Raw genomic sequence first — 207,167 nt, forward strand, 5'->3', positions numbered from 1 at the left:
AATATGACAGGCAATGCTCGAGTTTTCAACGCCGTATCGACAACATGGAGTAACAGGAAGTTAGGTTTACTTTTCCAAACCACATTTGAATAAAAATGTCAATGTCTTATTTCACTTGTGTGGTTAATATATTGACTTGTGTCCCAAATGTGACTGAATCAGGTTTTAAATCATGATGGAATGGATGCCAGCTGTCAAAGATTATTGAAACAAGCCTTCATTCCCTTAACATGTTGTACCGCTTCAAACAATCTAATTCATAGAAAGAACAGAGGTCAGCAAGCTCGTAATACAATTTCAAAGATCAGGTAAAAAAAGAGTCATGACATAGTGATGGAATTGTTTTGATTATTTCTACTTTTCTGTACAACTCAAGCTGAGTTGAGTTCTAATTTTACTCAGTACTACTACATCTCTGTAATTCCTTTTTAAACGTGCATAAAGTGAGCAACCACCACTGTACTGTTGTGAAGGCAGCCCATAGCTCTACCAGACAAAACTGCACCCGCAGCTGCAACATGTTTTGTCACAAGAGGTCAGTAGTTTCCTTCCCTCAGCCCTCCAGCAATAAATCAACCTCTGCTCCCGTCAGTACCCACGGGCCCTGCTGTCTGTTCTTTGACCTCCACAGGGAATTAAATTAATGGGAACTGTCCCACACTGTCTCACAACATTGTCTCTTTTCTTTTTCTTTGTCTCCCTTGTGGAAGCTGGTCTTCTGTTGGTGACCTTGGTGTTTATCACTATCGCGCTCACACCGAAGATCAAGCTGTTTCTTTAACTCTCATAGCTTATATCTGAACCGAGACATTAAGTTTTGCTGAACAGTGGCTACAGGTGACAGTTACCACAAGTACAAAAATATGTCCATAGGTAAGATTTTATTCACATAGAATTATTTCTTCCTGTAACAAAGTATAAAGTGTTAAAAGGGCAAGAAACAATCAGCACAAGATTAAATATTATAAAACAGTTACAAATGTTTTCAGAAACTCAAGCACAAAAAGACACACTCTTCACCTAAAACTTCAAAGGGTAATGCTAAATAAATGCTAAACTACTGCTGCTATTTAGCATTTTGCCAAAATGTGAAAAATATTGTAACAGCGGCACAAGTGAAGTTGAGTCATAAAGTAAGCAAACTGACTTTGTAATGTAAATTATACGGTATGCTCATATTTACCTCAAGTTAGCGAACATTTGCTAACATTAGCCACCACAGGTTAGTGCTCATAACAGAACAGGTAAGACTGTAGAAGCAGAAAAAAATGTATGAGTGTATTCAAGGAGACATATTGTGCTATTTTGTTTATTTTTTTTCTTTTCCTTCAGTATTTTATCTATGTTCTAGTGCATGTAAAAGATCTTGAAAGTTGATAAGGTCAAAGTCCGCACCAACAGAAGCTCCTCTCTCCCACAGAAAGCACTACTCCTTAAATGTCTCATCGGTAGTCAGGCCTTTACTTTGACCACATCACCATGTCACGTGTTTGCCCAATTAATGCAGGGTGGCTACTTTGACGCATGAGAATTCATTTAGCACACCTGCTCTGTTGTTATTGGGGTCAGGCATGTATGAGCTGACCAATCAGAGGCGACTGGGTATTCGGGAGTCTTAAAGAGACAGGAGCTGAAACAGAGCATTAAGATAACAGATGTGTTTTTGAGCATTAGAGCAAACCTCTACTGCTCAAACCCAAAATAAAATTGTGAGACTGAATGAGCATAATATGAGACCTTTAAGTTAAAATACATTGCTCACAAATCTAACTTTTCATTCGTAAGAGGAAGAATGAGTAAATAACACTCAAGAGTTAAAGTTGTGCTTTAGAGTAGACAGTTTCCTAACTGTAAGTGCTTATCTAACTCAGACTGAAGTGTTATATGTGCTGCCTCCCTTTTCCTCTTTTCAGGACGTCAGGTGTTGTGTTTCATGTAAAGTATTGCTCACTTCTACACTATGTGTTATGCTAATGTGCTGCATTGTGTCAGCATTTTCTGCATTCTCACAACAATAACGAGAGTCAGAACTGCCTACTGGACATTTTCCTCCTCTGGACCATTTCCACTTCATCCCTGTGCCTTCCTCTCATTAGTGTGAATTCAGTCCATCCTGGTTGGTGAGTCCTTCTCATCCTCAGTTGGCTCTTTGAGTAGCTCACTGGCTATAATGATCTATATTTAAGTCTTTGAAGGTCTCTCCTTCCTTATCACTGGCCAGCAGCTGCTGGCGGCCACCAGGTCTTCATTAGCCGCTATAAGCGCACTCTCTATCCACATCCCTGTCCTTTGGGGATGGGAGCTGTGATTGGCAGCGTCTTGGCTAGGCTGATCATCCTGCACCGACGGCCTGCTGCGCCTAGTTAACACTGGAGGAGGATTAACTGGAGGATTAATTGGAGAAACCATGGTGAATGGTCTACTCTCTCAAACCTGGCCGGTCCCTGTGTCAAATGGCTGCCAGAATGCTAAAATAATAGCCCGGGAGATGAGGAGATATTTTAAAAATGAATGGTGTTCGGTCCAATTTAAAGCATGTCAGTCACACGGAACTGTGATTAACATTCTTGAGAATTACACAAAGGATTCATACGCGTCCAGGTCTCAGTGGTTTTAGTTTATAGCTGTAATGACGCTGTTACGTCAACAGATGGTGATGTTAATCCTCTGCTGGGATTCACTCGACTGATCACTGCATGCACATTAAGGCAGGACTATGACTGTAGCTCATGGCAACCAAGGCAAAATCATTTAAATCCCCAATGTCGATGTTGACGGTGCCATTATCTCATTTTGATTCTGATTTAAAGGTGGTTAAATATGTAGGGACATACTTCAAGCAAATCATTGTGTTTGTTGTTCATAGGATAACATTTAATTTTAGCATTTGGCATCAAAATTTGTAGCTTAATTTGGTTACAGAATTTACTGTATTTCCATCCAGAGCTGCTGCAGATTCTGTCACTGATATTGACTTTTATTTGCTCTTCTGTGTTATTGTTTTTTTTTAAAGGTGCACTATGTAGATTTGGGGAAGTCATTTCTGTTCAGAAGAGAAAGAGATACCTTTTTCTTATGCTTAAACACACTAAATAAACAAACACGTTGTTTCTATGACTGAATAAACAAACTGACCTTAAAGGACAACACAATGTCATACTGTTTTACTTTTGTTTATATTAGGCGGACCCTACCACTTTTTAGCTTAGAACAGTGTTCTGGGGACCTTATTTTACTCTGTTTACTCCGTAATGGGAAAAAAAAAAAAATCTGAGTCTGGGTTAGGGTTATATTACCTTATTGATATTGTAAATATTAAAATCCTGAGTTTGATTTTCTTCTCCAAAACTACATAGGGCTCATTTAAAGCAATCTCTTTCGATCAGTATACACGTACTGTATATATGTAGGGGAACTGCGCTTTTGCCACATGAGATTTAGTAGAGGGCAAGAGGTAACTTTGATCATGTGTTGAATATAATACTTGGTTGGTTTACCAGTGTTTTTAGAATATACTAGTTCTCTAGACATTTGCAAAAGACACTAAATACTCCCTCTCAACATTCATCCTTATGCTATCAGTCATACCTAAGCCTTTTCCTATCTTCAACTGGGACTCCAGCAGGAAGTAAAACCCACCTCCAGTGGTGAATCCATGCATAGCAAAGAAAAGGTGAAATGGGGGCCATTACTCTTCTGTCTCTCCGCCCGGCAACACTGAGCTCACAGGCAACGCTGCAAATCAGAGGAGAGTGAACACAGTTGGATGCATTACAGACAAAATGAGTCACTGTTTCATAAGTCTCAAGTCGATATATTTGGCCCATTTCCTGTACATGCAATAAGTATTGCTGATTTTCCCCAGTTAACAGGCCTACGCGTGCCTGTTGTGTGCGGGCCATGTGAATATGATTATCGAATGTAATACTGTCAGTCAGAGCGCAGGATGCACAGAAATTCCACTTGATTAGATTGTCCATTGTGTCTGAAAGATTATCCACTTTGTGTAAGTGGGAGAGGATGAGTAGCAGATGCCAGAGGAATTAGCCGGTCACATTGACAGTTAGTCAGCGGACTAAGTGAAAGACGATTTCAAGGTGTTGGAGCAAATGAAACCACACAGAGCTGTCGGTATACTATAGAGCCAAGCTACAGCGGGATCATGGGAAACTTTACTGTGTAGTGATCCTCATTATAAACCAGATTAAGGATGAACAATACCTATAGTTTACACAAAGTATCTTTTATTATTGTTACCAATGTATTTAAACTCCCCCTCCAGTCTAAAATGTGTAGTTCTTCTTGTTCCTACAGTTGAACGTTTGAGATTGCTGGCATTGAATTGAGACTCATTATTAAATATAGCAGGAGGAAGATAAGTAACAATACTCAACATTACACTGTGTCTCCTTGGCGCAGATGGACACAGTGTATCTGTATGATACACAATACAGAAGTCTTTCCAAACATGACATGTGAAATCAACCGCTGAAGGCAGCAGACACTGCAAACCCAACTCTGTCAGAAATGCAGCAGAAACAGAAGAATAGCAACCTGTTTATCTGTCAGCACTGCAGCCAAAGAAACTGTAAACTGAAAGGACTCATTGTGACACACTGTTTTACCGCAGAAGATTAAAGGGGAAAGTCAACAATGATGTCAAACGCTGTAATACTTGTGTGTGTGAGTGCGTGTACCAGCACTCGTCTTTGCTCCCTGTTAAGCTCTAGTGTGTTGGTATGCAAGGTTAATTATGCAGGGGAAAGGCGGACTCTGCCACATCGTCATATATTCCATCCATACTGAGCTTTTCACACACTTGTGATCCATTACAGCTACAACTGAAAATGTTTTAAAGGGCCAATGTGCAGGATTTAGGGGGACTTAATGGTAGAAAGGGAGCGTGATAGTAATAGTTTTCATTTACGTATAATGTAATAAAAATCTAAAATATTTTGTTGCCTCTTCCATGGAGTCCACCATGCAACACTGCCATGTTTCTGCAGTAGGCCAGAAGGGACAAACTAAACTTTGGTTCTAGAAAAAGGCTTTCACTTATTTCAGTTTCTTTTTTACAATTTTTACAAAATGGCCACCATATACGAGGGGACACACAGCTAGATTCTAAGAGGATTGTTTAAAGAGGAAGGCCCATTTGCCCTTTTTTGGCTTAAAGGCAGATGGACCATTATAAAAGGCTCATTTGCCTTTATAAATCACAGTGTGATGATAAATCGGAGGTCTTGGAAATATTGGAAAAATGCGTCGCTGTAAAGTCAACATCACAGCTCATTTACAGCTGGAGGACTAATCGGTCTATCCATCATCTCTGCTAAACAGACAGACAGAGACAGATAGCGAGAGAAAGAGAGGTGGTGGCAGAGAAAGAGAGAGAAGAAAAGGAAACAGACTCAACAGTCACTTAAGTAATGAGGTCCATGAGAACTGCACTGAAACACACGTGGACGGTGTCCTGCATTAAATGCTGCTATCGCTGATGATTTCGTACAGGTGGCACACAGATGGAACCCCTCCTGAGACCTGAGCTTGTTAATGAGTCACGGGCGAGGAGGGGTGGAGTGGGCTGATATCATGAACCAGACGGGGCCCTCTGGCAGCGCAACATCGAGGTGCCCAGCATGCCATTCTCCATAATGGTGAGGTGCCCCTCGGGCCAACGGATTAAGCCAAACCTGGCAGCACTTTGCCGCGCCACGTGTCAGGCCGAGCTAACACTGGAAATGAATTATTATTTTCTCTCACTGTGGCTGAGAGATTACAATCGGGCCTAATGAGGGCCCCCATAGAGACTTATTAGAAGCTCTAATTAATGATGCGGAGCGAGCGAGATGATTATTTACAGTGTTTAATTGTTTTTTTTTTTTTTTTTTTTTAAAAACAACTTTGCAAAAACTTGAAGCTTACCGAAAACAGGGATTGGTTTGAACTGTGAAGCTGAGTTGGATACAAAGTGGAAGGGGGCAGAGGTCAAGCTTGAGTGGGTGAGAATGCATTTTGAGATTAGCGGGTTTAGTCATGGTCTGCCAGTCTGATACTGTGCTGGACGACTAAACTAACATTCTCTATCCTTTTGTTGGAGACAATTGGGAGATTGGCGGTAATTACGTTATGGCTCTGGTATGCAGTTTTGAAGAGAAGAAGAAGAAGAAGAAGAAGAAGAAGAAGAAGAAGAAGAAGAAGAAGAAGAGGAAGAAGAAGAAGAAGAAGAAGAAGAAGAAGAAGAAGAAGAAGAGAACACAAGGAGCAGATGGAGAGCAGGGTTACTGTCACACAGTATTAACACATCCACCTCAGGAGGAGTGAGCCTCTCAGACAGGACAGTGGGACTAAATTACAGCACAGAGGGGATTCTCTAAGTGGGCTATCGGGGAGGGAAATTCCCAGCTGCCTTTTATGTGGATTATGGGCCATATCGAGCGACAATCCCACCCAGACACATCCGGATGTAACGTCGGAATGTAGGGATTTCACACCCTTGGAAAAAAACAAAAAACACTTGCGACATGTTACCTTGAAAATATTTTGGTCAATGTTGAATGGTTAATGTATCTAAATGTCAGGTAGTGTGATAGCTTTATTTGTGCGTCTGTTGCTCTGGTGCAGTCTTGCCATGGTAATTGAACACACATGACAAGGCTGAGGGAGGGCAGACCGCTGCTAAAGCCTCAGTCAGTCCTGTCACGCATCTCTTATTCACCAGCCTGGTGTGTGAGTGTGTGTGTCTGTGTGTACGTGTGTGCCTCTGAAAGAGAGCTGGTTGTGTGTGTGATAACGCACCATTGGCATTCTTCATTTGTAAATAATTGAATCAGGCTATTTTAGTTTGCTCAGAGCGCAGCTGTAATTTGCAGCCGTTCTGCTCTTAAGGACCGGTAATTACAGCTTTTAGAGTCTGTCCCAAAACAACTCAAACGGCCTCAACTCATGACAGCTGTGCATCTGGGGTCTGAACAGACACACATATACGGGCACTAACATATGTGTGGCTGCTAATTAAACTGGTACATTTTCCAACTGAAGTGGATTTCGACACATAATGACGAGGCCAAACGAGGAGAGCGCCTGGTAAATGATGGAATGAATGTGTGTTTTCTAGCTAAAATTAACAACAATGTTTTCAACCTTAGGGTTATGATATAGGCCACACAACGTCACAAATTATGATTATATTTCAAATGTCTTCAGTAAAATGTAACATGTATTTAAGGGGGATAAAAAGTGCAATATGTAAGAATCAGCTGCCTGTCAAACTCATACTCAAAACCAAAACGGGGCAGCATATCACCAGAGTAACCGCAAACTGCTGCCAATTAAAGCCACTGTTAGCTAGTTAGCTGTGCAGCTAGCAAAAAAGAATGGGAGTTGGGAGCACCGGGGGTAGTGTTGGTTTTTACCCTGCTATCAGGTTAGCATGCTAACTTCAGTTGATATGTTGCAACATAATAAATACACATCATTATGTCAAAACTGTTAGTCCTTCACATGCTGCTCCTAATTGTTTCAACTATCTGTTCAATAATTACCTAATTAATCTTTTTTTTTTTTTTTTTACATATTGCAGTTTTAAAGAGGGTGACACACAGGTAGGTCATGGCGTGCTTTTCCCATGTTCACATTCCCCAGTTTTCTGTATGCATGTCCGGCCATTCTAGCAGCAGATAAGAAAGTGTTTGTCTGAACCTTAAAGGACCTCTTGTCTATTTTCACTTTGTCACCTGATTTGCTTGTTGTTTCTCCAGTGCAGACACATGCCTCAGAGTTAATGAATGGCTGTTCGTCCACCAGACCCTGTCTACTGTCAGGCCTTAACAAAGTGTGCACCAGAGTGCAGTAAACGCGATTCAATGGACGATTAAAGAACAGGCAAAAACAAAACTAAGAGTCCTCAGCTGGTTTATACAACATATCAACATGTAGTGCGGTGTGGTCACATGAAATCTTTGTGACTGGATGAGCTGTGGCCATTTAACGCCTACAAAACTCAGCTGCTTCTTCAGCTGAAACTAAAAATTCAGACACTTAACAATGCACTGAACTGTGTTTCCATGCAACAGCTGTTCTATTCTGCACTGAATGCTTTGTTAATTCTCTGATTAGGCAGCGCTTCTGCTTTTTAGCTCCATTAGAAATCTCTGACAGTATTTTAGGCACAATTAACACCTGTGATGAAAATGCAAACGGGTTTAGCTTTTAGACAGCACCCTTATGTTTCATGAAAATGCACTATTTTACAAGTTTTATATCAAACTTTTGACCCATGATTGGCAGCATAAATAATGCACACTGTGATGATACTGTTTGACTGACATTAAATAAAAATGAAGAGTAGAAAAGGCAGAGGCATCTTTTAATGTGCTGAGAGTCCTGGTAATTTATGACTGTGATTATTGTACTTTAAGAATACAAAATATTCCTAGTCTTAAAACAAGATGTGCAGGTAAATATGGATGTTTCACTCCTCATGGCTGCATGCTCAGAAAAATGTTATAGCTAAATTACTCCAAACTGGGAATATGAAGGTAACTCCAACAATCTCAGGGTCAGCGAATACCCAGAGTAACCGACAATTGCTGCTTTTTGTTAGCCATCTTTGGCTGCAGTTAGCCACCATCAGCTAATGAGCCTGGACCAGGACATTTTGAGAGTTTATTTTGTTGATTTATTATGCAAACAGCTGGAGTATACCCACTAGCTGAAATTACAGGGATTATCTTGCCGGTACAAAGGAGTATTACAAGACATGACCGGCTGTGGCTAGCTGGCTTGATGTCTGTCCAACTTCAGAGAACATCAACCCTGTTGTTTCCTCACTCTCTGTTGATAATATTAGGACATTTTTTCAATGTATTAAAGGTGCACAATGTAGTTTTGGGGACGACATTTAAATCAGAGGAGGAAAATCATCATTGACTGACTTTTTCATACTTCATTTCATCAATATCATACTGGTTTACTTTTGTTTATATTTGGCAGATTCTGCAACATTTCTAGCTTCCTTGTGGAAGGACCTTATACTGAGAACAGCCTGTTTATTCAGTTAAGGAAAAGATCAATATTTGTTTTTATATTTATTATTTCACCAATATTGTAAATATTCAAATTAAAAGGTTGAATTTCTTGTCCAACACTACACAGTGCCCCTTTAAACTAAAATCCTGGTCATATCTTACAACTTTCTCCTTTGAAACATGTCAATCATTTCTGAATCTGGGATTGGACAGAAAAGCAGCTTCATCATCTTAGACGGTCATATGATCGGAAAACATTACAACCTCCTCTTCCTGACATTATCTCACTGTAACAAAGCTTTACCTGACCACTCGTGGATCTAATTTACTGGCAGCCACGGCTTGGCTGACAACACGACTGTCACTACTGGAAACATTCACGCAACTCAAGGATTATCTCCCCACTGCTACCTTGAATATGGCACGGCCCGGGAAGCATATGGCTGCAATCTGTGGCACCCCTCACTGTATGGCCTCCATTTGCTTTTAATTAAACACATGGAGACACCCCATGCTTGGGTGAATACCTGGCAAGGGACTAGTAAAGAAACAAACTAATATGAGCTAAGTTAATGATGATGTCAGGGAAGCTCATGTGTCAAGGACAATAATGTGCACATTACTGAGGACAGACGTTTGCGTGCGCTTTATTGCATGTCTCATTACACTTGGAGACAATGATTGCAGTGGTATTCCTCCAAACTTGCAGCTAATGTGAATAACGGTTGGCAGTCGTAGTTTGAAGACTAGCTAAAAGCAGGGGAAGGCCACATTTATGGACCAGCTAGGCCATCAGCAGTCTGACATAATGTATCTCACATGTTTATGCAGCTGGTTTTGTCGTATCATGGCTGACTAAATGACGAGTCATTTCCAGCCTGTCTGGGAGTTACGTCCCAGAGTAAACATGAAAACCGGAGCACACGCCTTGGAAGCTGAGGTTCAGTGAGGTAAACACCCTAATGTGCCAATAATGTAAACAGCATTAGTGCTTCAACGCCTCTAATCAAGAGATTGGCATACACACACCTTGTTCCAAACATATGTGTGTGTGTGTGGATTATGGGGGCTAGTGGCGGTAATCCCCGGACCACATGGACGTCAGAGGCAATCCAATTTACAGTATGACACTGCTGAACACTTACAGATACAACCTGCTGTACTGTCTGGACATGCCAATATTCAAACAGTGGAGGTCGATTTGTTGAATTTGTTTCTGTTGACGAAGAGGTTTAAGCCGTGCTAGCTACTAACTGAGGCTACACTTTATTTGGCAACTGCAGAGCTAAATATTAGCAGCATGGCATGCTAACAATTACAATGCTAACATGTATAGATTATGTTTACCATATTTAACATCTTATTTCAGCTTGCTAGCCTGCTAACATTCGCCAGTTAGCTTTAAAAGAACAGCTGCAGCTGATTAGTTTTGCATATACTGTATTTGGTCTAAATCCAAAAAACTGTAAAAAGTAAATATGTGACTTGATTATAATGCCACATTAAAAAGTTATTAAAATTCACCCACAGTGAAACATGACCATGCCAAATTTCATGGCTAATCCATCAAAGGGTTGTTGAGATTTTTGGGTGTGGATCCGCCAGCTCTATATCCTATAATATATCAGACATTGGAGAGCATTCAAATGGTTTTACGTTCTCATGAACATTTTTTTTCTCTAGCTCAAATATTCAATTTATGTTTCCTCAGGTCAATATGTTGAAATAAAAAAAAAACCCACCTACAGTTTATATCCTGCTGATGTTATTCTCTTTGAAACCTAAGCCCACAGAGACAGTTTTCTTGACTTTAGAGATCTAAAGTGAATAAGCAGATTTTTACCAGCCAAACTGCAGTGAATCCTCCTTCTTCTTTCATTCTGTCACAGTTTTAAACAGTGAATATTGCGCTCATCAATCTCTTACAGTGTGTGTTTATATCGAGACACGCACGCCTTGAAACATGAGCCCACATTTTTCAGTCTGACTAAAGTGGTGCACCCAAAAATGACATTGCCACGCTGTTAGCATGGGTAAAAAAAATACTTACACAAAGCATCACCAGATTTCAATAACTAAATCCCTAGACCTTTGTCAGCAGTTTCCAACTTGGCTGATGCAATAAACCAGAACTTAAGTGGCATCTGTTTCCAGGACAATGGAGCCCTGTGTGTTTGAATGTGACGGCACCCATTATCGTGTATCCAGTGGAGGGTGACTCTCTAATCAACCTCTACACCGCATTGTCATTCATTTATGCATTAAACAGATGGAGAAGGTGACTGGTAGGCAAGAAGTCACGCAACACTAGCGCACACATGTTGCCGCTCTCCGGAGAGAAACACCAGCCGTCAATCAAAATACTCACTGAAATACTCCTTTATTCCAAATGCAGGATCAGGTCAGCCAAATAAAACATGCATATGTTGTTTTTGCCATTTTCTATCTCTACATTATAGATATTTAATACATAAATGATTCTATCCATACAAAATATAAAAATATGTGAGGCCTCATTTACAACCATATTTACACACACTTCCTTAACTTAAGTGAAATTATTAATTCATTTATCTATGTACATACTATTAACTGAATACAATAGTACAGTATATCCTATGTCTAAATCACATTGCATGAAAAAGCTAAACTGTACCAAAGACTACCTTGCACACTTGTTTGCTGCATGGGAATGAAGTCATGAGAAAATTGCACATCAGCTTTTGTTAACGTTGTGACTTGATGTAACTGTTAGCCTTAATACTCAGGAGATATTCCGAAACATTAAAATGAACAAACATGCAAACACTGTTGCTTTTTCACTGTTTACCGACTGTAACTCATCACTGACTTTCAATCACTTGATATTCAACACTCAACAATACTGAATAAATGGACTGTGAGTTTTATTTATTTTTCGTTCCAGATGGTGGGTGTTAGTGTACACAAGCTGGACAAAGAATCGTTTGTTGTTCCAAGACTCAGGACGTTAAGAGATGATGCAATTCTTGCTTTTTCTGCGTTTGCGGGTGTGTAACTGCCCGCTGCGGTTGGGTCCGCCCATCCCTGCATTGTTGTACTTATGGACAAGCTCCTGGTTGCTGAGGTAGCGCAGCTGGATGGGTCTAGGGATTGGCTCGCCCAGAAAGTACCCTTCATCCTCCGATTCGGAGGATGATGAGCAGGTAGAGCACCAGTCGTCGTCGTCATAATCATCCCAGGAGTACTGGTTCAAGCCAGTGCGTCGGCCAGCCCCCGGATTCTGTAGAGTCAGGTCTGAAGTGGTCCTGGGGCACTGCCTGAAGGGTTGGGGTTGGTATCTTCCCCCTCCACCTCCTATTCCAAACTGGTCCCTGGCGCTCCTTGGTGGTGGGAAACGGTCATAATCCTCACGGACAAGCAGCTGTGGTCGTTCTTGTGGTCTCGTTCTGCGCTCTGCCACCAAGTTGAGAGCGTTCTCTGAACGAGACCGACGTGATCTCCGGGAGCGATGGTGGTGGTGCCGGCGCCTCTGGGGAGTGTCCTCTGGGGCATCTATCCGGACACTTGCCCTCCTTCCACCTCCACCACTGACACTTCCCACCCTGCGCTCACTGATGGGTGGCAAGCGGGCAGCGTTGGCGCTGCTCACTAAACTCACCCTATCCTCCTCCTGGAAGGTGAAGCCAGGCGGTAAATGATTCATACTCAAACCCACGCCCATGGCAGAGGGGTCGCAGTACTGCAACTTGTATGGGGCTGACCTGGGAGGCTCCATTTCCATGTAGGGCTGACCGGCAGTGAGGCTGTGAATGGAGTCAGAGCTACGAAACTGCAATGAGGAGTTGAGGGTGTCCATGTTACTTTTCTCAGACACGTTCATTCCAGAGTCTTTGCTCAGGTCCGGCATGGAGAAACGAGAAAGGTGCTCCTGACGCTTTCCTCCTCCATCTGCTGAGTTACCTGCAAGTAAACACAGCTAAATTTAGTCTCAACAAAGCCTTATATTCATATATTTTAAATCACACTGATAAGTAGTACCAACAATACTTGGACAAGGCCAAGCAGAGGTCTACTGATCACTAGCATACCCACCTGTAGCATTGGACAGGGCCAGTGACTCCATGGATCCTCTCGGGGTCTGCTCCAGAGGAGTCAGTTGCTCAGTGAAGTTAAGTGCATTGATGGGGTTTCTGCTTCTTGCCACCTGGGTTGCTGGAGGCCCCACATCTCTGTCCCTCTGAAAGCCGTGCAAACTGATCGATCGCTTGTCAGAGGAGAAGCCGTTGTGGTGCTGAGAACAATGAGACACCTCCGTGAAGCTCTTTTGGGTCCTCAGTTTGGGAGGATAGTACTCCTCAGGAGCTGGCTGCTGGAACCATGTCTCATTGAACGATTTGCCCTTCATGGCTGAGATGGGTGGTCTCTTCAAACCTCCGTTGTCCTTGATCCTATGATCCTGCTGTTGATTGTTCTGTCCAGGGCAGGTGGGATTATAGGCAGTCCTGACATTGCACTGGCTGAGGAGCTGTAGAGGGGTAGGATGGTTGACAGTTGGGTCTGATTGGGGTTCATAATTATAGTCGTCCTTTGCTTGCTCTTGGCTCTGCCAGGCAGGTGGCTCACGAGTCAAACTGGGCGTTTGGCTGGAGAGACTAAGAAGATCCATTTGTAAAGACAGCGGGTCCACTTCCCCTGAAAATCTCTCAGTCTGACCTCCACCCCCACCTCCTCCAATCTTTCCTGTCTTGGAGCTGCGTCTGGACTCTCTGGTGGAGCGAGCGCTTTGGAAGGCAGAATCAGAGGAATCTGAGCCATTGGGCTCCTCCCCCAGACTGCAGGAGCGGGAGCAGAAGATCTGTCCCTGCTTGGGAAGGAAAGGCCGACCCAAGAGAGAGCGTTTGCAGCGGGCGCAACAGAAACAGCCCTCCGTGGCGTGCCAGTGCTGCCCATCGTATGTCATCTGGCCTTGATCAATGCCTGCGAGAAAGATAAACACCACATGAATCCACAGGGTTTATGTAAAATGACAGATCATGGGACAGATTGTGTACAAATGCTCAATTAAACTTCAAAGCAGCATGTCTTCATCAAAGACCTCTAAATTAAAATCTAAATGTCTTTATTTAAAATGCTGTTTTATGTGAAAATAGAGGCACATTACATAGTTACTTGTTGAGTGAGAAAACGGAGCTGGAGGCTGTAACTTAACTGCTCTTGGGGGAAAACTCATTATAGAGCTTGCCCGGCATTGTATAAACAGATTGCATTTTGAGTATGCTTGCAGTTGTAGCGGGGGGAAAGAAAACCAGCTATTTGTTAATGGCTGCCATCTGGTTCCAGTATGTTTTCTGGTGGTTTCAATTTATAATCAGTTGTGTTTTTTTGGGGCCAAATATTTTTCTGTATCCTGTCTGACAAATAATTACAGAGCAAATTTGTTGAGAGGTATGTGCCAAAATCACACCTGGGTGTCCTGTTAGGGGGGGTACACACACATCCATACAAACACAGGCAGAGTTTTAACAGGAGGTGGCATGAGGCCAAGAGGCGCTAATATGAAGGTTTCCCACTGGAAACTACCCCAGTTTTCTCTCAGTGTGAGTGCTACAGGTTGGGAGATGTTTAAATTTGTATTTTACTGACACTTGATGGACGAGTCTGTGATAAAAACAGATCCTGGGGTTGAAAAGACACTTGATACAGTCATCCCCTTGCCCCTGGTTGGTTTCAAGTGCATGATATATACTACACATGTTTATGTGTGCTGTTAACTGAGGCCTCTGTGGCACTCTGCTATGTGCCCTTGCCTTGAATGCATGACCAAGGATGACATCATTCATCCCTCCGTTCCTTGCTTAAAAAGAAATCAGGTCACCTTTTCACCCTCCTTGAAAAAATTAAACTTCCTCCATGTATCCTGCATTATTAATATTTTCTCTAAGGGTTTCTTTACATGACCTGCTGCTGATTAATGCTGTTTGCATTAACATTAATAGATGCAGGGTGGTGGGGAAGCATACCAATATGTTCCCCGCAGGAGTCGCAGTACTCTGCGTAGAGGGACTCGAAGCAGGAGCAGCAGTAGGGACGTCCCTCCTTCATGATGTAGCGCTGGCCCCCCAGCACAGTCTCGCACTCGAAACAGCAGAAGTGCTTCATGTGCCAGTGGCGGCCCTCTGCCTCAGTGCACTCATCCGCAAGGATGATCTAAGAAAGGAGAGATAAGAAAGAGTATCGTTTATCATACGTCCTCGGAGGTACAACCTCAGTTGGGTTATTACTGCGCGCTAAATGACAAGACAAAAGGCCCCCCACTTTCGGCGCACCACTTTCACCTCTTAGATCATCCTCTTTGTCCCCGACTTGTGTAGGAGGCTAATGTGTGTGGGGACTTGGTGAAATCTAGATGGTGCTTTTACTTTTAATTACGCTGCAGTTAAAACACAGGGGTGCTTTTAAAGCACTAACAGTGTCCTTGTACCCATTTGCAGAGAGTGTAAGTCAGTGCTAATGGCAGGGAAATTGAAAGCCGACCCCATTAGACTGGAAAAAAACAAACAAAAAAACGTGTGTTGGGAAGCCAGTGACCGTCATGTGACGGCAGTGTGCGTATGTAGGGATGCATATGTGAAAACTCCGTGTGGGTAATTACTTCATAAATAGCACTACTGTCACTGTCTAACATTACAGGCACAGTATGTTCAAGTTGGTGACATGTGTGTCTGTTAACACATGATCATCCATGTGCAGGCATGTGCTGGGCATTTACCTCATCACAGGCGGTGCAGCGCGGCTTCAGCCTCTCTGCGTGGTGCCGGCCACAGTAGATCTTCCCATCCTGGTAGAAGTAAATGAGGTCCACCAGGAGCTCGTTGCACATGCTGCACACAAAGCAGGCCGGATGCCAGCACACGCCATGGCCTGCCCGTGACGCGAACACAGCAATGTCGCCGCCGTTTATCTGGCCTCCGCACTAAAAAGAAGAGGAGGAAGAAGAAGAATGTATTTGAGAAGAGGTTGAAGCCACCGCGATTCTATCATAACAAGCTACTGATAAGATCCTAACTTCTCTCTAGACTCCTGAACTCAGGGTAGGGGTTATAACCCACAAACATCTCTATGCTACTTTCTATAGTCCAACCTAAAATCTGTACTCCCGGGCACTCAGTAGCCAAGTGGTGGACCTTTCATGCATGGTAAACCCCATCTCTCTAAAACGAACGAAGCCTACACACTTAGTCCATGCCACAGAAGGCTTTCTTTACCTTAAATATAATTTTCAGCACATACATACACACATACACACACACACACACACAGATATATATATACACATATGCTTACAAATCAGAAGCTTGCAGAAACAAATCATAAAAACTTCACCAGACTGAGAGCACAAAGGTGTGTTTTGCATGTCTGTCCAGGGAGGGCAGGGAAAAAGTGGTCGGATGCTGGTGGGGCAAAGGGGAGATATAAAACGTAAGTGATGTATGGGATGATAAAAAGGAGAGAGAGGCCGACGTGGAGGTGTAAAGGTAGAGAAACCGTAAAGATAAATGAGAGGGAGCGCTTAGGAGACGGGGGGAAAGGTCAGGGACGCAAAGTAGATTTAGAGGGGTGAGAAGATGGAGACGATGGAGGGAGAGTTACAATCAGGTTATCTAACTGGCACAAAGCCGACTGCTGCACAAGGGCCAAAAGGGGGGGGGGGGGGGTGGTGGTTGGGAATTCAATCAATACACACTCTCCTAACAATCTGCTCCCTCATGTATGTGTGTGTGCTTGTGTGTGAGTCTGCTGAGCCAATGAGAAACACGAGCTGTAAAGCAGATGTACACCTGGGGCACACACACACCACAGAGAGAAGCTCCATTTTGCTTGTTGTACACACAGTAACAAATGGCTTGCGGATGCTGAAGTATGCTAGTTTGTGGTTTAAAGAACACTTCAGTGCACTCTGTAGTCCCGTAAGGCCACTATAACAACACATGTAGACGATATATTAAATATTGATGGGACACTGCTTTGAAATACTTTCAGGACAGCAGCATTGCATGTTAGTTCTCTGGGGTATTATATAAGGCTATGTTTGAAGACAAACACATACTGTGATTGGTTGAGTTTGACAGCTGCTATGGAAAAGGGAGACACAACATACACACGTCTGCTGGCTCAAGATCTTCTTCGGATCAACGCTTTGGGGTGACAAGTACAAGGTCACAAGGTCGTCATAAAAGCAGACGTGTTTTGTGTCTCTGCCCTTTATATGTCAACACGAAGCTCTGCTCGTACATCATAACAAAGACCTGAAATGCCAGCAGGCTGTTCGGTATGTCCATCACACGACTCGCTGCTTTCATACCACCGGCCACATGATGCACCTTTGATCTCGTCACACTTGATTCCCTCCTGTCACGGGAAGCAATGCCGAAATGGCATTTGGAAGTGAAACGATGGGCCTCTTTCCGATCATCTGTGATCTTGTCATAGCTCAAGGAAAAGAGACAAAAAGCATGTTCTGTTTTTCCTCTGCATTTCCTGTCAGCTACCTGTTCGCAGATCGCCCCAGTCATCGTCACGGGGAACGGCCGGACGTTCCCGCGGCCCAGGTTCTCCCGTTTCCTTTGGTTACTGAAGAGTTTCAGTTCACGCTTCTCCTCATCATCCAGACTGTTGCAGTAGCGTACCTAGACAGACAGACACACACATCAACATACAGTTGTAAAATTTTGATCTGTTACACAGATACAGAGATTTGAAGGTGATTGCCTGCGTTTCTTAAAATCAATATATCATCATCAAACCTTGGAACTGATGCCGCAGCAAAAGGAAATGAAAGTCAGTAAAAATGTCCGACTGTGCTAGCACTTTCTGATCAGGACTTTATGTGCTCGCTGTCACAAATGATAAAGATGTTATTTCTGCCAAGAGCTTTCCCAAATGGCTTAACAGGAGGATGAACATGCTGAAAGTAATTTTTCTATCGACATTTCAATATTTCGTTTTCGTTTTCCGTTCCAAGAAGCTCAGATCAATCTGTGCTACAGGAATCAGGAGTAAAAGAGGAGACAATCAATCAAATCTTCTGCAAAATAAAACCAATGAATTACGGCAACAAAAAAGGAGCCTTGTTACAGACCTCTGATCTTTGTTAACATCTATTCAAATATGTCTGGTATTGTGCTTACTGGCGGCTTTCTCTCCAGCTGGACAAACATTCAACTAATCAAAGCTTAATCTGCAGGATTCTGAAAGTGGCCGTCATCTTGCTACATCGTTAGCTAACTAGCTACATTCACGGAAAAGAGTTGAAGAAAAACTGCTGCAAAATAGTGGCACATAGTTTTCGTGAGTCAACTTACTAAAAAACAACAACTCTACTCTCTTTATTTAATTTTTTTAGTGACAATACCGACTCAGACAAACTAAGCCACCTCTCAGGCAGATATTTACTAAGACTGTCATGATAATGACACTACAAAGCGAACTAAAACTAGACGGCAACCCAGTCTGATTATGAGGCGAGTGAGGGGCTGCCAATTGATGCCAATACTCTTAGTGATGTCAAGCCGTGCTCCTGACAGTCACACTAATATATCCAGAATAATTGTGGTGATGATGTATTTGTGCGAAAAGCTTAAATAGGCAGCTACACACTCGACACCTCACTATCTCATCTCTGCCCATTTAGAAGACCGACCCCCAAAAAAAGAATTCCTGTGTCTGTCTCCTCCCTTATCTCCTTTTATCTCTGTCTTGCCCTGAAGGAGGGGAGTGAGGGAGGGAAAGCTAGATGGATGGATGGATGGATGGATGGATGGAGGGAGGGAGGGAGGGAGGCGGTGGGGGAAGGGGTCATTTTGGACGCTCACCTCATTGTCATGGGGCGGGAGCTGATGGAGCAGCTGTTTGATGCGGTATTTCTCTCCTGGGCTGTTCACATAGGGCACCTTGTCCTCGGGCAGGGAGCTGTAGTACTGATGAACCTGAGCAGGAGACGAACAGGAAGAGGAATAGAGTGATGAGGAACAACCCAAAACAAACAAACAAACACAAAAATACATCTTTACATTGTTTTACTATCAGTTCAGTTGATTAATTGATGGTTATCACTGTGAAATGTTTCAAAATAAAAGTCCAACATGAGCTTCCATATGCCTACAACATTCCAGCTGCTTATTTTGTCAGTACAAATGTGAAAACATTGAAAGGAACACGGTTAACAATGTGAGATAAGACTGCTATATATCCTCAATCCAAAAAAGGTGAAACCTTGATTACCCAAGGCGATGAAATTAGCATTAAAACACTGTAAATTAATCGTCTCAACACTGAAAAAGGACTAAACGAACAGGGTCTACGTCTACACTCACACACACACTTAAAATCACTTTGATTTATGGCCCACCAGCAGAGAGTTAATGGAACCTCGCCTCTCCATCTTTGCTCACTGACACAGGAATGTATTACTGATCTGTCAAATGTCCACACACACACACGCGCACATGCATACATACACACACACGCACACACAAAAAACAAGTGATTAACACTTACACATGCATACAAGTGTGCGCGACACCAGGATCCATGTTAATCTGGCCGTTCCAAATTACATGGACATTCCTTACATTACTTCTGCAGACAATGAGTGTCATCTCTGCCTTATTTATTACACTCTTTTTTTTTATTAGACTGTAACAGGGGGCCGGGGGGATAATAGAGGTTGGGGAATCGCGTATACGTGTGACCGGAGGGAGTGCAAACCATGAAAGCCACAGGGCTTAAAGTGAGATTTGAGGACAAAGGGTGCATAAAGAGAGAAGAAGACGGATGAAAAAAGAGTCTCAGCTGAAAAAAAACAAAACAAAAAAAGACAATACAGGCAAACACGTAGTGAAGACTACTACGAGGTAACATGATCGATACCTGCTGACTAGGTCAGGCCAATCTTAATGACCTATCTGTCTGCTGAATGGATCTACTGACTAGAAGCCATCAGCTTTGTCCTTGGTAATAACACAACTGAGACAGTCGGTCACACAAAAACAGATCGACATGATTAACGCAGATACGCAGCGGCATGTTGCGACCAAAATTAAAACTGTGCTGCTTTAAGAAGTCACATTTTGTATCAGGACTGTTTCCTCAAAGCCTCAAACAAGCATGTTTGTTGTTGGGGGGAATTTATAGCAGGAGCCTCTTGTTGTAAGTGTAACCTAAATCCTTCTGCTTTGCTTTTGTTGGCTTCCACCGGTGTTGGCCAGGGACACCAGATCTGTGTCCAGGAGCGCGGCTCAGGACGCCGGGGGGGGAATCTCAGGATAGTCCATGAAAGACCGACTGTGGTCAAGCACTGATAAATCACACAGCGCCTATGCCCACACTTCCAGATGCAGGCACACGCACACGCGCATGCACACACTGCTAATGATAAATTACGAAACACACTTCCAACAACAACAGGGTTACAATCTGGAGGTGAAAGGCACATTGCCCCCAGGAAAAGATCTAAAGACAGATACACACACGCACACACACACACGCTTACACGCACGTAATGGACGCAGTTGCAGCGAGAGCCAGGAGGAGCAGCTTGTGATAATAACTGTAATCGAAAGCAGATGAAACTAAAGACAGGGCAGACGAATTTCAAACTGTACTGAAAGGAGTGTTTTTAAAAGCTGAAGCAAATGGTAGGACTGTGCAGCTGAGTGACAAGTGTGATCGCTTCACACAGCTGGTTTCTATTGCTGTTAATGGCCAGACAGCCAGAGGAAAAGACACCACCAGGCACCACTCCTGACATTCTCTCAACGAGCCACTTTACAGCGGTTAGTGGACTGAGATATTATATTGTTGAGAAAACACTGGTAGTTACGGCCAAACATGGTGGGAAAGATGGTGTTTTCATAGCGAAGTGGGTGAATTTCATGGCCGTGTTTTCACTTTGTGTCCTGCTATTCTCACGTCTTCGCGGCAACGTCCGAGCACCCACAGCTCGACAACACTGCAGTCAGCACACTTGTGGAAGCAAACTGAATGTGGTTGAATGTTAAAAGACCCGGGACGGGCTAATTAAGCACGAAACATAGGCTATACCAAACAATTACAATGCAGTAGACTCTTTTTTTCACGAGAGTCTGCAGCTATGCTAGCAGTTCTGTGAGGTACTCGACGCTTTGAACTATGTGCTAACATTAGCATGCTAACATGCTCACAGCAATAAGTGCCATGTTTTAACATACCGGTAATGTTCGCCATTTAAAGAAACCTTAGTTTGGTGTGTATGCATTTGCAAATTGTTTACCAGAGGAATTTACCGGACTGTTATACTTGTTCTAATACTTGCCTTGCTAACCTGCTCGCCCCAACATTCCAAGAGCCACTAACTGAGCTAACTAGCAAACAGCGACTGCAGTTAGCAGTCACTCTGGTGACATGCTGCCCAGTGTTTGTTCTGAGTATGATGATAGTATACATACTGTACCTGCACCATGTATTGCGATATACGCCAAGAATGCTGCAATATTATCATAAAGTCATATTTGCCAGCCGTACTTTCACATCCACACAAAAATACTTTACTCTGGTTCCAAATGGCTGACCCACATTTCCGTTGTTCGAGCTGTGCTAGTATGGCTAAAAATGAGTTTGACTGACTTTCAGTTGATCTGAACTAGCATCATTCAGTGGAGTGTAAAGAACTCTGCATTTTCTTTTTATAGCCTTTTCATTTATCTCTCATTCACAGCTGCTGGCTGTAATCGGGTCAGGGGCTGACAGTTCTCTTAGTCCTTGAACTCGGATGGGAACGGTTCTAATTGTCCTCAGGTCCATTTTGGAACAGGTCAAGCTAGCCTCGGGTCCCTTTCAGACCAGCTCTTTGTTGTTTGAAAGTTAATTTATCCACATCAGAGCTGTTGGCCCCTTTCAGAACATGGAAAGCCTTCTAGAGTTTGCATGAATAACATTGAAATGATTTTATAATCCACGTGAGCAATCTGGAAAAAAAAAAAAAACACTTCATGTTCGACTGCAAATTAAAATCAGATCCTGGTAGATGCTGAGCAGAGACTGCAGCTCTTGCTACGTGATAATAATAAAAATAAAAAAAAACACCAGTTACAGGCCACTGCTGAGTAACATACTTGGCCTTGACAAGCTGTAACTTGGCAACGTCCAAGAATTTATTTGAGAAGGATGGAGAGAAGAGAGCAAGAGGAGACAGTGGGAGAGAGAATATTGGCAGGCCCTCCCTCACACTGCAGCTCAATAACATCTCCAACACTCTCAGCAACGGCTGTACTTGGTAACAAAGATCCACATTCTCTTATTGGGTCTGTATTTCAGCGATTGTTGACAGAAACACACACAGGAGAATTGAACAGTCCCAACTAAGAGCTCAGTTATCCCACATAATCCTCAGATATATCTGATTGAATTAGCAGTCCGAGTCTGAAATCTCTCGTTACAGAGCGGTGACTTTACACCGCTGCTGGCTGAACAGCCGACTCATACAGAGCGCTGGCTCCCTACGGGGGAAACCTAAACCCACAGTTCAGATCCTGGAGATTAGCTTTGTGTTTACCATCTTGCTCCATTCTCACTTCTCTGTCTCTACCTCGTGCAGAGGAAGGCTCGGTGCTTCCGCTCTTCTGTGAGAGGTCACACAACATGTTTCCACAGCTTGAATGACTTCGACGTCAGGTGGGAAAAAAAATGGTAATTGCTGTAGCTACTTTTGAATGTGACAATTTTCTATTTTTTTCTTTTAGATCAAGGCTGTTTGGTATTCTGCTTGTGTGATACTGCACACTATGGCCGGACTGTTCCTGAGGTCATACCACCGCCAGACGAGAAACCTAATTGACTTCAGGGTTAGACGAGTGACCCTGGAGGGGAATGAAAAATAGCTCTGCTCAGTCCTCGGAGGTGAGGGGGGGGGAGCAACACTGTATTGAACTGTTCATTGCTCAGTTCATCAACAAAATGAAACCAGCTTCCATAAACGCTTCTATTGTCCTATAAAAATGGAAACCCTCCCTCTGGTGCACACCTACGCTGCAGTCGCGTATAGTAAAAGAGGATTTTCTTCAACATGCATGGAACCATTATAATGCGTTTGTGCATCACGCAGGCTTGGCTTAGCGGTGCTGAGGGCGGTGAAACCTGCTGTTAACATATTTGCAGGCGGAATGAATTGGAGATTAATTTGACTGCTGGAGCCACACAATCCTTGTTATCCATTAGCCTGCAGAGGGAGCAGTCAGCAGAACTGGTGAGCCATCATAAGGTGAGATATAACTGCCCAGTTACACCCTTTGCAACACAATACGAAAGGTTTACAGCATACTGAAAGGTATGTGAATGTATGAAACTGTAACATCTGTTTTTATGTGACAACTTTAAATCCCTGAACTCGCACTGGAGTGAATATGGTGAGCTTATTATTAGCAGTGATATAAACGTGACTCTCACTGTCATTTCATCTATTTTTAAGAGTCCTGACCTGCCAATGCACTCGAGTCTTAAGATCTACTTTAGGACAACAGACAAGACTTAAGATAGACACTTTTCAGAAATAGCACAAAGCTGTGGGCTCAATTGATTAGATTCAGCCATTTCTCCACTCTTGTGGAGTTTCACTGCTTTTGGCGTGGACACAAACAGCAACTTAAGCGGACGAGGCCCAACGGTTACTAGGCGGTGTCTACAGTCAGGCAGGGCTGACAAATTCTAACAAAACCACACAATTATACAGCTTTTTCTCTTAGACCTCGTTGATGTGGTCCAGTGTCGATGTGATGGGGCCCGGATGAGTGCATCATGCCAGTACCTGCTCGGGCTTGAGCCCCGGTGGTACCCAGGCGTATTCCTCCAGGGCGCAGCCGGAGTCGTCGTCTGAGGTCGAGTTCCTCTGGAAGTCATACATCAGCTTGGTGACCGTCTTCTCCATCTCTACAGGCATGGCTGTCACTGCATGCTCCTCACGACGACACTTACAGTGCACACAGATCTTCCTGCCGTGGACAAACACAGGACAAAGAACATCTGTCAAGCCATATGTCATAAGAAGCCTCAGAGTAGAAATGAAAGCAGCAGTTTTGTGAGTTGAAATTATCGTTCGTACATTTTAACTCAGGATACAACTCCATTAAGGTGAAAACAAACACCCGGTTTAATAAATCACTCCGTAAACAGAACTACTTTGGGGGCTATAGGGTTTCAGCAGAAACAAGACGTCATACTGCGCTGCTGTTTGGGCCTCTGAAGCCTGCCATTAATCACAGAAAATAAAAATAACACAAATTACTTCTTTCATAGGTTACCTCAGACAACCTGTAAAAAGAGGTTAAATCCGTCACCCCGCCTAATTACTTGTAGGCACAGCAAGATTCTGTGAAAGTCTTGACTTTTGCTCAAAGCCGCATATGCATGTTTGCGGACCCTCTACCCAAAGGATGTGAACTTCACACAGTTCGAAGGTCAAGGCTTCCCACGGCAGCTCTCACTGTAAAATGTGGGCACAAGCACAATGCTCAACAATCCTCCAGGGTGCAGAGAACAAGGACGTAATAACAAACAGGGTATGGAAATTAGCAGAATACAGCCAGTGACAGTGACAGAAAGCAGTACTGTACAGACTCACAAACACGCACACCAAACACACACTACACTGTGTGCAAGGTTAGCGAGAAACACTAGCAGATGCTAAGCCAGGACAGTGCTCCGCTCTCATTAGTCAAGCAGACCCACCCAGCTGTAAAATGGAAAGTATCCATGTGTGAGTCTTGTCCAGAGAGTAATAAAGTGTTCTTATACCTCATGGACTTTAACGATTATTCTGGAGTGTTGTCTTACAAAATATTGGGACTTACAGTCATAACGGCTGTTTGGAGAATGACACAGAACTATGATGTCTCACCAAAAGCAGAACATATTTAAAAAACAAAAACATAAGCCACTTTCAGCATATATCTCTATATGAATCCAAAGGGAGAGGACACTCTGTACAAACAGAGTCTCGAGTCCTTGTCAGTTCTAAGTCCCTGCATGAAGAGGAAACTCTGGGTGGCCTGAGGGCTGCATCCCACTAACCCTTGCTGCCCCACAGGCGGCCAAACCAAGGAGACAATCCCATTACCTTCCCAGACGGACGCCTGCCTGTCTGACAGACAGCCCTACGGAGGAGCTTAAGGATACTCGGGACCCTGTTTGACAGACTGACAGCTTGGCTGGCCGAGGATCTGTTGGTGTAAAGTGCTTGGAGTGCAGACAGCACCATGTGGAGAGCTGGCCAAGTCTCACCTTGTCCGTGGCTCAAAGAAGCACTTCCTGTCTCAGTCTTGAGTCTTGGTTAACAAAGCACTTCAGTCTAGGTGGCTTACCGCTGATGGGATTTGGTGATAGAAAGGACACTGGAAAAACTGCAGCTCTCAAAGTAAAACACCCCACTGACATACCACAACTGGTCATATGACATGTACTCCCTAAAAAGAAAACATATGAATATAATAGGTCGGACGTTGGACAAATTCTCCGTCACCACTTGAGATTCCTCGCCATCCGCCAGGAGCCTAACAGCCTATTACTGTCAGCTCCTGCTTTCAACACAACGTGGAGTGCAGAGTCAGACCTCAGCAGCTTCTGCTGTCACTGTGGACGGGCGAGCCACAGGCTTTACAAACCGACTCCATAAATATTAACAAAAAACATGCAGTGGCTGGATATGATCGGCATGAATATTGATGGGTATGATAAACAGAGAGCTGCTGCAGCTCAAGGAGACAAAGTCATCAAGTAGCTGTCAGACTGGCAGAAGGGTGTCCCAGTGGCAGGATGCTATAGCCGGGGGCAACACAGCTTTCCTCATTACAGCCCAGCATCGTCACCATCATTACTAATTTAAGACTGCTTTAACTGGTTTTCACACACACACACACACACACACACACACACACACACACACACACACACACACACACACACACACACACATCTACAGAAACACACACTCTGAGTGAGGATGATGACTGAAAGCGAAAGGCAACGGCACCAAGACTGAGGACAAAAAGGATTAAGCATGCTTGGACACCTCTTCCATTCTTGTTGGTAAGCGGTTATTTCTGCCTCGGGGCGGCTTGGAGATAAGAGTATACAAATAGCTGGAGCTGACGGAAAGCATTTCACACCGCATTCCTTCTGAGAGGACGCGTCGCAATGTCCCTGCCCCACCACTACCTATGAGGTCTCTGAGGCGTTCAGTCTGGAGGCAGAGAAGCACATGACCTTTGGAGAAACATGTCTCTAACTCGATCTCCCTGTCCAGATGTGTGATGAAGACCTTCCTCCAGTGATTCACCTGGCAAACATCTGATCGGCGCTGGCAGAGATACTGTAGGCCTACGGGGGGTTTGTTGCTCCTTCCTCCCCTTCCATCCTCATGATTTACGACACGCTTCATGCACATGCCTGGGATTTCCCCTCCGCTGAAACTTAATCCCAGAGCTTCCCCTTGTAATCTACGTGATTTCAATTAGGAGAGATTTGGGGACCTTGGTAAAACAAGCCAAGTGCATCAGTGACGCCTCATAAATGACTCCAAGGTAAAGAAAGGGAAGTAAAAAAAAAACATGTTCCTTGCTCAAGTATGATTGGCCTCTTAATCTCCTGGGAGATGTCAACACTGCTGTACCATTGGTCAGATGGAGTCTGAGGTTTGTTAAAGACCTGGGAGTTGTGTTGTTGGAGAGTAATCCCAGTGACCATGATGTCAGTGGGCAATGATTCACCGCTTCGGGTTAATTATCATCATCCTGCTCCTCTAGATTAGACCAGTAACCTAGGCAACGGGCGGTTTTAATAAGTAACTTGTCTGATAGACCCCCCTGACAGTAACAAAGAGTTGCTCCAGTTGTTTTAGGTCAACACTGCAAGATCTCCAGCAAGTATGGTCACAAGTGTGGCCAAAAGCAAGCGGTCTTAAAAGTCTGTTTGGATTTAACATCTGACTAGAGCAAAGTAAAGGTTGACTCACAGAAATGATCTTTGCAAGGCAATAATTAGGGCTAGGGGTTGTAAACCTTGCACCACAGTTGGGAATAAGGGCAGAGGACTCTATTCAACTCGAGCTTTAGAAAACCATCTGACTCAACTGTATCCAAGAGGAAGTAAAGCCTTCAGTAAAGACTGAAGTCTCATTCCACTCTCATTCTTGAGCTTCACCCAAAAACCGCTGCAACTTTTCCATGGCATCACTCTCTAGATGGCCAGATTAAAATCCCATATTTAAATGGAAGCTCTGCACAAACAGCCGAGGTTGGATGACAAGGGAGGAGAGCACAGAGGAGAGAACAGCTGGGTGCAGACTGCAGCCAAGTCATGTCTTCTTTTTTTCATGCCGCTGCTTTTGTTTTCTCTGGATGAAGCGGGAGAAGACGAGGACAGGCCCCTTCTCTCCTTTTGTTTGGCGATTACAACATTTCCGTTCAGTGTTTTGAAGCTGTTGCAATTTTCAGGGGCTTGGACGAACATCCCTGCTTTCACAAATGATCAAGATATGCGCAAAAGACAGTATTTGTAAGTGCACGGCGCTGCAGCGAACCTCGGAGCCACTAGGAGTTCATCAGAGTTAGACATGACTGGAGGTGTTCCCGACAAGAATCAGGCTCCACAAAAGACGTTTTACATTAGCGGCCAATTAGTAAGAGCCAGATGCATCGTGTTCCTGAGGACAGAGATTAGGCCTGCATCCACCTGTCATAACAAATTACAGTGAGGCAAACTCCCTGCCCTCTTTAACACCAGACTTCGGTCCACTAGCATCCTGGTGACTTTTTTTTCGGCCGTAGTGGACAATAATGTAAACAACCAGTTTTTTTTTAGCATTCAACATTGATAGCTCCCAAGAGTTTAGTTGTAATGATGTCATCATGGTCAACTACCTGAAGATTTCATTTTCAACAGAACTGGGGGTGAAGGGTTTGTATTTAGAGGTCGACGGTTCTAATCTGTAGCCCCCTTCACACAACCTGCTCATGGTGGTAATGTTGCGTCGTTGGTTTGATTCAGTGTAAGAACATAACGTCATGTAATGAGGGAGTCTTCTTTATGGCAGTATTGTGGATTCTTTGTTTTGTTAAAAAAATACTACTCATAGGTTGCATTGTGGGAAATGCAGTGCTTTTGGAGCTTGGTCCATGTTATCCCCAAAATGTGGGATATCTTGGCCTCTATTGCTTCACTTTCAATCATTGTTGTTTTATCCTTTATCTTGTGAGCCCCCTCAACCGTGTGGAAGTATAACACAAAATCACTGGACTGGCCATTTAATAGTGCACTTCACGTGTGACGTGTGTGAGACGCAGTTGTTATAAAATAGACATCAAGTTTGGCTTTTGGGCTTTTCTACTTACTCCTGTTGAGCCTCCTGGAAAAGTTCGACAATTTCCCCTTTGCTCTCTCACACTCGTTTAAGAATTGAGTGGTTCAGGATTTGCGAGGGGAAAGGGGAAGCAAAAGGGAAACAGAGAGAGAGAGAGAGATGTGTACATTACATCACACTGAGACTCTTTTCAGCTGCAGCCAGGCCATACTGTACTTGACACTGGATCACATTACTTATTCATTCAGCTTTGACTTCTCCCATAAAGTGGCACTACTTTGGATGGGAACAGAGGGAGTGTCATGGAAGGGACAGGCTTCCAAGACAACCTCAGAACAGACTTTAGACCACAGCGAGACTGGCAGCACAGCGCCAGATCATTAGTGAATCTGTTAAACAACAACACATTAAAAGGATTCAGGAGAAAATGTCTCAACAAATCCGCCAGTCGTTCTGGGATTTTTTTTCTCGGAATATTATGTTGACTGAGTGTCGGAGGGGAAAAAGAAGCAACTGTTTTTATGATTTTTTTTTCCAGAGTCAGCTGCGGGTGTCAGAAATAATGTTGACCCTGCATTTGGGCTCCTCTCTGCTCAGTTAATGTTTGGACTGCTCTCATCAGACCCGAGGAGCCCAATGACACTGCAGCCAGCTGCTGAAGCAACATTATTCATCACTCCCCCCGTCAGTCCATTCATGTGCTAATCCAGTGACCCTTTACACCGCTCAGAAGTCGCCCTCTAAAATGGGTCAATTAGCCTGTATTGAGTCTTGAAATGTTCTCCTTGAAAACTGCCACAGAGTTGCGATTATGACACTTGTTTCCAACGCAGTTTGGGCCAAACTCCAGGAAATAATTAGAGAATTTTTTTTTCTAACTAGGAAAATCCAAGAAATGACAAGGAAAAAAAAAAACTGGAGAAACATCATGAAACAAGTTGAATTTGAGGGGAAAACGAATACCCTGCCCTGCCAGTTTATTCGTCTGCTTATTTATTAATAAGCAACCTATAATCCATATGGCACAGAGGCTGCACAACAAAGACTCCCAGGCTGGAGAGCCCACAGTAGCCTGACCACTGCGCTGCAGGGGGTGGGGTGGGGGACACAAACTGGTGAGAACACGTCCACAGAGGGAGAGACAGCTACAGCCCAGCCACTCTGCACCGTGGATGTTATTTTTATCCACGTCAAACCACATTTTAAAAGTCCCGATGGAGCTAAATGATGCCGAGAGAGGCCAAAAGTGACTAATTTGCGCGCATAGCCTCTTAATATTTAGTCCAGCGACCACTCAACGCTCACTTTCAGAGAGAGCAAAGAGGTTTAAAGTCAGAAACCAACTCGCTTCCACACAGGAAAAATATCTGAGACTCAAATCTCGTTTCCATTACGCATTTAAAAGCCCCCAAATGGATCGTCGGTCGCGCTGCAAAAACGGCCCCAAACACGCAAACAAACACGATCAATGATCAGCTGCTTACCTTCTTACAAACTGCGGCGGAGGGATGCCATAGCCCTGACCTCCTCGGCGCTGGTTGTGGTGCTGGTGCGGGTGTTAAAAGAAGTCTTCCTCATCGCACAATTTGTCACACGCACACACACACATGCACACAACTCCAACGCCACAGCTTTGCCACGAAAGCACCCGACTCTCACCCGCTGCGTGGTGCCCGCACCCCTCCGCTACATGTACCCCCTCCGTTTAAAAAAAAAAAAAAAAAAAAAAAGCCTTTTGTCAACCCCCTCCGCTCTCCGCAAACACATTCAGGAGTTCAGCAGCGCAGACGAGGAGCCAACTTAAAGTGCGCACAACAACAACAACAACAACAAAAAATCAGATTCCCCTGTTTACAGATCCAAACAGACTCCGGCTGGAGAGAGTGAAATCCAGGTGAATGAAAGAGAAAACGTTCCTGAGGAGCGGGCAGGCTCGCTGCTGTGGACTGAGAGGAGATCCGAGCGGACTCTCGGTGCGTAAAAAGCTCGGAGCGCTGGAGCTGCTGCGCTCGCTGCTGACCGACCCACTGAATAGCAGCGTTTTAATCCTGAACCGGTGTCAAGTGCCTTTAAGTAAAGCCGCCACTTCCGGCGGGCACCTTTAAAATAAAAGCAGCGCTGTCAGAAGCTCTGGGGTTGAAGGGCATATTACTGTGGTTACTCATTTAATCTTAATCCACAGTGATTTTATTTTCTCACCCACATATCTACCCACGGATTTTTGTAATGTAACTTAAATGATCTACATTGATTTTTTTTCTTACCAAATTAAAACACAGACTGCAAAGGAGAGAAATAGCTTAAGGAAGCCAGCTCAGTCAAACCATGAGATGAGACTGAAAAAGCTGATGTGCAGACCTTTCCCTAAAACAAGTTCAAATTAAAGGACTCCTCCGTTGAAATCATACTGAACCACAAAGGAATGGCAACATTCTCGAAGGCGATTAGCTGCTTAAAGATGCAGTTTGATATTTCAGGCATCCATTGGCCTCTTTTATATTCCAACAAAATCTACAGTAAAAGCCTCTTATATTCTAAAGCTTTTGTTTTGAGGCAAATTCACTCACTTCCTGTCTTCTGTGCCCTTTCTGGTTGACTTGACACACTGACACACACACACACACACACACACACACACACACACACACACACACACACACACACACACACACTCACACACACACACACACACACTTTTTTCCTCCCTCTCCCTGCATGCTAATATCTCGGTGTGATGTCAGCAAGTCAGCATCCCAACATTGGTGTAATTAGCAGTGTGAATGACTGTGGTGTTCTGGCAGGATTTGCATGTGAATGAGTCCACTTCCCTGAAATCAACTGGTCTGGAACAAGAAGAGAGGCAGGAGAGAGAGGAGCTGCAGGGGCGCTGACCTGCTTGGGGAAACGGGGAGGTGAGCCCCTGTAAACAAAACAGTGCTGTTTAACATAAGAAGCGGACATTAGCCGGAGAAAGGACAATAGGCTTACAGACCAATGAAAATCCGCTGAATCGAAAACAAATGTAAAGCCACTGTAGTGGAACCATAAAACTCCAGTGCACCTGTAGGATCTGTGAGTATTTCAGACTGACCTCATATGCCAAAGAGTCATCCAAAGTGGACTTTTGTCTGTTTTGAAAAATTGATATGATCGTCAAAATGTAGTCAACCAGGAAGAAATCACAGCAAGGGACTTTCATATATAGGAAGTCGTTTGGATCAGCTTCTGCGACAACATAAACAGCACAATTGTTCCCAAACGGATTTGCCACCATCTCAGCTATTTTGGTTCCTTCTTAATCTCTCAAACACTCACATGGCAACAAACTCTGTAATGCTACCTCTCTCTCTCTCTCTCTCTCTCTCTTTGTTTTTCTGCTCTTGTTCCTACAATGACTGGTAGGAGTGTTAAACAAACGTCCCACTGCGCCTCCTCATTTGCTTATTTGTGTATCGCAAAGTGTCAAGAAAAAAAGAAAAACGCCCAAAAGTTTTTTTCTGGCAATCAAAGCTTAACAGATTTGTGGAAGATTTGTGGAGGATGGATAGCATGAAAAAGTGGGTTAGAGAGTAATTAAATCAAGATTTGTGTATATTTTTTTTTCTCCCAAAGTGCACTGCTGCTGCCTGTTGGCCAAATACAAGTTAAAAAAAAAAAATAGAAGAAGAAGAAGAAGAAGAAGAAGAAGAAGAAGAAGAAAAAGAAATGTGGGAAGGAAGAAAAGAGCCGGCAGCTCTGAATGACCTCCTCGGTTCTTTTTTCTCCTTTCAGGAACTGCTTCTCTGACTTCCCTGGAGTCGGACTAAAGCTCCGCTTTTCTGTTCGGTGAAAGCCGTCTTTCTGCCCTCCTGTCACACGTGGCGGGGCGACTCTGACCACATCTCGGCCTCATACATTAGAACATATAATCGCTGCCCCCTTTACAAACACAAGAATATCAATTACAGCTCAGGCTGTACTTACGGCCTATCCACAAGATTTTACAAGGAGCCCTAAGTGACAGTGTCCTTTGCTCAGAGCAACCGCAGAGTGGGTCATCTGGTTTGGGGCCCAATAAGTCATTCCCTTTTCCCCAATAAACTGTTCCTCGACCTGCAGTGAGCTGTTTAAAATGCCATGAGCGGACTGAATAAAAGCATTGAGGCCAGCTTCGGGGACATACCACAGATAGCATTGCCTTCATGACTCTTGGTATGCACAGTGATGGTAATTTTAGACAGTGAGCCAAACAGGTTTACTCCCTTCCTAAGCATGCATAAGCATATTGAGGCCTTTTGTCTGTATCAAAGCACAGGATGAGCGATATTGTAAATACAAGTTCCCCCGGGGGCGGCAGGAGCCCTATCTGTAAGAAAGTTGCACTGCCTCAAAGGATCTTATCCTGCAAGAACATTATTCACGTCCTACCAGGGAAGGAACTGATTTATATACCGCCTGATATGGTCAGAAAACACTCCAGATAAATCAATGCCTTTATCTCCATTTGGAAATATAGCCAAAATCCTAACATGGCCTCCTCATCTTTATTTCTCATCTGCTTTTTTAGGAACACCAGTCTCCTCTCCTTTCATGTGGCAAATGCTGATGGCTATCACTCTAGAGTCAACACACGAGGCAGCTGGGACTCACCCCAACAGCTGATAGCTCAGACATGTTGGGAGGGAGGGAGGGAGAGCACCAGCTTCCCCTCACATATAGCTTTTTCTTCCCACTGCTGCTGTAGGTTTGTTAAGCAGATTCATTTCTAACGACTCATAAGTATTCGCACTAGCCAGAATCTGATCCCCGACTGGCTACGTCACTGTGTTGCTACCCCGACAGCCAACTGGTCTGGAACTGAGCAGCCATGATTTTGAAGGGAGGGGTAATATTATCACACCATGTCAGTCCTTAGCAACTGGACCTTGCCTTCAAGGGGATTCTGGTTTGACTGGAGATAAAAATCATTAAATTAATAGAAGCACTCTAATTGGATTGCTTGGGAAGTCAAAACTTGGAAACTGCACCAAAGAAGTTTTAAGTGTTCACATGGGTTGAGACTGGGTCTCCAGAACCACAAAATAGATTGTTAACAAGTTGAAAAACAACAGTAACAATGGGAGGAATAAAGGCTCCACCAAGCTTTAAGAAAATGGTTCGTCTGTGAACCCAGACGTGTCAAACAGAATAGTAACCGAGCACCAACCCGAACGCGACAGGCAAACCCGACTCCATGTTCTAGTCTGAATGTCTACAGCTGACTTCGTGCTTAAAGGTCGAGGTTTAATGGAAGTCCTGCTGCAGGTAGGTTGTAGGTTTCGATATATTGTTCAGTGTTGTCTCCAACCCATCGACAGCAACACTGGACAGATCGTATCGTGCATGATCAGACCATATGCTTCAGTTATATTCACAAAAGTAACTATGTTTACATGGAAAACTGGCGATGAATCAGGTAACTTCTATTTTGCCATCAGTCAGTACTGTGTACGAGGCTGCAAGGTGTTAGCGTTTATTCATTGAGTGTGATACAGAGTGGCGGTCATGCTGAGCACAAGACTTGGAGTTTGTGTTACTGAGGGGCCATCCACATGGAAGCTCTCTTGTGTGTAAATGCACAGGTTTTGCATCGTTGTGGCTGATCGTCCACATGGATCCTGTAAACACTTCACTTGCACAGCAAATCTGCATACTTTGCGTATCGATGACGCCATCGCTCCACCCCTCGACCTCTATCCTTCAATCTCTTAACCCTGCAACATCTCATAACAACAACACCAACAATGGCGGAAGATATTGAGCCTATTAGGCTTACTAGGGCAAAATACTGTGGGGGATTGTTGGGAAAAAAAGATTGTTTTGGTACGTGTGGACATGGCCTGAGGCTTTCTCTAACAGTTTTCACAAACACTGGAAACTTGTTGGTAATAACACCGGCTGACCAATCGCAGCTCTAGTGCTTCTCATGAGGTATCTCTGTAGCCCTGATGTGTAGATTGGGGCTGCAAATACTGTATCATTTTAGCATCGCAATGTGCTCCCATGCAGGAGTCACATGGCAGGAAGTGCAATCTCAAGTAAGTCAAATTAACTCACATTTAGATGAGTGTTTTTGTGGTTTTTGCAGTATTTAGGCCGAACGTTAAGACTGCAGAGCTTGATGAATACTAAATACAACCTTGCCGCTCAGTGTTTTTTCTGCCACTCAGTGGTTGTCACCATGGTGACCCCTCCTTATAAAATATCAATTGCACTGCTTCTACTGAGTTATTCAAGTTATCTAGTGAAACTTCCTTTATGCTTTTGTATTGCAATCTATATGGCAGAAAACAAAAGTATCACAATGTTAAATTTATTCCAGTATCGTGCAGCCGTGAGTGTGGATACATTTTGGAGGGGATACACATCAGCTGTGCAGTGTAGCAACTATGCAGGTAAAGTGTAACAGCCCACTCATAACTTTTAAAAGACTTTAACAAAGTCTTAACCCATCCTCCTATACCCGTACACCTTTTCAGCTTTGGAATTGGGGGTGTGACTGTGTCCGCTCCGTTGCTGTCACTTTTTGAAAGCAACAAGCTGAATAGCACGCCCATTTCACGCACGATTGGCAAAGTGTGCAGAGGTGAGAGAAAGGAGGATTTCAACTTTTCCCCCAGGCTCCCTTTTTTTTCTTGCTTCACAAAATGCACGCACACTATGATCCATGTTGAACAGTTAATCAGGTCTCGCCCCTCTGTGTGACAGCAGGATTTTCATCATTGTATGCAGCCACGAGAAGCCATAAAAACTTTTGCCTTGAGATGTTGGTCTGAAGAATCTTAGTTAGAAACCGTTTCAAGCACAACCAGCCTAAAGGAAAACCTGGAGCAGAATGGTGTCAATTTCTATTTGCTGGACCTTTATCTATATCTATGTGAAGACACAGACCAACAAATCAAGCAACTGGGGTGTTGAACTGAGTGAGTGGCACGTTGGCGATCATGTGGAAGCTGTTGTCAACCACTGCAGATAATCCTGGTGAGTTTGTTTGCTTACCTGCTGTTGGATAACTGCCCTTCCGCTACATTTAGGGTGTAATGGTTCATGTGAGTACTCGCATCTAGTTACAAAGAGGAGGAAATGGCTGCCCAGTCTGTATAAAGGTTCAGTGGTTCCCCAAACCCAGCTCTGGTCACTGTGCTGCCGAAGAAGACTGACCTCTCCTCTACCATGAACCAGCAGTACTTTGGCTCAACACAGAGTAGATTTATAGTGTGACACAAGACCGCGGGGCTCCACCCAAGAGCCCCTCTGTACCCATGTTCCCAGCAGATAAGTGGCCATTATTCATCCCGTGTTGAACATTAACTGGATTAATTCTGCACGGTTTGAGGGGTGAAATTGTATTTGTCCAAAGGGAGGGAAATGGCAAGGAAATGAGGAGAGTAGCCAGCTTGGCTGAAATTCTAATTAGCTCCGGGGTTCGTTAGCACACAAACTCCACTCTGACTGCACAGACCTTGCTGATACAGGAGGCCTGGGTAAGCCATTAAGCCACAGAGGGGAAAACAGAGGGAGACAGCGAGGAAAAGGGGGGAAGAAAGAAAGAGTACGGACACTTAGTTTCACGCTTAAAGGCCCAGGGCAAGGAGGTGACCTTGTGGAGTGACTCCTCAAGGGGACCGGAGCTATTTTTTGCCCCCTCCTGGCCCACTTACACAAGGGCTCTTCAGCAACAGAGGAAAAACACACTCCAAGCCCTCCACCTTCATCTGTCCATTAGACCATCCATCTCCACTGCAGACAGCACTCTCCAGGGCGACGCAGCTCGATTTCCAGTGTGCTGTGCCCGACAACGGCGGTTTGTCAATGAGCTTTTCTCAGCCGTGCCGTACATGTGGATTCTGATTCAAAAACATAACTAGGTCATGCTCTGGTTTTGGAAAAAAAAAAAAAAAAAAAAAAAACGATGAGGGAGGAACAGTCGTAGGAAGCAGTGAAATACTGTAGTGGACGCAGTGGGATCAGAGGAATGGCAAACAAGCGAGAGTGAAAAATGAGTTTTGACATTATTATTATTTCTGCGTCCGCGCTTTAGAAAAATAGACAGACATTTGGGAGAGGAGATCTAGCGTTCTGAGAGCTCAACCTTCCCATCTGTGCTGAGAAGCAATCTCCTTTTAAAAAAAAAAGTGTTGCAAAGTGATGCACAAGAATTTCTCATTTCTCTCCCAGCAACACATAAACCTCCAGCTCTGATGCAGGATGATCGTGTGGCTCCATGAATGAACCACCCGCCTCCGAACCTCCCACATTCAGCACCCCGCAGCCATTTCTCTGACTCAACTCTCTCATTCAGCCTCCACTGATGTTCCTCTTCCTCACCTTGTCATCATGACCCAGATGAGTGGTGTGGGTGTCGATACTGATTTGCTGAGTCTCTCCATCTCGCTCTCTCTCAGCGTGGGTTTTTTTCTTTTTTTTTTTTTATTACTTTTTTGGCTTCATTCACTTCATCGCTCCATCAAGAAAAACCTCTTCTGACTTTTATTTCTGGTGTTCTCGCTGAAACAAATCACCTTGCGGCCCCTCGCCCCTCGCCACAATCCCATGCCGACTGACCAGATGTTCCATCATTAATAATGGATATTAGCATACTCATTAGCAGGACCACAATTGTAGGGTGGCAGCCACAGTCTTGATATATGATCTTACCACTTATTTTTCGGCAAGCCAAGCCAACACAAAAGCCTTTATGTGGAGTTTGAGGGTGTGTACGCGTGCACTCTTATTTATAAAGAAGCTAAATCAACATATCCAGCTGGAGTGAGAACGTGAAACAAAAGAAGCACATGTTGAAAGTGTATTTGGCAAGTAAGCCTCTGGAGCAGGCCTGATGCTCAGTGGGGTTTTGGCATTTCCATGAATTTTAAAATCTAGAGATATCATGTGAGAAAAATCAAAGAAAAAGGAGGTTCGGCTCAGAACAAGCAGAGCGAGGAATGAGGAGACCGAAAAAAAAAGTCTTTGCCCTAGCGATCCAAACATAGTCTGTATTTTTAAAAACCATTCCATGCCAAGGAGGCGTTTTGAACTACGCTTTCTCCAGAGCTCCCCCGTGATGGTTCAAGCTCAAACTTTTAGTTAAATAAACCACAATGCTCAGCTATGCCACGTTTAAATATTTAGCTTTCGAGGACTTGTGGCTAGAGCAGCGACAGACGGGATCAGTCCATCAAACGGAGTTTGCCCCGGGGGCCTTCGATCCACTCTGGAACTAGCTGGAAAAATGTAACTACACCATGAGTTTGGTTTGCCATTTGTTATCAACACAATTCAGCAGGATGGAGAGAAGAGAGCTTTTTGATTTGAATACGTAACGTCTGAGTTTTCTAATCATGGGAACAGTCTGTGTTTATGTATGTGGCTTCGGGTGAAATAATGAATGACAACAAACTTGCGTCATGATAGTCAGTCGATTGCTATGTCAGGTTCAATCTGACCTATTTATACTTTACCTACAGACTGACTACAAGTAGCCGCGTGTTTGTGGAAGGAGGAGCAGGACTGGCATTGTGCCATAGTTCAAAGCAATTGAGTCCTTCCGTGAATAACATTTAATTAGTAACTCAAACTTGAAGGACGTTTTTGCTTGACATCAATGTGCATACACACTGATCTATGACCACAGACTGAGACATTCACATACAGGACACTCAGACACACAGAGTCTGTTAAATGAATCAGTACAAGTGGCATGAGGGTGTGGATACAGCCAGAGCCTGTGAAGACAGTGGAAAATATGAAAACATAACATGTGCATTTTGTTTAAAACAATTCCCTAAGTCAGCTACGTCCCTCAGACGCTGGTCTCATATCTTAACACAATCATTAAGTAACAATCAATATTCAATATTTAGCCGATGAGCAACAATTCAAGTTAAAGTTTGAAAAAGTAAGCCTTATTTATTAGAGTTTCAATGAAGACAAACTTACTGTTACAGTGTTGTTTTTTCTTCATATGTATCTTCACCTATAGACACCTATAGCCAGTACTATGAGCCGAAAGCAGCAACAAAAAAAAAGGTTTTGGACTTTTGTAACCTCCTGGAAAATCATATAAAAATGTTGATGACTCATCCTGCACTCAGAGGCGTATATCAATTTAATGTTCCTTGCTGGTTACTGTACAAATGCATTACTTTATAACTTTATTTAGTTATTTGGGTGATATGGAGAAAATACTTGCTTGTTCCCCTCTGCTTCCGCCTCTGGACAGATAGCTTTACTTGTTGCTAAATTAACTGCTAACAAACATACTGACAGTAGCTTTTCAATGAACAGCTCCCGACCGGGGCCGTCTGCAGCCAGTTATGTTGCTGGGGTGGTTTATGGAGTTTCCTGATTGACAGATACCGGTAGCTCTGTTGCTAAAAGCGCTAACTGCCACGAAATGTAACATCAGCTGCTGTAACCTGGTTAGCTCGGTAAGCTGTCTAAACTGAACCGGACCGGCCGTGTTCACTGGAACCTGTCAGTCGGGAGAGGCAGAATTGGCGACTTGGTGGTTGGGGGGTGGGGCGGGGCGTAAACTTCATTCCGCGCTCTTGGCTGCTGCCTGTTCCCACAGGAAACACGTAACTATGCCAGAACAAATAGCGCTCCATAAGCTGCTTCATGGTTAGAGATAAAGAGATAAACACTCTGCTAGTTACAGTCTGACTTCTTCAGACTTTTGATCAGACTGATGTTGCGAGATTGCGATTCATGCAGGAGATTGTGCCCACCTCAAGTCAGTGAGAAGAGCACAGACAAAAACACAGAAATCACTCTTTAGGCCGAATGCACTGTAGAACTGAAAGTTTGGAGGGGATAGCCTCCTTTCCCTCCGGTTCTAATTGTCCCTTCTCACCCCAGTATCCGACTCTAGAGGGTTTCAATAGACATCCATCTGATTGTATTTGTATTAAGCAGCATATTGAAGAAAGGAAGTAAATTAGTTGTACGAGAAAGAAAGAGATGATCCCTGGATGAGGTCATGTGGGAGTCTAAATAATGAAATGATGGATCTGAAATAAGAAATGAAGAGTTTAACATTAAAAAACTGAGTCACTTAAGCTATTAGATTATATTAGTATCATGTTCTGTGAGCCTGCAGAGACTCATCAAAGGTCACTGTTGACCCAATAGCAATAGCACTCTGTCAGGTTTAGGCAATTGCATTCCCCCCCATTTCATCTCGTTACACTGTTTACCCTAACAAAGGGTGATGGATGATGAGCACACACACACACACACACACACACACACACACACACACACACACACACACACACACACACACACACACACACCATGTCCATGTCAATAAGACCGCCGTAGCCCCTCTTCCCCACAGGCTCTCAGAGGCCTGTGGAGGTTATAGATTGGAGGGGAAACCGTTTCCAGGACGTGACAGAATCGCCGTGTGTTTCATCAGGGGCCGACGGACGCTGCAAACCCAGGGCTTTATTGACTGATCGCTAGTGAGACTGTGGGCAGCAAGGACAGAAGAGGCTCTGCAGAAGACACGGGAGGAGGAATGAGTCACGTTGAGCGATCCACTCAGACAAATCCTATTAAACAACTTTTGTCAAACCGAGGTCAATCTCTCAGAGTGAACGTGTCTCGGAGCAAAGATGGACCTTCAACACGTCACTTCTCACGCCTTTTAAAATGTACAGCAGGCTTGTTATCAAAACCGGGTCTGAGTAAACTTCTCTGTCAGTCTGTAGCTTTTTTCTTCGCCTACTTCACTCCCCACTTACTCCTGCTCCCCCATGTTCCCCCATTTAATGCATGGCCCATTAGGAAGCAGTGAGAGGGAGCAGTGCCCTGAGAGAAACTAAATCACCCTGGCCCGCTGCTGTTTACGCCAGGCCCGGCCCGCTGCTTGAGCCGCTGTTTATTTGAACTGTGAACCTCCGTGCGAGGTGTGTGTGTGAAAGGAAAAACTGTAAGTATGTGTGTGTGTGTGTTAAAGAAAGAAAGAGGGAGCATGTGTACTGCAGAGGTGAGGGGGCGGGGGGAACGGTTCCACACAAAACCTAGTGTCTCGCCCTCCGATTCCTTTCACACCTCTCTTAACACGCTTTTCACAGCGTATTTATTCGCCCCGCGGGCTCCTGGCACTCCTCGGGTTCTCCGGGCCACAGACGGGCCTCTGTGCTGCACTGTTCAGACAACAAGGAGGTCGAAAACAGGCCTCTTGCACCGCCTGTGGAGCCCCAGACACAATCATGTCCTTCTGTTGACCCACACATATGACATCACTGGCCGGTTCTCAAACATATGCTCACACAGATGAACACAGAATCATGTCTGCTGCATAGCGTGCACCAGGGCTGCTCCAGTTACTCTCTCTATTAATCCATAAATTGACCACAGTCTACATTTAAGAAGCTGGAGCCAGCAAATGTTGGACATTTTTGGTTAAAAACTGACTGAGACGATTAAGGGATTATCAGAGTCATTTGGACAAGTTGACTGATCGCTGCAGCTCAGCCCAGTCACCAGAATAAAACGTGGGCAGTTCACATTTCTGCAGACCAAAGATGTGCTTACTATGTACGTGTTATAGACACCACGTTTTCACAATGTGTCATAACGTGTTCACATTCCACGCCTTTCGATACTGTTACAGCACGGTGGTGAGGCTGTGAAGCCAGTGACCACTGTTCGAGACTGTGTTTTTATATTTCAGATGCACCTGGATATTTTTAAGAGGAGCTTGAGGCAATTGGTACAAAAAATTTATATATTTGACAAGATAGTTCAAGACATCTACTGTCCTGTTTTGCCAAAAAAAACAGGTATTTAAAGCAAAAACAAGAACTTTCCTAACTGCTTACCAGGTGATTTTTTGTATCATTAGTATTAGTATTAACATTAGCATGAGACTGCATAGTTGATGATTGAGGCTGATATTCAGCATTTTCTGAACTATTGGTGAATAAAGTAGTTTCAAAAAGTGCTACTGTCGCTAAAAAAAAAAGTAGTGGAGAGGAAGTATAAAGTAGCAGAAAAAGGAAATACTCAAGTAAAGTACCAAAATTTTCAAAAGAACCTAAAAAGAACAGTACTTGAATAATTGTACTTATTCCATCTCTGGTCGTTTGAAAATTTGACACCAAGACTTGCATGTTTATTGCAAATTAATTTATAAGTTCTTGGTCTCCCTGACCTCAAATAATCATTATCGCAACTTTGACCCCTGATTAACACAGACCACAAGCACTGTGTTGTCTCAACATGAAATTGTGAAAACAAGAATGCATGCAACTGTATGCTTATTTTGTAAGCATGTTAAAGCTAAGGTGACACACACACACACACACACACACACACAACCTGGGGAACAGTAAGGTTAGTGTGGGACTTGGTTAAAACAGTCCAAAGGATGAGAAGACCTGACCATCAATGAAGCCACTGTTTAAAAGGTGCAGACTGACTGGGAGAGCGACGAGGAATATGAAAGGCTGCCAAGTATTCAGACACGAGAACAAGGACACACACTGAGGAGACGCACATATACACCTGAAACACGAACACATAATGTACACAAACATACCAACACGTGTGCACAGAGAGCCGGGTTATCTAAGTGCAGGTTGAATGTACTGAGTGGTATTTTTTTCTCAAAGAGACAAGCTGCTGCTCTTTCAGCAGCGTTTATGTGTGGGTGGCTCTGAATTAGCAGCACAGGCGTCACTGGCCATAAACACGTCATTCATTCTTATGATCAGACTGACAATAAAGATGATATATCATATCACTTTTTTCCATCAGATTCCAATGCGTGCTTTGCAAGAACATGTATTAGAACAGAGGAGAAGAGGAAAGAAAAGCAGCACCCAAAGCCTGGTTTGATTTAAAAATGATGACAAATCACTGATCATGAGCATCACTTGCTATAAGAATATTCACATGTGTTCCAAAATGACCAATGTTGCACCCTTTAAATCACTCACTTGGAGATATTTCATGGACAAAAACAAAAAAAAAAAACCTTTGTGACTGCTCCCTGAAGCGTGAAACAGCTAATCACTGTGTATCATTCTTCTCGCCTCTGTTGCTGGGCTCCACATGTCTCCACATAAACACTCATTTTTAACCAGACAGAAACATACACCGAGATATCCCAAACACATGATGCTGCATAGTCACACAGCGGGCACGCGTGCGCCATAAAGCACATGTGCGACACATTCCCTCACACACAATGCATGCAAACAATCCTCTCAGTGTCCTTACACGTTACAGTTTTCTCTAAAATTCATGGAAAAAAATCAGCTCTGGGTAGCACAACAGGGACCGACGTACTGATCTGTGGAAAGGCACTGTCCATATCCTCCATGTCTAATCACATCACAGCACTGCATGTTTGGTGCCCGTCCTGGCTCCTCTCTGGTATCTGGGGCAGCGTACTAGCCAGTCGAGTAAACTCTGGACGGGAAAAGGCTGCTCTGTGTGTGTGTGTGTGTCACAACGTGTGCGTATATGCATGCCAAGACTGCGCCAGCCACAAGACTGATGCTGGCGTCAGAATGAATCACAGTCAGTCTGCTATTCCATCCCTGCAGCATACCAAGAGGTTAGCAGAGAGAGAGAAAGACAGAGAGATCATAAAAACAGATCATAAAAGCAACATCAATGGGTGATAGACCGAGAGAGAAAGGGAGACATAAAAGGGAGTGTGAAAAGCAGGAGGGCTTGAGAGACAAAGCTCGAGAGGGAAACACAATGAGGAAGACAAAAAAAAAAAAAAAAGAGCACAAGACAGGGAGGGGAGAGCACATGGCATCACCAAGCTCATCCATCTACAGCCAGGCTACATGCCAATACATTCATACACTCTCTGGATTTGACCTATGGATTTGTTTCATCACTGGTTCAACCCCACCATTGTAAGTAAACCTTCCAGTGACATACGATGATCCCTTTGAGACAGATATTGGTCTGAACCAACGTACACTGTGACACAAGGCTGCTGCGATCGTATCAGCCAATAGTGGGCAGACAATCAAGATAAGGACAATGCTCACATTAGTCGCCTGCGGCCTGGTCACAAAAGCAAACATCCGAAGTTTGTGAAGAAATCTATTTCACTGGGCTCATTGCAAACAGCAGATTCACTCGTGGGTGTGAGGTAAAAATGTACAATTCCTTGACATTGAGTTCAGCTTTGGCGAACTTTGGTGCCGTTGACCAGTGGCAAACCATCTTGACAATGCTTAACTTTGAGATACTGGAGAGCCAGATGCTCCAAAACAGGAAAACACTTCATAGCTCATTAGCGACGCTGCACCATATTTATTCTCCTCTGATGGATTCTAAACTGCGCCACACACCGTGTCTTTTTTGTGGAGCGGTTTCAGTTCTGAGCGACCGTAAATAAAGTGCAAAACATAGTAAAGATGGCTGGTCGGTAGCAGGTAGCGTGCCAGCTACAGTAGGTCACCAACCATTGTTGTTAATAGTCACTGCAGAACTTAAATCTGTAGCTTTCTGGTGTGACCAAGCATTATGCTGCAATCCACTGAAGTTGGTGTTCCTGACCTCCAGATTAAATGCATCCCAATGCATCTGCTCAGGAAAACATGGACATGTTTCCAATTTGGAATTCCTGCTCAGATGACTGTTCCATTGCACTTTTTTTTATAATGGAATGCAATATCAACCACCCAGATTCCTCTGTTTGTCAGTCCTCAGTTAGTCAATATCGTCAATAACAGGCTTAAAGCCTTAAAGCTGACCCCTTAACACAGAGACCTAGAGAAGACCTGGCACGTGATCTCTATTGATCAGGAGGTGTTTTGCATTTGGCTGCTGTGGCCGACCACGCTTGTCCATCTGATCCTCCGAAGGCCAGATCTTACCCAGAGATCAGAGTGCTGCTTCGCCATGCATCGTGAACTCTATTGATTACAAATAAAAGTCAAGACTCAACTGAGAATTTCAACGGATCCTTTTGGGGCAGGCTTTCATTTTCTCAAACAATATCTGATCAATACATTGGATGAGTCAGCAGGTTCAAGCAAGAATAATCCCAAGGTTCCTCGCGTCGTAATTGGAAAATAAGTAGATAGATGTGTAGACATAAACAATAGGTCATAAAAATGTCTCCCATGTTGGGAAGCGGATATGAAAGAGCACCATTTTTGATGACATAGCACAGATCTTGGGGTGCAGACAGCACAGACTGAACAACACATGAACCCCTCGCATCTGGGATGCATTTAGTATCCATGTGCAATGTATTACATATTTCTGGAAACAAAGCCACGCTCGACTCTGTAATCTGTTGATGGGAGTTTATTCCTGTTGTTCATGGTTTGGTCTGTTGTGACTTCAGCATGGTAAGCAAAGTTTTTTTTTCTGAGGGGAGCTGGGGGGGGGGGGGGGTAGAATAGCTGGATGAAAAAAAGAGAGGTTAGAAGAGGAGGGATAGTCAAATGAAGTGATAAGAATCGAAAGACTGCAAAACAGGAAAAAATCAATCGCATAAAGTCAGTGCAGCTCTCCCAGAGCCAGCCTCCCCACACTCCCAGAATTCTCGGCTAGAAAAGACTGTTTTAGAGTAAGGGGGTGAAATTCGTCACCCTCATGGTCGGCAGGCTGGGTAAACTTTTAAGATCCGGTGTCGGCCTGCAAACTGACTGATCATCAACTTGAGGAGGCCTGACTTACTGGCCTACTGACCTTCAACAGGAGGGCAACGGAACTGAGGGTAAATAGCTTGTCCTGGTCTAGTTTGACTAGGAATAGATTGAAGTTAAATGAAATATGGTTATCTGTGTTATGGTAGTAATTAGATGAGAAAGGTTGATACCACTCTCATATTTGCACCTAGAACATGAGGACTGCCAGGAGATGGTTAGCATAGCATCGGGTGAAGACTGGAAGCAGGAGGAAACACTGAGCAAGAACCTGACTTGCCAACTCCTCTGCTTTAAGGCATTATAGGCCGTATTTACATGGCAGCCATTCTCCTCTAACATCAATCAACTCTTACATTCAGCCTTCTTAAAGTTTCCTTTTGTTGTGCTGCCGCATGAGTTATCACCGAGACCATGCAAAATTGATGTTCAATGTTTCCTGGGAAATAAATGCCAAGTAGTGGGGACGCTTCCAATTGCATATTTTCTGCTGTTGTTATTTTTCATGTATGATAGATAAAAAAAAATAATGAGGACCAAACAAAAGTGCAGTGGGGCAGTAAGATGTCAATCTGAGAATTCAGCAGTAAAACTACATCTAAAATTAATTCCTGCACCACTGAACTTTCGCTGTTGGAAAAAGTTGTAATTTCCTCGCAAAACATTGCAGAGTACATTACAGTATAATACTGTTACTAATCAGCAAAAAACAGTATAAAGCCAAAACTGCGAGGTTCCACCACTGACCCAAAGCCACATTAAATCTAATAGGCAGCACACAAACCAACAAAGACACAAGGACATGGCTTTAATAAACCTAGCTGAAGCTTTAAGATGGCCCGCCCAGCCCCCGTCGAAAACCTCAGAGCAAACCTCAGTCAGCCTGTGTTTAAACTCGGCACCCTACTGGTGGCTCGCTACCGTGTCCACTGGCTCTCCAGGCAGAATGCTAAGCAGCAGATCGGTGGTGAGGCCACTGGCCAAGCAGCCGCTCGTTAGGTCTTTGGGGTTAGACAGCCACATCTGCTCTGCCTGCGCCCACTTAGAGCTCCACCATGGTCTACTGTTCAGCCAAACCTCAGAGGCCAGGGACACAACCAAGGGGATGGGTGTGTGTATTCAAGTGTGTGCGTGTACACCCCTAACCCTCCCATTTATCGTACAGAAATAGGAGTTGGATGTAAATTCGAAGCAGTTGTGCTGGACCCTAAACAAGTATAAGCTATTCATTTAAATGTCAGATTAAAGATTGCCCCTCTCCCTTTTATTTGAGACTCTTTCCCCTCAAACCGCTTTGTCACAATGCAAACGCCAGCACGTGATGTCATACTACTGCTGAGTGAAAGACGCCAGCGAGCAACAGCTTCACATGACACGCTCAAATGCGAAAATTATGACAAAGGGCCCGTCATATGAGCTATAAAAACCTGAAGATTAGATCAGAAGTTGGCTCTGGTCACAGCTGATGGTAATCATCGCGTGCGGTAGTGATTCACACATTATCTGTTCCTGTAAGACATAAGCATCTACAGCAAGAGCCTCGAAGAAGACAAAGACGGGATTTGTTACTGTGTTTCTGACTAATCTGACCAATAAGCCTCTTATAACAGCAGAGTCTGACAGAATTTAAAGCATTACATGACAGATTACAATTGTAAGAGACATGTGACTGTAACTGAGGGAAACATAGTGTATGGCAACCTGACAAAATGACGAGGGCTGCCTCCTGAGCATCGATGAGTTAAACATCAGTTGTACTTCACTGTAGACAGAGGGACACCGGAAAACAGCATGTACAGTACAGTACCTATCTGATGGAAAGCCAGAAGGATGGTGGACAAGGAGGAGCACAATGCAGAACAGCAACATTATCAGAGCTGCTTTATCTTTACCCTACCCTACCCCGATGTTGTCAGTGTAGTCGGATATACTACCCGGGAACCAGACGACGGCAATGCTTCGTCTAGTGCTACCCAGCATGAACACCCACCTGAGAGCAGCTAGGCAGAAGTTTATTACTGAGCTATGATCGAAAACTTTTCATGTCTTCCACCGTGTGTAAATCTGATGTTTCCACATCACAGGCGATGCTCAAAAATGCTTGAAGACATGAACCTTGCAGTTATGATGTGAGACTTGGAATGCAGGTCATAAGTTTAGTCTGTGTCTCTGTGCTTTCTAATTGTGCATGGATAATATGGTATGTAACAGTTATGGACTCGAGACTTGTCAAAAAAAAAAATCTTGAAAATGCCCTCTTGGATGCCCCTGTGGTAGATAAAACATGATAAAGTGTGCTGCTGCAGTGGTCAAAACGTAGTGAGGTGCCCTCTGTGGTGCCCTCTCTGTGCGTTGGTGCCCCACCTCATACAGCTGATGCCCTGTTTTTTTCCTCACCCCTGCCCCTTCAACTTCCTGACTCCACTGGTATGTATCATAATGACAGGCAGGCAGAGGTGGTGCACTTATTACGAAGCACTTGCAGAAAGTTGTGTATTCAGAAATGATTAAAAAATGGAAAGAATATCAACAAATTGAAACCACAAACACATAAAGTAAAAAAAGCATGGGACGGCTGCACAAAAAAAGTCTAAACAATTCTGAACCATCTGGTGTGTGTGCGGCAGCTTTCAGTCAACAGTCCAAAAAATGTATGAGAGACCACAAATAAGAATAACGCTGAGGTAAGCATGTGTAGTTTCTTGTTTGTTTAAAGTCGGATCAGGTCCTACACATCAACAGTCCACTCATAAAAGGGGAACTGTGGTGCAGTGTATTTGACTGCCAATCAGCACCTATATACATTTGAAATACACTTTAAAGGAATGGTCACCTTACTTGAAGTGAGCTGAAAAGGAGAACAAGCTGTCCAGAAGAGCGGGCTAAAGACCAGGACTACTGTTGTGAAATGAAGGGATATTTTTAGTGACAGTGACAGAGATGCTGCGACCAGAGTTGGTCATTGCACAGATTGTGAACAATTAAGCTGGGGAGCAGGTGGTCGCTAATGTGTCATGTCCAGGCAGACATCAGAGCTGGCATTGGAAGATACATAAGCAAAGAATGGCATGTGCTGAACTTGAATGCAAAGCGGTGGTGGTAAAGGATGGTGTGAGTGTGTGCGTCGCAGCGGGTATCGGCAGGCGGAAGCATCGGTTCGGCTTCCTGTTTTCTGACTTTGAAGCGTGAGGCTGTGTGATCTCGAAAAGCTCCAGGTGGTTTGCATCCTTGTTTTACCGCGGAATGCGACAGATTTGGGTTAATAAAGATGCTCGGAGGGGAGATGCACGGCAGCGGAGTGCATGTTTCGTGCCTGCAGGTGCACGTGAGAGAAGCGGCCTTCGAGTGATTGTGAGTGGTTTTCTGATGATTGCAAGGGAAGAGAGAGAGAGAGAGGTAGAGAGTGCAGCGGAGATAAATAAAGGACGCGAACGAGAAAAAGCGGAGATTCGCATCCCCCCCGCGGCTCCACCTCAACGTCTTTCATTAGTTGAGAACGACCGCCAGCCACACACGAATACACACAAGTGGAGACATCAAATGAGAGGAGAAAGAACGTAATCGCTGGCAAATGGAGGAAGCTTTTCTGTTATGAAACACTCCAATGAGAGATTCAGCGACAAGTGTTCTTCCAATGTATCGACTCGTAGCCAAAAAATGAAGCTGTGTTCTGTGGGAGTGTTGCTGGGGGTTCATGCCGGCATGTCGTGTTTGTTCTTTACAACATCGATTTTCTCTGCTGGAGCCACTCAGCCCACTGCGATGTTCCTCCAGTGACTTGTTCAATGAGGAACAGGGGCTCTTTGAGCATGTTTCTGTGTGTGTGTGTGTGTGTGTCTCGGGAGGACGGGAAGAACTTGGTGTGCCACATATCCGAGCATCTAACTGTATTATACAGATTAATTAATAGCCCAAGTCTGTTCCCTATTATCTCTGTATGCTTGGAGATGGGGGTCTTCAGCCACATGCGGCGCTGCGTGGGGGGTGCGGTCTGCTCCGATTACATCAGAGCCGGGGCCACGAGGGGATCATTTTAATGACCCAAAAAACTTAATCTCAAACACATATCACCACGATGCCCATATCGCCCGCAGCAACAACAACAGACTTTTCTCATAACCGCGTACACATGTTGATCTTTTTTTCCTCGGCCACTCAAATGCACAGAGCACATCCAGGAAGCGTCTGCTCCTGGGGTGTTTTTTTGCAGAGGAAAGGGGGGGTGGGGGTGTTGGTCAGAGAGCAACAAGTTGGAGGTCATTGTCCAGCTTCAAAGGGGCCAACCCATCCCCCCCCCGAAAACCCCTCCGACTTTATGTGCTGTTTTACGATGCAAAGGCAGACAGACACTGTTGAGTTTCTGGCAGCGAGTATGTTTCATGGCTACAGTCTCCTGTTGGTCGGGATGGAGAGATGCATGGATGGATGGATGGATGCATGGGGGATGGGCAGAGGAGGAGGCGGAGGGGAAAACCAACTTTCTCCACTAACTAACATTGACCTGAGGCAAACAGTGGAGCCCTTTTTGACTTCTGGTTGGGGGCTGGGGGTTAAAGGCAGTGACCGCTTTTACACCTCGATGTCACCAGGACTCCTCTGAGTGTGTGTGTGTGTGTGTGTGTGAGGGCCAGAGGTGCAACCATAAAATAACTTTGCAGCCATGAGAAAATGCAGACAGAGAGAGAAAACAAGCTGAAAGAGAGGCAAAACATTATGAGTTTTATTCAAAAAAAAAAAAAAAAAAAGAAAGAAATTGGACAATTTTTGTCACACAACAGTGGGCGTGCAGAGATACGAGCCTTCCAAAGCAAGGACTGTGGCTATCTTATCTGCCGTGTGGGCTTTGTCAGGGACTGTGGGAACATTCAGGGGTGGTCCGAAAATCAGCGTTGAAGAAAATCTGCAGTCTGAGACGAAATAATGGGGCTCCAAATGCAACGCCGGGGGGTTACAGGTCACTGATAGGCTACGGCCGCGGGGAGGCAATTCACGTGAAGCTGCCTTGCAAACACACACACAGGAGATTTGGTTTATAAAGTCAACCAAATATCACCTCGATATACTGCCAAAGGTTTCAACGTCAGCACATTCACATGTCCACCTTCTGGTTGAGTGTGTGTGCGTGTGTGTGTGTGTGTGTGCCTGGCCCTGCAAGTATCGCAGAGACGTCTGCACTGAGCATTTATGAGCTAATTAAGGTCTGGCCAGGACTGGAAAGCTGGTGATAAGGCCTGTCTCCGGCCCTCTCATTAATGCTACACGCTCCACTGGGGTTACACACACACACACACACACACACACACACACACACACACACACACACACACACACACACACACACAGGAAAAAGTCTGTCCTCCAAAACAACAGTGGCAGCACTATTCACTCATTTATTAAACAGGCTTCCAGACTGATTCCTCAGATTTGGCTGCTTGGGAGCCTGACTGGGAATTCTTAATAAGCGGGAGAAAACGAATAAGGAAATGGAGAGGAAGCCATAGTGGTGCATTCGCGTGTCACAGATAAACTCATAACACTACACTGGTGGCCAAGTTCTGTAACAAGAGAGCAACACGAGGTGTGGGTTTCCCCTCCGCCTGTGCTCCTAAACAGAGGTGTAGAAACGAGTGCTTGTTTGAAATAAATCATTAAGGAACAGTTCACCCAAAAAATGAAAATCAGCCACGCTTCGATGGAGAGTCAGGTGACGTTTTGCAGACCACAACATGTCTCAGGAGATTCAAAGTAAAGCAGTTCGGCAGCGTTCTCCTAAACCTTTTAAAACCCCTGAAAATGTCTCTGTGTGGCTTGTCAAGCATAATCAAGTCTCCAGAATTCACTTGAATAGATGTTATTTACACTTTTTTTAAAGCCAAAATCTTCACTCTAACTGCCAAGCCTGTCTTAAGTGTGTAAATAACATCAGCAGTGTACCTGTGAGGCTCCAAAAGTGGTTTGTTGACAGTGACACTTCACCCAACTGTCCATTTCAATGGGTGTGAGCAGATAATAACTTAACTTTTATGTTTTGGTTGAACTTTTCCCTTATTTTTCAGTGATAGCTCTCTGTAGTCTCATCGTCAGCATCATTCTTCTGCTCCGAATTCCTTTGTATTTGATCACTGCCGATGTTTATTTCTCCCTCCCTCCTTCTGCTTTACAAGTCAGACACAACCCAACATGCAAAAACCCTCCTCGCAAAAGAGACGTGACAAAACCTCAACAATTCGCTGTGAAAACAGCACATGTTTATGTGCGAGCGTGTTTGCTTTGCGGACATTCCTCCCTGTATAGAATTGGCAGAACACAGCGGAGGAGACACGGATCACAGAGTGCCGGGAAGTAATCTCGCAACCATTAGTGGCCAAATTGCAGAGAGACAGAAAGGCATAGATGGCAAGATGGCAAGAAAGAAAGAAGGAAAGAAATATGGAAGATATGTGGCAGGGGAAAGAACAGCTTGGCTGAGTGGAGGAGAGACAAGTTACAGAGAGCAGTATGTAGGCTGGAGTGCTGGAGAGATGACTTGTTTGGAACCGGACCAATCTACAGGCTGTCTGTCTGTATGAAGCTGAGCCAAAGTACACACACACGCACACACACACACACACACACACACACACACACACACACACACACACACACACACACACACGCATACGCACGCACACACGCACGCACGCACACACACACAGGCAGCTCACCTCCACCACCCTGGACATGATCAGTCAGGCGTGTCAAGCAGCAGACAGCAGACAGAGTTAGCTGCTTGCTAACCAACTCAGAGTGAGCTAGAAAGGCTAAAAGCAGATTAATGTTGGACATTCATGGGAAGACTGGAATCATGGCTCAGAGTGAATGCTCTTTGTTTACTCTGTATTGGCTGAATATGTAATAGAACAACAGTTTGCTTGGACGTTGTTGGATGTTGGAGAATGACTGTAGTCTTAATCAAAACAAAACAAAGTTGACTGTTCAGAAGAAACAAGAGGTGGACAGTGATCTCCAGCCCCGACGGACGCCAGTCACGTTTCCTGAGGCCACAGAGTCTTTTTCAGTCCAACGAAGGCATCTGACGATATCGGACCTTCGCTGAAACAACTGGTGGCGTCGTATTGTAACACAATCGAGAGACTCGGTTACACATATACAGAGACAAGAAAACATTTTCCTACATGTGTTCTCCTGATCCTGTACCTACATAATGACAACAGAGTTTGCTATGCTAGATGACGTTCAGGAAACCGTTTTAATGCAAAAATCAAATTTCAATTTCCTAAGCGCACTGAGAGCTTCCCGCTGGTTGATGTGTGGAAATTGTGGCAAAATGTCTGAAAACTTTAGAATTCAGAATGTATCTGAAAAATAAGCGGCCAATTGATTAAATGCAAGGATGCACTGAGTACAATTTTCATTTTCAACAACAATCACATCGGGAGGGATGTCATTCCAACGTTCATCTACCCTGCTGAATTCCAACATATGCTTTGATACAGAATTAGATTTCAGGTTAATGATACACACAGTGCTGTCAATGCCGCAAAAACAAGCACGTTATAGACACGTGCACGTGGATGGGCAAAGAGAAACACAGAGAGAGAAACTGCGGATAGTCGTACAAAGAGAGGAGAGTACGAGAGAGAGTCACCGTCCCTGTCCTACTTTCCACCACAGTTCTCCTTCTCGCTCTCTCAGCTCCAGTCTTTTGGGAGGGATCAGTGAAAAACAGCCTGTCAGCAGAGTTCAGGCTATACTGTACATCCAGTGCTGTTCCCTCCTAATTCAAAGCTTCCCCCCTGTTCCAATGGAGGGGAGCAGAAATTCAGGTTTTACTGCAGATACCAACTCACAGGACTCACACAAAACAGCAACTGAACCCATCAACAACTACATACAAGCGTGAACTGATCATTTTCAGGAAAAAAACACAGATAAGGAATGGTAACAGTTCAGTTCAACAGAAGTTAGTTTTCAGCTGAAAGGTGTGTGTGTCATCGTCCTAACATTTCAGGGTTGAATGCGAGGCTTCAACCCTCCTCATGTAGATGCGGGCGTTGCACAACGAAGGTGGCAGGCAACCACATGCAGAGACACCGGCAGAAAAGGAGTCTTTCAGATTCCTCCGAATCACATCAACACTTTGTTTACATTAACCTCCGTGCAGATATTTGCGGCTTGAAACACGCCGCACACCACGAGTCAGAGAAGGTTCACGGGGAGTGAACACAATGAGCGTGTAGATACAAGTATGTACATATACATGTGGTAGGGGGGCATGTTGCTGTTGTCCATTGTCTTCTCCGCACACTAAAGACGTCCTGTCTGTGTGGCAGTGACAAACTGGCAGCCTGACATCTCGGTGTGCTGGTGACAGCGGCGGAAACCGCAGGACGGCACGACTTGTTTACTGCAGAGGAGGAATTTACCATTTGTCTTGACTTCCATCACTTGCTGTGTGTGTGTGTGTGTGTGTGTGTGTGTGTGTGTGTGTGTGTGTGTATGTGTGTGTGTGTGTGTGTGGAGAACCACAGTGTCTTGTGCATTACCAGCCTGTCACACTGAACAATAGGTTGTTTTACAAAACCCACACTCCACACTCCTGCCATCCCAGGTCTGGGCGGAGAGACAGAAAACAGTATGGAGCTAAAAATGTGTGTGTTATTGTGAATGTGTGTGTGTGTGTGTGTGTGTGTGTGTGTGATGGGGATATAGTGGGTGGTAGGAAGAGACGGATCATCTGTCAGTAGTTCCTGTGTGCAAATATGCGTGTGCTGAAGCTTGTCACAAACTCTTTTGTGTGTGTGGATCATCCAAACTTCCCTGTGTGTGTGTGTGTGTGAACTCCTTGGCATGATTGAGCAGCTCTGGCGGCCATGCCAAGGCTGCGGTTATTCTCCAGCCAGAGGCGGAGGCAGAGGAGCACAGATACTTCATTATGGCCTCATTCATCACCCCTGGGACAGCTTGGCACCGCTCTCAGTCCCCTTCCTCCTCCTCCTCCTCTTCCTCCCCTCCACCTCCCTCTAACCTCATCCCTCGCCCCTCTCTACTTACAGCTGCACTGGTCCCTCGCTCAGCATCTCCTCTACCCCGTTCACCTCTGTGTGTTTGTAACTCTTCTGCTGTAACTCTCTCGCTCTGCTGCCCGCCTGCCTCGCTCCGCTCTTTCCCCCCTCTCTCACTTTACTTACCCTTTTCTGCGCTACACTCTATACCCTCTTTCCCCTTTCTTTTAATTAACTCCTCTGTAATCCTCTGCGTCCCTCTGTCTTGACCCATCCTCCCAGGCTTTCATTAACTCCCTCCACCCTCCTTTCTCCCCATCTTCTCATACACTCTGCTCATTTTTCATCCCTGTGCTCCTCCTCCTCCCCCTCCTCCTCCTATAACCAGTTCAGTCTGTTAAAGTAGTGAAGTTGCTTCTCTCGATGGGCTTCGGAAAACAGCTGATGCATAATAGTGTGTGTGTGTGTGCTTCAGTGAGTAGTTTGATATTTTGGGGTGAACAGAAAGTCCAAACTGCCCCTGACACTTGTCTCTATTTTGCTACTGGTGATGGTTGGGTTTTTTTTTTTTTTTGTTTGTTTGTGCTTGCGGCAGCAGCTTGCAGTGTAACCACGGCAACCATAAAATCCACAAAGTTGGAACTGATTACAACTTGTTTTACTCATATCTGAGCTCCCTGAAGTTCTTCATCAGCTGCGAACAAGCATATCAGCTGGTTAAAATGGTGGGCGCCAGAGTTTGGTATCAAGTATCAAGTATCAAGTGCAACGATAACAAGACCTAGCTAAACTTGCTATGGTTATTGTTTCATATTGCTGACCACTTCCTGCCCTTTTTGGATAAATGGCAACTTTGTAGTCTGCTGTACTGTCGTGCCTCAGAGTCCTCGGTGAGTGAGAGACAGACAGAGAAATATAGATGTGAAAGAATATTTAAACACATTTCAGACGCCCTGGAGAGAAGAAATGAATATCTTATGTGAAGTGTTAAAAGGAAAAAGGCGGTAAAATCTGCCATGTCGATTTTTTTGTCAGTCCCCTTTGAAGGGCTCACAAATGTGCATGGATGCACAATAAGAGCAGGGCCAAAACATGGTTGAATGAAGTGATGATTATTTCTTTATGCCATAGAGTTACGTAAGTTTATGCGAGAGGGCAAATTATTCTGCTGTGTTTTCTGAGAATTTAAATAAAATGTAAAATTATTTCCCATGAAGAAATGCTGTTGCAGTTCACACATTATTTTAATATTTTCAATCTTAAAACATCTTCAAAATGATGCAGGAAGCGCAGTCCGTGACTCTCAAATTGCTCGTGGGTAGGACCCCCAGAGACCCCTGCTTTGGTTTTGAAATCATTGTCAGGTTGCAAAGTATGGTCACACCAACTTCTTCTGAAGCTATGAATCTGTGAATCTGCTTGAGAACAGATTAAGCAAACAAAATGCAAAATGTTAATCAGTGAGCTTCAGATGTGTTTGTCGGCGGATTAGCAAACTTTGGGCACAGCCAGGCGAGATGTTTTCCTCCTGTTTCAATGTTAAGCTAAGCTAAGCTAAGCTAAACTAAGCTAATTGTCCCCTGACTGGTGCTCCATTTAACTCTTGCAACAAAAGCAAATATGCCTTTTCCCTAAAATATGGAACTATTTTGTTTCAGAGGCAGTAGCTTGCTTTTAATAAATCATCAACAACAGAGGAGACTTTAGAACAGAACCTGGTGCTTGGTTACATTACTTTTCCTAACCCTCTGAATCTGTGCATGTGTGTGTTTGGACCACACGTGTAGGGAGCCTACCTGCTGTCCCATATGGTTGGCATTCAGCCTAATTAAAGCTCTTGTTGTGCCACAAACTGGGTGTATTACCATAAGTGCTCCCTGAAGTCCTGTATTTATGGCAACTTGGCATTATAAACAAGGATAAAAGGAGAGCGGAGACGGGTCTGATTTCTCTGCCTGTCGCCATCGAGACGGAGGACAAGTTCCCAAGCAACACAGCAGCTAACCGGCAGTGCCAGCTCGTGTGCCCACGTTGTGACGGTAAATAGTCCCGCTGTCATGTACGCAGCTTGGATTTCACCTTTAATTATCTTTTAGTTGACTCAATCTACATGTCAGAATCAAAAGACGGCAAAGCAAAACGCTCTTCTGGAAGATTTTCTGATGAGCCTCCGCATATCGCACTCTCAACATCTTTGACAGTGATCACGCTGACAGTTATATAGCCTACAAAGCACTCCTCTCAAGCCTTTTCCACTCTCTGTGCTCATCCAACATAGCAGTCATACCTCTGGGACTAGATCAGGGTGACCCGAGCAGAAGACACATGACACTGAAACATTAACACGTGACCCCTGAGCTCACCGGCTGAGGTCAGCGCGGCGACGCTGCCCACACGCAGCCCAGTGCGAACCGCGCACGATTAATGAAGGTCGAAACCTCGCTTAATTAGCAAACACGGAGAAAGTGCTCGGGTGCAGCTGAGAGCTCGAAAAACGACAATCGCTCTCGCTGTAACTCGCTTCATAATTATCCTCCATCAGGACTTTAATGAACTGTGTGAGAGCTGGCACTTCCTCTGCTCGCTGTGAAACCAAAAATAGCTCTGTTTTGTGTGGCGCACGCAGCAGATGGATCAAAAACAAAGACATTTCCACCGCCCAAATCTTTTTCCGCGGGGGGAAACTTTTTTTTTTTTTTTTTTTTCACAGACAGAGGTGGTTGTGTCAGGGCTCTGTGTTCTTGACCAAACACGTACGGAAAAACAAGTTGGGTGTGGAACAAAATCAAATTAGCTCGTTGTCGCTAATGCTGTGCCTCAGCTGTGCTCCTCGCTTCCTCATTAACCCTCTCCTGAGACGCATCCGCGTGAAAGTCCAATCCGTCTCTCCTCGGGTGATGCGAAGGCCCTCGGCTAAGTGAACGCTACTCATGGCCACTTGCACAGCGATGTCAAGAGATGGTGAAAGGAGATAGGTGAGGAACAACATCTGGGGCCTCTTTGATCACTGATGATTCCACGTGGGAGAGAAGAGGAACGAGGGAAGAAAAGGAGAAGAGACGGAGCGAGCCTGGACATATTTCTCTCCTTGTGTTATCGAGGTTACAAATGACTCAAGAGTGACGCGACCATCCGCTGGTGAAAAATACGGCGCCTGGAAAAAACTAATTTCCTCCCTCGTCAGCAGAAAAGTTCAGACAGAAAAGGGTCAACTAGAGGATACCGAGGGATGAGGCTCCTCAACCCTGCCACCTCGCCACGACACACCCGGCCTGCGTTCCTTTAGAAATCTGCTGCCATGAGGCCTTTCTTTACATGTCTGTATCCTGCTTGTGTTTTGTCTTCCATTGTGAATCCCGAACAAGGCGCTATTGTTGCGTCCTGGCCTCGGCACGACAACAACTTGATTTCCATGTGATTTTTATGGGAATCGAGTTAATCTCTGTAACCTAATCGACGTCTTAGGCAGTGAACAGCAAGTAAGTAAGAGCAGCGGGCGACGGTGCGGTCGAAACGGGAGGAGATGGAGAGGGCTGTTCCGGCTAGCTGAGCTGACATCGTGTTAACATGCTGCTGCAGTGAGTAGGGTTGTTTCAGACGGGTGGCTCGGCTGCCGCACGACAAGACGGCCACATTCTTTTCCTCCAACTTCTTCTATTGTTTCGTTTTCACTTCTTTTTACGGCGTCACAGATTCCACCTCGGTCCACTTCCCTCCCGCTCTGACCCTCTTCCATCTCGTCTGCCTCGATCCGCTTATTCCCAGGCCACTCTATATCTGTCTCCCTGCCTTTCCATCTTCCTCTCTCACACTCCTCCCCCCTAATCACTCCCATCACTCTCTTGTGAAGAGGTAGGGGGAAGCAGGCCCTTGTGTTTGACTGACAGGTCCTGAGTGCAGAAATCTCCCTGCGGTCGACCTTATCAGTGGCCAAGCTTGGCACAGTTGAGTGGCAGCCTGCTTTTTCTGGCTGCACTTTTCGCCTCTGGGAGTTCCCTTGGAGTGTGTCTGTGTGTGAGTGTGTGCTTATTCCAACACAGACTAGTCCGACAAAAAATGTCCAAATACACAAAGGGCTATAATTGCAATCTGTTGTTTAATATAAATTAGGTCGGTGCTGATATATTCTTTATAATAAATGACCTTCAGATGTCATTCAGTGAGTTCAGAACGACTGAAAGAGCTTTTGTTTCAGTTTAAGCCCCCCCCATGGAGTCTATCATAACTGTGACACAACCCAATTACCCAGTTTCGTCCTGTCGGATCCCTCAGACGGATGGCTTGAGAGATTACTTCAGCCTAAATGTCTCCAGAATGTATGTTTCCTGGCACTGGAAGGAGATGAAGCAGAGATGTTATGTACTGTCCCAGGAAAAGGAACGGACGCGACTATGCAATAATGATTTTCTTACTCTTCTCTCAAAGTCGTCTTTCAGATTTCTGTGAGACTGTGCGATTAAGACATTCTTTTCTGCTGTCACATAATAACCCGAATGTTTGAGGGGCAAAAGCTTGATGTTGAAATCCAGCTGGCACCATTCTAGCGGAATGGCTCTAGAGCTGGCATTGTCAGCTGGTCAGCTGGTCTGTTGTCCCCAACAGGGACAAATCCTGCAGATTTTGATCAACCCCCGACTTTTTCTTGCTCATCACCATCGGGACAAATTTTACATCTCAACCTCTACTTGCACAGACATTGATGGTTGAGTTTTCAAGTGATGTATCCCACTACAGTACAGACGTTTCCCTTAAAATGTCAATAATTCAGTTGTAACAGGAGAAGTTGATAGATGAAGAGCTGCAGACGACAGGCCACACACCTCCAACTTCTCAGCGAGGCAACCAACTCTTTTTCCCTAAATATCTCTAACAGGATCCCTGTCAGCACTCGGATTGAATCCAAAATATTGGCATATAGGCGCTTTTGTTTTTTCACTTTGACAACAATCCTCTGCCATCCTCGTATTCGTCATCTGTCCTCACTCCCATCAAGTTATTAGTGGATCATGACTGCTTGAATGTGCCGCGACTACGGAGCAGACGAGTAACTGTCGTGTCCGACTGGGGGGCCAGCAAGTAATGGAATCAGGGCCTGGAATACTATGTTATACCAAATGCCATGGTAAGTTTAATTGTTCAATTAGCGTTATCAGTGTTTGAATGTTAGTGTGGGGATGTTAGCATCAAAGCACAGCCTCACAGAGCTGCTAGCATGGCTATTGACCCTCAGCATTAATATTTAAAAATCTCCTCACATCCAGGCTGGAGCTGTGCGACATTGCCAGGAGACGACGTCCCATTCTGAATATGTGAAGAAAACTGTGGGAGGTGAAAATTCACAGCTAAAACATGAAGTGTTAGTAAGTTGAATCTCCAATAATAATAGATCCTGGACTCTGTCAGTCAACACTGATCTAAAGGAGACGAGACACGATTAAAGAAATAATGCTACAACGGTCAGACAAACAGAAAGTATGACACTGACAGCCTCTTTCAGAGATTCAGATGATGAAACATAATTTGGATTAAAATCAGTGGAACTGATCAATGCAGCTTTAAGGCGACACAGCGTTGTGAGCCAGCTCCTTCACATCGATTGGTTCACAGCATGCAGGTGGTAGGTCTGGCTGCAGGAGGGAGGATGCAGGGGGTGTGGGTGGGCGGATGAGGCGACCACTTGCTTTCCAAATCAATTGCCACACTTGCTGCCTGGGGGGGGCAACTAAAGATCCACTTGCAGAGCCTAATTCATTCATTCTCTCGCTTTCCATCCCCCTCCCTCCCCTACTCCAAGCATTCATCTTCCCTCTGCTTCAGCAACCTCAGCAGATTTTCAAGTCTCTCTTTACTCCGGACAAACTTTGAAGTGAAGAATGTTTGTCTTGAGGTCTGGAAGGAAGCGGTGAAAACGATGAGAGAGCAGGTCTTTCCACGACTGTTACTCAAATCCATTATATCTTTTAATTCCACTGATGATGTGATTTCCTACAAACTCACACGCGCGCACACACACAAATACACAATATGTTCCCTAGCAACACGTGTAAATCAGTCAACACAGAGGCAGTTTTTTTTTTGTGGGTGCAGTCGCTGTGGGTGGGTGCTCACAGCCCAGGTGCAGGGACGCCGCGAGCTGCACGGGGCTCAGGAGAAGCAGGAAGCTGCAGGACTCGCTGTGCTCTCACCCTCACCCCCCCCCCCCCCTCCTTTTACTAACCTCTCACACGAGGGTGCCATCAACAGATCTGGCAGCATGTCTGTGTGGAATGCACCCTGGCAATTTACGCAAACACTCACACGGTTAATAAACGCTGTCGGGCCATGGCTGGATCTCACACGTGTAAACTGTTCTTAAACTTGTCACATCTGACATGATTTGAGGCAGAACACGCGCGGAAAGGCTTCGGGGGGGTGGAGGAGCCCTTGAATGGCCTGGCAGCGAAAGCTCGTGGCACTGACATATATAGGCATGCACGCAGACACAGAGGCGAGCAACAACCCTCTCAGAGCAAAACACATGGAAACACACATACAGAGTTCTGGAGACAATAGTCTGCACGCTGCCTGGACCTGGCAGCCTAATATAAGTGTCAGGGTTAAAAATAAAAAAGGGGGGAAGGCATGTCGCACAGCTGTGAGATGCTGGGAGATTTGTGTGCTGTCAGCCCACTTAAATCACAACAGCTGAGATGACAAGGCACTGCCCCTCAACTGCCTTTTCCTCTTCTCCCTCCTGTCGTTCACTGGCTTTTTTATTCCTCTCTCCCTCTAACTCGATCCATCACTGCACCTTTAGCTGTTTCTCTCCCCCCTCTTCCTCCCCTGACGCACATTTTCCCTCTTCTATCTTTTTTTCCCCCCTTGTCGAATGATAATGCCACCCACTCCTGGCAACAAACGTTGGCAGCCCAACAAAGCGGCACCCGGGGGAACGGAAAGACAAGATTCAAGTGACTCTTTTTTTAACTCAATTGTCACCAGTCGGTCGTAATTCACTGGAAACATCACGGAGGCAGATTCGCAGTCGCTTAGAGTTTTATGCTCTCTCGAAGATATGGCCAGACGTGTAAAACAAAGGCACCAGGGGTTGCCCAAGTTGTCATGGTTTGCACGCCCCCTCCCCAAATTAAAACATTCCATCTCTAAATCAGCAAGATAGGTCAACAATGTCTTTAAGAAAACTGAAGGGATTAGCTACCCAGAACAAGGGTGTCAAAATGCCAAATTTACACCACCCAGGGGAGAAGTCTTGACTCCCTGCCAAAGACAACTCTCCTCCACCAATCAGCGCCTCAGAAGTCGGCTTGAACAAATCAGCAGCTGAATGAAAATGATGACAATGTTTAAAAGTTACTCACCGCTTCCCGCGTCTCCCTGGCTGTGCTGGGAATGAGGTGGAAGGGTGGGGGGGGGGGGCTCACTAAACGACAGGAGGATCTCAGAGGGGGCAGAGGGAGCAGCAGCACAGCGGCAGCCTGAAGCAAACACTTTCAACCGCTCCCCCCTCCTAATTGAAAAGGTCTGTTTTCATCTCTCTGAGATGAGCGAGTGCGAGCGAGGAGAGGGAAAAGAAACGACCGCCTTGAGTCGAGGTGACGATGAGGAGGATAGCGGTCCCGCTAGGGAGCTGGTCAGCAGGGTGAATGTGAGGAAAAGACCGAGAGGAAGTGAGAGAACAACAGGGTTCTTCAACAGACAAATGCAATCAGGGGTGACCACCAAACTGGTGCTGAGAGGGCAAACAGTCCACAACATGAATTCTCCCCCCCCACTGCCTGCAAACAGCAGTCAGCGTTTTTTCCCCCCGGCCCTTTCCACCACACGTGCTTAACCTGTAAATGTTCTGGCAGTTTTCTGTGCTGACATCATGTGGGAACACGTAAGGACTTACAGGACTTGCGCTGAAAACAAGTTTATGGCATCTTGCAGAGTCAGGACCAAGCAAGACTTATCATTATATCATTATCATATTCTCAAATATATCAATGCGAACAGAGAAGAAATTCCAACATATCACATTTCTTAGAGCAGGATGCTGTGACAGCAAAGACTTGAAATTTTGCTGAAGGAGTTAATATGAAAGTACTGGTAGAGATTCTGACATACTGTACCCATTTCATTGGACAGAACAATCCCCACTCAAGTCCACTTACTGGGTATTTCCAGAGCTTTAAACATGACCCTCAATATTGGATGGAGTTGGTTTAGTTTTAATTGACAGGCAGGTTCAGAAGCTGCTTTAATTCCATCCATAACACTTTTATTACGTCTGGTCTGCGTTGGCTGAAAAGCGTTCATGTTCATTCTTGATCTTTGAAGCAGCTGCTTGTCAAAATATCGACTCAAGGTCCACTTGCTTGTAGTCTTGTGAGTTTTCAGCTGTATCACATCCAGTATCAATCTTAGATGTTGATCTTCATGTGATTTAGTGAAAGCTAGGATTGTTATAGCAAACTAATTCCTCCAAGGGCAAGAAAGATCTTTATTTCTGTGTATATTCGGCTGTAAAATATCTTTCTGGAATGTTTTTGCGTCAGTTTCATTTGGCATGCGACAACTTATTGATTAATCAATTGACAGAAAAAATAATCACAGACTTTTTTGATAAACAATTTATATTTTCAATCAGTTTTCTCTGGCTCCACCATCTAAAATGTGAGAATTTGCTGCTTTTCTCAGTGTCATATAATGTTACACTGACTGTCTAAAGGATTTGGACTAGTGGACAACACAAGCACATAAAATCAAAGGTGACATAATATGCTCATTTACAAGTTAACCATTTTATGTTGGGTCACTACTACAAGAGGCTTTTTTTTTTGAGCTCCTTTCTCTTTAAAGCCACACCCTCCTGAATACGCAGTCTGCTCTGATTGGTCAACTCACACATGCTTGAGCCAGTACCACTAATAATGGAGCAGCAGTGCTAAGTTAATTATTCTGTGCCAAACTAGCTGCTGGACATAAATTATGCCAATGTGCGAGTCTGTGACGTAGTGTAATGTCATAAAGTGACTAAAATAAAAGCAAGACTATGACGAGGTGTTTCAGGACCAGTGATTTCTGTGGGAGAGAGGAGCGAGAGGGAGGATATATAAATCACTGAAGGAAAAGACAAAAATGAAGAGGCCTACTAGGTCTCCTTTACGGCTTTGGCTTTCAGAGATTGTGATTGTTCTTCTACTTTTTTGCCTCAATAATAAACATAATGATTTTTTTGCAACCCTAATTGTGCTGAAATACGCCGACTTGTCAGGAATAGACTTAAGTCAGGAATCCACATGTGGCTTCTCTAAAATACAGCCTTGCGATTGAATTTCCAGAACTGGATTCTCAAGCTAAATGTGGAAAACAAATTGAGAAGATAAATAATAAGAATTATTGTGAATTTGATAGCTGTTATAGCATTAACAGACAACAAAAAAAAATAGTCTTGCTAACTTCCTCATGTTTCTCGCAGTGGTAGCACATGAATTCATCAAACCAACAGACTTTGAAAGAATTAGTATTGTGTGAAACTGTGATGGATGTTGAGTTCTGTCTTCCAGCCTGAAGGCATGGATATTATACTTTAAGTATGCTGCGTGTGTGAACAAAGCTGCGTTCACTGAATCAAATTTGAATGCAGATTAGGTGTCTTCAGCTGTTCAATGATCGATCTTCATGTTTATAGAGAGCACTCGTGTAGTTTTCCCTCTTCAGCAGTCAATCAGTCTCCTCTCCCTCTGCTAAATCCACAGGGGCAGCAGTCTATGGAAACATCTGCTAGAGCGCTTTCCTAAAGCTCTCCTCTGTAAAAACTTGGACTAATGTACATTCAGTGAGCAGCGGATAACTTAAATCAGCCCAAGTTGACTGTGACCTTGTAATGGGTCTCCGGATGCCAAATCCTAAACTAACCATAGCCCAAAATGGCCGACTCTGAAGGGAGGTTTCCCCCCCCATCACTCCCTGCCAGTCATATGTCAAATAAATACAGGAAGAGAAACGGTGAGACGGAGAGTGAGCGCAGGAAAGAGCCATTCATCTCTGCGCAGCTCGAGGTCGAGGTTTTTGGCACCGTCGGCGTCTGTGATGCAGGCAGAATGTCATCACTTCTTCTGTGGTGCTCACACTGTGCACCTACTGTTCTCAAGGGTGCGGGACATCCAGAGCTACAGCAGTAAATCTTAAAGGGATTGGTGGAAAAAAAACAAGCAGGGTTGTGGCCGAGAGGGGGAGGCTCCTGTCCACACCTGACAACAAAGACCTGTGTTGTTCCTGCTGAGCGTATGCACAGGTATTTCACACAACATTTGCATTTCACAAGTACAGACACAAACAAAGCGAGGCAGAAAGACACGGGGAAAACAATAAGACGCTCAGGATAGAGAAATTATGCTTACACAATGCCAGCCGCCAGCATTCATGTAGATTAAATCAGTTACAGGCAACAAACCACCACATCTCATGTTTCCTCTCCTGCTACTATGGTAACTGAGCTGCTGCAGTCCACATCACTCAAATCTGGTACAAAAGCTTCCCATCATGCCCAAAATATGCTGAGAATCACCCTGCTGTGCCAGGCACAATTGGTCCCATTTGTACAGAAGAAAATAGCAGAAATGATTGGGGAGGGGGAAAAGGCACCACCTGACTAGCATGCAGGAGCTCTCTTGCGGCAAAGAAAAGCCCTCACACCTCGCTTTCCTAATGACCGACCTAATGCTTTTCAAAAAATTAGCTCGTTTGTCACTGTTAGAAACAAGACGTGCGTGAAGAGGGCCTGAGGTGTGTCCAGGAAGGGGGAAGAAAGGAAATTTGAAGAAAACCCACCCCCTCCATCCTCCATCCCACCAGAGAAAGGATAAGTCATGTACTCATCCCCCTCTTCCCTTCAGGAACAAATGAAGTTATCAATCAATCCCACAGTCCCACAGAGAGAGGGAAGAGAGGGCCAGAGGCAAACAGAGAGCGGAGCTGAGGCGTCCAAAAACACTCAGAGAATACAGGCTGATTGTTTTGCGGAGGAGCCCTGCAGCGGAGTAGCAGACAGCTGATTGTGAGTGCATGTAGCCTACACATCAGTTTGTGTCAGCATCTGCAGGTAAAAATCACACAACAACACTTTACTGCTAGAACATTTAGAACCTGTTCTAACACATTCACGTATTTCATACATTTATTACAAATGAGCTATTTAAGATTCATTATTGTCATTAATTAGAAGATCTGTATTGGGGGACTGGGCTATCAATAATAACAAGCTCCTCCTCCACCGTGTTGCTGTCTACAGGTCATGTTGCATTGTTTGCAAAAACTCAATGAAGAACCATGGGAACTTTTTCTAATCAGAATAATCATCTATTTGGCGACATCATTTTATTGGTTTGTTCTTGTGGCGCGTTCAGTGTTCTTAAGCGTCCAAATATTTGCCTCGTGAGTTAGGGTTAGGGTTAGGGGAGGGCTAACCCTGGAGACCAAAACAGAGCTAAAACTAGAATGACTCACAGTGGACTGCAGACCTCCAGCAGGGCAAAACAGTCCCCTTTCATTCATCAAGTCTTATCAAGTATCAAACTCAATCACCCTGTAGCACCTGTAATTTTTAGACCATCCATGACTGTTTAACCAGAATTTAAGCTCACCACACCTCGGAGCCGCATCAAATTGCACTCACTCATAATTACTAGACAACTAAATACGCCTGATATTTTCATCAAGATACAAAAAAAAAAAAAAAAAAAGTAAAAATAGCCAGGATGTGACAAAAGAATCCTGGAACTGTCCCTTTATCTGGATCTGCAAAAGTTTTTTAAAGGGGTCTATTCTGGGCTGACACCCATCCTCCGTCCAAGTTTTGTGGAAATCTGTTCAGTAGGTTTTGTGTAATCCTGCTGACACACCAACGAACACCAACAAAATGAAACTGACCTGGGTGAAAACATAGCTGCCTTGGCTGAGGTAATACCGGTAAATATTGGATTTACACACAGACAAGTGAATGGTTGTGTTGCCCTGTGTTCGCTGGATGTGTAAATAAGTGTTAAAAAAATGCAGGTTTAAAGACGTTACAGTAGTTTCAAGAAACGGTCTGTTTCTCTCATTAATATGCAAATACATGGCGAGTTGTTTAAGAAATCTCAAGGGGTCTAAAATGGCTTCTTATATTGCTGTTACCGCTGTGTACATATCACTGTCAGGATTTGTCTAGAATTAGACACCACCATGACGGTGTAACGTGGATACCCCAAGGACAAATAAAATACAAACACTAATGTCAGGAGCATTAGCAGTAAAAATACATTTATTTTAAACAGTTAAACGCTGTTCAGATCATTAATTTGATAGAATATGTGCAAATGTAGAGAAAATAGTAAAAAAAAAAAGGCACAAAAGTGATCAGTTGCCATGCCTATCTGTGTGATTCTAGTTTCCTCGTCTTACCACTGGCTACAGAAATATGTCTCGGTTGCGTAGAGAGATGCAGCTATGTAAACTGTGAAGTCAGTGTTTCATGCTGAGAAATGGTCTTCAGTTAATTACAGACAGAAAAAAGAATACTCGGCATCAAAGTGATCGTCTACATTGTGAGGCAAACATTCCCTGTACTGTAAAAACCCTCAAACAGAAATCGATTCTCCTGGATGAAAAGAAAAGAAAACCGTGGGATATAGGGAAGACTGAAATGTCAGCCTCATGAAATCAGTGAAGCATGTGAGTGTGTGTGCGTGTCTGTGTGTCATCTACACACTCTCCAAGGCCATACTTATCACATGTAACCACAAAAAGGCCAGGAATTTGTCTTATGACCCGGGATGTCCACACAGCTCACCAGTGAACTCATCATCTCATGGTTGCTGGCTGTCAGTTCCCCGAGCTTATTAGCTTGGCTGCGTTTCTCCCCTCAGACAGTGTGATAGGTGGTGAGAGGAGCGGTGAGGCCGAAGACCACGAGCTGAGCTTCAGCCAAGAGTGGCGGGGGGAAAGGAAAGAAAGATGGAGGAGGATTAAAAAAGGGGAGGAGAAGAGAGAGACGGATTGAAATATTTTGTGCTTTTGTTTGAAAGGGAATAAAAACAAAGAGTGACGAGGATGGAGAGAATAGATGGGGTGAGAGAATTCTAGAGACTGAACTAGAGAGGGATGAGAGGAAGGAGTTTGCACCCGTTCTTCTCCTCTCTCTGGCCTGGCAGTCGGCCTTTTGGCAGGGGTCGAGGTATCCATTGCGTATGGGTAACCCTGCAGACGCAGAAAATGAGCAAAGTTAAAGCAACACTGCAAACTTTGAGGGGATTTTCGAGGCAGGGTGCTTTTTCATGAAAAACAAAGTCTGAGGCATCGCACCGCAGCTGACTGAGAGAGCCAAGATCGGGCCTTATTAGACAGAATAATTTTCACAGCTGTTTCCGATCCGTTAGTGCATCACGTGGACCGAGGGCAGGAGTGGACAAAAGGAAAGGAAGGAAGTAAGGAAGGAAGGAAGGAAGGAGAGGAAGGAGAGGAGAGGAGAGAAGAGAAGAGGAGAGAAGCACAGGCAAAAGACAGGAGATGCTGTCTGCCATCTTGACAATAACTCAGCAGCAAATCACTGTTTAAATGTTACACACACACACACACGCGCACACAAGGACACAGTTGTACAGGAGTTAACAACATGCTCAGTGAACTCTTCAGGGCCAATCCTTCTACTGAGAGGAAGGCTTGGATTTCACAATGCCCAGCTGTTTCTCTTGCACAAGTAAAGCCCATTAAAATTCCTGCTTACAGTGAAAAGGTATCGCTACACACGCAAACACACACACACACACACACACACACACACACACACACACACACACACACACACACTTACAGTTTACAGGGGAATGAGCGCAAGGCAGAAGATCAAGCCATTAAGTTCATAAGGGCTCTTGTTTCCTGTGTATCTTTTAATCCTTTCTTCTCTCTTCCCGTCTCATCTTTCCCCCAGTAGACCTTAATTCTCTGGGGAGGGGTGGACACACACACATATTTATTCATGGCACATTCAAACACACACACGCACACACACACACACACACACACACACACACACACACACACACACACACACACACACACACACACTCCCACATGCGCTTTCATGGACTCCCCAGTTAGTGCTGCTTTAACTGTCCCATCCACCTGCGGCAGAGTACACACCAGCTAATAACTGGTGTGTACTGGCTGACGGAGCAGTCAGTCAAAGCGAACAGGAGGACAGCACATTAAATTAAAGATAAAGACTTGCCGCGATAAGTTTGTTATGATAACTTTATTTTTAATGAGTATGAGGGATGACGGGTGCAAGAGGTGAATGTAAAGAGCTTCTCTGCAGATGTGATAATGAGGATGCATTGAAAATAGATTCAGTTTGTCATGTTATTTCAGGCAGCACTTTCTGAGAGTTGCAGGGCAGGCAAGAAATACATCAAGATACACTATTTAAAAGAAGAAGCAAGGGAAAAAATAACTTTAAGTAAATTAACTGTCACACTTTCATATGAAAAAATGTAATCTGGTGTTGGTTAATTTCCTGAGCACTTCTGTACAAATTACGACACAGACACTGTTTTTCTGATGCAAAATTACTCATTGGACACATGTTTTGCATCTGGCTGATGACAGAACCCGAGCAGAAGCTTCCCTTTCTTTCCTTGTGGCCCCGTAGAAAACACAAATGCTGCATAAAATGGATGCTGGCCTGCTATTCTCTCAAAATGCTATTACAATGTGGTGCACCCCAGGGGTCCATTCTTGAACCACCATTATTCCTTTTCCATCAGTGATTTACCAAATGTGTCCAACAGAGTTTCCTCCCTAATGTTGGCTGATGATACATTATGGGCTCTTTCACACTCAAATTTTAACTCAGTAACTGCGGGCACTAACTTTCGGTTAAGACAATATCTTTATACCCTTTATTAATTCTTCATTCCTTTCTTACTCTGCATACTTGCATGTTCTGTACATATTCCACAAATAATTACCCTTTGGACTTCTTTGGGACTTTAGAGTTGAATATGCAAAACAAAACAAAGAAATGCCTGTGATTAGTTGACATGTACTGTGAATGCAATATGAGCCACAATTCTAATAGAATGGAAATCTCTGAATTTTAAGTTGTCAAATCGTCCCAAACATCTCACAAGGGGAGGTCACTTTTCAGTCAGACACAGCCAACTTTTGTTGTTTTTGTGAGAGCTGAATGTCTAAATAGTCGTTCCCTGGTGAATCAGATTCCAGTCAGGGTCATCGCATCATCAACCACCCCTCAGTGGGAGACCTAAAGGCACACACACAGTCTCCCACATACACACACACACACACACACTCCCACAGACGTGCGCACACACTCAGCTGAGTAATCAACCACTGACTGTGATTGCAGAGAGTCCATCTGCAGTGGATTTTTATGTTGAGAAAGAAACACACATTCTCCTCACAGCCAAAGAAGGTATCCCGAAATCAGACACACACACACACTGACCCAGCCATGTCTGATTAGGCCATGACCTGTGTGATCCCTGACCTGTTTGGATTATCTGTGCATGGGGTCATATTTGTGTGTGTGTCATGGTGATCCGCACATAGTCACTGCTTTCTGAAGAACCCCTGAGTGACGTAGGCACCTCTCACTGAGGCTGTAACTCATGATCCAACCACAGATTTATAAACAGATGCATTTCCAAGTGTCTCTATAAAAGGGTTGTACTTGTGTCATCAGAGTCAGGTTAAGTGTGTGTGGGGGTGTGTGCAGATGCGGGCATGCGTGGGCGAGATGCTGCCTTTGTTAATCACCGCGGCCACGTTGATGAACTGTGGCTGAAAGTCTCATGCCATGCAAATTCTAACAACTCCCACCTCAAAACCCAAGGGAGAAGAAGTGGTGGAAACCTCCCTTAATAACTGCTTCCAAGCGTTACACTCCAAAGCTAAACCTCCAGCATACACACAGCACATGCTTCGCTCTCCAGTCTCATTAAAAAGCCATCGCCCCGCTCTCTTGTGCACCCAAACAAATACAATCATAAATTGAGAACAGGGTGGAGGAGCAAAAAAAAATCCCCACTAAATGGAGGCGCTCCCTTTGTGGTGACTGTGGCTTCACAATATGGGATTGCTGGAGTGTTTCCAAAACAGACGCGTGGCCCCCTGTTCTCACAACAGCTGAGGCCCCCGAGCCCCCCCACCTCACTCCTCCACACACACACACACACAAACAGTCTCAAGGGATCGGCTCTGTGTGACACAGTGACACGATCAATCAGTGGATATTGCTTCTATTGACAGTCCCCAGTAGAGTCTCCTTCTGTTTGATGATCTGTCGCCCCTTGTTTTTTCTCCCTCTCTCTCTCACTTCGCTCTCTGCTCTTCTCTCCAACCGTCCTTCTTTCAATCCAACAGCGACCTTTAAGTCCATACCAGTTCTTTTTCCACTCTTTCATCCCATACATCTCTCTATCAACACCATTCACTCTACTCGTTTTTTCATTTCTGTTGCCATTTGAAGGAAATACCACGGCACGACCAACCAGACGGGCAAGCACACACCCACAAGAACTATTCATTGATCCTAGCCTCTAACACAATCAGACAACACAAAACGATTCCTTCCTTTGGGGGGAGGGAGTGGGTTGCTGGGGAGGGGAGTCAAAGCTCAAGGGCTCATGCATATTTCATATCTACAATGATACACTTTCTGGTCCATGCATAATGCAGACACTGTTTAAGGATGAGCATTGGGAGGCACGGGGGGATTTTAGTTGGGGAAATGAAATGGAAAATGAGATAGCACCCACTAACGGCCCATCACGCTGTGATTTGAACGCAGTGTGTCTGCACACAAACACCGGTAGTCTCGGTGCTAAGTTTGCCTTTGAGCCACTCATTTCAGTTTAATCCAGAGGAGACTTTGCATGTGGTGTACAAGATGTGTTAAGTGGACTGTCATGTGTATCTGTGTTCAGCGGGAAATAGGAAAGGGTCAGTGATTTTGCTGTTGTGGGGCTTCACAACAGCAAAATCTGCAGCTTTTGTTTGGATGTCTGTAGCTGCAGCAACCCAACTGTTTATAGGCTTGGCCAGACTGAATACATTTAACAGGATAAGGTTACGTAATTTGGAATGGCAACTGGTATCGTTGCAGAAAGAAATTGATGCAATTAGATCACAGACACATTCAGTAAAAAGGGGATTACTACCAGGATCACAAATTAGAATTTAGAATGGTGTTCTAGTCTGTAACCATGCATCTGTGCACACATGACAACACTTCAACAGTCTCACACAACATCACTCTGGTCTTAAGTGTAGGCTACTTCATGCTAACACTCTAAGATGTTGACGAAGACAAAATCTTGCCTGTGTTTTAAAAGATGTTTGCCTGGTTTACATCATCTGGCTAAACTGTTAGCATGTTAACATTGAATATGTTTATCTGATTGCTTTTGTTTCTTGCCCATCATTGCAATGTTAAAACAATGAGTGATCTCAATTACTTAAATGCTGACACAGTCATCATAACTAACAGACAAAATTAAGACCTGTGTTGTGCTAAAATGGAATTATTCTTTATTAGAGCGGAGGTGAAGCACATTACTCCAAAGAAAAACAGAGAAAATGTCAAATTCCCCAAGCTGTAGCTAATGTTCCTCTTCCTCGAATTCCCCTTATGTGCTCGATCCAGTTCCAGTTAAACAGATGTCGTCTATCAGCCTCTCTGTGAGGAAGCCAAGCCACTTGTCCCATCAGTGAGGCTTTCAAAGCATATGGTCTGAACATCCTCTGTATTCTGACTTATCATTTAACAGAAGACTGCGGGTAAAAGGGGGTCAATAACTTCACTGTGACAAAGGAAATCCCGTCTCTTTAGTGGCTTTAACAGAGAGCTGCTAAAGTGCCTAATTCCTCTGCTTTATCAGTGGATGTACATTTAGACAGGAAACAGGTCAAAGCGGATACTGGAGGAAGAGAGGAGTTTAAGACGGTCTATCACTCAGATGGAAACAGGGCAATAAGCTTCCTGGCAGCAGCCTGTCAGTTTAACAGGGCTTGTTGTTGGCCTTCCTCTTTCTTTACAGCCCCCCCCCCTGCCCCCACGTTTCTCTTGAGGGATTCTCTCGCACTCTCTGTTTCCGTGTTTCCTCCTTCCCTCTGTTCTCCCCTTCCTGGGATCACTGGTAGTTCAGGGAGCCATTTCGGTGGCGAATGAGTGAGTTTTAGTTGTTTCTTTTTCAACCCAAACCTCCTCCTTCCTTCTTCCCTTTCTCTCTCTCTCTCTCTCTCTCTCTCCAGCTTCATCCCGCATACCAGATGCACAATGCATGGAGAAAAATACCGGAGATGCATTTCCATGTGCCACTAGGGATGTCCACAATCCAATTCTACTCAAACAGATGTCATATATCAAACCTCTCTCTGAGGAAGCCACGCTCGGAGAGAGAGGCAAGGAGGGAGAAGGGGGAGAAGGGGAGGAAAAGAGGAGGAACAAAGGAATGATCAGGGAGGCTTTCTGAAAGCAGCAGGCTCAAAGTCAGACCCCACATGCTACAATGCGGGCACAGTGGGATTGTAACAATGGCGAGGATGTGGTTACCACACTAATACACAATTTCCTCACTACCTGCGTATCATCCTCTTCTGACCACCTCTCCCCTCCTCCATCCCTCCCACCGCGTCCGCACTTTCTCTGGTAAACAATAAAGACGGTAATTTGCGGTGAATTTACTCATTTCTCCACCGACAGACTTCTCATTGTGTTTTGCCTTTCAGGATAAAAGGCACCATAAAGGTTGTCAGATGGGCTCATTATGATTTGTTGGTGCCAAGCAGAAGTCATCAGTCACAATGGAGGGTGGGGGTTGGCCGGCTGCAGGGCTGGATGGTGGTTAGATAGATCGCTAGATTAATGGGACAGATAAATGACCTCCATACATCTGGTGTTAACTTGCATGATGGGCAATTAGATTCTAATTAGATAGACTCGTCCACTCTGTAAAAGTGGAAAAAGCATAAAATTCAAATTCAAGATTTGATTACTCAACCAAGACGTAATCAGAGGAACATGGGGGAAGGACCGTTGATGAATTGTACACTTAAAGTGTAGGCAATGTGGTGGACCAACCAACGAACCGTCATGACCGTCTTTTTAACCGTGATTCATGATTATGGCTAAAAAAAGATCACTCCTGCCACCTAAAGTAGATACCATAAAATAGAAAAACAGGAAAAGTAACTCCAGTGTGTATACCAGCTACACAGATGCTCCAGTTTACTCCCACAGTCATCAGACATACTGACATGTATTAAAGAAGATCTACCTTAAAGATCCTAGACGTGTTTGTCTTTTCATGTTGGTTTGTTTGCTTTTCTACCTTTTGATCGCTGTATTGGAGGCCAGCCCATCACCTGAAGATGATCTATTTTCACTTCTTTTATTTATTTATTTATTTATTTATTTTTAGGCATTTCTATTTTAACCTTTACATTGACTATAATTAAATTTTACTTGAAATGATAAAGGAACATTTATTCTTCATTAAAATAGAGTGATATTATTCGTAATCCCTCCAGTTAAATGTGAAGACTGATACAATTACTAAATTGTACCATCTCCATTTGATTTGACAGTTGTATGCTACATACAGCTGTAATACAACTTCTAGGCTAGTGCACCATCTATGGCGCTGAATCACAATGTGTTGGTCTGAACTTCTGTTCGAGGAAATGGTCTCAAACCGGACCTCTGTGAATTTTAATTGAACGCCCCTTCTCCAGACCGAATCTGGAATGCGACGGATGAATAATAGATGGGTGGAGGGACGGAGCGTGACATGTGTTGCAAATCCAAGATCTTGCTGTAAATGAATTCAGATGAATTCTGAACGTCACCCTGACAACCCGCCGGGCTGAGATGTACTGAACGTGACATACACCGATAATTATAAAGTGCTGAACTGAAAGACATCAGTTATGGATAGTCATGAACGCCTATTGCGCAGCAATACACTTTATTTTATTGGAATATCATGAAAAATAGATTGTGTCACTCAGTGTGACATCGAACACATCAACACCCATGAACAGCAAAAATGTGGCTTCGGCGGATCCGTCAGGAACACAGACTGTACCTCTGCATGTTGATGCTCATATCTGAAATGAACATCAAGACGGACTGACAACTAGTTACGCCGAGAGGAGGGGAGTTAGGCATCTGTCAGTGCATGACAATGACTATTATTTCTCCCTCTCTCTCTCCCTGTCTCCCTCATCCCTCTGTTCCTCCCTCCCTGTCTGTCTGCCTGTCTCTGACCTGGTGTCCTATCTGTGTCCAGGCTCCTTCTCTTCATGGTTCATAGCTTCTATATGCCTAAGATGATTCCCTTGTGGCGCCATGAAGCGAGACAGAGAAGAGGGTAAAAAAAAAAATCTCATTAAATAAGGGATCATCTGCTGTCAACTACCAGCCCCGGCCCCAGCCCAGCTCGGACGCAGACAAAATACAAATGGCCAGAAAGGCCCACCGGTAATTTGGAGCGCTGCCATGCTGCTCACTGCTTTGTGTCAGCCGTGTATTGGACGGTGTAGTTTATTAAACAAGGCAGGCTGGGAAACCTCAAGACAATGGTACATATGACAATCTGTTGATGGAAATATCTGCCATGATATGTTTTTTCCTCATTATATATGAAATACAATACTCCAGGGCAGTTAGAAGGAAGTCACAGAGCGCCTGCATGATCTGTGGAATGAACTTCAGTCTGAAACATTGCCATCCAACAGAAGAAAACTTTCTCTGAGGCAAAAATTAAAAGTGGTAAATGAGGAGAATTGTTTGTTTTTATGAGAGATGTAGCGAGGCTTAAATTAATTTCTTGATTTGGGGCACTGGTAGTAATTGGATGCTTGATTAGATCTCAAGAGAAGCTGCATATTACTACAGAGAGGAGGGGAGCGCAGTAATTGTACAGGGCCTGCAAATGAATGTTTTCTTCATCGATTAGTCCGCTAATTATCTTTTTCAATTTATCGATATGGTTTAGATGAAAAATTGAGCTCCTAAATTTATAATTAACAAACCAGCAACGATTTGATTCAAGCCTTTTTAATGGCTTGTTGACGCGTTACAGCAGGAGCAGCACAGGTGGAACTAATGACATCAACAATGGTTCCATTCAACCGATGTGACACAGTCGAAGACGTTTGACTTGTCAGAGCAGAGAAAGCACAGACGTGATTAATAACAGTAATGAGAACTGTAATCCAGTCAGGTCTCCCATCGTTAAGAGCTTTCTACTGATTTCACACACAAAATTAAGTTTACAGAATTTGATGAACCTTGATGATGTCATTAATGCGATATTTTAAATTGTATTTGGATGCAAAAATTACTCTTGTGTGACTCTGCATCTCATGATGATGATCCAGAAATGTCTGGAATCTTACTTTCTTACATTTTCTGCCCAGTATGTATTCATGTATGGATTCATATATGGAGTATTGTATAGTGGTTAGCGAGTGACTGAGCAAGGGAGGGATTTCAGACACAGTCCGGTGGTTATTTCAATAAATATCCTTTTATTTAAACAATGAAAAAAATAAATAAATAAACAAAAAATATATATGTAAGAACTTGAGGTTAGTTTAAATCAATCTTCTTTTTTTCACAATATCAGATGTTTTGATGTTGTGTCAATGATGTCTATGTATTGTGTTTCAGAGATATCTAGTGAATATCAACCAAAGCTCCTTCATTAGCAGAGTAACCAACACGCTGCCTGTGCTCCAAGTTACCATTCCGGACCGCTAGCTGAGCGGTTAGCGGTTCCTCTTGTGCTGTGCTCTGATGACTTTGGAGCATGACTTTGCTGGGTGGCCAATTCTTACATCCTGCCCTTTTAATCAAATCAAATGAATACCTTTTGAGAAGAAACTCTGAAGAACTTTTATCAGCATTTTAGAAGACTGTTAATGGTAAACACACTTTGTGAATAATGGAAATAGCACACCTGAATGCACCACCAGCAACTGAAGCAACTGATTACACACATGAACATGACCTCACAGTGAGATACAGATCAACAGATTAAAAGACTGACTGGGCCGTATCAAGCTCATGACTTTGTTTTTATCACTGTCTCCCTATATCACCTTAACTTTTGACTTTACATTCCTTTGATCATCATTACCTCATTGTAAAGTCAGACTACAATAACTTTCTAACTGGCATCACTTTTACCAAGTCTTAAAATTCACCTTTGTTCAGTGTTCTGTTATTGCAGAAGTTCTTCAAACCCAGATGAATCTTCTAAATGCGCCTCGCTGCCCTATTTTTCAAAAGGTACTATCCACACCACTTGCATTGCAAATTTTCACCTGAAAAAGGTTGCTTCATCCCAAAAAAAAATATCGCTCTCTAAAATCTAACGCTCGTTAGCTGGAATTAAAGTGAGCTTGTCTTTTGCACTACAAAGGTTGGAAAGATGAAGATGTAAATCAATGCGAAAGTGAAAACGGGAGATCAAGAGGAAAAACAGATGCAGAATGAGCGACTTCAAAGCTCGCTGCGTGGAAGAATAATCATTCCTTCTGGTGGTGGTGAGGCAACAGGTCACCATCTTTGTACACAGCAGCCAATTTACACCACCTGGAAACCCAGCAGACACCCACACAGAGACTTCCTCACCATCTCATTCCCGCTGTCTCGCTACTTTCTTACGAAAAGTTGCTTTAACTCTTGAGAGTTCAGCGTGCTGACATGCCATGCCTCTGCCTCTTCTCAAACTCATCCAGCGATGATTTGACCTCTCCTCCCTGGTGTCTCCCGGTCAAGGCTCATTTCCTCTACATCAAAGTCCCACCCCTGTTAGGTGCTCTGTTCGGACAAACCGGCACTCCTCTGAGGTGGTTTAATCAGAGGTGACGCTCTAATAAAGCCAACACACTGTGAGCGGGCATCCACAGAAACCCTGTTTTTTTTTGTTTTACATCTCCGCCCTCCCGGCTCTCTATTTAACCAGAAAAGCTGTACGCTGCGCCAAGCTTCAGACAGGTCAGAGTGGCTGATGAATCCCATGCGGCTCATTATATCCAATCTAGCAGATTAATGCTAGTTGATAGGGACAGCCAACCTGCACCTTTACTTAGAGGCTGCACTCTAACAGGCTGACTGAGAGCGGCTGCGGCCCGGTTGAGGCAACATTTGCAGAAGAGAGATGGAATAAAGGTCAGGAGGGTTTAGCCACGTACGTATGTGTGTATGCACCATATGGAGAACAAATTAGACACCACACAAATCAAATGAGAGCTCTGGTGTGCTGAGCAGGACCGGCCTTGGATGCTTCTGCAGCTGTGGGATTTGAACAATGCAGAGAGGAACTGTCCGTACCTGCCAGGCCTGTAAGTGCTATTGTGTCAAGGAGCAAATCTTTATGTTCCACTTTTCACAAGTATTTAAAAGATTTTCTTCAGGGCACATGAAGACAAGAACTCGTGGAGAGGGAAGCTGTCAACAGCAAAACAGTAGACATCCCACACATTGGCTCAGGACAGGACCTCATATTATGCCCGCCTCCACACTACCACAACTCTGCTTCAACCTTTTTCCATTAAAGACCTAAAAAACTGTCTCCCAAAAGGAATAAATTGATGCTGTCGCAATTCAGACCTATTTCAGGACTAAATTGCAGTGAAATAGAATGACTCATGGCACAAAGACCTTCAGAAATATCACCGAGAAGAGTTTAAGAACGAGCTGCGGTGACGCAAAAGTGGACAAAGAGAACGACAGCGGTGGAGTGGGTGGAAAAGGACACGGCTCGAACTGACGAAATCACTGTTTTCAGCATGGCGACGGGGGGGAGAATAAACACGTCTCATTAGGACTATTGACCTCAATCTACACAAAAGCTGAACACCTCAAGAATGACTGCAGCAACAGATTTTTAAATGAATGGCCCAGATCACCCATTTACTGGACCGAGGAGCTGATTGCTCTTAATGAGCACACCGAATAACAAAGGAGTTACCAAATCTGGACTCATAATAGGCAGGTTAGCGTGCCCACTCACTGTGATTAAATACTGCTTTAAAGTCAAGATCATGCTGAGACACAGAAACAAGTTCTTTCAAAGGTTGCAGTCAGAAACGCCCACCGGCCAGAGGTGTTTGTGTGATTTAGTGTCTGTTACTGGCCGAAGATCAGACCCCACCAGGGCTTTTCTTTCCGTCTCAATAAACTACAATTAAAGTCCAAATAAACTGCTATGTCTTTTCCGTTGTTTAAGTAAAGGAACGAAAGACAACATTGTGTGATGTAGTAACATTTAGGACCACCAGAACAGCTAAAAAGCTCCTCAAAAAAGTGTCTCTGAACTGGAGGGACGAACTTCCATATGGTGTTTTGATTATAGTGCCAGAGGAAGCCGCCATGTCACAAAATCCACCATAGGTGTTGTTTTTTTTTTTTAACTGAAATTCAAGGCCATAGCATATGATTCACATCATATACTGTTACCCTCACCTTCAAACTGCAGACTGAATGATGCTGCTGCTTGAACAGAGACTGATTGAAAACTGTAAACGAGCCAACTTTAATAACTTCACAGTGTGACAAAGCATTGTGTCGGAAAAAGGAGGTAAATTAGCGTGTCCTCTGGCATGTCACGCCAATGGGTATAAGTCAGGTTTCTCCTTTAAATAAGTAGTAGTTTTCAGCACTTTCTTGTTGAGCTGGATGGGAAAACTGATTACCATTGTCTTGTCCCTGTAAATTCTTGGAGTCTCTGCTGGTTGTCTCAGATCCTAAAATTTTCAACAGGACTCCAGGAAGTACCTGGACCTAGCCAGGAAATAGAATAGAATAGAATAGAATAGAATAGAATAAAATAGATGCCTCATTAATCATAAAAAACTCACACTTCATTGTGCAAAACATTCACACAGTACACACACCCACACCAACACCTACACAGACATGTATCTCTTAGGCTATTCCTCAGAGCCCTGTAAGCATTCATAATCATAAAATTAATAGTAGATAACGTAAAGTGCTGAGTGTCAGTCAGTACAAACTGCATCATTAAAAAAGAAGTTTAGCTTCATTTAAATCTGTTATTGTGTTTGGACAGAAGCTGCTCCTGAATCTACTAGTCCTTGTTTTTAGACATCGGAAGTGTTTCCCTGAGGGCAAGAGTTCAAGCAGTGAGTGACCAGGGTACATATCATAAAACCGCCAGTAAAAAACAAAACAATGTTTGATTTAGGTTTTTGTATAATTTGTGAGCTTTAGATACGCTCATACGTTGATTGTATTACTTTTGCAGAATCATGGTAGCTATTTGACAGTTTACTTTAGAGATTTATGCAAAGCTAAGCCAACTGGCTACAGGAGGTAGATTCCTAAATAGTTGTGAGAATGTAATCGATCTTGGTGTCTAACTTTCAGCAAGATAGCAGACAAGCATATTTCTGTAAGAATACAGACGTAACGTACAGTTAACAGTCTAATTAAAGAGTTAAAGGGCAGCAAATGGTGTGAGACTGCCAGAATTATAGACTCCTCCTGATCGTCACGATTGCTTATGCTCCACAAATGCATCAGACTTCACCAGTTTGAGTCAAGATACACATTTCACACAAACTGATGTAGGTTTTCCCAGCCTTCCCTTGTTTGAATGGTAGTCAAATAAGCACAAAAGTGTTATGAGGCTAAACCAACATATGACCAAACAGCAAACAAAGCCAAAAATCCTTTCTAGTGTAGGAGTTGGTTGCTTTTCTTTTCAATAAACTTACATGAAAGCCTGAGGATCAATACAAAGCCAATCGTTCATTATTCTTTCATGCTGGTTTTTCACATTCGTGGGCTGAATTTCAATCAGCTTCCTGAATCGTAATGCCTAAGATACAAGCCCTGAATCGATGAATGAAAGCATTCTGAAATATGATCATGACGGATGCCCACTTAGCATGTAAACCCCCAAAACTAGCCGGCACCCCCTCTGCCAGGCTAACCTCTGGACTAAAATAAGTCCCACATGTGCTCGTTTGGCAGGAGCACGACCCTATTAACCCTAAACAAAGCCTATGCTGGGCTTTGCTAATGACACCCCCCCCCTCGTCTGGCCATTGATGGCTGACTGACAGCCGTGGTCCGCACACACAAACAAACTCACCACATCATTGGGCATGGGCACGCACACACACTCAAACACATACAGGAGCTGATGAGGCTGGCTGTGTGATAAGGAGGAGGTCAAACAACAGATGGCAGCCAGAGGATTAGCGCAACTCAGTAAACTCCTGGTTAAACACACACATTAAAGTATTACAGTGGTACATTAGTCAACATTAGTTTACCTGAATTATACTTTCTCATATTGTTAAGTTGATTGACACCACCTTTGTATAATGTTGTATTTTAACACAACTAAAACTAGTAGCCGCAGTAGCTGGGTTATCTTTGTGCTCACACGACGCCTCAATCGGTTCACAAACTGGAGGTTTGCAAAAGGTCAGGAGACAAATCTGATGTGTCACATGACAGTATTTAGTTTTTCTAATGTCCCTTGCCTCTCATTGTGAAATGCTGGATAGTTTAGACCTCTGTAAAGAGTGTGTACGAAACAATCCGAGAAGGGAATATCACTCCTCGGTTAGACTGCACCTCAAAGACAGATGTAACCTGTGACAACAGGTTAAATTTTTAAAGGGTCACGAGCCAAAAGGAATAGAAGAAAGTGCCCTGCCTGATCTTCTGACATTAAAAAATCATAACAAATTTGAACGAAGAAATGATACAGAAGGAATATAGAAGAGAAAATGTAAAAAAAAAAAATAAGTTACACTAGTTTAATCTTATAACCTTGGATCAAAAGTTTTCATAGATCAGAAAAAAATGGTTAGTTAGTCAACTTTTTTATGCAAATCTGGATTTTGGACCATAGCAAAAAAAAAAAAGAAACTGCACTATTTCACATCTGTCTGTCTGGGCTCACAACATGTAAGTGACTCTCAGATCATCAAATTGCCATGTCTTTGCCATTTCAAAATGAATCTATTCTATCTTCAGTCTGAAAAAACAAAACAAAACCTATTATAAATCAGTCTATCTCTAGCTAGCATGGATAAAAATGTAAACACATTTAGACACATTTCAATTGATTTAAACATATTTTGGTTCTGCTCCTACTTTCTTTCCTCATATCACATTCTACATTAGGTGCAGACAACAGAAAGCTCAAAGAATGAAAACACCAAACACTGTGGACAGATGAAGCTAAGTCAGAAAGTTATAGGAATACAGTCATATTAAGTTGAATTGTCATGACTTTTTTCAAAGTCAAAGAAGAAAAACTTGTTCCATTTTAACAGACTGATAAATGATGGCGTCTACCTGTATGCCTGACTGACTGGTGGTTCCTCACAGACAGATAAACTCACTGATGAAAGGTAACCAGTGGAACGTACCGGAGTCACGGATCTGACAGATGTTCTAATAAATTGCTTCATAGGCGTTGTGCAACTTTAAAAGCTGAGCACTATAAAAATAAGCCAGTGGCAGCTACAACAAAAACACAATTTCGACAGTTATGAAACTTCCAAGCAACAGCGGGGTCACAAACTCCTTACAACACAAGTGATGCTCGACGCGAGCGTGTGGAGGCATTGATATTTCTTCTCTGTTGTGCAACGACTGTAAACTTCTTAGGCCAAGCACGCTCACGCTCCAGCAGCTCTGCCAAATCCGCCAAGTGCTCCACGGATGCTTCGCAGCTGTCAGGTAGTTAGTTATCATCACAGTCGCTTCCACGGGGACTTGCAAACCCCCGATGTCACCCGGCATTATGACTCTGTCCCCTCTGGGGCTGAATTTCCAGTTCAGTTCAAACAGACTTCTCCAGATTAGATGTCTACATGTGCAGCCGTATGCATGGCGAAGCTGCCTGCCTCAGGGTCTCTCTCTCTCTCTCTCTCTGTCTCTCTCTCTCTCTCTCTCTCTCTCTCACACACACACACACACACACACACACACATGCACACACACACACACACACACACACACACACACACACAGAGTGATTTTTTTTCTTTTTTATCACTCTCTCCATTATAACTTGCTGGAGCACACAGGTGTCGACCAACCGAAATCCAATTGCATCAAGCAGGTAGGCAGTGAGGCAAAACCTATTGATGTGTGTGTGTGTGTGTTTCTCAGCAACAGCCCAGTGTAGATCTGTTGTGTTTGAGAAGCAGAGCCGTCCACTCTCCCCTCTGTTGTCCCACATCATTAATCACAACACACGTGCAAATAATATGCAACACTAGCTCTGGAGCTAACCCAACGAGGACAGTAACATCGTCCTACTTGGTCAGTAGACAAAATCAATAAAAGATGATGTTATGAATATGTTATTTTGAAAGGTATTTAAGAATATTTTATAAATTGCCTGGCAACAAAACAAGAACAAAACTACAAGCCACTCAAAGAGGGTCAAAGTTACAATTAATACAACAATATTGATTTATCAATAATCACCTGCATACCAAGGGAGTTCATGTAAAGTATATAATGTTAGTCTCGATCAAGAGCACACAAAGTAAAGGTTTGTATTCGCCACCTCTGGTATTACATTACAAAAAAGTGAAGGTAAAAAAGTAGAAAATTGTTCACTTCTGAGGTGAAAGGCAAAGTCATGTCATGACAAACTGACCACTGCCTGCACTCAGTAAACTGACTCAAGAAAGCAACCAGTTACCCAGTGTCATCCATATGTTACTCATTGTTTTTTTTAAGAAGTAGCTCATCATTTTGGAATGTATCCCTGTTCTCTCTCCTGTTAGAGTTAGATGAAGCTGAAGCCAGAAAGAAATGCAACAAGTGTATTTTCCCAAAATGTTGAACTGCTCCTTTAACCACAACAGAGGTCTACGGCACAGAGGAATGATTTATAGCCGGCCAGTATGAGGATCAATACATTGTTGGCTTTAGTCAATTCAAATGTAATCTGCTTACAATGGGGATAAAACAAAGCATCCTCTCATAGTAACATGTTATAGTTGTTAGTTTTATCATTACGTTTGTAGAGAAAAAATGACGGATAGAGTGCAAATTACTGCGATCATCATAAGCATCAAGCCTCTGTAATCTGCCGGATAAATAAACTGTCACACTCTCAGGGTTCGCACAGAAACATCAGCAGTGAGTCGGCACCTTCTGCCCCCGACACCAGCCAGAGCAGGAACATAACAGACACCACAGCATACTGATAAGGGCTGGTGCACACACACACACACACACACACACACACACACACACACACACACACACACACACACACACACACACACACACACACACACACACACAAATAAATAAAAGCAGAAATCCAGAAACAACAGATATATATATATATATATATATGTATATATACACACACACACACGCTCCCATTAACCATTCCCCTTGTGCTCGAGATTCATTATTCAGGGAGTTGGAGCACAGCTTGTCTGAGTTAGAGCATCTGCAATTCAAACAGGCCAGAGTTGGAGCTGGGACTCATCTAACGTACCTTCAACAGCGGCTTCTCGCGCAGACACACACACACACACACACATCATATACACACACCGAGATGTGACCAGCTTACCAAGAGAGAGAGAGCGAGAGAGAGAGAGAGAGAGAGAGAGAGGATAGTGAAGTAGTTCAATTACATTTTCATCAACTAGACATCTGTATGTATGTCTTCTGAATGAATGAATAACACACACACACGCAAACACACAGAGAGAAAGGAAACGGAAAGAGCCTCGAGCAGTGACTAATGAAGAATTTATTTTATTTTTCCCGGACAGGCACAAATAAAGAGAAAAAACAAGGTCAGTGTGTCACGTCAGGTCACGCACATGCTTGGCGTCCCGCTGCCGACCATCCCATCATGCTTTGTTTTCAGATTGGAACATAAGATTGGATATTCGGGCTGAGCGCCACCTGAAGATGAGACATACACTGAGGCACGCTTTCCGGCTCAGGTGTCAAGCTATTAAATATTACAAGGTTTTAACTCTGCTGAGGCCATTGTTACAGGCACGTGCTACACACACCACTGCATACAGGTGCACCTGGTCATGCTTGAGCTACACCTGCCTCAGGACTTCCCTTAATTAAACAAAGAGTCTCCAGCGTTCAGCACCTGCTGTCACACACGCTAACCCATATCTGTCACCTCCCACATGTCCCACACGCTCACACACACACACTCGTATCCCACCTGTTTGAGGACGCCGATAGCAGAAGCAACGGGAGACTGAGCACGCACACATTATGTCAACAATTATCCATCTGACCCCATTGTCATTACAAGGTATTTACTCGCATGTGTCAATCAGAGGCACGAGGCTTCGAGCTGACTGGCTGGGAAAACCAGATCAGGAAACAACTGGGGAGCCATTACGCACGGCCGTGACAGATGCGGATCAAACGGCGGCTTATAAAAAGGGGGCTAAGAAGATGAAAACGGCCTTTAAAACACATTAGAAGATAAACAAACAAACAAAGCCAAGAGTCTCATAAGCCAACCAGATGGGAGTAAAGATGTGCCATAAAAAATATACAGCACCGCGTTCCCACATGACAGGAGACAGGACTTTCCATACACTGCGGCTTATCCAATCTGTCTTCCTCCTGTTTCATCACCAGAGCTGCAGGCAAACAATTTACATTTCACTCCGAGTGCACTCACACGGCGTTCATTACATATCAATTAGCTTCGGCACGCCGAGGACATTAAAGCAGCTGTAATGAGGATGAAGAGGTTTGGATTAAACAGATAAATAAATAAACACACGGGTAAAAAAATAAAAGGGGAAGACGGGGGAATTGCTCCAGCCAGAATCAAACGAGAAACAAATTACACCCCAAGACCACTTATAAATATTGGAGTCTTTGATCTCCACACCAAATGAGCGATTTGGTCTGTTGGGGGGAAGCGATGAGCGTGTGCATGTGAGTGTGAGTGTGTGTAATGTGGTCTGTGTCGGCCCCAGGCAACATTACTTCTTACAGAGGGGGGTTGAACTGAGGCACGGCAAAGCAAAGCTCACTGTGAAAGAATGCAGAGGTGCAGAGTGCAGGTCTCGAGCCTGCCTGACTAAGCAGTCGGCTTTACCGGCCAGAACTGCTGACTCTCTGTGAGAGCAAATGTGGACTGATGATAACAGCAGCAGAGAGAAATGTGCTGGAAGCTCCCAAGGCACAAATCTGTGCACTGTCACCTTCAAGTTTCTTTAAAATGCCGGAAACAAGGCAGACTATACATGAAAAAGTGTTTGCCCATATATTAAAAACAATACTTACTAGAAATTAATTCACAGAAACAGGGGCATGAGATTAGGTATTAACATGGGCCTCATCTATGGTCTTATAGTATTGTAAAATGCCTAAATTGTGTAAAACTAAGTGTTAAGGTGTTTTGGTGTCCTTTGGGACCCTAAAAGATGGCTCCTCGAGATAGCTGCCCACTTTGCCCAGCTGTAAATCCAGCCTTGTTTGACATAGTCAGAATTTAAGCTTAATTGACTGCTGCACGTTTAATCCTAGCTGCATTCACACAATATTGAAATAATGAATGAGAAGAACTGTAAACTTAACCCCCTGCTACTAACCTTATAATCTCACCAGAGTTAGTCTTTAGTTGGCTAGTATCTCGTTTATTTATAGATGTTCATTAACAAGTGAAAAGACATATGAACACACTCTGTAGCTTCTCTTAAAAGGATGACTTTGCAGCCATTTTGCTTGCTAACATTTTGAGTAGCCTAGTTCTGCCCACAAAGCAGGAAATAACTTAAATATCAGAAATTCCCTATATCTGAGTTTTGGAATTGCAACCAATGGGGTTGAAAGAAATTGAGATTTGTCAGCTGCCTTTATTTCTGGTCTGAACAGTATTTTAGGCTACAAGGCCAAAGCCAAGCTGAATGACAGCAGCTATCTAGCATTACCTTAAAACTGGGAAATGGACAACTCTTAGCAACAACAACTTGCTGACTAAGTAGTCATTTCAAATACAAATATTAAACCCTAGCACAAACAGAAAGTTAGTTATTTACAGGAAATTCAGACACAATTGCCCAATTTTATAGAACACTAGCATGCTTTAGCATTAGCACTACCTCGCATGGGAAGTGGTGGTGGCTGTTGGAAAACTGCACATTTAGAGATTAGCCTCCGCTCTGGACAATATGTTGTTGTTCACTTCAAACACTTAAAAAAAAATAAAAAAATAAAAAAATGCCGTTTTCACTTGATTTATATTTCATTTTGTTAAATCCAAATTGTGAATTCACTGGCAAAGAATTAGTAGCCAACTTTCACAAGCTAGCTACCTTTACCCAGAATTGAGCTAAAGTCCCAAATGTAGTATGGAGCGCCCAACTCAGTGATTGACTTGGGAAACAGGGACACGACGCTGTAGCATCAGTTTTTTTGCTAAGAACTGTTGGTTAAGTCACAAAGAGGCAGTCCACCAAAACAAGCTGTATTCTTTTCGTAAAGAAGCGTAAGCCTTTGGAGCGACCCCCACGTTTAAACTTTTGAACAAATGTGCTGCTTTAATTACCATAAATAGACACAATGAGAACAGTATTAATCCTCAGACATAATGAAACGTTGAATTTACTGTAACACCTCCTTAAATACTGCAGGCTATGAGTTGTAGCCACAGTTCTGCTCTACCTTCAGGCTAGAAGATCTTTGCTGGACCAGCATAGGACACATGTTTATCTGGACTGAGACTTATGGAGGCTCTCGGGAGCCATCACGCCTGTCTGTCTGCCCTCTGGTTGGTCCGAGATGAGCCCGGCGGTGTGGGAAAACCCCAGGGCGGAGGATTAGACGGGAGAGAAGGGGGATTTGCTGGTTAAAAGCTGACCTCTGACATGCATACAACGGCCTTTTGATTCAACAGATCAGCCCATTCTGCTCTCCGCCTCTGGACTTTGCAGTCACGCTGTCACTTAACTAAGTCACATTCACTGTCATGGCTGGACAGGATAACAGGGGCTTATATGCAGGTCTGTTACGTGACAGGGAACCGATGGGAGAACCGATGTGAGAGCACAGAAGGCGTGATCGCACATTACTGGCACTGCATCAGCCCCCGAGACAAATGTGTGATACAGTCACACTGTTCACGACAGACTGAGTGAAAAGGTGAGACTGCAGGCTCGCGTTCTGATTACATTTCCAGGTGTGCATGTATTTAAACTTTCCAACCTAACCAGGCCATACATGTGCCCCGTGTTGAATATCACAATCATAGTCAAAGCTAATTTGAGCTCTCTCAAAATCAAATTTGAGAATCGTTACAGCCTGTCTGCCAGCCAAGACTACAACTGTATCAGGTTGAGAACTAAACCACAGATGGGGTTTACAATGAAAGGCTACCTCGCTGGTCAGTTACTCTGCTCTCTGGTTTCACAAGACTTTCAAACATTACAAATGGAAGACATTCCGCCGCAACTCCAGCACAGTATTCCACGCCACAGAAGTCTGGGTTTGATTCTCTTAATGTGCGTGTCTGTTTTATGTACTGCAGAAAGGAAGTCAATCGAATGTCACTGGCAAAAATTCAAACTATTTGATATTCTAGCGAAGCACTTAACTCTCCTGCTGATTAGAGCATCTATTAGATTAAAGACCAGAATGAATCAACCTGTAAAGGAAATGGAGTCGCTCCGTTTGAATAAAAATTGGATATGAAATCCAGGATATGGCGCGCGCTCCAAATTCAATCTATTTGGGTTGAAGCAGCTGGATGCCGATGTTCTGATCATCGGGAAATGGAAAGCGTTTCCCACATAACTGTATATTCACAGCGAGGGTCAGATGCTTTCCTAACAACTTTCACATCGTGGAACACTAAAACATTTCATTGAGCAATGGCCAATAAGCAACCTCAAAAACAATTTTAATTTCCCCTTGGGCATCGACTCTGCCTATACAGCCCCTATTACTCAGTATACTGACCACAAGGAGAGAGAAAAACACACATTGTCAAGTACACGACACCAGCCTCTTCGTCTCTCAGTTTCCCTTTCTCTCGTCTGCATGTTCCCTCTATTTATCTTTATTTGTTCTGCTGCTATTGTCGCGCTGATAATGCAGTATTACTGGTCTGGCCCACAGTCAAGGCAGCAGCAAACTTACAGTGCATTCATCTCCTTGGCAACCGCTCAATCTGCACAAATAAACTTGGCCAGATGAGCGATAATGGAAGATAGCGACAGAGAGACAGAGTATGAGTGCAACATTTAAATATGCGGAGCTCTAAGTGGTTTAAGCTGAAGCAACACAGAACACATTTTTGCACAATAGGTGTGATGATGGCTTCAGTCTGATCGCGAAAGGTAACTTTGTCAGGTGTCTGAATTACCGGCTCCTCATTTCCATCCGTCTTAATCCAGATGACTCAATGTCTGCGCCCACGCCATCTCTTTGCAACACACAAGCCTTAAAAGTACACGTCAACGTCACATCCTCCTGCCTGAACAGGCTTCAGCATGCACAGGGAAAATGTGAGATGTGTGCGTTTATGAATCATCAATCTATCCGTCTATCGCTTCAATCTGTTTCTGCAATCTGAAAAGAAAAATGTGTTTGTAAAAAAAAAATAACTCAAGGAACGAAGAGATTATTGTAGGAAAACAATAAATCAACCAAGCTAAAATTTCAGCAAGAAGAACAAGGAAATTGCAGTACATTAATGCCAAAGATATGTTTTAAGTAATTTAGGCTTGTAAATTGCCCCAGCACACAGCACTGGCATGTTCATTTTTCAGGCATAGAAATGCATTTCCCGGCACATATCTTTGGCACATTTAAAAAAAAAAAAAAAAAAACTATTATAAGGGATTACAACTATTACAACGGTCTACAGCCATGCTAGCATGCGGCTGTATGTCGGCACAGCTGTACTTGGAGCAAAGTGCCAATGATAGCATGCTAACGTGCTCAGTAAAAAAGTTAGCATGCCCTTGGCAGGTCAAATGTTCACCGAGTTCACCATGTTTACCATGTTTACCATCATAGTTTCACATGTTAGCACAAAACCATGTAATTACAACATAACCTGATGCACTAGGGACTAACAAGACTTTCTCCCCCCATAAGCTTACATTTGAAGAAGCGGCTGTGTACTGGATACTTTATTTTGAGCATCAACACTCTGTGAAAAAGACTTGTTTCACTATCATAATTTGAGCCACTTGGTCTGATTAGATTTGTTAAGTGTAGGTGAGCTACAAGATTAAATGACTGTATACCCATACAATTATTATTAGGGTGCTAAACCAGAAAGGTTGGCAGAAGACTCCAGTGCACACACTCTATGGGGCCTAGAAGCAGAAGATCCTGGTCATTTTATATGTAGGAAGTCATGCTTTTTTGGCTGCATTTGCTAAATAGCAACACACACAAAGCATACCTGAGACTGATGGGACTGTTTTGTGTGTGTGTGTGTGTGTGTGTGTGTGTGTGTGTGTGTGTGTATGTTTTAAATTTGTCATAAACAAAAGTATTTTAAATTAAAGTTTTGACAAGATGATGGAACAAAACGGATTGTGAAAGTTATTACAATTCATTCTTTGGGGAACATGTATGTCTGCTTCAACCTTTATGTTGGTGCTAGAGGAAAATTAAAGGAATCACTGATGTCAGTAGGATTTATCCTCTGGGGAACATGAATGTCTGTGTGCCAATACCATCTAATAGATAAACATATTCCATCAGAGTTAAAACTTTGACAACATTATGATTAATCTTCTGGGGAGCATGAATATCATGTCATGTCACTGAAATCCATTCAGTAGTTGTCGAGATGCTTCGTCGTGCTCATAGCTACACCACACCTGTGGGCAAAGATCTGTCCATATGTCATGTCAGATTATTGAAACTCTCATATCTTAACCTGAGAAATCATACATTGATGTTTCTGAATTGCTTCTGATGGGCATTTCAGCATCACCCAACACAACCGCCATCATTACAGTAGTCTTCTTTTTTTTTCTCCCTGCTTTGTGTATGTGCTGACCTGATGTCTCACCGAAGCAGTGTGTTACTTCTCTCGGGCCTCTATCAGAGGAAGCTGGCCATGCTTCACAGCCCTTTTTCATCTCGCGCTTCCTGCCCTCCCTCCAATCCCTCTGCACCCAGATCAGTTGATAGATACCTGTACAGCTTGGCACTGGGAGCCAGCCTACTCTCTCATCCATGAAATGCAGCCTTCACTTAAGAGCCTCTCCGCTATTAATACTCACACAAACACACAAACGCATACACGTGTATACACAGACACATGGGCCGAGGAAAAACAGCAAAAAAACACCCAATGGGGGAAAAAGGAAAGTGTTGTTGAACCAGCTGAACAGAAGCAGGAACCGCATCACAGCTCATCCAGCCTATTAGATTCGGCCCTGACTCATGCAGAACTGTGAGCAGAACTAAGACGACACCTCGCCCACTCCTCAGATGACGACAAATCACACGGAGACACAGACAGACAGGGGGAGGAAGAGAGAGAAAAACACAGAGAGGTACAGAGAGGAATATAGAAGGGTCAAAGCAGTGACGCGGGTAGAGTTCAGTCAGCTCAAAAAGACAAACATGTTCTCTTGTTGACACATTTGGACCGAGGAATCAAAATGCTCCATTGACACAGCGAACACGCCTTGTGTTATTTCTCCTCAGTGCTGTTTGATGGAGTGGCTGTCTGGGCCCTTTCTCCAATATTAGACAGTCAAATTCCCAGGGGACACTATGCTACTTAAGCCAACCAATAATCAGTGGGCTCGCTGAATCAATAAACCAATCAAATAATCTAACACTGCAGAGTCATCAAGCTCCTCTTTTTGCAGCTGGACAAATGAGGCTCTAGGCTCTGCTGGGATTTTTCTGGGGTCTCTAATGAAAACAGGAGAAGTCATTAAAGTAATGGGAGTCAAAGAGAAACCGTCAGCATCTCCCTAACTCACAGGGTCGACCTAATAAACAAAGTAATCATCTCAGTCCCATGACGTACAGTAGCTCTGAAAATACTCTCACTGCCAGTCACTTTAAAACTTCAGCTTGCAATCCTGCTGTTGCTGTTGTACAATGGTGACCTCTATTGGCTGCTACAAACTTAAACATTAAAACGGGACACCCTTTTTTCCAAAATCTGAGGAAGTCTTAAAGTCCTTGGAGGTCTGTGTGTTCATACTACAACGTTGGTACGCCTCTGATCAAGGGTTTTCCCCTCCACACAGCCCCCGGATGGGAACAGGTGGCTGGATGGCGAGAACTTGGGGGGATAAAACATGAGGAGGAGATAATCAAAGAGGTCTTTGAAGTGGTGCACTGCTTAAACCTCCTCGCTGCACTGGGCTGGCAGTCTTTAAACTGGAGTGATGAGGAGATGCATGGATGGATGGATGGATGGATGGATGGATGGATGCAGGGAGGAAGAGACAGGAGGACGCAGAGAGGAAGTGTTAGTGGTGCACTGAGGTGGATGTTGTTGTCCAGATGAGTGAATGAATGAAGACAGATTAAGGATAACAATAGATAAATGCAGGAAATGAAAAAAGGGCAACTGTGAGAAAAAAACAGCACGTGTTAACGAGAAATATTTACTTTTCTGTCAATCATATGTTGCCTACACACATCCATCTACTGCTGAATTAATCTGTCAATCAACAGAGTTGATAACAATTAGTATAACTAATTAAATATCAACCTCATTCACGAAGCGGAAATACATACACTTATTGACTCCAATTTCTCAGTCTGTTTAACAGCCAGTCATCTGGTCAGCTCCAGACTGAAATATCTTGACAATAAGGACTACTGGATGGATTACCATAACCTTTTCTTTTATTATTACTTGTCATTATTTATTATTTTAGGTACTTTTATTTATCATTCATTATTAACATTAATCATGGTTCCCAGAAGATAAATCCTGATGACCTTTGGGATTCCCCAACTTTTCCTTTGGCACCTAAATGAGGTTGGATTAATATCCATGGAATGTGCTTAAAAAATAATCACAGTCCCCAGAGGATGCATTCTAAAAACTTTGGTGATTCCCATTTGAAAACTTTTGGTTTTGACGCCTCTCTCTGGGAGGGATTTTATTAAAACATTGACAACTATTGGATGGATTGCAGTTTTATTTTATACAGACATTCATGGTTCCCAGAGGATGAAACCAAATGATTCTGGGGATTTCCCGGATTCTCCTTTAGTGAAGACATGAGGTTGATTGATGCTTGTGATGGAATTTGATGAAAAATATTCAAAGGTTCCCAGAGGATAAATTTATCCTTACTTCCCTCGTCTCAAGCTCCAATAATAGCTACTGGTAATAGCTACTTGATAGATTGACACCAAAGTTTAATTAATGGTTTCTGGATGGTGTACCCAAATGATTTCCATTTAATAACTTGTCCTCTAGCACAACCAGCAGGTTTTGACTTTGGGGGATTTTGCTGAAATAATAACAACTACAGGATGGACTGCCATGACATTTGGTTAAGATGTTCATGGTCCAGGGAGGAGGACTTAAAATTGAGTTTTGATATGCTGGCCTTTCATTTAGCACCATTGTCAGAATCAGTTTTCTTTTGGTTCTTTGTTTCATTGTTGTTGTAAGAAATAAAAACAAGATGCGTCACAGTTGATATGATGGACTTTAGTGCTGCTGTCATGGGCTCTCATTTTTGTTCCTCCCAAGGAGCTGCTGAATCGTGTTTGACAGCTAGAGGTGAAATTCAGAATAACCAGTCCAGTAATGAGCCTCATAACATACCCAATGTTACTACACTAACGATGATGATGCCAAAATAATGCTAGTTTACTAAACTACACTCAAGAAGGCACAGCACTTTTGGACTCACTTTTCAGTTAAAGTTAATGTCTACGTTTCCAGAGAAAGTGCTAGCAAGGTAACAGACTCTTAGTATTGTTTATCATTATGAATGACATCATTTTTTGAATGACATTTTGTCCCACAAAATAAACAAATGGAAAAAGAAACCTCTGACTTTTATTGTATTACTGGAATAGTTTTTTTTTCTTTTCACTTTATCTTGATGTTTTGTGGACTGATTTTTTTAATCAATAATGAAAATAACTGCTGCAATCCTTTACCCGCCTCCCTCAGTTGCCTCTACCAAGAAACAAACCGTGTAACGTCTCCAGAGCTGGGCCAAATCCACTGATTCATTCAGCCGATAAGGAAATCAGAGTTTGATGTGAGAGAGGCTGTAATGATTCTGAGACAAATCTAATCCATTGAGTGTTTTCAAGCAACCCCATGAGTTTGTGTGTAGTTGTTAAGACTGCTGGGAGCTTGTGCGACTCGTAGGAGACCACAGAGCTTGCACAACAGGAATGAGAATGCAAACTCTCTGAATGAAAATGAAGGTGAGCAGGTGTGTGTGTGCTTCCAACACAAAGTGGAAACTGCTTTGGCCCAGTGATAATGTGTTTCACACCTTTTTTAGTCACAGGAAGGTGAAAGAGATGGGAAGAGGTGGTAGATATATATAGGGTGTGTAACTATTTCTTGGATCAAATTCTTACACTAATGCCTGAACTATACAATCAGTGAAAATCAACATTTGTTCAAAGCACAAAGAGTGAAACTAATTTGGAGCTCAATGATATCAGCAAGCACAAATTCAGAAGCTCGCCCAGCTGAAGTGCATGAAGAAACTAACACAGGAACATTCAGGATGACATGAATTAACTCTCTGCCGGGGTGGGCGGGTTGGAATTGTAGGCCAGAGTGCAGTAAATGCTAACTTGCTGTGCGTATGACAGCACTGAGCCTGCCTCCCTTTTATTTCCAGTGACAGTTCAAAGGCAGCTTAGCACGCTAAGCCTTCATTAAGGCATGGATCAGCACCAGGGCAAAAATCGGGGTGAATTAGCATCGCTGGTGCATAGGTCAGGGTGAATTACAGAGGTTTGCCGATTTGGGATGGGTGAAAACCAGCTGCAAGTGATACGAGACTACAAGCATGCTAATTTACAGCAGCAGAGTACAAAAATAGAATTTACAGCTAATTTCATTCACATCCTTTAATGTATCCGTGGCTTCAGTATGTTTTTCCAGCTCTGGAAAGTGTTGCTAGTAATCTGGCTTCTCACCAAAATGACCAATACTTTTCACACTGTGGGATTTCTGTATGGATGGCTTTGTGTCTCTGCTTCATCTCGTCATTCACTCATTCCAGCGCTGACTGACATCTCTTCTCCAGGTAGTAACTCACTTTACCATCACTGACACCTCTCATCCATACAAAAAGAACTGACGTGTACAGAAACAGCGAGGCATTAAAGAAAACACCACACGAAAAAATTATGTGTATCCGGGCTGCATTACTTTTGACTCATTTTCAAATAAATGTTTGAATGGTTTTAAATGAGAGGGACAAAACAGACTTATCTCGTAGATAGTCAGTAAAAGAGAGACAGATTTAATAACACTGCTCAGTTTATCTCCATGCTCGAGTCAATAAGAGCATATTATGCTTAAAAACACCCACATGCCATCTTCTGCAAGGGACTAAAAGGACTTTTCTGATGCCTATCAGTCTTAATCCAAATTCATGAGCACCTGTTAGAGATGACCTTGATAAGAGGAGCAGGGAACATACTCGGTGGAAAAGCTACTGGCTTTATTGCAGAAGCTGCCAGGCAACATTACACAGACTTACACAGCTGTCCTACATAATAAAAGCTCTCTTAAGACTATATGAAAGAGAATATGTCGGCTTTGATTAGATAACGCAGTCAATGATTCAAAAGTGGTGAAGTACAACAATGTATATTGAGCAGCTGAAGGAGATAATGCATCATGGAGCATAATGCTGGCGCCTATTTTTGTCTTTAGGGGCGTATCGCTCATCATTCACCCATATAGAAAAAGTAATGCCAGAGATGATGGACCTTTTATGTATTTGCATTTCTCTTTTTTTAGTCCATCACAGGCTCGGGCCTACGGTGATTTTCAGTGGTAACCATCTCACCAAAAAAATGCAATCAATCAAAAGCAAATTCAATTTCTGTTCTCTTGTGAAACAGTTTGGAGATTTTACCCGTGAGCGTTGGTGTGACCTTGCTGCAAACAGAGTGGCTAGATTGGACATGTTTGCCTCCTGCTGGTCAGTTTAGTGCCTTTCACCACATGAGAGGAAAATCGCTGGATGGAGTGCTGAACCACAGAGCTTCCTGAAAACCTCTTTGGAGCACATCTTACTCACTTAATCTGACACGCCGGTGTCTCAGTTTGATGTCATGAAAGAGAAGAACGCTGCAGGAACAGATCATTCAAAAATGTAATCGTGTACATAAAACCAGCTCGTCCTTTCATGACCCTTTTCTCTTCTTTTGTTCATAGGTCTGTTATTTGTAAAGCAAGACACCTACAAATAGGACACTGTAGACACAAAAGGCAAATGCAGCTAAAAAAAGGAACATAGCTGCCACTGTGTAAATGACAGGAGTAATTATAACGCCGAGCTGACACACTGACCTTTGAATAGCTCAGCTTGAATCGGGCTAAAATAAGAGGAGTAACAGCGGCGAGGGTGCAGCACGTCTGAGGTACTGAGGTGAGGAAGCAGCTCTCACTCTGGCATATATTTGACCTCATGTGGCGCTTCTTTTTTTCCCCAGGGACAGCACTGGGATGACTGTTTCTCTTTCACGGACAAATGGAACCACAGTTCACTGACCGCACAGCAGAAATGTGCTTGTGTTACTGCTTTGTCTACTTTCGCATGTAGCTTAAAGGGGCACTATGTAGTTTTGGAAGAGAAATTCAAACTCAGAATTGTAATGTTTATATAATAATGGGGTCATAATACAAACTGAGTAATAGTCAGCTTTTCCACATCTGAGTGAACAGTAAAAATAAGGTCCCCAGAACACTGTTTGAAGCGAGAAAGGTGGCAGGGTCCGCCACACATAAACGGGTAAAAGTAAAAAATGGGACGAAATTCTGTTGTCCTTTAGCGTCAGCTTGTTTACTCAGTCATGAAAACAACGAGAGTGTGTTTATTTACTTTGTTCAGGCTCCTCTTCTAATTCAAATTTCTTCCCCAACACCACATAGTGCACCTTTAAATCAAAAATTCAAATGCGCAAGGTTTCAGTCAGCGAACTGGAGAGCATGTCATGCGATGCTAATGATACAGGAGCAACAGAAAGTTACAAAAGCAACTGCAAACACTGGAGCACAGGAGCAACCCGGCACCTCTCCGGATCTCCCGTTACACGTCCGAGACCCACCTGGTGGATGAGGTGACACCACTTGCTGTCACCGCTTACACATCCATCTTTCCCCTTCCGCATGAGGCTGACAACCACATGTGCCACATATGCTACATGCAAACACACCAGGACATGCAAAACAGAACACACACACACACAAACACACACACACACACACACACACACACACACACACACACACACACACACACGCTCTTCGTCTCCAGAGGTGTCACATGTGCATAATTATGAGCTGCATCCAAACCAGATGAGAGTTTGATGAGAGACCATTTCCTCTCGGCTGATACGCTCTTCAGATAAACACCCAGCCAACACAATCAAACAGAGGAGGCGTGAAACACTCTGCATGAAAAAGGAATACAACTGGTTGTTAACAATGATTGAGCGCACACTCACAATATCTAATTTAAGCCATATCAAAAGGACCACAGTGTTCTTTCTTGCTGGCACCGGTGAAGCATAGCGTGTGCTCAAAATAACAAATCAGGCGATATCTCCTGCTTGTGTGCTCGCTCCATGACAAATGTTCCTTTACCTGTGTCGTGCGCTCATTATCAAATGGAGGAAATGAGAGATACAGCAGGAATTCGGCCTTGAGTGTTTTTTTTTTTTTCCTGTAGCTGCGACCTCTGTGTGTGTTTTTGTGTCACACCAAGCGTGGCTCGCCAATTTTGATGCCGGGATTTCATTGGAATTCAGCAGCTGACCGTCAGGCCCCCTCAGGACCCCGGCCCGTCTGCGTGCGTAAGACCATCTTTGTCTCCGTGACTGCCATGCATGATGCTCGCAGAGGCAAAGCAGACACTGTTTTTTTTTTTTTTTTTTTGGTGTATTTACCTCGGCACAGAGGGAGGGACGGTTTAAGGCGAGATGAGGGGGAAAAACAAGGGAGACAACAGCGGCGGAAGAGAGTAAGAGAGGAGGGATGGGACGCGACAAGTTCAGCCCAGCCCTGTCTGAGAATCCAAAAAGGTCAAACTATGATTTATATCAGGGCTCCACAGCTCTCCGGGTTTGTATTATCTGTGAGCATCAGTCATACATCACGTGACCGCGCAGACCTGTCAAAATATAACCCCCCCTTCAAAATAGATCTCCTCCCGACGACAAAGACAAAACACACCGTTTATGCGATGAAAAGCCCAGTTAAACAAGTCATTCGCCTCCTGACCCACACGAGCGCTATCACAGATGAAGTCCAAAAAACAAGCCCGGGGAGGGAGAGAGAGGTGTTTTTCAAGGAGGCTTCCCATCACCATGCAAATACACGGACATGGCTCCGGTGATAATTCTGCTAAGTTTCCATTGTGTGGCTCCTTCTTTTCTCTCTCTCCCCCCCCTTACCTCATACTGAGTCTTCTTCTTTTCTGCCCCAAAAGCCACAGCCCATTCATATGCCTGGGCGCCCTGACAGTTTTATTTGCCAGGCCGTCTTGTTAACACAGTGAATAGCGGAGCCCGGCCTGTGTTATGCAGATCAGACTGGGTTACCGAGGGGACAGACGTCAGCAAGCCATTCAGTGGCTGGGTTAAAACTCAACCCTGATCCCTCTTGTTCCACCGTGACCATCCGCTTTTCTCCTCCTCTTCTACTGCTGCTGCGCTTAGCCAGCTAAAGTTTCAGCTAAAGCCCTGTCGCACACAACGACGGGCTTTGTCCTGCGCCGGTCGGCTCTGGCAACCTGAACTAAACCTTTAAATGAAGTTTTATGCTGTGCTCTTGGCCGGGGGAAATGAGGGAATAGGCAAATAGCCAGATATCATAGCATGAATCCTCCTTTGTAATGTGACTCACGTCTGGACTGACCTCACCCCACCGGCAGGTCAAGTGTAGCCTTTTAAGCGTGCGTTAGATGCAGACCTAAGTGGGTCATGTGATCGGGCCGATCAGGTAGCCCGTTCGCACTCAGGGCACATGTTAATAGGGCTGGTAATGAGTCTCATTAGCACAAGGAAAATCAATCAAGCCAAAGGCAGGAATGAATAATTCAGCAGGAGCATGTTGTGCAAGGAGAATCTACTCCTATTGCTAACCTGCCCAGAGCCACCCACTCAGCTTACTGAGCTCCACAGGCAGCCAGGTAACACAAGCTTTTCCTTTCGTCCGGCCATTTTTTTTTTTTTTTTTTTTAACCACATCGGGGCGAGCAGAGCAGCACAGGTGTCCTTTTCCACGGCAACTTCCGCAACCCTATCCCAAGACATCTGAAGGGATGCACGGGAAGAGCAGTGCCCTGACTCTTCGACTGAGCCTTTGAAAGGGGCACTGTGTAGTTTTGGAACACTGTTGGATGCCAGAAGGTTGGCAGGGTCCGCCAAATATAAACAAAGTGAAACAAGATGAAACTGTGTTGTCCTTTAAGTTCAGTTTGTCTGAAGATCCTTTGCTCCTCTGATTAGAATGTCGTCACCAAAACTCCATTATGCCCCTTTAAACGTGTCAGTCAAAGTCAGTGCACTGCCAAACATTTGCTCAGCCTTGTGAACCATGAACTTGACTCATAATAGCAGCGGCTCTACGGCAGACTTCCGTCACACAGAATGAGACTGCACACAGTCGTAGTTTCAGCCACTTGCATTCAGTCGCGAGGGGGGAAAAAAAACATTTCTTCGTAATCTAAAGTTTGCAGAGATGGTCTACCAGGCTTGACACTCACATCTGAGTGAAATAACATCGAGAGCAGATTCTTCAGAGTGATGTTTTGGTAGGCCCGGGTGATTTTAAATACCAGGAGCTCTTCTGAGCCGACGCTGAATGGGAAATGCCTCAACACACTCAGTCGACTTACTATAAAGGATGAGGCTGAGACACCCGCAGGAGTTCAGCTTAGCAGGAACATCTTATATACAGTACGGGCACTACAGAAGAGGAGATGAAGAGGAAGAAGAAAGAAAAGGGAGGAAAGACAGTGCCTCTACTGTACATGCATCGATTGAATATTCAGAGAATTCATCAATATTTCAGAGAATTCCGAGACAAACACGTGTTAAAAGTGTGGAGAATGGCAGGGGAGCTGTGTCGCTGTTAACTGTAATTTATTCTCTCAGAGCTCTACTCTCCTGGCGATGCCGCGACAAACAAACACATGTCTACCAACATGGATTACATGTCATAGAAAAACTAATACATGCAGTAATCAAATGATGCCAGAAAAAAAAAGCTTGATTTACTGGAAAACTGGTATGAAAATGCAGAACTTACGTACAGACTTCTTCACAGATGTGAGCTCCACTCATCAAATTCAGTGTCATGGAGAAGTGGAAGCTTTTCTCCCTCAATAATTTATGTTATTTTATAGCTAATTAACCATTTTATTGTATCGATTTTATCTGCTGTGGTTACCTAATTACGCTTTGGGGATTGATAGAGTCATTAATCTATCTATCTATCTATCTATCTATCTATCTATCTATCTATCTATCTATCTATCTATCTATCTATCTATCTATCTATCTATCTATCTCAGGTATTCAGTCATGAACCGAAGTATATCGGACAAATTTGACCTGATCGTGGATGTAAAGTTAAATAATAAACCAGCTTATTTCAATTCATCCTGGGGAACGCATGTCTAGATACCAAATGTCGTGGCAATGTATTCAATAGTTCCTGGGACGTTTCACTCCAAACCACAAATGTAGACATCGTGGTCAGCCAGGGATCCCCACAATCAATTAGGGCACATTTGTTCAGCACCGTGGATGAAATGGACATGGAACAGTTGCTGAGATGGACCAATATTGCCACTGTGGTACAACAAGTCGTGAGTATGTTAAACAGGATCATTTCTTGGCTGCGATGCCAGTTAGAACACAACTTTCTGAAGCGTTTACAGGTTTTACTGGGAGGAAAATGTTTATTTTAGTTTAGAATCTAGATAGACGTGCAGCACCAGAAAAAGCCTGTGTTACATCATTATCAGTCATCCGCAGAGCCACAAAACTCTGCTGTTGATTCTGTAACTGGCAGCTTTCGGGAAAGAGATTAATCATCCCTGCTGGAGGACATGTGAGGTTTGAAAATGTAGCAACGCACCGCAACGACTCTTTATATTCACATTAGATGAAGACCAAATCTATCTGAAAGTGTTTATTTTGCCTCAGTCGACGAAGCAACGGACAAACAGCGTCTGGCACGTGACCAGCGGAGAGGCTACGTGTTCGCAGGCGTCCTCCATCTCCCTCTCTCTAACCTCGGGGTCACTCAGAGTCCACCACATTCCAGGACACCTGATTACCGCCATACCTTGTTAAATTAGCATGAAAACACATTTATTGATAAAAAGGGAGGAAATACTTTGTGTGCAGAAAGAGAAAGAGAGCTATAAAACAGCCCTTTTTTGCCTCCGCACACAGAGTCTGGCTCCGTAAGTCTGTGTCCACTGACAGCGTTTTATTCCGGTTTGTCGGAGAGGAAGAAGTCGACTTTTTATTGTGAGACTGCAAAGATGGGCAATTAAAAGGCAGCATTCCTGAGCCCCGCTGTTGCCCCTGTGAGAGTTTGCTTTACAGCAAAGCAGGCCGGATGGCCTTTATGTTGAGACCCTCCCCCTCCATTGTGGATATCCATCAAGAAAAAGAACATGCCTGACAAATCCACGGCTGCCATGTCAACTTACAAACAACCTGGCTTCAACCTTGGTTCACATTTCTTTTAATCTCAAATACTGTAGTTTTGTGCTTTTATTTTGTGTGTAAGAGTCATTGTGGTGTGCTGCAGAATGAAGTGTGCAGGTGTAAATTAAATTCAAACTGAATTCTATTTACTTCACACAGCTCGGTTTTGTTGAGCTCATCATTTCGGACTTCTCCCCCTGAAGGCATCCTCAGTGCACCAAGTCAAGCAGCTCACTGTGTTCCACGATTTCCAGTGTAGGGTTTGTAATCAGTACACGACGTGCCTTCCCGGTGTTGTTGTTTCCACAGAGCGGGCTTCCTTAACATAGCTCACAACATCTCTATTAAGCCAGTGCTGCTTATGGAGTCACTTTGTTGCTGAAGTGATTATAAGAATCAGCTGATACTGATCGACTCGCAGGGCTCAGGGCTCTCCTAGAACGGGTGTGATGCTTTTTTGCATCGCATTCCTCAAGCAGACACATTAGTCACACTCTTTCACACACTAACACAAACCACCTGCGCCTCATAGCGCGACCGCGTCTCCTCACAATATACAGTTTGTTTCCCCGCAGAGGTTGCATTTTGCGTCGCGACGGAGTGAGTGTATAGGCAGCGGGCTTGAACCCCCCCCCCCCCCCGCTGCAAGACAGGTCTCTACAGTAAAAACTATTATCTTAGAGCACACAGGGGCTGAACAATGGTTTCTTCACAGCAGTATGGATGGCTGCTTCTATTCACACTAGCAGGGATCTGAAAGGGCTCCTCCTGAATGGCACTCTACTTGAAGAAGAAACCCCAGTGTTGTGTTTTTGTACTGTGCTGGGCAATTGTTAGCACTTAATCACCTGGATACAGGTCGCCATGTCAGGGCAGCAAATTCCCCAGGGTTTAAGCTCTCTTGCTGTATTAATTCACTGATGACGGATGCTTCAGACGGCGTCAGGTTTGATATCGAATGCACTCTGGGCATCATAACCTACTGTGTGTGGGCATCAGTATACAGAGGCGAGTCTAGAGTCTGTTGGAGATAAGGGTGAAATTTCTTAGGAGGCCCCTCAGCCCATCACCGGCATGGAGTGAAGCGACACTCTTACCTCCATTTGTGCAGGGCGAAGCCAGGACACTGTTCTCCACAGGTGATACAGGGCTGTCCTCTCTGCGGCTCATCCGCTGGTTTCAGCTGGGGACAAACAGGGGCACAAGATGAAGGGTCACAGTTTACACTGGTTTTAGACAACACTGCTGATATCCTCTGCAACCCATCGTGCAAAATAGTGTGTTTATCCTTTTTTGACTGTTATGTAGCATAAAGGGACTAAACTCAGTTTCATTTTTACAACCCCGGTGTTGTAAAATGATGTTAAAGTAACTTTTACCTTTACCTGTAGCAAGATTCTTTTATTATTGATTAATCTGGCAATTATCATTATAATTAATAGTTTAGGCTGTTAAAAAATTAGGAAAAATGCTCATCACGATTTCCTAGAGCTCAGAGTGACATCTTATTACAGCCTGACCCATATACGTATCTGTCGGCCGATATCATCGGCTCATATAGGCCTATTGCAGATGTCCGAAACTTACGAAAAAGAGATGATGATGATTCCAGATTCTAACAAGGTTTGTGGACCAGCAGCATAACACCACATGTGTTTTTTTCAGTGGTCTTGGTGGTTGCCAGTTTGTGGAAAGAAAACATAAAAATGGCTGATTCCAAGGCTTTGATGAACACATTTCAGGTATTACTGAAAAATAAATAAATAAATCAGCATGTGTTGTGTACATGAGCTTTTTCGTCCTTATATCGACTGATTATCAGTCATGTTTTACTTCAAATCGCTTCTTTTGACCGACAGTCCCAAACCCAGGAACTCCTCTTTAACTACCAGAAATGACAAACAAATGTTTGATATTTATGCTTGAAAAATTACTGACACCAAAATAGTTGGACATAAACTGTCTTTTGCTCGTCCTTGAGTAATTCAAGTAATGGAGTATTATCCACGGTTCCACTCTGAATGTCATTCAGTGTCACTGGCTTGACTTCTTTGAGTTTCTTCTTCCTCTGTGTCTCTACTGGGGACATGATTTTTAAAGCATCACAGCACTCTGTTGTAGTGCCAACTGACACATAATCACACATATTAAATGAAGTTCCTCATCAGTTATAGCAAGCAGACAATTATTTGAGGATAAAACAATCAAACATTTAGTCTGCTCATCAGGTGAAAACCTCCTGAGTGAAACAGAGAAAAGTCATCTCTCATCATGCCTCCTGCGGTGTTGCTGAGGAGGCTTGTTGAGCGTTGTGTCAACAGAGATGTAACCTGATGCCCTCAGCAACAGGGCGGCAGAAACAGCAACACAAAACTTCGAATTAAACAAGTATATACGACGTGCGTTTTTTTTTTTTTTTTTTTTTAATTCAGAGCGCAAAAACAAGTGGATCTATGCGCTCCTGGAAGGCACAAAACGCTTTAACTTCCCCCCGCTGCCTACCTACCGATCTGCTGGAGTCTCTCCTCTTGCTGCTGCGGCTGAACATGACAAGCTGATCCCAGGACAGCGAAGGCTGACAGTCCGGCTGCTATCGAGGCAAACGACGCGCGGAGCCAAGTGGAGATCAGTGCGTGCTCTGTGCGTAAAACTCTCGCGACTTTTCCCCGAAACGCACCGAGCCCTGGCTGCAGTCCTGTCCTATTAACCTCCTTCATTAATGAATGGAGCTGCGCTGTTCCGGATGACAGCTCCACCCTGTTCCCGCACAGCCAATGGAGGAGAGGAGACAACACTTTTTTCTTTCTTTCTTTCTTTTTTTTTTTTTTTTAAAAGGCACAAAACTATAATCAGACTTCGATAACACCACTCATCCAAAAAATGACTGTGTGGATGAGTTCTGGAGTCCAGTCTTAGGAGGGCTAACCTGTAATCATGGAGGAAATCAGTGTTTTCTGTGTAATCTTCATGTAATCAAACCCTTATATTCACTCTGGACCGCAAGACAAGGAGCCACATAATTCATAACAGTTAGAAAAGATGAATAAATTTAAAAAAAAAAATGCTTCCACAGTTTAATGCCACAGCTGAGTCACGGGGGAACATGATGCATCCTTCCCTTCCCACTCACAAATTAGGAGACGTTCATGTATGCTCTGCTAAATCTACCCTCTGTCTCTCTCCTAATTCACCTTTGTTCAGGAAAGATTAATTCCTATCCTAAACGCCAGCCATGCACCCCGCGGGGCGTTTCTCTACTCCCTGGTGGTCTGACGGCGTTGACTCTCCGGCAAGTGGCTCCCATTTATCAGCAGAGAAGAAAAGGCTGCGGAGCACAAGCCTCAGTGTGAGAGTGCTCTGACTCAGAGGCACTCTTCGCTAAGATGTGCTTAAACTATATTATTATTTCGAAACACACATTTTGCTCAAGGCTCTGCTCTGTGCCCATTATGCAGCTCTGTCAGCCTCTCCAAAAGTTCAGGCCTGCACAATGCTGTGGGATGGATGTCACGCACGGTTGTGGGTGGTATCTATCCACCCTATTTTTCTTTTCTTGTTATTTTTAAATGGAGTGGCACTAAGTTCTGTAGGTGCCTATACACTCTGCTGCTTTAAGGTTGGAGGGTGAGGTTTTCTGACAGACTAAAAGCCTGTGAATTGTGCTGCGTGGGCGCTGAGCAGAAATGTGGGCATCCAGTACCTCCCGCCTACTCTGCAAGGACATTGCTGTCATTTTTTGTTTTTTAGTTGTAGCCGCAGTGGGTTTAAAGTAAGAATCTGTGAGAAATTAATTTTGCATCATGACTTATGGGCCCTGGAGTAGTTTTTTTCTACGAACAGATTCAATTTAGTACAATATTCAATGTTTTCTTTAGCTCTGTTTTGGTCTCCACCAGCTCCTGAGGTGACTCCAGCTCGCTCGCTGCTAAATGTTTCACTACGTTCAATTTGTCATCGAAGAAAAGTGGTGTGGCGGAGACAAAAATGCAAAATAGTGAGGCTGCAGGCTGGAAAAGAAACAACACAATGAGCTGAGAGACGCTTTGATACTGCGTGGAGCTGACAGGAGCTGCAGAGTCAGATTGTGATTAACCGCAGAGTCAAACCAAAGAGCGACCGCTTTCTGGTGGTGGTCCATCAAATGTGATTTATCAAACACTTGCAAAGAGGTGTAACAGAGACAGGATGTTTAACAGTTGAGCATTTAACTCTGCTGTCTGAAGGGACATACCTGCACTCAAACAGTTCACTTCAATAAGAATCTAACAGTTATAGATCACCCCAGCATCTTTTTCTGCATTACAAAATAAAAGCCTCCCCATCGGTAGATATTGGATAACGTATACGCCTGATACCCACATATGTGATGGGCTGACCAATATATCGCTAGAGATCTTACAGCTGCTTTTAAACCAACCTCAAAGTGCTCATAAAAAACTCAGTCTCCACAGGAGACCACGTGATACGACTGAAAGCTCCTGAGTAGAGCTTGTGATGAGATGACTTTGTTCAGTCACGTTCCCGAAGTCAAGAATGAACTGTCAGTAGTTTAGAGTGATAAACGTTGGTCGCTACAACGATCTTTGAGGCCGCTTCACTCACACAGTTCATTGTGTACAAGGTGAGAGTTACACTGGCTGTCTGCAAGAAAATAACTGAGAACAGACTGATTCTGATGCACACACTGATGTGAACCCTTACTTTAGTAATAATAATGAAATAATATCACACTGTAAAAACTATTAATAAAAGTCAAAGAAAAATCACATTATGATGTATTATATGATAAGTTTATTTTACTCAGGGATTAATTAGTTTTCTGTCTTTAACATGTTGTACTTATACTAATGATTGTTTTCATTACAATCTGAGCAGTATTCTCTCTGATCGATCAATTGATTGTTTAGTTTGTAAAAACTGGTTGCATAGCGAGACAATTACCCCGAGTTTTGTCCAACCAACAGACCAAACATCAGAATCATTTTAAATAAATCCAATTAAACGAAACCCAAATTGTCACTCTGGTGGACCTGGAACAATGGAGATATTTTAACATAAACAGAAAGACTTAAACAGAGAGGAAAAGGAATCAGGAAAGTTTTTGTGTGGGAAAGACAGAACAACAGCTCAGGTGTTTCTGTGTCAGAACCAAAGGAGTGCGCAGTGAACTGAGCTGAGAGAGAAAGAGTGCGGCCTCTGCTTCATCTCAAGGACAGACCGCTAACCTTGAGACGCTCTGTTGTAAACGAGGGGAAAACAAAAACAGTCTTGTTACACGTGAGCAATCTGGATCCGAATGATGGCAGAGAGGGGAAGAAAATGAACGATCAAACCTGCCCATGCTGTACACACGGAGCAGACATGCAGTCCCTCCTCCACACTCAGATAAACACACACTGTATCTGGGCATCCGAATCATTTGTGTGGGCCTGGGGCTCACTGCTAAGACTCAGTTCAAAGTCATCCTAGATTACCTTGAGGAATGATGATGATAATGATGGTGGTGGGAGCTGACCCCGGGGGGACGCAGGACTTTAAAACTCCCCCTCATTAAGTCCTAAGTTGAGAGTCTAAACACTGTGGGCAGAATCGAAAACAGCTTGCGTGCTATTTCTAGTCGAGAAGTCGAGAAAAGCTCCCTTTTTTTCTTGCTGCTGTTATTGTCACGGAGGCTCGGCCCGGGAGCTCTAATGCCGGGCGTTTTACCTCACATTATCTCAGATTTCTCGCCAAGTGAACTTTAGACCTGCGGACGTCTGTCAGGGCTGATTTGGCTTCAAGGGGCAGCTGCTTGCGCGATGGTGGACGTGACGTTCAGAAGTGTTGGGAATGTCTCGCACGGCCAGAAGCCCACAGCTGCCCAGGACGCGGGTCTAATCCTTGTGGGAAGGTCTGCGAGCCCAGTAAGGGGAAAAGTGCACCTGAACAGAAAGAGGTAGACTCCAGCCACTTGTGTGCAAGTGTGAGCCTGTGTGTGTGTGTGTGTGTGTGTGTGTGTGTGTGTGTGTGTGTGTGTGTGTGTGTGTGTGTGTGTGTGTGTGTGTGTGTGTTTATGTGTCTTCATCACCAATATTCATGTTCACCTCCCACTCTCATAATAGAAAATGATATCCTCCGTCTCAGTTTGCTGAGCTGTTGTTTGGAACACAGGTGTCAAATGTTCGCCGTCACCACCCACCCCGCTCTATCTCTCTCCCCCACACACACCTCCACACATCCCACAGCATTCAGAAAATGGCAGCAGCCGCTTCCAACATTCAAAGCAGCCGACGATGACCCGTCTTTTGCTGCCCAATTTCGCTGTATCTTCTGCAGTCCTTCCTCTCTCCCTGTTTTTTCAGTCAGCAGGAACGGCTCCTCCATTTGTATCAGGGGACACACACTAGTGTGTTTTGACCCCAGTGAGAGTGGAGGTAATGTTGGCTGCAGGAGGGCACCACGAAAAGACCTGCAAGACCAGAGGGGGAAAAAAGCCGGTGAAGAATACCAACAAGGATGGTGCTTTAATAGCACTGTAGCAGCCCGAGGCGAGGCACTCTATCTGCACCGCTCATAAAAACTCTGAATCTACTGACTCAGCCACGGCTATAGACAGAGTGGAGGTTAATGAGAGATGAGTGTTGTTCAACTGTACTTGTTAGTCATATAGACTTATATACATGTGCCTTTGTGTGGTGGCTAATTGAGGCTATAAAGCAGGGCTGGCCACCATAAGTTAGAATTTGATTCTATTTTAAATTTTGTGAGGTAGAGAAAAGCTTTTTGAATACATACTATCCCAGATAACAGATTATTTTTCATGATCACAGCGCAGTGGGCAGAGTGACATTTTATGCAGGAAGTCAATAAAAGGAACTTAGGATCCCGGTACTATGAGAGTGCAGAGAGGCAAATGGAAATAAATGAACTGCAAAAAATTATAGCAGGCAAAAAAAAAAAAAAAAATCACCTGACACCAACACATGAGAAAACAATTTAGATCAGACTAAAAAAAGCTTTAGGGTTCAGGGTAGGCTACCATTTTGCATTTTAACAACACAGTACAATTGGTGCTTGCTTTTGTCCCGCGGTCCATCGTGAAGCCTCACTTTTGGCTCACCAAGGGAAAAAAGTTTGGGCTACACCAGCTATAAAGTTTGAAATCTTTGTGAAACGCACCTCCACTACTCAGAGTTCAGTGTTGTATGGAATTTGTTGTTTTGCACCTACAGACCACATCAAAGTCCTCGTATGTGTAAATTTACTTGGCAATAAAAGTAATTCTGATTCTGATTCTAGACTGTGTTCACCAGAAGAAGAAGATCGAGGCCTCCATATCTCCAGATTTACTTTTACATTTGTTTGTAATTGTGAGGTGGTAAATCATATGAGAGACAGAAGTCAGAATTACAAAATGAGCTCTCCATTTCTATCATTTGGTGACTTGAAAATATATTTAAAATGATTTTAAACTGAATTTATAGCATTTTACATTAATATTACATTTAATTAGCTGACACTTCTGTCCAAAGTGGCTTACAATAAGTACATCCAGTGGCTTTCAAGATGTGAAACAATGGAAAAAATGGAGGGAAAAAAAGTACATTCAATCATGTCAGTAGAACCCAAAATTATAAGAATCATGCAACTACGTCAACGCCATCAAGAAAGCTAGGATGCTTCAACTACTACATTTAGAAACACACTTCAAACAGAAAGTTCAAATACTCATAATTAAAAATCTAGTGCATATTCAAGTTGCTCAGTACAATCAATGAGGTAAGAAAATAAGATCTTTTTGGCCACTTTTTGTTTCCATACAAATGCTCTGCGTACACTGAAAACTCATGTATAAACAAAAGTGTTTGAACAGATTATTAATGCACAGATTAATATATAAAGATTGTTCCCACATGTAAAATTCAGAAGATCATTTTAAAGTCTTGCTTTGTGACACTTACCTCTGAGGTGTCATGAGTATTTGTTACTGTATATGTTTCTGCTTCGGACCACCTGTCCGGCCTGCAGGCGTGTATGTGCTGATGGCTGGGGTCACACAGAACACGCCCCTGTGAGGTCTCCGTGGCAACCCTCAACAATCCACACACACTCACACAAACACACGTGCAATCACATCACACGGGTTTGCCACACATTAAAGGTCACATCAAGGTCCATCTAATGACATTTAAATCGTGCCATCAACCCAAATAGATCATGACGATCACCGATTGTAAAGCGCTTTTAATATGAAATCATAGCAGACACAGCGCACCAACTCACCCTCAGCATCTGCACAATAAATCAGACGTGACAGGTGACTTCCTCACCAGTGACCGTGACATATTATCTCCTGTAATGGAAAACATGAAATTACTGGACTATGTCCTCCGGGCTCCGGCTCACCTGAGCTCCCGTACACAGAGTAAGTATGAGTGACACTTTCAGTTTGGTTCAGAGTGCTGCTGGGAACCTGGAGTGAGGGCTCAAACAGTCTCGCAGCTAGAACACTCTCGCCTTTGTGATGTTAAACCAACGTTCAGCATGCTTGGAGGAGTTCACTGCAACTTTAAAGAGTGATGAAAGTATTTATGAGCAGCGAGACTGAGCTCTTTGGATTACATTTGACTACATCTGCTTTACAGGAAAGAAGATTCCGCAGTTTAAGTCTGTCGTTTCTTTTTCAGGACTATCTGATGTAACACACCTGCTGACGGGCTGCTGTCATCTGTCTGCTCTGTAGAGGAGCTGTCTCACTATTTTTATGTGTGAACAGGAAAAAAGACAAAGGGGGGGGGAAACACAGACTGACCCCTGGGATGTCTCCTAATCTACCTCACGCCCTTAAGTTGAGACAAGCCCTCGGGAGCTGTTGAAAGCTACCTCCGCCCCTCCTCCCCTCGCTTTCCTTTTCAGAATTCAAAATGACATATTTTTCTCTTACCTGTGGGGCTCCTTACCCATCTAGGTTGTTATGGTGTGAGTTGCAAAGTCTGCTTCCTCTCCATGGAACAAGACGGCACTTGGTTTCTGGTGCTCTAAGTGCCAAAGAAATACATCTGAAGAAGTCAACAGCAACGTGTCTTTCCACAAATCATGACCCGGATACTCGATATAAACCCACAGACTTTGTTGTGGGCAGTTTCATGTCGGAAAGTTTATCTTTCTATCAAACGACAGCCGCCAACTGTATCACTGCGCAGGAGGAAGTCAGTGTCCATCTGCTGACGGACGAGAGGCTCAAGCTGGTGACAGTGAAGGATGGAAGCTTTAATGGCGTTGACCTTGGGTGAGCTGTAATGTTGGTTAGCTTCATTAGATAGTCTTTCACCCATGAGTAGATGCGCATTTCATTCTGTGTGGAAAAATGATTGTAAAGCACCAAATATTTAGATCTGTCTTTGACAGAGATCATTAACCCTTTGCCCCTTTGTGTCTGCTGAAATCTGCCCAGCAGTGGATTATATTCAGTTAGATCAGTGCTGACACCTGGTAGATAGCCTGAAAATTCACTAATATGCATACAGGCGGGGACGAGATTAGATCCAAAAAAAACACATCTCTCAGGTCACAGTGGAAGGTGTGCAATCTTTACAGCCGTGATACTCCAAAGACAAACCGGAAAAATAATTAAATACTGGTGTGAGAAGCAGGCAGAGAGGCGTGGCATGTGTCAGGCATTTTATTTCCTGCTGATCATTGTCTTATCTCATCTCATACATAAATCATGCTTTCTCATATGGCAGCACCAAACTGCTTTTACATTTACTGCGGATATGACATACATATAAATGCATGTATTCACAAAATAAAGGAAACACTTTTCGAGACAGTTCAGTTTATGGCGATACTGCCCATAATTCATAGTCATTCATGGTCAAAGTCTATGTACATTCACATAAGAAAAACAAACAAATAAATATTTGCATATAAAATAAAGCTGTATATATAATGACATGTTAAAAACTTCAGTTACCTGATAAACATGTGGTAAATGTGTACAATAAGATAAATACACTGTAATATCATCATATCATCATATCAATAATCCCTTCATTTATGACACCTGAGAACTCCATGGACTGAATTCAATTCTGACATTCACAATGAGAAGTGCATTTATCCGTTGCAACAAAACGTTTACTTCCCCATGTCTTTAAAAATAATGTCATACTTGTATAGTGGCAGGCTGTGAAATTCCCTTTGGGCTGAAGTGTGCACATCATCACATGAGGCACAGGAATAGCACCACATACGGAGAGGCTTGAAAAAGCTAATATGGCTTCGTATTCAGCTGGACATACAGCATGTACCCTACACACATAGCGTTAAGTCTTCGGGAATGGAAAAAAAAGTCTATTTTCTTCTAAACTGTCATAAATCAACACACACAAAAAACCATACATACACACAAAAAGTACCCTGATATTGTCACAAATAAAAAGTCAGAATGCTCTCAATGGGAGCACACCAGTATGTACAGTTTGGACAGATGCTTCAAAATAAAGACGGAGCGAGGGATGTATGTGAGGTACTGTAAACAAGGCAGAGGTTTACAGGCAGCATCTGGACAGACATCATGCTGCGGGGGCCTGTGAGTTTAGCAGATTGAGAGGTGTCTCCAGGGCCGGACTGGTGCTTTAAATCTCCAGAGTATCTACTGGAATTTTATAGGCCTGAGGTGACGTCTTCCTTTCAAGTTGCTCCAGATAAGATAACCTGTCTGCTCTGTGAAAGCTAAAGGCTAATGGCTCTCTCTGGTCACTGCACGCTACCTGAGAGAAAAATGCGAAAACACAGAGGAATTTGGCTCTCTCTGATGTCTGGTAGCATAATCTCTACTGTTCTTGTAACATACAGCCTTATGAACGCGTTCCAGTGTGCTTGTATATGGATTTGTACATTGCACTGCGCTGTGTTTGCGGGTAGGTAAATGTTCACTTCCTCCCTCTGGCCTATAAATCCTTCCTCACAGTCGCTCTCTCATACCTGCCGTCCTCATCCTACTAGGTTGGTTATGTCTGTGATCTTTTACTTTCAATTCAGCCAAAAGACTGAGATCTTCCCCTGGAATCTTAACATATATAAAACAACACTGCTGATGTATAGATCATAAACTTGCAGAAGATGCAGCTTTGTTTTATAGACTAACCTCAATGATGCGAACTTTCCTGTGGTGTTCTATTTCTGAACCCGATCCAGTTAATGAGAATGTAAGATGGTTCACGAGCACAGCTGGACAAAGGCCTACAGCTGCAGTTAACAGCTGGAGACATGCAGGTGGGGCAGCCTGGCCACAATCCAGATGCCCATAAGTTAAACCTGGAAGGAACTCTGGACACACTCCTAACATCTGACACATTCATATAAAGAAACTTCTCTAAACCAAAAGTCTCCTAAAGTAGCTGCTCAGTGGTGTGAGACAGGACTGGGGTTATATCTGTGCAACTATCTGTGAATCTTGCCTACCGGTAAATAGTAAAGGTCCGAACGGAGACACCTCACTGCAAACCAGCAACAGGCCCATCACATCGACAAACACAACTTAGTGAATTGATCTCAAAGGCACATAAGGCTTTGGAAACACATGGAAACTGGAAGGCACATTCCGGCAAAAAAACATATCTGACAAATGGCAACTGTGCGGTGTTTGCTAATGATGGCAAAACTGTTCAAATATATTACAATACAAAAATAAATGAAGAGTACAATAAATAAGACATTTGTACAGTACTTACAGCAGATTCATTTACACTATACACACACGGGAGGGAAAGAGGTCACGTGGAGGACGGGGTTGAGCTTTGAGTTGGCTGTAGCACCAAAGAGGAGGGACGTCTTGACACAACAAGGACATGGAGAGAAGTGCCGAGACGAATGGAAACAGATACTAAAGAGAAGACATGTGGACAACATTAAACTTAGTCAGTGCGTAGTTATAGGAATTACTTGGTATTTAGTTGCCCAATCAGTTATTCTTAACAATACAAGTTACAGGTGTATTCACATCCATAATTTGAAAATGTATCAACATTTGACTGAAAATATAAAACTGATTTATTCCAAGGATTATTGGCATACATCCTTTATGTGCATTAAAATATAAAAACAGATACAGTTGTTGAGTTTTGTATTTGAAAACAAAAGGTAGATTGTGCCTTTAATAGCTGAAACAGAAGCACTGTCATATTCAGAAAGCCTCCCATACCTGTTTGATGGTATTACATGTACTCCACTTTAACAGGCAGGCTGGAGCCAGAGGATGGTGTACATTTACCACAGTAGCCGCCACAAATTCCCAACACTCTGCTGCCACCCTGTGGACACAAGAGGAATAACAGCTATTTGCATTACATGGGTACATTTTTAATTTAGTCATACAGATGCTGCTTATCAGCATTGTTTGAATTTCTTTGTTCTATGTCAAAGGAACCTTTTGTTGACCTGTCACTGATCTGAAAGGTGAGTGTAAAACGGATGTGAGTTTGAAGGACGCGTGAAGGAAAAAGCCTCGACAGTGAAGGACTGCTTGCGCTACTTCAAGTAGTTTTAAAATTCATCACTTTGAAAGGCTTCCTGCTGCAGGTTTGTTTGGAGCTTTTCCTTTTCAAAAAGGCGTACAAAGACTGAGGCCCACCGGGCAGACTGTCACTAGGTATGAATTGGGTAATCACTCTCAGCAACAGGCAGAAAATACAAGTTAATTAATCACCAGCCCTTCACCAGCATCATTTACATGCGTCCTGATGGGAGGTTTCATGCAAACATCTAGAAACAAAAAAGGAAACCGCGGCAGATGAGTACACTGAACGCTCTATCCCACGACATGAAAGCCACAGCGTGAGGCGAGTGGTTCGTCTGATCTCCTCTGGCGCGCTCTCTCCGTCCCACTGTCACAACCTGGCTTCATTTAAACTGCCTGAAGAGCGGGCCGGCTGGCTGTGGATATCAGACTGTGAACACTTTTTGGCATCACAGACGCCTCCTGTTTTTTACCTTGCCAAAAAGCGCTCTCCAGCTTGATCTCCATTTCAAAAGCCAAGTGGCAGAGAGGGGGCACTTGAGAGAGCAGCTGCCCAATAAGGGTCCTTTCTCAGCGAGTTTAAGGGGAGAAGTGGAGCTGGGAATTCAGAACCCACTTGGGACTAAGCCCGATTAGAGATCAGAAGCCAAGAGGACATGCAGAGAGGAGAAAGCAGCAGTTAAATTAGGTACAGATAAGTAGATTTAAAATTATTTTTATTATTATTGTTTTTTATACTTTAACAAGCAAGGACCTCACTGATACAAACTTGTATCACGAATGAATACAAGGTAATAATGAGAGTTTTTTTAACTATACGTTAGTATAAATACCTTATTTTTTTCCCATTATATTGCATTGATGCTGGACCTAAAAGATGTCCTGCAATCAAATGAGCTGGAGTGGAGACAAGTCACCAGTGTGCTAATGGACAATTGCGCAGTAATAAGGGGAAAGAAGTCTGGGCTTGAGAAGCTAGCTAGGAAGGAGAACCCAAATCTGCTGGACATCTCAGGAGACACTTTTCACATGGTGTCCAATGCTGCCAAGGCCCTCCTGAGCAAGTTTAGGTCAGAAATATCAAATTTCTGATCTGATGTTTATTATGACAAAGATGTCACCTAAACAGAAGGAGATTTTTTCAGTTTCAAAGCTTACTCCATCTCCCTCCCAGGAGCTCGATCAGGCCCATCAGTAAAAGATTCATTCAAATGCTGGAGGTATGCAGTAGGCTGAATGAGCTCCAGGATGTACTAGTGGTGCACTACTACCATGTGATGGATCCAAATGAAGAACACAAATACAGGTAGTAAAAATCATTTCAATAATAACAACTTTGTGATATGTGTTTTAATGTAGTGCCTAGTTTTAGCCTTGTGGGCTATAACGATACACTATCTTTTAATATAGTTAAGAATTGCTAGGTTTTATTCAGGAAGTAGCAAATTAGCAGTATATTAAGTTGTGTGTATGTATATAGATCTTTGTATACATATCATATGCATGTATATGGGGATGTGTGTGTGTGCGTGTGTGTGTGTAGTACAGAGGGCTTCTTTATCAAGTATTTCAGAGACGTGAGCTCACAGTTGAGGAAAAGACCAGGATACAAGTTCTTCAGCAAGAACAGGCAGCAGTATCCAGAACGGGAACACAGCCTAACCAAGATCGAAAGGCACGGGTCTCTGTGCTCTATACAGAGTGTGAAAGAATGAAGGTCGACTTATTCAGAGGTATCTTGTAGGACTAGGCAAACTCATTGCAACTTAAAATGTAATAGATTATGACTTAATAAGTGGTTGTAGTCCACTGGCACACATATCTGACTAATGACCTAAGTAATTTTATACATGGTATAAATAGTCAGGTCTTTTCTACAGCAACAATAACCAATGTAATTAGAGTATTATCAAAGTAATAACTGTGGTAACAGTGAAGGTAATGATACAGTGTCCTACAGTCTACTCCTGTAGAGTAACATATTCCAAAAACTTAGAATACATCACCATAGTCTACTTAAATTTGTATTGTTATAATCAGCTCGCTCTGCCAGACGATACAAATCCCACAGTTAATACCTGCAAACATTATGTCACCTCATAGTGTCTTTTATACTTGCAGAGGTCGTTCCAACATCTCAGAGATTTGCCAAAAACTTCAATGTAAAATGCTGATGGTGCATGTGGAAATGGTGGCCCTTGTAAGAGAGCTCCTGAGCAAATTTATGATTCCATAGGAGATTCTCAGGGTTGATGTACGAAGCAGAGATTTGCAACTGTCAAACAAGAGGCTCTTTTTTGGACAGTTTTGCTACACTGCAATGAAAAAAGCCCGTGTGGAGAAGAAGGTATGGGTTGGACATCTCTATGACTCTCTCAGAGACGGGTATGTGAGGTCAGCAGAGTTTCTGCTGAAAAAAAACCCTGGAAAATGTCATATTACATCACTCTCTGCTCTAACTCCATCTCTGATTCAATCTGATGCTGTCGTTGGAGCTTTGACCACATTAGGAGAGGCCTTGCCAAATGTTGTCGCTCCAAAAGAGATTGGTCAACAGGAAGAGGAATATCGGGCCTACCAGATTGTTGCAGACATGCTTCTTCGTGGACAAAGCTACATCGAAGTCGAGTCGATATAGGCTGGTGGAGCCATGTTGCTTCCTTGAAAAATACAGAGAGGTGTGAGGTATCCCACCCTGTGTAATCTAGTTAAAGCTCTTCTGTCCATTTTCACAGGCCCCTGGGTGGAAGGATCATTCAGTTTATTAGATGATATCCTTGAAGCTGACAGGTGCTCCATGAATGTGGAAACTTATGAGAGCCTTGCAGTGATCAAGTCCACACTGAAAGCCAGGGACTGGCTTTAAGTGTTCCGTTTGTCTTAGCCGGGTTGAGAAATTCCCCCCATTTCAGTGCTGGGGGTTGGTCGTCTTTGTTGTACTCCTTTTAGGGCTGGAGATCACCAGCAGCTCAGTTATTCGTCTCTTTTGTTTTAGGTTTAGTTATCGTTTAGGTAGTTTAGGGGTAAGGTGTGGGAGTGACAGCTCACTGTGTGGCTGGTCCCGCATCTTCCCAAGTTTTTTGTTCCTTTTTTGCCGGGGTCTCCAGTCCCCCTTCGGTTTGTTCTTGGGTTTTCTTTCCACAAATTAAAACAATAAAGCTGGTTTAATTGTGGACATTGTGTGTGGCGTTAGTATGTTATTTCCTCCAACCCCTTTTAAGTTATCAGAGGAAGCCTTAACGAGGCGACTAATCAAATTTTACTTTGGAGTACTATTGCCACCTACTGACCTTTCTTGGTATTGCTGTAGTATCCATAGTGTGTGAGAGCAATAGTAGGCAGGTAAGTGACAAGTTAGAAAGCAGGGATGGATTACTTAATGGGCTACTGGGCCCTGAAGCATGAGGCTCTGCGCAGAAACACTACTGTAAATTTGGCTCACATTGGGTTTGTTTATCTTATGTCTGAATGTTGTCTATTTCTTTCCACAAAATTCACCAGAATCTGTCATTTAAGGTGCTATTTTTCAAAAATTTCTCCCAGGGGAGCATACCGCCAGACTCCCCTTGACGATATCGTAACTCTGACATTGTTTCTTAACAAGAACAAGAAAACTTGTACCTTTGCCCATAGATGTGCTCTGAGATTGTAGACTGTAGGTGATAGGCCTTGTAGGTACAGGAAGGGGCGGGGCCTGAGTCTGCTCTCACACCCCCTCCTCCCGTCGGCATGGAAAAAAGTTCAAGCTCAGGATTTTTTTTTGCAGTCACCCCTGTGTACATATGTGACTTGTTGCCAGTACCTGTGATTTTTGGACATTAGCCACTGCGTAGTTGCCCTGCGAGATCCATGATGTGTCCTCAGCCACCTTGAAGCCCGTTCCTGAGAGGTTGATCTTGAACCGCCCCTGAAAGAAGAGACACCACAGAATATAAATCATGAAACATCACATTGTATTCAAACATTCATTAGACATCAATAACTGTAAACATGTGTTTTGATAAAAGGTGTCTGATTTACTGTGAGCAGCAGTAAGAAGCGGGGCTGAAAAAGTAATCTAAATATTACCAAAATGTGCCAAGTATCATATCCAGAAGGAGCTGCAATGTTTCTTTATGATAAAGAGAAAAAGTCATACAGCTTCATAGATGCCCCAGCTTAAAAATCACATTATCATTATTATTAATTTTTTTCCAGTAAAAATCAAATCCAAAAATTACAAATCTCATTAAAACGGACCCATGTCACAATTAAAATAACTGTAAAAAATAACTGCAAATTAATAAAAAGTAAATGCATTTCGTTCAGACTTTAGAAGGAACCAAAAGGTCTAAATGGGAGAGGTGTGACTCAAATACTTCGTTCAGAGGCTTTTCAAAGCAGATTAAGTTCAAACTGAATCACACACAATAACAGATTTACAAAGAAATTGTAACACATCAAAGAAAACTGTGCAAATTGCACTTGTGGAGAACACAGGCAGGCTTCTTTCCAGTGCGGACTGGCTTTAAGTGTTCCGTTGTCTTAGCCGGGTTGAGAAATTCCCCCCATTTCAGTGCTGGGGGTTGGTCGTCTTTGTTGTACTCCTTTTAGGTGGACTTGATGGATATGAATAAAACATGTATTTTTACATGTCATAATGTTGCAGGAAGAGCATGGATGTAAAGTTGATAACACTCTGTTTCAAATCACTCAAGTCATTAACAGAATGACCAACTAGGACACTTGCTTTGACAACTGAACAGTTTCCCCTCAGCTACTGTTGTTCTCACCTGTGGACATCTTGCGGCGCTGTAGCAGTCTCCAGCCGTAGCAAAGGGCACATTCTTGCCTTCGCGGGTGAAAGCAAACTGCCAATCTGTAGCTGAACAACAAGATAAACAAACAAGCTCGTCAGGTACAATGTGACAAATGTGTATCCTGAAATTTGCTGCGATACGACCTTGAATGAACTTCTATGATGATAGTTCCCATCTGCCATAATGACCGAGCCTCTTGCTGTTTAAACTGGTCTAAATCCAGCCATAGTTTTAGGGTCAGCCTAATATCAGTATAATTTCATCTACTTAGAGCAGTTTCATTTAATCCCCTCAAGCCTTGTAATTGTGTGTTGCTTAAATGAACCTCGAAGACATCTTGAGCCCATTAACCCTCGTTAGCACGGACATAATTAAATGGCAAAGGAAGTTCTTATTTGAGAGTAATGTGGAGTTTACACTGGCACAGGATGCTGTTATGTGTGGGTGTGTGTGTGTATGTGTATGTGTGTGTGTGTGTGTGTGTGTGTGTGTGTGTGTGTGTGTGTGTGTAAGCCACTCACTGATGATGTTCATCTTGCTGAGGTCCAGGCGGACTTTAGAGAAGGTGGTGATGCCGGCGGCCGTGTAGTCTCTCCGACAATCACAATCCTCTCTTCTGGAGCCGTTGGCTGGACACTGGGTGGGGTCATTGAGCCTGGAAAACACACACACACAAACGCACACACGCACGCACACACGCACACACACACACACACACACACACACACGATACCTTAGCTCAACTTTACACCTCCATGGAATTTCTTCATTTACGGACAGAACATGCTGCTGGGAGTCAGTTGGATTTTGTAATGAAACAGGCTGTTCTCATTGTTATCCCGCTTGCTGTTTACCTGAAGCCAAAGATCTCTGAAAAATTCTCTCCTTCTCCCGTCGTCAAGGTGATGTACTCCTGTGGAGTCTCTGTCTGCATTCCTGCACAGTAGACCTGAGGAGAAAAGGGTGGAGGAGGATGAGGAGGTGGTAACGAGAGAGAGGAGGGGTAGGAAATCCAGGGTGAAGGAAAGGGATGGAGGAGATATGACAGTGGGGAAAAAAAAGAGATTAGGAAGGGATGGCCAATGCATTTGCAACCTTGTACACTAAGCTGCATGAGTGAAAAAAAGTATGTCTGAACACAAGCTAGTAGAAGATGAATTTTAAGCACTTTTACAGTAAAACTGTCACACACAGAAAAGGTTCCTGCAGTGTTTAAGTCATCCAAAATGTCAGCAGATCTCTAGTTTTTTCCTGTCCCCCTCCCTCAACAAATAAACCTATCATGGGCTCATAAACTTTCTACAATTGTGAGGTAATAATGTCATAAAATCTTACCTTGAGTGATTTTCCTTGAATGTTGAGGAAGTGTTCACCGTCTGGGAGAGGGCCGTTCACGCTCTGGACGTCTTGACAGCTAGACGGCAATTGGCCTTGGAGACACAAAGGAAGTGAAGTAAATATGGACAGTACTGTGTTACAGTAGTGGTGTTTTATGAAAAGGTTTGACACAGGACAGGCACTCAGGCTGTATACACACACATGTGCACGCATGCACACAGAACATTTCAGGAGTTAAGTGAAGTGTGGCAAATCGCCGCATCGAATCAAAGAACCAAAAGCCACTCGCTCTTTGAAGTCCCATCCTACCGTAGGGAAGTAAATACACCGGACAATGAATCTTTGAAGTTTGCCTCAGATCATAAATATTTCACCGGAGGCCAAATTTCTGAGATGACCGGATCAGGTCCGAGCCATACCTAATACTGGCATTCAGCTGGCCCATCTGTAACCCTGCTAGGCTTTGACCTTCGTTCAAGAGAAACCATTTTTCTCTCAGTACTCACAGCTTGGATTTCTGCAGATTTTACGAGCCTCCGGCATGCCGTCTTGAGAACACCTATTGCTCTCCTGACCGTCTGCTGTGACACACTGCAGCGTCCTCTCCATCACTCCATCACCGCAGCTCGCTGAACACTGGAGGGGAGGAGGAAAAACGCGACAGTGTGAAAATCAAACTTGTGGATGACAGTCTGTCAGCAGTTTATGCCTTCAAAAGGCCCTTTGAAAGAAACTGCGTGCGTGTACATTTCTGTCATGTCGACATTGATTAGAGCTCCAACGTTCTTAAGGTCAAAAAGTAGCATAAGTGGTCTCATTTATTTCAAAGAAAAATCATGAAAAAAATATAAGATTAACAATTTCAGTCAACTTTCCACCCAAATTTAGCTCAAATTTTAACCTAATTTCCATAAAATGTGCAACACACAATGCAAATCAATACAAGTTTCCGTCCACTACTGTCATGTGAATGTGAGAAGTTTACTGCATGGAGATAAACACCATCAGCTGCATATTCCCCAATCAGACCGGTTTGACATTTCTGAATTAGTCGTTCTATCTTCAGCTTGTTTCTGCAAAATCTCATGGTGGTATTTTAGGAGCCTAAGACTAAAAACATGCATCTACTATCCTGATAAATGACTGAACAACATTTAGAGACACAAACACACTCACCAGTCCCCAGATTCCAACCCTCCACTCCTGTGGCGGCGGGCACGGGTCCAAATTACAAGGCATGTAGCTCTCAGGGGGGGTCCCGGGGCAGTTGGACAAAGACTGATGGCCGTACTCATAGTTGTCATTCTCCACATGCACCTCGCTGCAGGAGATCAGACGCTGGCGGTAGCCCTGGCCACAGCTGGCTGAGCACTGGAGGAGAGAATAAATCAGCGGCATGAGACAACAGCAGTATTCCACACAGGAAACATGGGTGATTTCTGTCATTTCCGCACTCCTGGGTTTGAAGGAGATTGTGATTCAAATGAATGGTCTTTTTGAAGGGTGAAGTACTATCCGCTCAGTGCAAACTGGCTTTTTACGATTCACATCTATAAGTTTCAGTGGGACGACATCATTTAAATGGCACACAGCTCCTTTGGCTCTCACCTCTGTCCACTCCCCTGTGATCCAGATTAGCTCACAGGCGTGGGTGTTGCAGCTCTCTATGTCTGGAGGTCTGATCTGGTTAACACAGTACATCTCATGGACCTCCTGCTGGTTGTGGTCCACACACGTCAAGGCTCGTCGACGGTGGCCCGCTCCACATGACTTGCTGCACTGCGGTGGAGAGAAGACGGAGATCAGGCTTTTAGAAAGATGAAAAATCATGTTGGAGTTCTATTGAGAGAAACATTATGGCATTGTTATACTGACTTTTCCTTTTAGGTACAGCGGACCAGATTATTTATGCACACCTGTCCAGCTTTAAACTGGAAGTTGTTTGTACAAGACGGGATCCTAAATAACCATTGGCATCAATGCGGAACCGTCTGATCCACATGGAACGAAAAAGTAAGGATGTCAAAACAGCGGATAAGAGCCGGGAGGAATGCACTTTGTTGTTGAGCAGAAGAACCTAAGCTGAGGACGTGACCAAGACCTCAGAAGAGATTATACAACTTATAAATCCTGAAACTGTGTGTGCCAGCAATGTGTGTGCCAACAATGTGCCCGATCAGACATCAGAGCTGAAAATCACCGCCAGCAAGTGCCTTTCGTGTTAGCACGCAGACTGTCTCCCAAAGACGAGACTATCACAGCACAGTAAATGATTTCAACAAGTTAACGCGTTATTTCTTATTGGTAGACACCCATAACATTGATGTTTTGCAGATAATGTGTGCAGTTCACCTGTGTCAGATCCATTCATACCAGTCTCTTGCATCAAAGGTAAACAAACCAGACCAGACCTACCACAAGTACTGCATGTCTTGTAAACAGAGTTGCCTACGGAAAGATATGCAACAACTTAGGCCCCAGACTAATGCCTCTGTGACAAACACATTGAGAGGCCAATTATAGGACAGGGTGGGACATATAGCTGAGAAACCTGGAAGCAAACCAGCATCTACAATACAGTTATTTCTTAAAGTAACCAAACAATTCCACAGTCAACCTTTCTTTACCAAAAAAGACTATAGCACTGAACTTTTTTGCTGAGGATTCCAGTCCTTGTGAGCCAACCAGAGACTACATAAAAGATGGATTTAAAGGAGTAGTTTATCCTTTCCAGAATACACTTATTCACTTATTTTCTTTGTATCTTCATTATGTATGAAACTAGAGCAAGGATACAGTTGGCCTAGCTTAGCATAATAACTGAAAGCATAGCCAAGAAATAGTTACATTAAGTAACTTTATGTGAAGCCACAAGTTGTATGTTTACGGATTTAACGTGTTAACTATTTAAGTGTAGAGGTGTTGGTTGACCCTTTTATAAATAAGTAAAGCATATTTCCTATAATGTGGCTATTCCTTTTTTATGGTTAGATTAAAGATTCAGGGTGGCCCTCATACTTTTCTAGGCCCGTAGAGCGTTTTAAATGCTGTTGAAACAAAAGTGGTATCCTGCTATGAAGTGTTTAGCCAACTGTAAGTTCACAACCACAGAGCCACGCGAACCTGGACGTCTTACTACATCCAGGTCCGTGCAGTAACTCAACAGCTACAGCATTCAAACTCACAAGAGTCGTAATTTAAGCACTAAACATTTATGAAGAGCTCGGAGAGGTTTCCCACTTGCGTCAGACACTGTGTGGAGTTGCGAATGCAGCTGACTCCAGCTGGTCTTCATCACTCTTAATATGTTGAACAATGTCAAACAAGTGAAATACTTGGAACTGCTATTTTGGGCTGTGCTGCTGTACTATGCAGGGATGAAACTCATGTTGAGTTTGAGGAGAGGGGAGGGGCTGAGAGAACTGAGGTTTAAGGCTTTATCCGTGAGGGAGCAAGTGAACCGAGCCAGAGAGTGACCAGAGACCCCGATGCTGCCCGGCCTGCCGGCAAAGATAGACTGATCAACAGAGTGAAAGACCTTAGCTAGATCGATAAATACTATGTTTAGTGTCTTAAGCAGAAATTATGTAGATGACTTTGCAGTGGCCCAGCCATAACCAGATTGGAAACCAGACTGAATATTCAACAAAGTATTTTGAACGTTAACAGGTAAGTTGATTATTCCCCAGTCTACCTAAAACCTTTGATACACAAAGCAATACAGAGAGCTTATAACAGGTTAGATAAAAAAAAATAAAGAAAAGAAAGAAAAAGTGCCACAAAAAGAAAAAAAAAAATTAAGTATGTCAAATTTGGACTGAAGTACAGTATTTGAGTGCATGTACTTAGTTAAACTCCACCACTGGAAGACATTTCAAGCTGCTCAGTGACCCAGATTCAACATCACTGGAACACAGCGAACAGGAACCTCCTGCTGCAGCTGCCTCTTCTAATAATCTCAATGGGGATCTGTAGCCTCCAGCCTATAGAAGATTGCTGAATGTTACTCAGCAGGAATGTACCCATTAAATACAGCCTCGCTACGACTGCACCCTCACATGAAGCAGCTAGAGCATACAGCAGATCAAAGTCTTCATACATACGTTTAAAAAGAAAATTATTTGTTTGATTTCATTTGAATTTAAAGACTGAGAATTTAAAATCTGAATACAATGTTCTTGACTAAGCGAACATTGTTTTGTAAAGAAAGAGTCTAAAGTAAAAGTCTCATCAGGACTTTCTAATGTGATTTGATCGGCTTTAATTGACTGCCATCACATTTATGATTCAAATACTGCTAAAACTGGTGCACAGATGTGACGTGTAAACGTGTTTACAAATGAGGCTTGTGTGAAGAGTAAAGGCTGGAAAGAGATCTCACATTCCTAACTTGAGCAGAAAACACCGTGTCTCTCTCTATAGCTAGAAGTCCATGATCTACCTTTATAAGCAGCAACATGTAGGGGGCTCGTTGCTCTTTATATAACCAACAGATATGCCTCACAGGTGCGCACTGACTTTTCCTACGAATACTTTTCAACATCTTCTCTAAAACGAATTGGCCAATCAGCACCAAGGCCGGAGTTATCCATTTTACAGCGAGGCTTTGTTGGGGGAAAAAAAAAAAAAAAAAAAAGGTCTGATCATCTGATTTTCATCAGCAGCTCCTCTCCTCCTCCCCTCTGGCCTCCGACTGAAGCTGCGACTCTTCACCAGACATGACAGAGCAAATTCATCTCGTTTCAAAGACACACAAAGTGGGGGGAAAAACTTCTTTGTCACGTTGCTTTTTTTTCTGCGCAGGGCTTCACTCAGCTTACCGTCTGCCAGTCCCCTTCTCTCCACCGGTACCGGGAGGGGCACTCGGCGACCCGGCAGCTCTGGCTGGATGCCGGTCTGGAGCGCTGGGAGCAGCCGCTCTCCAGCGGGCTCCGTCTGTCTCCGACCTGGCAGAACACCTCCCGTCGCTGGACGCCGTCGCCGCACGATGCCGAGCACTAGAAACAGGACAGGAGAGAGGTTTGGAAGCGTTTATTCAACATTTACCACCACGTTTAATGTTTAACGTCGTTGCTGCGTAGCAAAGAAATCAACGTATATATTCCTGAAATATCGCGATAGGCGTGAAGCTTCGCGAGTTTAGGTTTTGTACTTTGTTTGCTAACTGTCATGTTGTACTCGTGGTGGCTTTAAGATGGACAACAGCATTTATTTAAAGGAATGTATTCAAAACCACTCAAACCATCTATATTACAAATTCTGTATTATGAAGGCTATTACATACATACATTAAATACATTATATGTATATGGCTGCATATGGCTATGCACGTAAATGTTATTTTTCAGATGTATTTATTGTTTTGTTTTTGTTATTTGTGTTTGTGTGCTTAACCTTTGTTTATTCACCATTCAATTAAATAATAGATGTGTCCAATATTGAATGAGATGTGTATGTAAATTATGTGTACATGTATGTATGTATGAGGCACTGTGAATGTTAATTGAAGAATGGTTGATGGTGCGTATAGAAAACACTGAGAGAATATGTAATAATGTTGAACTGCACTGTTCATATGCGTTCAGTTTATTATAGTTCATATTCATATTTAATGGTCCTGATTTCTTTCTGCAAAAATGTGAAGAAATTCAATTAGAGCCTGGAAAGCGGATGTTTTGGGGGGGGGGGGGTTGAAACTGTGTCTAAGTTACAGCAGGAATGTTTCCAATGAAAGCGTGTACTTTCTGCTTTTAATACGGAACATATTTATACAGAGAAGGAGAGAGGGATGAAAAATCTGTTTTACTTTTGTTCAAGTTGTATATAACAGCTATCGTGTGTCTTTTCCTTTTTCCAAACAGACGATGATTCCGAAAAACCTGGACGACATGTTGCATTCATGATATTTGGTTCTTAATACAGCTTTTAGGAGTTTTGACTGATGCACTGTTGAGTCTGTGTTTGTGTACGTGCACGTGAGAAAGACTGAGACCGCCGACGTGACTCCTCATCTGTTTACAGGTTAAAAGGAGCGGGAAGTGATAAACAGCTCCAGATGATCCGGCCGAGGTGACATCAGATAACTGAATGTGTTCCAGAGGTTCACCATCTCAAGGCCGAGTCTGTTTCACACATTTTTATTATTCATATGTGTCACAAGTTTATGTATTTCAGTGTGTATTATCTGCCATGCCGTTTCAGAAGGTGAATAACTAGGTAGCCTGTTGCATTGTGGGTAATAATGCTATCCTTGACTAAAAGCTTCGTGTGGAGTATCATTTTCTCCTGGCATGTGTCCTGCTCCACAGCTGTCCAGGGCAGAGACACACATCCTCTCTGACGTATGGAGCGCAGATGTGCCCGAGTGCTCAGACTCTTGGCCGGTGAGGCGGATTCGGAGAAAGAGGCCACGAGAAAAAGAGAGAGGTACCAGACATCCCAGGTGTGCGTTGTAAGTGTGTCTGGCGTGGTGACGTTAGCGGACTGCCTCTTCAGTAGGGCACTCAAAGAAAAGATTAACATGTGGTTCCCATTGGGGAGCAAAAAGTGAAAAATGCTCGAAAGAAAAATGTGATGAGTGGAGGAAAGAGCAACAGTGAGAAGGAGGATAAAAGGGACAGAGAGGAGAGAAAAGTGAGGGCCGGAGGAAGAGAAAATGTAGAGATGAGAGGTGTGGATTTACTCTGGCTGGACTCAACATCAGTTAGGCTTAGATCAAAGAGGGGGAGTGCATGTCCGTCCTGCTGTTACAGTTTGTGTTCTGTGAAGTCGCAGCCCCGGCGTACACTACCTCAAAACCCCTGTTAGCAGCCATCCCAGGCCTCTGCTGCAACCCGGCAAACCACCACGAGATGTGTAAAAAGCACCCTGCCTGAGTTAGTGGCCTGGCATGGCACATAAACACTGTCAGGTTTAGTTGCAGATGTTCTCACACATATGCACATATTTGCAAGCAGGCTGGTAAGCATTAAAGTGGAGAGAGAGAGAGAGAGGAAAAAAAGCCCTGGTCTGGCAGCGTGAGAACAAGAGTGGTAGAGGAGTGTTTTATAGCAGGGTCAAAGAGTCCTACCTCTCCCCAGCTGCCAGTCTTCCACTTGGGACACCGTCCGCCTCGGCAGCGCCTCTGCTTCGAAGGTTTAGGGGAAAGTGACTGGCAGTTGTCCTCAGGGACGGGGCGGCCCGACCCAGTCACACAGGTAACTTTACGGGTCTTGAACCCTCTCCCACAGGCGGCAGAGCACTGCAAGATGTCAAAGGAGAGAAGGAGATCAGTTGAAATCAAAAGGTATGTATTTTGTGTTAAAACTGTGGGTACACTGATGTGGTTTTATTGGGGGGGCGTCGGCATTAAAGTCAAACAGCTCTGATTGGGATTCACAGTGCACAGAATTCGTGAAATGCCAGGCTTAATTAAATCTGAATCTGTATGACAAAAAATAGATGACTGCACAGCTATAATTAAAAACAGTTTCATTATTTACTGGGGAGGAAAACGTCTTTTGTGGAGCTTTTTTGACTCGCGAAAAAAAAAAAAGAACTTGTGAGACACAGTTCCACGTGGTTAGCTAGTCCAATGGCAAAGCGTGCCCCATCATTCCGGCAGCAGTTTGTTTCACCTCCGGGTTCACCGAGTTACTGGAAGTCTAACTCGGTGTGACAGGCACACACACACACACACACACACACACACACACACACTCTCTCACAGGAGGGAGTGGAGGAGGGCTGGACTGTTCTCAGATAATCAAAGGGGGCGTTGCATGTGGGGATGGATGGGAAGCGACAGGCTCGGAGTTGAACGAGTGCGCGGCCCAGCGTGTGCTGCTGTCCTGACCAGCGAGGGACTGTACGAGACAGGAACATGCCGTGACCTCTCACCTCATTCATTTGGGGGGGGGGGGGCATCACGAAAGGAGGGGCTAATAAAATGCTTATTCCCCTTTTTGAATCCGGGCAACCTTCCTCATCCAAATTTTATCTTTGATGTGTTTGATTCATTGGAATTAACTCATGTTGTTAGTCATGTTAGTGAGTTGTTCATTTATTTAATCAATAAAGACAAAAAAAAAAAACGATGGATACATTTGTTTTTGTTTTTTTTACAAAGCAATTGAAAAAAATAAGTCATAACAACACTGAGTGGTGGAATGTGACATATGTGACAGAGCATCCCGTGCATGATTCATCACTGAAAGTTCCCCTGTTTCAAATACCACCACTGATAGAGAACACAATATACGATTCTTTAGATGCACTAAGGCAAGTGAGTGGGTCATCACAGGTGACGCTGGACTCTCCAGTAAAAGGCTCAAGTCATAAAACATTTACAAAGAGGCAGTCCTCTGGAGTGTTGTTCTATTCGAAAGTCAGGGCATTCCTCAAAACCTTCATAAACTTTTTTGTAAGGACTTTCTTGCCGTTGTACTGCAGTGTTATGCCCTCAGAATACCTTGAGAAATGCAAATGGGTCACATTAAAACACCATGTGTTCTATCAGTGTATGAACCCCACATGCAGGATTCATTAACTTGGCCCAGAAGTTCTCCAGGGTTCTGTAATTATCCAGCGCAGTTCACCGATACAAACATCAGTGCTCATACACACAATTCCTCCTTCATCAGGTAATAAATACACTATATAAACCTATTTATTTGCATCCACTTTATTTGCCAGAGGAAGAGTGTGTCATCCACTAATCGCACAGTTGGTGGTTCGACCCACATATTGAAGCGTCCTTTGGCAAGACACTGAGCCATGTTGCTCCCAATGGGTAGACCACCATCTTGTATTACTTCATGTGGTTCTTCTTTGGGAGACATAAATAATGCAGCATGAGTTATAACTAGCAACATGGTGAATGAGGGGCTTCTACCAAAAAATGTATGCAAAATGTTTTAACGGTGCAAATTGAGAAATGTATAGGCTATCTAAGACATCCAATTTTAGCTGTAAAAGTCCAGGGAGGCACAGCATCCATCAGCACCATGTGGAATCAAACCCCCCCCAACGCACTTTTTACTGTCAGCATAGCGTTCAGGAATCCTATTCAACTTTGTTGCGTTTTCGTTTTTGCGGGATCACAGCAATTTCCCAGAAGCCTGTCTATGCTGATGGGATGATACGGGAAGGGGCCCCTCCCCAGATCAAACGTGACCCTTGACCCGCCAATACACGACTGCATTGTTTTGCTGACGGCCCCCCATGTTTATTTGAGTCACCGTCCTTGGCCCCCACATCGCTGCACTGTCATCATCTCACGTTAAACCAGAGTAGAGGGGCCTGACAGAGAGGGCCAAAGGGCGCTGGCGCTGGCATGCGTCATCAGGCGTCGCAGAAAGAGCCGGGGCATTAGGCATTAAGAGTGACTGAACACGCTAAATGCATTGGGAGGTATACCGAGGTATTGTCATGCGGGACAAAGATTCACCTTGATGGAGAGAGCTTTGAACTCCTGATATAGGCGGTAAAAGCATGGTCGCTCAGAGAGGTCAGCAGAGGCCCTGACCACATAAAACAACAAGGATATTGCTCAGTGATTTGTGCCTTTTCATTCAGGAAAAACAGCCCAGTGAATAGACTGGCGGGGAGGACTGCTTTATAAGCTATTTGCCCGGCCTCTCTTTTTAATGTAGTGTAATGTAATAATATAATATAAAATTAGATGCTTCCTTTTCCACAAACACACTGTAATTACTGTAGAACTGGAGCTGGTGATCTCTTTCAATACAGGGCTTAGCAGCAGGACTACAGTGTTGCGAGCAGTGAGGCTATTGGTGTAATGCATGTTGTTTGAGGTTGGTACTTGGGTCAGTTATCTTGGCTTATGACATTTTTGGACAGCCAGTCTGAGCCAGCTGCCAGCAAGCTGAATGTTGTTTTTTGTTTTTCATTTTTCTCAGTTCACACAGACCATGGTCTGCTAACAGCATGTTAGTCACACAGCCCACAATAAGCTGTGTTCTTCTTTCCAATGTACAGTGTAGGTTTTTGTACCGCGTACCAATAAGTTATGCACCAGCGCACACATGTAGGTACACATGAACAATCTGAGACCCTCTGCAATAACTAATACCATAGGTATTTTTTTTATACCTATTCTTATATTGACATGGGTCATAAGCAAGTATCAGCCACCAACATTCGCTGGTCAAATCAGTAGAGACTTCTTCTGTTGTTGAGGGAAGTTCTGTGTTGTGTATCTATTGTACTTAGTTTTGGCATTGGGCTTTCAAAATTTTAGATCCAAGTGCAAATGTCTTTTTAAGCCCTCCAAATGTTATCCCCTCATTCCCTAACCTCACATCTTGCTCCATTGCTCCTTCATGCATCAGTATACGCCATGCTGGTTAGTACGAGACACTAGATTGTAAATTGGGAAGAATTCCGCTTTAATGCGAAGTGTTTCCAGAATGGTTTGTTCAAATAAGAATGAAAAAAAGCCTTTGACAGTACCTCTACTTCACTTTAATCGTAACCTTTTCTGGAAATAAACAAAAATCCAACAAATCCATAAAAAATTAAATATTGACATAACATTATAATGTAGTAACAATAAATACAAGTAATTACATAAATGTACAGAAATCTTCTTGAAACACAGACTACAGAATACTGCCATTTGTGAATAAGAGACAGACAAAATACTTATTTCAAGAGCCTGTTGATACGATGTTTGAGCTGTACTGCTATTTGAACCAAGAGGTTGACCGCAAGGAGTCAAACTGCTAAGACTGAAAAATAAAACTTATCAGGAATACCAGGATGTGCTGTGTTAATACCGAGTTATACTTTCACTGATTCAACCTAGATTTTATTTTAAGCTGCATTACAATCTCACATGTGGGAGTCATTGCGAAACGATTGTTCTCATTAGTAAATGATGTGTGGTAGAAAATGTACTCACTGCTGTGTTAACAGGCCCTTAAAATAAGGTGTGATGTCAGTACAGACATTTATGACCAGGAGGAGTCAACTGGGTGGGCTGCAGGCAAAAGCTGCCCCTAACCACAGATTCTGGGTCAGTTTTTCACTGTCCACAGCAGGATGGTAAGCATTACAAGGTGGGAGATGACAGACACCCTGGATCTGTGTTTAGGGCCATCAACTGCAATGAGTAGCCTCAACAACTCATGCTTAATCTTAGCCAGCCAAAACCCCTCCAGTGCAAGGGAGAGAAAGATACGGCAGGGGGGCAATCAAAACAGAGACTGAGGTAGACACAGTAGGTTGGCTCAGAGTAAGAGCTCTGGATACAAAACACTATTAACTTCCCCTGTGGTCACAGGTATCACATGTTTAGAGTATGACATTTTTAACAGTCCATTCTCGTAAAGGTTGAGCAAGTTGTTTGATGGACATTTGAAGACAGTTCAACATTATTTCATCAAATCTGTGATACATTTGGCTGACCAATCGGATCGATCCACTAACTGCTCATGGAGGAAATAAAAAGTACAGAAAAGGCAGCACCAAAAAGCAACGTGCCACAATACACACCTAACTGACCAACAATATGATGATTCATTTTTGATATCTTGTATCTCCCTTGTTTGGCCAAAGCACCACTGTAGCGTAGATTATCATAGTTTAATGGCTAGTTGAGTTGTGTTTTGTTCCAAGTGAGGTATTGTTGAGCATAGCATATTTAGCCACTCCAAGTACTTACTGTACAAAGAAAACATTAACTAACACAATATAAATACACTCATATCAAAGCACCTTTGGAGCAGAGAGATTTAAACCTAATGTTTTGGCCACGCTAAGGAAATCTGGGTCAAAACCCTCTGCCAAACTGGAATACAATGGCTATTAGTTCTAATTACCACAAACTCGGCGAGACACTTTATTTTACAGTGCTGGTACAGCTGCTGTTCGCTGGTGTTTACTACTGATACTGGACGTTTCAGGAACTTTTGAGTCAACATATTCATGCTTCAGTGTGTCATTGTCATTTTGGGGCAACACCACTGTTGGTTTTATAGCAGAGTGTGAATTCATAAACTGTAAAATAAAGTGTCTAAATAAGATTAGTAACTTCTCTAAAAAAAAAACACATGTGCCTTGAGACAAATTGAATTCTTGATACAATAGCCATTTCATAGATGTATATAGTACAAAGATGTATATATAGTACACAGCCCTATCTATGTTGGTGCTTTAATGTTCATAACAGAACATGAACTACATTGTGTAGCACCATATATTTGGAGATTATGGGCCATTCTTTGGATAATAAAAGAACAAGGCATCGTACTGTATATTCCTGATATACAAAAACATTCATCAGTATTTGCATATGAACAACGACTGGCTAAATGTGCGAATACAAAGAGCTAAGACACAAAATAAATCACTTTTTAAAGTTAATGCTATATACAAAAGATATAAAGGAAAAAAATATCTTAATAAATTATCTTTAAAAACAATATTTTACAAAACTAACTTTGATTGTGATACAAAGTGATCCTGAATTTTTCAAATACTAATACAAGGCTCAACAACAGTTTTATGGTAACTAGGACTGACAAAAAAATGTTCTTATGGTCACAGCTGTCACTGAAGTATTTTGTGATGTTGTACTTTTTTTTGGCATATTGCAAGTGAGCGGATCTTTGCCATTTAAGTGCAACAGAAATGAACTTTCCAAGTGTCTTGAGGAAATGTTGACCAATCGCAGGCACCAGAGAGGGAGCAGGAAGTGGAGGAGGTTAAGAGTAAAAGTAGAGAAGCAGGAGTGTAACTTCTCCAGTGCAAAAGCACCATAGTCATCCTGTCCTTTTAAGACTGTTTGTGAAAGTGTACGACTAAAGGTATTTGAAAAATACGTGAGGTTGAAGAACAAGGTATAGAGTATTTTTTATGAGCGTACCGAGCTCCATGGGTCTGTGCTCCAGTGGGGGCTAGACGGGCACGGCTGAGTATTGCACTGCTCACGATCTGGTGGCTTGTCATGGATCTCGCAGCTCAGATCATTGAAACGCTCGCCGTTTGGACGCTGACACACCACCAGCCTCGTCTTTATCCCACCTCCACATGGCTTGGTGCACTGAGGACAGCAGGAGGAGAGGTTTTGTTTTACAAATGGGTTTGAATGTGAAGAAGAAACACTAGCGCTATTTTTTTCACTTGAAAATAGATCTGCCTTGTGTAGAGCATGAAGAATGCGAGACTTAGCTGATTTATAATGCATATTCAAGGCTGCATACAAAGCAACTTCTGTGTCAGTTTTCTCTCTCAACCGCAGCCAAGGCAAGCTGTAATCTGATGTAAACAGCAGCAAACTGGTGTCTGGCTTACCTCTCCCCAGTTGCCGTAGATCCACTGTGGACACGGTCCTGACTCACAGGATCGTTGCTCACTGGGCCGGTTGCGATCTTCACAGCTGTTGGCAGGGTACCCGTTCTCATCCTGGCACACTACTACACGCCGCTGGAACCCTCCTGCACATGTGCTGGAGCACTGTTGAGAAAAGAGAGCATAGAGTGCAGACTGTCAAAGGTGGGTCTTAAAAATATGTGATCAGTGATCAGATGTAAGTGAGACACAATTTACTGAGACACAATATGGCCTTAAACTGATTTTGCAACGATTTTAATTCTGAAAATTAATTAACTTTACCAGTCTCATATCACAACAGCTATATAATATATCACAAACCCTGTGATGATGTGAAAAAAACAAAACCACTAAGATACTGCACTGAAATTATTGTGTCTAGTAAGTTAAATGCACACATAACATGTTGTAATGAATCAGTGTCCACTATGAGGTTTGTATGCAAACAAATCACCCACTCCTCTTCAGAGAACAATACAAAGACAAAAGACTGACCATGTCTGCTGCTATATTAAAGTACACATCCTCAGGTCAGAGGAAGGAAGAGACTAGAAATAGCTTTAATCACCTCCCAGAATTATTTAAAGGTCAAAATTTTTTTTGGATTATAACTAACCCAGTTTAAAAAAAAAAACAAAACAAAAAAACAGCTGAACAACACAAAGAAAGACATCCATGTGGGAGGCAGCCTGTGGCTTTTGGGTCATGCTATCCCGTGGTGTTACATCACAATGGCTAAGGTCTTGTGTTAAAAAGAGTGAAGGGCCTGGAGGACTGAGCCTCACTTCACAAATGTTTGTCTGCACCAGGTTACAAAATGCATTGTGGTAAGAAAAAAACTGGTTCCTGTGAAGAAGATACTGTGGACTGCACTTTACATCAGTGCTTAAATCACCCAACGGACCTGCAATGTGATAAACTAAGGACACTTTAAAAGAATAGTTGGACATTTTAAAGCTCATTCAGATCTGTACCTTGTTTTATTTGGTATTATAAATATATACATAAAGCTACAGCTAAGATAAGCTTAGCTTAGAACAATGCATTGCCAGAAAAAAAGTCACTCCAGTCAGTTCACTAACAAACCAAAGCTAACATGGTGCAATTGTGAGTGTGTGTGTGCGTGTGTGTGTGAAAAGAACGGCCTTGAATAATCCCTGTTGTGGACAAGCGGTTTCCTAATGCTCAGGTCATTACAAAAACAGCCAACTCATTCTCCCACTTGTTTAACTGTTCTCCAGACATCTATTGTTTGAGTTGGAGGTTTGGTTGCACATGATGGAGCGAAATATATCAAATGTCAGGTCCCACAGAAATAGTTTGCTGACGAGTGATGTGACGCTGCTGTGTGTAGTATAACTCACTGCGCCCCAGGGTCCAGTCCGCCATTGGTGGGATTGGCTACGGGGCAGGTTGTTCCTGGCGCTGGAGTTTGGTGGGGACGGGAAAGGTCGGGAATCACTGGAGCGGGACGGGCATTGAGACATGGCACAGTCCTGCTCTGTGGTAGGACGATCGTCTGGGTCACACTCATTAGCATTGACCTCTTGGTCACTGAAGTTGACGCACAGTACCTGCCGCGTCGTCTTCCCCTGGCCACAGGTTACTGAGCACTGAGAACACACACATACAGTGAATACAGAGATCAGTCATGAAACTAATGTGCCAGGATACAAACAAACATTGACCAACAATTGAAGAAATAGTGGTAACATGGTGTGAGGCAGAAACCTGGGTAAAGAGCAACCATTCATACCAACTGGTCATTAGCCCTGGCACTTTCAACTGCGTTTTACAGAGGTTTGACAACTCTGAAATTAAAGGGTGAACATGGAATCTTGTAACAACTGTGACATTTTGATGTGAATTACTACAATTACTGCAATTCGCAACCATCAATCTCATTCTGCTCTCCACGGCACTCAGTATTTAACTGAATATCTTCTAAATGCCACCGCCATTAAATACCACTATACATCACTACACGTGTCCACTCATCTACAACACACAAAGTGATATATGTGGAAGATGATGGATGGATGGATGGATTTTCGACCACTGTCCAACGTCTGTGGCCACAGGGGAAACCAGACTAATAAATGAGGGGCTTCACCTTCAGGCTCAGCTACCAATGATGCCTGCAGCTGCTGCAGACATCCGACTGTAGATCTAGACTCTAAGATACTTAAGCCTTTTGACTTTGGGGCAGCAATTACTAACAGTAATGGAGGTTTGACCCCATTTACACTTTGTTTGAAACCTACCCCAAGGCCTACTGAAGGCCATAACAAGAGCCAACCAGCAGAACTGTGTCAACTACATACAGATGGCACCAAAGCGGAAACCCTTCGCTCCTCAGCTGGGCAATAAAACTGCACGGAAATTTCACAAACAAAAACAACGGGGCACATCCTCGACAAGGTCTAACACCAATTTAAAACCAGCTTGACTTGGTGTTGAGGATGCCGATACAGCTCTCATTCAAGTTGAACAAGGCATAAAACAAATGGCCCTGGTTCTGGCACTGACTGACCTTGCAGTATATCCGTAAAGGACCCAGGTGCACCTCTTTCTTTTCAGAAAATACCACAGGGCAGAACTTCTGCCAGGCACTAATGGTGTCTCAAACAGCTCCTCCATAGCAGAGTCTACTTTCTGTCTTGCATAAGATGATCTGTCATACTTATGCAACAGCTCTCTGCTCTGAAATCTCACCTGGGATTACACTGTCCAGAGGTTTACACTGCTTTGTCACAATGTTATGGATTTCCCATGATTATAGAAACGGTGAAAGGCTTCACATACAACAAGTCCATGTATATGATATGATACTAAATGAGGCTGTTGAATAATGTACTATACACTATGGAACAATAACAAAACTGTCATATTGGAGTGTTCTGTCGCTGCAAGATTAAGAAGGCTGTTTTGATTTGGCTGCTTTGTGTGTGTGTGTGTGTGTGTGTGTGTGTCTGTTGTTCTGAAATCTTTTTTGGCCTTAGGATGAACTAACTTCAATGAGTGTCTTTGGCTTGGTGGTACGTGTGTGTGTGTATGGTGACCAGACCTGCAGTCTGGCTGTACTGTATCACCAGGACTATGATGAGAAACATCTGTAAACAAGACTGGAGCCCCTCACTGCAGCCCCTTGCATCTCATAACTCCAGGAACTTCAATTCATTCTCTCTCTCTCTCTCTCTCTCTCTCTCTCTCATGCGCACACATACATATACACACGCACACAGACACACACTCCTTCTCTAGCCTCATTCCAGCCCTCCTCCATGCCTCAATACACACTTGCCTTACAGCTGCCACCCTGTCTACACATCTTTGCTTACACAAACAGCTACATAGTGTGAGTAGACACTAATTGTCTGTGTAGGTGAAAAATCATGCAGAATACACTGAAAGAAATAAACGTTGCAAGAAGAAAATACCTGGATAGCAATATTGACAACACACAATTGAGAGTGATCAAAAGTGCTGGCTGTTGTCTGTATAATGAGATGCAGATCAGATTGACAATGCGGGGGAAACTAAATTTCCACTGACCTCTCCAAAACTGGGTGAATTTTTATATGTCTAAGTGCAGCTGTTTAATATTCTCTTTTTCAGATAATGTACACATAGTGTTAGATACTACTGGATAAATTATGATAAGGGCTTGTCGTCTTACCACTGTCCACTCCAGCACTTTCCACTGTCCGCAGGCCACTACTGAGCACACCTCTCTGGCGGGGGGTTTTGGTAGATGCGCGCAGGCCGACTCCTCTGCCACACCACCCTGGTTGTCACGGCAACTCACGTAGCGCATCCGTGTTCCTTTGCCACAGCTGGCACTACACTGTTGTGCAGAGGAGAAGAACGTTAAGAAGCTGCAAACCAACAAAAAGACACAAGAACTGAAGATGTGACAGAGAAACAAACCTGGGTCCAAGAACCAAACCGCCACTGAGTTTTGTGGCCCTGGTGGGAGGGGACTTTGGTCCCTGGGGGAACAGGGTGGCTGCTGGGACACTGGGCCAGTTCACAGTCCTGTGGGAGGGAGGACACATACACCCATTCATGCAGTGATTAACAAAATGAATATACTGTAACAACATCTGTCCCTGACCTCAAAATACCACGAATATCAGAGATAGCTCCTGTGACATGGGACAGTCATTAACAACTTAAACTATATTCCTTCAGTTTTGCATTTGAGAGTAGTAGTGTTTCCCATCAACCCTTTCCCCCACCTTACCAAAACAACATTAACAGGGTCCCCCCCGTCAGTTCAAACTATGGATTGTGGCAGTAAGCCACGCAGCATAAAGCCCTGATCCCTGTCATAACAGGTCATAGTGGAGTGGTATTCAGGGCTCCAATACCCATGCTGGCGTGGTCGTAAACTCCACCCCTAATCCACCCCCCTGTCCCTCACCTTCCGCCCTTTCCCCCCTCCTCCACCCCCCATGCCCTCTGGTGCCCTCTGACCCCCGGTCTCTTGGAATGAGGCCTTAATCAGGTCGCCCAGGATCTAAGCAGGCTCCACATTCCACACTTAGCCTCCTCACTGAAGCAAATAGTCCCCTCGGTACAACTTAAAGTAGCTCTACGCACACTCAAATTTTTATGTGTTAAAGCTGATAAAACATGACAAACTGTGTGATGACTTACATCTTCTACAACTTATATAACAAGGGTGTTCATATCTGTCAGCCCTTATCCAATCTATGTGTGGAAATATCGAGGAAAGCATCTCTTGCCTCAGACTCTCCCTTCCTTGTACTCAGACCTCCATCCATGTATCTGTCCCTCCTTTTCCAAGCCCTGTTCGATGGCTGGTGGTGGTGGGACTAGCAGCCTGGTGGCCCACTTAATGGCTGGCTGGTTAGAATCACAACGAGGTGGGGCGACTGCTTCAGGGTCACTGGCTCTGCCGGCCCAGGCACCGGAATTAAGAGCCACTGCGACTAAAGGGGGGCCTCATCCTGAGTCTGCATGCTCAGCCCTCTGAAATGGCTTTACGTCCCACGCTGAGCAAACAAAACTCTCATTCAGCTCGAAATAGGAAAGGATAGGTGTGTGTGTATGTGTGTGTGTAGTGTGAACAAACAGATTTAAACAACACAACTAATTTGACATGTAACCTTGAGTAAATTAAACACTTTAACACTATCAATTTGAATAACCTGTGGGTAGAGGAGCTAAATATTTTTAATTGAATCACCTTTTAACTGGACTGATTTACATATTTGTATTTTTTAAATCATATTTTTTTTCTTCTAATTTTTCTAGTTAGTATTAGTCATTTGAAGAATGAGGTGTGCCTTATAATATTGTTTCAGATAACAGAGGTCTAATTTTTTATATGATGTTTTGTTTTTTTTAAGCATGATGATGGAAATATACGAATAAAACGAATCCCAGTAATATGTAAGAAGTGCAGGAATACTAGAATAACAAACTGAGCCAATTAAACAATCATTCCACCACCTGGAGCAGGAGCACATGGTTGATTCTAGGTCCATAACACCCACCCCTATTTAAGAATACTCATTGAATTTTGTAATATTTAATCTCATTTTATTTAGGGTTGCAATCAAGTTTCCAGTAACAGCTGCCATCATTTAGGGATGTTTTGAAGTGAAGGCATCCTCAAGATGATTTAATACTTCTGCCAGACTTCAGTGTCTTTAAAACAATGAAGATAAGAGTATTCTGGAATAACAGTAAGGTCATCCTGAAACATTTAGGCTTTCTTTTGGGGGATTCAGTCTGAGAATTGTGTGTCTCTATGCGGGGATAGTGAGGCCCGTAAAACCTCCCCTTCTGACTTTCCCTCTAGACCAGACTAGATCAGACAACATAGCTTTATTGAGACCAGGTGGAAATGAAATGTGTGTTTTTGTCTGTGTGTGTTTGGAGTGTTGGTGTGCATGCACAAGGACTCTCTCCCTTGCAGAATGAATCAGTTGAAAGTGTGCTCTCACAATGAATAAGTGCTAAAGAGACAGCGAGCATTCCAGAGAGATAAAAGGAAGATGATAGACAGGGGGAGAAGAGAGGTAAGGGAGAAAATGTCCTTACCTGGGTGTCAGTGGGTCGGGTGGCAGCATTACATTCAGTGTCATCCATGACCGCACCATAAGAGCCAACCACACACTTCACTGCTCGCATCTGGTAGCCTGGCCCACACGAGGTAGTGCACTGAGTTCAAAGAGGGGAAAAAAAGGAGCGGTGGGGGAACGTCACAGTGAGCCAAAGAGAAAACGGAGAAGAAGGCAAGAAAAAGGAGCAAAAAACAGACAGTTCATCTGAGCCAACAAGCAACCCACACACACAAACAATTCAATAACTGTGAACCAGGCTTAGCAAATAAAAAGGCCTCCTTTGCCGTTCGACTTCTCTCACAAACTCTCTAAGATCCTCGTTTCCAGCAGCAAAACATCACATACAAATGGAGCCTTTGCTCATATACATTGCGCTTGTTTTTTTTCCACTGTTGCCAAGTCAGAGGCTACTAGCCCACACTCTCTTCTGCCTCACTGCCTCCAATGAAACAGGGTCAAACTTGTGTGGCGGCAACTTCAACTACCATTTGACCACGCTTCATTAAACGACTTCAAATATACCTTAACGTGCACACATCCTCTGATGGGGGGCAAATATCTCACATTTTTTCACTTCTCTGTGCACACACACAAACGAGACTGAGCCTACACACAGAGACACACACGGACACTATACACTGTGTACATAACCCTATATAATGCTTTTGTAGGAGAACACGCCTACCCAGATTATATAGCTTTTGATTATTTATTTTGGCAGGATGTGCTCCTTGTCTAACCAGGCGAGAGAAAAGGGGACAGTGCTAAATGATGAGCTTAGCTTATCTGTGTCCTCCCCTTGGTTTACATCTGGCAAGAATTCATCAGAAAAGCAAAGGTAATTGTAAATGTCAGCCTCTGTGCTGCTTCCCATCCACTGGATAAACTTCTTTTTATTATAAATGAAAGTTGTGGCTGTGAGTCAAGCTGGAATAGCACCTTTTATGCTTTAGGGAAAAAAAAATGTGTTGATATGAAGATTTGTATCAAACACAGACATAAGACAGTCATGCATTAAGAAGATTTGCCCCTGAATTTGTACCCTACCCTTCAATGACCGATTGTTGCCAACTCACCTGTCCCCAGGGTCCGACCTGCCAAGAGGCACACTCCTGCTGCTGGCACGTCTGCACTGACTCAGGTTTAGATGAGCCACAGAAGCGGTCGTCTAAACGGTCCTCACCAAACTGACACCACGTCTGACGGTGCTTGTAACCTTTCCCGCACGTCACAAGGCACTGCAAGCAAAATAGTTCAGGGTTTAGAGGTGAATACAGTATGTGTACAGTGCAGTACATGAGCACTGGTTGTTCCCAGCTACTGAGCCCGCTGGAATTCAAGTTGTCAGGATGACAGAGGAAGATCACTTTGCGTTGTGGAGAACAGGATATACAGATTACAAAACATATGGTGGTTGGAAGGGACCAAAAGACAGGGCAGGAGTATTTATTTATGTGTGAACACAGTGCATATGTTTATAGTGTAGTGTAGGTGTTTGTATTTAGCAGCACCACATGGGAGATCTGAAATATTCCTGGAATGCAGCCCAAAGCTTTGCAAGCACCTCACTCTACAATGTGTAAACTGTACAGCAGTTAAGTCTGATCTTACCCTGCAATCAGAGATTTCCTAACACTCACTATAGTGGACGGAGGGGAGTAACTCTCCCAAAGCACTGGGATTTTACATTTGACCCAGATCACTACTGGCTTCAAACTACAGCATGGACACTAGAGTCAGTTTCCTTTTACATTGACCAAACCTAGCTACATAAACACTGGGAAGTCTCTCCCACTGATAAATGTATATGCACAAACCTTATGTAACTGTAGGCCTCAACAGAAGCACTGACAACATCACCCTCTCAGTGTCTTCTCTATGTATATAATTTGAAAGTATTTTAATGTGAACATTCAGTGCATGTGCTGCCATCTTCTTATTCAGCCCACTTCGTTTATATGATCCATTACATTACGAGAATGTAATTAGAGCTGAACTGACCTCAGACCAGTCGCCAGTCTTCCATTGTGGACAGAGGAATTCATTGCAGGATTGGACGGTCAGCTTGTCCCTTTGACTGCATTTGCTCTCGTCACCACCGGCCTCAGCTGCCTTTCGACACACTGCCCCTCTACGGCGGGTGCCCCCGCCACAGCTCTTGGAGCACTGTGCAGGACAAATGTTTGATCATCATCAAGTGTAAACACATGTATAAGACCTGCAATAAACTTTGACAAACATCTGGCTTATGCTCACACACAAACCCCAGGCTTCCTACCGCAATCTTACCTCTGACCAAGATGAGTACTCCCAGCCGCCCGGGTTACAGTCTCCATGGCAACCTTCCTTATCGTCTGGTTTGTGCTGACCACTACAGTAGCGGTCATCAACCTTCTGCGTCTTGCCATCTGTGCGGCTTATTTTGGCACAGTAAATTTCCAGGGTACGATATCCCAGGCCACACTGGGCTGTGCACTCACTCTTACGAGCCACATGCCACCTGCATCAATTGTAATAGGTCAAAGCCTTGTCAGCCTTTTTAAATGAAATGAAAAAAGACTGGATTGGTCCTAGTAGGTACTAAAGCTTGGTTAAACTGGTAAAACAAACCTGAGTTCACATTCAGTGTTGCAGGCCTCAGTGATGACAGCAGGTCGAGCTGTACCGTGACACCTCTGGTCTGACACCACCACCCGGTCTGACTCTCTGCTGCAGAGAATCTTGCGCTTGCGCTCTCCTGTGAAGAAAGGAATGATGCAAGTTTGAACAGCAGATATATATCCAAAGTCAAAACTCTCTTATGATTCTAAAGCACCAAACAAAAGCTGACATACAGCACGCATATTTTTTCTTTTGTTGTTTTTTGTTATCTCCTGTTATGTGCATGTATGTTACAGGATATCTGTTGCATATTTAGATTTGAAAATGAAAAGAAAGTATTTTGCTCCCTTTGAGACATAAAGGAGTTACCAAAATTGCACGTTTTTCATAACTTCATCCTTAAATGAAACCCCACTACCGTCCCCTGCCTGACCTCAGCTTCTGTACGGTCTTTCAAGTACTTATCTGGGTCAATGCAATGGCTGGCTTGAGTACAACATAGATCATCATTGGGTCGCAGGGTATACAAGCAGCAATGTGTGTGTGTTTCACTTCGGCTCTTGCGTTGACATCCCTGCACCGAATAACAGCGTGCCAACTATACAGTAGGGGAGAGAGATCTAAACCGCATGTGGCTCCAGGAAATAGAATCTCTATCAGTACCTCATGTTACCAAGTTTTGCAGCTCAGCGCTGTGAGGGCTTAGTGTGTTTCAGTCTGCCAAAGAAGCTGAATAAATCAGAAAATCAAAAGGTGCTGAGGGCATTACATGTTAGCTGTTTACCCTGCTCTGTGAACTCATTGGTTTCTGTTTGATGTTTACTGTTGGTTGTTCAAGCAGAGCCGTGTCAAAAAGTGAATAAAGAACTCCTCAGAAAAGGGATAGAGTCATAACACATTGCAGGTTTTCGAGTTTACCTGCAATCCGCCTCTGCCTGCCCAAACAGTCTGACATGTGCGGAGTGATGCCAGAAAGGGAAATCTGCCACAGTATACTACGAGGTCTAACTTTAATCACTTGCTCAAAACCTATACGTCTGGCATGAACCTGTCAAGTTCAGCCAGACAATCCTCTTTCTCCTGGGCCTCTGGCTCAGTGTTTCCCACGTCTCCTCTCTCACTTCCATCCCATCTTTAGTCTCACCACACCATTTATCACCGACCACTCCCATCACCTCATTTTGCTGATCCCTTGTGCCTCCCACTCACCTTGGCACAGGCGGCTGCACTCCTGCCAGGGCCCATAGGCATCCCAGAAGAACTGCTGAGGTTTGTCCTCTATGGGGATATTAAAGGAGTACCTGACATCTGGGTTGTAAAGATTCCCCACAGACAGCACCTGGGAAAACGCAGATAAATGTGATATGCATTAAAATACAGCTGGACTATGGGTTTAGGTCATGGATTTTCCAAATATTCCAAAGTAAAGGCAAAAACCTCTAGGGGTAAACCCTGTAGCAACATTTAAGTTCCTGCATTAAGTTTAATTCATGCCACTGATTTTAAACCAGTCTAGCCATCAAGAACAGTTTACCTGGACAATGACCTCCTCCTCGATGCGGTCAGTGCAGTTGATCCTCTCAATCACATGGTCAGAGCCACTGTACTCGATGACGGCATTTCCCACTTTTATTTCCCTTTTGAACATGCTGACCACAAACTCTCCATTAAGCAGGAACTCTCCACGGCTATTTGATATGGCTGCAAGGAGACAGAAAGCATCACTCACTGACACAGAGAGCTGGAACGAGCTGTGCAACAGAAGTAAGGTTAAACTATGATTGTGTAATGAACAGGTAACGACTGCAGTTTTGGCATGTGACAAGGCAGCTTAGGAACACTGTGGCTAACGTTTTCAGTTACAGTAAGGCACATGCAGTAGGTAGCAGTAAAGCCTTATTGGGGTAAAATAATCCTCTATTCCTGGAGAAGTCCCATCCAGGGGCGTCCTGTTCCATTCAACAGCCAGTCTGCTGCACTCATTCACCCTAATGCGATTATGGACCTAATTTCCTGCCTTTACTTTCCTCGCCATTTCACACATTACACTAATATGACCGAGGAGAGCGGCCCTCATTCCATCTCCACTTTGGGCCCCTAATTGACTGTTCCCATACACAAACACACATAAATACATACACACAATGCAGGGCGACAACTGAAAAGCGAGGCTTGGTGGCATACAGATAAGCAGATAGGCACACACACACACACAGAGTAAGAGAAGCAACACAACACAACAACAGCAACATGTCGACATATACACACTATTCATGCCGACACACACCGCTGACCTTCATGGAATGGTGGCCAGAGGGCCATCTGTGCTCAAGTATTAGCACACTAGTGCCAACAAGACTTGTATGTATATCCAGACTGACAGACAGACATATGGCACAGAAAGACACACACAAGATACCTGCACACGTACACAACACACTATTACAAATTAACTGACCTTGCTGGAATGGTACCCACAGGCCCAGTGCTGACTCATTAGCATGTAAGCATGCACAATACATGTCGACTCCTTAAGTTTGCAATACAAGACTTTACACTAAAAGCTGAACACCATCATTCACACAGATATGAAGGCAGGCAGAGACAAACCATGAATGTCCAACTAGATGCTCTCAACAACACATTGCATCAGAAACAGTATTAATGGAAATTGGAATTTTCTGGGTGTCTTACCGAGGTAGTTGTCATCCTCCGGCTTCCCTGAGTAGCTGTGTTGACGCACATCTATATTTGTAGCACCACTGGGTATTCGCACTACTTCGTTGTAGCCTGCAAGGTGCATTAGTAACAGGTTCAGATCATTAGTATAATGACTTCTGTGTCTATCACTACAAATGAGCACCTCTCCCGGTGCTGTTGAAATGACAGTGTGGTAAAAGAGGCTGCTCACCATAGCGGACGATGTTGAAGGTCCCTGCCACAGTTTTGCAGGAGGAGTTGTCGCCTCCACACACGCCACACTTGTCCCTCCTGGCTTTTGAGTTCAACACATGGTCACAGCCCGCTTGCTGCTCAGTCAAGTGTGAAGAGGAATATATAGAATAAAAAAATAAGAAAAAGAAATGGACAAAAAGAGGGAAAAGTTGGATTCATGTATATTGTGTATACTGTGCATTATATATATTTATACATAAAACATGCACAGGTAGGCTGCAACAATAAGTCAGCCTGATTTTACAGACCAAAATATACTTTTTAACCACACATTGTCTTCTACTTCACCCACTACTCATGTATTTCCTGATGAAATACTGATTGTGAGAGAAAGAATCAAACCCAGTGACCTGTAAAAAAGTTGTAAGAACTTGAAACTTGAATTGAGTTGTAGCATGTCGCTGACACCCAGCTGAAATACATTTCCTTCCTAAAACCACACTGCAAATGACATGAGCCATTCTGCTTGTAACTGGTTGTAGAAAGAGACATTTTTTATTTCTTTCAGGGATGAAAAGCTTAGCTTTAGTGCCACAGCATGGATCAAAATCCACTTGACATGGCCAGGAAGACAACTTGCTGAACCACAATCTAACAAAAACACTGTGTGTGGTTTGAGTGTGCGCTGCACAGCCCACTGCCTCTTTCAAGAAGCATATTGTTGTGTATGGTATGTTAGTAATCATGCTTTCAGGCTACGACTCTGTCACAAGTTTGAGTCAAATAAACACATTGTGGTTTGGCAAATGATCAAAATGCTTCCTGAAAATATTTGCTGTAAAGATGTAGAAATGATTATCCACTTCACATAGTAGCTGCACATGAACTTTACACATGCATTTGCACCATGCAGCCTCTCGTTCCAAAGTAAATAAGAGTTAGGAACCTCACCCTGCACAGGCCCTGGACACAGATGTCGTTGGTATCTGGTCCGCACGGTGTGCCATCGATGACCCTGTCCCTGAGCTGATAGTAGGCCGTGCTGCCTGCCACCCTGCAGAACAGCTTACATCTGTCCTTCATCAGGACTGATAGAGGAGACAGGTAAGGACAGAATTTCACAATATTATTTAATCAATATCAATGTCAGGCTTACATAATGTATTTGATGCATAAGTGAAATCAGGTTGACAAAAGGAGCAACCAGAATGGGTGTGACTGAAAAAAAAAGATTCTTACTTCCGCTGTATTTGGGCACCCAACGAACATTTGGAGGTAGACCGTTGATGTTGAAGTGCCTGCCATCAAAAGCTGCACATTGCTCCTCCCTGAAGTCTTTCTTCTGCTTGGAGCAGGGCTCAGAGTTACAGGAACGAAACTTCATCCGACGACCCACACAATACATTCCTCCATTTCTAGGCCTGTAAGCAATATTGAGGAAGTGAATAATAGTTAATATCTTAAGTATATCCTTTCTTGTATTCATCTACAGTACCTGCTGATTCCCCCTTTCACCATACTGCCCTCCTAAAGTACACCCACAGTATGTCAGTGGCATTGTTTCAGTTTCTGTCTCAGTTTTCTAACTCATTCACATAATGCCCCATTTCTTTTTTTTATCTGCACCTTAAAGGATAAAAGACAACATTCAAGGAGACTCAGTGATCTTTTCTTGTAGGATCTGCCATCAGAGACCCGTCTAGATGAACACTAGCTATGGAAAGAATTCTCTTAAGGAGGCTTGATCTATGGAACACTGATTTTGGCAGCTAAGATGGAGACAAGGTCCAGTAAGCATTCAGGACTACAAAGAGAGGGACTGCTCACACGGGTCGGTTGCATTCACGCACGGCAATCTTGATGCCCCCGCCACAAGTCCGCGAACAGGTACCGAAAGGACTCCAAACTCCCCACGCTCCCTCCACGGGTGTGGCATCATGCTCTTTGGCTATACACAGGCCGTGTTTGCAGTGCTGCAATTACAGAGAAACAGGAAAGACAGCAGTCGGATAAATGAAGGAAGCGTGAATAGGAGCAGAGACAGAGAATGAGGTGATTGAGTGAAAGAAAAAGTCAAGAGGAAGAGGAACAGACGGAGTGAGCACATGAAATCTTATCCATGGAACTGGCAACACATCTATCTGCTCTCTCCTGCTTTGATGCTAATCTGGGAGAAATTACACAGTGAGGCAAATGGAAAAATGAGGAACCCGAAAAGACGTTTCACGGCTGGGTCTGGCTGGACACGAGACAAGAAAATGTCACGCACACAGTCAATAAATACATCTCAGCTCATAACAGGAGGATAATCTGACACCGTTTGATAAACAGACTCCAGTTTACGTGTTTGGTGTGGCGCACTCTGGCATGGCACGGGATGAGAGGCTGGGGTAAACATGAAAAGGTTTCAACATGTGTGTGTATCTGTGCATTTCTGCGCAGCTTTCATGTTCTTCCAGTCTTAGTGGCAGGAAGCGAGGGCTTGGTGAGAAAGTCCTAATTAAAAGCTAAGCTAAGACAGTCGCGTAGAGACTTCCATCATCTGCAACTCTGCGCCACCTTCCATGCCAGCCACGTTCAATTAGTTTACATATGTGTCAGTGGGGATCTTATTTTTGGCAGGTTTTTGGAAATTTGTTTTGTTTTGTCATATCGCGCTCTGGATTATAACACCTGCGAATACTTTTATGGTCGTGAGTCAATGGAAAAGTTGTTATATAAAACAAGAAAATGTGGGATTGTTAGATCATAACACAGAACCATATGAGTATTAAAACCACAAATGTACTGGATAAAAAGGTGGCTTTCCCAGGGAGTATTAAAACACTTTCCTTGTTTCTTTCCTTTTATGCTTCCATCTCAAACTCTTGCAGTAACAAAACACATTTGCATTTTTTATGTCTTTCTCCTGACACTTTGCACAATTACATAAAAACATCTCCTTCCTTAACTTTTTACTGCCATATGCTCACTCTCAGCTTCTCTCTTCACGTAACGCTTACCTTTCCAGGGGAGCAGTCAGTGCCATCTGCCCACGGCATGTGCTGGGTCCTGCAGCCCCTTTGGGCGCCCTCTGGACTGGTGCACCACAGCCTCCGACACTGGGTCTGAGAAACACACACAAACATATACACTCAGAGTTAACCCTGTGATTAGACAAAATAATTAGACAACTAGAACAAGACATGTCACGAAGCTACCCCTATGGATAGCCGTAGGCAGAGATCCAATTAATTGCACATTGCAGAACATTATGCCAGAAGGTGACTCCATTCACTAAGTTTGCTGTTTCAGCCATCTTATGTGCCAGGTGTTTCTCACATCCAGCGCCTTACATGACCTTTCTGTCTTAGTGGGAAACATGAGCCAATAAGCTATTTCACAGTGCCTAAGGGTGACGCACACACTGTATTTTGGAGACATCTCTGCAGTATCCATTTTAAATTTCAACAAGAAAAATACACAGCAAACGGATGGTTTGATCTGATGATCCCATATGCATGAGTTAAAACAGAATCTACAGAAGCAGAGATATCATGTTTACTAAACTGTTTACTAAATGTGTATTCATTTGCTCATATCACAGAAAGAACAATGTGTTGTTCAATACAGCGAGTGACTTCAAAGACTTAAAATTTAGCTGGGAACCTCTGCAGCACATGATCATAACACTGGAGGTTTCCCTCAGAGACCCACGTGTGCAACATGACAGTTTAGATAAGCCACTGACTCCACTCACCATATAAGGGCACACCTGCGTTCCTGGCCCAAATATCAATTCACACTGTTTATTGACATTGTATATCCGTCCAGGCAGCTGCTGCGAGAGACTGTACGGCCTAGAAACGGGCTCATCAAGCAAGCACTCACCATATCCTGTGCTATTAAGAAATAAAAATAAAATGACTTCAAAGAAAAAAGGGGAAAACGAGAGACACAAACAGACAGAAAACACACTCAGTACAACCGGAGAGGTCATTTTTCTGTACATGTATAAAACCCCTACTGCACACATACTGCTCAGTGTTTTGACAGATTCCTGTTTATATTCAAGCGGTTCTATGCCGTAAGTGCTGCTGATCTCAGGAGTTGAACAGTTGGATCTATGGAAAAGTATTTTGGATAGTTGCCAGATCCAGATCCCATTTACTCTGTCCTTCAGTAGGAGCTTCTTGGGCTTTCTCAGTGGGGTGTGGAGCATTTACAAGAGAAGAGATTAAGGGCTGCAACAGCCCAGAGAAATGATGACAGTGTGTTTGCATTCAAGCCTTAAATTTGGCACTGCTAAAGGTGAAACAACTTTATACAGTGTGCTAACAAAGATGCACTTTGTACACTTTGGTATGTCAAGGAAGCCAACTTGTGAAATCTCTCAGATGCAGCTTTGTGAATACATAATCTTAAAAAAATATGATTCTATTCCATTTCAGGCTGTTTGAGTTGTTTGGAATTTTTCTCCTTAAGAGCAGAAATACTTCCAAGAAAAGAGTATGACATACTCGAGGAACTCTGTGATGTACTTCCTGCTACACTTGGACCACATCCAAGGGTTTGTGTTGTAGTTCAGTGTGGGAGCCATCACGTGTTGCTGAATCTTAACGCCATCCTCTTTACACTTGTTACTGTCGTCGTGAGGCATGTTAAACCTAGCAGAGAAAACAGAGAAAACAAGTTCAGGTATCATAAAAAAGCGTCTTTCATTAAATGGCGGAATGACACGTTTTATTTTCCTTATTCTCGTAATACTTCTGCTGGTTTAAGGTTTACTTCTGCTGCTTAACGTTACGCAGATTCACGGCTCTGCGAGACAACTGTTTGGCTCCGACGAGTGTAACAAAAGCCAGTACTACGGTGATGAATGCTGTTTTATGGCTGGCTGGGACATTAAAGTTTTAATTTGTTAGTGTTTCTACAACCAGCATAGACAAGACTCCAACTGAAAAACACACATTTTTAGTGCTTCACTGTGTCTCACTTGTTCAGCCACATGTTTTTTCAATCTAAACATCTATCCTATATTTTTGCTGTTACTGCATCAGTGGCTTTTGGAAACTCGTTCAAGGTTGCAGTTGAAAATAATGCAGAGTGTTTGTATTGCCTGCCTGTGGGGAGTTTGGAAAGAAACCAGCACAATATTAAATTATGTGAAGACTGGGCAATAGACATAACAGAAAAAAAATAGGTAGATGTGAAAATCAAGAGCGCAGTGAGTATAAGCGAGGCATTCAAGTCCCTGCAGGGTGAACAAATAAGACCGTGGTTGGTGGTGGACAGGTACAGCACCACACTGCCCACGGCCCTCCCTCTGAGCTGCTCAGCCCTCCATCTGACAAGTACCATATAACACTGAGATCCGGGGCTAAGCAGTCGTCAAACATGTTGTCACAGCATGATGCGGATAAACGCGGAATTGAACAATCCCACCTTTTGTTAGTGGTTAGAAGGAGCATTTGTTGGAGATGATGGGGGCTGCTAAGGTCCGTAACAGTCTCCACTGTAGGAGGTTATACCCCCTCACCCCTTAGCTTTGGCTGTATCAGGATGCTGGACGATGCAAAGTTTGCTGAAGGGAAGTGGTTTTGCTTAAATTCTAGGAATCCACTTCACAGACTCTCTTCTTTTTCCTCTCGGGTAGAAACTAGGAGATGTGACCAGAAACACACCCGAACAAAAGGAATGTACGGCTGTTGTCCAAATATGCAAGAATCCTTGATCCCCATCTGCTGGTAAGGCATGAGTGGATTCCTAGAAAGACTTCTGAAGCTCTACCGACATCTCACTGAAGCCAAGACTTTCACTCGACAATGGTGACAGTGCTCAGGGTTAACACACAGTGGACACATGCTATGCTTACACATGGCCAAGTTCATGGGCGATGGTAAATGCAGTGCTCAGGCCGTTATCCTCGCTGATGCTGCAGCTCCTATACGGGTCACACACCGTCCCCAACTCAGCAAGTCCTTATAAACCAAAAACAAGAAGCTCTCTTCAGTCTTCCAGAGTAACACCATTATAATTTTACATCATGATCATATACTATTGTCAACATGTAAAGTACAGTATATATTAGTAGGATTACTCACCTAAAGTGTCACACTTATCCCTTGCTCTGCAGATGTCCTGCCTGTGGATCAGATAATAGGTAACAGTCAATGGAACTGTGCAAAAGAAAAACACTTCCCCAACATTCAGGGAACCTCTTTATTCAGGTTAGTTTAGAGCAGGTGCATTGTCCAGGCACCTGGAGGCCATTTCATCTGTGCTTCTGATGTACTGGATTAAAAAATGGGATATTTGTCAAGAACAAAACCCTGTTCAAGTTTAAACAGTATGAAGCAAACACATTGTCAAAGACTTCTCTTGCACCTGGTGATAAGGATGGCAGTGTCGTGATGGGAATGATGGTTATCATCCAGGATGTTCTGGCTCTGCTGCCAAATGCAGAAGTTCTTTAAAGTGGTCTGTGCATTAAATGAAATGACTGGACCATCCTGTGACACATACAAAGAGAAATAAATTAAAGGTAGGATTTAATTGATAGGTATGTGCTGCACGCCACATACTTGTGCATGTGCAAGATTAAAACAAATGTAGCAGCCTTACCAGCTCGTTGTTTATTATGACTAGCTTTACGATTACGATGTTGATCAGGTTGCCAATGCTGGGGTCCTTATAGATGGAAGAAACCTGAAACAAGACATGAATTGAAATCGTGTGAAGATTATATGTATTTACTGGTAACCTTATCGTGGACTGAGTTCCTGCAGTTTCAAGCAAGTACAGGGGAATTTGGTTGATTGGAAGATCTAGTTGATAATGGCTGGAGCCCCCGTGGAGAAGGCAGCCTTTGCCAAGATCAGAATATAGGTCATCTCAGCCTCCCCCTGAGGACTGTTGGCCTCAGGCGCCTGCAGAAGCTGGTTATTCAGTGGCCGAGAGTATGCGGTCTATGTGACATACCTGAGCTTATTTTTAACATTCATCAAAGCTGTCAAGCAGGCTCTACCTCAAGCTGCCCTCTCTTCCCCCTGGCCGTTTGAAAATGGTGTTTACCCCTGCCCTAGGCTGCCCTTTTCCCTCCTACGGCCCTCCTCCAAAGGCTGGCTGACTTGACTTGCAGCACGAACAGCACAGCAGAACAGGTACATACATTCACTGCACAAATATGCAGACATGTAGCTACTCTTTTTCCATTTATGTGCATAGTATACAAATACATAAACATTCACCTAGCCAACCACCAAGCATCTCTACTAGCAGCGATGAAGTCGTTTGACAGCAAGGAACTTACTATGGACATTAACGTGAGGATGTAGTGCTGTAGGTTGCTGCCATGATGCTCCACCATTTTGCTGTCGGCCACCAGCATTACTTCAACGAAGCGCGGGTAGGAGAGGAAGCGCTTTGATCTCCTGTGAGGTCCTGAGTCACCGCTGCTATCATTTGATGGTCTAGCGCTAGCGCTGCCGCTCTCTGATCTGAGAAAAGCATCACTGGCCAGGCCGGCGCTCAGGGACTCCACGTCGTTGAATATGCCAGCGCTGACCACAGGGGCTGCACTGGACACGGTGGTCACCCCGGCCACTGGTCGTCTCTTAAGCTTGTGTCTCTTATGTCTGTGTTTGTGTCCTAGAGAGAAAAGTCAGAAGGAACGGAGCATGTGTAAATACACAAAGATAGATGTATGATGGGAAATACATTCAGTCTAAAAAAAATGAACAGAGTATGAATTAAAGTTTGTCATGACAATGTGTTTATAATCAGGCGTAAGTTGTGGTTTATGTTTAAAGGTGGAGATGCATGAACAAGTGGGCATTGTTAAAATGTGTTACTGCCTCTTACTGTCTTTTGTTTATTGTTGCTCAAAGAGTGGGTTGACAAATGAACACTGCCTGGAATGCCTTTTATTTCTCTCTCTCCCTCCTCTTTCAGAAGAGGGGAGAGAGGAGGGCAAAGAGTTCAGGCTAGGTAAACCTGGCACTGAGCCATAAAATAAAAACGGAGGACAAACTGCAGTGCACACACCAAAAGAAGGCAGTTCAACAACTCAGCAGTTCAACTTCTAAAGGAGAATTAAGTCTGATTTTAATCACGACATGGTAACAAAATTGCTGAATAACAGCCTTTTTGTTTTCTCATCACATGCAGATCAGCCTCTCTGGACCACCAGCAATGCATCACCGCCCGAAACAACAGTGCGACTGACTACAGCATATTAGTGGATCGACTTTCAGCGCGTGTGATTTATGACTCGGATCAAAAAAGAACAATTGCTCTTCTTCAAAAATTACAAGGTAACAATAGAACTTTGTACAAGGATGAATCCTTCTTGGCCAAAAATGGCTCTGAGTCAACTTTATGTTCCTCCAGGCTATGATAACACACACACAAACACACACACACACACACACAAATACATACGTACATACTGTATTACAGAATGGGGCAAAAAAAAGAGCACACACACACACACAAAAACAACACAGAGCACAAGCACACACTAACATTTACACACAATTAAAGCAAACTTCATCAGACAGATGTCCGGTAGACAAAGGGATATTTCCAGATTTATTTTTTCATAGGTTTGATTATTTGACCTTTTCAAGTTGGCATGACTTTGCTGTCCAACAGTTCACACTGCACGTTCATGGCAGTGGGTCTACCCAACTTTCTTATCAAAGAGGCAGAGGAAGTACAAGAGTCAACAGGAAGTTCAGCCAGTAAACTGAGATGGGATGATACAAGGGTGAATTTCCAAATGATTTTTCCTGTGTGAGAGTTGGAAAGCTTCCTCACTACTGTGCTGCAGCTGCAGGCGCTGAACTGTGGAGCCCATGACATGATATGTGAGCCCAGATAGTTTCACACCATTCATTCGCTTAGATTTGATCATTATATCTCTATTTTTTAGCCCACAACAAAAAAAACCACCCACATTACACAGTCCCATTGCATTGCTATGTCCCAAATAAATAGCACAGAACACATAGAATCATATACTTGCTTAAATAGTACATAGTGTATATATATATGTATACACTATGTACTATTTAAGCAACCAGAATTTATAGAATAGAATAGAATAGAATAGAATAGAATAGAATAGAATAGAATTACTTTATTGATCCCAGACTGGGAAATTTGCTCTAGATAAGACTTTTCTTCAGGTTGTACAGTAAATAATTAGCTCTATGGAGCTGGTTTCTTCTCTTTCCTTTTTAAATCGCTGCTTCTTTTGAACAGACAAGCTTCATATGATTCTACAGGTCCATGCCATATGACTGTGATAGCTCAATGATCTCAGTTACTATTACATAATTGGTTCCTGTAGCAACTGATAGCTGAGACTTTGATAACAGAGTGTTTATGCCTGCTGACGTCTGTGGGAACCAATTTGAAGGTCACATAACACAAGCACAGAGGGACACACACGAACAGCATAGCCTCTACTCACAATCCACACTTATGCCATGACACGCACAGAACGACCACATACACACTGTTTTGTTTTTTAGACATGGTGGGAGCTGTATGCTGGTGAGTGAAAAAGAGGATGCTGGGTCAGGGTGAACTTTGGCCAGCTGACTGGCCGTGGGGGGCAGCTCAGTGATGAGGTCTAGATCAGCACTTTTACAAGCATCTGTGCCGAGGCACTAAGGATGCAGCTATGTAAGTTTTTGATTGTTCTTACGTGTGCGTATATATTAGTGACAACTTATCTGCTTAATTACATGCAAATCATTAGTAAACCGTACCTGAAGTGTCACAAGCTGAGTCCTTCCCAGATGTGTGTTTCTTGGGTGCGCTCTTCCTGTATACAACATGAGGTTTTGTGTGTTCCTCTTCATAGTGCTCTCCTTGATAGCTGTGTAGGGGCTCCACAAAATACTCCCCTTCTGGAGACCTGAAGGTGCCAAGCTGAACAGCAGGAGAAAAATAAATAAAATGCACAGCAGTTAGTCTCTATTCATCCATCCATCCATTTTCAGTAAATGCTTACTCCTTTTGGGGAAACAATATCCGCAAACACAGGGAGAACTTGCAAACTCTACAAAGTCAGGACCGTGGGGAATACACAGCTCAAAAATATTTTTGGCAATCAGCAAGATGCTATACCATTCTAATGTATGTTTTACTTAAAAAAAAAATATTTATAGCAACTGTGGAATGTGGCTCATTTACTATTCATCAGAGAAAAAAGTCATACTGAGACCTGAGGGGCTTTCATTAAAAAAAAAAAAAAAAAGATGAAATGATCCCATTTGCATGCATGTAAGAAGGGTTCCAAAATAGGAGGTGAAAGATATAGTGAGACCTGTGATGGCTATCAGAAAAAAAATTGAGACTGTATGGTCTTGGCAAGCATGCCTGAAAGCCTTGTTTTAAGTATTTCACAAGGCACTTTCAGTGTGACTTTCTAACTTGGAGGTCTATGATGTTCCAGATAAGGTACATGCCAACTCTAGCACATTTCATGGCAGCCTTAGGGGCTGATAAAAGTTCAGAACAAGTCATATTCATCATCGCTGACCAAATGTATCATTAAGAGATTATTTCTTCTGCATGGGCAAAATTGTGGCCCGTTTAGAGCAGGAGGTGACAGTGAGCTTTCTGTCAGACGCTATTCCAATTTCCACACTATGACCTGCACTTTGATTGACCTGTGGGAGCTGGAAAACAAAAACAAAAGAGAAGCTCCCACTAGTTTCCCTGCAAGAAAACAAGCATCACATTATTTTAGGATCTATGGAGATAAAATGCAACTGCAGTCACTGGCAGTATTGCCTGTTTCAGAATGAATGAGCCCTCAGAGGTCCTGAATAAATAATAGGATATGCTCCTTAGATGTCAGCTCAACTCCCCAAAGCTCTGGGTGCAGAACAGAGCACTCACTGCATTTTCTGTTTGTGATTTATCATTTGGGAAGAAACTGACCCCTTACTCGTATCTGTCAGCTAACTGCGGTTTTTGTGTGTAAACTCAGGGTGCACTTTTGCTCCACTCCAAAACTCATGCTTCAGCAAGCCTGGGAGTGGGACCAATTTGTGATGACGTCAGTACCACCCGTACTCCCGCTGCACTAGCGTGCGTAAAGACGTCACCGACTACCGGGAGAACAGAGAGAGGCATGGAAGTTGAGAGTGGATTGTTCATTAAACTTCAGTATAGGCAGTCAACTTGGGACTCTCGCAGGTCAGCACAGATCGCTGTTTTAAGGGTGATCCAGTCTCTGGAAGCACCCACACCAGGATCCTCCAACACAATAAAAGCTTTCACAATCCACGCACTCTTAAAAGTTAATTTTCTTAAATTGTTTTCAAGATCAGAGAAAGATCATCGGCTTATATTCATAGTGATCGCAACATTCATAGTGTAAAAACGTCATGGATATGTGCATCTTTGCACTCTTTTCTTAACTCATAAGTGTTTTTTAAAAGAGCCTCAACATGTGACTGATTAAGTCTGATATTTGCGCGATCATCGCTAAAAGCAGGTTGCGCGCAAAGTTTGCGCAGAAGTTGGAAATCGACTTTTTTTTCCCAAAGGCAATGGTGAGGCAGCTTTTTCATGTCTTGTATAAACAATAATGGCCCCTAAACACCCAATGGTGGAAAAGTGAAACACCCGGTCGTAAAATCATCACATGCACGCGAGTCTAACCGTGCGTAAAAACTCACCAGTCCGGAGCACAAACTGATGACCGCGGCATGTTCTGCTTGTGCATTTACATGTCCCTTATAGAAGCAGTGCCTTAACTCCGTGTCCTCCTCCTCCTCCTCCTCCTCCACCTCCTCTACCTCCCCATCGGCTGCAAAATCCGTTATGTTATCTCCTCGGGGGACTCCAAGTACTGTCACAGTGTAGAGAGGTGCGATAAATCCCGAATCCAGCGTGAGGTTGAGGTGATAATTCTGCCCGAAAGCAGATATCCTGTAGTGGATATTTGGCGAGGCCCAGTGGTCCGTGGTGTTGCCGGTGCCCTCGTCCAAACTTCGCCTTTTCCTCTTGAAGTGCACGCTGGTTGGAAACTTGTCACCGGCTTCATTCACTCGCACCGGTGTTACAATCTCATACACGCCGATCTCCTCTTTTACTGGGGAATAAAAGGCAGAGGAACAACACTGCAATTAAGGGTTAAGTAGCAGCCTAGCAGCACCAGATCAAATCAACCAGCACCGATGGGTTAATCGATAGATTTCCGATTCACCCATCAGTGTCTACTTTCTTAAAACAAACAGACAAACAAACAAAACAGCAGTTGTTTCACAGCATTGCAAGGAAACGAGACACCGGTCAGTGAAGTTTAGGTACCAGAAAGCGCTGCAGCTCATGTGCATGGCTGAATTCAAAACTCATTCATTCTCTGCCCCTCCGTGTTGGAAAATAACTCCATGCGGGGAGAGGGGAGGGGGGACTTGTCAGACAGCATACTTTACCTGTGCTCGAGTTCAGAAGCAGTGTTCCCGTAGATGCGACCACGTTCAAGAAATCAGGGAATAGTAGGAACCCCAAGCCCCAGAAGAGCACATGCATGATTGTCCACGTTCAGAGGAGAGCGGCAGCCTGAGTTCCTATAGTAATACTGTATTCCTCCGGTCACTCCGGGCTTTCCGCCTCCGGTCCGCCTGCCACATCCAATTTTTATTATCCTCGACTCTTCAGTATATGTTCTCTGGCCGGTGAAGTACACTGCTGGGACGTGAGCGCTTCGCGGAATCCCTGGCGAACATGCATACTGCAGACAGGGGTGGGCTGCTCAAAAACAGTCAACTGCGATGGGCTCCGCTGCAAAAAAAAAAAAAAAAAAAGCCTGTGCACCAGCTTTCTCCCCAGCTAGGGGCGGGATCAGCCAGGAAAGGTACACTGGGGCTACAGTGAAGCCACTCCCGTTATATACTGTGGTGACAAGAGTGGCCACATATGTCCACTTGGGAGGACGTGATATGACTCATGACTGGGCTGTCCACAAAACTTTTTTGGGGGCTGTTGCTCACCATTCTATCAGCCCCCGTATACAGGGTCCATATCCAGGGCCCCCAGTGACCATAAAGTGCCCAAATGAAGTGACTTCATTGATTTACAGGGTGGATTGATTGTAAATGTGAACTGTTATACACACTGACTACACAAGTGCTTTCAATAGTTTTGGGTTAATCAGGTTTTAGAGGGGTGGGCTGTCGCCCAGTGAGCCGAACAGACTGGTGACCATGACAGTGAGGTGGGGCCCATATAGGAAATGCCTGCCCTGGGGCCACACAAGCGAGATAATTTGGGCATGGCTGTATACTTAGAAGTTCACGGGATCACAGAGTGACAAAATGCAAACTGGCGAGCAGGAAAGCCATATACAGTAGTGATGTGAGGTCTTAAGTAGGTGCTGGAAAAGGTATTGTGTGGAGATAATAGTAATGGTTTTATGAGCTATAGTCTCCTCAGCAGAACAATGCTACAGGCTGTATGGGAGCCTTTGTAGGTGCCTCTGTTATGTAGAGGATCAAAGAGAGGACTATCCAGTCTGTCTCCTGCCCCAAGCGCCTGCCACCCCATCAACCCAACCCCAACAATACACACAGAGCTACAGACAGAACGCACAACTGCTAACCTTTTTGTATTCTAATTACATCTAATGAGCGTAGAATAGGAACGATTTATCGGTTTCACTTAATACATCGGTGAACAAGTGACGGGAATATATTACACGCAGTTTAGAAATGGTGTCGTTACATAGTCTGTCCACCAGAGACCACTGATGAGTAGTTTTTCCAACTGCAAAAGGTCCCAGTCAGATTATATCGCGGCAACAACTATTATTATTTTTTTAACTATTAAATGTAATTATTAAATTTAAAATATTTTTTTTATGGATAAGCATCTTAATTAATCATACATTTAGCATATTTCAGTGTGAATTCAGGTGTTTAGTGAATTCTAAATCACGTCATTTCAGCACTATAACAGCTTTTGTAACGTTAACATTACAGCTAACGAAGCTAGAGGCTAACGTTAACCCTTACTGTGGCAGTGTGTCATTTAATCAACCAAAGATGCATAGGTTAGTTTTCATCCTTGAAACCTTTTTTGGTTTGAAATGTTTTAAAGTCCCCTCTGTTCTAATACTCACAGATGGATTTTATCCATCTTTATCAGACAGCTAACACTAGCTAGCTGTTAATCTCTCATAGATGCCTCACACTCTTTGTTAGATATTAATTTAATGAATGGTGGTAAAATATGTAACATAATCTGATATAATACTAGAAAATATCAGGACTGACGTACTTACATGAAAGACAAACTGGAGACTAAAGGTTAGAAAGTTGCTAGCATAGCAACATAGAGCTAGAGACCTTATAGAGCACAGACATAACATTTACTGTCTCACAGAAGATAAACAATTCAGTCACTCAGCTTTTACACGAGGAGCAAAAAAACGACTCACCAAGAGGTAGACAGTCTTCTTAGTGACTTACAAGGAGAAATAACATTGTTAAGTTGGTGTTTAACTAAAAACACAATTGACTCTTACAGAAAAGAAGTGGGCGAGGCTCTTGGACGTGGTTAACATTAAGCCGACACTAAATCAAACATGGCGCTGGATTTATTTCCTCACTCACTGACTGAAATTGTATTGAGCATCGTAGCAGTGACTGCTGCCACTGGTGTTTGGGAGGCTACATCACAGTTTACGCTGCTACTACATATTGCAGACTGCAGTTTTAGTCATTTGTTCGACTCGAACACAATTGAAGACGCTTCTTGGATGAATGGTGAGTGGATAATTTATTGAGGGTGGATGTTGGTTAGGCCATTAAACTAACTTAATGAAAGAGATAAACCAACACAGACACGGTGCAACACTGTAATAGCACAAGGCTGCAGCTTGCCAAGTGGTTAAAGGCAAACACACTGCAACAGGGTGTGTAAATATGAATGATGAAATGTAATGCGAACACAATGAGAGCGCGCCATTGTACACGCACACTATGAGTCTTGTAATGAAGATAAGATTGGACCCATTCCCAAAATCACATTCTGACAAAACATTGCTCATTAAAGGAAGTCCTGTTCTTAACTCAAGGACAGCAGAACCATGTAACCAAAAGATACAGCATTTCACAACACACAACACAATATGATAAGAACAGTGGTGACTAAGAATGAGTGATCGCTAATAAATCAAAGCTATTACATGCACTCCAAGGGGACTTATGATTAGGTTGTATTAATCATTTGTTGACTTGTCTGAAAATGTGTCCTTAATCTCCCTAAAAGTTTAATAGATCATTGCAATATTACAAAACTACAACTAAATATGTTTTTTCTGTGGTCCATAAGCATCAGCAGCATCTCTGTCTTGAGCAGTTACTCGATTGGCCCCATTTCATCACTCCACTGGGAGCCACATCACTGCAGGCATCTGTGGATGATTCCTGCCCCGCAAGACCTTATGTTGTGATAAACGCTAACAGCTGGCACATGACTTTACAGCTCATTTGTTGTGTGCAATCAACACGCACCGGCATTTAGGAGACTGACTTGGGTTTGCAGGTGCATTCCTTGAAAACAAAAGTCTCGCATGAATGGCCTGCAGGATCCGAAAATACAGAGAGAGGACGACGTTTATCCGTAGGATCCTGACTGAGCAAAAAAAAAAAAAAAAAGGCAACGAAAAGCTCTGTGGCCTCTGTCATTATGGTCATTACATGTGCAGGCCTGTGGCGTTACAAAGAGTCATGATCATTTTTCAGAGAGGACATCATATCATATCACCCTTAGAGTTTTGCTGTTTGCACCCGCATCTAGTCATGGCCCACCCTGCATTTTGCACCAGTTAGCGCTTATTTTCCAGTATGATGGAACTAATTAGCCTCAGAGTCACTGAAATGTTATCATCTGAGATCGGTGGTTACCCATGCTTGAGGTCCTCAGAGTTCCCCATGCAGTCCCTCCAGAATCCGCCAAACTTTGCACAGGAGCTGGTTTTCTTCCAACGTTCTTGTTGTTATTAGGAACCTCTTCCTCGGGGGAACAATCGAAAACATCAACATGGTCAGCCGTAGGTCACAGGTACATTTAAATACAACCTTTCATTCACAGTTAGTCCCTTTTTCCCAGAACTCTCTATAAAACATTTTTACAGCACACGGGTCACAGATAAGTAAAAACAGTTGGGGGGGGGAAAGCCTTCAGACAGTGTTTTGATGTGCAGCGACTGCAGCTTTTAGTGGACCATTAACTCGTCATTGTGTTGTCGTAGTCACTGTATGCTTGCACCCTCTGTTTCATACTGATAGGTTTCTCAGTGAATGGCCATTTGACTCCACGAACATGTGGCGATGGGAATGCTTTAAAAAACGAACCCCTCCACCTTTAACTGCCTCACGTGGCCACCATTGTCAGTGAACTGACCTGTTTCCATGTTTCTCAATGGAGCACTCACTACTCAGCTGTGGGTGTGTGCATATGTGTGTGTTCTCAGTGGATGGTCATTGAGGTCATCAGAGTCACCCTTCCTGAGCTGTGCGCAGGCAGCATCATTCAGAGCGGCTATCAGCAGTGTAAACTTCACTTCCCCCTCCAGATCAGATAATAGGCCAATAGGGAGCGGAAAAGCTTGAATGAAGTAGCCAAGCCTGGCCTGGGATTTCAAAGAGATCCACTTTAATTGTGGCGCTTTCAAACTCTCGTTTTACTCCGTCTCTCCCTCGGCCCCCACCCCGGCAGACTTTCTTGGCTCGGTGGACTTGTCTTCATTAGAAGGCAATATCCATGTGAAGTCGGATGGAAAGTTGACAACACAAGGATGTGTGTTGCGTTGTGGTGCTGTACAACTGACAATGAAGAGTGTGTGATGGACACTATGAGAGCAGAAAGCAAACCTGAAACAATAAGTTGCATTTTAATCTGTGAAAAGCCACAACAAAGGGCATTTTTCTTTTCGGTTAGCCATGCCAGCAACTCTGAAGCTGTACTTAGGCACAGTGGTCCTTTGAGCTAAATTCTAACATCATCTTGCTAAAATGCTTACAATGACGATGCTAACATGCTGATGTTGAGCAGGTATAATGTTTACCACCCTCTTAATTTACTGTGTTATCACACTAATATTGTGCACTCAACTATTGGGAATGTTGTCAGCTGTCATGGTTAATGGTCTTTACACAAAACACTGGACAAATCTAAATAAAGCACTGCAAAGGTGGACTTTTTGTAGGCTAACCTGGGAGTTAACATCGCCCTGGTTCCCCCAGCAGAAAGCCAATGGGGGATTGGAATTTATTGTAGAAAGTAAGCTCTGTGGGAAACACAAGTTAATGATATTTAGATGCTTTGTTCAGTATGATACTCTTCACAGACGAATACCACTCTAGTGATTTTTGAAGCATAAATGCAATCCCCAGAAGCAGAAAGCTAAAAAACATTAGGAGATCAATGGGATTTAACAACATTTGATCACATTAGTTCAATGTCATCATTCATCACCACCACTAAGCTTCCTACTGCACTATACTATACACACTTTACTATACATTGATGATCAATCTAGAATGAGTCTCTGTGTTCAGCATGATGATGTTTAACGACCTCTGTAGTCTCATTTAGCCAGGTGATAGCAAACACCTTTATAAAGACTAAATCAAACATCGGGTATCCTATGCTGTCGATCAAAGTGTGAAAATATCTAAGACCTAATGTCAGGTATTTACCCGAAAACCGACGAGGCACGAGGCACTCGAAGTGCAAAGTTGCCAAGTTTATTCAAGGTTTTAGGACTCATTCCTGCAGCGCTATATTTGGACATGATAATGACACTGAATGAAAGTAAGGGATCCCAAAAGTTACCACAGTAACAAATAGATGTCCTCTGGGAACCATGAATGTGTGTAGAATATATTATGGGATTCCATTTAATGGTGGGTGAGATATTCAGGCTAGGCACAGGCACAGGATCAGCTACTAGAATGACTCAAATTGACACATTATGATTACTGTAAGTCTTTCATTCCATGTATTCAGCCAGTTTCACAGTTTTGTGAAAAACCTACTTAAATATTTGTCATCCCAGTTTTCTTTTTTTCTGCCTTTTTTCAGTTTCTTGCTCAGGACCTAAGCTTGGTAAAGCTTCTACAATCTTTTGTAAATTTATGGGCGCTGTCGAATTTTATTTCTGATTGCAAAAATGGAGAAAACCTTTTACTGATAATCAAAAACCTTATAGCTTTTGTCCTCTGCGTTGAATGGACGAGCTCTCCGCATTTTGATATCTTATGCTGATGCAGCTTACTTCGTCAAATACAATTTCAGTTATTCCTACGACATTGTTCCCTTATCCGTTGCAAGAGACTTTAGGTGTGTGCTTGTGTGAATCCATGTGAGCGCTATCTCCACATAATATATGTCACTGTAACAAGCGAGTCCTGCAGCTAATTCTTCTCTGGAAGACAAAGCGTGATTTCTCTGGTTGCACACTTGTTACGTCTTCAAGCACGGGACAACTCTGTCTTCCAGCAACGATTTTGTAAACATCCAGAGAGATGGGCACACAGGGTTCCCTCAGACCTGCAGGCGTGCACATAAAACTGTACGCACACACATACAGATGGGAACACATGTTCAAACGTCAAGCTATGTCACCTGTCCTCGCTCTTTTAACTGGCGAAGCAGACAGCAGGCGCTGAGAGCTTTACCAGGGAGAGGGGGAAGGACTAGGGGTGATTCTGTAAATGGGCTTTTAGGATAGTCCTGGGCAAGTTTACGTTGGGTGAGAGCTTAGTGAAAACAACGCTCAACATCTGAAGTGCAATTAGGGCTTTGGAGGAGCTTTCACAGACCACAAGATAGAGGTCTGGACTCTGCCCAAGTAGTACGGCAGCTGTCAGCGGGTCCGTGCAAAACCAGAATGCTTCCCAGATTCTCTGGCTCTCTGTGGAATGGCAACAATAGACTTCATGCCAGAGACCAAATTAATCTGACCCCAGATCGAAGAGAGGAGGAGGAAGAAGTCATCAGTGCAGTGTAGTGTAGCCTGGATACCAGTGTGACATAATAAATGCCACACACTGAGGCGGCCCAAACTCAATGGCCTTCTGAGTTCCGAAAAGCTCTCAGTGCTTCCACGAACTCCTGTGTTTATAGAAGACTAAGCTTAGTGAGTCATTCTCCCTCCACTAAAACCTTTTCAGAGAGCCCTGTATTCTTTCATAACATGATTGTGTTGAGTGTAATTGGTGGGGTTGGAGGGCACAAATGGGGGCGTAGCAAGCTGTGGTGTAAGGTGTGCCGTCTGACTTACTGTGGTTATGATATTGTCCAGTAGTGATCTTGTTTCGCAGGGTCCTGATGTCATCAGTTTGCAGTCTTACCCCGGCCCCGGCACGTCCCCCTCTGTCAGCTCACTTGGCACTCCATGCTTAACAAAAGGGCAGCACGATGACCTAATCACTCTCAGCTGCAAGTGAAAGTGAACAAAAAAAAAAAAAAAGATGTCGTGACACTCTTTAACCACCTGACTTTTTGCATGGACACAGCACAGCTGGAGCGACAAACTGCGTGTAGAACAAAGGAGGGGGATGAGGGCCTGTATGGGGAGGAGTAAGATTATCACTTCTCCTCTGCTGAAAACAGGCATTTATTTAAAATTCCTCATTGAATACGACAGGCACGATCCTCGAGATCTTTCTCTCCAGCTGTTTCACACAGCACCAAACAGACATGTTTAATAAGGGTAGTATAGGCTTACTCGTATGCAAGGACTCACATGTTAATACAAAGCACATGTGCTTTTGTCCTTCGTGTGTTCATGGTTCCTGTGCATGAACATGTGAGATTTCCCATACAGTTTGTCCATCAAATTAAAGGATAACTCCACCAAATTTACACATTCAAGTGTGTTTACAGGCCTGGTGGGAGTTTTGTGTGTTTAAAAAGTAGAATAAAGCTCTTTGTGGCTCCAGAGGAAGCTACATGTAATCTCTAAAATTGCCTCCAGTGATGTCACTCAGTGGCTAAATTGCATTGTAGGTAATGTAGGCGGCAGCTTTTGAAAAGGAAGAATGTGTAGAAGAATATAGGGGGCAATATTTCTCAGTTTGCTGGATCCATTTTGATCATTTTCTTTTAATATATTACAGGAGTTGCTAGACGAGTCAACTGCTTTTAAAAACTTGACACCAACATTACCCTCAATGCAATGTAGCCACCGAGTGATGTCACTTTATTTGCAGTTTATCAGATTACAAGCAGCTCTCTGTGAAGCAACAAATGGCTGTATACTACTTCTGTTTTTACACAAGCAGTAGTGCTCCACATGTATTGTTAGTTCATGTATTATTATTAAACATTATTTTCAACATAACAAATATGACCTTTAAATCCTCTTTCAAATCAAGAATACATTTGGATATAGAAGACCCATTTCACCGTTCATTTTCCCCCTATGACACATTGTGGCGCACTGATTAACACTAGATCTGAAACCTGCGCACACTGTACCACAGTTTCAGTTAAAGCAGGAGGATCTTTACATTCTCAACCCACACATCACTGTACTGCAAGATCTCTACTCCATGTACCCCTTTGTCATTTCCGATATAGTTTAGTATTCTGGGTCAAAGACTCTATTTTATGGCAGTCAAATCTTGTAGAATAGCCTGGCCCGGTTCCTGCTGGCAGGGCCACTGTGTAAATGGGTCGTCTGGGACCAAGAGGAGCCAGCCAACTCACTATAGCTGACAGGCACACAGCAGTGTGCACCAGGTCCACAGCTGGATGTGAGAAGGAAATCTTTACCACGAGGAAGGCCTGCAGTAACGATGATTGAGATGGTTTAAATGGGAAGAGGCGAAAGGTTTTTTTTTTCTCCCTGTATAGTACAATATGAGACAACTAATGCTGAGGTTACCCACGCTGCTCCCAGAGCGTCACCTGGAATATCTCCATCGCTGGTGACAAAAGCCAAACAGAGCGGCTGTTCCAGCTCATTGTCTGTCTCAATCTAATCTCCCAGAAGCCACTTAGGATTATCACTTAACAAAGAAATTATTTTTCACCAAATCTGATTTAATGATTAATTAATCGCATTATGGTTTTAACACGGCAGGGTGAATGGCACCAAGTAATGACTGTGACGGCCTCTGACTGACAGTGTACAGTATGTGCTGCGTACACCCATAAGATTAAGCCTCAGGGTTGCATTACAGCATACTGTAGTGAAGTAAAATGCAAAAGAAATACGTTCAAAATGAAGCATGAGTTATACTTTAACATTGTCCCATTCACATAGGTATTGTAGGGATGAAAGTTTTTATATCAGTTTGTTTCTTTATCGTCTTTCAAATGAGATTCATGGGAAAAAGGGTTTGTTTGTGGCTAAATGAAATAAAGGCCCATGAAAAATGGTGCAGTTTAAGTGTTGCTATCAGCCAAAACAACTGGGAACAGATGAGCTATTTTTCACGGTAAGGAGGGACCGCAGGAACCTTGTCCAAAACTGTAAACAACACAATATGGTCTATACTATACTATAATCATGAAACCCTACAAAAAGATTTAACAATACGCAGATCGCGTTTAGAGTATGGAACAAGCCTGTGATGTGGCCTTTCAAATGCAGACTGCTGCTGACACATGGAAGGATATACAATGCGAGCAATTTCATGTGCGCGTTGTCCGGCCTTGTCTTATTGACTCCATAAGCAGATGCTTGTGTGAGTCACCTCTATAATCACTTCAGGATTTTCTCAAACAGAATGTGAATCACAGCTATTATTTGCGTGGTCAGCAGATTCATGGTTGATTTGCCGTTGAGCTGAACAGACTAAGAAAAACCTCAAATTAAATTTGATCAGTCGCAGAAACTGATGATATGCACTGAATTTGATCAGCTGGATCGATGGACTTTGAGGCCAGTCACCGTTCAGCAAATCGTTTCTCAGGACCTGTGGGCTGCTGTATGAAGCTATTTTCACCTCACACTGGTTAAGTGACAAGTGCTGCAGCTGCACTTGTCATCACCCCCATCAAACCATCTGAACAGGCTGGGCCGGGAAAATCAGAACTTTGATTTGACGAGCCTGAAAGCCTGGAAGGGATGTGGCCTGACTGTCAACGTGGGAATGAAACTGGGGGACTTTCCTTCCTCTGAAATCCAAACAGCTTGAACTGTGATGTGTTTCCTAATTTGCTTTGACAACATACATTTTTCAGAGTCATGACATCTTGGGGCTGTGCCATATTATTTGATTGGATTCAGAAACGACTTTATTTCACAGGAAAATGTCATCAAAACAGCAAATTGATTTGTGCGTCTCATCTGCAGGGAGAGACATGATGGATTTCTCACCACAGGGAGGGAGAGAGTGGCTGGGCTCCACACTTCTTTTAAACAAGTGTTGAGGTTCTTCTCTTTATTTCTCCCATTTCAAAATGTTGAGCACATTCTTGTTTGTGCTGGGTCAACTTAAAAGCAGCTGTCATGTCCAACCTTATTGGATGCAGCTTAGGTTTTCAGCCACCTGTCTGTTTGCTTATTTAGTAAGATATCTGAAAAATCAACATGATGGTTGGAGGATAGACCCCCAAAGGATGGGATTATTATCATGGGCCCAATCTCAATAAAAACCCTTGCCCTTACCATGTAGGCCTAGCCCTATGTTGGGACAAAGAGGTGGGGAAAAGTGTCACAGCTGCATGGCCAAGAGGTTTTTCTGTGCTTTCAATTTAATATGGTCATTTTTTTAATCATAAGCATAAAACAGCAGACAGTGGGAATGACCGTCCCACTTTCAGAGTTTAACTTAAGTCCAGCAGCGAAGTTCCTGTGCTTGGTACGGCACGCTGGCAGGGTACGAGCTTGGGGCGCTAATGTTAGCCTACAAAACACGATTGATTGCAAGGGTCAACGCTTTTCTATCTCCATCAGATAAATGACAAATGGTATTGCGACAATGGCAGGATTGCCATAGTAATGCCTGAGAAATCCCCACAGCTGAAGACAGCATTTTGGAAATGTCTGGTCACAACTGTTTGCATTAACACCAACCATGACAATTGACAAATTGAGTCTTGAAGGATTGTCCCCTTTCATGAGGGGCAAGGGGGCACTTGAAAATGAGTGAGTCAATTAAAATGCTTTTTAGTTGCAATTTTTTGTGCAGCTTGTTGGGAATTTATTACTATTCTGCTGGAAAAGGAAAACAAAATGATAACCAGATACAAAGCCCTTTTGTATTAACTTGAACGATCATTCAATTTTTGGCTGTTCCAGAGGTCCCGCTTGTTTGTTTTCGTGCTCTTGTTTTTTTTCTCGATGAAGATTTGTGCTTTTAAAAAAATAGTGAAATACTTAATGTGTTCCACACTGTCTGCCTCTTCGTGGCCATATGGCCAATCAAACCGCACTGTGCCTCTTTTTCTGTGTACATTGCTGTTTAGGCTGTGTGCCTCTGACTTCAAAAGTCGCTACAGGAAATATCCCACGTCAGACGGCTTGGATTCCTTTAGATTACATCCCCAGAAAACAGCCATTCCTCACACACATAGAAAGTGAGGGCACTCGTCTATGAAGGAAATTGGATGCTGTAGACGGGATTTCTCTGGTGAAAGGGGAGACATATAAGAAGCAATTGATACATTTAAAAACGCACCTAATATTTACAATCTTATTACATTGAAATGAAAACACCACCATGCCTCTGGGTCATTTTTTGATATTCCACTGTGGCCCAAATGATATAACTGGAGTCTCATGCGTCTTATTGCACTTGGCCGCTCAGACACGGGGAAAACAACAAGACCAGTTTTGCTCATACTTGCTCCCTCTCTGCTCCTGCCGTCCTGTTTTTCACATTTACTCCCACATGGGTCACCCTGAGGATCAGTTTTTCGATCCACTTTAAGCAGTGGCGTCTCACTGCTGAGGTCACATTATCACACTCTAGTCTGTGTTGCCTGTGGGACATTACTTCTCTGTCACACCTCTGGTTGAATGTTGGGAGGGTAACTTAACCTGAGTTACAGCATTGCTCTTGTTTGTGTAGTTGAGTAAGAGGGGTCAGTGTTCTGCTTAGGTGAAATCAAATCCAGACATTTTGATTTACCCTTTGACTCATAAAACAGTATAATCACACATGATATACCTGAAATAACAGCTGAGCTCTGGTTATGAGCATCTTCGTCCAGCTTAAAGTGGGCTCAAGTAAAACATGTCAGGGTCTAAAGGAGCTGTAAGTGATAAATGTACTCAGGAAAGCCTCGAAAACAAAGCACCTGGTGTTTTGGAGGCACAGAGGCGTCAAAGTGGTTTCACAAGTGAGCCAAAATGGTGGAAAACTCCATCACATCCCTCTCCTGTGGCACCTCATTGTTAATCACATCCTTTCAGGTCAGGGCTGGAAAAATAGCTGTACAAGAATGTTTTAATATTGCAGGAATGCCAACTTTGACACAAAAACAATGCTAAAAGTTAAAAACAGCGTGTGATTCTCCCAAGTTCGAAGAGGCAGAAAGCTGCATTGTTGCCTGTGTAGGAGGAGCAGGCTTCTGTTTTTGACATCAGAGAGCAGAAGAGAAACCATTTTCATAAGTAACTCAAAGACCTCATCTAAAAATATCTCTGCGGTATGATAATCAAGGCATTACCCCATCCAGGGAGACATACCACAATCAACTAATGGTGGTCAAATGTGGCCTGGCTCCTAATCAGTGTGGAATGATGAGTTTAAACTTTTGCACAGCTGGCTTCCACAATGACTAGCTCAGAGACAGGAACAACTGGAAGGGGTTGTTGGCAAAACACGAGTGGTGAATTTGATACGTCACAGTATAATAGATATTTCATGAGTAGTGTGTGTGACATAAAACCAGTTGACAATTTAATGTGAGACCTCTGAAACTGGAGGCATTTTGGAATAGAGGACATCCTTTAAAGCAGCTACAAGGAACTTTTATGTTAGTTGATTCTGGCGACCCCTGTGGACAAAAGTGGTACTAGCACCTACACCTGTCATAAAGATCTTCAACTTCATCAATGTAAATACAGAAAAACTTCTCCCTGATGGTCTCATTTGCCTATGTAAGTCATATAGAGGCATCAATATTAAACACATTGTTTCTTAATCACCTTAAAACTCCTTGTAATAGCCTATGCTTGGTTTGGGAGACGTGGGCTGTTGACAGATTAAGCTAAGTAAGATTAAATGCACTGCTCCCCTCTGCTTGGAATCAGCTACAACATTGTATGAATCTCTGGAAGCTGGTCTCACTGGGTGCGTTTGAAGTGATTCTAAATGACTTGGAGGAAAGACCATCTGTCTTGTTTTGAACGCTGATGAATGTTTTGATTTTAACGTCTACACCCATCCAACTGCACTGGAATCTGAAAAAAAACGACTTTAATCTCGGTTTGAATTTTCCCAAGTTAAATGGTTAAAAAGGTTAACAAAAATATTAGATATTGGCATTTTGTGCTATTATGCCGCACAGTCCAAGTGCAAAACCACTGTTGTAAATACAAATCCCAGGTCTGTAACACTTTGTTAGATGTAATGTAGGTGCTAACTACAAACAAATCTCTTAATGTCAACAATGTTATGTGTTAAAATTTGTAGTAAAACATGTATGTAATGCTGTGAGTGGCTGAGACAGAGACACCATTCACCCTATTATCAGACACTGTACCATCAAAATTATTTTGAAGATGTTTTTCAAAGGCAAACATGTTACATAATATTGCTTTAAAGAAGAATTACAACAAAAATCAATAGTTTCAGTCAGTGAAAGATAATAACTCTGCTGTCCTTCAACAGCTGCTGTCTTTCCCAGTGAGGCTGTTCAGCAGTCATCAACAGTGCATTTAATTAATGTTACTACACCACTAAGCTTATTTTGTAGCGTGGCACATTTGCCGTTAACAATAGTAATGGTGGAAGATTTAGTGTGGAAATGTATAGCTGTGATAGACAGTGAGAAAGGGAAAAAGGTGACTACTACAGTGACAAATGTGTATCATTGATAATGTGTTTTCTTGTTGGAGAAAATATAAAAAATATTTATTCATGTCCTGTTGTTCAAGGTACCAGGGTCAATCAAACATGACAGCTGTTCACAGAATCTTCTAGGATAAAGCTGTTTTCAATAAAGCGTTGTCAGCAGCCATGTTCATCTCTCGATTCCATCCTGCCATTCCAGTGTTGTGTCTTTCTAAATATAGACAATATGTCATTCATTCTGTCAGTGTCCACACTCAAACACGCCACAATATCATAACATAACATCAGCAGTTCACACTTACCAATGAGGCTATGTGTGCTCAAAGAGACCCGGTCAGGAAGTGAGCCTGGCTGTCTGCGTCACTTTTTCTGTAAATTAAACCCAGTTTATGTGTGTGCAAAAGGCCGAAAGGCAAAAATCTTTGTTTAATGAAATACTCAGGTGTGTGTGGACAGGGCCCGTCACTCTCTGTCTGTGTCTGTGTGTGTCTGCCGCCCTCACCCTCCCTGCTCCCAGCGCCGCTCATGCCGCACACCTGTCTGCAATCCACTCATCACATCTCACGGTCTGCTCACCTGCTTCTCATTAGCTCATCAGCTGGCAGCATTTCAGACCTGGCTCTTCATCGTCTCATCCGCGTTGGTTGGTTTTTTTCCTCCATGTGTCCCAGGATCATTAACCACTGGTTGGCCTTCCTGTCTGTGTGAGTGCCAGCATCCTCCCAGCCAACAGCCACGCCTGCCAGCCAGTTGACAAATGTCAGTACTTCACCTTACTTCTTTGTCTGTGTTGTGCATTTGGGTCTAAATTGCAAAACCATAACAGTCATTAAAGTATTGATTTCAATGTATAATGGCAATTCTTTTTGCTCAACAGATCAATTTCATATTGTACTCACAAGATGAGACAAAAAAAGACAGGGGTTTTTGATGGACAAAGAAAATACTCTGGCTTGATGGCTACATTAAAAGTCTTGAACAAGTCCTCATGTTCCGAACACAAGAACCACAAAAAGACTCTGCAGGAATCTGCACTGTTGAAGGGACGAGACAAAGTTCATCACATGTCGGAAATTGCTGAAGTAATGACAAAAACCATCACTGCCTCGCCATTTTGAAGGCAACCACATGTTGTGTTGAAAATGTCATATATATAAATGAATGAATGAAACACTGCAGAGGATTTTGATCTTTTTTCTTCTGTAATTATTGCTCCAATGTCAAAAAAAAAAAAGATCTTCATAAAAATGAATTGTCCTTGTCCGGGTCTTGTTCAAACCTGCAGTTCAGAAGTGTACGTATTAGTGCTAGGAACATCAGAAAGCACACTGCAAGCAGGCACGACTCAAACCCTCACACTGATGGAGAAAAAGGCTTTGCTGAACCTACCAGCCTCAACAAAAGCAGCAGAGAAACTGTAACGCTGAAATGTAGGACAAAATCCGCAAACTGTCAAGACACTGTGTCTAATTGTTAACAGTCACTAGTGGACACCACTAGTTTCCACTGGGTGCAAACACTATAGTCTGTCTACATAAAACTATAAGGTGATATTGTCGGTAGCATGAATGAGGACATGTACGGAGTATGTTGCATGTCCTCATGTAGTTGTTCCTTCGTGATTTTCTTAATGGCTCTGGAACGGTAGTAGCAGTAACATCAGAAAAAGAGGTGATCAGTGTAAAGTTAATTGAGAATGGCACATCTAAAATTATACTGCTTAGAACAGCAGCACCATTACAGGAAAATGTCAAGAGCATCAGCCTCCCCTTAGGAGCTGATGGAGCACCCGTTAACTTTAGTAGAATAATGTGCTGCCCATCAGATTCAGCTGAAAAGATTAGTTCAAGGAAATCTTTTCCTCAAAAAATGATGAACCTTTGATGCTCCTCATGGAAGGAGCCGAAACAAGTGGCAGTCATCTTAAGTGAACATGTCATCAGACTAACACGCTGCCAGGGAACCAGATGGATAGACCATCAAAGGACGGGCTTGACCTGCCTCACCACCAACATCAAACGTGTGGTAACAGTTTCAAGAATAAACGTCTCGCCAACTTCAGGACATCCAGGCTGCAGACCAGCCAAAGATAAAGGCATCGCAGATGACATCACCCCAGTTTATTCCATGAAGGTCTGGTTGACAAGTATCGAGAGTTTTGCCATGTGGAACTGCACAGAACTACTGAAGCCTTCCCAGACATGATGACTGTTGTCAACCGTGTGTTTAATCAGTGGCATGCCCTGTGACTGTTTTTCACTCACAACAGGCTTGAAGCCAGATTGAGCCCTGCAGAGATTGTTTTTTCTCCAAAAAGTCACCACTGCTTTATCATCATTTACCTTTACCACCTTACCTTGTCATTATAATTTTCCTCAAAATCTGATAATTAAAGATTTCCCATATGGCACCCCATACACACGACTATTCGTTGAGGCCCCCAGATCTCCACCGTGTCCACTTACACCACAACTCAGTTCCTACATCAACAGGCTCTGTGGTCATCAGAGTTGATACTGGAAATGCTGTTAATGTTACATATAGCACCTTTAATATGAAACTTGACCTCGCTTCCTTACATAAAATCAGTTTGAGTTTTTTAGATGCAGAAGTAAAATTCTCTCCTACAAACAACTCCAGAAGTCACTGTCAATTTCTTATGCATTGAGTCACTGGGGTCTTTAACCAGCAAATTGTTCTTTAAGGCATGAACACACCGGCCCAACTGTTGGACTTCTGAAGCTTTTGGCGAGACTCGGACTTGGACGGGAACAAATATGTTTGGTGTGTTCAGCTGTGTTGGAAGCTTTCGGAGCCGTGTGGACGTTGTCTACTCCGATTCAACATGCAAAGTCTGAGGAGGTTGGCTGTCGGCCGTCTGATTGGTGGTGTGCTAGCGAATCAGAGCGGTGTGTGGGAAGGGCGGAATACTGTGTGCGCTTTGCTTTTCTATGCACTCCGTTCCGTTTTCATATTTTGGAGTACTGGAGACTGGCTGTTATGTCCGTTCAGGACGAATGAATCTGTGTTCGTTTGGTAATGCCTCGCTTTAGTATGCAGCTGATTTTGTCTGAAATAGTTAAGTTTTGTTTTGATCGAAACTAAGAGTTGCGTGCATAAACCTCTCGTCCAGCGTCTTTTTTATACACTAGTACCACCCACTTATTGCATCTTGTGCAAGTGCAGAACGTACACGCTGCTGTGGAGCTGGCAGCATGTCGAGGTGGTATGTTTCAATGCAAATTTTCTACGGAACGGCTGAGACAAGTGGCAACAGAGTGGTCGGATAAAGGCAGCTGGCTGTTGGTCTGAGTCTGGGCGGTGTGTGGGGGCCTCAAGACCTGCCAGGTCAAGTTCTTGTTGTTTAGATTTGATTGGGCGATGCCTGCTCAGAGGGCTTTAGTCAACAGATCAAAAAATGTTGGGTATTTATGATGGTTTACATCTGAAATGGATGTGAATACATCCACCCATCACCACTACACCTGTTATTGGAGTGATGTTTGTCAATAAAAGCAAACCTTCATATTTTATTTCTGTACTCCCCATTCCAATAGCAGAAGTGTGTTTTTCTCTCCTTGACATGTCAGCTTCTGCTCTGCTCTCTCCTCTGCTTGCCTGCAGTCTGTTGGACATCCTGCTGACACTATTTTAGCCCCTTTCACAAGGGTGTGTTGACCGCAGCCTGCCTTTGTAGTTTGTGGACTAAATGCACAGCAGAGAGGGATCCCTTTTGGGCCCGTGGTTTCCTGAAACAAGCCATCTGCAACTGCTCCCCTCTCTACATGGCCCGAGGAAAGAGGACAGGCACAAATAAAGTGGATTCATATACTGTATGGACCTCAACAAAGAATTCATTCATTTTGTCGTCCTGCTGTGGGCAAAATTACCTCGACCCATAAAACCTTTTTATGGGTTCCACTCATAGCAATTAGCATCTCTTTTTGATGCATGAGAAAGTCCTTTCCCTCAGATTCAAGGTCTGTTTTTTTCAAACAGCGAATGCATGTGGATGTTCAAGGAAGGTCAACTCTCAGGTTTCATTTTTGTGCCTTTCTTGTTTCCTCTTTCTTTCCTTCCCACCTTCTTTCCATTTAACCTAATGACCCATATTTAGGATCTTCACAATGGGGAGTTGTGGTAGTTGATTAGGATGGTGGGCGGTGGTGGTGTGAAGATGTGATAGGTGTTTAACCTCGAGGAAGCTTCAACAACATCTCTAGATATAATTATCAGATGTCTCAGTCGTTCACTGCCGGGCTCTGATTGGCTGCAGGACAAATAGCCGACGAGTGTGTTCCTAATCTTCGCCTCGGATACCGGGCATGCTCTGTGAAGTTTTAGTTTGTGATGAGGAGGCAACAGGAAGGAATGAAGAGAGAGACCGTGGAAGAGAGAGAAAAAAAGGGAAAACAGTAGAAACCCTTTTTTTTTTTTTTTAAAGTGCCATTTCTCCCAAGTGATCGCAAATGCAATAGAAATCAGTTAGAAATGGCGAGTTCAAGGCTTCAACAATGTTCAATTTCAACAGCCTTCTGCACCAATTACAAAGGTCGATCTCTGCGGACAATAATGCCTTCTGTACATAAAACTGCATTGGTTTCATACAGCTATGTGACCGGCTCGGGTTCAAGCCTCAGGCAAATAAGAATGCATATTTACCAGCCAGTTTATGTATATGCTTTACCATGACTCTTCCTCCCATTATGTTTAATGTGTTGCCATAAACTTGAAAACTGAATCACAGAACAACAAAAGAGAATGTAAAAGTACGTATGGATGCAGTTAAGGGGGGCGAATTCCGTGTTTACTGTTTTGGAAGAGAGCTCTTCACAGAATAAAGTGCAGCCTCAGACCAGCTGTGGGCGGAAGGATGTTATGCATCAACATCTTCAACCCAACCACCAGAATAAAATGTTGCAAAACCACAAATACGTTTCTTTATGTTGCAACTGTATGTTTGTCAATATTAAATTTTTGACACAATGGGGTGTCATAGTTTAGGGTTTTTTGGTTTGTGGACGTCGTGTTTTATTTTGTAGTTATATCCTCTCGTGTCTTGTTGTTACCTTCCACTTCCTGCTCACCTGTGCTCCCAGTGTTCTCTTTCTCTCCTGTGTTCCTGTGCTCCTCTCTTGTCTGATTAGCACCGCCCTTTTCCCAGTGTCTCCCCCCTGCACCACATCCCGTTCATTAGTTTAATTTGTATATCTTTTGACAGCTCGTCTGTTTCGCGTCCCCACATCGGTGTTCCTCATGTTCCTGCCAGTGTTCCCTGTGCCTCTTTGGTTTGTACTTTATTTAGTTTTTTTGTCTTTCCCCCTGCATGTTTTCTGTTTTCGTTGCTTTTTTTTTTGTTTTCTACCTGCCTGCACGAGTGTTTTGCATTTTAGGTCCTGTTCTCTTGACTGTGACACGCTGTGCTTTTGCTCCGGTTATGCTTATGCTCAAATACCATTTGGTTAGGGTTAGGAAAAAAAACAGGGTTTGGCTTAAAATAGCTATTCTGGTCACCACGATCACAGATGGCGATGGCCTGACTTCCCATGTAAAACACCCAGCTTTGACACCACAAAAAAGGCTGGAAATGTCTGCAAGTGTCTTGAAAAATATCCAGTTGTGTGAATTCAACTACAGTCTCCCGTTCGGAAGCCTTGTTGGCTTTGTAATAACACCACCACCTTCCCCTCCACCTCCTGTCATGAAAGGCGGCTAACAACAATGTCATATAAATGTGATATGCTACATTTGGTACAAATGTTAACCTTGGATGTTACTGTCGTTTGCAGAAATGTTACATGCTAACATACCCTGGAGACTGGGCTGATAAATCTTCCATACTGCACTTAACACAGTCAATTCTTTCTGCTTCAGCTCCCAAGTCAAACAAATATACCCCGCAGGCCATTCATAAAAGTCTATTTCAGCAGTTTTTAAAAGAGCAGACAGCTTTTAACTGACAATCGACCGCGGCTGGTGAACAAGAACAACTGACAAATGAGCTCCAAACCAAAGGACATCTTTCAAGTGAACTCTTGCCACCCTTTGCCCATGTTAGGAAACAATCACGTCTCAAATTTGAATCCAACGGTCTCACTATTTATTCATTTCAAAAGCCACAGAAACTTGAACCTAGAGTCCAAGAGTACAAACCCTCTCATTTTGTCCCACTCAAATCAGGAATTACTTCAAACCCACAACAAAACTGTTGAAACTCACGAAATGACTGCACAGAGTGAACAGCTACATGATGCTGCGGCCAGATCGGGGAGTATTTAAATAAAGCCAGCATGTAATTGTATCATATTAAAATGACGCCTGGATAAACATGTCATCTCCTATTTTGAAGTTGGCTTTATAAAACACCACTTTCATGAGAAAAATCCCGCAAAGTTTTAATATTTCTGTTTTTTCCTGCCAGGTCAGGGGGGTCTGAGAGAGGCTTGTGCTGCTGTTCTGCATCAGTTTCACAACAGAGTCCATTTTACAGGATAATGATGATCGATCCGTAATAGCTGCAAAATTCAAAGTTGACCAGAAAAAAAAAAACAGATTTCACAGAACACGAGCTCGCACGGAGAGCCTCCTATTCCCTCCCACCGCTGTTTGCCAGCTCACCTCTGTACGCTGCGAGGAGCCCACGAGGACGGGGCCATCAAACGAGCAACAGATGAATCCAATTACATCATTTCCATGTCATTAGTTTAAAGCTTTTAACCTGATGATTCCTTCAGTTTTTTGTTTTTATCTGATAAAGCAGCCACTAAGTGCCCCGCAGGGTAAAGGGCAGTTGGTTATGAATATTTCCACCTCCCATCCTAAGATTCCCCAGCTTGCGATCCTTCCCCAAGACATGAAGAAGAGCCTGTTAAAATAGTTCGAACAGATTTATCCTGGTGTTTTTTTTATGTTTTGTTACCATCTCTTTAATCATTCTTAATGTCTGCCAGAGTTTGGTGAGTGGAAGAGCAACACTTGTGTGTCGTGACACTGGGGTTGCCACAGATAATACTCTAATTACAGGTTTTTGAAAGCTTGTTCGAAGATGCTTTCACAGATTTGTCTTCCCACACTTCTGGAGGAATTTCTCTGGTAAAGCTCTGTGCGCTTTAAACAAAAGCCTGGGCCATCGTCCTCCAGCCACATGTTTCAAGTCTCTGTGTTATTTCACTGTGGTAATCATGGAAAAACAATAGCCCAAATGATTCGAAATTGTCTCATTGTCATCCAGTGCATTTTGCTTCGGTGATCATTTTATATAGTTTACAGCTTGATCATTGTGTGTTTTCCCCCTCCAGAGATCAATCATTGCAAGGTCAATCATTTTATTTAAACAGGGAAAAAAAACAGGAGAAAAAAATGAAAGCTGCCAGATGAAACCACACATCTCATTCTTGTGTTATTGTGCGCTGTAATGCAATCAGTGAAGCAGACCAAGTATTTTCCATACAGGCTCCATGTGGGGCTGCTCCTTCTGACATCACTCCCCTGTTCTTTCTCTATCTGGTTGCTATAAAACCGCTGAAATCAACTCAGCGGTGCCCTCTGAACCTGTGGCATCTGTTTTAGATGCTGAGGTCAGCACAGTCCTACCCTGCATGCTTTGATGGCGTTAACAGCACATGACACATTGTTCTCTTTCGCAGATTGAAACCCTCTCTGCTGAAACTGTTTTACCAACGCAGGAAAATTAAGGGAATCTCAGATCAAATCTTCAGAGCCTCAGTTAAAGCAGATGCAGAGGGGCTTCAATTATCTTCCTTAGTGTCATTCCATCCTGCTGGATCTTGTCAGCACAAGCTTTTAGCCGGGCAGCCATTTCCAGTGTTTAAATCAGTGTTTATAAGAGAGCCTGCCTGACCCTGATATGAGTTGGATGTGGTAGCCCAGGGGAGCAGGGACCAGCACCCTCCCATCCTGCCCGCTGAATGAAAATCAAATGGGAGATTACATCTTCAAACACGACCAAGCATCGTACTACTACACGACGGAATCTTAAGAGCAGAGGAACTCTGTACACTCAACATATCCTTTCACAGGACTCATCACCCACCGCCTCACCGTCCCCATCACCCCCCCCCACCCCCGCCTCTTGGCAGGAGTGACGACACTGCCGGTGAACAAATCGTTTCCAGCTCAGGTCACATTCGGGATGTTTAATCTGAGGGAAGTCCAGATGTGCTCGGCAAAAAGGCAGGCGCCTCTTTTGTTTATGAGTATCGTGATCATCTTGGAGATGCCGTGTCTTCTTTTTTTTTTCTCTGTAAGGAGAGAAAGAGCAAAGCTGGCAAACCTCAGTCACAAAATAAATCACATTTATTCTCCCTTTTCTTCAGCTCATTAGCCTTAACACTTATTTGCTTTGGCTACAGAGGCAATCTATAAAAACAAAGAGAACAAAATTCACTACAAGTTGGACAGCTGAGCAAAACGGTATGCGTGCAAACCAGAGAGTGACACACTGCTGTGTCACTGAAACGTATCATGGAGTTAATCAGCGGTGCACTTAAATGTCTGTTTCAAGCGCCCTTGATCTTTGAACACACTGTGGTGCTTTAGCCGGAAACTTGATGAAAAGGCAACAGACATTTTGTGGGGGGGGGACACAAAAACAAACCACCCGTCCATCACCTAACATGGCTAATAAAGTTAGCTTGGGACTTGAGTTTAAATCTTCAAAGAGCAAGAAGAATGCTAATCTCTTTGAACAATATGATTTGCTGTGTTTGCCATTCACAGGGAGATACTGTGTCTGGTAGGGCTGTGTGTGTGTGTGTGTGTGTGTGTGTGTGTGTGTGTGTGTGTGTGTGTGTTTGTGTGTGAGAGAGCGAGCAGGGGGGGACCACAAGATAAATGTTCCAATGACAGTGTTTCTCTCTCTCTCTCTCTCTCTCTCTCTCTCTCTCTCTCTGTTTCTTGAAAAGCTGTGAATGGACGTGGTGACGTGATGAAGTGGTGGAGAGCTGATGAGTGGTGATGAGCCAGGCCACATGGTGGGTCACACTCAAACTTGATATTATGGAAACAGCTAGAAAGAGCACCCAAGGGAACATGACCGGCTGTGGCACTGCAGAGAGATTTGTGAATCACACACACACACACACCTGTCATTCGGATGCACGTGCACACACTCACACACATATGGTGCACGTGGCATGAAAAGGGAAAGCAAAGTTCCTCTTAACAAGTGACTTTGGTTACCACTGGTGACCATGTTGTCATGATGTCAGTATGTTCACTCCTTCAAGAATGTAGAGCGAGCCTCCGTGAGGGAAAAACGTTCTTCTGTGTCAGAAATGTCTTCGATTACTGAACGGAAAGAAAACATGCAGCAGGTTCTGACCAACCTGTGGATTGTAAAAAGCAATTCACTTCTGAGGACAATTTCAATATTAGATCTATTTATATTCTATATTTTCAGCTTTTTGCATGTCATCTTAGGCTGCCTGCATTTTATGAGCAGGCTAAGGGACAAAGTCAGGTAGCCTTCATCAGGTGACCCTCGCTGTCAGATACGTCCTCACTCCTAACTCATCATATACGGCAGCTTGGTCGGAGGCCATGAGCTTCAAACTACTACGCTCTACTCGCCCCTTTTGTGTCAGTTTTGCACATGAATTGATTTGCTGGCAAGTTAGCACCATTAAATGTTTTAGTTCCTGCCAATACCCAGAAACTGGATATTAACTTCGCACAGCTATGATGAGGAGTGGACCAACATTCCACAGGCCACAATCAACAACCTAATCAACACTTTGCAAAGGAGATGTGAGGGGAATGGTGGTCACACCAGATACTGACTAGTTTTCTGACCCCCCAATACAGCAAAACTGCTCATTTCAGAGTGGCCTTTTATTGTGGCCAGCCTAAGGCACACCTGTGCAACGTTCATGCTGTTATAATCAGCATCTTGATATGCCACACATGTTAGGTGGGATGGATTATCTCAGCAAAGGAGAAATTGCTCACTGACAAGGATTTAAACAAATTTCTGAACAGTATTTGAGAGAAATGGATCTTTTGTGTATATAGAAAAACGTGAGAGCTTTGAGTTCAGCTCATGAAAAATGGGAGCAAAAATAAAAGTGTTATGTTTATATTTTTGTTCAGTGTATTTAGTTAGGAGTCAGCAAAAAAGGACTACTCGCTTAGGTTTAGGCACCAAAACTTAGATTCAGAAGTTAGATTCAGAACAAAGACTTGTTGGTAAGGTTTAGACAGGAAAAAAAATACTGGTTAGGTTAACCCTAGGGGGTGGGTTAAAAAAAGAAAAAAAAATATTAGTTTGTTATGAAATATATATGTGATACAAGTTAACTGTGCTACATAAGTCACCTTACAGACTTAACTCAAAACGAGATCATGTCGACATTAGATTTCAGGACACAAACACTGGTTTCTTCTGTGGAATTCCTGTGTTTGGCCCATACAGACTGCTCCATATGCAGACTCAGTATTTGTACTGTATATCCTGGTAATATAAAAATGTGCACGTTGATAGCTGTGAAGTTATTGTGATGTGTTATTCATGCACCATTTGGTATCATACCATATACAATGCTACTTTATTTATCTATTAATCTATTTCTTCTGGTTTCCGTGTTCAAAGCCTTCTTGGTTAAAGACAGACTCGCTCAGGGTCCGTCATCTTTTGTTAAAGATGTTTCCTTGACTTTCCTCTGCTTTGACTCCTCTGACGAGCTCTACAGGGAACAGAATGTGCAAGAAAACTGCAAGTTTGTGCAATCCTGTCCTGACTAACATACAACTCAGATTTACTGTCCAATTACTTCAATTATTTACTAAGGCTTTTGGGATATATATTTTGAGAATGACGATTTAAGGCAGCATATTGCTTGTTTTTTCCTGACACTGTTTACATGCAACTGCCTTCTTGTCCTCCACTGTTTTGGATCTCATTGTAGTTAATGTGCCCTACAGTTTGGGTTACTGCATGTATGTAAATAAGATAAATCAGATCAGTAGACAAGGAATGGAAGAAAAGAAGGAATGACAGAGATCAGGCAGTAAGAAATTAACACGGGGGGAAATTAAAATAAATAGACTGTGGCAAAAGGTCAAATTTGTGTTAATTACATTTTACTGGACATTAGGAAGGCACTGATGTCGGAACATGACAGTCCTCAGCTTCAGCTCCGAATATGTGACAATCAAATGCTCTCCAATTTAATTTAAGAAAAGAAGATAGCTGGGTGGCACCGCCACATCAAAACATTTCAGATTGCTGTCAGGTAAGATGTCGAGTACGAGAGAGAAAATACAATCATTTTGAAGACAGGACCAACAAACAGCTGAAGGAAGAAATACTATTTAACTCTTGTGGGTGATTTGGAAACTCTCTTTTTTGGGTTTGGGGAGTTTAGCTGCTCATTTTTATGTCAATATTTAACATTGATTATGCTTACAGATGAAGAGACTTGAAATAGCCTTTGACAAATGCCATTTTTCTGCTTGGAAATGAATCATACTATCATTTTGGATATTCCTACAATAACCAGTGTTCATTGTAAAGGCTGCATTGTGATGCCGTCCGTGTCGACTCTAGTGGAGGAATAAATAAACAGTTGCCAACAAAGACATGTTTTCTCAAAAACATTTAGTTCAAGCAGTCGACAGATTGTGAGAAAAACTGTGAGCAGAGACATTGATTAGTGTTATGTCACCACTCAACACCCACAAAAATACAAAACAGCTTGAGGTTGCAGAAACATTTAGTAGTGGTACTTTACTTCGCAGTTGTTACTGATGGGTCTGGAATACATTACATAGCTGTGATTTGCTGTAACTCCCACATTTTGTCTGAAATCAGCACACTTTCCCCTTTGAGAGTTAATACAATGAGGTTAGGGTCAATTACGCTTTCATTTTCCAAATGTTGCTTATGTGTTGGACCCGCATTGGTAAACCACTTGATCAGTTTTGTAATTTCTTATTTGACAAGAGAGTTATTGCGGTCCTGCGAATGATGGCGGTAATGGTGGTGGTGATGGCGATCTGACTACACAAGCCTTAAAAGATGGATGCCGTGTTGGCGTTGTCAGTCAGAGTCTCACAAATTCTGGTGCAGACATGGGTAGACTACAGATGGGACCCTGAACAATCGTGGCACTAATTGTTTTTGCCACAAACATGGCTGCCCCCAGCGGTGTCACGCCTACAAATGTTGAAACTCCATGGCCCCTTGTTAATAATATCCAGATCTAACTCCACCAGCATCCTCTCCACCTCTGCACATGAAAGTAAGCCAATATGTAAACACAACGTGATACGACTCGCATTTCACAGACAAATACGCACGACACGTACAAATGTACACTTTGCCATGGTTTGCATACAGTAAACGTAAACAGTCAACATTTTATCCTGGCAGCTGAGCTGGATGTACATGGCGATCACACAGGGTCCAGGACAGAGAACAGCTGTCCGGTTTAACCGGATTGCACCGATAAATTGAGCTTATTCTTAGCTTTGTTGTTCGTTAATGTTTTGCATTCCTATGAGTCAAAATCATGGATTATCTCTTTGAAGCTGTCTGAGTTGGAGACTGTCCGCCTAAGAGAGATGGCAGACAGTACATCCGACTTTGCCACAGGAAATTGTTGGTCATATTCCCTTTCCTACCAACAGTTATTGGTAACAATGATTCCTAAACTATAACAAAGTTCTTTTTGGGCCTGAACTAAATCTCAAGCACAGCAGCGTCAGATCAGGTCTTAGATGATTTGGAAGTGAGCTGGACGGCCCTGACGAATGATGTCTCCCTGATGATGTGCTGATTTTTTGGGGTGTCGTTAGGCCCACCAGATGCTGCATTGGTTGACTTCACTCTCTTCACTACGTGAAATATACAAGCAGTTGTCATACCTGATGCTCATTATGGTTTCTGATTCGATGCGTATGTCAGGTCAGGCTGTAATCGGACTGGTATAGTGTAGTCTGATCCCAGCATAAACAAAGCGCATGAAGACGTTTGAAGAGAGGAGATCAAGTCGGGTGGTTTGGCACTATGACATAGTCAATATTGATTTTTCTTTTTTTCGTTTCGTTTCGTTTTCGTTTCGTTTTTTTCTGGTTAGTAAAGATATCCGAGCTCTGCGAGCCATTTGTTGTTCTTCCTCCTGCACTACAATAACACTACAGGTAAGAGGTATTTTTGATTTTTGGATCCATCCTCCCTTAAAGCAGTTTTATGATCAAACATTTCCTTCACCATCTCTCTGGTCCTAAACAAGGCCAATGTACAGACAGCGCTGAATAAAACCATTCTGCCTCATATTTACACAGAGGATACAGAGGATTTTAGTTCAGCTTGTCTAATGCGAGACAGCTTTCTGACTGGACAGAGAATCTGCTTTGAACTGAGCCACTACACATGAATCAACTCTAATTATCATAACAGTAAACTACAGCAGAGAATGTCACTGACTGAGGAAAATCTATATAATATATTGAATCCAGGCACCGTACATGAACACGTAAACACACACTGTCAACAACTTTAACTCGCAGCCCTGTTGCCAATAACGCTGTGGTTTCTGCAGCAGTGCTCAGTGTTATCAATAAGTCCTTGGGAAGTTATGGAATAGACTAAATAGTCTAGCTCTGTTTGATATACACTGTTTTTTTTCTTTCCTGTTTCCCCTCCATTTGATATGTCTGGACAGCGGCCTCATGGCCAGGTGGATGATCAGACCACATCCCAACGTTCATTTCTGCATCTGCCCCCAGTAATCTGCCCCACGCAGTCCTCAAGGGATCCAACTTGGAAATATCACACGTTTGACATTGCCTGTGCTGGTTTGAATTTGTTTCAAGACTTATATTTGAGGTTAGCCTTAATTGTAGCATTAAACACGGGCCATGAAAACCAGAAATTACAAAACAGACAGACTTGGAACCGGCTCGGTTTGAAACTCCACCGATCACGTTGACAGGGAGATGAAAGGCAAGCGTTGAAGGGACCATGGTGGAATCATGAAAGTCTTGTTTGTTATTGCCTGTCTTGTGTCTTAGGCTTTATCCTTCCATCCGGTTTTTGCAAAACCGAGATGGCTTGCTTGTGATATGCGTTGCATTCCGTGCCGCTTCATGTGTTTTACAACCTCAAAATGAGTAGGGGCTGCTATTCTGTTATTATCAAACCCTCTGCCCGTCAGTGAATTCCTGGCTTTTTTTAACCGAACGTCCAACTTTCTTTTACAAATACATCAATACACATGCGACCCATGGACTGTTCAGCCTGTTTCTGCCTGTGTTTACCTAAACCACAAGAAAGGTTCATCTGCTAATCCTCAACATCTTTAAAAAACATTTGTTATTGGCCTGTTTACTGATTTACAAAGCCATAGAGCCAAAAAGCTTTTCAAAGTATCAATCAAACCCAGAAAACCCCAACCATTTTTCTATTTTTCTGGATAGTTATTGATGCCAAAAATCATCCTCGGGGGATGGGTGAAAGAGTTTGTGCTGAACTCCGGCATGCCCCGTCTGCCTTGCGACGGCTGCATCCATTTTTGTAATTAAGATGTTTTAATTAGGCTTATCCTTTCATGTCGGGGGAACCATGACCACAGTTGTGCCTCTCTCTGTGAGAGCGCAGAGGAGACGCTGGAGTTAAACTGTGCCAGAAGAGCTGCGGTCCGCCGACCACAAACCACCGATGCATTTTAAGTGTCTGCGTCGCTCAGTGAGAACATCCTCGATGAGGTCAAAAGACCATGAACGAGGGCACATCTTGAATCCTTTCTTTGTCAGCGCGCATCAGTGTCACGGCACCTTCTTCAGGACTCGCTCACTTCATCATTGTTGGTGGGCCATGTGAACAAACACGCCTGAATATCAGAGCGCCAGAGGGGTGTGGAAAAGCACATGAAGCCCTTCAGACTGGCGGGGATAAATTAACCAGGCTTAATTGAATAAACGGATGTGTTATGTGTAACATTTTGACGACCTGGGCCGGGGCTTTCGCGTGGAGGATGTGTTACTAATTCTTCCTTCCTGGCCTCGCTCGGGGCCGCTGCATTGTGTTCAGGCAGTTTTCATCAGCAGGATCTGGCTTTCACTGCTATAGGTGGAGGTGGAGGTACGCCCCTCATCTGAAGTTCAAGGTCAGCCATGGAGGCCTTGGAGAGATTGCACATTGGCCCCATGTGAGCGGACAGAAGGTATTTTCACTGTTTGAGCTGTAAACAAACTACAGATGCAGTGTTTACTCCAACAGGCTGCTGTAGAGCAGAAAGAAGATAATGATTTGGCATCTCTGACAATGATGACGACACAGCAACCTGACTGGCAGGACAAATCTTGGAATCTTGCATTTCTGCAAACTAAAAGATATACAGTATATTATACACATTAAATTTGTATTAACATTTCTTCAATAGGTATCAAACAGATGATGAATGGTTTGTGGTGTGACCAGACTATTTTGACTGGGGTATTGACTTATGCAGGGCGGCATGAAGGATGTGCACCCGCAAATGCATATCAATTTCCCATTTCTCACATACTGTAGTTACTAACATTCTCACAGTCTCTTACATTCATGTGTTTATATATATATATATATATATATATATATATATATATATATATATATATATATATATATATATATATATATATGTATGTATGTATGTATGTATGTATGTATGTATGTATGTATGTATATATATATATATATATATATATATATATATATATAAAAGGTGAATTGCAAGGGACTAAACAAACGTGATAAAGCTTCCATGATTGTTTTCTTTAAGCCCTCAAAAACAAATTGTACCATCAATAAATAGGCTACATAGAAAAAAAAAACAAAAAATGCACATTCAGAAATACTCATCAGACGGTTGGATTGGAAATAAGTTCCCACCTCTCACCGGGAAGCCATTAACACAGGAAACCAGCTCTGGTTGTGACAGCGCTGCGGTTAAGGTTAGGAAAAGTTGTTTTGCATTAAAAAGCCGACATCTTATTAAAGGTATCCGGTTTTGTGGTGAAAAATAAACAGCTAAAATGCCCCCTGTCTCATTAAAAACATCCTGTGGTTTAAATTGTCACAAATGCTGGAATGCATCAACGGTGGTTTCTTGCTTGTCAGACGTCTTGCCAGCTGTAACGCCACCGCAATCCCTTTCCTCCTTCCTAACCCAAGGGACTAATTCTACATCATGTACGTGACATAGCTAGGTTTATAACTTAAAAGAACTCTGATTTCTTCTTTCATACTGGACACCAACAGCAGAATGAAAGTCATGTGCATGTTGAACCCATCTGTCCTTGCCCAGCTTTATACTACTTGTCCCCACTTCCTCCTTCGCAGCTGTAATAATTAATACAACCTCGAGAGGTCGCCACCTCACAGCACATTCATAAATAGTTCATAACAAGCTGCTTCCATTTTCCACCTGTATGTTAGTTTTTCCTGATGAGGATCCGTTGTTTGAAGAAATGCACAATGGCAACTCTTTATTCTGGCGACTGGGGTGAACAATTCAAGGGTTCTTTGAGACACCAGCGGGTCAGCTGTCCTCTGTAAACTGTCTGCCGCACGCGACAGTTGTACACAAAGAAAGTGTTCAGCAAAACCAAATAATCCTACAGTGAAACAGAAAGATATGGTTTTGCATTTAAAACACCATGAATATGAATGTGACCGCAGACCTCACTGGACTTTATTTATGGAGCTATTCAGTGTTGCTGGCAGTCTCATTCCACCTTTGCGAGGTCAACTCTTCAAAGTGGTGAGGAATTCTGTAAAAAGTTACGATTTTTGTTCTCAACACTTCACATCTGCGACGTACGCCCCAAATATGCAGCTCCAGTACTGCTGCATTAATGATCTGAGGCCCACCTCACCTCATTACCTCGGTTCACTTCAGCGATATATCCACTTCTGAAGTGTGTAAAACTTTATTCTCCAGGACTGTTGACAACTTGTCAGACAAATCAGCAACAAGGGGAGAGAGACATGATCCTTGAGGAAGAGTTGGACTGATAAGAGAAGGGAAAAAGAGAAAGATGGATCTTGGATGTGTGAGGGAGAGTAGGGAGAGGAGGTTTATTTACAATTCCGCTGGAGGAGGGATGAGCTCACGGGCCAGCTGCATCTTGTGGGGAGCGTAAAGAACGGAGCGGGGGGGGGGCAAATAGAGGAGTCAGTTCAGAGATCATTTCTCATTCCCCAGACTCAGCTTCAAAGTCCTGCAAACGCAGCAGGGAGGCAAAGCCACAAATATGGCCTCCAAACTCTCAGCTCGCAGACAGACGCACAACATCCATTCTGTATGCACACACACATGCAGATTCAAACGTTGCGAACATGCAGACACAGCTTGGGGTCACAGACACAAACAAACTGGGACCGCTCTGCTGAGTCTGTGAAAGGAGCAGTCGGGGTTAAGAGGTGAGGAAAGTGGAGAGGTGGGGAAGGAGGGGGGGGGGGGGGGGGGGGAGAAAGTCGGTACTTGGGGGACGGGCACTCATACAAACAGTCATTTTGCTGCCGGTTTCTGCGAGGAAAGTACACGATGACAGGCATCATATGGCAGCTTACGAAGCAGTCAGGTCTGTTTGTAGGAGAGGGGGAGAAGTGACGACAAGAGTTTGTAGCTGCTGAAAGCCTCATTAAGGCTCAGACCTGCAAAAGTCGATGACTGGCCGGGGCGGAAACAGGATGTCTTATCAGGAACACGAAGAAAACACATGCGATACCCCAGCAATGTGACACTTACGATACACGTCTAATGATATAATGCTTTGCCGCAGGTGCCCCACTGACTCCGCTGATCAACCTTTTAGCCTCCAAAATGTGAAAGAAATATATCACCGCAGGTTTTCAACACTGGCAGGAAGCACGGCGGAGCTTTTATTTCTAATGAACAGTCCTCCTCCTTTCTCAGCCCCTGCGCAATATTCCCACAGTGCATTGTTGTTATTTCGCATTCCACAAAGGTATTGTCCCATTTTTGTGCCGAGGTATACACCCGAGGTTTCCCAGGAAGTGGTGTAATGAGCAGGGCTTGACAGGGGTTGACACGGGAGAATTAGTGCCTGCGGAGTCCCTCAGCTGGGGACAGATGGGGGCCAAAGCCGAGGCCTTTTGTCTCCACCAGCAGGTCCCGGTCACCAGGACCGGGCACCGAAGAGAGCCTGTAAATCCTCAGTGCCAGTACGACTGTGCAGCAGATTTTTTTTTTTTTTTTCCATGTACAGTTCATAAAAAAAAAAACATGGTTCAGATCCGTAGCTGAGCCTTGTCTTAAATCTGGATCTCACCACTAAACATTTCCTTCTGTAACCAAGTGTGGAGTGGGAGCAAAACAGTTAAGCTAACCTCAGCCCCTATACACAAACACAAACACACTGGGTACAACCACAAAGAGGTGGAAAGTTTTGTCAGGTTATTTGAAATCTGCTAATTCTATAACGTCCCCGGAGGAGGAAGCAGGATTTCACACACGATTTAGAGGTGACTCAAACTATAAAAAACTCAAAACTACAAGCACAAATGTTCCATTACACATCACCTAAACTAATAACTACTGACTTGTGCATCAAGCCTACACTCTGAAACATTGTTTCCTTCCAGATCCAAAATGTCCACCCACAAAGATGAAAGATAACTCCTCTAAACAGCTCCGCTCCCAGGGTGGGAGGCTAAACGAGAACCTGGTGGCGTGGCAGAGGACCAGAGAGGCAGATGAAAAGCTCTGTAGGCTGATAAGGAAGCCAGGCAGACTGGATGATGAGAAACCAGAAACGGGGCAGTGTAATGGCGGACTGGCGATTTACTATTTCTGCCTGCCTGCAGCATGTGGTCGGATTCAGTGACAAAAATGGCCACCTAGATAGAGACAATGAGAGGCAGAATCAGGGGAAGGAAAAGATAGACAGAGCATTAGAGAGAGGTTTATGATGAGCACTTTGAAGGAAAAGCTGAGAAGATGTTTTCCCTCAATGCAATCTACTTATTTTAATTTCACATCATGGGAAAGGTACAAATTAACATCCACAACTTTAGAGAAATAGACGATCAGGGAAATATAATATAATATAATATAATATAATATAATGATAACATGAATAGCACTCATTAGAGAGCATACCTCTGCAAAGGCCCAACAGTTCCCTTTAATTCAATCATGCCTAATCAGATAAGAAAACACATTTAAATCTGCTTGATTCTGACTTTAGTTTGGATATGCATACAAATGTAAGCATTTATAAATACCAGACATTTAAATGTGCCTGATTTTTTCATTCAGACCCTTGCAGTACTCCACAATGTCTAAAAAAGTGAAGGCAAAATTTGGGCTGAGACCCAACTTCCATTCAAAGTGGTAGAAATCTGAGCAGCAATTTTTGTGGAGGTGATAAGATGAGATAAGATGGTTCCATTGTGAATGATGCTGACCAACGTGTGCTAACTGTAGTTGCTGTTAGCTGGTTAGCTCATTTAGCCGTGCAGCTAGCAGCCCAAGTGATGCACCTTGGAGCACCGGGGGCGTGTTGGTGTTTACACTACCAGCACAGGAGCTTTGGACTGGGACAAGACAGGGCTAGCTGGTTAGCATGCTAACTTCTATTGATATCTCCTTAACATTATACATAAACATCATAACATGAAAATAACATTTGCATTCTTTTGACGATTTTGGTCAAGTTTCGAATGCTTCTAACTAAAATTCTTACATATTGTCCCTTTAAAAAATGGAGCTGAATCCAGCTAGCTTAGCTTAGTGCAGAAACTGGAGGGGCAACAGTTAGCCCGATCTGTTCTAGAGGAAACAAAATCTGACTTTCAGCACCTTGAAAGCGCACCAATTTTTATGACATTACGCATCGTTTAATTCTTAGAATATGTAAAAATGACTGGTTGTAGTTTTTCAATGTTAAGCTAACAGACTCAGCTAGCTGCCAAGCAATCTGAAGCTAGAAACCACAACCTGTTTTTTGTGAAAACTAAGCAACATAGAATTGATATGTTATTTAGTAAGCTTTTGAGGGGCTGGTATGCTAGCCTTGTCACCTGCCTCCACTTGGTATGTGAAGCAAAGCTGTCTCCTGTCTTTACCTTCATAATTAAGAGACAAATTTAAGAGTCATTTCAATCTTCTCATCTAACTCAGGCCACTAAGCGTATTTGCCAAGAATATCCAACTTTCCCCTGCAATATCATCTGTAAACTGAGCAGTGAATATTAACTGTATTGCTTTTCATTCTTGCTAAAACACTTTGTAGTGACTACTACACTGAAATGCTTGGAGGTTTTTAGACAGATCTGTCACACCTTCAAAGAGCTTTTTAGTACACTCTTCTTTTCATGATACCCTTTTGGCTGAAAATACGAGCCCAGCGTTCACACCATACGCCCGAGAAAAAGAGCGAAGACAAATGTGCGATGAGAGCAGGTGTCATTTTATGAGGGAAAGAAGAATGAGAGCTTATTAAAGTCAGCTCATGAAGAGAAAAGTAGCCAGGCAGTAATTTGGATGGCAGATACCTTAATACAGAAATGTGAAGCCACAACTAACACAGAGGAGAACGCGAAAGGAAAAGGGGGGAAGGAGGGAGTGAGAGAGGGGGAAAGTGGAACACTGAGAGAGAGAAAAGAGAAAATAATAACATTGCTGCATCTTGACTGCAAATTCACCCTGAGTTCTCACTCTGATCACGTCTACGCATCTCCCTCCTCCTCCCACCTCACGGGGTCTCTGTCTTCAATCTCACAAGGCTTCAGATCCCCCTGCATGTACACACACACACACACACACACACACACACACACACACACACACACACACCCTGACAACCTCCCACTCACCCCCTACAGCTTGTGCTCCTGGCCCCATTGTACCAAACTGATAGCTTGAACATCCAGGGAATGTGCCCTCATCAAAACACTCTCCCATCTAATTAACAGCCTGACAGCCGGATGAAAGGGAAAGAACGAGCTGGTCTCTGTTTCCTCCTGATTTTTTTCCATCGTTTTTGCCCCACCTTCCCTGCCAGGTTTGTGGAAGACGATAACCCCCAATTTACACTGGATACGTCTCTGCTGCGTTGCGTCTCCGCCACGCTGGTGGAGCTGATACGTTTCGCAGAGGAGTTTATATTCTAAAATTACACTCATATTGGGTGTAGGCATTTTTAAAGGCCAGTTCTTATATTTTTAGATTCAGTTTTTAGATTCAAAATTCTGTTGCTAGTCTTGCCTACAGGCACAGGCATGAGACTGATAACTGCTGCTGGACACTGGTAAAACATTGATAATGCTGCAGAAAATAGAGTCAATGTTTAATGGCAGGGCATCTCCCCTCCCATAATACAGAGCACACACTATGATGTTAGACAGTTTTTATGAAACTGTTGTATTGACAGTGGGATTTGAAATGGCGCTTTTCCAAATTGAAGTAACTTTTAATTTACTCGCTTTTCCAAGCGTTTCAGTCTACTTTCTTTGGTATCACGTGATTGATTATCCATACTTACTACCATAACCCCGGGACTGCGGCAGACACTTAGCCAGGATGGTGAAACTGGGACATTTACAGAGATGTTATCAATGTGTCATGTCCCTGTAACTTTAAACTGGATGAATACAAATTAAATCCTCAGGATGTGAGAACAACTGAGCCAATCCAGTTCAGGTTTTCTTATCTTCAAACAGCATCTTAGCAATGTTTTGATTTGGACATTTACTTCAGGAAACAAGAATGAATCCATTTATTCATTGCTAAATACCTTCATATATTCATTCATTTACTCACAGTAAAACTTTAGATGGCTTAAATACTAAGATATCCTCAGTAGAGCCCACCCAAGTGAGGATCAGTGAAGATAAATCTGATCAGTCAGGAATTTGTTCAGGTTTCTTTACACCTAATAGTAAAACTGTAAGCAGATTTAACTGTAACTCTAAGTCCATTTTGAAAGAAAGTTGACTTTTCTGTCTCATCTCCCACTTGTCAAACACTGGAGCTTTGAGGTGGTTGGTCCAGTCGGTCGTTACCCCAGAGTATCAGCATTTGCAATTTGGAAAGAGACTCAAAAATCCACTTTCTTCCAAAGTGAACCCTTAAGGAGTGAATGAATGGAACCATCAGTGCGTACACTGCATCTGCACAGCTGTTAAACAACAAACTCTTCAAGGCTGTGCTTTTACTGTCTTACTCTTCGATTTATAACCTGCTGTCACTCTCTCCCAGGCCGTAATTAACGGTGTATTCTTCACCATCCTGCCAAATGAAACAAAAAACGACTGAAAACAGTCTGTGTACCCACACTCCTGTTTTTAGTGGGAAGGATGTGTCCTAAACCTGCTGACCCTGAGAAGCTTTCACCGTCCAAACCACCTTACACTCATACCTATAAGCTCTCTGCAGGTTTACCACAACATGTGCGGGCTCCTGACACACATCAGTGACTCTACAGACCACTCACTTACATCTAGAAGGCCCTCTCATTAGAGTTACAGATGACTGAGGTCAAAGGTCAAATGAAAAAAAGCCCTTGTAGAACATGAAGTGCAAAAGTTGCCAACAGACTGACCACACACACACAAAACATTTGGGGTTTAATCCAGAGATACAGAATCTGAAGCTCTGTCAGTGCTCAAGGGCGACTTCATTCTGTGTGTGTGTGTGTGTGTGGGTGCGCGTGTGTGCCTGCGTGCGTGGGAAGGGGGGGATGCTGAGTTAGCATGCAGTGGCTTATTTGACTACTGTCAGTCTGGTGGGAGCGTTCAAACACTCAAGGCCCAAACTGCTCCGATAGCCGGCTGTGATAACCCCTGGTGACCTCTGTGTCTGACATCATCACTGCCAGAGAGAGGTCAGTTAGAGGGTCAGCCAGAGGGGCGCGGGGGTGACTTACCCGAATATACAAAGGCGAGATGAATGTGTGTGTGTGTGTGCCAGGGTGTGTGTGTGTGTGTGTATGTGTAGGCGAAAGTGAAGTTGTACTGTGTGAATGTTTAACTCATTGGGTTTTTTTTTCTTGTAATGGTTGGAAGGTGTCGTCAGTTTTTTCCTTTCACAAGGTGCAATAGTTAAGAAATGGCCATGACTCTGTCTGGTTTGAGTGAAGTGTGTTGTACACTGAGTTAACAAGACAACTGAGCTCGTTTTCACTCTATAAAGAGAGAAACTCACACCTTTTGTGGTACAAAGTGGTGTTAAGATGTGTTATGGTGCTTATTTCTTTACATTTACATGTTGATGCTTTCCTTTCTGAACATTTCAACTGAAAACATATACATATTTCACCTTTAAAAGAATCCACAAGTTTGTTAACTTTTAATACGAGAAGTCTGTGATTGTTATTTGACAGTTCCTGAAAACTGAAGAGAACTGCCTTAAGCTGAAGGTCTGAGTCAGACAAAGTCAAAATAACCCACATGGAGAACAGTAGCTCCAATGATAACACAGCCCAGCTACCGTAAATACAGTAACACACACTGATGCTGTTCTCGTGCCGGACTCTGCCTCAGTGGCAATAAGCAGAGCACAGTCGTAAACTCCTGAATTCGCCGGACGTCACAGCGCTCAAGTGCCAGAGGAGCGTTCGCAGGCCCACTACGTCAGCAGGGTGAAGTATGGGCGGGAATAATCTGTGATTGCGCGCACGCTCTGAGGTCTTGGGGATTCACTCTGTGAGCCCTGTGAGTCTGGGAAGTGTCATCATGAGTGTATTTCCCTTCTTTGTACAGAACTCCCTGTATGTTCCCTGCACGCGGGCACAGAGAGTTTGGTTACGAAATGATGCAGGCAACGAGCACTTACGTCATCACATGCTCACCTGTGCTCCTAAACTTGCAAAATCTCAAAACTACTTTAGAGGAAGCATTTTGCCTTTCACATGAAAATGCAGCGCCAGATAAAGAGAGACTGAGTCTGACTGTGTGATTTTCTATTTTCTCTGCACAGCAGGCCAAGCGCTGGAGCGTCCCTCCTGGGTCCCGTCCTGGAGAAATCCCCCGACAGACAGTGGAGACGCTGGTCAGCAGGGGTCACGGAGCATGCTCAGTGCAGTTTTCCCACAGATCTGGCTGGGTTTGCGTCCTCTGTCCCGCTGCGTGACCCTCTCTTACTACATACCGTGTCACGCTGCCCAGGGAGCTGTCACTTCCTTGAGACTGCCGGTCAGCCCTGCCCCTTGAGCCAGCTCAGCTTTCTGATAACGCGCTGAAGACGTGGATGGCCTGAGTTTACCCAAAGACTGTTAATCAGAACACATTTCTATTTTCGGAGTCAGCGGTTATAAATGACCCCGTACTCTACTTTGTTAACCCACCCCAGTCTTGTGGCTCCATCCTTCCAGGATGCATATCCCAGTCGGACTTCATGTGGAAGGCCACGTCCAGGCCCACAGGCATTTTTTCACAGCCCATCCGGCTGCTCCAGGTGTGACACAGCCCTGTCCTGTTAATCACCAGATATCTAACCCCCCACCCCCACATTGTCCAGCACAGTGTGGGATGTAAGGGTGTGTCTGTGTGGGTGGGGGGGGGTGTCGCCTTTCCTCTCCAGGAGCACACGCCCCCTTTCACAATCCTCATTCAACCTTTCGCTATAAGACGTCACATCCTGGACACACACGTGCTTACTCACACTAAGCCGCAGAGGATGCAATACGGAGCGGTGAAGAATTCATGGAAGGAACACAGACTCACACACACACACACACACACACACACACACACACACACATACACACACACACACGCACACACACACACACACACACACAAGCCCATCGGCCTGGCTCAACACTTCAGCTCCCACCCAGCGCTCATGCCTCAGCGCAGGTGGACGTCATCACTTTTTTTAAGTTTTATTGCTCAAGAGAACAACCTCTGAGTCAACACCTTTTTGGCTCGAGATGCAAACGAGTAAAAGGAAGCAGGAAACACTCCTGCTTGTTCTTCCTGTGTTTGTACGTGAAGTCTTCAGTATTTCCCAACTGAAAGAGATCAGTCAGGATTTATGGTCAAAACTACCTCCCCATCTCCTTTTCCAGTTATCTTCCACCCCTCTAACACAAGCCAGTCTTCCCTTAGAGATAACTGTATGTACGCACCGGCACAGAAATAGATCGAGGCTTGTGTTTCTTTAAATGCGCGGCTTTACGACTTCTCTAGAGATGCCCTAAAATATTGAATTTACTTCTTCCAGATCATCGCTGTGTCTGCTTTATGACTGCGGCTCTGCCACTGAGATTTCCCATGAAGGATTAGCAATAGGTGGACCAGAGAGACTGTTCTGCTGGAGTCTCAGGTGATAAAACAGGCTCATAACAATGATAAACTCAGCTGTAAATGTAGACTTGCTCAGTGGTCTCCTGGCTGGTGCGTCATGTGTTTTTACAGGGCCTGCGGGCCTCTGACAGTCTATTTAGTACTGATGATTGTTCCACTTTTCTCATCCGAGAGGTGAACTGGCTATTGATCACCTTTGTCTTCATCTCTCTGTGGTGAACTGTTCATAGTAAACACACATAGAATGAGATGCCACACATGATGTATTTGAGGACATTTGTCAGAGAGGTACAACCTCATGAATTGTGGTATTTGGCCTCATAAATTACACTGATTGACAACGTTCGCAGTGTCCAGAGAGACGGGAAAGGAAGAGGAGATTAATGATGACTGTGAGGTAACTGCAGAGATTTACCATGAAATATTCTCGGCTCATCTCTTCCTGCTTGAGGATTTAAACCTGCTTCTCTCTTGGAGAATATACATACATCACAAGTATAGGCGAAGGGCTGTGCAGTGTTGATGTTCATTACAGGTCACTGATTCCAAATGACAAATGTATTCAAAGCTGCACTGATCACTGTTGGCCACCAGGGGACAGAGCCCTATAACAACACTCTTGGGGTCAAGTTTCTGGTGACTTGACTGACTAAAGCCAATGTTGCAACATGGAATAGCCTGAACTGGGTGAGGTGACAGGCCTGGGTGTGTCTGGGGCTTGTTGCACTCCCTCCAAAACCGAATTAACTTAGGTGTCAATTAACTAGTGGTTTGGAATCTGTGTGCAGGTGTTCTCCTCGCCAGTGTAATTTGGATGGCTATAAGGTTGCAGGCTGAGGCCGCAGCTTGCATCTTACAATAGAAAATCACTTGAGCATCGCAAACAAAGATCTCACAGACAGCTCGGGCCCGCTGACAGTAATCAGGCCACACAAACAGCCATTGTTTGTGCGAATGTTTACTCTAAATGTACCTCTCATTATTTCTACTTTGTTCGCCGCTACAGGCCAGCGATGAGGTCAAAACGCAGATGTATATCTGGCTCGCCGCGGGCTTATTAGCATGCTGGGAGGATCAACTTGCAATTCCCCTTGTGGTGGAGATCGACGATGTTTGTGTGCCCGGCGCTGCAAAAGCAATTGGGTTTGTGTGCTTTAGATAATGTCGCTGCTCTGTTACATACGCCAAAGCCACACATTCCAGGGGGGGCTGAATTAAGGCAGTTAATTTCAACAATGGCCTTATGTTGTGTTGAGTCTGTGTGGAGTGACTATAGTACCACAACCTCGCGGCTCGCGTTACGGTTATAAGAGTTGTTGCGCAACACAAAGCTTTGTCGTGGACCGTGGCATGTGCAGTTATTACAGAGAGGCGGCTGTTAAAGCATCGCGAAAAGGGCCATGAGAAAACACTTAACTTGTGTCGGCTCAGCATATTTCTCTGCTGGTTTTTTCGCTGATGACTCTGTGTCCAGCCGCTTTCAAGCCTGTCTTTAACTCCACCGGGCTGTATAGACCAATGGGCACTTTGATGTACTGATGCATAAAGGGCGTTGGGATAACACACCGTGCAGTGGTCAGGCCGTAACTCAACTTGAAAGCAAACCATGTGCAGCTTGTGTGTGAGCATGTTTGTCGGACAGCGTATAGGGAGAGACGTGACTCACTCTTTCTTCGTGTAGTAAACACCGGAGCGGCCCACGCAGGGCCTCCCATCTCTTTCTGTGTCCTTGCTGTACGACTTTTTATATCGCTCCATAAATCATCTATCAGTCTCGCAGGCCTTACAGAATCCGGTGGCAGGAGGGGAATGTGTGTTCAGGAGTGCACCGAGCTCCCTAAATGTGCTCAACTCCACCGATAAGAGTTATCCACTCATCTCCAGCGCAAAGAGATAAATCACTCACAAGTTTAGTGCTTATTCAGTACTTCAAGGTGATGCGTTTTCTTCTCGAGGAAGGGAAAAAAAAAAAAAAAGGAAAAAGACAGATGTGGAAAGAATGATTTCTTGTATCCCGGCCTCAGGAGAAGATTTACTCAACCGACAGTCATTATGAAAAAGCATTCTGAGCTCAACCTTAACGTCTACACATATTAACCTGTTTCACAGGAGCAACAGTAGAGGGCGTTTCGCCACACTATCACTGACCCTGAGCCGGCGTGACATCAGCTCACTCTCTGCTAGACTGAATCAATACCGCGAACAAAGATACTTCAGACCATCATCTCCGCCTGACCCTGACTATGACAAACACACACGAACGCACATGTTCCGCACACAAATGCCGTCGGTGACGTATTGATCTGCCTCTCTCTGACAGAGTCCTTGGCCTCGGATGTTGGATGTGAGACACTCTGGCAGCAAACTCACTGCTTCATAATGCAAAAAAAAAAAAAAACGGGGGCGGAAAATGCAGATTGCTCTCCTTTCAGAGCATCAGTCACACTTGAGCCTGTGAGTTATAATTGAGGAGGGGACAGTTTGTCTGCCACAGGAAGTGCCCTGTTCACTCCGACTCTGCACAGAGGGAGGGTGTGATGCCTCAAAGCAGCCACAAGATGACACTGTGGGACACACACTGACGCAAAAACACATGCACATTCAGCTGTTTATTTTAGATAGATTAGGTAGATTTCCTTTTCCTGCTATTACATTAATTTCAGCAGGAGAGAACGGCTGCATTTCCATTTCAAATAAAATCAAATTCGTTTCCCGCATCCCAGCATTCTGCACGCATTTTGCCGCATGAATGGAAAACTTGGGGCCAGAGCACCCAGTCTCATAAGACAGTTCTTTCTTGTTTGAAATCTCTCTGTAAGAACACTGATCTTTATCATTCAGGTCTGTTTCTAAATCAAATTAATGCTTGAAAATGGATTTTCCTGTCTTAAAGACAGACTTTGTATCACACCTCCATAAAGTTGGATGACACATAAGAGACAAACTCAGAGAGGAGTGGTCAATATTGACGCACCTCCGACAACCATGAAACTTGCATTTTAATGGTTTGAACTGGAAAACCATGGGAATGTAGGAAATAATGTTGGTAAAGTGTGTTTGTGCAAACCAAAGATATGCTGAAACTTCAGGATTACTCATATTGCAACTTATTGATCTTGAATTTGCCACTTTTTGGTGTGATGATGCTGCTCTCATCGGTGGTAGACTGGCAAAAAATGACATAAGGCACCAGATATATTTGGTGGGGAACCCAGCTTGCACAAAAGGCACTGGAAAAACTCATGTTTTTATCGACCATCGGGGAATCCAAGAGGGGGGAACTTTCGCTGCACTTTTCTGATAATGGAGGCAGCAGGAGAGCAGATCGCCCCTCTTGCTCCTCCCTGAGCCCATTGTTGGTGCTTATGCTGTGGTCAGGTCTTATCAAAAAGATCCCGTGGTCTCCTTCTTGTCGCATATTCTAATAGCTAAATCTTAGTGTGATACAACAGGTAGTGCAGAAATGGTGTTATGATACGAACCAAACGTGGTTTGCAGAAATGTTAAATAACAACATAAATCTAAAAACTAAGCTGATTTCCCACGATGCAACCTATCGCATTTGTTGCCGGACCCTCCCCACCTTGTCTTTCATAAATCTGATGTGTCCAAGCCCGAGCTGAGATAGCCAGAGCTGCAGAAAGGCATTATACTGCTGTGTGACTGACTGCCACACGTGAAACTCGTTTCATGCTCGTGACACGTAACGCACCAAATACATTTGTCCATAGCACATAATAACTATAGCCTCTTAAATTATGCAACGAAAATCACAGCGGAATGAGTGTCATTAATTACGAAGTGTGAAGCATATTACTATTTATTGTTCTCGAGGCACTCGGTCACATAACCATGGCAACATTTCACTGGCTGTGGGGTGTAAATAATGGCGACACGCGAGTAATTTATTCAGCTAATCAGTCAAGTTCTGATTGCCAGAATAAACAAGCCGACTTGTTTTGACCTGTAATACGACATCAGTGTTAAAGATTAATTACTACCTAATAATGACTGCTTATTAAAATACATCATGATTTAAGCAGTTTTTTTTATCTGTGCATGACTCTTCAGTCAGTCATTTTAATGCTCTACCTTTTGGTTAAGGTTTGGTTTGTCTTCTGTCTAATCTTGCGGAGACTAACACAGATGAGGTTAGATTAAATCAGACAGCTCTGTGGTGTCTGTACTTTCTGTTCGTACCCGTCTTTCTTCTCTTGATCTGACTCCGAGGTACGACTGAGGTATTCTGGGAGCTCAGGATCAAACCTCCTCCGCCTTCTCATCAATGAAAAGGGAGCAGCGGCACTCATCCACTCAGCGTGACGACGACGAACCCTCTTCATCCGAGTTCTCTGCATAAGCCAGGTCAAACTAGAGAGCCTTTTTAACGCTCCCTACTCACACGGCCAATCAGAGTTGCTCTTTCAGCCGAGGGACCAACTACAGAGGCATCGGTCCGCTCAGAAGGAGCTCTTTACCGAAAGGCCTGTAAATCAAGGAGATGGCTTCACCCAGTGGCCAACCAGCTGCCACGGTCACGACATCTATCAGAACCAGTGGACCAAATATTTTGTTGCATCCCTCGGCAGCCTGCAGCAGCTGTCCGCAGCTGTAATGTACAACCGCCAGCCAATACCCAAACACCTGTGGTCCGGCCACAATTTAACCAATTACACGAGAGGTGTCATTGATCATTTGTGTGTCACTGCTGAATTTATACTATTTGGTGGAAGGGCTGGATGGTAAGAAGTGTCTAAAAACAGTCAGCATTCCTTCTAAATTTCTAGTTAAATCAAAGGCAGTTTCACTGATGTGCATTTACAGCTGCAGAGAGACTTAAAACAGTGACAATGCTTTTCTACATGTAGTGTTTTCTTCCTCTACATCTACGGTGCAGACTCGTGCATGATATTGCAGTGCACATATATTTAATAGGTTGGGAGAAGCTGGTGAATTCATATGAGACCAGAGCACTATCACACTCACAGTGGAGACATTAACATTTTGAATGTAGATTGGCCTGCCTTTTGTTCAAGTGTAAATATTTATGAGGCAGGTTGTGCTTTCCAAAATGTGTCGGGAGGTCTTTATTTATGTACAGAGGTTGCATGGGAATTAATATATAGACAGAGTGATATTGATTTTCGCAAAATGTGTCTGCCCCATTCGGTTTTGTCTGACTTCTGATGCAGCGCAGGTGTTTTCATCAGCGCATGCATAAAATGATATAGCCTTGAGACACAGCCCGACGCCAAGGAGGTTTTGAAGAATAAGCTCAAACACCAGCGTTTGTGAATTCAGTCCGCGTCATTTCAAGTGAGAGTGCTGTTATTCAAGGTCCACGTCCTAGTGTGCCTGTGGATTTATATAACACTTAGAACTAATAAATCAACTTTTAGCTTAGTATTGTTTTAAAGGTAATGAAAACAATACTGAGCTGAATCATACCCAGCTCTTTGTTTGGATCTCGAGTCTTTTATTACAGCTGGTGCTGCAAAGAAAAATAGATACATTGAGTGTTTTCCTAATGTTTCCCCCACTTAAAGTTGCAGCATGTCAGAATTTCAGTTGAAAGCATTGAAAATGTAACTAAAAATATCAACAGAATGTGATGAAATGACCTGTCCCAGTCCAAACCTCCTGTGCCAGTGGTGGAAACACTCTCCCGGGACTCCTAGTTTGGTCCACTAGTGCCATTTCTCCATTACATCTGCCCTGCTGGATCGACTCTGTTCGGCTCGGGAATTATAATTCCACCACAAATGAGCTTCCTGCTTGAAGGTGTCTCTTAAATGAATAACGCACTTGTCCCGATCCCCTAACCACTATCAAAGGATCACCGCTAACAAAGTGGCTCTGCTAATTCGGCTACAAACAGAGTGTCATTCACCATAACTTCTTTATAATAGAAGCTGCCCGCTACTTACTCATTTACAAGCTTTTATTAAGAAGCAGCATTACAGGAAATGTAGCAGTCACCAAACACGAGTCCTGAACCAGCCGACAGCGAACACGACGAAACGCTGAAACGAACACGACGAAAACGCTGAAACACAGCAGATGTACAAACAGGACGAGAGAGACTAAGGAGATTCAGTTAGAAGCTACAACAGCACTGAGAGCCGATCACACTGACTTTTAAAAACGCCTCTCTGTCAGGTTTCCTGCAGAAACATGAGGTGAGAATCGATTTTAGGGGGAGAGGATCCCGGTGGCAGACCAAGGAGCATAGTGGAAGCAAGGTGTCATTCTCCTACAGCCATTATAGTGCGCAATCAATATGATAGGTTAAAGCAGAACAAGTTGTCTATTGCCAGCATAAACAGCTAACTTAGAAAACATATTAGCTGTCATTAACACTCTACACTTAGACTATATAAGCAATTGCTAAATACCTAACATTAGCCTCTTGAGATACAAACTGGTCATACGAGACTGGATGGGCCGGGGCTAACTGGTTAGCATGCAAACTTCAGTAGTTATGTTTGCATCACAATACACAGACATCTTTGACATATCGTCCGATACTTTAAGGACACTTGGAATGCTTTCAAGTTCTTACATATAGCTCCTTAAAAAAAACAACTCTTCTGCTCCTTTTGTTTGTTGCCAGTGTACCACTCTGCGCCAACCCTACACGACTCCTTTGAGGCACCAACAGAGCATCAATATTTTACCCGACATTGTCAAATCTAAAAAAAGGAACGACGCTGAAAGGATGGCAGAGCTTTGAAGCATGTCCGAGCGTGGACGCGCGCCGAACACACGACTGGCTTCCTCTCCATGTTGGTTTCACAGGCGTTACAATCACACGGACCGTGCTCTTGATTGCACAGCAGCTAATGTGGACGGGAAGCCGACGGATGGAGGAGTAGGCGGCAGATCATTTCTAGATCCTCATTTCATTTTCTGCTGACAGGACGGGACGTGCGATCTCATGTGTGTAATATTTCATCGCAGCAGAGGGGCAGCTCGGCCGTGAGGAAAGAAGTGAAAGATGTGTTGAGATGTGCTTCATGTCTCTACTCATCCAGGAGCCGTGGACGGAACGGAGGACTTTGACCTCTGTGACCGTTTTTCAAATCTCACTGACGTGCGTAGTTCGCTAGCTGTATTTCAAGGCTAATCAGTCACGTCGCTGTCCAAACGCGCTTCAGTGAATTCAGCAGTAAGTGAGTAAATCACCTTCCTACAGCCTGACTTTTAAGCGCTGATTCTAACAGTCTTCAGTTCAGTAGTGTGTTCCGTCTTTTGCGAGTTAAAGCTGCTCAGTTCAGGACCAGATCATCCTACAATCACTTCATGGTTCACCGGGGATTGGAAAGCCAGTCTACCGTCACCGTTGAGGTCTGGCATGGTGGTGATCATGGTTGTGGCCTCACTGGTCCACTAGGAGCTATATGCTGGTGTTGCACGGTACATCGACGCCCACCTGGGCAAGTGCCAAGGAGTCCTTTGTCCTCCAGCTCACGTGCGCCTCAAATCAAACTGACTCAAAACGCCTGCTTATAAAAATTTATTTGCTCACTCTCTTAGAGCAACAACAGGAGCACTTCTTTCAGAGGTTTGACAAGAACACTGCAGTACTTTCCAAAAGCTGAAGGCTCTTCTTTCTGTTGGGTACGATTGGTAGCATATCCCACAGAGGGTGTGAATAAAAACAGTCATTATAAGGTCTGGGTTTGTGTCTTCATGTGGAATAACCATGACCGAACGGCCTCACACAAAGTTTGAGATGAATCATTCAGCAGTGCAACAGGCACAGATGACATTTCCGCATGCATCTCTTATGACAGTATAACTATTTTATCGGTTCATATCGCGGCAGCTCAGAGTGCCTTTTCTTTTCTAAGAGCGGATGAGCCACTCCTTAAACTGCATTATTCTTACCAGGAGGTGTGCTGCAATTCGCCTTTGATCAGGAGCCCCCATTTGGATGAGACAGGAAGAGGGATTTAGCTGTGAGAAAGAGACCTGATGAGAAGAGAACACTTGAAACTGTACAGCACACACAGCAGAAGTCGGGCGACACCTCTGGGGCTGGCAACAGTTGACCATCGTGACATCTCTAAAGGTGGTGGTGGCAGCAGTCCTCTCACGGAGCCATCTCTGCAGCAAGTCACTACTCACCTTTTGAACTTCTCATGACCTTGACTCACGGCCAATTTGGACACTTGGATAGAAAGGAGCCATTGTTAATAAGCTTCTAAGAGGGGACAGGCTGTAAACCACTGTTAGGGCAAACAAGTAAAAAGATAGAAGCCTATTCACATATTAAACACAAGGGAAGAAAGATTTGGCAGCCATCTTGAGTCTTCTCTTCTCTTCGTTCACCTAGCTAGTTGCTAACTGTTAATACGGCCAGCCATGTAATGTAGAGCAAAAAAATGATCAGCTAAAAGGTGCAAAACCACTCTGTAGTAGACCTGTAGAGGGTAACTGTGTGGTGTGGTTAATAATGCTCTTGTTTTGTCACCAGGAGCATAACTGTTAATTAATATAAGCGATTATTAACTAATGGCCGCCTAGCGATATGCTCACAGTGATGTTAGCACTGGTGTTAATGTTGCGCTGGAAGGCAACTCAGCACTTCTGAGCTCCTCTGAGAAAAAGTACGTTGGAACGCCACAAGTCGGAATTCTTAATTGTAAAGTCAGGGCAAATCCATCTGCCCCGACTTCAGGAGGTAGCAGTCCGATGTCATACAACAATGGCAGCAGCCACGGGGAGGAGGTAGGAAGTAGACAGAGGTAATTGTAGTAGGTGAACAGGCTCCACCTAGCTCATCTACTACCTACCTCCTCCATTTTGTGTATGTGAGGAAGTGGTACTGCTGAGGGTTCAGTGATGCACCTGGAATACTTTAAGGTAGGATGTTGTGGTGTTGGAAAACTTTAAGTATTTTATTTATTTTATATTATACTGATGGGAATCTCGTGATAGTTCTGCAGGATCAAACTAATCATCAGAATTACAGTCAAAGGACCCTTTAAAGTCAGAAGGATGTTTGGTGGATAAGACAACTCAGAATGAATAAAGGTGGTGGGTGACATTACCACCTACAGCACGGCTACAGCTGCAATGGCTAAACAAATCTCTTTCCACATTGTATGTCCCTGATGAATGGCTCATAAAGGGTTTGGGCAGCTGAGCATACTTTAAACTGATAAATGCATTTAGTAAGAGCTCTAATATCATCACTGGATCATCACCCGCACCAAATCGTCTGACCACATCACCCCTATTCTCATCCAACTTCACTGGCTCCCGGTACAATACAGCATCCACTACAAACACCTCCTCCTCACATACAAACCTCTCCACCACCTAGCACCCACCTACCTCTGCAACCTCCTCCAAGAATACAGCCCCTCCCGCACCCTCCACTCAACCTCTGCTGGACTACTCACCATCCCGACACCACGCCTTAGTACTATGGGCACCTGAGCCCTCAGCTGCTTGGCACCCAGACTATGGAACCCCCCCCCCCCCACACACACACACACACACAGTCAGACCCCATCACAACATTCAAATCTAGACTCAAAACCCACCTGTTCAAGATGGCATACTCACTCTGGTCACTGTGCAGTATACCTGTCTTTTCATTTTTAGGTCAATGTTTGGTTTTAATAACCTGTGCTGTTGTTATTTTATAGAATTTGTTTAACCAGATGATGTGAATCAAGCACAACATTAAAATTCCAGGCTACCAAGCTCAGATCCTGTGCGTCACCTGTACATTTACCGTATCTTATTGAGCTCTGTTATTGTAACCGTGATGAGACAAACACACGCTGCGTGAAATGCCCTTTGAGCAGTCACACACACACACACACACACACACACACACACACACACACACACACACACCTCTCCCCGAGAAGGTCGATTTCCACGCACAGCTGAGCATGAGACAGATACAGTATTATACTACATGTCAGAGACGTGGATGTCCGCAACATGACAGCAGTGGGAACCCACAACAGGCTTGTTATATAGGACGCTGCGCTCCCTGCGAGAAAAGTAACTTTGAAATGTAGAAACTTTCCTCGTCTCTCGAGTGAAGGCGTCTTGAAAATCCTGAGCACACAGCCAAAAATAACCCCGGCACACTCTTGTTTTCTTTTCATTTACTTCTTCTCCCCGAGCCTTGTTTACGCGTCTACAACTCTCGTCTGCTTCAGTCGGCTCGAGGAAAAAGGGCCTCCTTTTGCATCGCTGTTTCCATGGCAACGGGGAAGCGGAGGGGTCTCCAAGGTCGCGAGAGCACCTGGAGTCGTGGATTCTGTAGTCATGTTGTTATTGGACATTTCATTACCGTCTCATCCTCCTCAGCCTGGCACTGACATGATAAATTGTCACCAGACGCGGGGCTGTTAATCATTTTCTGGGGTCGCACGAGTAATAAAACACGGAGCTCTGTTCCTGCATTTGATGATGAGAAGGAGTGGAGTATGTCCTGATAAAGAGGGAGAGAGAGATTTAAAGACAGGGGAGGAGAGTGTGTCGGTGCTGGAAAGTGGATTACATCCATTATTTAGGAGCTGCCTCCCCTTCACAGGGAGAGAGGAGAGAGAAAGGAGAGGTGTTGGCAGGATACAAACATCTCCTTTATGTCTCTTTGTGGCATAATAAATAAGACCCCACTCTCTCACAACTAAAAACCAGTGACCTAATTGTAATTAAAAGACTATAGAGTTAGAATTATATGTAATTATAGGACTTAAAATACAATAAAACCCCTTTTCTGTGCAACTTTGCAATCAATTAAAAATGAGCTGCAATGCATGTGTCTTGTACCAGCCAGATTTCTAAATGCAGCCATGTAAAAACACTTTCAGATCGTTGCATCAAAAGGGGCAAAATGCATTGAGGCCCTGTTGAATCGCAGAGAAACTGGGCCAAAAAAGGCTCTGATATGTTAGCGTTTGATCGCAATGCTTCATCTTTGCTTCCCATTTCCACTCATGAGCTGCAGATTGTGTCCACGGGGTAATCTTGGATGCACACTTTTGAACATATGGTATAAAGTACCTTGGCATGTGCTGCAGCAAGGGGGGGGGCGGGGACTCCATATGATGTAAGCTTGGAAAATCTTCACTGTTGGAGTGCACATCTACAAAGCCAAAGTGAGGGTGTGAGGACTGTAAATACCAAATACACTTATGGAAAGTTTATGTGCTCGCCTGCTTGAGTTATATTATTAAAAGTGGAAGTCAGTAATTTTGATAATAAAAAAAAAAAAAAGATTAAAAAAAGAAAACTGGATCCTTTTATCTTGGACTGAATTCAGCAGTGTCTC

At 43.6% G+C, this 207,167-nt stretch overlaps 3 protein-coding genes and 5 long non-coding RNA genes across 11 annotated transcripts in view; 5 read left to right on the forward strand and 3 right to left on the reverse strand.

Annotated features, from left to right (window-relative positions):
* slc2a9l1 (solute carrier family 2 member 9, like 1) overlaps positions 1-635 on the forward strand; it is an 8,410-nt gene extending 7,775 nt beyond the window's left edge. For both annotated transcript variants that reach the window (XM_037101601.1, XM_037101603.1), the window contains exon 12: positions 1-635. This exon is cut by the window's left edge and continues 748 nt beyond it. The gene's annotated coding sequence lies outside the window, so the exon portion shown is untranslated.
* A 6,308-nt stretch (positions 636-6,943) lies between these two features.
* Positions 6,944-8,252, forward strand: LOC119021727. Its single transcript, XR_005075726.1, has 3 exons — positions 6,944-7,086; positions 7,583-7,604; positions 7,761-8,252. It is a non-coding gene; the product is annotated as an uncharacterized LOC119021727 (long non-coding RNA).
* A 3,140-nt stretch (positions 8,253-11,392) lies between these two features.
* prickle2b (prickle homolog 2b) lies at positions 11,393-103,824 on the reverse strand. Of its 3 annotated transcripts, XM_037102274.1 has the most exons (9): positions 103,528-103,824; positions 102,119-102,204; positions 23,851-24,034; positions 18,884-18,997; positions 17,561-17,698; positions 15,781-15,984; positions 15,032-15,218; positions 13,104-13,988; positions 11,393-12,971 (listed from the first exon to the last, which is right to left on the reverse strand). In XM_037102274.1, the coding sequence occupies exons 1-9, from the start codon at positions 103,567-103,569 to the stop codon at positions 12,019-12,021; spliced, it is 2,793 nt and encodes a 930-aa protein (XP_036958169.1). In that variant the 5' UTR covers positions 103,570-103,824; the 3' UTR covers positions 11,393-12,018. The 3 variants fall into 3 exon arrangements, with proteins under 3 accessions (XP_036958169.1, XP_036958170.1, XP_036958171.1); XM_037102275.1 differs by lacking the exons at positions 102,119-102,204; positions 103,528-103,824 and adding an exon at positions 29,883-30,445; XM_037102276.1 differs by lacking the exons at positions 23,851-24,034; positions 102,119-102,204; positions 103,528-103,824 and adding an exon at positions 19,420-19,467.
* On the forward strand, positions 20,575-23,390 carry LOC119021778. The gene is made up of 3 exons (XR_005075750.1): positions 20,575-20,845; positions 22,790-22,946; positions 23,152-23,390. It is a non-coding gene; the product is annotated as an uncharacterized LOC119021778 (long non-coding RNA).
* Positions 103,825-110,666: 6,842 nt separating the features above from the next.
* On the reverse strand, positions 110,667-157,382 carry LOC119021080 (A disintegrin and metalloproteinase with thrombospondin motifs 9-like). Its single transcript, XM_037101058.1, has 40 exons — positions 157,030-157,382; positions 156,271-156,686; positions 154,348-154,510; positions 151,881-152,218; positions 151,193-151,276; positions 150,956-151,080; positions 150,673-150,713; positions 150,444-150,549; positions 149,089-149,235; positions 148,329-148,470; positions 147,592-147,696; positions 146,417-146,562; positions 145,829-146,010; positions 145,541-145,677; positions 144,606-144,723; positions 144,389-144,484; positions 143,229-143,395; positions 142,904-143,033; positions 141,704-141,830; positions 141,383-141,593; positions 141,095-141,259; positions 140,170-140,331; positions 139,071-139,190; positions 136,926-137,033; positions 136,675-136,842; positions 134,360-134,608; positions 132,957-133,118; positions 132,529-132,705; positions 126,730-126,900; positions 124,481-124,657; positions 121,269-121,439; positions 120,837-121,031; positions 120,167-120,296; positions 119,658-119,752; positions 119,177-119,271; positions 118,844-118,977; positions 118,296-118,387; positions 117,326-117,430; positions 113,209-113,317; positions 110,667-112,890 (listed from the first exon to the last, which is right to left on the reverse strand). The coding sequence occupies exons 1-39, from the start codon at positions 157,124-157,126 to the stop codon at positions 113,222-113,224; spliced, it is 5,850 nt and encodes a 1,949-aa protein (XP_036956953.1). The 5' UTR covers positions 157,127-157,382; the 3' UTR covers positions 110,667-112,890; positions 113,209-113,221.
* On the forward strand, positions 124,514-126,627 carry LOC119021083. The gene is made up of 3 exons (XR_005075473.1): positions 124,514-124,679; positions 125,682-125,780; positions 125,969-126,627. It is a non-coding gene; the product is annotated as an uncharacterized LOC119021083 (long non-coding RNA).
* Positions 157,383-170,615: 13,233 nt separating the features above from the next.
* LOC119021081 lies at positions 170,616-171,069 on the reverse strand. Its single transcript, XR_005075471.1, has 2 exons — positions 170,883-171,069; positions 170,616-170,791 (listed from the first exon to the last, which is right to left on the reverse strand). It is a non-coding gene; the product is annotated as an uncharacterized LOC119021081 (long non-coding RNA).
* Positions 171,070-171,175: 106 nt separating this feature from the next.
* LOC119021082 lies at positions 171,176-171,758 on the forward strand. Its single transcript, XR_005075472.1, has 2 exons — positions 171,176-171,339; positions 171,458-171,758. It is a non-coding gene; the product is annotated as an uncharacterized LOC119021082 (long non-coding RNA).
* Positions 171,759-207,167: the final 35,409 nt, after the last annotated feature.

The sequence above is a fragment of the Acanthopagrus latus genome, chromosome 6, assembly GCF_904848185.1.
Source record: "Acanthopagrus latus isolate v.2019 chromosome 6, fAcaLat1.1, whole genome shotgun sequence".
Classification (NCBI taxonomy): Eukaryota; Metazoa; Chordata; class Actinopteri; order Spariformes; family Sparidae; genus Acanthopagrus; species Acanthopagrus latus.

Bases quoted from the DNA above. Each gene is read 5' to 3' on its own strand.
- prickle2b (XM_037102274.1), bottom strand. From the start codon at position 103,569: ATGTTCAGCCGCAGCAGCAAGAGGAGAGACTCCAGCAGATCG. The intron at 17,699-18,883 runs GTGAGCGTCCAA...CTGTCTGTCTAG, and splicing joins TCCCGCCCCATGACAATGAG to GTACGCTACTGCAACAGTCT. The intron at 15,219-15,780 runs GTAAATGCCCAG...CTCCTTTCTTAG, and splicing joins GCTGCACCGCCTGTGATGAG to ATCATCCTTGCGGATGAGTG.
- LOC119021080 (XM_037101058.1), bottom strand. From the start codon at position 157,126: ATGCATGTGCTCTTCTGGGGCTTGGGGTTCCTACTATTCCCTGATTTC. The intron at 136,843-136,925 runs GTTTGTTTCTCT...TCTGCACAACAG, and splicing joins GGTTTGGTTCTTGGACCCAG to TGTAGTGCCAGCTGTGGCAA. The intron at 124,658-126,729 runs GTAGGACTCTTT...TCCTGTTTCTAG, and splicing joins AGACTGGCAGCTGGGGAGAG to TGCTCGGCATCGTGCGGCGA.